Source organism: Mangifera indica, chromosome 9 (genome assembly GCF_011075055.1).
Source record: "Mangifera indica cultivar Alphonso chromosome 9, CATAS_Mindica_2.1, whole genome shotgun sequence".
NCBI lineage: Eukaryota > Viridiplantae > Streptophyta > Magnoliopsida > Sapindales > Anacardiaceae > Mangifera > Mangifera indica.
The window spans coordinates 16,529,326-16,803,641 of NC_058145.1; the positions used below are offsets into that span (position 1 = coordinate 16,529,326).

Below are 274,316 nucleotides of genomic sequence, written 5' to 3' on the forward strand. Positions count from 1 at the left end.
CATATTTGTTTCATGAAATTATTCCTTAAAAAAAAACTAAATTTCCAAATTGATTTTACAACATTATCATCTAAAAATGTAATTGAACGTTTAAATTGATTTCACGAAATTATTATCTTAAAAATGTAATTGAATTTTTTTATCAGATGTATGTTTCGTCCCAAGAGGCATGCAATCCTAGGAATTGATGTCGTGTTTTGAAGAGTGAAATACAATAATGCCCTTTTGGATACTTAAAAAAACCTAATTTTTAGCAGTTTAGTTAACCACAAAGTAACTCAAATGTGCATTTTAAATATACAAATAAGTACATATTTATATGTATTATCATATAATTTAATGAATTTAAATTAAGAATAAAGTAATACACAGTATTACTCAAACGTTATTTACTATTATAATAAATTATGCATAACTATTTTAAGAACATAAATAATTATATATTTAATGTATGTTATCATATAATTAGATGATTTTAAATTAAAAATAAAGTAATATTTAATCATATAATAACAAATATAAGTGTATATCTATTTATTTATTTAAAATAAATATGACAATATTGTTCTTAGTGTTAATATACTTAAGTGTTAATTAGCTCTTTATCCATCAATCGAAACTCTTACATGAGTTTTCTTTTATTAAAGAATAATATAATGTCATCTTTCAATTTAGAGAATTTTCATCAATATTGTTCTTCAAATGCTTAACTGTTCCAAAATTGCCGGTTATTCATCCTCCAGGTGACTGGATTATTAATCGAAATGGGTTCTACAACACAGACTTAATCTGCAAACCAACTGTGAAGAAGACTATCCTACTCCTGGACATCCATGCATCAATGCAGATCAGCAGGCAACAGCACTCCACAGGAGATTGGCAACGATTTCGCGCAACTTTTATAGTGAATTAATGCTTTTTAGTTCATGGGGAGGGGCCAGAGAAGGATTCCACAGGTCAATATGGCAAATTTGGGAGAAAGTTACTTCACTTAACCCCCACTCATTAACCAACATTTGTTCCATGTATAAACTCAATAGGAGATGCATTATCAAACCTTAAATCTTATTGGCGAACTTAAATGGAGTTATTTCAATACCACCATCTCAACCCATTTATAAATTCTTGTTTGGCTAAGTCATCTCTTATTTCTCCATATAGATTTCAACATCGCCAACAATTCAAGAAAAATGAGTAGGTTTTGTTGTGATCTAGTCTTGGTGGTGTCCATGTTGGTGGTTTTGTTTATGGCTTCGAGAGAGGTGTGTGTGACATCCCAGAAGCTATGCAGTCCCTTGGATTTGTCATCCTGCATGCCTGTGACATTGCCGACTCGACCAACAGAAATTTGTTGCAACTCATTGAAGGGTCAAATGAAATGCTTTTGTGAATACAAAAAAGACCAATCTGTTAGTCGTTTACTTATCGCTCAAATAGTTCTTCAGTTAGCCCCCGCATGTGGTATTGATATACCTAAGTGTTAATAAAATGATATCATAATAAAATAATATATCTTTCCATTTAGAGGATTTCCATCAATCTTGTTCTTTATATGTTTTACTTTATCAATTCATGGTGCTAAAAACTGAAAAGTATAAAATGATGATATCAATAAAATTATGTACATAATTTTATATACAAACAATGATGTATCATAATGTGAGTGAGTATTATTTTATCTTTAATTTTTAATTATCTAATACGTCATTTTTATGTATAAAAGTTATGCATATAATACTACTCAAAAGGTATATGAATTGTTTCATACGGCAGAATGCGTTGATAACCTTAGTTATGCACCCTAAATTTTCATTTTGCTAAGATGAAATTTAATTAAAATAACTATTTTTAGAGGATGCATTCAATTTTAGTCAATACTCTAAGGTTTATATACAGACAACTAAACATATCAATGATGGTAGGACTTCTTTAATCCATAGCCTTTTTACACTTAAAACTCTACCTTTTCACAATCTCAATTCCAAATTTTGACCTAAAAGTAATTGAATTTCCAAATTAATTTAATTAAATTATTACCTAAATAACCCACTCCAATGCCTTGTAAATTTAATCTTATTTTTTTAACATGTATAAAAATCAATGTAAGTCTTTAATTTTTATTTAGGCATCATTCACTTGTTTTTATTTTGAATTATTTTGTTGTTTCTTTATTATGAGAAACTTGAATATATAATTACATAAGTTAATTGAATTAAAACATGCTTGATTTTATTGAAATCTCGAATATGAAAATTTGGCTTGATTATTAAAGAGAAGTTGAAAGAAGTTTGATTTCTCTCCCTCCATTGATCCTTTTATAGTCTCATATTATTGGGATATTAATTAAAATAGGCAAAAAATTTTCCGCTTAAACCTTTTTAGGCAAATGCACAGTAGTTTTACTTTTATAAGCAAATTTTTTTATAACTCCAAAAATACCCTCACAGCCCTGTATACGTAGACATTGGAAGAAAGGTTTGAGTGCGTGGGTGCGTGCGGAGTGCGTGGGTGCGTGTGCAGTGCGCGCGGAGTGCATGGGTGCGTGTGCAGTACGTACAGTGCATGTACAGTGTGTATATAGTGCATGCACAGTATATATACAGTGCATACACAGTGCGTGCACTGTACACAATACATATATTTTATATATATATATATAATATTATATTACTATATATATTTATTATATTATAATATTATATATAATATGTAATAATATAATATATATTTAAAAATTATTATTATTATTTATATATATTATATTAAATATTATAATATTTAATATATTTATTTATTTTTTATATTTTTTAATATATATATATATATATATATTTATTTATTTAAAAGAAAGGGTGCACGCGCACCCTCACACTTTGTTTATATATATTAATCAGGGTGTGCGCACTGCGCATGCACTGCACACGCACCGCGCCGCACTCACACACTCAAGTTTTTCTTCCAGCGTCTATGTATACAGGGCTGAGAGGGTATTTTTGGAGTTACAAAAAAATTTGCTTATAAAAATAAAACTACTGTGCGTTTGTCTAAAAAGGTTTAAGCGAAAAAAAATTTGCCTATTTTAATTAATATCCCCATATTATTACAAGGTCATTGCCCGATATGAACTTTTTATATCTTATAATGATACTAATCGTCTTCTTAGTTAACCCTATTAAAGTGTACTATAATACTAAACCATTTAATACTGATTAATAACATTTTAACCCATAATTTATTATTAGACCAAATAGGCTACATTAATAAAAATATTCTTACCTTAAGTGCTATATGAATCTGTCACTTAATCTGTTTCTAAATTAGGAGACATTAGAAATTTACTGTTTCTAAATGGCCGGTGATTCCTCCTCCAGAAGAAAGGATAATTAATCAGAATAGGTTCTTCAGCAGAGACTTAATCTGCAAATCAGCTGTGAAGAAGAATGCCCGACTCGTGGAGATCCATGCATCGATACAGATCAGCAGAGAATTCAGCACACCACAGGTGATTGACAACGATTTTACGGAACTGTTACAATGAATTAATGCCTTTTAGTTCATGAGGAGGGGCCAGAGAAGGATCCCACAGATTAATGTGGCAACTTTGGAGTTACGTTAATTTAATGCTGAAACACCTTCCCTGAATAAGCCCACTTTGTTGGAGACTCAAATAAAGAATAAAAAAGAGAGTCTCATATCTAATAAACTTAAATAAAATAAGTGGTATATAAGTATTATGCATTGGATTTTAGTACAAGCCAATTGATTTTGTGTAATATGGATTTCAATCTTCATACTTGTAGGCCAAATTTATATTTTCGATATGATATCAGAGCACAAGTCAAATGACGGGTTTAATAGTTTAAATGTTCTTGGATACAAGTGACAATACACCCAACCAAAAATCGGTTAAGCCGAAAGACAAGTCTATCAACCTAGGTGTTTGAAGTCTAACAACCTAGGTACTTACACTTAAACAAGGGTGTTGAAGACTCAAATAAAGAATAAAGAAAGAGAATCTCACATCTAATAAATTTAAGAAAAATGAATGGTATATAAGTGTTATAGATTGAACTTTAACATAAGCCAATTGGTTTTTTAAGCCAGTTAGTTTTGTGTAATATGGATTTCAATTTTCACACTTGTATGCCCAATTTATATTTCCAACACACTCCAAATGACACCGCCCGTGGATGTTTACTCAGATTATCTGAGCTTGCCGGCTAGCTTCTTGACCACCGTCTGAAGAAATTGCTAGGATTCAGTAAAGATTGAATGAGAGTTTTAATTTTTGTTGTTTAAGTAAGCATCCAAAACTGCCAACTTTTGATTCCTGAAAGTGACGCAGTATGACTCAATGCGCTTCTTCTTCAGAGCCTTCACTATTATCTGAGCTTGCCGGCTAGCTTCTTGACCACCGTCTGAAGAAATTGCTAGGATTCAGTAAAGATTGAATGAGAGTTTTAATTTTTGTTGTTTAAGTAAGCATCCAAAACTGCCAACTTTTGATTCCTGAAAGTGACGCAGTATGACTCAATGCGCTTCTTCTTCAGAGCCTTCACTACAATTGGAAAGGGTCATATTCAATTGTAAGCAGAAGTCGGAAAAAAAAAAAACACATTGTGACCCCATTTCCATTTATGTAACGTTGTCTATTTTCCTCGCTTAACACGTTTTTGTTTTTCTAGAAAGTTTTCCCAAATAATTTCCTTAAATTTTATGTCTGGATTTAGAGAAACGTAACAGATTTTCAAAATCTTACTGATAAAATTTCTCCCATTATAGCTTCTACCAATTTCTGACTGGCATATTGCTCACTCTGACCCGTCTCTGAAATGCCTACCCCAGTATCACGATAAGCATCAATGGCCATGTCTCTATACACTTCATTCTTAAGATCGCCAAACCCATTTCCTTGTTTTTTAACGAAAGACTTGACCTTTCAATCAAAAAATAGGAAAACAACAAATCTTTATTGGAAATGCATCATCTTCTTCTCTTATTTCATCAATGAATTACAAATACAGTATATTTATAAACACTTGACAATGAAAACTTAATTAACTGAGTTCATCTTAACCATACAATTAAAAACAGAAATAACAAACTAACTGTAGGACTTATCTTGGCCATTTGATTGTTTGATCTTAGGATTCATCAGAAATCAAAGTCCACGCATCTGAAGTTAAACTGGAGTTACTTGAAGTGAATCCTAGATTCATTTGTGCAAAAGTAAGAACGTGAAAACTCTCTTTTGTCAACCCTCTTCCAAGTGAAACGGTTTGCTGTAAGTGACTCAAAACGCACTATTTGGTCTTTGTATTTAACACTTAAAAAAACCCTTATCACTCCCAAATTAAGATCAGATTTTAAGAATAACTATAATTTTGTATAAATTTAATCACTTTCACAGATGCTACTTGAATTTTCTAAAACTTAAAAAACAGTTTATAATAGGACGAGAAGAAATGTATATTCTCCCAAGTCCCAAGTATCATTGGATAATTTTTGGGGAAATTAAAATTTTTAGCCTTATTTTAATTCGTATTTACATATATGTCACTCATTTCAAAACTTAAACAAATATACTACAACAGTAATCTACTTCTCTAAAATACCCCTCTTGAAATGACTCATGCAGAAATTCTCTCTTTTTCTCTGCAACTTTTTCTTTTTTCTTTCTCAGCTTTCAAATAAAGAAAGAATTCCAACAACATGAAAAAAATAAATTATTAATGGAAGAAGATACGTGATTGAACAATAAAACCCTTGAGAAAGCCATTATAAAAAATTCAACTTGGACACAAGGGAGGGAGAGACGAAATTTTAATTTTATTGTGATTTCATGTTGTTAGATTGTTTAATATTATTATTTTATATTGTTTCTATTGTTTAAAGTTGTTATAATATTGTTTAATGTTATAGTGATGGTTATAAAATACCAAAATACAGGTTAGAAAAAATTTCAGAAGAAGAACAGGTTGGTGTTAACGTCAAGGGTTGGCATTAACGCTAACCCTTAGCATTAATGCCAACCATTGGCTTTTCCGCCAAGGGTTGGTGCCAACCCTTGGTGTTAACGCTAACCCTTCGGGCCTAGTGAATTTATTTTTTTTTTTGTTTTCTTTCATTGTATTCAATTCTTTTATTTTTTATGTTTGCGTATTCCAACCTATTACTCGTGTGTGTATTGTTTTCTTTGTCTTAGCAGAGAGTTACATAAAAAATTACAAAATTTTCACAGTTATTTTCTTCGATTTTTTATTGCATTAATTTAAACTTGGATCAAATTTCAAATTAATCTAATTAAATCAAATTAATTTAAATTTTGACTTAATTAAAATTTAATTTAAAAAAATTTAAAAAAGGGTGGGCGTTCAGACATTTTAAACAAATTTTTTTTTTAAAATTAAAAAATATATATTTTGAGAAAAGGGTTGGCGTGGTGCCAACCCTTGGCGCCAAGGGTCCAACCCTTTTCCATATAAAAAGGGTTGGCATTCCCAACCTTTTTATTTAAGGGTTGGCACTTTGTGCCAATTTCCATATAAAAAAGGTTGGTGTCCCTAACCTTTTTTATTTACAATAAGGATTGGTGTTTTTTCTAGTAACTTTTTTTTCAGTGACACCAACCTTTGTTTTTAATAATTAGTAATTTCTTTTTAATTAAACGTCAATCCTTCATTTCTTTCAATGAAAGAAAATAGAGAAATAATTTTATAATTTTTTATGTAACTCTCTGTCAAGACAAGGAAAATAATATTTTGTTTAATGTTGTTATAATATTGTTTAATGTTATAGTGATAGTTATAAAATACTAAAATACAAGTTAGAAAAAATTTCATACGAAGAGCAAATTGGTGTTAACGCCAACCCTAAACGTTAACACCAAGGGTTGACGTTAACGTTAACCCCCCTAAGCCCTAGTGAATTTTTTTTTTCTGTTTTCTTTTATTGTACTCAATTCCTTTATTTTTTATGCTTGGGTATTCCAACCTGGTGCTCGTATGTATATTGTTTTCTTTGTCTTAGTAAAGAGTTACATAAAAAATTATAAAATTTTCACAGTTATTTTCTTCTATTTTTATTGCATTAATTTAAATTTGAATCAAATTTCAAATTAATCTAATCAAATCAAATCAATTTAAATTCTGACTAAATTAACATTTAATTTAAAAAAAATTAAAAAAGGGTGGGCATTCAAACATTTTAAACAAATTTTTTTTTTAATTTAAAAAAATATTTTGAAAAGGGTTGGCGTGCCAACCCTTTTTTAAATGGAAAAGGGTTGGCTTGGTTTTTTATTTAAGGATTGGCGCTTTGCGCCAATTTCCATATAAAAAGGGCTAATGTCCCTAACTTTTTTTATTTACAATAAGGGTTGACGTTTTTTTCTGGAACTTTTTTTTCAGTGACATCAACCTTTGTTTTTAATAATTAGTATTTTTTTTAATTAAACGTCAAACCTTTATTTTTTTCAATGAAAAAAAACAGAGAAATAATTTTATAATTTTTTATGTAACTCTCTGTCAAGACAAAGAAAACAATATACGCACAAGCACCAGATTGAAATACATAAGCATAAAAACCAAAGGAATTAAATACAATAAAAGAAAACAAAAAAATAAATTCAGTGGGGCCCGAGGGTTGACGGAAACGCCAATGGTTGGTGTTAACACCAACCTGCTCTTAGTTTAGAATTTTTTTTGGGTTGCATTTTGATATTTTATAACCATCACTACAACATTAAATACTATTATAACAACTTTAAACAATGAAAAACAACAAGAAATAATAGCATTAAACAATCTTACAATATGAAATTATAATAAAATTAAATTTTTGTCTCTCCCTCCTTTGTGTTCAAATTGAATATTTTATAATGGTTTTCTCATGAGTTTTATTGTTTAACCACATGTCTTCTTCCATTAATAATTTATTTTTTTTATGCTATTGGGATTTCTTTCTCACTTGAAAGCTAAGGAAGAAGGGAGAAAAAGTTACAGAGAAAAAGAGAGAATCTTTGCATAGGTCATTTCAAGAGGGGTATTTTGAAAAAACAAATTATTGTTATGGTATATTTGTTTAAGTTTTGAAATGAGTAATATATATATATATATATATATATATATATATATATATATATATATGTACATGAATTAAAATAAGGTTAAAATTTTTAATTTCTCTAATTTTTTATGATTTTGTTTGTGATTTTTTTGGGAAAAAGAATTCCGATTTTTTTACGAGAAAAAAGGGGAAAAAACTGTCCCCCCAAGTATGTAAAACTTTAATCGTTGCACGCAACCCTAAATAATAGAAAGAAATTAGATGCGGCGACAGGAGCTTGTGCTCATGTCGTACTCCTGCTCTCCAACTTTATAGAACAAGTAAATATTACAACCAAATCAAACCCTAGACGATTTTGTACTCTAAATTTATATATATATATAGAACCAAGACGTACACTACAAAACCGGGATAAAGCTTGAATATCTAATCAATATTCAATACACTCAAATGGCTTCTCCCGATCTCTCTGTGATGCTCCCTCGTGTTCTCATCGTCTCCAGACGTACTGTTCGCAAGAACAAATTTGTAGATTTTGTGGGTAAGCTAGCCGTATTTCTCTCCCAGTAAATCATACATAAACAGTATGTTTTTATTTGTGCAATGTTTTGAAAGTTCGTGTTGATTTTCAGGTGAATATCATCTTGATCTTATAGTTGGTTACGGTGCAGTGCCGATTATTGTACCCCGAGTCAACGGGGTGCATATGTTAATAGATAGCTTTGAACCAATTCATGGTGTGCTTCTTTGTGAAGGAGAAGATATTGACCCGGCATTATACGAAGCTGAAATGTCAGATCTTTCACCGGAAGAATTGGAAGAGATCCGGCGAGCGCATGCAAGTGATACTGCAATTGATAAGGAAAAGGATTCGATCGAGTTAAGGCTCGCGAAACTTTGCCTGGAAAAGAAACGTACCTTTTCTGGGAATTTGCAGAGGGTCCCAAGTGATAAATGTTGCCAGTGGAGGCACCCTTTACCAAGATGTAGAGAAGGAAGTGTCAAAGAAATGCCCTGAAAACCAAAGAGTAAATCACATTGATTATGATAATTATGATGGGCACAGACATGCGGTGAGAGTGGTGGAGAAAACTCCTTTGCATGAATGGTTTAAGGATTCTCTGAAGGAAGATAAAATGGAGATTTGGGTTAATAGTTATCACCACCAAGGTTTTAAGAGATTAGCTCAACGTTTTGTGCCTATGGCTTTTGCACAAGATGGTTTGATTGAAGGGTTCTATGATCCAGATGCGTATAATCCTGAAGAGGGTAAGTTCATAATAGGACTCCAATTTCATCCTGAACGAATGAGGCAGCCTGATTCAGATAAATTTGATTATCCAGGATGCCCATCTGCATATCAGGTTTGTAATTATCCAATTAGACTTCCAGATATAAAAATAACTGTGAGTTTTTTTTATCATTTTGGATTCTGGTCTATATTTTGCAGGAATTTGTGAATGCAGTAATAGCTTATCAGAAAAAGATTAATAGCGATTCAACTTGTGTCCCAAAGCCCCCAACTGTAAACCAAGAAATGGAGAATAAAAGGTATGTTTAAGTACTTAAAGTACTGTTTTTATTGGTATATAGATATAACCTTTTAAATATTGATTATTTGATTAATTTTGCAGTCAAACATGGCATTGAGTTTGCAACAAGAGAAGAGGCTGAAGCAAATGGGTGCAACAGTGAGGAATGTAAATTCCTACCTGGAGAGATTGAAATTGAATGAAGAAAGAGAAAGAATAGCTGGAAATGTGATGGGGAAGATGTCAGTGGAACGCTTATCTGATCTATTGTCTTTCTACCTGATGATGAGCCAGATATGTACAGAAATTCTGGAAAAGAAACTTCCTGGGTTTGTCAATAAATGAAAATGACCATTCGTTCTCATGAGGAGGCAGATGTGTGCTTCACGATTATACTGTGAATTAATAACGCTAGCTGTTTGTTTCTCCACCTGGAGACTTTTGACTAAATTCTGTCAGATTGTTGAGAATTCACAGGATTCTTAGCGGAAAGTACTGGAAAGGGCGAAAGGCTTCTTGTGCATGTAACTTTGGGTGTTTGCTTTATTTCCCTTCTGCAGCATCGATAATGTGAATAGGTGATGTGCAAGTAGGTAGTAGCCGTTCCATAAATATGAGAGCCTGTTTTTTTACTTGTTTTTCCTTTTCGAAGTTATCACATAAATAGGTTTGGTGGATTATTGTGATTTTGCTCTCTGCCTCCTCTAAAGCTATGCGTTAATAACAATTCTTAGTAATTTAACAATACTTTGGATAAATATAGAGTTTTGCTCTCCCAGTCAAACTTTAAACAACTCTTTAAGTTAATTATTTAGTAATACTCATAAAATGATATATAAATGATTAGATATTAATTAATACTCATAAATTGATATGTTATTATTTAATTTTACAAATTTGAAAGGATGAAACATGGTCTTGCACAACCCTTAAAAATATGTCGGCATTTTCACCAACCAACAAACCAACCATTTTATTCTTCACTTCCCATTTTCATTGCAAGGAAATTTCTCAACACTCCTTTGAATCATAAATGAGAAATCACATGTAAAGATGCAAATATATAAATGGTTTGTTCTTAAAGGATCATTAACAGCTTGGTCAAATATCTAATTTATTACAATTCTCATTTGTAAGTGGCCCATTTGAATCATCCTCTCATTAGATTTATTACATTAATTAGAAATACGAGGTATGTCCTTTGCAAACCTTTTAAAGGCGTGTTGAAACTTTTGGATTATTTTCAACCTCAAATTTAGAGAGTTTTTCTTAGTGGGTACATTTAAACATAATAAAATCTTACTATGAAATTTCTCTTTCTCAACACATGATTTGAATTTTTAAAACCTAAATCGAGATTTTTTAATATATCTCAATACATATTGAATTCAAGCAATATGTTTTTTCCACTAACTCCAAACCATCCATGACAGCCAAGTAAATAAAATGGGCAACACAGTGCATATGACAAATATTCTCCACCTAAAACACTTCCATCCTGCTTATTTATTTCCTTCTTTACATATACAAAAGCAACATTATTAGACTTGACATAGTCAATTGTGATAATGTCAAGTCTAATAATCTGAATAGGTGATGAAATGTGTAAGTAGGTAGTGGCCGTTCCATAAATTATGAGAGCCAGCTTCTTTTGTTGCTCTTTCTTTTCAAAGTTCTCTCATAAATAGGGTTGGTGGATTATTGAGACTTTGCTCTCTCAGTCTCTGTCTCATTTAAAGCTGTGCATTATTTTGTGAAACTTTAGATAACTCTTTAATAATTAAAGAACTAAAATAAAATAATTGTTTCTGAAATTTGTATTGAATTGCTTAATTGAGAGATGGTAATATGCAAGGGTTCATTTGTGAGAATGATATGACTACCATAATGATCAATGAAGATTATGAAATGAATTATATTGCCTTAGAAGTCGATGAAAGAGCTCATGCGCTGGCATTTCTTTTTAAGTAAAGAAAAAATCAGTCACCTTCGGAAAAAGCTGGCATTATTTTATTATTTGATGAATCCTGAAACGACTTGCTTTTTAATTGAGTCTCATGATGTGGATGGCGTCACAACAACAATAGAAGGCTGCCTCTTGAATCTGTCGATGTTATAATTCTTGAAGCTTCAGTTTCAGCAGCAGGAAGAAGTCAGTCATCTTTGGAAAAAGCCTGAAAGAAGGGTTTGAGGTGAAATGGAAGGTGATGGATACGTATGGAATTATGTGAGAAGTGCAATCAGTCCAAGGGAAGTTGTGATCATTAACCTGGGTTGCATCAAGTCCAAGCCACTGCAGTTTCACTATGCCAATTCAAAATCGGGTCTACACCCATTCTTAGGCTTTAATTTTCGGCCATACTCAAACTGGCATTAGGTTTCCAGTTGTATCTGGATTTGTATTTTGGCTTCCTTCCATTCTCTGACTCATAACCTCTCTCACCCCCAAAGGCAGGATTAGGTCCCAATAGAGGCCGAGGCTTGACACGATCGTAGGAGTTGTATTCAAGGGGGAGAGCCTCGTTAACCTTGGTCAAAGGCTTAATGTAAGAACTCTTCGGAAAGAAGACGGTGAAGGTGAAAATTTTTTATATGTCGAAGACTATGTAAAGATTTTTTTAATTCTCGGTGATATGATAATTATGAAAAAAGGAACCAGTTAGGGGTAATATGTAATTTAACTTTTAGACATTGTCAAAATTATTCTCTGTTACCAGAGGGTAAAAAGTGTGACTTATACATTTAATAGTGAGAAAATGTTTTTAGTTCAAACTTTGAGTGAGAAAAATACAAATAATTTTTTTTTTCAAATGACAAATGGTTTAAACCTATTCTTAGATATAACTCACAATTTATACATGATTCATTAATTCAATATAATTAAAAAAAAAAAAGGTTAGAGTTAAAATTTCTTACATGAAATTTAGTTTAAGTGGTGTTCAGATCAATTCAAAACTAATGTAGTGTTAGAGTTGATGCAAACCAACTCGAACTTACTTATATGTTTAAAAAAAAAATGTTTCTTTAAGATAAAGTTAGTTCAAACTAAACCGAGTCCAAAAAGAGTGAAACTCATTTTTGGGGGGCTCAATTTGGACTGATCAAGCTTGAGATCAATTCAGCTTGTTTCATGGATTGGAAGTTCGTGTTTGACTCGGGTTCATGCAAACAAGCTGAACTTGACTTGAGCTCACTAAACTTATTTACTTGAATTTAGTTCACTTGTAGTTTGTGTAGTGTAATTTAAAAATTTTTTTAATATATTTTAGTTCGAGTTCGAATTTAGACTCGTGATTAGTTTTTAAATATATTTTAGTTTGGATTTGGTCTTGAGTTTATAAATATTATATTCAGGTTCAAATTTATTTAAGCATTGCTTGTATTAAGTTTGAGAAATCTCGTTTTGAATTTAACCCATATAATTTTGATTGGGGTTAGGAGATAAAATTAAGGTTAAAGAGATTTTAATATAATTTTAATTGGAATTAAGCTAGGATTGAAATTCTTTGACCCGTAGCTCTGAATTGATAATACACAAAGACAATCCAATGACAAGACCGGCAAGACTTACATTGTAGATGTCTTTATTTGAATTTGCGGTCAATTTAAGGGTTCTAATATTTAATTTTAGAATCTTCAGCGTTTACACCTGATTTCAAATTCTAGAACTGGACGTGGCAGATTTATTTCAGCTGACGCCTGGAAGTTGAAAATATACAGAAATAAGCATTATTGTCTAAGGGTATATCGTCAATATTTCAAATATATAATATCCTACGCTACCTAAACTGGCCTGGGCCGGCACACCATTTTTCCAATCAGAAGCTTCCCATCAGACCTTACTTGGTCAAATCCTTCAGGTAGCTTTCTACGATGGGAAGATGTGAAATGCATACCAATTTATACAAATAGATTGCTTCCACGTCTCTCTGTCTCTCTGCAAAATGGCTTTACATCTCTCTCCAAGCTTCTGCCTATTCACCGTCACCATAATCTTCATCATAGTCCATGTTCCAGCATCTGTGTCAGCCACTTATGCGAAATATGAAAATTGCAGCGCCCCTTTTCACTGTGCAAACTTGGAGAATGTTTCATATCCCTTCTGGGGAGCGAGTAGGCCAGAGTATTGCGGCCACCCGGGTTATGAATTGGACTGCGCTGGCGAGTTCGCGGAGGTTACCATCTTGAAGATAGACTACAAAGTGCTTGAAGTCAATTACAGTTCTCGGACTCTCACTGTTGCTATGGAAGATTACTGGGATAACATTTGTCCCTTAAAGCTTGTAGACGGTTCTATAGATTTCAGCCTCTTTAATTATACTTCTGATACAGAAAACATAACGCTGTACTATCGTTGCCCTGCTCTGTTGGAAGATATTTCGGCCGAGCTGCTTCCCTTTCAGTTTAACTGCAGCTCGGCAGATAAAAACCCCTATAATTTCTTTTCCATATGGGACAGCGATAGAGTCAATAGTAGCATGACTGAAGCCATTTGTAGTTACCTCAGCAGTTGTGATACCAAAGTTACGATTTCGGTGGGACAAACAACATTTACGGCCATAGAGAGAAATCCAACTTTGGTGAATCTGATGGAAGCTCTTAGGGAGGGTTTTGGGTTGCAATGGTTCATAAATGATAGATTGTGTGACCAATGTCAAGGTTCAGGTGGGCTGTGTGGATATGACTCTGATACTCGCAGTTTCACTTGCCATTGTCCTGATAAGCCTTATCCAGAACATTGTCCTTCTAAAGGTACATCCGATTTCTTTTTCAATTCTTCTGCTTCTTCTTTCACTGAAAGTCTATCCTCAAAGTTCTCTTTTTCTCGCTGGAAGGGTTATCCAACAATCCTCTGGTTGTTGTTTTAGGCCCACTGATTTCATACCTGCTCTTAGTTTTCTAGTCATTAGGCATTGGTTTGTTATTGCTGGCAGCCTACTTGCCATATTATAATTACTCTATCTTACTGGTAAGTTTTATTGAAAAATTGTCAATAGTCAATGGCAAATTGTTCTCCTACTTGTCTCTAATTTTTATATTCTTGTACTGCTCAAATTGTAATATCACCATTGTTGGCTAACAAGAGCAAGCTCCCAGGCCCATATGATCAATAACAGCTCATCAAATAAATTACCATGCTCTGAGCTCTAGAACACTTTCTGTTTCATATAAGTTCATTTTAGTTCGTAGAATAAAGCTGGTCTCTATTGATGAGCTCTCAAAATCTTGATCTGCAATGCTTAACAGCCCCAACAATATCAGTTTCTGAGGTAAAAAAGCTTTCCCTGGGGAAAAAGCTCTGCAAACACATTCCCAAACCGTAGATTATGAACAAAGTATGCATTCAGTTCTCAACAAATGGGAACATGATCATTTTCCATGTAGAATATTTTATAATGAAATAAGATAGTCTTGATACAAATTTACTTGTATTCTTTTCAATATCACTGATATTTCTGGATCTCTTGGCAGATAAAGGGGAAAAGAAAGCAAAATCTCTTAAAGCAGGTGATATTTCATTGTGCCAGAAAATCTATTTAACTTTATTTTTGTTGGTAAAGTTGATAATATTGACAAAATCTGAGCTATTTCTTGCTTCATCTCTAGTCATTGGCGTAGCAGTTGCAAGTGGAGTTGTCGCTATAGGTCTGTTATGCTTTTGTATATTCATCGTTCTTCGGAGGAGGAAAAGTGTAGCCCAGTACAATGGCAGATACCTTCAAACTCTTCCGTCAGGCACAAGCTCAACCAGTACATCAATGAGTTTTTCTAAAAGCATCTCTACTTATCCCTCCTCAAAATCTGACCTTGCAAAGGAGAGCACCTACTTTGGAGCTCAGGTCTTCAGCTACGCTGAACTCGAAGAAGCTACCAACAATTTCGACTCTTCCAAAGAGCTCGGAGATGGCGGCTTTGGAATTGTTTATTACGGTACAACTATTTGTTTAATCCACATTACTGACAATGAAGTCTTTGCCATCTCCTGGTCTCACCAATTTTATCAAATGTTTGATCAGGTGTACTCAAGGACGGGCGTTCAGTTGCTGTAAAGCGCTTGTATGAGAGCACTGTCAAACGAGTCGAGCAGTTCAAGAACGAAATTGAGATCCTAACTCGCTTGCGCCATCGAAATCTTGTGGCCCTCTATGGCTGCACCTCCAGACATAGCCGGGAACTTCTTCTTGTTTATGAATACATTCCCAATGGAACAGTGGCGGATCATCTCCATGGAAATCGATCAAAGTCAGATTCGCTCAGTTGGTCTATTCGGATGAACATTGCCATAGAAACAGCCGAGGCACTGGCCTTCCTCCATGCCTCGGATGTCATACACCGCGATGTCAAAACCAACAACATTCTTCTCGACAACAGATTTCATGTAAAGGTAGCAGATTTTGGGCTGTCAAGATTTTTCCCAACTAATGTTACCCATGTGTCAACGGCTCCACAAGGAACACCGGGTTATGTCGATCCTCAGTATTATCAATGCTACCAACTGACTGAAAAGAGCGATGTTTATAGCTTCGGAGTAGTCTTAATTGAGCTCATATCATCCTTAGAAGCTGTGGACACTAACAGGCACAGAGATGATATAAATTTAGCAAGCATGGCTATTAACAGAATCCAGAACCGTGCGCTGAACGAACTAATCGATCCATATATTGGATTCGAACAGGATTATGCTGTAAGAAATATGGTAACATCAGTGGCGGAATTGGCTTTCAGGTGTTTGCAGCAAGATAGAGAAGACAGGCCTTCAATGCAAGAAATTTTACAGCTTTTGAAAGAGATTCAGAATCAACAGCTTGGTGCACAGAAAGCAGAAATTGTGGATTTTTACAGTACCGATGATGTTGTGCTGTTGAAGAACGTCCCTCCGCCGCTTTCATCACCAGACTCCGGTGGTAATGATAAATGGGTTAGCAGCTTCAGCCCACCTGCTTCCTATTAATTACTCCAATTCAAATTCCATTGTCCTGTTTTGCCTAATTGCAAACTATCTGCTCTGCTCTGTTCTGAAAATATTAAATTTTCAATTTCATATTTAGGATTTTTTTTTTTTTTTGGTTTAATTACAGATGAAGATTAGAACACTGTGACCAAAGTTTTGCTGATGAAGAGGACAGTGGAACTTGAGTTCAGGTTTGATGCCAGTAAATTTAGTAATTTCTTGAGGTCTTTTTCCCTTTTACTTATTTATTTATCGTTGAATATTTTATAATTAATACAACTTTCCTTATAGGGCATTTCATAATTAATGCTGTAAATTTGAAGTCTTCGCTCGTATTTGGTTGTATTAATTATTTGATAATGGCAGTTGGTTGCCGTCCATCAAAGATTAAAAGTCAATAACCTTAAGTGACAAAGGTTGATTTTTAGTACATAAGTAAAAAAAATATATTAAAAAGTAACTTCTATTTCAATAAGTTGGTAAACTCACAATTTAATTTAAATAAAATATCAATAAATTCGTACAAATTTAAAAATAATTATTAAATATATAAATGAGGAGATTTGACCATAATTTTTCAGCCGAACTTGATCGAACAACTCTTGAAGCCGGCTTTGCATAAATCTAATTGAGTTAACTGGAATCCCATCAATAGTCATATTGGCTTGGCTCAACCATAGCCTGCGCCTAATCTTATATTATTATAGCTTGTGGTCAAAAGTGTAACAATCTTCAAATGGGCAGTTATATTATTATAGTGAGAAACTTGACAAAATGATCAAACATGTGTTACTTATTTCAAAGATTAGTTTGAAAACATATTTAAAAAATTATTTTCCTTGCTTTCATCAATGTACCAAATCAATCAACCAGTGTTAAAAAAATATAATTTAAATTTTTACATAGTAAAAATATTTATATCTAATTTTAAATATTTTATTAGGTATTTAAATTATATGTTATAATTTAATTAAATAATTTTAAATTAAAAATAGAATAATAATTAATTATATAATTTTTAAAAATTTTTATTTTTATTTTGAAAATTGTTGTTTTATATGTCTAAAAATTCGTAAAAGTGAAATAAAATACCAACCTTGACCTTGTTGTATTTTCTTGTCAACCTATTATACATATTTTTCTTTTTGGACTTATTTTATTTTGTAAATATAAATCCGCCACCTGTCCTGCTCAGCTTTAAAGTCCACTATACCCGAAACAAAACCAAACAAAACGATCCGAAATCGGCCCCCATAAAGCGTCTCTCTCTCACTCATCTTCACTTCTGAAACAAAACCATCAACAAATGCCACCCTCTTTTTCTTCACTCTCAGATCTCGCTTTTTCGATTTCTTAGCTACCCGTCTCGAAAATTTTCACGCTTTTTTTCGTTTTTTCTATTTTTATGGCGGCTCTTCAGAGATTCAAGTTCTTGGCCACCCAATGCGCCGTCGCTAGCAGCCCAACACGGAGCCCGACTACCAGTCCAGTCATCCACCTTCGCCGCCGTAAGACACTCCGGATGCTACTTAACCGCCGTAGATTCGCTCGCCCGGATGACGATGACTTGAAACGAGATATCGCCGAAAAATCGCCCGAGATCAAGAACAAAAAGATTAGAGCCAAATTGAAAGATTTGTTTGTCTCGTCGCCGCCGTTTGAGGAGAGAGTTTCAGAAAGTGTAGAAGATCGGGCAGGGCTTTTACCTAGTACTGGGAGTGTCGGTAGCGGCGGTGGGTCTGTATCTCGTCGTGGCTCGACTGGTTCGCTTAGGCCGATATCGGCGACATTTCGTTATCGGTTATTGAGAAGAGCTTGGCGACCTGTGCTTGTCACTATTCCTGAGTAACGGTAGAAAATTAGTAAGTCTGTAAAAATTCACGGATAAATGGAATATTTTTGTTAATTTTTATTTTTTTCTCTTTTTCTTGGAGAGCATCTGAATTCATCTAGGAGGCTGCATTGGATGCTACTTTCATATATGTATTTAATTTTTACCCACTGATTGTACCATGGAATCATTTGATATTTGCCACATGCATAGCAATAATATTTTATTATATTTCTACTAATTATAAGAAAAAAATGAAACACAAAATTTATGGTATACCATGATGCAATGGTAATTTAAAATTTTATTTATTTAATATGATTAATTTAATTTTAAAATAAAAATTTGACTTAAGTAAAAGCTTTTCTGTTAAAAAAATAATAATAATCAAAATGAGTGATGTGAATATTATTGTGGGGAAGGAGCATTGAAGGCGCAATAGATGATGAAAGGAAAACATGTGGACAAATAAATGGTGGAATTAATACAATTTTAATATAAAGTCTGTGTCTGTTGCAGCTTCCATGTGTAATGTTACAGATATCTGTGTACTTTATACATTCATACATATGCATTATTATAAAATAAATATGTAGGACCCTTAACCATTTTGGAGAGTAAAGGGCAATTTTTCGCCCAAATTTTAATTAAAATTCAAAATCATACTTATAACAGATAAAAAATCTAAATATTTATTTATAAGCTAATTACCATCTAAATTTTCAATTTGAAACAGAGATAAAATCATTATTTTACTCATAAATCCTAAGATCTAAAAACTTTATATCATATCCCCTTTTTAGTTTAAAAAACTCACATTTATCCTCCATGATTAAACTTTAAAAAATTCACTTTCCCTCCTTTTCAAGTTTCATCTCTGTTGGTTTAGAGAACTAGCTAGTAAATAGGAAGAAGCACAAGTGTTCTCTGTTGCTTTCTTTTCAAGGACACTTGTCCTTTGTAGCTAGAGATGAAAGATGGGTAGAAAGTATTGATTATCAGTCGAAATGATGGTGGTCGGAGAAGAAAGCAAACCCTAGAGGTGAAATTTAAACTTTTCAAATTTTGAGAATGGGTTGAAGTATTAGTTTTAAAACTTAAGCAGAAAAATGATAAAAAATTTAAAGTTTTAAGGTTTATGGATAAAATAACGGTTTTACTCGTATCCTTAACTAAAAATTTGGATGGTAATTAGTTCATGAGTATGTGTTTGAATTTTTTAACTATCATAGGTATAATCTTGAAATTAGACTAAAATTTGCGTGGGACATAGTCTTTTTCCCCCATTTTGGGGATACAAATTGTTAATTGGTCACTCTTGCTCATTTTGGGATCTCTAAATTATGATGTTTCATTGCAATCATGCCACTAGTAATGAATATTATTGGTTTTTTCTCAGCATTCTTTATTTTTTCTATTATCTCCCTGAAATTATGGGCGCTTCATAAATATAACATTGATACTATTGAAAATTATATAAAGTTGAAATGTGGGTGTGGGTGTGTGTGTATATATATAAGGAAAAAAAAAGAAGGTAAACAGGATAGGGTTTTATGGACCAGAAACTTTGTAAATGAATATACAATCGGATACACATATATATTATATCAGTATTAAATTATATCATAATTTATCATTTAAATATCTAATTAAATACTCAAAATTTGATATATATAATTATATTATTTGTTGATTTATTTGAACGAATGACTGAAGATAGCTTCTTAATAAATTTAAGTCTAGTCAATACTTTTCAAAAGGGCATCTTTATTTATGTCCCACTATAAGCCATAAGATGGAAATCGGAATCAGCAAGCAACACAAGCACCATTTCACCTTTTCAGAATTTTCCAATTCATGAAGACCTAACATGAAACACTTATCCTGGAAAAAGAGAAATTAAAGATTTTTTCTCTCTTCTAAGTTACCATGTGTCACTTGATGGATGGACTGTAAAGGGCAAGATATATTTTTTTAAAGTTATTTTTATTCTTCTAGCTTACAGCTAGATTATCTCAAGCTTCAATCCCAAGTCTTCTAGCCTATGTTGTTCACTAATTTATCTCTTTGTTTTATTGAAATAATTTATGGCATGCTAGATCTCCGCAAGCCAATTTAGTGCATATCATAGGTTGAAATGTGTTCAGATCTATTGCCAATTCAACCAACAATAACCAATGTGAAGAAGAATGATGGTTTTGTCTTGAGAAGATAACAGTTTCGACCTCATATCCTCTTGTTTGGATGTCCTACGTTTACCATTCAAGCTATCTTTCAGCAGCAAAACTAAGAAATTTCACTTTGTGGGATTCTTTAGAAACACAAATATTAGGTTGTATGCCTGCTGAACAGCCTTCTAAATGGAGGGCCTTATTGCAGACACTTAAATTTACAATAGATTTCTGTAAGAGAGGGAGGACACAGAAGAAAGAAGCATGATTAATGGACTTTGGAAGATCTCATCTCAGGAATGTAAGAAATTTAAGTTAAGCTATAGCGTTGAACATGCTCCATGCTTTTTGTTTCCATTGTCTGCCTTTTCCAGTTTCCAACATTGAATCTGGGAACCAATGCTGCACAAGAATTTCCTAGTTATCATCGTCTTCACAGAATCTGATGAGACCTTTATCCTCCCTATTTCCTTTTAGTTGTTCAATGATCTCTCCACAGGCATCAGCCATCTTCGTGTGCTTCGGCAGCTTGTTGGTTGTCGAAATACTGTCAACTTATCGTCAATTGATTTCTCGTCCATGGCTAAAATCCTGCAGATTAACGGATGCGTGATTCTTTGTTGAATTTGAAGGCAACAATATAATTAAATTTTCCATCTTAGCCTTTGAGTTTGCATGCAATATTTCTGCAAATAAAACTTCTGATGTTGGTTCTTCGCCACGTAAAAATCAGAATCAAATTGTATGAGATATTTCTCTTGTCATAGATTATTTTTACTGCTTCAGTGTGGCCTGTTCTTCCTTCCGGAAAAGTAAAGTATGACTTAAAAGAATAAAATCTAATAATAAAATTGCTTTCCATAAGCTTTTATAGATAATATATTTGTCATAATTTCTCTAAAATGATGAATGTTATGTTATGAAATAAATATATATGGGTTTCCCTTTCAAACCACAAACAATGAGGGGGCAGTGAATGAAATGTCAATATGAAAGGAGGCATAATATGGTTCATAAACAGTGAAGGCCCTCCTGGCTCCTAAAAATCTTCAAATTGTCTATTTACAGCCACACAAAGTTCTCTTCTTTCCTTCAAAAGTGGTTTCCACAAAGCTCAAAAGTCTAAATTGCAATGAGAGGGATGTTCCTCTTTTCAACAAGAACAAGAAAATGAATTTATTTTTAAAATTCTTTTGTTGCTTTGCTGACTGCCTTATTTTGTCATAATTTTATTTTATTTTATTATCATCATAATCTTCTTTAATCCCACTAACATGAAAGTCAAAATGGGTATTGATGTTTTCGGAGCTTAGCTTACTTTTGTTGAATCCACTTTTTGAGTTCTTTAGCAATTATTTCTTTTTAAAAAATTTAGTGAAATTTTAATTAATAATATTTGGAAATGGAAAGGGAAAGGGAGAAAGAGATGGTTAGGTATTCTTGTTGGGTTATATTCATGGGCCAGAAAAGTGGGACCACACTCAGATCCCATTATCTATGAGGGCTTTCCATCGACACCTTTGAATTTAGTTAAAACATTATTATATCCATAAATTTTCAAAAAAGACACTTACACCCTTATAGTTTTATGATTCTTCACCATTATAATTGATAGAGACCATGTGAAAAGTTTATTCCTACAAAAAATTTTGGTACAGATGTGTGTTTCAACTTTCTTTTAAAAAAAATATATTAGAATTATTTCAAAGAAACTTCAAATTATTTTATTAACGGTAGATTTGAATCGAATTTATTCAAATTTGAGTTTGAGTCAAATAAACTCAAATATAAAAGTTTAATATTTTTGAGTTTCAATTTTAAGAGTATTCAGTTCATAGATCTAGAAGGTCTGAAAAATTTGATAAAAATTTAGTAAAATAATGTTATTTAGATTAATACACATCAAAATATCTCATTTTAGTATCAAACAGAGTTTAAAATTTGATTTGAGTTTGGCTCATCTCAAATGAACTAAGTTCAAATATTTTAAGTCAAATTTAATAATTTTGAATTTAAACTTGAGTTTGATTTAGCTCAATCTAGTCGTATATTTTATAATGACCAATCATGAAATCTAGGGGGGGTTCCAACTTTTTGGATTAACTTGTTACTTTTTAGAAAATTGTCCTAAGCGAGGACCAGAAGAAAATTTACACTTGTTACGACACCTTTTATTTTTACGACAGCGTTTTGACAGAAAAGCCTAGTATTGTACAAGGGGACAGATGTCACTTAGTTATCTGTACCGTTGGCTAGCTCTAATTTCTCTCTTCTGAAAATCTCTCACTCAGCGATCTTTTTTTTTCTTTCCTCTCCGACGTTCCGAATCCACTCCAAATTATAAATTTCGACACGTCACTCCTCCCTATCTTCCACGCGCCTTCCCTCCTCAGTTTCTTCTCCTTTTGATTTTTCACTGGGATCTACCATTATGTAATGAGAAGAGCCTCAACGTCATGGGAGGAGTCACCTCGACGATTGCGGCCAAGTTCGCTTTCTTCCCGCCCAATCCACCGTCGTACGGAGTGGAAACCGACAACTCTTGCGGAGGTCGTCTCTATATTCCAGAAGTTCCCAGACGAGACGACGTCGACGTTTTGAAGCTTCGAACTCGCCGTGGAAATGACATCGTCGCTGTTCATATTAAGCATCCGAAATCGACGGCTACACTTTTGTATTCTCATGGAAATGCAGCGGATTTGGGCCAGATGTTTGAGCTTTTTGTTGAAATATGCAATCGACTTCGCGTCAATCTCATGGGGTAACTTTTTCTTATTTTTATAAATTTCCTTTCTTGAGCTTGCAAAATATGTATTTTTTACCTTCTCTTAAATATTAAATTTGTTTTTTCCGTTCATTAAAATGTTTTTATTATTTTGGGAATTAGTTTCGCGTCGTTATCTGGGTTTGGTTAGTGTTCGAAAGCCCAACTGGAAGGCAGATTTAGCATATGATAGGTTTTTTTTGTTCCCTAATGCTGTTTGTCACTTGATTTAATTAGTATAATGTTTTGTTTGCTTGTGTAGAGGATTTTAGTTTCATGAAACCAAGAGATGCTAAAGGTTTTTTATTGTTTTTATCTTTTTATGTGTGGAAATTTAGTAAATAAACAAGAGAGATGGAGAACTATAATGAAAAGTTTGCCACGGTTATGTAGTCTAATACGTTGCAAAGAATGACTCTAGGAGTTATTTTCATCGGCTGATGTCAGAATTATTTTGTTGTGGGGTGTGGAGAGAGGGTCGGTAAGTTAAGTTTTCGGATAGTCAATTGTCTGTGAGGTCAGTCATGTAGAAAAAGGTTGGCGTGTTTTGTGTATTGATATCAATGTGGCCTCATTGAGGTTGTGTGTGCATATGCACTATCTTGATTGAACCAAGCTATTGAATGTACACTAAATTAAACTTTTATGCCATTTCCAATCTGTAATTTGAATAGTGACATTTGAGTCTTAATCAGTATAAGCAATAGCTATGTGTGCAGCATAAGGATATAATCGTGTTACTTTGATTTATAGATTTAAAATTATGATCCTATATTTGTTTGACATTGCATAATTATCACCTTTGACAAGGTTTCCTACCACTACAGAAGCACAGGTCTCTAACTCAGTGATTAAGTTGATTGAACAAACTGCAACTGTCATAATATTGGAAATTTAGTGTACTTTGTTTAAATTATGTGTAAACACAAAATTTAAATATAGCTTGCCAAAACAATTTCATGGAACATACCATGGATATTCAGAAAACCAGTCTGTGAGGAAGTCATTGGGGACCATTATACAATTGATTTATCATGGAGAAGTTTGTTCATATAATCTGCTATCAATGCTAATGGTGGGAGTTTAGAGGGAACATCACTGGAATTTATACTCTCTGTTGGAGTTAACCTGTTAAGCAGATCAGACCGTTTGCTATATTAGTTGGTTTTAGTTGTTTATGTTAACATCTTATGTTTTATGTTGTCATATTTGAAGTCAAGATATTTTATGTAATATTCCTTGTGTTAATATTATGTTGATTTTTTTTTTTGGGGGAAGGAGATCATAATTATGTTTGTTTAGTACCTTTGTCTTCTTGTTTTGACTTTGTTATATGTCAGACTTTGAATATCTGTCTCAATACAATAGTAGGATGAAATTAGTTTAAATAACTTGTGATAATAGGCAAAATTGTTTTTATTACAAACTTTTCAGAAACCTATACTCTTGAATCCAAATAGTTTTTTCCGGAACTAGAATTTCTGTATCAAACCAGAATTATTTTGTATTTTCACAATGGACTCCTTTTGCTAACTTTTATTATATCTATGTGCCTTCTTGACCATTCCTGACTCCTGCATCCTGTTATTTTAGGTATGATTACTCCGGCTATGGACAGTCGACTGGGAAGGTTAGAAATGTAGCTTCTCAATTCTTAGTAGCTACTGACAGGAAGATAGCTTTTCCTAAGCTTGAATTAGTTTTAGCAATTTGAAATCTTTTTTTTGGGCAATCATACTTCTAGATAATGAGATATCTTCAACTTATAGTTACAAAAGAATTAATTGCAAGGATTTTTTGCATTTTTGGACTTTCTCTGATGTAATATGAGTTGTAATGTTGTCCCATTGTTTAGAAACTGAAACTAAAATTTCTAGTAGGCAAAATCACTTTGGTTTACAGATGCATAATTTCACTCTCCCTTTCTGTCGTCTTATTCCTGTCTGTTCTGGAAAGATTTTTTAGTGTAAGTGTCTGGATTTCTATTACTTGTTTATTTTGCTTCTGTATGCATTAATAATTGACATTCCTTCACCTGCCAAATTTTAAAGAAGTTCAATATCTCGATAACAAGAGTCTGTGATGTCCAATGATTTATCAAATTTAAAAATAATGCAGTTCTACAAATGCTGAAAACGGATGTATCTATTTCATTTCATATTTCAGTTTGATGAAAACTGTGTGTGGGAAAAAGATTTTGAATTCTTAAATGGTCATTTTAGTTTTGGGCTTAATTTGTAAGGTGCTCTGATGATTAAATAAGGTCAAGAATAATTTTGTTCCATGTAGGAAATGATGTATTAGAGCTGATATCAGGGCGCATGTTACTACTAAGGCAAGCCAACACAAAACTTGCAACTAGTGTAATTGTTAACAGAACTTGGAATATAATTTCACTGTTGAAGCAAACAAGTTAAAAGATATCGTTTGTATTTGATTGTTCTATCTTTGATGATAAAACATGTTAATATTTGATAGCGAGAACATGTTTATATATGGCTGCAAATGATATAATCTTTTTTCACCCAAATCTACTTGTTTAACTCTTGATTTGATAGACATTACTTCTCTGACTATAATTCTTTCTTGAGTTTTAGATGCACACATTTAAGAACAGAATACTTGGCATGTATTATCTATCTGATATCTGTAATGATTTTTAAAATAAATCAGTAGTTACTGTTCTTTTGAGTTATGTTAACATCTTATTTTGGGACTCTTTCTTTCACTACTGATTTCAGATAGTGTACTTAATCATTATCTTATCAAAGTTGTTTAGTTTGTATGTACTATTTTCACTTATGAGTGTGTGTCTTTGATAATGCAATTATGTTTTCTGGCAAAATTGTTGCCATTTCTCACACAAGTCACATTCTAACAGGTGTCATTTTTCCTCTGAAACAGCCAACCGAATGTAATACATATGCAGACATAGATGCAGCCTATAAATGCCTCAAAGAGCAGTATGGCGTTAAAGACGAACAATTAATATTATATGGTCAATCTGTTGGAAGTGGACCTACCGTTGATCTTGCTTCACGCTTGCCAAACTTGAGAGGTGTGGTTTTGCATAGCCCAATTTTGTCTGGTATGAGGGTGTTGTACCCTGTCAAGCGGACATATTGGTTTGACATTTACAAGGTGATTTTGCAGAAGTGGTCCTCTATATTTCTGGTTAATTATGTTGGAAGGAACTTATTTATTTATTCTTTCTTTTTTGTTTTCAGAATATCGACAAAATTGGCTTGGTCAATTGTCCTGTTTTGGTTATTCATGTAAGTGTTGATTTCTTTGTTTATATATTTCCCCTCCTTGGCTTGTCTGTTGTTTTCTCTCTATTGCTGTCAGTGTTAGCAGGCTGACCATATTGATTTTAGCATTGCAAAGCTTTTAACTAAATAATTTTCGAAAGATATAAAATGTAGAAAGTCTGTAATAGTAAAATTGCCAAACATTTTATTATTGGATAAAGTCCCGTGTAGACTTTTAGATTAAATGGGGTTAGATATGAGAATATGAGGAAAGAGAGCGCAAAAAGCATTAAAATTCAAAGTTGTTGGAAAGGAAGAGCTCCAAAGATTATGTGAATATCTGTAGCTTTTAACAATAAAATGCTAGAAGTTATTATCTTTCTTTATTAGAAGGTCACTTAAAAATGATTAATATGATGTAATCACACAGCTTATTCATCTTGTGCTCTATATAATAAATTTGTCTCTATAGGAAACTTCTTTCTGTTCGTGTTTTGATTTTCATTTTTCCACTGATTATATCCCCTTTGCCGTTGACCCTCCGACAATGCTAGTAGGTGTTTAGTCCTTATCATTAAGAGAATTATTTGGTATAAACTAGTTGAGTCACTTCTTTTTGGTCATCAGGGCACTGCAGATGAAGTTGTTGATTGCTCCCATGGGAAACAGCTTTGGGAACTTTCAAAGGAGAAGTACGATCCTTTATGGATAAGTGGAGGAGGGCATTGCAATCTTGAGCTTTATCCAGAATTCATCAGGCATCTAAAGAAATTTGTTTTGTCACTAGGCAAATCAAAAACAGCAACTAGTGCATCTAAAACAACAACAGCTGAACCTGACAATCAGAGCAAACCGTCCGAAGGTGGTTCTTCGAATACTTCTGAATTGGGTGCTGACCTTCTAGAGGTTTCTCGAAACAGTTTAGATAGTCGGCTTGAGAAATCTAAAAAATCAAATGAGCCTGAAAAGTCTCGGATGAGCACTGACCAGGTTGATAGAATTTGGAGAAAAAAGGGCTTAGTATGGTAAATACTTACACGGAGAGTGTCTTCAATAAGTTATGTGCATCTATCCAATTGAGTAGGTAATTTAGTTTTTGGTCCAGCACTTGTAATTTGCATGAATCCAGCATAAAATGTGAGATTTGGGTGTGATTCTTCTCCGAAATATTGTAATTTTCCTGTATGTATGAGTCAGATTAAGGGAAATCTTGCATTCTATATCTTCTGTAAAAACAACAGCTTCATTTGATAAAAAACGGTAGTAATTTTCAGATTTCATGCCTTCCAAATTGTGTTGCTGATTCTCTGATTGCCGTATGCTTTTCAGTGTTGGTGATTTTAGGCGATTCAGCACTTGTTGAAGTTTGTGATTTTTATGTCGGTTGTCAGTCTAAAGTTTCTTTTATAATGGAAGCAGTATTGTTTTTTTAACAATGAAACTAGGTGAATATAATTTTTAGATTATAATTGGGTACACAAATGATATATAATTAGTCAATTACATACTTGGATATTATCTGTGTCTAATTTAAAAGTATATGTACATAGCGTAATCCTGTTTTACGGCCCAAAAGATCACCTGAACATTCGTCCCCAGCATCCTCAGCAAGGTCACCGAAACACTCTTCCCCAGCATCCTCGACAAGATCATTGACTAGGTTTTTTTTTTCCCTGAAACTTAACCTCTTTTGTTTCTTTCCTCCCGTATTGAATGCAAGGACGCTGGGATATTGACATTGAACCTGCAGGGTAGAATTTACGTGACCATTCAAATTCAATACAATAGAGTGCCTATGTTCATAGTTCAATTTCTGAAAATCAATTTCCCAGTCTGAATTTGTACTGGCTGAAGTTACTAATTTGACAATCTCAGAAGTTAAAAATGCTTTAGTTCTAATATTCGTGTGGCTTCAGACACTGGATTTAACCAAATACGTCTGCCCCAACCGATTTCTCCCTAAGAAAACTGGATCAAGAAATTTCTTCCAACCATCCATCTCTTACTAAGTCAATGGCTATTGTTATTTTCCAAGTCATAGAGGACATGGATTGAGAAATTCAGCACACCAAAACAGACTTTGAACACAGTGCAAATATTCCAAACTTTTTCCATCGGTTGGCTTAAATTATCTTTCTTAGCTTTGATTTAACTCCCTCTGTGTAATGCAATGAACCCAATTCATTAAAACGAAGTCCTTCCTAAGTCAACTAAACTGTGATACCCCTAGGTGAATCCCATATCGACAAAGCACGGGAGAGATGCTGGGTCTGTGTGTGCTTTGTCTTTGGATCCCACATTGGTTAGTGGTGGGAGAATTGAATTGGTTAAATAGCCTGTGAGCTCCTTAACTGTTAAGACGCGTTTTGGGTTGCAAAGCCCAGAAGCAAACCCATGATGGACTGTGTGTCCAAAGTGGACAATATCTTAATAGTGGGCCGGGTTATTGGACCTGGGGTGTTACAAATGGTATCAGAGCAACTCCGCGTGTCCTCTTGAACGATGGTGGGGCAAACCTCAGCGAGGACGTTGAGTCCCGTAAGGGGGGGTGTATGTGATACCCCTAGGCGAATCCCACATCGACAAAGCACGGGAGAGATGCTGGGTCTGTGTGTGCTCTATCTTTGGATCCCACATTGGTTAGTGGTGGGAGAATTGAATTGGTTAAATAGCCTGTGAGCTCTTTAACTGTTAAGACGCGTTTTGGGTTGCAAAGCCCAGAAGCAAACCCATGATGGACTGTGTGTCCAAAGTGGACAATATCTTAACAGTGGGCCGGGTTATTGGACCTGGGGTGTTACAAATAATTGTAATATACAGTTTTTGTATAAAGGGAAAAAGGAAACAAGTATACTTTTTGATAAAGAAGATATGAAGAGATATTAAAATTAAATAGTTATGGTTGCAAAGCAAAAATTAAGGAAATTATGTGTTGGAGGATTATAAATAAGGATTTTAGGATTTGATGGATTTTTTTTAAAATAGAAAGAAGGGATATGATTGGATTGATTGAGAGATAAGAAGATATTGATTGATTTTAATTGAAATAGTTTTTATCCCTTTGATTAGATTTTTATTGGCTATAAAATTATTTCTCTAAAAGTTTAGACCTCATAAGTAAATCAACAATATTAGTTTTTATTTTTATACTTGGCAATTGAAAAAGGGAGAGGTGTAAAGTTATTTGGATCAACAAAAAGGGTTGGAGATTTGAGTAAGTTTAATCTTTCAATTTTATTTTATTTAGTTTAGTTAAATTTAGATTTAAATTATGTTAGCATCATAGTTAGGTCAATAATTGTGTTTGTGCATATTAGAAACTAAAAATTCTGGACAGTTTGTTATTTTATCTTTATTAAATGTTTTGATGAAGAAATTTATTTTATTTGCAATCGAAAAAGTTTCTGGAAATTTTATAACATGTGTTTTCAATTATATCAAATTTTCGTGAATTTTTGATAATTACAGAATTTATTAAAAATCTTATAGCAATGACTGTTCAATAGAAAAAAAACAATCTGTATTCTGGCAATTTGATGATCTGAATTTCTTGAACATTTTGACAAAGTATTTGAACTCAATTTTATCTGAAAATTTTTCTGCAAATTGTATTATATGCCTATTCATACGTGCCCAAATTTCATAAAGTTTCAATGCCTATAGAAATTTTTAAAAATCAAGAAATAAGGGCTGTCCAGTAAAGATCTGGTTTCTTTGACAGGGTTGATGTGCTCTCTTTATTGAACGTTTTGAAAACGAAATTTAACTTTGTTTCTTTTGAAACTTTTTGTCAATATTTTACTACATGTCTACTTTAATTTGTCCGAATTTTGTGAATTTACCATGAGTGAGTAATTTATTAAAAATCTTGCAATCATAACTGTCCAGTAAGAAGTTTGTATATGCACAGTTGATTTTAATGGAGTTTAGTATGATTTAACACTAGGGTGATGATTTGTAAGGTTTATAGATTATTAATGGATACTTCTAAGATTAAGATCTGATAGTATTAAGTTTGAATTATGATTGCTAGGACAACGTGAAGATATTGGTATCTCGTTGGTTGATTAAAGGCATAGTTAGAAATTATTGAGGTAAGTAAAAGCTTACATAATATGTAATGATTTTTGTTCTATATGAAAAATGTTTATATCGTTATTTATGTTATAAAATTTTTTTACTATGATTGATAAATTATGTTATGGTTTATTTTAGAAGTATATGATCTTGTTATCTAAAATACTTTCGAAAAGTGTTTTGATATTTTTCTATAGAAGAAAACTTATGTTATATTATACGATTATTAAGATAAAAATATTTGAAAGAATTCCTTGAATAAAGTTTATGCTATTTTTCAGAGATAAAGATTTCTTAGAAAAACAAGTTTTGTAAGATTATTTTGCCAAATGTCCATAAGATTTATGGATCGATAAATATGACCGGATCATAAAACATCCAGGGACATATGTTGAATGATGAAAGGTCTGCGGACCAATTATGAATATGAACACAATGAAGGGTCTGCGGACCAATATGAATAAGAATACGAATTATGAAAAGTCTGCGGACTTATGATGAATATGAATAAGAATCGAACCAAGTCACCACGAATGTAGGTGACACTATGTGACAAAGGCTAAGTACAAATTTTATGTTTTTTTTTTTTTTATTTATTTATGAGTAATGTTTATGAACTATTTTAAGATTATCCCTTATGATTGATATAAAATATTTATGTTTGTTTCTCCTTAGGATAATGAATATGAACTTATTTATATTGTTTTTTTTTTTTCTTAAAATTTGTGGAAATGTTTTAGTTCCGTTATAGTTAAGGAATATCAAGGGTTTTATTTATTTATTTTGACTAATTATTTTGAAAATAAAGACGTTTTATGATGTTTATTTATTAAAAAGTTATGTATTATGTTTGTTTTATTTACCGAGTTGACGGCTCACTCCTCGTCTCTTTTATTTTGCAGAATAAGTTTTCTAGATTAGCTAGGAGGGGTGGAATAAAATGAACTCAAGCTGAGTTGGGAGATTGAAGAGTTTAGATGTCTAAATTTTATTGTTTATGAATATTGTAATTGTGGATTATTTATAAAGTATGATTATGTTTAATTATTTTCTTTTTGGGGATTATTTTGGCAAAAATAAGAATATATTATGCTATAGAATTATTTTTTTTTAGAATGAAGTCATGGATTAAATTAGTTTTGCATTTTCAAGTGAGGTTAAAATATGGGGTGTTACATAAACAGCCAAAATTAAATTGCATGGCCTTCATTTAACTTAAGACTTCTTTAATATGGTCTAAACCAACTGGACTCAGCTAAAATATGAACCGGTAGGACCTTGATGAAGTAGACCAATCAGTAATCGCTTCTGGATGACACCATCTTGGACCAACAAGAGAGCCACAAGACTTGTATTTTGGTGCAATATGAAAATCTATAGTGATTTTCACGTCAACTACAGAATTTTTCAGTCTTCTTGTTATATATTTTTCCCAGAGTCTACATATGCAGTGTCCTAACCTTTTTTTTCTTCAAAATTTAAGGGTAAAACAGCCTGATTATACCTGCCGGTTCAACTATTATTCATATTTGTTAGTTTATTGACGATGTTTGTGTCTTTTTGCTTGTATCTAAGTCAGAAAACAGTAGGTAATAGTTGCAGCTTATGGTTAAATGGATGATGATCCATATTTTCAGGCACCTTTTTGCTGTTATAAGTATGGTGCTCATTAATTAAGTTATTGCCAATATTGTATTTTGTTTTATATAAAAGCCTTGATGCTGAATGATAATATACAGAAAAATATTTCTTACCTCTGCTGCTCTCTTCCGAAAAAGTGCTCTGTTTCTTCAAATTAAGCTGCTTAGTTCTTGCTTACATAACCTGTCCAAAAATTTAAACACTTAAAACCCAGAAAATCTAACAATATTTGCTATTGTCCTAATGAGCTTCCAGCATTTCCTGTGGTTGCCTCTTGTTCCTCTTGTATATTTCGCACTCCTGGTTCCTCTTAAGATTCAGTCAACAAGCTACTCTGAAGGGTACCGAGTTTGTAGTATTCCATTCAGATGTGGGAATCTTACAGCCGGTTATCCATTCTGGGGAGTTGACCGACCGAGTTATTGTGGGCACCCTGACCTGCAGATATTTTGCGAGAACGATAAACCTATAATGCAGATGAATAACTTGTCTTACCTTGTTTTGAACGTGGGTGAAAAAGCCGGTGTTCTCAGGATTGCAAGAACCGACTACTTGGGTGGAATCTGTTCACCTCGATTTATTAACACCACCCTCAATCCCGTGCTGTTTAACTACACTAATGAGTATCAGATGCTTACCCTACTTTACGCTTGCCCCAATTCGCCTTTTCTTACAGAACATTTCACTTGCTCCTTCACTGGTACTGACAAGAAGGATGGCTATATAGAAATAGGAAGTAAAGGTCCTGAGGCATGTGATGTTGGCATAATTGTTCCCTTTCCTAAATCGTTAATTCTGCAGGCAAAGGAGAATCGGTCAGTTTTAAAACAAGCCTTCCGAGACGGATTTCAGGTGAAATGGAATGTAGATAACACGATTTGTGAGAAATGCATCGAATCTCAGGGATTTTGTGGTTACGATGAAATTCTCAATATGCCAATTTGTTTCTGCCGAAATGGACACTTTAACCAGTCTGAAGCGTGCTACATCTCACTGTCCAACCAAGGCTCAAATGAGTCTCCAGCTTCGGGTATGCACCTCTCTTTTGTAGGTAGAAATTAAAGATCTATATGGCACTGAGTCAATCCAAGCTTGTAGGTGAGGGGTCCAATGTATAAAACTTTGGATTTTTTTTTTTCCATTCTTTCTTTACCCAGTTGAATGTAGTTGATATCTCACCTAAAAACTTAAATTTGTTGGTGAGGACTCATGATTGTATCAGGCCAATAATTATTCTAGCTGTTCTAGATTTTATTTGTTACAGCAGTCCTCGTGGACTTCATTTTAGATTTTTTTTTTTTTTTTAAGTTTTAGTCTGTTGCTACTCAACAAAGTCTTATGCTACTTTGGCTATGTTGCAGGAGTATCTTCCAATGGCCATAATGATAAAAATAAATCATTCTTCAACAAACCAAGGAAGATTGCCGTAGGTAATATTTCATCAGGCAACTTGGTGTATTTTTCCACTGATAATACTTACCATGAATTAACAGTTACTTATGCAATGATAATTTCTAAAAGTAATCCAGATATGATCAATTTTTAACGCATGACTGACTTCACACCTTATTATGAATCACAGGAATTATAGCTAGTGTCGTGGGGATTATAATTATCCTCTCGATGGTTGGCCTGGGGCGATTGTGGAAGAAGAAAACAAAAGATGATCAAAGCATGGAGGCCTTTATCAGAAATTGCGGATCGCATGCTCCACAAAAATATAATTTTTCTGATGTTAGAAATATTACAAAATCATTCAGTGAAAAACTTGGGCAAGGAGGCTATGGTAATGTTTACAAAGGAAAACTACCTGATGGTCGTCTTGTGGCAGTGAAGATCTTGAAGGAATCTAAGGGCAATGGAGAGGAGTTCATCAATGAGGTGGCTAGCATGAGTAGAACATCCCATGTAAATATAGTAAGCCTTCTGGGTTTTTGCTGTGAGAGGAATAAAAGAGCTTTAATCTATGAATTCATGTGCAATGGATCTTTGGATAAGTTTAAATGTGATAGAGGATCTTCGACTGCAAATTGCAATTTGGAGTGGAAAACACTTTACCAAATCGCAATCGGTATTGCTAGAGGACTAGAATACTTGCACAGAGGTTGTAACATAAGGATTGTGCATTTTGATATAAAACCTCACAACATTCTTTTAGATGGAGAATTTTGTCCGAAAATATCTGATTTTGGGCTTGCTAAACAATCCAACCAAAAAGACAGTATCATGTCAATGTTAAACACAAGAGGAACGATAGGATACATTGCACCAGAAATGTTTTATAGAACCTTTGGAGGAGTATCTTACAAATCTGATGTCTACAGCTATGGAATGATGATTTTAGAAGTAGTTGGAGCAAGAAAGAATATTGGTATCAGGACATCACAAACAAGTGAAATATATTTTCCAGATTCAATTTATAACCTTCTTGAACTGGGTAACGATTTTGGACTTCCAGGCGTTGTCACTGAAGAGGAGAAACAGACAGCAAAACAGATGATACTGGTGAGCTTGTGGTGCATTCAAACCAATCCATCTGATAGACCATCAATGACCAAAGTTGTGGAGATGTTGGAAGGTACGCCAGAAAATTTACAAATTCCACCAAAACCTTATTGGTCGTCTCCACCAAGATTCCCCAAACTTTCTTTGCTGGCGTCTTCGTCAACACAACTTGCTTCAGAATGTGAATGAAATGCATTAAAATGTGGAAAATATGATATTTCAATCCATTTAATAAATTAAATGTGATAGTTCAATAACTTTACATTATAATTTTCTAAATTTTTGAAAACATGACACAAGAAGGTTGCTAAGTATGATTGTTTGGCCGGTGATTTGCAAAGATGGTTAGCGCTTGCTCTGTAATTAGATTATATGCTAGAATTGTTTGTATTCTGGATCAGAATGTCTGTAATATTAATAAATCCAAATTTTCTTCGGCTAATCATGTCCAACAGTTCGACAGATAATTGTTATACAATTTTAAGTAAATTTCACATATCGCCTGACTCACTGCTGGTTTCTTCTTCCTGTGATTCTAGTTTACGTTGGTGATGTTGCAGGGGAACATGGTTAGATGGCGACATAGTTGCAGAAAACGTTCTAACATATAATCTATGGTTAGATGTCGACATAGTTTGTCTTATGTAGCTGTTGTCATCTCTAACTAAGTCAATGGCTATTGCTATTTTCCAAGTCATAAGGGGACACGGACTGAGAAATTTAGGACATCAAAACAGAGACATTTAATATTAATAAATTAAATGTGATTGTTCTAAAATTAATTAAGCAAGTATAAAAGAAAAAGAAATGAAAGGAAGAAATAGCAAAGGAGAAGAGAGCAAGTCTATGAAACTTTATTTCCGGATGAAGAAAAGAGAAGAGAAATCAATCTTTACATGAAGAGAGGAGGGGGTATTTATAGGCAATTTGCCGCCCCTCCAGTCAAGCAAATTTCCAAGCCAATTTTCCAACTTCATTAATGCATTCACACTCCTTTGGTTTCTCCTGCGTAAGCCTTGCCATTTTCTTCTTGCTCTAATAAATGAATTCCCACCACCTTTTTTGACTTGCTTTGGTGGAAAGCCACCTGGCTTTATAACAACATTATAATTTTCTAAATTTTTGAAAACATGACACAAGAAGGTTGCTAAGTATGATTGTTTGGCCGGTGATTTGCAAAGATGGTTAGCGCTTGCTTTGTAATTAAATTATATGCTAGAATTGTTTGTATTCTGGATGGATCAGAATGTCTGTAATATTAATAAATCCAAATTTTCTTCGGCTAATCATGTCCAACAGTTCGACTGATAATTGTTATACAATTTTAAGTAAATTTCACATATCGCCTTACTCACTGCTGGCTTCTTCTTCTTGTGATTCTAGTTTACGTTGGTGATGTTGCAGGGGAACATGGTTAGATGGCGACATAGTTGCAGAAAACGTTCTAGCATATAATCTATGGTTAGATGTCAACATAGTTTGTCTTATGTAGCTGTTGTCATCTCTAACTAAGTCAATGGCTATTGCTATTTTCCAAGTCATAAGGGGACACGGACTGAGAAATTTAGGACATCAAAACAGAGACATTTAATATTAATAAATTAAATGTGATTGTTCTAAAATTAATTAAGCAAGTATAAAAGAAAAAGAAATGAAAGGAAGAAATAGCAAAGGGGAAGAGAGCAAGTCTGTGAAACTTTATTTCCGGATGAAGAAAAGAGAAGAGAAATCAATCTTTACATAAAGAGAGGAGGGGGTATTTATAGGCAATTTGCCGCCCCTCCAGTCAAGCAAATTTCCAAGCCAATTTTCCAACTTCATTAATGCATTCACACTCCTTTGGTTTCTCCTGCGTAAGCCTTGCCATTTTCTTCTTGCTCTAATAAATGAATTCCCACCACCTTTTTTGACTTGCTTTGGTGGAAAGCCACCTGGCTTTATAACAACATTATAATTTTCTAAATTTTTGAAAACATGACACAAGAAGGTTGCTAAGTATGATTGTTTGGCCGGTGATTTGCAAAGATGGTTAGCGCTTGCTCTGTAATTAAATTATATGCTAGAATTGTTTGTATTCTGGATGGATCAGAATGTCTGTAATATTAATAAATCCAAATTTTCTTCGGCTAATCATGTCCAACAGTTCGACAGATAATTGTTATACAATTTTAAGTAAATTTCACATATCGCCTGACTCACTGCTGGTTTCTTCTTCCTGTGATTCTAGTTTACGTTGGTGATGTTGCAGGGGAACATGGTTAGATGGCGACATAGTTGCAGAAAACGTTCTAACATATAATCTATGGTTAGATGTCGACATAGTTTGTCTTATGTAGCTGTTGTCATCTCTAACTAAGTCAATGGCTATTGCTATTTTCCAAGTCATAAGGGGACACGGACTGAGAAATTTAGGACATCAAAACAGAGACATTTAATATTAATAAATTAAATGTGATTGTTCTAAAATTAATTAAGCAAGTATAAAAGAAAAAGAAATGAAAGGAAGAAATAGCAAAGGAGAAGAGAGCAAGTCTATGAAACTTTATTTCCGGATGAAGAAAAGAGAAGAGAAATCAATCTTTACATGAAGAGAGGAGGGGGTATTTATAGGCAATTTGCCGCCCCTCCAGTCAAGCAAATTTCCAAGCCAATTTTCCAACTTCATTAATGCATTCACACTCCTTTGGTTTCTCCTGCGTAAGCCTTGCCATTTTCTTCTTGCTCTAATAAATGAATTCCCACCACCTTTGTTGACTTGCTTTGGTGGAAAGCCACCTGGCTTTATAATAACATTATAATTTTCTAAATTTTTGAAAACATGACACAAGAAGGTTGCTAAGTATGATTGTTTGGCCGGTGATTTGCAAAGATGGTTAGCGCTTGCTCTGTAATTAAATTATATGCTAGAATTGTTTGTATTCTGGATGGATCAGAATGTCTGTAATATTAATAAATCCAAATTTTCTTCGGCTAATCATGTCCAACAGTTCGACAGATAATTGTTATACAATTTTAAGTAAATTTCACATATCGCCTGACTCACTGCTTGCTTCTTCTTCCTGTGATTCTAGTTTACGTTGGTGATGTTGCAGGGGAACATGGTTAGATGGCGACATAGTTGCAGAAAACGTTCTAACATATAATCTATGGTTAGATGTCGACATAGTTTGTCTCTAAGTCAATGGCTATTGCTATTTTTCAAGTCATAAGGGGACACGGACTGAGAAATTTAGGACATCAAAACAAAGACATTTAATATTAATAAATTAAATGTGATTGTTCAATAACTTTACATTTGTTATAAAATTAATTAAGCAGGTATAAAAGATAAAGAAATGAAAGGAAGAAATAGCAAAGGAGAAGAGAGCAAGGCTATGAAACTTTATTTCCGGATGAAGAAAAGAGAAGAGAAATCAATCTTTACATGAAGAGAGGAGGGGGTATTATTTATAGGCAATTTGCCACCCCTCCAGTCAACAAAGGAAGCAAATTTCCAAGCTAATTTTCCAACTTCATTAATGCATTCACACTCCTTTGGTTTCTCCTGCGTAAGCCTTGCCATTTTCTTCTTGCTCTAATAAATGAATTCCTACAGCCTTTTTGACTTGCTTTGGTGGAAAGCCACCTGGCTTTATAACAACATTATAATTTTCTAAATTTTTGAAAACATGACACAAGAAGGTTGCTAAGTATGATTGTTTGGCCGGTGATTTGCAAAGATGGTTAGCGTTTGCTCTGTAACTAGATTATATGCTAGAATTGTTTGTATTCTGGATCAGAATGTCTGTAATATTAATAAATCCAAATTTTCTTCGGCTAATCATGTCCAACAGTTTGACAGATAATTGTTATACAATTTTAAGTAAATTTCACATGTCGCCTGACTCACTGCTGGCTTCTTCTTCCTGTGATTCTAGTTTACGTTGGTGATGTTGCAAGGGACATAGTTGCAGAAAACGTTCTAGCATATAATCTATGGTTAGATGTCGACATAGTTTGTCTTATGTAGCTGTTGTCATCTCTAACTAAGTCAATGGCTATTGCTATTTTCCAAGTCATAAGGGGACACGGACTGGAAAATTTAGGACTTCAAAATAAAGACATTTAATATTAATAAATTAAATGTGATTGTTCAATAACTTTACATTTGTTATAAAATTAATTAAGCAAGTATAAAAGACAAAGAAATGAAAGGAAGAAACAGCTAAGGAGAAGAGAGCAAGGTTATGGAACTTTATTTCCGGATGAAGAAAAGAGAAGAGAAATCAATCTTTGCATGAAGAGAGGAGGGGGTATTTATAGGCAATTTGCCGTCCCTCTAGTCAACAAAGGAAGCAAATTTCTAAGCCAATTTTCCAACTTCATTAATGCATTCACACTCCTTTGGTTTCTCCTGCGTAAGGCAGCAGTAAAAGGAAATCTTAAGTCAACTAAACCGCCAAAATCAAAGTCTTTGTAAGCATTTCCTCCAATCTTCCTAAGAAGAAGATCACTTAGCTTTCTTTTATATGGTCTAAAACCAAACGGACTCAACGAACCCATCATTAATTCTCCCTGAGTTTCATTTCAACGAGATGAAGAAGTTTCAGCTGTTTCAGCCATTGCATTTTCTTTCTCTTTTATTTTTCATATTCATGGCTATGGTCAAGATTCAGCCATCTTTCACCAGTCCTTCCTTGTCGCAGCCAAATTGCAGTCTTCCATTCAAATGTGGGAACATCACAGCCGGTTATCCTTTCTGGGGAGGTGACCGATCCAGTGGCTGCGGCCATCCTGATCTACGGCTCCATTGTGGCTATGAATTTTTCAATTATAGCAACTATGAGCATTCAAAGCATTATGATGCACCTAACATAGCGATCAATGATGTGTTATACAGTATTTTGAATATTGACGAGAAAGCCCATACTCTCAGGATTTCAAGAATAGACTACCTGGGCAGTATCTGCTCTCCCCAGTTCACTAGCACCACCATCATTTTGGGGCTTCTTGATTATGATCCAGCGTATGAGATGCTTAGTTTATCTTACGGTTGTGATATATCTACCAATTCACTAATTCCGTCAAACATCACTTGCCCCAGATATTATCCTTTTCCCAATGTATACATAACACGAGGGCTCACCAATCCTCTAGGGTGCGTCTCTATCAGCGTTCCAGTTTCTAGAAGTTTGACTACATCAGCAATAACAGGGAATTCTTCGGCCCTGAACGAAGCCATGAAAGAAGGCTTTCAGGTGAAATGGACCGTGAGCGGCATCACATGTGAGGAATGCAACTCTAATGGAAGTTGCGGTTTCGATCTTCTCTTAAATCAAACAAGTTGCTACTGCCCAGATGGACAATTCTCCGCATCATGTTCTTCACCTTCATCAGGTTTGTACCTACATGTTTTTATAGCATAATTCGCACCCTACCTTTATTCATTCTTAGTCTGTAAGAACATGAAGCGTTCGTTCATCTCACCAGAACACTTGTTCTGATACTAGAACTCCCAAATTTTCATTCGAAACCCCTGTTCCTGAATTCGTGTCATCGTATGAATATTTAAGTTTGAAGGATAGTGTAGCTAACTTATCTTACATGCAGGATCAATTTTCAGCAAGAGGAGAAATGCTTTCATAGGTAATTAACAAGCTCATGACAACCTTAATATTTATATTGTAGTAACAGTGTGTCAACTATTATTGCAGAAGTCTATTTTGTTTAACTTTAGATCACCCTATCCCTTAATACAGGAGTTGCTGTTAGCGTGGTGGGAATACTGATAATCCTCTGTGTATTTCTCATGGGCGGCAGTCTAAGACAACTGCTTACATTAGATAAGGTTGTCTTCTTCTGGAGGGATAAAACAGAGAACGATAAAAAGTTGGAGGCCCTTGTTACAAGCTACGGGTCTCTTGCTCCAAAAAGATATAATTATTCAGATATTAAAAAGATAACAAAATCATTCAGCAATAAACTTGGTCAAGGTGGTTACGGCGATGTTTACAAAGGAATGTTACCTGATGGTCCTCCTGTAGCTGTCAAGGTCTTGAAGGAATCAAAGGGTACTAATGGAGAAGAATTTATGAATGAGGTGGCTAATATCAGCAGAACATCCCATGTCAATATAGTCACTCTTCTAGGGTTTTGTTATGAGAGAAATAAAAGAGCTTTGATTTATGAATTCATGCCTAACGGGTCTTTAGATAAATTCATATATGATCAAAAATCTTCAAGCATAAACCAAAAATTGGATTGGAAGACAAAGTTTCAGATTGCAGTTGGAATTGCAAGAGGACTAGAGTATTTACACAGAGGTTGTAGCATCAGGATTGTGCATTTTGATATAAAACCTCCCAACATTCTTTTGAATGAAGACTTTTGTCCAAAGATATCTGATTTTGGGCTTGCTAAACAATCCAAAAATAAGGAAAGTATCTTGTCAATGTTGGAAGCAAGAGGAACTATGGGGTATATTGCCCCGGAAGTATATAGTAGAAACTTTGGAGGAGTCTCTCACAAATCTGATGTGTATAGTTATGGAATGATGATTCTTGAAATAGTAGGAGGAAAAAAGAATATTGATGATGCAACATCCCACACCGGTGAAATATATTCTTCACATTGGTTATTCAAGCATCTTTTGTCAGGCGAAGAACAGTGCATTAATCTTCTTGGGGTTGTCACTGCAGAGGAAAAAGAGATGGCGAAGAAGATGATCCTTGTAAGCTTGTGGTGCATTCAAACTTTTCCATCGGACAGACCATGCATGACTAAGGTTGTGGAAATGCTGGCAGGTAGCCTAGAAAACTTGCAAGCTCCACCGAAACCTCCAACGTTTTCTGCAACTATGTCACCATCTAAGCATATTCCCCTGCAACATCACCAACGTAAACTTGAATCACAGGAAGAAGCCAGCAGTGAGCCGAGCGACCTGTGAAATACACTTAAAGTTTGTATAACAATTATCTGTCGAGCATTACAGACATTCTGATCTAGAATACAAACAATTCTGGCATACAATCTAATTACAGATCAAACGCTAACCATCTTTGCAAATCACCGGCCAAACAATCATACACTCTATGTGTAAAGTGTACTCATTTTTGAAAGATTTAGATACCAGCACTTAAAAGTGTCCATAAATCACTTTTTTTTTTTATCAGAGCACAAAAATCTCGAACCAAACTTTCGGATTTTGTTTTGTTGTGAGCAAGTTAGTCAATGTGGTATCATTAATTATAATGCTTTAAAAAATTAATTCAGGACGAATACCAACAAGATATGTGGATATTTAATATAAACGAATTATTTTAAATTATAACAACTAAATTTAAAGTTATATCATATGTAAATTTTTCTTATCTAGTAATTTTAATCAATCTTTTTATTTATGTCTTTTCTTTGTGTCAAAGTTATAATTAAAATTTAAATTTATGTAAAATATTTTTCTTAAATTGTGATTACTGTAAACCTTTTGTTTTTAACAAAATTAGAATGGTCAATTTTCAACATAACCTGTTAAATCTAATATAGCACGATTAAAAAAATATCGGATTAGGATTGAGTTGTTTACACAAAATTTATTTCGAATTAATCCAATAAAACTTGAAATTAAATCAAATAGTATTAAGGTTCATACGAAAGTAATTTGATACAACTCAAATCAACATTAATGTTTTGTATTACTTTAATAAATTATGTATAGATTTATTTTTATATAATTATAATTACTCGTATTATTGTTTATTTTTTTAAAATATTTTATTTTATTATTAAGTAATAAAAATTTGATTCGGTTAGTCAGATTATTAAACTATTTTAATATTCTTAGTATGTAAATTTTTAAAATATTTATCAATAAAACAAAATATTATATTATGTGTTTTATTAATAATAGATTAATGTAATTTGGTGAAAAAATTAATACGATTAAAATACTTTGAAAAATAAAAATAATAAATAATTTTGGGTCAAATTGAGCAGATATAAAGTTAAGTTACGGTTAAAAAATTTTGATACGATTTTAATTCAAATCAAGTTACAGTTGAAAGTCTCTAAAACCAAATCTGACCTGAGATGATGTAAACACAATCTGATATCACAAATTGTTAGGTGTAAACAAAATTCCTTCCTTTTTTTTTTTTAGCTCTTCTTAAAAAATTAAATATGATATTAGCATTAAAAGAAAACACCTGTCGTTGTCCGAACGTACAGATCAAGGCACACCTTCTGTTTTCAAAATTTAATACATTTCACTCACATTCTGAAGCAAGCTGTGTTGACGAAGATGCCAGCAAAGAAAGTTTGGGGGATCTTGGTGGGGACGACCAACAAGGTTTTGGTGGAATTTGTAGATTTTCTGGCCTACCTTCCAACATCTCCACAACTTTGGTCATTGATGGTCTATCAGATGGATTGGTTTGAATGCACCACAAGCTCACCAGTATCATCTTTTTTGCTGTCTGTTTCTCCTCTTCAGTGACAACACCTGGAAGTCCAAAATCGTTACCCAGTTCAAGAAGGTTATAAATTGAATCTGGAAAATATATTTCACTTGTTTGTGATATCCTGACACCAATATTCTTTCTTGCTCCAACTATTTCTAAAATCATCATTCCATAACTGTAGACATCAGACTTATAAGATACTCCTCCAAAGGTTCTAGTGAACATTTTTGGTGCAATATATCCTACTGTTCCTCTTGTGTTTAACATTGACATGATACTGTTTTTCTGGTTGGATTGTTTAGCCAATCCAAAATCAGAAAATTTTGGACAAAAGTCTCCATTTAAAAGAATGTTGTAAGGTTTTATATCAAAATGTACTATTCTTATGTTACAACCTCTGTGCAAGTATTCTAGTCCTCTAGCAATGCCAATTGCGATTTCATAAAGTGTTTTCCACTCCAAATTGCAATTTGTAGTTGAAGATTCTCCATCATATAAAAACTTATCCAAAGATCCATTGCACATGAATTCATAGATTAAAGCTCTTTTATTCCTCTCAAAGCAAAAACCCAGAAGACTTACTATATTTACATGGGATGTTCTACTCATGCTAGCCATCTCGTTGATGAACTCCTCTCCATTGCCCTTAGATTTTTTCAAGATCTTCACTGCCACAAGACGACCATTGGGCAGTTTTCCTTTGTAAACATTACCATAGCCTCCTTGACCAAGTTTTTCGCTGAATGATTTTGTAATATTTCTAACATCAGAAAATTTATATCTTTGTGGAGCATGCGATCCGCAATTTCTAATAATGGCCTCCGTGCTTTGATCATCTTCTGTTATCTTCTTCCACAATAGCCCCAGGCCAACCATTGAGAGGATAATTATAATCCCCACGACACTAGCTATAATTCCTGTAATTCATAATAGGGTGTTAAGCCAGTAATGTGTTAAAAATTGAACAAATCTGAATTACTCTCTTAGCAATTATCATTTCATAAGTAAATTTTGTAAGTAGAAAAATACACCAAGATCAACATATAATTACCTACTGCAATTCTCCATGGTTTGTTGAAGAATGATTAAAGATGGAGCAAAAAATTGCTCAGATTTTATGTATATCATTAACTTGAAAAAAATAAAGTTAAATAGATTTTGGGATATTAATTAAAATAGGCACCCGCATCCCGTCTAAACCTTTTTCGGCAACAATTACTCCGTTTTACCTTTTTAAGCAAACCATCTGTTTCATTCCAAAAATACCCTTCTTCTAATTTCTCACTTAACCATAGCATTTCCCCGATTAATTGTTGGTACGTGCTGTCGTTGACACCCAAATTAAATCCTAAATTCCTGCAACAAAAATGTAGTAAAGGAAAGTAGGGATCGTTCCCTCGAAGAGCTTTGATTAGTATGTCGTCACGAATAAATCGAAACAAATAAATAAAAAGGGGGGTTTTGAAGTGAATGCAAATTATAATGAAAAACACTAATTAAAAATTCAGTAAAATAATCTAAAAGGGAATAAATCGATTTAACAAACCTTGGTCTTCGGTCACATCCACCATTGGAACTACGATCGATCATCGAAACAAAATATCAAATTAATTATTCAAATATTCGTTGTGGTATTAAATTAACCTGTCCTTCCTTACAATTAGTTAACCAAAAACATGTATTTCAATTAACCCTTATTGATTAATAATTCGGATACGATCTCGAATTTAATTAAACAATAGCATTACGAATTAGAAAGACCAACGAAGCAAGACAACACAAACGTACGACGTTGCATTTAATCTAGTTGATTATTTCCCTAGGATTATCGCTTCTGACGCAGCAAACGATAAACTTAGTTGCCACTTCGATTAGATGGATTGAACAATTACGGATTCAGCACCTAAACTAGCCGTAGATTATATTAATTGATAAACTAATCGCACGCCTTAAAAATCAACCAACACAATCATAAACAAATAATTCAGAAAGATAATCAATACTCGAATAAATAAAAAGATGCATTAAAGAACAAAAATAAATCTCACAATCATTGTAGTTCCATGGTTTCAGATCCCTTCAACCAAGATAAATTATTCAGCCACTATAGACCATGTTTTTCTCTCTAATTCTCTAAGTACAATGGTTGATAATTCTCAAATAAAAATAAGAGTATATATATTATCTTCCTACTAAAAATCTGGAAATTGAAAGTGAATCCCTATCTCCTAATCCAATCAAGCAAAGTGATACATATCTTCCCAAAAAGAAAGGAAAAGATATGTATTTTTTATATAAATCTTTCTTCCAAAAATATCATTCCTTATTTAGCTCAATTAATCCTCTTTTCCAGCTGGTGATTATCCTTTTCTTAGGAAGCAAATCTTAATATTTTCTGGACTCTTGCAGCTGATCTGGGCGTTCAGATCTGTTTTTCGGATTCTGCTCTCATCTTTCACATGCCCATGCCTAGTCTACATTACGAAAATTCCAGATTAATAGATCTGCTCCAGTTTTTCATCTTTTTGGCCCTATTTGTTCCAAAATTGCTCAAAGCTTCCTAAAAGCAAAAAGATAAGTAATTCTATTAGATTGAATCAAATTTCCACACAACACAAGGGAATTATAAATCAAAATAGTAACAATTAATGGCCTTATCAATTGTTTTCGTTTCACGATAAACATTAAAATTAAACTACCGTAATATTTATAAATTAAAAAATAGATTAATATTTTATAAAATAATTTATTCTTATATATAAAAAATATAACGGTTTTCTCTAAATTATTTATAATAAATAAAATTTATAAATTAAAAAATAAATTAATATTTTATAAAATAATTAATTGTTATATATCAAAAATGTTAAATTTTTTTTCTAAATTATCTATAATTAATAAAATGTATAAATTGAAAAACAGATTAATTTGTATAAAATAATAAATTGAAAAAAAGATTAATTTTTATAAAATAATTGATTCTTTTATATCGAAAACGGTATGTTGATCTTGAAACGGTGCGTTTTCTTCTCAGGTTGTGCAAAGATATCCGGGAATTTGGAAAGGGGTGTGGGTGCGGGACTCTGAAAACGGGTGCGGGAATTTCTGAAAGGGTGCGTGGATGGTGCAGTAGTTTCTGAAAGGGTGCAGGAATTGCTGAAAGGGTACGACAACTTCTGAAAGGGTGCGGCAATTACGAAAAAGGTGCGACAGTTTCTGAAAGGGTGAGGGAATTGTTGAAAGGGTGTGATAATTTCTGAAAGGTTGCGGCATTTTATGAAAGAGTGCGGCATGTTCTGAAAGGGTGCGTGGAACTGTTGGGCGCGTGGCCCGTAACGTTTCAGTTAGAAACTAACCCTAACTTTTTATAATAACTTTAATATTGCAAATCAAAACTTCAACCAAACTTCAACCGTCTCGGCAAAACCAAAATTTCTCACACTCGATTCATCGTCAGAGAACCGTCGTCGAAAAATTACGACAATGTCGTCTGAGTCGTCTCAATAGTCTCAGGTGCGTATTTGTTACCATTTATTCGGCATTATTATGCATTGTCACATTGTATGTCTGCTCGGCTTTGGCACATTGTATGAGATTTAGGTTTTCGTTTGGTTGGTTGGATGTATGTATATCGATTGGTGGTTGTTTAGGGTTTGTGATTGATTTGCCGGTTTAACTGTGTTAGTTTTGGATGTGATTTTGCCAGATTTATTGCGTTGCGTTGGTTGATTTCACACCGTTCACGCACACATTCATGCACCCTTTCACGTTTCGTCGCACCCATTAGCACTTCCATGCACCCTTCACTTGTTGACGCACCCCTTACCAGCACTTTGACGCATCGTTCACTCGTCGACGCACCCTTTACCAGCACTTGGACGCACCATTCACTCGTCGACACACCCCTTAGCAGCACTTCCACACACCCTTCACTCAGCCACGCACCCATTCACATGTTTGCCGTACCCTTTCACATTTTGCCACACCCCTTCACAATTTGCCGCACCCCTTTGCACATCCACGCACCCTTTCATAGTTTGTCGCACCCCTTTGCACATCCATGCACCCTTTCACAGTTTGCCACACCACTTTGCACATCCACGCACCCTTTCACAGTTTGCCGCACCCCTTTGCACATCCACACACCCTTTTACAGTTTGCCGCACCCCATTGCACATCCACGCACCCTTTCACAGTTTGCAATTTGTTGGATTATATTAGTTATATTACCTGAGCCTTTCAACCTTTTCCTTATTTTTTTCAACATGTTGATTGTCATTTAGGATAATGGAGTTAATGAAATTCCTGGGGAAATGAGGTATAATGACAGCCATTATTTTTTAGCGAAGTTAAAAGTTAGAGTTCATGTGGAAACTGTCAAAGAAATCAGAAATGTCCTTACAAATACCCAAAAAAAATTGTTTAAAACATGTTGCTTCGGACAATTTTTAAAGATGGAGACTTTGAAGCATAGTTCTAGTTTATTACATTCTGTGTTATTTCGTCAAATCAACAAAGGAGTGGTGGGAGAGGAAATGTGGTTTCGGCTTAATGGGGTGGACTGCAGATTTGGTCCTGTTGAATTTGCTCTAATAACAGGATTAAAATTAAGTAGGGAGATGGTTAAGAGGAAGGTAATAGGAAAATCCCGATTGAAATCTCAGTATTTCCCAGGTAAAAAAGTTGTTACCTATGGTGATTTAGCAGCAGTATTTAAAGAAAGAATATGGATTGACAATGATGATGATGCCATTAAAATATATGCTTTATATCTACTTCATTTTGCATTATTGGGATCCGACAATAAAAAAACTATTCCAGAGAATATTTTAAATATTTTTGATGATTGGGATACTTTTAATTCATATCCTTGGGGCACACTTGTTTGGAAGATGACAGTAAAATCTTTAGGTAATGCTTTGCTAAAACAATACAATGAAGTTTTCAGATTGTATCCATCGAATTCAAATGATATCCCAATATTAACTTACGATATACGAGGATGTACCTTAGCATTTCAGGTAATATTAACCCCTTTTTAATATTTCATAAGTATCTATGTTTATTTATTTATTTATTTATGGTATGTGTATTTTTTATTGATAGGTTTGGATATATGAGATGCTTAATAATTTGGAAAGATTTGTGGTCTGCAAATCGGTTAAGACAATACCTCGAATGTTGAGGTGGAGAAGTTTAGAAGTTCCAAGCTAGGAGGAGATGAATCGTATTTTAAACTCTTTTAAAGTAAGTTCTTATGCATCTCTTCATACTTTATTATTAGTTCATTTTAAACTTCTATTAATAAACTTGATTTGAATATCTTTAGGATGTTGTCACATCTCGTATGATTGCATCCAAAGTTGAGAGGCAATCATCGTATTACGAAGATGTTATAGATGACATTGATGATTCAGAAGAATCTGATACAACTCCTGTTGCACCTTTATCCCCTCCAAACATCCAACCTGATGTAACATCCCCTCCAGACATCCTTTATGGCGTTACATCCCCTCCAGATATCCAACTTGTACCTTGGAGTACTCCTGTTCATAGGTGACAAAGTTCATTTATAAGTAGTCATGTGCCCTCGCCTCAACCGGCTGAAGAAACACATACTTGCAATATTCCAAGTGCATCTACCCGGATGGATGATGATAAATTTGATAGACTTCAAGAGCTTCTACAAGGGTTTATGCAAAAAGTTGATGAACGACTTGGAAGCATCGATGAGCGGCAAACACTACTTGAAGCACGTCAAACATCCATAGAAGCCAAATTGATCGAGCTTCAACATAAGCACCATTCAAACCCACCAAGCCCAACTGAAGTGGTATATATTTAAACTATATTATGATATATTATATTTTTGAATAATTGAATGATGTTATTTTGAAAATTGATAAGTGTTTTGTTTTTTATTTTCAGGATGAGCCAACAGAAATTCTGTTTGAATATTTTAATCAGTTGGATACGGATATCCAACAAACAATGGATGTCATAAATAAAACTCAAACAGAGCACCGTTCCATTACTCGGAGGACATTACGTGGAAGGATAATGAAGAAGGGTAAAACACTTCGGAGCCCATACACTGATCCTTTTGAACATCGTCGTGCACGGGCAGTGATACATGCATCTTGCAGAGAGGATATAGAAAATGCTATGTGGGAATATTTACAATGGTACGGAGACCCTCTCGAACCGGGATTGGGAAACACTTATTTATATGGGCCATGCAATAAAATAAAGTGGTGGAAGCTATTATGTGAAGATAACAATTGGCTCATGGATCAGGTATATTAATCTTAAAAAGCCTCAAGTTACATTATTTTTATATTATATTTTTTTTATAATGTTTGCTAATCAGTTTAATATTATCTAACTTTTCAGCATATCGATAGTTATTTAGTGGTATTACGACATACATTTCCATCGGCTAAATGGACTTATGTCGAAACTTCTTTTGATGGGTGGTTACCGCATATAATAAAAGAACGAGAAGATTATAGGTTAGATAATTATCGATGGCCACGATTATTATTAGATCCGATTGAAGGGATAAATGATTCAGACTTACATAGAGGTTATATCTTATGGGCTAACGTTGATCGGGTCTGTATTATGAATCTTGATATTTATATATTATTTTGGTAAAATATATTAGATAAATTTTAACTGATGGTAATGAATTTATTTTATTACAGGTTTATATTCCGATCAATTATGAATCTCAACACTGGGCATGCGGTGAATTAGACTTAAATGCTTGGACTTTGACAGTGTATGATTCATTGAAAGCATTTTTTGACTCTACAGAGAAGTTCTTGGAGGCTATGAAACGTTATTCTTATCTTCCGTCTATTATTAATGCGACCAACTATTGGGAGTTACGGGGTCTTGAGCCAAAGTTAGAACCATTGACCATCACGAGATGCATAGATGTGCCACAACAAGGCACTGCCTCTGGTGACTGCAGGATATTCTTATTATATATTTTAGAGTATCTCGCCACAGGCAGGAGATTAACTTTTAGGGCATCGAATGCTTCTGTCATGCGTTGTATGGTTGCATCCAGAATATGGAAGCATGGCGGGAATACAATTCTTTGATTTTTTGTATTATATATAAGGGAGAAGGACTATTTCCCACCCAACTTTAGATACATTCTCAGATTACAGCCCACGGCAGATGAAAATCCAGTTTTCCCACCCGTGACCAAACTGTCGTCCAATTTTTTAGTTAGGGATAGGGGCAAAATCGTCATTTGCTATTTAAAACCTTAAAACTTTTAAATTTTACCGTTTCCCCCTCCAGGTTTTAAAAAATAATACTAACCCATCCTAAAAGTTTGAAAAATTTAGATTTCACCCCTGGGGTTTGCTTCCTTCTCCGGCCACCGTCGACGGTCGACGCATTCGACCGATCTCCCATCTCCGACTACAAAGGACGACGAAGGACGACCCTTCGTGGCCCAGATCTGGACGACGAAGCGTCGTCCAGATCTGGAAGAACAGACGAAGGACGACGCTTCGTTGTCCTTCGTCGTCGCGTCTTCCAGATCCGACGAGCGACGAAGAGAGAAGAAGAGAGACCTCCGTCGAAGAGAGAAGAAGAGCGACGAGCGACGATCCGATGATCTCCCAGATCTGGACGACGAGCGACGAAGAGAAGTCTCTTCGTCGTATCGTGCGACGAAGAGATCTCCGTCTCTTCGTCGCACCGTGCGACGAGGAGATGAAGATCTCTTCGTCGCACCACCGCCGTCGCACCAGGAGAAGGAGGAGGCCGGTGACGACGTCGGAGAAGACGTCGGGTGATGAAGATGAAGAATGGGGGTGAAACTGCTAGTTTTGAAAGTTATGGGGGGCGGCTGTTTTTTGAAAAATTTGGAAACCCTAGGTTTGGGGGGTGAAAATGTTAGTTTTCAAAGTTTAAAAACTTTAGGTAAGGCGAAATATTAGTTTCTAAAACCTAAGGGGGGTGAAGGAAAACCCTCATATCAAATTTGGGATGAATTTTGCAAAGGGGTATTTTTGTCATTTCATCTAACAAGGGTAAAATGGACATTTTACCCTTATGCAAACAGAAACCATCCATGTTAACGGCTCATAGGTGGGAAAACTGGATTTTCATCTGCCGTGGGTATCATTTTGAGAACGCATCTAAAGTTGGGTGGGAAATAGTCCTTCTCCCTAATAAAAATTAAATAATACTTAATCACATATAATTAAACACATAGTGATATATCATTCGTATATTCAAAAATAAATACGCATAATAATATTACTCATTTTATAATATCAAAACATAAATATAGAATAAATATAAATCTTTTGACTTTAGACGGGGGCATCAATCAACCCACCTTTCACATTCTAAAAATGGCAGCCCACCTTCCACATTCTAAACACAACAACTATCTGTTATTCTTCATCTTTCAATATTCTATTAAATATTTAAAATTTTAAACTCAACTCCATACGCAAAAACATAATAATAATTGCGGCAATTTATTAGAAACAGCACAAAAGAAAAATAGATTTGGAAATTGCTTAAAGTAAAGATATCCCTAAAGAAAATCATCACTTCAGCAAATTAAATCCACCATTGATAATTAACATAACCCCTCATGAAGTTTCACTTGCGAAAAGGAAAAAATTGTCATGAATCAGAGACCAAATTGTCATGAAGATGTTGTAGCCTCAGTTAAGGGATTTTTACAAACTAAACATGTGTGCCCTTTTTGATGACATCTGCTACATTCAACTTGACGGATTTCTTCTCCTTCTGATGGTCTTCTATTATATTCTGATGGATGACCAAAACATCGCTGTTGCATTTGTGGTGGATTAACGATACGGATATCTTCAGGTTGTATCCATTCGGAAGAATCACCCAAAGGTTCAACAGCCTCCTGGTAAACAGCTTTCCAATATTCAGTTGAGTAATATTTATTTACCCAAGGATAACAATTTGAGAGGTTTTGAAATCTGGCAATTGCAGTAACATGCGTGCATGCTATTTGTGATAGTTGAAATTTTTTACAACTGCATTCTTTTATTGTAAGATTGACTATAGCGACAGATCTACCAGAACTATATACTTCATATATATCAATGGTTATTGGTTTGACAATCATATTAGCTGATTTGCGAATATGATTGGCTAACTTTTCTTCAGCCCATGGAGTCAAAGGATAAGTACAAGTATCTGAAAGATATTATAACATATAAAAAATTAGAAAATATAGATATTTATGGTTTTTAGCTATCATACTGCGAAGAGTAACAAATTTAGAAGGTTTGTACCTATCATATTGTGACGAGTATAAAACCATTTTTGTAAAGTCGAACGCAAGAATTCAAGAAGCATAACCACTGGCAATTTACGTGCATGTCATGCTAAAACATTAAATGATTCAGCAATATTTGTGGTCATAATGTTATATCGGATGCCAGGAAAGTGAGCACGAGCCCACCGTGCGTAGTCGATCCCTTCCAAATAAGCAGCTGCAATAGGGTTTTCAATTTTAATCATATGCAAAGCCTCTTCAAAATCCTCTGTTCGATAAGCCTTTGTCGCTCTCCAAAATAATCTCTCCATATGTTTTGTTTGCTTGTACCGAGCACGCATATTTCCTTTTATATGATGGTTACACCAGCCATGATGTGCATTCGAAAACACCTCTCTCATAGAACGAGTGATGGTTTGGTGTCTGTCTGAGATGATTGCTAGATTAGTGAGATCGTCGATACATCTGTGTAATGCTCGGAGAAACAAGGTCCAAGTCATTGTTTCCTCCCTTCCGCTAACTCCAAATGCAATTGGATAAATTTGATTGTTTTCGTCCTTCCCCACAGCAATAAAAAGTGTTTCCCAATATCGACCTTTTAGAAATGCTCCATCAATACAAATAACAGAACGACAATATTCACGGAATGCTCTAATAGAGCATCCTAAAGATATGAAAACAAATTGAAATCGATTATCTGAGTTAGTTTCAATTTGTGTAATAGTATCAGGGTTTCGTTGTTGAAGGTTATAACAAAATAGTGGTAATAATCTAAAAGACTCTTCTGGTGAACCTCTAATTTCATTCAACGCCCAATTCTTTGCATGTCAAGCTTGTGCATAAGATATATCAATTTGAAACCTATCTGCCATATTTGTTATAATTTCTTTTGGCCTATACACACGATCCCCAGCAGTAAATACGGTCTGTAAGATTTTTTCAAGTGTCCTTTTACCTGCTTGCCTGTGGTGAGGCCTTATCATATCGCGAGAACAAGTATGTGTTCCTAATTTATGTAAAACAAATATATCGCTATTACTTAACTTGCTCCCTCCCGCTTTCCATTTGCATTGTTGATGTAAACACTTTATATCCCATCTCTTCTTATTTGAGCTCAAGACCTTGAATTGATAACCATTTTCTATTGCATCTCTATATAATGTATCTTTTAAAACTTGTTTAGATGCAAACTGGTCTGTCACTTTGAATTTGTCGCCTGATGGTGCAATAGTATGAACTGCAATTCCTTCATTTTCAACATCTCTGTAGGGTTCTGGACCACCAAAAAATGGATTGCAACCAACTAAACTTTCAGGTGCTATCACTGACGTACCAACCCCTACATCATCAACAACATTATTACACATTTTTGCACCATTATAATCTCTATCACCCACGTTATCAAAACCATAATATTCATTTTCTTCTGGAAGGTTAATATCATTTCTTGGTAAATCATCGTTTGATAACAGCCTTCAGGTGTACCCCATATTGGTTCTGGGCCTCTTTCACCATATGCCAAGTCTTGAGAAAAAGGATTCCAACCAATATCGTTCTCAATACCATCTGTATTTATCCTACTACTTTCTGGAACACTTTCTGGTATATGTTCTGGTACACTTTCTGGTTATGTATATGTGTTATCCATGGAATGAACTTCGATTGATGGATTTTGTTGGATGCTTTGATGAATCTCTCGATCCAGTTGTGAATATTACTGATAAATATCTGGAAATTCATTTCGTTGTAAAACCACTTCAAGAAAAAAGGAGACTTTTTGCGAGACTTACATAACTGTATCATCATTCGGATATCATAATCATCTTTCAATAAATAAGGTGAATCGCTAAACTTGGTTGGATTTGGCATATAAATTTTAATTTCATTGAAACTTTGATCGATACCTAAACGAAAGCATACTCTTTCCTTAAATCCTTCGTAATTGATTCTTTTATCACCTAAAAATAATTTCTGAAATCTACCGATATATTTGAGGTTATTACCTTCATCGTTGCATCATTCTCCTCTGAATCCTAGCATAAACATCACTCCTACCATTCTTTCTTATGGATGGATTCAAAATCAAAAAGGTGAGATTGAAGTTATAACAAACAAAGAAAGAAAGAGATCTTTGTGAAATAACAATAATTTGTTTATGCAGAAAGTAGATAATCGTAGTTTTATTAATATTGCAGTAAATACTTTCATCTGTCGCAAATCTACCCTAACTAAATATTAATGAAGAATTGAATTCTCTTCTTATAAAAAATAATTAATTATTAACTTCTTAATAAAGGTTTAAAATTAAAAATGGTAAGTTGTGCATGCATGCACAAGTCTGAACATTAGGGTTTTCATGCGCCCGTTAGATTATAATGCAATGCACCCATCCACGCACTGCCGCACACTTCCACACACCCGTTCAGCAATTCCTGCACCTTCAATGTGCCTGCAATGCTTACCGCACCCTTTCTACAATTTCTCGCACCCTTTCGGTAATTGTCGCACCCTTTCAGAAACTGACGCACCCTTTTAGCAATTTCACACCCTTTTGACAATTCCCGCACCCTTTTAAAAACTGTCGCACCATTTCAGTATTTCCCGCACCCTTTCAGAAATTGCCATACATTTTGGTTAATGGCCGCACCCTTTCAAAAACTACTGCACCCTTTTCGGGATTGCCATACCCTTTCAGTAATTCCTGCACCCTTTCTCGCACCCTTTCAGCGATTCCCGCACCCTTTCAGAAACTACCGCACTCTTTCAGAAACTGACGCACCCTTTTAGCAATTCCCGCACCCTTTTAAAAACTGCCGCACCATTTTAGTATTTCCCGCACCCTTTCAGAAACTACCGCACCTTTTCAGTAATTTCCGCACCCTTTTAGAAATTGTCATACTTTTTTGTCAATTGTCGCACCATTTCAGAAACTATCGCTCCCTTTCAAAAATTAACATACCCTTTTAGTAATTCCCGTACCCTTTCGGTAATTCTCGCACCCTTTTAGAAACTGTCGTACTCTTTCAGTAATTTCTACACCCTTTTGACAATTCCCGCACCCTTTCAGAAACTGTCGCACCCTTTCAGAAATTGTCATACTTTTTGTTAATTGCCGCACCATTTCAGAAACTACCGCACCCTTTTAGAAATTAACATACCCTTTCAGTAATTCTCGCACCCTTTCCCACACCCTTTTGGCAATTCTCGCACCCTTTTAGAAACTGTCGCACCCTTTCAAAAATTGTCGTACCCTTTCAGCCATTTCCGCATCCTTTCAGCACTTGCCGCTGCACCTTTTCCGTAATTTTCACACCTTCCACGCACCCTTCACAGTTTGTCGTACCCTTTCACAAATTCCTGCACCCCTTTCCAAATTATCCACCATTTCCGCAGCCTTTCTCAAATTTCCGCTAAGTTTCTGCACCCCTTTCCAAATTAACGACCATTTCCGCACCCTTTCTCAATTTTTCACAAGGTTTCAAAGCACCCCTTTCCAAATTCCTGCATCTCTTCAGTGCAACCTGTTTGAAAATAAAACGCACAGTTAAGGTATCATTTTAAATATATTTATTATCTTTTATATATAAAAATCAATTATTTTATAAAAATAAAATTTAATCTATTTTTCATTACAGGTAATTTAAAGAAAAATGTATTATTTTTTATATATCCATTATTTTTTATATATAAGAATAAAATAATTTATAAATATTAATCTCTTTTTAATTTATAAATTTTATTTATTTTAGGTAATTTAATATTAATGATTTTATTGAAACGTAATGAATTAATCGGCGAAACGTAAGCGTTGCGTTTGAAAAATTAGAAGAAGGGTATTTTTGGAATGAAACAAATGGTTTACTTAAAAAGGTAAAACAGAGTAATTATTACCGAAAAAGGTTTAGGCGGGGATGCGGTGCCTATTTTAATTAATATCCCATCCAACATCACTCATTTAACCTATTTTATTAAGGTGTCTGATGATAAATTATTAAAACGAAAAGAGATAGTGAATGATGATTACGTTGCAGTAGCCTTGTCGGAGATTAACGTAGGGGTGACGAGATGGGGTAATCGGTGGGGAAAAGGGAAGTGTTGCTGATGAAGTGTGAGCACAAGACGACAACGGAAAAGGATGATTTTTTTCCAGTGGGATAGAGACAAAGATTCTCATCATCCCTGTAACGAAGATAAGGCAAGGAGGCATGATATTTGGCCCTTCCCTACCCATTGTCATCTCTAGACTGTTCATTTGCAGATGTGTAGCCTGAAAATCTGGTCGGCGACTTATTGGTCGACATTTCGTCAATGCCAGTCAATGGTAATCTTTCTATGGTTTGTTAAAACGAAGTCCTAAGTCAACTAAACAGCCAAAATCAAATTGTATGGCTTTCATTTAACTCAAGACTTCTCTTGTATGATCTAAATCAAGTGAATTCAACTAAAACATGAACCGGTAGGACCTTAGTGAAGTAGACTAATCACTCCTGGATGACACCAGCTGGGACCAATAAGAAAGCCACAAGTCTTTGTTTGCTGCAATCTGAAAATCTGTAGTATGATTTTCAGGTCAACTACAGAAAGTTTTTCAGTCTTCTTGTCATATATTTTTTTTCCCTCAATCTCTATTTGCGATGTCCATACCTTCTTTTGCCTCCACATTTACGGGTAAAATAGCCTGATTAAATCTAACCTGCAGGTTCAACTATTCTTCATATTTGTTATGGCCCTAATGAGCTTCCGGCATTTCCTGTGGTCGCCTCTTGTTCCTCTTATATATGTCACAGTCGTGATTCCTGTTAAGATTCAGTCATTAAGGTACGGAGATTGTAATATTCCAATAAGATGTGGGAATCTTACAGCCGGTTATCCATTCTGGGGAGTTGACCGCCCGAGTGGTTGTGGCCACCCTGACCTGCAGATCTTTTGTGAGAACGATAAGCCTATAATGAAGATGAATGACTTATTTTACCTTGTTTTGAACGTGGATGAAAAAGCCCGTATTCTCAGGATTGCAAGAGATGATTACTTGGGTGGAATCTGTTCACCTCGATTTATTAACACCACCCTCAACCCGGCGCTATTTAAGTATACGACTGGGTATCAGATGCTTACCCTACTTTATGCTTGCCCCAATTCGACTTCTCTTTCAGGACATTTCACTTGCTCTTTCACTGGTACCAACAAGAAGGATGGCTATATAGACATAGGAGGTAAAGGTCCTGAGGCATGTGATGTTGGCGTAACTGTTCCCTTTCCTAGATCGTTAATTCTGCCAGCAACGGAGAATCGGTCAGTTTTGGAACAAGCCTTCCGAGACGGATTTCAGGTGAAATGGAATGTAAATGACACGATTTGTGAGAAATGCATCGAATCTCAGGGATATTGTGGTTACGATGATTATTTCGATGAAGCAATTTGTTTCTGCCGAAATGGACAATCTAGCCGGTCTGAAGCATGCGACATCTCGCTGTCCAACCAAGGCTCAATTGAGTCTCCAGCTCCGGGTATGCACCTCTCTTTTGTAGGTAGAAATTAAAGATCTATATGGCACTGAGTCAATCCAAGCTTGTAGGTGAGAGGTCCAATATACAAAACTTAGGATTTTTTTTGTCATTCTTTCTCTACCCAGTTGAATGTAGTTGATATCTCACCTAAAAACTTAAATTTGTTAGTGAGGACTCAAGATTGTTTCGGTCCAATAATTATTCTAGCTGTTCTAGATTTTATTTGTTGCAGCAGTCCTCGTGGACTTAGGCTACTGTCCGTTGCTACTTAGGCTACTGTCCAGGTCTACTGTGACATAATTTTGCATTGTTGCTTGGAAAGGCTATCTGCTCCTCCTGTATTAAATTCAAAGCCGAAAGTTTTTTTTCTCTCATTTTCACCTTAAATACATGCACAATTTGTCTTCAAATTTAATTTTGAAACCCTTCTCAGGTAATTTTCCAACAATAAGCAAGTTTTAGTCAATGTCAAATACATATAAGACATTAGTAATGTATTTCAAACCTTTCAAGACTCTCTATAGCTAGAATTCTTTTGCCCTTAATTGGAATATATTCACTATTTTTAATCTTAACTTTAGAAATCTTAGTTTTATCAAGCTCTTTAAATAGCTCCTAATCATTAGTTATGTGGTTTGTGCAACCACTACTAATTAGTTAGGAGTCACTAGAGCTACTGTTTATTGCGAAATATGTTGCAACAAGCAGTTACTCCTAATATTGTTTAACATCCTTTTGATATTGTTTAGCAACAACATTTGTTTCCTCTTCATGTTTTTGCGATTTGCAAATTCTCTATATATGCCCAATTTGACCATATTTCCTACACTTAACATCTGGTCTCCACCAACACCTCCATTATAGCTGATTAGTCTTCTTGTAGTGCGGGTAGGGTGGATAAGTTCCATCACTGTTTTTGTAATTGTTTGCATTGTTGTTAGGCTAGTTGTTGTTCTTTTTGTCTTTGAATCCTTGTGAATTTTGTGTCTTTGCTAGCAAAACATCCTCCATAGAATCCTCTTGTCTCGTCATTCTTTTGTCGCGACTTTCTTTTTCTTTTTTCATTGTGATGTCGTTGACCACTAAAAGAGAAGGTCAATGACATTGTGAAATCGAGCAAGGGAATCTTTCACTCTATTTCGATCAAAAAAGCTAGATTTTGGTGCCAAAAATACCACCAGTCCACCAGGGAGGGAGAAGGTGCCGAAAAAATGGTTAACAATACGTTAAGAAGAACAATTGTCAGAAAGTAAGAATGCATTTTGTGGGATTGTAATTGTAATATTCTAAAATTTGAAAGGGATGGCTATTATTGATAAAATAATAAAATTCATAAAGGAGGAGGAAAATATTAATTTTTAAAACTAAGTTTGAAAAAAGATTATCAGTTTTTAAAATTAAGATTAAAAAAATAATATTTTATTTTATTTTTTAATATTTATGATTAAATAACGTTTTTACTATTATAATTAATAAAAAATCTTTAATCGATAATAAGTAGATATTTGAATTTAATAAAGTTAGGTAGTATTATTTTTACAATGAGGTAAGCTTCGGGGGAAAAAGTCTTTTGGCCTATTTCAAATATTTAATTTCCTGCGCCGCCTAAACTGGCCTGGACCGGCACCCCAATTTTATTAACAGGAGCTTCCCATCAGGCCTTACTTGGTCAAAAATCCTTCAAGTAGCTTTCTATGACGGGAAGATGTGAAATGCATGGCATATTATACAATTAGACTACTTCTCTGTCTCTCCCTTTCTCTGTCTCTCTGCAAAATGGTTTTACATCTCTCTCCAAGCTTCTGCCTATTCACCATCACCATAATCTTCATCATAGTCCATGTTCCAGCATCTGTGTCAGCCACTAATGCGAAATATGAAAATTGCAGCGCCCCTGTTCGCTGTGCAAACTTGGAGAATGTTTCATACCCCTTCTGGGGAGCGAGTAGGCCAGAGTATTGCGGGCACCCGGGTTATGAATTGAACTGCCCTGGCGAGTTCGCGGCAGTTACCATCTTGAAGATAAACTACAGAGTACTTGAAGTCAATTACACTTCTCTGACTCTCACTGCTGCAATGGGAGATTACTGGGATAATATTTGTCCCTCAAAGCTTGTAGATGGTTCTATAGATTTCAGCCTCTTTAATTATACTTCTGATACAGAAAACATAACGCTGTACTATCGTTGCCCTCCTTTGTTGGAAGATATTTCGGCCGAGCTGCTTCCCTTTCAGTTTAACTGCAGCTCGGCGGATAAAAACACCTATAATTACTTTTCCATATGGGGCAGCGATAGAGTCAATAGTAGCATGGCTGAAGCCATTTGTAGTTACCTCAGCAGTTGCGATACCAACGTTACGATTCCGGTGGGAGAAACAGCATTTACAGCCATGGAGAGAAATCCAGCCTTGGTGAATCTGAGTGAAGCTCTTAGGGAGGGCTTTGAGTTGCAATGGCTCATAAATTATAACTTGTGTGACCAATGTCAAGGTTCAGGTGGGCTGTGTGGATATGACTCTGATACAGTTTCACTTGCCATTGTCCTGATAAGTCTTATCCAGCGCATTGTCCCTCTAAAGGTACATCCGATTTCTTTTTCATTACTTCTGCATCTTCTTTTCACTAAACGTCTATCCTCAAAGTTCTCTTTTTCTCGCTGGAAGTGTTACCAAAATCCTCTGGCTCTTGTTTTAGGCCCATTGATTTCATACCAACTCTTAGTTTTTCTAGTCATTAGGCATTGGTTAGTTATTGCTGGCAGCCTATTGGCCATATTTAATTACTTTTCCTTAGTATATTTTCGTTCCATTGAGGTACAGATTAGGGCCAAGTATGAACAAAAGTTCAGATTATCTTTATTAAAGAATTTATCAATAGTCAATGGTAAAGAATTTTATACAAATTTACTTGAATTCTGTTCAAGATCACTGATATTTCTGGATCTCTTGGCAGATGGAGGGGAAACGAAAGCAAAATCTCTTAAAGCAGGTGATATTTCATTGCGTAGAAAATCTATTTAACTTTATTTTTTTTAAGTTAATGATATAGATAAAATCTGAGCAATTTTTTGCTCCATCTTTAATCATTCTTCAACAAACCATGGAGAATTGCAGTAGGTAATTATATGTTGATCTTGGTGTATTTTTCCACTTACAAAATTTTCATATGAAATGATAATTGCTAAGAGAGTAATTCAAATTTGTTCAATTTTTAACACATTACTGGCTTCACACCCTATTATGAATTACAGGAATTATAGCTAGTGTCGTGGGGATTATAATTATCCTCTCAATGGTTGGCCTGGGGCTATTGTGGAAGAAGATAGCAGAAGATGATCAAAGCACGGAGGCCATTATTAGAAATTGCGGATCGCATGCTCCACAAAGATATAAATTTTCTGATGTTAGAAATATTACAAAATCATTCAGCGAAAAACTTGGTCAAGGAGGCTATGGTAATGTTTACAAAGGAAAACTGCCCGATGGTCGTTTTGTGGCAGTGAAGATCTTGAAGAAATCTAAGGGCAATGGAGAGGAGTTCATCAACGAGGTGGCTAGCATGAGTAGAACATCCCATGTAAATATAGTAAGCCTTCTCGGTTTTTGCTTTGAGAGGAACAAAAGAGCTTTAATCTATGAATTCATGTGCAATGGATCTTTGGATAAGTTTATATGTGATGGAGAATCTTCGACTACAAATTGCAATTTGGAGTGGAAAACACTTTATCAAATCGCAATTGGCATTGCTAGAGGACTAGAATACTTGCATAGAGGTTGTAACATAAAGATTGTGCATTTTGATATAAAACCTCACAACATTATTTTAGATGAAGACTTTTGTCCAAAAATTTCTGATTTTGGGCTGGCTAAACAATCTAACCAGAAAAACAGTATCATGTCGATGTTGAACACAAGAGGAACGGTAGGATATATTGCACCAGAAATGTTCAATAAAACCTTTGGCGGAGTATCTTACAAGTCTGATGTCTATAGTTATGGAATGATGATTTTAGAAATAGTTAGAGCAAGAAAAAACATTGGTGTCAGGATACCACAAACAAGTGAAATATATTTTCCAGATTCAATTTATAACCTTCTTAAACAGGGTAACGATTTTGGACTTCCAGGTGCTGTCACTGAAGAGGAGAAACAGACAGCAAGAAAGATGATACTGGTGAGCTTGTGGTGCATTCAAACCAATCCATCTGATAGACCATCAATGACCAAAGTTGTGGAGATGTTGGAAGGTAGGCCAGAAAATCTACAAATTCCACCAAAACCTTATTGGTCGTCTCTGCCAAGATCCCCCAAACTTTCTTTGCTGGCATCTTCGTCAACACAGCTTGCTTCAGAATGTGAGTGAAATGTATTAAATTTTGAAAAAAGAAGATGTGGCTTGATCTGTACGTTTGGACAGCGACAGTTGTTTTCCTTTAATGCTAATATCATATTTAATTATTTAAGAAGAGCTAAAAAAAAAAAAGAAGGAGGAATTTTGTTCACACCTAACAATTTGTGATATCAGATTATGTTTATATCATGTTAGTTCATATTTTATTTTAGAGACTTTCAACTATAACTTGATCTAAATTAAAATCGTATCAAAATTTTTTAACCGTAACTTAATTGTATATCTACTGACTCTGACCCAAAATTATTTATTATTTTTATTCTTCAAAGTATTTTAATTGTTTTAATTTCTTCACTAAATTACATTAACCTATTATTAATAAAACACACAATATAATATTTTGTTTTATTGACAAATATTTTAAAATTTTACATACTAAGAGTTTTAAAATAGTTTAATAATCTGACTAACCAAATCAAATTCTTACTACTTAATAGTAAAATAAAATATTTTAAAAAAATAAACAATAATATGAGTAATTATAGTTATATAAAAATAAATCTATATATAATTTATTAAAGTAATACAAAACATTAATGTTGATTTGAGTTGTATCAAATTACTTTCATATGAACCCTAATATTATTTGATTTAATTTTAATTTGATCCGAAATAAATTTTGTATAAAAAACTCAATCTTAATCTAATATTTTTTTATCATGTTATATTAGATTTAATAGGTTATATTGAAATTTGACAACTCTAATTTTGTTAAAAACAAAAGGTTTATAGTAATCACAATTTAAGAAAAATATTTTACACAAATTTAAATTGTAATTATAACTTTGACACAAAGAAAAGATATAAATAAAAAGATCGATTAAAATTACTAGATAAAAAAAATTTACATATGATATAACTTTAAATTTAGTAGTTATAATTAAAACTAATTAGTTTATATTAAATATCCACATATCTTGTTGTGTATGGATAAAAAATTCATATTAAAATGGTATATCAAAATATTAAAATATATGAATATTAATTATTTAAAGATAAAAGTAATTTAGATTAGTATTCCTGAATTAATTTTTTAAAGCATTATAGTTAATTCCCCTTAGATTTCATAAAAATTGGTTGAACTTCTTGGGTTTGATATGTTTCCTTGAATTTTGGGGATTAAAAATTCAGATAGTATTATATTAAATAACCAAACTTTGATTTTTTTATAGAAAAAAACTAAACTATTACTGTATCCTAAGATAACCACATTAACTAACTTGCTCACAACAAAACAAAATCCGAAAGTTCGGTTCGAGATTTTTGTGCTCTGGTTAAAAAAAAAAAATGTGATTTATGGAACACTTTTAAGTGCTGGTATCTAAATCTTTGAAAAATGAGTACATTTTACACACACACTGTATGATTGTTTGGCCGGTGATTTGCAAAGATGGTTAGCGTTTGCTCTGTAATTAGATTATATGCCAGAATTGTTTGTATTTTGGATCAGAATGTCTGTAATGTTCGACAGATAATTGTTATGCAAACTTAAGTGTATTTCACATGTCGCTCAGCTCACTGTGGCTTCTTCTGTGATTCAAGTTGACGTTGGTGATGTTGCGGGGGAATATGCTTAGATGGTGACATATTTGCAGAAAACGTTGGAGGTTTCGGTGGAGCTTGCAAGTTTTCTAGGCTACCTGCCAGCATTTCCAAAACCTTAGTCATGGATGGTCTGTCAGATGGAAAAGTTTGAATGCACCACAAGCTTACAAAGATCATCTTCTTCGCCATCTCTTTTTCCTCTGCAGTGACAACCCCAAGAAGATCGATGCACTGTTCTTCGCCTGACAAAAGATGCTTGAATAACCAATGTGAAGAGTATATTTCACCGGTGTGAGATGTTGCATCATCAATATTCTTTTTTCCTCCTACTATTTCAAGAATCATTATTCCATAACTATACACATCAGATTTGTGAGAGACTCCTCCAAAGTTTCTACTATATACTTCTGGGGCAATATACCCAATAGTTCCTCTTGCTTCCAACATTAACAAGATACTTTCCTTATTTTTGGATTGTTTAGCAAGCGCAAAATCAGATATCTTTGGACAAAAGTCTTCATTCAAAAGAATGTTGCGGGGTTTTATATCAAAATGCACAATCCTGATGCTACAACCTCTGTGTAAATACTCTAGTCCTCTTGCAATTCCAACTGCAATCTGAAACTTTGTCTTCCAATCCAATTTTTGGTTCGTGCTTGAAGATTCTTGATCATATATGAATTTATCTAAGGACCCATTAGGCATGAATTCATAAATCAAAGCTCTTTCATTTCTCTGGCAGCAAAACCCTAGAAGAGTGACTATATTGACATTGGATGTTCTGCTGATATTAGCCACCTCATTCATAAATTCTTCTCCATTATTACCCTTAGATTCCTTCAAGACCTTGACAGCTACAGGAGGGCCATCAGGTAACATTCCTTTGTAAACATCGCCATAGCCACCTTGACCAAGTTTATTGCTGAATGATTTTATCTTTTGAATATCTGAATAATTACATCTTTTTGGAGCAAGAGACCCGTAGCTTCTAAATCGTTCTCTGTTTTATCCCTCCAGAAGAAGACAAACTTATCTAATGTAAGCAGTTGTCTTAGACTGCCGCCCACGAGAAATATACAGAGGATTATCAGTATTCCCACCACAGTAACAGCAACGCCTGTATTAAGGGATAGGGTGATCTAAAGTTATTAAAAATAGATTACTGCAATAATAGTTGATACACTGTTACTACAATATAAATGTTAAGGTTGTCATGAGCTTGTTAATTACCTATGAAAGCATTTCTCCTCTTGCTGAAAATTGATCCTGCATGTAAGATAAGTTAGCTACACTTTCCTTCAAACTTAAATATTCATACGATGACACGAATTCAGGAACAGGGGTTTCGAATGAAAATTTGGGAGTTCTAGTGTCAGAACAAGTGTTCTGGTGAGATGAACGAGCGCTTCATGTTCTTATAGACTGAGAATGAATGAAGGTAGGGTGCAAATAATGCTATAAAAACATGTAGGTACAAACCTGATGAAGGTGAAGTCTCATTTGGGGCCAAGTAAGTTAGTGAGGAAGAGGAAGAACATGATGCGGAGAATTGTCCATCTGGGCAGTAGCAACTTGTTTGATTTAAGAGAAGATCGAAATCGCAACTTCCATTAGAGTTGCATTCCTCACATGTGATGCCGCTCACGGTCCATTTCACCTGAAAGCCTTCTTTCATGGCTTCTATCAAGGCCGAAGAATTCCCCATTATTGCTGATGCAGTCAAACTTCTAGAAACTGGAACGCTGATAACAGAGAGGCACCCCAGAGGATTGGTGAGCCCTCGTGTTATCTATACATTCGTGTCGGAGTAAGTGAACTTTGTCGGAATCGTTGAATTGGTAGATACATCACAACCGTAAGATAAAGTAAGCGTCTCATACGCTGGATCATAATCAAGAATCGAAGAATTGATAATGGTGCTAGGGAATTGGGGAGAGCAGATACTGCCCAGGTAGTCTATTCTTGAAATCCTGAGAGTTTGGGCTTTCTCGTCAATATTCAAAATACTGTATAACACATCATTGATCGCTATGTTAGGTGCATCATAATGCTTTGAAAACTCATCGTTGTTATAATTGAACAATTCATAACTACAATCAAGCCGTAGATCAGGATGGCCGCAACCAATGGATCGGTCACCTCCCCAGAAAGGATAACCGGCTGTGATGTTCCCGCATTTGAATGGAAGACTGCAATTTGGCTGCGACAAGGAAGGACTGGTGAAAGATGGCTGAATCTTGACCATAGCCATGAATATGAAAAATAAAAGAGAAAGAAAATGCAATGGCTGAAACAGCTGAAACTTCTTCATCTCGTTGAAATGAAACTCAGGGAGAATTAATGATGGGTTAGTTGAGTCCGTTTGGTTTTAGACCATACAAAAGAAAGCTAAGTGATCTTCTTCTTAGGAAGATTGGAGGAAATGCTTACAAAGACTTTGATTTTGGCGGTTTAGTTGACTTAAGATTTCCTTTTACTGCTGCCTTCCAGTTGGGCTTTCGAATACTAACCGAACCAACAAGATAACGACCCGTACCTAATTCCCAAAATAGTAAAAGCATTTTAATGAACTGAAAGAAACAAATTTAATATTTAACTTCTTATTTCATAGTGTTACCTCAGATAGTCCTATATGAGACTTCCATATTTATGACATATTTAAAATAAGGTATTTCTATCACTGATCACCGTCGTAGCCGTATTATTCTTACAAATGAACTCCATGTCTGGATGGCCACAAGGTTTGGGTCGATCTTGTCCCCAAGAAAGGGTAACGGCCTTTGATATTCCTACATATAAACTTGGTACAGCGAAGAGAAGAAGGAAAAGGCAAGCCATTTTGGTGGAAAATGGAGAGTCCACATTCCAGGAAACAGAACCATTACTGAATTGGGTTCATTGTGTTACACACAGAGAGTTAAATCAAAGCTAAGAAAGAAAATTCTAGTAAAGCGACGGAACGACTTTGGAATATTTGCAGTGTGTTCAAAGTCTTTGTTTTGATGTGCTAAATTTCTCAGTCCCTGTCCTCTTATGACTTGGAAAATAGCAATAGCCATTGACTTAGTCAGAGAAACACTGTCAGAGATGGATGATTGGAAGAAATTTCTTAATCCGGTTTTCTTAGAATTTCCTTCAGAGAGAAATGGGTTGGGCAGGTGTTTACGAAAAATTTAAACTCACTAGCAATTAAAAGCATATGGACTTTAGAGAATCAACTGCAAAAACTGGAAGACATGAAATCTGAAAATTATTACAGTTCTTATCACATGAAGCTGTTGTTTTTACAGAATATTTAGAATGCGAGATTTCCCTTAATCTGAATTCTACATACAGACAATGGAGAAGAATCACACTAAAATCTCACCTTTTATGCCGAAATCTAAGGGTGATAATGGAGAAGAATTTGTGAATAAGGTGGCTAATATCAGCGGAACAGCCCATGTCAATATGGTCACCCTTCTAGGATTTTGTTGCGAGAGAAATAAAAGAGCTCTGATTTATGAATTCATGTCTAAACGGTCTTTAGATAAATTCGTATATGACCAAAATCTTCAAGCATGAACCAAAAATTGGAATGGAAGACAAAGTTTCAGATTGCAGTTAGAGTGTTTACACAGAGGTTATAGCATCAGGATTGTGCATTTTTGAATGAGGACTTTTGCCCAAAGATATCTAATTTTGGACTTGCTAAACAATCCAAAAAAAAAAAAGTATCTTGTCGCTGTCGGAAGCAAGAGGAACTATTGGGTATATTTATTGTTTTGTCTCAACTGAATTCGTTCAAGCTCAATTCAACAATTAGAAGCAAAAACAGAAACTACTAAAGTATAGCGCAGAGAAAAATTTTAGAGAGAGCACTTGAGATGAGTTTTTTTATGAATTGAAAAATTACATGTACAAGCATTAGAATTATTTTTTTATATTGAGACAAGTACATTGAGACCATACTTTATTGCAAAAAGGATTCTTAGTTGATGGATTGTCATACATTTCATCACCAACTATATCTAATCTAGTTGGACTTTAGTTTAAACCAAAAAGGATTTAGTTCAAAACAAACTCAACTAACACACACTCCTCCTTTGAGATTGTTTTTAAGACACCAAGTTTCTGCCTCAAATTTTCAAATTGAGGTTTGGGAAGAGCCTTGGTCATTATGGACACTTTTATGTGTTATATTTCACATGTCGCTCGGCTCACTGCTGACTTCTTCCTGTGATTCAAGTTTACGTTGGTGTTGTTGCAGGTGTATATGCTTAGATGGTGACATAGTTGCAGAAAACATTGAAGGTTTCGGTGGAACTTGCAAGTTTTCTAGGCTACCTGCCAGTATTTCCACAACCTTAGTCATGGATGGTCTGTCATATGGAGAAGTTTGAATGCACCACAAGCTCACAAAGATCATCTTCTTTGCCATCTCTTGTTCCTCTGCAGTGACAACCCAAGAAGATTAAGGCACTGTTCTTCGCCTGAAACAAGATGCTTGAATAACCAATGTGGAGAATATATTTCAACGGTGCGAGATGTTGCATCATCAATATTCTTTTTTCCTCCTACTATTTCAAGAATCAACATTCCATAAGTATATACATCGTATTTGTGAGACTCCTCCAAAGTTCTACTATGTACTTTCGGGACAATATACCCAATAGTTCCTCTTGTTTCTAACATTAACAAGATTCTTTTTTTTTTGGATTGTTTACCAAGTCCAAAATTAGATATCTTTGGGCCAAAGTTTCATTTAAACCAATGTTGTGAGGCTTTATGTCAAAATGCATGATTCTGATGCTACAACCTCTGTGTACATACTCTAGTCCTCTTGCAATTCCAACTGCAATCTGAAACTGTCTTCTATTCTAACTTTAGGTTCAAGCTTGAAGATTTTTGATCATATATAAACTTATCTAAAGACGGGTTAAGCATGAATTCATAAATCAGAACTCTTTTATTTCTCTCGTAACGAAATCCTAAAAGAGTGATTATATTGACATGGGATGTTCTGCTTATATTAGCCACCTCATTCATAAATGCTTCTCCATTATTACCCCTAGATTCCTGCATAAAAGGTGAGATTTTAGTGTGATTCTTCTCATAAATGTTGTATTTTTGTCTGTATGCAGAATTCAGATTAAGGGAAATCTTGCATTCCAAATGTTCTGTAAAAACAACAGCTTCATGTGATAAAAACTGTAGTAATTTTCAGATTTCATGTCTTCCAGTTTTTGTAGTTGATTATCTAAAGTCCTTATGCATTCAATTGTTAGTGAGTTTAAATTTTCTGTAAACACCTGCCCCAACCCATTTCTCTGAAGGAAAGTCTAAGAAAACTAGATTAAGAAATTTCTTCCAATCATCCATCTCTTACGGTGTTTCTCTGACTAAGTCAATGGTATTGCTATTTTCCAAGCCATAAGAGGACATGGACTAAGAAATTTAGCACATCAAAACAAAGACTTTGAACACAGTGCAAATATTCCAAAGTCTTTCCACCGCTTTACTTGAATTTTCTTTCTTAGCTTTGATTCAGGGCCAAACCATCCAAAATATGTTGTTCTCTCAAGTTTTCTCCCCTTAACTTTAAAAATCTCATTTACCCACCTATGACAACGTCTCTTCCTCTCTGAGGACTCGTCTTCTTCTTTGATGAAGACAAGGTCTTCTTTCTCTGATGATGACAAAGCCGCACAATGTCAGAAGGAGTACTCGTCAAAGAGGAAGAGACGTTGCTTAGAGATCACTAGAGAAGTCTTTTCGTTGTCGAAAAAATTGAATCTGAAAAATTGGAAACCTTAGGGGGAAAATGCTGTTTTTGAAAAACGTAGGTTAGGGGAAATTATTAGTTTTTAGGGTTTAGGGAGGAAAATGATATGACTAACAGATTCAATTAATTTTAACCGCTTATAGGTAGATAAATAAGATTTTTGAAGGGGAAATTAATTAAAATAGACACCTAATTTATCGTCTAAACCTTTTTTGGCAAGATTTATCAATTTTTACCTTTTTAAGCAAATGCTATTTTTCATTCCAAAAATACCTTTTATCCTATTTCTTTTCATTTACAGTAGTTTTTACAGATTAAACTTTTATATTTCAAAGTATATGAATTAAGTTTAATTTTTCTGTAATGAATAAGATTTACAGATGAAAAATAAATTAATTTAGGATGTAATTATTGATATTTATATACTTTTATATATTTACAAAATGATGAACATAAAATGGTGCGTTTTTTCGAGCAAGTGCAAAAATGTGTAAAAATGTACAAGGGTGCGTGAAATCGTAAAGAGATGCATAAAATCATAAAAGGGTGCATCAACTCTGAAGGGGTGCATCAAAATCGTAAAAGGGTGTCTCATTCTCTTAAAGGGTGTATGAAATCTTAAAAGGTTGCGTTAGCTTCTGAAAGAGGTGCATGAAAGGGTGCGACAATACTGAAGGGGTGCATGAAAGTATAAAAAGGTGCATGAAACTATGAAAGGGTACCTGAAATTGTAAATGAGTACGTGAAATTGTGAAGGGGTATGTGAAAATGTAAAAAGGTGTATAATAATAATAATGATGATATATAATATAATATAATATATATTATATATTATATTATTAATATAATATATATTTTTTATATTCTCACGCACCCCTTTTATAATCTATGTACCCCTTTTATATTCTATGCACCCATTTTATATTTTATATTTTCACGCACTCATTCACATTTTTATGTACCCTTTCATATTTTTACACACCCCTTCATAATTTTACGTATTCCTTCACATTTTCATGCATCCTTTTATACTTTTGCATATTTTCACATCCTTTTGGAAAAATGCACCCTTTCTAAAAAACACGTACCCTTTGACGCACCCTTTTAGCATTATCGCACCCTTTGACGTACCTCTTCAACATTGTCGCACCCTTTAACGTACCCCTTCAGTGTTGCTGCACCTTTTTATGCGCCTCTTCAACGTTGTTGCACCCTTCCACGCAACCCTTCAGGTTATTATGCACCCTTTTATGCACCATTTCACGCACCCTTTCAGTGTTGTCGCACCCTTCTAGGCACCCCTTTAGGTTATGACGCACCCTTTCACACGCCCCTTCAACATTGTCGCACCCTTTCATACACCCCTTCAGGTTATGACTCACCTTTTCAAAGTGTCGCACCCTACCCTTTCACACACTTCTTCAGCGTTGCTGCACCCTTTCAGGTTATTACGCACCCTTTCATGCACTCCTTCAATGTTGATGCACCCTTTTTAGAAGCTGACACACCTTTTTAAGATTTCACACACCCCTTTATGTATGCATGCACCCCTTAAGAGAATGATGCACCCTTTTATGATTTTACGCACCCCTTCAAAGTTGATGCACCTTTTTATGATTTCACACACTACTTCGGAGTTAGCGCACCCTCTTCATATTTTCACGCACCCCTTCAGACTTTCACACACCCCTTTACACTTTCGTACATTTTTGCACCCGTTCAAAAAAACGCACCATTTTATGTTCATCATTTTGTAAATGTATAAAGGTATATAAATATCAATTATTACATCCTAAATTAATCTTTTTTCATCCTTAAATCTTATTCATTATAGAAAAATTATGCTTTATCCATATACTCTGAAATATAAAAGTTTAATCTATGAAAACTGTTGTAAATGAAAAAAAAAGGATGAAGGGTATTTTTGGAATGAAAAATATCATTTGCTTAAAAAGGTAAAAATTGAAAAATCTTGCCGAAAAAGGTTTAAGCTAGTTTCCCTTTTTGAAGTTAAGGGAGAGAAACTTGGGAAAACACCATACTTTTTTTTTTGAGGGGGGGGGCTGTGGTGTAATCAGTCCTTTGGCCTTGATTTAACTTTCTCTGTGTAACACAATGAACGCAATTCGTTAATAGTCCTGTTTCTTGGAATGTGGAATCTTCATGTTCAATCAGAATGGCTTGCCTTTCCCTTCTTCTCTTCGTTGCGCTAAGTTTATATGTAGGAATATCAAAGGCTGTTACCATTTTGGGGACAAGATCAACCCAATCCTTGCGGCCATCCAGATATGGAGCTCATTTGTGAGAATAATGCGACTGCAAGGTAGAAATACCATGTTTTAAATATGTCAGAAAGATGAAATTTTCATATCGGACTATTTGAGGTAACACTATAAAATAAGAAGTTAATATTTATAAAGGAACGAGAGAAAAGGAAATTGAAAATTACGAAGAAAAGGTAGAAAGAGATAAAAGGTATATGCTCAAGTACTAACTAGATCACATACATAGACGGGGATGACCTTGCCTCCTTTATACCATAAAAACAAAATTTATGTTCTAATCTTCTTCATATTTCTGAAGCCGTAAAAGAGTCCAATAACTTGGACTACTGTTAAGATATTATTTATTTGGACAAATAGTCAATCACAATTTTGCTTTTGAAAACACATGTTGACAATTTAAGAGTTTATATATTATTTAATCATCTTTTGTTATCCCTAAACAATGTAAGATACTCATATATACTTAACAGTTCTCTCATATTTGTTAATGTAGGATTTACTTAGCTAAACTCTGATATCACTTGTTAGTATATTGGATTGAAACTACATGGAGAACAAATACAACTAAGAAAAAAACATTAAGAGAGACAAGTTGGGCGTAAGATTATTGGTCATATTTCTTGATTCAAAGCATTTTCTTAAATACATAAATTCTGAATAGAAATCCAAATAATCTCATGATATAAAGCATAATTAATAATTTAAAATTTCAAAAATAAATGATCTTCCTAAAGACTTGGTACTTAGTCTTTATTGGCATCCCAACATAACAACTTCACATATGAGTATCTTCATAAGCTAAGGTGCTTGATTTACAACAATAGTCACTATCAGCATAACCATGAAGTTTAAAATTTTGACAATAGAAATATTTTACACCACAAGTTACTCTGGCCTTGATATATCTCATAATCATTTCGGCATTTTGAAAATTAACTTCAATTTGATTTTGCTTCACCTCCATTCATAAAAAAATAAGACATCGGGTCAAAGTATGTCAACTCCTCCATCAACTCCCAAATGTCATTCTAGATTCTTTTTTCATTTCTTCAATCCATTTGTGATCCTTGTCAGCTTAAAATTTGTAAGCTTAGAGAAAGTAAAATTACACATTTCATAAATGTCAACACTGGTCTTGTGCCTTTGACTGACACTTCATCTATGTTTTTTGCAAAGTTTTGGAGAATCCCTAAATGTTGCTTCTTCTCTAATAGTGGTATATCTTTCACCATTTTTTTTTTTTTTTAAATTTTTGGCATATGATGGTAATGTCCAGGTCTACTGTGACATAATTTTGCATTGTTGCTTGGGAAGGCTATCTGCTCCTCCTGTATTAAATTCAAAGCGAAACTTTTTTTCTCTCATTTTCACCTTAAATACATGCACAGTTTGTCTTCAAATTTAATTTTGAAACCCTTCTCAGGTAATTTTCCAACAATAAGCAAGTTTTAGTCAATGTCAAATACATATAAGACATTAGTAATGTATTTCAAACCTTTCAGACTCTCTATAGCTAGAATTCTTTTGCCCTTAATTGGAATATATTCACTATTTTTAATCTTAACTTTAGAAGTCTTAGTTTTATCAAGCTCTTTAAATAGCTCCTAATCATCAGTTATGTGGTTTGTGCAACCACTATTAATTAGTTGGGAGTCACTAGAGCTACTGTTTATTGCAAAACATACGACAACAAGCAGTTACTCCTAATATTGTTTAACATCCTTTTGATATTGTTTAGCAACAACATTTGTTTCCCCTTCATGTTTTTGTGATTTGCATATTCTCTATATATGCCCAATTTGACCATATTTCCTACACTTAACGTCTGGTCTTCACCAACACTTCCATTATAGCTGATTAGTCTTCTTGTAGTGCGGGTAGGGTGGATAAGTTCCATCATTGTTTTTGTAATTGTCTGCATTGTTTTTAGGCTAGTTGTTGTTCTTTTTGTCTTTGAATCCTTGTGAATTTTGTGTCTTTGCTAGCAAAACATCCTCCATAGAATCCTCTTGTCTCATCATCCTCTTGTCACGACTTTCTTTTTCTTTTTTTATTGCGATATCGTCGATCACCGAAAGAGAAGGTCAATGACATTGCAAAATTGAGCAAGGGAATCTTTTACTCTATTTCGATTGAAAAAGCTAGATTTTGGTGCTAAAAATACCACCAGTCCACCGGGGAGGGAGAAGGTGCCGAAAAGATGGTTAACAATGCGCTAAGAAGAACAATCGTCAGAAAGTGATAATGCATTTTGTGGGGGTGTAATTATAATATGCTAAAATTTGAAAGGGGTGGCTGTCATTGGTAAAATAATAAAATTCTTGAAGGAGGAGGAAAATGTTAGTTTTTAAAACTAAACTTGAAAGGAAATTACTAGTTTTTAAAATTAAGATGAGAAAAAATAATAAAATTTTATTTTATTTTTTAATATTTCTGGTTAAATAGCATTTTTACTGTTATAACTAACAAGAAATCTTTAACCGATAATAAGTAGATATTTGAATTTTATAAAGGGGAAATTAATTAAAATAGGCAACCGGTTTCACACGTAAGCGTTTTTTGATGGCAATTTTTACTTTTTACCTTTTTAGCAAATTATATTTTTCATTTCAAAAATACCCTTCTTTTAATTTCTCAGCGTTTACGTAGCTTTTCGTCAATTAATTGCTTACATTTCAGACAATGCATTTTTTCAAAACGGTGTGTTGTCTCAAAAACAGTGCATTGTCTCAAAAACGGTGCCTTTTCTAAAAACGATGCGTTTTTTGCCAGTGCTTTCTTAAAATGGTGCATTGTGTAAAAAATGGTGCATTTTTATCAAAACAGTGCAGGTGCGTGAAGGGGTGCGAGAATTTGGTAAGGGGTGTGACGGGTGCAGGCATGGGTGCGGGAGGGGATACGAGTGCGGGAATTTGGAAATGGGTGTGGGAAGGGGTACGGGTGCGGGAATTTGGTAAGGGGTGCGGGTGCGAAAATTTGGAAAAGGGTGCGGGAAGGTGTACGGATGAGGGAATGGATGCGGGAATTTGGTAAGGGGTGCGAGAATTATAAAAGAGGTGCGGGAGCTTTTATAGACACCTCCCGCACCCCTTTATAATATATATTATAAAGGGGTGCAGGAGATATGTTTCTCCCGCACCCGCACCCCTTTCTGAATTTTCACACCCATTCCCACACTCTTTTCCAAATTTTCGCACCCATTCTCGCACCTACACACCTTCCCGTACCCTTTTCCAAATTCCCTTACCCCTTTCCAAATTTTTGCACACCCCTTCCTGCACCCTTTTCCAAATTGTCGCACCCCTTCAAGCACTTGCTCGGAGAAAATACACTGTTTTCATTTTGTAACGGTATAAAAGTATATAAGAATCAATTAATTTATAAAAAATTAGTTTGTTTTTCATCTGTAGATTTTATTCATTATATAAAACTTAATCTTAATGCGTATCGTCTAAAATGTAAGTAATTAATCGGTGAAAAGTTACGGTAAACGCTAAGAAATTAAATGAGGAGTATTTTTGGAATAAAAAATATAATTTGTTTAAAAAAGTAAAAAGTAAGAATTGTTGCCTAAAAAAGTTAACGTGACAAACCGGCTGCCTATTTTAATTAATTTCCCTTTATAAAGTTAGGTAGTATTATTTTTACAATGAAGTAAGCTTCGGGGGAAAGTCTTTTGGCCTATTTCAAATATTTAATTTCCTGCGCCACCTAAACTGGCCTGGACCGGCACCCCAATTTTCCAAACAGGAGCTTCCCATCAGGCCTTACTTGGTAAAAAATCCTTCAAGTAGCTTTCTATGACGGGAAGATGTGAAATGCATGACAAATTATACCATTAGACTACTTCCACGTCTCTCCCTCTCTCTGTCTCTCTGCAAAATGGTTTTACATCTCTCTCCAAGCTTCTGCCTATTCATCATCACCATAATCTTCATCATAGTCCATGTTCCAGCATCTGTGTCAGCCACTAATGCGAAATATGAAAATTGCAGCGCCCCTTTTCGCTGTGCAAACTTGGAGAATGTTTCATACCCCTTCTGGGGAGCGAGTAGGCCAGAGTATTGCGGGCACCCGGGTTATGAATTGGACTGCCCTGGCGAGTTTGCGGCGGTTACCATCTTGAAGATAAACTACAGAGTGTTCGAAGTCAATTACGCTTCTCGAACTCTCACTGTTGCTAGGGAAGATTACCGGGATAACATTTGTCCCTCAAAGCTTGTAGACGGTTCTATAGATTTCAGCCTCTTTAATTATACTTCTGATGCAGAAAACATAACGCTGTACTATCGTTGCCCTGCTCTGTTGGAAGATATTTCGGCCGAGCTGCTTCCCTTTCAGTTTAACTGCAGCTCGGCAGATAAAAACACCTATAATTACTTTTCCATATGGGGCAGCGATAGAGTCAATAGTAGCATGGCTGAAGCCATTTGTAGTTACCTCAGCAGTTGTGATACCAACGTTACGATTCCGGTGGGACAAACAGCATTTACGACCATGGAGAGAAATCCAACTTCGGTGAATCTGATGGAAGCTCTTAGGGAGGGTTTTGGGTTGCAATGGTTCACAAATGATAGCTTGTGTGACCAATGTCAAGGTTCAGGTGGGCTGTGTGGATATGACTCTGATACTGGCAGTTTCACTTGCCATTGTCCCGATAAGTCTTATCCAGCGCATTGTCCCTCTAAAGGTACATCCGATTTCTTTTTCATTACTTCTGCATCTTCTTTTCAGTAAACGTCTATCCTCAAAGTTCTCTTTTTCTCGCTGGAAGTGTTACCAAAATCCTCTGGCTCTTGTTTTAGGCCCATTGATTTCATACCAACTCTTAGTTTTTCTAGTCATTAGGCATTGGTTTGTTATTGCTGGCAGCCTATTGGCCATATTTAATTACTTTTCCTTACTAAGTATATTTTCGTTCCATTGAGGTACAGATTGGGGCCAAGTATGAACAAAAGTTCAGATTATCTTTATTAAAGAATTTATAAATAGTCAATGGTAAAGAATTTTATACAAATTTACTTGAATTCTGTTCAAGATCACTGATATTTCCGGATCTCTTGGCAGGTGGAGGGGAAACGAAAGCAAAATCTCTTAAAGCAGGTGATATTTCATTGCGTAGAAAATCTATTTAACTTTATTTTTTTTAAGTTAATGATATAGATAAAATCTGAGCAATTTTTTGCTCCATCTTTAATCATTCTTCAACAAACCATGGAGAATTGCAGTAGGTAATTATATGTTGATCTTGGTGTATTTTTCCACTTACAAAATTTACTTATGAAATGATAATTGCTAAGAGAGTAATTCAGATTTGTTCAATTTTTAACACATTACTGGCTTCACACCCTATTATGAATTACAGGAATTATAGCTAGTGTCGTGGGGATTATAATTATCCTCTCAATGGTTGGCCTGGGGCTATTGTGGAAGAAGATAACAGAAGATGATCAAAGCACGGAGGCCATTATTAGAAATTGCGGATCGCATGCTCCACAAAGATATAAATTTTCTGATGTTAGAAATATTACAAAATCATTCAGCGAGAAACTTGGTCAAGGAGGCTATGGTAATGTTTACAAAGGAAAACTGCCCGATGGTCGTCTTGTGGCAGTGAAGATCTTGAAGAAATCTAAGGGCAATGGAGAGGAGTTCATCAACGAGGTGGCTAGCATGAGTAGAACATCCCATGTAAATATAGTAAGTCTTCTGGGTTTTTGCTTTGAGAGGAATAAAAGAGCTTTAATCTATGAATTCATGTGCAATGGATCTTTAAATAAGTTTATATGTGATGGAGAATCTTCGACTACAAATTGCAATTTGGAGTGGAAAACACTATATCAAATCGCAATTGGCATTGCCAGAGGACTAGAATACTTGCACAGAGGTTGTGATATAAGAATTGTGCATTTTGATATAAAACCTCACAACATTATTTTAGATGAGGACTTTTGTCCAAAAATTTCTGATTTTGGGCTGGCTAAACAATCCAACCAGAAAAACAGTATCATGTCAATGTTAAACACAAGAGGAACAGTAGAATATATTGCACCAGAAATGTTCTATAGAACCTTTGAAGGAGTATCTTACAAATCTGATGTCTACAGTTATGGAATGATGATTTTAGAAGTAGTTGGAGCAAGAAAGAATATTGGTTTCAGGGTATCACACACAAGTGAAATATATTTTCCAGATTCAATTTATAACCTTCTTGAACTGGGTAACGATTTTGGACTTCCAGGCATTGTCACTGAAGAGGAAAAACAGACAGCAAGAAAGATGATACTGGTGAGCTTGTGGTGCATTCAAACCAATCCATCTGATAGACCATCAATGACCAAAGTTGTGGAGATGTTGGAAGGTAGGCCAGAAAATTTACAAATTCCACCAAAACCTTATTGGTCGTCCCCACCAAGATCCCCCAAACTTTCTTTGCTGGCATCTTCGTCAGCACAGCTTGCTTCAGAATGTGAGTGAAATGTATTAAATTTTGAAAACAGAAGATGTGCCTTGATCTGTACGTTTGGACAACGACAGTTGTTTTCTTTTAATGCTAATATCATATTTAGTTTTTTAAGAAGAGCTAAAAAAAAAAAAGGAGGAATTTTGTTTACACCTAACAATTTGTGATATCAGATTGTGTTTACATCGTGTCAGTTCAGATTTTGTTTTAAAGACTTTCAACTGTAATTTGATTTGAATTAAAATCGTATTGAAATTTTTTAACTATAACTTAACTATATACCTGTTTAATTTGACTCAAAATTATTTATTATTTTCATTTTCTAAAGTATTTTAATCATTTTAATTTCTTCACCAAATTATATCAACTTATTCTTAATAAAACACATAATATAATATTTTATTTTATTGACAAATATTTTAAAAATTTACATACTAAGAGTTTTAAAACAGTTTAATAATCTGACTAACCAAATCAAATTCTTACTATTTAATAATAAAATAAAAATTTAATTAAAAATAAACAATAATATGAGTAATTATAATTATATAAAAATAAATCTATATATAATTTATTAAAGTAATATAAAACATTAATGTTGATTTGAGTTATATCGGATTACTTTTGTGTGAACCCTAATATTTTTTGATTTAATTTCAAGTTTTGTCAGGTTGATCTGAAATAAATTTCGTATAAAAAACTCAATCTTAATCCGATATTTTTTGTGTAGTGTTATATTAAATTTAACAGATTATGTTGAAAATTGACAACTCTAATTTTGTTAAAAACAAAAGGTTTACAGTAATCACAATTTAAGAAAAATATTTTACACAAATTTAAATTTTAATTATAACTTTGGCACAAAGAAAAGACAAAAATAAAAAGATGGATTAAAATTATTCGATAAGAAAAAATTACATATGATATAACTTTAAATTTAGTTGTTATAATTAAAATTAATTCGTTTATATTAAATATCCACATATCTTGTTGGTATTCCTCCTGAATAAATTTTTTAAAGCATTATAATTAATTCCCCTTAGATTTCATAAAAATTGGTTGAACTTCTTGGGTTTAATATGTTTCCTTGAATTTTGGGGATTAAAAATTCAGATAGTATTATATTAAATAACCAAACTTAGATTTTTTTATTGAAAAAACTAAACTATTACTGTATCCTAAGATACCACATTAACTAACTTGCTCACAACAAAACAAAATCCAAAAGTTTGGTTCGAGATTTTTGTGCTCTGATTGAAAAAAATGTGATTTACGGACACTTTCAAGTGCTGGTATCTAAATCTTTGAAAAATGAGTACACTTTACACACACAGTGTATAATTGTTTGGCCGGTGATTTGCAAAGATGGTTAGCGTTTGATCTATAATTAGATTATATGCTAGAATTGTTTGTATTCTGGATCAGAATGTCTGTAATGTTCGACAGATAATTGTTATACAAACTTAAGTGTATTTCACATGTAGCTCGGCTCACTGTTGGCTTCTTCCTGTGATTCAAGTTTACATTGGTGATGTTGCAGGGGACTATGCTTGGATGGTGACATAGTTGCAGAAAACGTTGGAGGTTTCGGTGGAGCTTGCAAGTTTTCTAGGCTACCTGCCAGCATTTCCACAACCTTAGTCATGGATGGTCTGTCAGATGGAAAAGTTTGAATGCACCACAAGCTCACAAAGATCATCTTCTTCGCCATCTCTTGTTCCTCTGTAGTGACAACCCAAGAAGATTAAGGCACTGTTCTTCGCCTGAACCAAGATGCTTGAATAACCAATGTGGAGAATATATTTCAGCGGTGTGAGATGTTGCATCATCAATATTCTTTTTTCCTCCTATTATTTCAAGAATCATCATTCCATAAGTATGTACATCATATTTGTGAGACTCCTCCAAAGTTTACACTATGTACTTCCGGGACAATATACCCAATAGTTCCTCTTGTTTCCAACAGTAACAAGATACTTTCCTTTTTTTTTGGATTGTTTAGCAAGTCCAAAATTTGATATCTTTGGGCCAAAGGCTCAGTCAAAAGAATGTTGTGAGGCTTTATGTCAAAATGCATAATTCTGATGCTACAACCTCTGTGTACATACTCTAGTCCTCTTGCAATTCCAACTGCAATCTGAAACTTTGTCTTCCATTCTAATTTTAGGTTCAAGCTTGAAGATTCTTGATCATATATGAACTTATCTAAAGACGGGTTAAGCATGAATTCATAAATCAGAACTCTTTTATTTCTCTCATAACGAAATCCTAAAAGAGTGATTATATTGACATGGGATGTTCTGCTTATATTAGCCACCTCATTCATAAATGCTTCTCCATTATTACCCCTAGATTCCTGCATAAAAAGTGAGATTTTTGTGTGATTCTACTCATAAATGTTGTATTTTTGTCTGTACGTAGAATTCAGATTAAGGGAAATCTTGCATTCCAAATGTTCTGCTAAAACAACAGCTTCTTGTGATAAAAACTGTAGTAATTTTTAGATTTCATGTCTTCCAGTTTTTTTAGTTGATTATCTAAAGTCCTTATGCTTTTAATTGTTAGTGAGTTTAAATTTTCTGTAAACACCTGCCCCAACCCGTTTCTCTCTGAAGGAAAGTCTAAGAAAACTGGATTAAGAAATTTCTTCCAATCATCCATCTCTGACAGTGTTTCTCTGACTAAGTCAATGGCTATTGCTATTTTCCAAGTCATAAGAGGACATGGACTAAGAAATTTAGCACATCAAAACAAAGACTTTGAACACAGTGCAAATATTCCAAAGTCTTTCCATCGCTTTAGTTGAATTTTCTTTCTTAGCTTTGATTCAAGGCCAAACCATCCAAAATACGTTGTTTTATCAAGTTTTCCCCCCTTAACTTTAAAAATCTCATTTATCCACCTATGACAACGTCTCTTCCTCTCTGATGAAGATGAGGTCTTCGTTTTTTGACGATGACAAAGCCGCACAATGTCAAAAGGAGGGCGGTTGGAAGGAGGACTTATCAGAGAGGAAGAGACGTTGCTTAGAGATCACCGGAGAAGTTTTTTCGTTGTCAAAAAAATTGAATTTGAAAAATTGGAAACCTTAGTGGGAAAATGTTGTTTTTGAAAAACTTAGGTTAGAGGAAATTATTAGTTTTAGGGTTTAGGGAAGAAAATGATATGACTAATATATTTAATTAATTTTAACCACTTATATGTGGATAAATAAGATTTTCAAAGGGGAAATTAATTAAAATAGGTACTGAATTTTTTGTCTAAACCTTTTTCGGCAAGATTTATCAATTTTTACCTTTTCAAGCAAATGGTATTTTTCATTTCAAAAATACCTTTCATTCTATTTCTTTTCATTTATAATAGTTTTCACAAACTAAGCTTTTATATTTCAAAGTATACAGATTAAGCTTAATTTTTCTGTAATGAATAAAATTTACAGATGAAAAATAAATTAATTTAGGATGTAATAATTGATATTTATATATCTTTATACATTTACAAAATGATGAACATAAAATGGTGCGTTCTTTTGAACGGGTGCAAAAATGTGCAAAAATGTAAAGGGGTGCGTGAAATTGTAAAAGGGTGTATCATTCTCTAAAGGGTGCATGAAATCTTAAAAGGGTGCGTTAGCTTCTGAAAGGGGTGCCTGAAAGGGTGCGACAACGCTAAAAGGGTGCGGCAAGACTAAAGTTGTGCATAAAAGGGTGCGACAACACTAAAGGGATGCATGAAAGGGTGCGGTAACGCTGAAGGGATGCGACAACACTGGAAGGGTGCATGAAAGTATAAAGGGGTGCATGAAACTATGAAGGGGTACCTGAAATTGTAAATGGGTGCTTGAAATTGTGAAGGGATACGTGAAAATGTGAAAGGGTGCGTAATAATAATAATAATAATATATAATATAATATAATATAATATATATTTATATATATTATATATTTTTTATATTCTCATACACCCTTTTTATATTCTACGCACCTCTTTTATATTTTATATTTTCACACACATGTTTTGTATTTTCATGCACTCGTTTTGTATTTTTACGCAACCGTTTGTATTTTTATGTTCCCTCGTTTGTATTTTTATGAACTTCTATTTTCATGCACCCGTTTGTATTTTTACATACCCATTTGTATTTTCATGCACCCCTTTAGAGTTTCGTGCACCCCTTCACATTTTTATGTACCCCTTCATATTTTTACACACCCTTTCATAGTTTTACGCACCCCTTCACATTTTCACACAGCCCTTTATACTTTCGTATATTTTCGCATCCTTTTGGAAAAATACACTCTTTCTAAAAAACACGCACCCCTTTAGCATTGTCGCACATTTTGACATACTCCTTCAGCGTTGTCGCACCCTTTTATGTACCCCTTTAGCATTGTCACACCCTTTCATGCACCCCTTCAACATTGTCGCATCCTTTCATGCACCACTTCAGGTTATGACGCACCCTTTCAAAGTGATGCATTCTTTTACGCACCCCTTCAACATTGCTGCACCCTTTCAGCGTTGCCACTTGCTTCCAGACATTCTTTTAGGTTATGATGCACCCTTTCAAAGTGACACACCCCTTCAGCGTTGCCGCACCCTTTCACGCACCCCTCAGGTTATGACGTACCCTTTCAAAATGTCGCACCCCACCTTTTCACGCCTTCCTTCAGCGTTGTTGCACCCTTTTAGGTTATTGCGCACCCTTTCACGCACCCTTTTTAGAAGCTAACACATCTTTTTAAGATTTCACACACCTCTTTATGTATGCACGCACCCCTTAAGAGAATGACGTACCTTTTTACGATTTCACGCACCCCTTTAGAGTTGATGCACCCTTTTACGATTTCACGCACCGCTTTGGAGTTATTCAACATAAGTAAAATCATTCTGATTTATCTGACCTATTGAAGAAAAGGCAGACTATGTCTTTCGGCATTGGAAAGCTTCTAAAAGTAATGCCAATAGCCATATTAACAGTTTTGAATTTCTTCAGTTTCTTATACCTTTTAACCAGAATATAAATTTGCAAAACTTCGCACCATTACATGTAATAAAATAGATTTTTGTCACTTCTCAACCTTCAGGTAGAAACTGAACAAATCTATTAAGCATTTTTCTTCAAACAGAAAATTGGGGACACTAAGTTGTTAGTGATTGCATGAAGAAGTAACTCGAAAGTTAACGGGTAAATCAAGGACTGGATAAACACAAAACAAAAGATGTAGCATTCAAGTTCATGTAAGCTACAAATCAGACAGCTGCACTTTGTGAAAGATGAGTAAATGGAAAAAAGGTTTCCTAAACTAGGCAACATGTGGAAACTGATTAAATTAATAACACATTCAGCTATTTTGACTGATTGGAAATTAAAATATAATTAATATATTCAACATACACGACTAAACAACTGGCAGCTGGAAGAATAGCAGCAGCATGCAAAATAGAATAATATATTATAAAAGTACATCTATCCTTTAAACAACGAGCACAATGCAATATTTCAACGAAAACAATTTAAAAAATGGATCAAGTCATCACTTAGGAGAACAAGTAAAATATGCAAACCAATATAATTCTTCTACAACACAAGCACTAGAGCAGGACAAATAACAAGCAGGAAAAATGGTATTTTAAAAAAGCGAGAGAGACGACACAGGTGATGAAGTACAAGAATTAAGACATTACCAATCATGATTAAAGGTTCAGAAAACCTAATCATAACTATACTTCCATTGCCCATATTATGAAGATCAATGAACAAACACATATAATCACAGGAAATATCAAAAAAGGATATCCAACCATAGTTGCAGCTGAAGCTCAAACAAAATATATTCATATAGCTGAAGTCCATATCGGCCGACATATGTACAAACAAACATAAGATAAGACTAATACCTTGACATAGTGGCTGACTGAGTAGATTCACCGTACAATTGGATTCCTGACAGATAAGGGACATAGTATTGAATAACAGAATCACTCTGATCAAGTACCAGAGGCACTCCAGCCCCATAGACACTCCATTCCTTAAAGGACTCCCACAGATCACCCAATGTGAAGTAAGGCTGAAACTCTTCACCGCAAGTTCTCCAACTTCTCACTGCGGTCTACACAAACACAACAAACACAATTTACTAAAAATCCAGAAACTATAAAGATAGAAAACCAAAAACTATAAAACTAGTTGACAAAACACAGGGATACGAGGAAAAAACCATAAGAATAAAAACTGTAGGCTTACCTGCTTACGACTACCCACAATACATATCTCTGTATAACTATAAATTCTTATTAGTTAAGCCAAATAATCACATAATGCCAGGCTAACCAGAGTTTTGACAATTTTAATGTCTGCATATAAAGAAAATCACAATTCAGCTGATTCAAATTCTTCTATGCATATAGATTGAGGAAACAATTCATCAAATAATTTATCCCTACCTTTACTGCATTTTCTCAGCAATTAAATTAACATAAAAATAAAGGAACCATCAACTTAAAAATTAAATTAAATTGAAATCAACCTTAGATAAATATTGAGCCGGTACGGAAGGCGTGGTGAATTTCAAGAATCTATCAAGGTTACTAACAGAGACTACAGATGGTTCAGGTACTGAAACGTCACTTGAAATTGAAGGCTTCACGACACAGTCTTTGGTGTTTTCCGGTGATACACTCTCATTTTCGCCACTTTTTGCTGCTGCTTGTTTTTTCTGCATTTGGTTCTGATTCCTTCTGGCCTTCACAGTCATGTAAAACCGATCCTCGCCACGTACACGCCCGAACTGTAAATTAGTTCCCAACATACTTCCTCTCCGGACTTCTTCGGCTCTCCAGAAAACGGAGGAAAGTACAACAACAATAATATATTACAATATCTCACCCTTTTTCGATATTCTCCTACAAATCTTTTGTTTTACTCGAGTAAAAATACAAACTCTATCAAATCAACGAGATTCAAAACTACAAAAGAAACAAATTATTAAAAAAAATTCCAAATCTTATCTAATTTTCCAGCGATTTCTCACACTTCCTCAGGAAAAAAAGAAATAGAAATCTTAAATTCGATTTTAATCCAGGAAACCAATAATCTAATTCCAATCTCAATCTAGAAATAAAAACGACGACATCTCACAGTCAAACAATGAGGTCGATGAAGAGGAAAAAAATAAAGAAGAAATTGAGAGAGAGAATTTGAATTGGATGAATGCAGGGAGAATGAGATATGTGCGAAGAAACAATTGTTGGAGGGATGAGAAAGACTGAACGAGACTGTATTTTTAAAGCAAATAATCTTAATTATTATTAAGCAAATTATTATTAATTATTAATTATTAATTATAGTAAGCTGTTTAATAATAATTAAAATAATTTGCTTTAAAAATACAGTCTCGTTCAGTCTTCCTCATCCCTCCCACAATTGTTTCTTCACACATATCTCATTCTCCCTGCATTCATCCAATTCAAATTCTCTCTCTCAATTTCTTCTTTATTTTTTTCCTCTTCATCGACCTCATTGTTTGACTGTGAGATGTCGTCGTTTTTATTTCTAGATTGAGATTGGAATTAGATTATTGGTTTCCTGGATTAAAATCGAATTTAAGATTTCTATTTCTTTTTTTCCTGAGGAAGTGTGAGAAATCGCTGGAAAATTAGATAAGATTTGGAGTTTTTTTTAATAATTTGTTTCTTTTGTAGTTTTGAATCTCGTTGATTTGATAGAGTTTGTATTTTTACTCGAGTAAAACGAAAGATTTGTAGGAGAATATCGAAAAAGGGTGAGATATTGTAATATATTATTGTTGTTGTACTTTCCTCCGTTTTCTGGAGAGCCGAAGAAGTCCGGAGAGGAAGTATGTTGGGAACTAATTTACAGTTCGGGCGTGCACGTGGCAAGGATCGGTTTTACATGACTGTGAAGGCCAGAAGGAATCAGAACCAAATGCAAAAAAAACAAGCAGTAGCAAAAAGTGCGCGCGGAGTGCGTGGGTGCGTGCGGAGTGAGCGCGGAGTGCGTGAGTACATGCGGAGTGCGTGAGTACGTGCGGAGTGCGTGGTGCGCGCGGTGCACACAGTGCATAGTGCGTATGCAGTGCGCACTGTGCATATATTTTTTTATATATATATAATATTATATTATTATATATATTTATTATATTATAATATTATATATATAATATATAATAATATAATATATATTTAAAAATTATTATTATTATTATTTTTATATATTATATTAAATATTATAATATTTAATATATATATGTATTTATTATATTTTTTATATTATTTAATATATATATATATATATATATAAAAGAAAGGGTGCGCGCACTGCACGCACTGCGCGCATACCCTCACACTTTGTTTATATATATTAATCAGAGTGCACGCACTGCTCACGCACCGCACGCACTACGAGCACCGCACCGCACGCACTCCGTACGTACTCACGCACTCAAGTTTTCCTTCCAGCGCCTACGTATACAGGGCTGGAAGGGTATTTTTAGAATTATAAAAAAATGTGCTTATAAAAATAAAACTACTATGCGTTTGCCTAAAAAGGTATAAGCGAAAAAAATTTTGCCTATTTTAATTATTATCCCAATATTTTCTATCACACTTTCTGTGCATCATTAGAATTAAAAAAAAATTAATGAGCTCAAGCAGAAGAGGAAAGAAGAAAGAATAAAGACCTGGATGGATCTTCGCTGCACGTATTTTTCTGATCAACTAATTCCAGTTAGAAGAAAAATATACTTCAATCAGAATATGACCCAGAAATTAAACAGCAGAACTTTTAAAATAGACCTCTGGATCGTGGAGCTTAGGAGGACCAGCAGCAAAACAATTATTGAGGGATCAAAACCTACCGTTGGCACCTGAAAAGCTTATTTCTTCTTTAATACCAGCTTTGGAATCATGGACACTAAAGAACACTAAAATCAACATGATTTACATGCAAAGGATCACATAAATCTGAAAAAAGCCAATCAAGCAGTGAGTCAGACATTTTCAAAGATGATTTTAAGGTTAGTACATCATATTACATCTTTTTCCCACCAACATCATCAATGGGATCGCAAAGGGTTCCAAGCATCCAATCCATCCATATTGTATAATGGCCATAAAAAAAAAAAAAAATCCTAAGTTTTGTATATTGGACCCCTCACCTACATGCTTGGATTGACTCAGTGCCATATAGATCTTTAATTTCTACCTACAAAAGAGAGGTGCATACCCGGAGCTGGAGACTCACTTGAGCCTTGGTTGGACAGCGAGATGTTGCATGCTTCAGACCGGCTAAATTGTCCATTTCGGCAGAAACAAATTGCTTCATCGAAATAATCATCGTGACTACAATATCCCTGAGATTCGATGCATTTCTCACAAAACGTGATATTTACATTCCATTTCACCTGAAATCCGTCTCGGAAGGCTTGTTCCAAAACTGACCGATTCTCCGTTGCTGGCAGAATTAACGATCTAGGAAAGGGAACATTTACGCCAGCATCACATGCCTCAGGACCTTTACCTCCTATGTCTATATAGCCATCCTTCTTGTTGGTACCAGTGAAAGAGCAAGTGAAATGTCCTGAAAGAGAAGTCGAATTGGGGCAAGCATAAAGTAGAGTAAGCATCTGATACTCATTCGTATACTTAAATAGCGCCGGGTTGAGGGTGGTGTTAATAAATCGAGGTGAACAGATTCCACCCAAGTAATCATCTCTTGCAATCCTGAGAATACGGGCTTTTTCATCCACGTTCAAAACAAGGTAAAATAAGTCATTCATCTTCATTATAGGCTTATCGTTCTCACAAAAGATCTGCAGGTCAGGATGGCCACAACCACTCGGGCGGTCAACTCCCCAGAATGGATAACCGGCTGTAAGATTCCCACATCTTATTGGAATATTACAATCTCCGTACCTTAATGACTGAATCTTAACAGGAATCACGACTGTGAAATATATAAGAGGAACAAGAGGCGACCACAGGAAATGCCGGAAGCTCATTAGGGCCATAACAAATATGAAGAATAGTTGAACCTGCAGGTTAGATTTAATCAGGCTATTTTACCCGTAAATGTGGAGGCAAAAGAAGGTATGGACATCGCAAATAGAGATTGAGGGAAAAAAATATATGACAAGAAGACTGAAAAACTTTCTGTAGTTGACCTGAAAATCATACTACAGATTTTCAGATTGCAGCAAACAAAGACTTGTGGCTTTCTTATTGGTCCCAGCTGGTGTCATCCAGGGGTGATTAGTCTACTTCACTAAGGTCCTACCGGTTCATGTTTTAGTTGAATCCACTTGATTTAGATCATACAAGAGAAGTCTTGAGTTAAATGAAAGCCATACAATTTGATTTTGGCTGTTTAGTTGACTTAGGACTTCGTTTTAACAAACCATAGAAAGATTACCATTGACTGGCATTGACGAAATGTCGACTAATAAGTCGCCGACCAGATTTTCAGTCTACACATCTGCAAATGAACAGTCTACAGATGGCAATGGGTAGGGAAGGGCCAAATATCATGCCTCCTTGCCTTATCTTCGTTACAGGGATGATGAGAATCTTTGTCTCTATCCCACTAGAAAAAAATCATCCTTTTCCGTTGTCGTCTTGTGCTCACACTTCATCAGCAGCACTTCCCCTGTCCCCATCGATTACCCCATCTCGTCACCCCTACATTAATCTCCGGTAAGGCTACTGCAACGTAATCACCATTCACTATCTCTTTTCGTTTTAATATTTATCATCAGACACCTTAATAAAATAGGTTAAATGACTATTTTCCACCGAGGTTTAATACAAACTCAATTTACTATTTATAAATTATCAAAATTTTAAATATTTATTTATTTATTAAATTTTATTATTACTATCAAATAAAATTATTATTTAAACTCATATTCTAAAGTTATTTTTAAGTTTCAAATTTTTATTTTTAACTATAATTCATATTTTTTAAATTTAAAAATTAATTTTTCCCTTTAAATCTAAGATTGCATAACTCTATCTTTTTGCCATATAAACTTTTAAAAAATTTCAATTGTACCCTAGTCTTCCTTTCTCCTTGTCTCTAGCCTCGATTCGCCGCCATTGGCTGTTGGTTTCTCCCTCCCATCTTGTCGGTTGCTCTCCCTTCCCTCTTTGGCAGTCTTCGTCGGAGACAAAATCATCTTCCGAAGTTCTTTATGTAGACCTGTGTTGATACTAGTTTTCAAAGCTGACCCATAAGATGTGAATTCTGTTTGACACTCCATGAATGATAATTTTGGATCCCACAAAAAATTTTAGGATCAAATTGAACAGCAAACGAGAGCAAGATACAAAATTTCCAACCATAGCTTATCACAGATGATCAAGGACTTTATAGTAAAGAGATAGATGACAAATTTACTTGATAAATAAATAAAATATGAGATTAGATAAAACTTCATAGCTGTGCAAGTATCAGGCAACGGACTATTACAAGGATGATACCAATTAAGGACCGTATGGGGTATCGAAAACCATTCCAAAGCTATTGAGTTAATAAAGGTTACGAAAGGTAGAACTCTTGGCAACAAAGAATTTCATCACTAATAAACACATTCAAGTCATTGTATCAGCCTGAAAATGAAACTTGATCGTGATCAAGAAGATAAGAATGGCATGTTTTAATGGGATAAAGAATGTTTGACATGACAAGAAGAGATTAACAATCTAAACTGCAAGGTAAACCTGGGAGATCCATCTAATCAAATAAAAGTGCACCAAATATCAATGGAACAGAATGTCATCACCAATGAAAGCAATCAAATTCCCAACTCTCTAAATAATTCCTGTCTGCATTATGTTTATATATTTAAATAATTCTGTTCATTACAAAATAAAAAGAGGAGAGAATTTGTAATTCAAGAATCCCCTTCTCTAGTTTATATATTTAGTTCTTTCCTGAAAAGTCACCCTCAACCAAAAGATCGAAACTCAGCAGCAAAAAAATTATAATTTACTATATATTGCATAACCAGTAAGCCTATTAATCAAATTCAAAAATGGAAAAATTGACATTCTAACTTGAGTACTTTTGAATTGACATTCAAGCCATGTACTCTGAAGGTGGTTCCTCGAATGCTTTTGAATTGGGTGGTGAACTTCTGGAGGTTTCTCGAAACAATTTTGATAGCCAGTTTGAGAAATCTCAGTAATCAAATAAGCCTGAAAAGTCTCGTATGAGCACTGACCGGTTTGATAGAATTTGGAGAAAAAAGGGCTTAGTATGGTAAATACTTACACAAAGGGTGTCTTCAATAAGTTATGTACGTCTACCAACTTGAGAAGGTAATTTAGTTTTTGATCCAGAACTTGTAATCTGCATGAATCCAGCATAAAAGGTGAGATTTGAGTGTGATTCTTCTCAGAAATGTTGTAATTTTTCTGTATGTACGAGTCAGATTAAGGAAAATCTAGCGTTCTAAATTTTCTGTAAAATCAGTAGCTTTATTTGATAAAAAAGTGTAGTAATTCTCAGATTCCATGCCTTCCAGTTTGTGTGGTTGATTCTCTAAAGTCCGGGTGCTTTTAATCCCGTTAGTAGAGTGATAAGTTAAGACTTATGATCGAGATAAAATAAGAGATAAGAAAAGTTTTGTTTTTCGTAAACAATCTCAGAAGATCAAATTGCTTTAGTTCTAATATTGGTGCGGCTTCAGACACTGAATTTACTCAAATACACCTGCACCAACCCATTTCACTCTAAATGAGAATCTAAGAAAACTGGATTAAGAAATTTCATCCAATAATCCACGCCTTTGTTTCTTTGGAAAAGCAGATGATCTGAACCACACGAAGACTCACTGAATGATAGAAAATTAATGGTCAACAGAGCACATAATGTGACAGTTGCATGGGGCTGCAAATGTCTCCATTTTATCCTGATTCTATCCTAAAACAAAATCCAAATTCTTGGCCGAAAAAAAAATAAACGTGGTGTTATCCGTTCATGTGCTTGCTTGATTGACTAGAGAGCCATGACTAAAATGGAGACGGTTATTTCTGAAAATCTATATAAATGAACCATTGACTTAACGATGATAATATTGAGATTGAAGGCTTTGGGATTTTGAAACAATCTTGCAATGTCTTCCATTAAATTGATCAGAAGAGCATTAGCATGAATATTTTCTATCACACTTTCTGTGCATCATTAGAATTAAAAAAAAATTAATGAGCTCAAGCAGAAGAGGAAATAAGAAAGAATAAAGACCTGGATGGATCTTCGCTGCACGTATTTTTCTGATCAACTAATTCCAGTTAGAAGAAAAATATACTTCAATCAGAATATGACCCAGAAATTAAACAGCAGAACTTTTAAAATAGACCTCTGGATGGTGGAGATTAGGAGGACCAGCAGCAAAACAATTATTGAGGGATCAAAACCTCCTGTTGGCACCTGAAAAGCTTATTTCTTCTTTAATACCAGCTTTGGAGTCATGGACACTAAAGAACACTAAAATCAACATGATTTACATGCAAAGGATCACATACATCTGAAAAAAGCCAATCAAGCAGTGAGTCAGACATTTTCAAAGATGATTTTAAGGTTAGTACATCATATTACATCTTTTTCCCACCGACATCATCAATGGGATCGCAAAGGGTTCCAAGCATCCAATCCATCCATATTGTATAATGGCCATAATTATGCCGGTAGGTGGTGTGGTGAATGGTGTGGTAGGCAGCACCCATCACAGGCCATAGCTTGCCGTTGATGCAATCATGAATGTTTGCAGTCCATATAGCCTCCAGGAATAATAGGCCTAAATGTGTTGTAAAATGGGTCGGTATTATGAAGAGTGCTATAACATGCGGCAGTGCCTGCAGTATACCATCCAGTGGGTGAAATGCCAAACCTGAAATAATAAAATACTTTTTAGTCATGAGTTCAATTTGCTAGATAAGACTCCAGTCCAGATGAAGTTACTGGCATAACTTCAAAGTAGTTACCATAACAGTTTCTTTCATTCCATCAGACCTATAAATAATAAATAAATAAAAAGTAACCTTATGGTGAGTATACAGGGTCATGTGGGTTTAAGTCAAATAAGTTTGAGATGTAACAGAAACAGTTTTTCGACCACCCTGTATCCTTGTCTAAACTTTGCAGTAAGAAATCCAAAGTTCTTTTTGTAGACCTGTGTTGATATTGGTTTACCTATCTGACGCATCAGATGCGAGTTCTATTTGAAACTCCACTAAATGATAATTTAGGATCCAACAAAAAATTTCAGGATCATATTGAACAGCAAGCGAGATGTAGATACAAAATTTTCAACCAAAATTAGCTTATCAGAGATGACCAAGGACTTTATATCAAAGAGATAAATGACAAGTTAAATTGATAAAGAAAATAAAAAATGAGATTAGTGAAAACTTCATAGCCGTGCAAGTATCAGGCAACAGAGCTATTACACGGATGATACTAATTAAGGACTATATGGGTTATTGAAAACCATTTCAAAGCTATTGAGTTTATGAAAGTTACAAAAGGTAAGAACTCTCAGAAACCAAGAATTTCACTACTAATTAACACATTTAAGTTATTGTATCTGCCTGAAAACGAAAATTGATGAAGATCATGACTATATATGAATGACATGTATCAATGGGATATAGAATGTTTGACATAACAAGAAGAGAAGAGATTAACAATCAAGACTGCAAGGTTAACCTGGAAAATCCATTTAATCAAATAAAAGTGCACCAAATATCAATGGAACAGAATGTCATCACCAATTGAAGCAAGCCAATTCCTAACTCACTAAATAATTCCTGTCTGCATGGTTTTTTTCTTTAAAGAAGAAAAGAAATAATTCTGTTCATTACAAGATAAAAAGCAGACAGATTTGTAATTTAAGAATCATCTTCTCTAGTTTATATATTTAGTCCTTTCCCCTGAAAGTCACCCTCAATCAAAAGGTCCAAAACTCAGCAGAAGAAAAATTATAATTAAAGTTACCAGTTAACCTATTAATCAAATTCAAAAAAGGAAAAGTAGACATTCTAGCTTGAGTAGATACAACATTAATCATCAAACTGGAATTAAAGAGATTAAAAACATACCAGCAAATGGAGAAAGAGTATTCTGCTTGTTGTAGATGTGATGGGTTGCATGAAGATGCTTGTACAAAAATTTTATGTCATGCAACTCTCGATGCATCCAATAAATCCCAAATTCCACAAATACAAGATAAATGGCTAGATACACCAGGTAGGCAAGCCAACCAACATCATTTATTCTCGAGAAACATTTAGTCCACCCGTTTTCAACCATGTACTCAGAAAGTGTAGGAAGAGCAGAGTACCAAGGCATGGCTTTCATAGCAACATATACTTGCAACAGCATGGCCCTTCTAGACGGGATATCATCTGTATGAGAATATCCAAAGAAAAACAAACATGTCATCTTAGGCCCTTGTAGAAGAGACTCTCCATCTAAATACCAGTATACAACTAAAGAAAACCCAAGCCAATTATCAAAAATGTAGCAGAATTCATTCAGCCACAAAAAGATTAATCATGGCCATCTTACAGAATAAAATCTTCCACCAAAACTGCAACAGTTGAAAGTCATATAAATCAGACAGATATCCTTAAGCCAAGAGGTAATACTACAAAGCTATGTCAAAATTTTAAGCTTGGAACAAAGACAGAGTTCCATCTACACAATTACTTCAAATGTCATATCACAATCATGTTTTGTTGTTAATTGTTTCTGATTACCCACAAGATCCTACACAGAATGTGCAGAAAATTTCATTATTTTGCTATTAAAATATAACATAGCAAAAACAAGAAAATCAACGAAAATCTATCCTTCTGATACCCTCAGCATCCAACTCCAAAAACAATACTAACTTCATAAAAAGTTTATCATGATTCTAACAACGATCATTTGACTGAATATCTTAGAAGCAAATCCCTTTACTGTATCTAGATAAGTAGTCTCATAAAAAGGCAGGAATCAATCACGGCCAAGCGGATCACAGGAATCAAGCACGTAAAGCCATCTGATAAAAAATCATGACAAAACTTCACAAAATAGAAAACTGATAAATTATAGGTGTAGCATCCATCCATTTACTGAAAGAAGAAGCAGATTCAAACTCAAATATGCTTCTTCATTTCACTTCTTTACTATAATTAGAACAAAGATCAAGAGCCAAAGATTAGCAAAAAGCAACCCACCATAACATGCTCTATATATTGAATGAACTATCAGCTCATCTAAATCAATTTACCAAGAGAACGGATCTCGTCTCAAACATGCATTTCCAAATCCAAAACCAAACCTCATGAAAAACATAATTATCCGAGCAAACACAACCAAAATTTTAAAAAATAAATAAATAAATAAAACTTTACAGAAAGAACATCATACATTCATCAAAAGAAACAAACCCAGATTCAAAACAACCAAACCAATAAAAAGGAACAAACCTGATATCAATATAAACTCCCACCGCCAAAATAATAATTATAAAAAAATAATACCTTTAGGGACATAAACGTTGCGTTTGTAGTAGTAGATGTACAAGCACCACAAGAATCCAGAAATGAGGTAAAGAAGCGAGCCAGCAAGGTAGTTACGAAGCCAAGTTTGGACAACATGCGGGAGCGGCTCCCACAAAGAAGAGGGCAACAAAAATCGCAACACAATGCGGTTATAGAAAGAGGTCTCGTCCACAAAGAGTTGCAAATAATCATCCTCCATTACTGACCTTTTTGCCGGCGCCGAAGATTGAGAGAGAGAGAGAGAAAAGAGAGGCGACAGAAATGAAGTGAGCTGGAGGTTTTGTTCTTGTGCCTTGTTTGTTTGATATTCAGATTCTCACGCGTCAACAAGTCAAGAGTCCGTGATGAAAGGGGGATGCGAGAAGACAAATAGGAGAAGAGGAGTAAGGAAAAATCAAAGTGAGGGTTGGGACTGTGTACGTGTCAGATATTGGGACCATGTTACACGCTTCAACTATGTACTCCTTGTAGCTTTACTATAACCTGAAAATTAGTACAGTAGTGCTGGCGTGTTGGTGCGGTGTACATCGCTGGTCGTACACTTTACTTCAGTAATTTAGTCGTTTTGATGGGAGCCCGCCTGGCCGCGGACGATTACGATAGAGGATTTTAGTTTTGGAAGAAATATATTTACTGTATAGGCCCAACGGCCATTTCCCACCCAAAATTTCATGGAAGATGAAAATATATAATTAGGCTTTTAAAAATTTAAATACTCGTTTATTTTAAAATTTTTGCTAAAAATATTCTTAAATATGAGAATAAAATTATTATTCTAATAAAATTATTAAAAAAATATAAATTTATTTATTTTTTCTCAGATTTTAAAAATTAATATTTTACTCTAAGTTTCAATTTTGAAAAATAGTTTTTTTCTTTCAAAATTTTTAAGATTTTTTATTCATCTCTGACCATTGGTGACTATCAGTTTTCAATCTAAATTTGACCATCATCTTCTCCATCACTGTGGCCTCAAACCTAAGGACAATGAAGATTTTATTTTTCAAAAGAGAAACGTTATCAGGAGAGAATGTTATCAGGAGAAAAAGTCAAAGAGGGAGGTCATCATTCTCCAAAGAGTGACCAAATTTTAGTATACAAAATCCTAGAGAGAAAAGTGATTTTTTTATAATTTAATCTTAAAAGAAATTATTAATCTTCCTAACTAAAAGAGAAAAATAAGATATAATTTTATTTATTTTAATATTATTGATAAAATAACAATTTTATCTTTAACCCTAACAGAAAATTCTTAAATGAGTATTATTGGACTAAATTTTATATGGGTGTTTGAATTTTTAAAACCTTAAGTATATATATTTGTCTTTGTACCAAATCTTGGGTGGAAAATAGTCTCTTGGCCTATTGTATATCATCAATTTTTTTTTATATTCGATGTAATATCACATTAGTATATGATTTGAGGAGGATGTTTGACAAAACGCATAATTTGCCACACTCTGTAGCAGATCTAGGCTCTTGTATTGGAAGCGTAACTAATTCTAATCAATACCCCGCCTAAATGCTTTTCATATTTGGGAAATCAAATCAAAGGTAAAAATTTATTCAGAAATAGCAATTTTTTTCTCTTCTTTTTTTTTCCTGTCAAAACCCAAATTCATTAAAGTGAAAATATAAGTTTTTATTCATATGGGTCTGAAAAATAAAGAGTGGATCTATTAACATCTTGTCAATGAGGCCCGGCCCATTAAAAGGCCGCTATTCTTCTGCAAGCATGATAGCATAAATTGTATACAATATAGATTTTACATAAAAATTATATATAACTATTTTAAGTATATAAATAAATATATATATTTTATATGTTATTAAATAATTATATGATTTTGAATTAAAGATAAAATAACGTTTATTTATAATAAAAAGACCTAGAGTAATGAGGCACATAAATATAAATAAATATATTGATTCCAATTTGAGTAATTATTTATAATTTCTCTCCTATTTAAATAAAATATCTCTCTCTATATATATTCTTTAAATTTTTGGCATTTGAGTACATACAATAAAATTAACATGTAAGACATAAAATTAGTTAATAATTAGTGTAATGTGCAACAAAATCTCTCATATCAAGGATTAAAACCAAGTAACAATGGACCAACCCTCAATAGAGGCTCTAAGGCATTAGGGATAAATTTTCTCGCAAACAAAACACACATTGAAGTAGAATTACCATTATACATACATTCTGATCCATACCTAATTTGATTCAAGAATTCATCCGTAATGTCGTTCCATCCGAATTTTCCTGGATGAGGGCCACCCCTCGACCAATCAACCCAAGTAATACTTCGATTCGAATTCAATTCAGGGTAAAGTATGTTCACTAATGTTGGAATATAGTGTTCATCCATGTAACAAGGTGGGTGACAAAAATTTTGAAAAATTGGATAATATTTGGTATCAGAAAGAATGCGCATAGCTAGGTCACGACGAACCTCAAACCATTGAGACCCTTTTCGCCAATTAGTGATGTTTATGTGTGGCCACATTTTGGGGTTGTATCGGCCTCGACCTGGCTTTCTTGGGTCATCAAATGAGTTCAGAAAACTGAGGTTTGAGTTAATGAGATAATCATAAGTGATTTTGAAGTTAAACAACGGAATGCAAGATTCAGAAAGTAGAATAAATCTTTGATTGGAGATGTCAAGGAGAGCATTTGCTAGGAGACGCCTTTCGGCATCTGTCATTGTTGCAGTTCCCCAATAAACTGGCTGAAAGGAGAAAAAAATAATGAGAACTTTAGGATAAAATCTTGTAATATGTATGATAATCCTTTAAAAAATAACAATAATACGGCATTACAAAAATAAGAAAATTTTAATTAACATATTATTATTTCAAAAAATATTATAAATATATTTAAAAATTTAAAATACACTATATATATCTTTATTGTATCATCATTTTGTTTTTAAATATATATTGATTTGTATTGATAATATATATTGTATCATAAGATATATATCATATAATATATTTAATATATCGTACTAATTCAATATACCTTATAATATATATTATTTTCTATATATATTATATTGTACGTAAAAGACTTATAGGATCTCCTAAAATACATCCCGAGTCACAAACAAGGATTTTGTTTTACCGAAAGTTTAGAAAAGTAGATGAATATTAAACCCATAATTAGGTTAAAATATTATGGAGTGAAAGAAAGAAAACCTGGCTGGGAATTCGTCTTCCATAGAAGACAGAATTTGCAGGCAAATCTTCAACAAAAGATGGATGCGAGTGAACATAAATGGAGTAAAAACCTTCATGGCCTTCAAAGTACTTTTCCCACAACGGAGACAATGGAAGAGGCCCTCTGGTCAAGAACATGAAGGCAACTTTGGGAAAAAACTCATAAGAAGAGTTTTGAATTATTCTCTCCATTGATAAAGCTCTCTTAAACAACTCATCATCGCTCATATTGTGCGCGATGAATATTTTCTCTTTGTGCAAAAACGACGAGTCTGAAGTACTAAGGTTAGACAATTTTGGTGCAGCGGCAAGAGGAAAGAGAAATCTAGGTTGAATGGTGAAAGAGAAGTTCAAGAAATATAAACTGATGATGACACCAAGAGATAAACCGATGACAAAGAACATAAAACGAATGAAATGGGCAAGCTGCAAATGGGATTTCACAAACTTTGAAACGGGTTCGAATAAATTTGGCTCAGTGCCCATTTTTGACATTACTGGAGATAAGACAGAGATGGAAGGAGAAAGAATGGGCAACTATGAAGCCATAGCTAGTTGATAACATTTGAAATACGTAAGCCAGAAGCATGTATTATATGACCCTTAGGTGTAAAACTACTTCCAAAGGACGCATTGAAGTAGACTTATACCTTCTAAAGATGATTATTAAGGATTTAAATTTACAGTCAGTCAGACAGTCAATGGTTTTATCTCATTAAATAATATTGTGGGCTTGAAGAAATTATAGAGATGAGTACTGAGGAAACAATATTAAAGACAAAAGCATGAGGGACGAGGGAAGGAATATTTAGGCAGGTTCCCACAATTGCACTCTTGTTGCATGTGGTTTGGCTTCTAAACCGTAGGGAAATAATATTTAGGCAGGGCGTGGTCTGGCTTCTCAATTGTTTTTGAGTAAATAACAGGTTCCTACCTAAGGTTTGACCTAAAACTCTTTTTCACTTTTAGTTAGTGTAAATAAATTTTTCACCCAAAATCAAACTCAAGGGTAAAATAGTAATTTTATTATATATTGATTTTGAAAAAAATAATTTCTATCTAGCTCAAACATTTTAAATATGATAATTTAATCTTTAAATAAGTTTAAAAAAATCACAAATTAATCTCTGAAATTTTTTCAAACCTTTATATATTTTAAAACTATTATATGATTCTAATAGTTATAATATAAAATTTACACGGCGATCTGTTTTATTATGTTTAATTATTTGGAAGCGTAACTAACATTTCTAAAACTATTGGGGTATAGTGATATTTTAAAAATTTATATAAGGCCTCCAAACTTTTTTTAGTTTCCAATCACCTCTGAAAATTTATAAAAAAACTCCAATATTTAAAAAAATTATAATCTATCTAATGATATACAATTTTACAAAGACATTACTGTCTATAATAAGAAAGAAAAAAAATAAGTGTCAAAGAAAATGAAAATAAGAAAATTTTTATATTATTTGGATATATAGAATTTTTTTTTTTAATTTTGTTATTTTAGGGTTATACAATAATTTTCAAAAAAAAAAAGTTAAGATAAAATGGTAATTCCATTTCCTGATATTATTGTTTCATTATAAAAGTTTAATATTTGATAGGAAAGGGTCGATTATGCTTTATTTTGGGTGGGAAAGTGTTACTTATGCCATTAGGGTCCAAAAGGGTTTTAAGGCCAAACCTTTAATGGGAAACAGTGGTTTACGCATTGTTGTTTTGCCCTCAATTTAATAAGCCCTAATTGATCGGTCAAAATCAATTGAAGCATGCATTGGGTTTTACAGGAAATATTAAATCGTTACTTAATTATTTGGTTCATCCTTTAAGCAAAGCAAAGCCAGCTGCATTTTGGTCCAAGGTTAGAATTAGAATTGAAGCTAAACCAGCTATTTTTGTTGAAAACTTGTGTTTTTACATCTATATAAACATTGCTCATCAATATACTGACAAAATAATGAGAGATTTCCTTTGATGGGTAGTGAATTTGGATGATTCTGGGAGTCTCCACATTGTATAATTAATAAGACTCATTGATGCATCATCTAATGAAGACTTGTTGATTAAAGATTGTATTTCTTTTCCTGCGGATAACCTGAAAATTATTGAGTACAAGAATTTTTTTAATACTCAATTGAGTATTCAGATAATATATTATAACGTAATTAAGTGTTATTTTATTTTAATTCAAAATTATTTAATTACATAATGATATATTATTTAAATATAAAACTGAGTATTCAAATTTTTGATATATGTAGTTTTATTATATGAGAAATTGAATCTAAATTAAGAGAATGGGGAAGATGTGGGCAACAAATAAGGCGAGTTGATTGAATTTGTACTTAAATTAATAATGGTCATCATATAAACCTTAATGCTTGACCTAAACTAAAAAATTAACCATTGATAATCTTAAAATTTATAAGTCAACCATTAAAAATAAATAAGAAAAAAGAATTGCAGATAGCCACTAGCCATTAATTTTTTTGTTATGAGTTGTAATTTATGGTTGAAGAATGTGGTGGTCAAATTACACTTTGAGTTCATATCAAGCATTTATGTATGATTCGAGTTAATTAATTAAGATTTAGGATAAAAATATTTGGTCAAGTAAGCAACTTGTTGATGATAATCATGGAAAATAATACTGGAAAAAGATGGGCTGAGGCAAAACTGAAAAACTGAGCTGAAAATTCCACGTTTATTATTGGATATATTTTCCACTCCTTGTTTAGCCGGGATGTTTTCATTATTTTTATCGTTGTAAGACTGCCAAGCAACAAATATCTCAGTTGTATAATATATCACTCAGCTCCAGTGACCTTTCAGTAGTGCTTCATGTCTAGAATTTCATACAGAAACATCACATAACTGAACGCAGTTACATTTGACCATAACGCAGAACCAAGCAAAATGATGCTCAACAAGCAAGTCGGCCATACCAAGTCCGAACAGAATACAGGAAAACTCTACAGATGAAAAACACTACTAATCCTAGGATCAGGACTCAGTATCATGGAGCCGCCGCAAGATTATTACCATGTGCAACATCTAGGATGATCAGAATCAAATTGCTGGATTAAGAGCAAGCTCTATCTCCTCCAAAGATCGTCCCTTTGTTTCTACAACATTGCCAGCTATGTACATGACAGCGAGAAGACAGACTGTTGAAAAACCTAAGTAGACAGAGCTGATACCGAACTTGTTCACAACACTTAAGAAATACAGGCCAATGACGAAGTTGGAGATCTGTCACCATAGAAAACCAGGCGTAAGATAATACATGGAAGACTATCATATAAAATTAATACAGCCTAATGATGGTTAAGCAATTTGACAAGACACTGACATGTTCTTCCAGGAGATATGGAATATATGATTCTACAAATCAATATATGTATATGCATGTAAGTTTGACAATACAAAGCCATTATGCCAGAAATGAAGGTGCTTTTTGTAACTGGCATCTGCCAATTTCAAGTCAACTGACTATCTGATAAAAATCAGTTTTCCCTTATATTGAGCATTGGTTGATTAAAGTCATCAGTGACAGGGAAAATAGAATCCTTCAAAACAAGAAGTAGAACATTTTCAATAGCCTAAAACCACAAACTTGAGTCCCTCAGCTAATGACTTACCCAGTGCATGCCCATTGACAAAGCAACTGCTTTAGCTCTGATTCTTGAGGCAAAGATCTCTGGCAGGAGAAGAGCAGGCACAGGACCAGCACCAAGTGAAAAGGACAAGACATAGCTGCATTAATGAAATGAAAGTCATCATTAGATTTCATGGGTAACATTAACAGGAGGAAATGGAAGTGAGCATACCAAGAAGGTTCAGTTCTAAAGGTTATACAGCACCTGAAAATTGATAATAAAGGCAGTGTAAACTTACAGGACAGTCCCAACAACAGCAAGAATGCCAGAATACGGTGCCAGGACTTTCCATGAGAAAGACAAGGAAAGCAGCAACATTGAAGCGGCCTATGAGAGCAGAGGGAGAGAACACAAAAAGAAATTTTATGAGTTAATGAATAAAAAATATATATAAACTAAACGGGCATAGAATTTTTGCAATGAAAGAGCATCCAAAACTGATGAATGCCATATTTTCTCTAATATTATTACATTTCCCACCATGCAAACTAAAAGAACGAAAACAAAAAAAACTTTACAGTCTCGTTAAATGTTAGCCATAGTGCCCACTCAAAAAAATAAATTATTATGACAACTCACTTTATCATCCTTGACTAACTAAATCTTAAATTCCAATTCAAGCACGAAGAGTAGTCATAGCTGAGTTGGAATAGTTTGCAAAAATGATCCCTTTTCCAGAATCTGTGAAACACATGAGGTGATATTGGTATGCATTTGGGAAAGAAAGAATTCATAACTCATAACATGTTTTCCATGCAAGTAAAAGTACTAAAACACTCTGACAAACATTTGAGACAATCATACAGCACTACTCATAAAGAAAGAAATGGACAGAATAACAGAAACCTGATTTCCCCAACAAGCACACAATAAGCATGCACAATTTTAAGAAACCAATAAACCGGACATAACAAGAAATCTGTCATAGTTGAAACTGAACTCATATCATGGAAACCTAATGTGCATGTTTAATTGCCAATATACATTTTGGAAGTCATACAAGCAAGTTCTAAAAATTAAAACCTCTTTAGAACAACCTCAGATCAAAATTGCTAAGCATTTTCTAAAGTGAGAGTGCCCATATAAAATCAGATTTGATCTGCAACCGATAAGGATTCATAAGAATCATATTTTATTACATTCAACATGACATAATCTACATGAAGATGGCAAACTTGGACCTTGATGAACAAATAACCCCTAGTGACTCAGAAACCAAGCACAGGAGAAAGTACATTAAAAAAAATGTGCTATATTGTTGTTTATAGTATGAATTATCAGGACTTTCACATTATGTCTTGCATAAGCCCTAAGGTGAATAAAGAGCTAGGTAGTAAAAAACTCTAACCATTCCACTAAAGCTGGTCAACAGAAGGCTTTTCCTTCCCTGTCTGTCCATCAAAGAGGATGCAATAGCAGTTCCTGCAAGAGCACATGTGACCATACTTAAAAGTGTGAAAAAATTTTGAAAATGGAAAAATAACTATAACAAATCACTAACCAAAGACATTTGCTGCCCCAACAAGAGCACTAGCTGCAACATCAGATGCAATTCCAGCACTACGGAACACGGAAGTAGAATAATATACCACAGCATTAATCCCAGCCAATTGTTGGAACAAGAAAAGTGATGCACCAACACTCACAACTGCAACAAGGCATATGTTAGGGAATGGAAGAAAACTTTTGTCATGTTATGTCAGAAAGTGGCGGTCACCAGTCACCACAAACATTAAAAAATACAAATTTGTAAAGGCATCAAGGCATAGAAATTATACTATTACTGGTTCGAACATGTTTTTAGTCATATCTGACTAAAGCACTATTCTCTTTGAGGTTATCTCATTTGTACAAATAAGAGCTCCATCATTTCAGTCAACATCCATGAATAACCTAACTGCTATTGATTTATGAGGTCAGTTGGTTACTAAAACTTGACATCACAGTTCACAGAATCCATACTTGATGTGAAAGGTCCACTGGTTATAAATGTCAAGGATGCAATAGTAACATTATGAGGTACATCCAAGAGAATGGAATGTTAGGATAGACTTTATTCCTTCAAACAGATCAAGATTTCAAAGGAGACCTGATGACATGAAACAATCAAGATATAATCATCTAATTAGACATCAAATGATGGAGCTTGCAGCTGGGTACAAACGCAGAGTCTATAAAGATCTACATTTGATACCTAAAATCAAACACAACAAGCTCTGTTCCATGAGTTTTAGGCTTACCTTTCCAGTAGCGGCTGCTAAATAAATCAAACCATCCTGCCTCTGGCTCTGCAGAACCTTGACCTGCTGTTGTTAGATCACGCATAACTTCACCAACCCTTTCTTTCCCATATAGCGTCTTTATAGCTTTTTCAGCATCAGAAATTTTTCCTTGCTGGAAAAAAAAAAGAGAGAGAGAGAGAGAGAGACTTCAGCTCATGAATATTTAAAGCTGAAGACAATATACATGGACAATGTAAATACGGTATTATTCTGTTAGACTGAATAATCTGGAAATAAAACCTGAAAAAGCCACCGGGGACTTTCAGGAGAAAATCCCATTCCTAGTGCCAATAAAATAGATGGTACAGCTGCAATGCCAAACATTGTCCTCCACCTAAAATTTCATACATAAAGAGAAACATTACAAGGCAAAAATAGAGCCCAAAATAATCACTGTTAAATAGGAACACAGGAAAAGGTAGAAGAAAATAATCAAATTAAATGACTAACTAATGAACTTCAAAACAAAATATATCTGGTCAATATAAACATCAAATTCTAAATAGAAAATTTGAACAGCTAAAAAATTATAAATTGTGCAAAACTTCTCCGAAAATCTAATGAGCCACAAGAATCTTTGAAGAAAAAACCGAATCTGACGTTTTTCTAGAATTTCAAATATTTTTCTAATTAATAAAGATTGTAACTAAAGATGGCTGAATTTTTTCCCTCAACAACATTCGCATGAGAAAACTGATATAAAATTTTGTACACACTCAGATGTATTTGTTAAAAAAATGACAATACACATCTAGAAATATCTAGTAAACCATTTATGCCCAAGTTCAAAAAATTTCCATCCAAATGACCACTCAAAGAGGTGATACTTTTAAAGTACCTTATTGCACTGTACCATCTGATTTACAAGTTGGTAAAAGGAATCTTTGCTGCACAATAGTTAATTATGCTTAAAAAACAAATGCAACAGGCTTACCGGCCTTTAAATTCAGTTGTCCTATCATGAGGAAAAATCATGCTGAAAATCTCTAATAAGTAAGTCAAATTCTACGGGGCCCCTCACAAAAATATTAGATTGATAATAATCCTAAGAAGCAGATTTAAACAAACAGTTGTTTTACTGGTGCACCAATTATGCATAGCATGTAAGGCAAGATTTTTCAGAGATCACATGTTGACTTTGAGACAATTTAAAATGAAAATGTATTTGAAATGTTAGCAAATGGTAAAACCTCCAATTCCCAAAAGTCTCAATAGGCATTAGACTCTTATCCAGGAGATGAATTGATGGTCTCACACTGTATAATAAAGTTTCATTTCACTAAAACACTATCATGATTTGTTTCACCTGATAATTTAGCAAATAAAAAAAAAAAAAAAAGGTGAAACATCAAAAACCTCCCCTGAATTTATAATTAAAAAAGGTAGGCACATTTGGTTCCCAAAATCATCATAAACCTCAATCACAAGGAAGTCTTCTAACAAGTTCCCAAGGGATGATTTTGACTACATGCAGCAGAGGTTTCTGAGGAATTCTGGAAATCAAGTACATTTCATGAATTTCATGAACCACTAAGAGTTCAGCCTGATTTTAACTTCAAGAAGGTCAATAATGTTTGCCAAAGGCCACCAAAAAAAATGGAAGGATAATTACCATATTGGGTTTCCAGCTAAAGGTAATCCAGCCACCAATGCTACAAGAATCCCAATACATATAAAAAGTTGGTTTACTGATCCAAGGGCACCACGAATTTCAGTAGGTGAGATCTAAGAAGTAAAAAATACTGTTAGAATCCTGCTTCTAAAACAAGATACAAAACACACATACAAACATATACATATACTACCTCAGATATGTAAAGTGGTACAATGGCTGACGAGATGCCTATCCCAACGCCAGCAAGCAAGCGACCAATTATCATAGTCTGCACACTCTGGGCTGTAGCACTGAAAACGTTCAAGGTAATTTGAAGTTTCAGTTTTCAGAAAATATACGTAGGGGCTCACAAAACTAAGACACCATGCAAATGAATCAAAAGTACACACCATAGAAATGCTCCAACCACAAGAGGGATTGCATCTAATTGAAAAGTCCTTGTTCTGCCAAACTTGTCAGCCAATGCTCCTCCAGTGAAAGAGCCAACAGTGGCACCAGCAAGTAGTGTGCTGACAATCCATCCTACTCAAATTGATATAAGGTAGCTAATTATTAAGTAGTAAAACTGAGAAAAAAAAATTTACAATAGACATATGCAGGATTTACAAGCTTATTTGTATCAAGTTTAAAGTAAAAGTTGATTATAGTTTCAAACTACATTGTATTTTCTTTTTTTAATTCTCATTTTTGTTGGACAAATTTACTTCTATTAAAATTTTTAGTTAAGCATTTTTCTGCACTTGCCTTGTAAGACAGTGTTCTCAGCAATCCCAAGATCCTTGGCAAGGTATTCAAGAGCACCATTTACAACCCTGAAGCAAGAAAAAAATATTTATGAACCACTTGCACATTAACAAGTTCAACGATATACTACAATAACTACGAATACTTGCCTTAAAATTCTACAACTAACTTTCAAAATGTAACCACAACAGATCATAGAGCCATACTGAATAAAAGGTATGGTAAGAATATCAAAGAAGTTACTGAATCATACTTCCAGAACAACAGAAGAAGTGAATATTATTTCTAAGTTAATCAAAGTCATACCCCAGATGGTAACCAAATAAAATAGCTCCCAGACAAGCAACCCCAACAAAAGGCAAGACCACTCCAGAAGATTTCTCCTGAAGCTTGTTAGGAGTAACATCTTCAATGTCTCCATCTGTAGTCCATTTTCATAGGCTACTCATCAAATATAGAAATGAAATAAATTAAATAGAAGTACTATCTTCACAGTAAGCATAATTTTCAATCATTTCAAGTACTACATCCACATATATCCCACATCACATGCATACAATGTTGATATATCCAAATAGAAAATTGTGTAAGCATTGTGTGGCCGTTGCATTAAAGCGTTTATGTTGATAACTAGGACCACAAATTTGTTACTTAGGAATTACAAGTAATGAATCTAACACATAGTTATCAAAAGTTTAAAATCTAACATAAGTCTAAGTCCTACCAATAACAAAATCATCATGTTCGCAAGCTGGATGATAATTTCTTCTTGAAAAATAAAAATAACCTGTGTAGAATTTAAAGACAAAATGCATCTTTTGTCTTAGGTCATCGGCTCACAACTACTTACCGCTAGACAAATTCCTCCTCATGAATGGACAAGGCATACAAAACTCGACGACATCAATAGACAAAAGAACTTACACAACCAGCTGAAACTTATCATATAAAATGCAAATAACCAAAGAACACCAAATCAACCATCACCAATTTCAAATGAAAAAAAAAAAAAACACACCGTGTCAACCAATTCCGAACAGGAACTCAAAATTTCAGCAAAGCAAAACGGAGAATCTATCAATAGCACGAAACGATTGATAATTAAACGAACCAGTGGCTTGTGTTCTAACTGATCGTCGTGACTTCGTCGTTGACCTGAACAGACTTTCGACAGCAAATCTCGCACGCGTGAGCTCAGCTCCCATAGTAGCAGCGTCGAGACGCAATCCACAGCAAGAGGTCCTACTTCTCATGCAAATACTACTATCATTCAGGGCTAAGTTTCTTCTCCCCTTAAAGTCACCAAAACAATCAGAAACTCTCCTCCGGTTAAAAGCCTCAAAAGCGACACTCGGTTTGCCTGCGTACGTGGACGCTTGCATTGCCGTCTGATCCAAGAAAATCGAAATTACATACCATAGAGGTCAAAATCAGTCCAAAAAACGAGAAAAACAAAATAATTACCAATAGTAAGCATTAACCAAAAAAGAAAATAATAGTAGAAAATACGCCACCGTTTGGTCTCTGATTCAGACTAAAACCAAAGAAAGCGCGATCAGAAATGAGAGACGGTTGTGTATTTGAAAGTAAGAGAGGAGAGCTTGGGAAGTTCCGTTGGGAGAGTGAAGAGAGAGTGTAACGAAAACAAAGTTGGCGTCTTTTATTGTGTGTATTTTTGGAATCAAATGAATTTATTTTTCAGTTTGGATAGTTAAAAGGAAAATGGAAAAAAAAATGAAATGATTTATGGGACAATGACGTGGGATTTTGGATTAGATTTTGCGATGTCGTTTTGATTGTAGATAATAAATTGCTGTGCGTTTTAGTGTGATGCATGTGAAATGTTCCGCATTCGGTATGGCCCGTGTTATTACCATGAGCTATATCGTGTCCAAACCCATTAAAAAAAGTGCATTTTGTGAGCCGTGTTAGCTTATGAAAGCTGAAAAGGCAAGATTTGGGATACAACCTAAATCCTCGGAGTCATGCCTCCATAGCCTTTTAGTAAGTTGATTTGTATGCTTTTCATATATGTTTTTTATATTATATCATTTTAATTTTTTTAGTAGGTTGTACTAAGTTCTAAAGTTTTCGATACAATTTATATAATTTAACAAACATAACACAACTTACAAAATTATAACCCTAGTTAACCTAATCTCTTAGACATGTTTATTTAGAGGAATTTTGCTTCCTTTTTTTTTTTCAAAGAAAGGTATTAAAAATTAGAATTTTCAAACACATCATAATTTGCTTTTTATTTTGGGTTTAGTTTTGATAAAATTTTGCTTTAAAACCATTTAATTCCCGAATTTTTTTAAACCATAATGCTCAACTCTGAAAGCCTTTGGGCTAACTTGTATTTTGAACTGTGATTCAGAAATGACTAAATTCTAAAACGAGCACGAGAGTAAAGACCCATTGGCGAGACATGGGGTCTTCATTTTCCAAGAGGACAACCATTTTGAGCTTAAAAGGGACTCGACGTGGAGACTCCCCACTTTCTTTTTCATTTGAAATCCAATCAGTCCAAAATGATTTGCCGATGAATGTTACATATGGTCAGTATTGTCAAGAAAAGTAGGTGAAAACACAACTCAATATGTGGAGAATGTTTGCAGCTAGTTTAAGAGCAAGGCAATTTTACATGTACAATTTTTTCTTTTATATAATTGAATAAATAGTTCATATCTATCTTGTAATTAAATTTTATTTTACTTATAATTTAAAATCATTAAATCTCATGGTAATACTATCATTATATCATACATATAATTGTATTAGTCAAAGAATACCTAATGGGTTTCAATCTTATACTCTTATTTGAACATTTGTGAACCTTTACTAGTCAAGTTATTTTTGGGACAACTTTTTTTATATAGTTGTTAGCTTCCATGGGCTGCAACTACTGGTCATGGGTTTAGCGCTTTCACAGTAGGCCTATCGCTGTAGACTATTGTTGGACTTGGGCCTTTTTTATTCATACCATGTACGCCCAAATTCATATTTTTTCTTACTACGTTAGTAAATATGCATGTAGTCGTGAGTTTGATTTTACCGAGTTTAGTTTAGATCAAATTTATAATATATAGTTTTGAGTTTGAGTTCGTTAAAATAGGTACATAATTTGTTAGTCAATTGATGGAGTAAACAGTATCTCATAAAATAAAGGATATTAATTAGTAAACTAATATTAATCTGAATTATTGAATTAAAATTTCAGTTCATGTTTGGTTCGTTCAAACTGAATGATAGATTCAATCCAAGGGGATTCACTTTGCATGTGCCAAGAGAGCAAATATAGAAAAGAAAAAGTATTAGATAGACTAATACAAACATGGTAGGTATTTGATTCATCAAATGATAAAACCTTAAAAAGAAGAAAGTGAATCCAATGTTGAACTCCATTAGAATTTACAACTTTCTTGTACTAAATCTCTTCTAAACTTATAAAACTGAACTTGCTTAGTCCAAACTCAAAAGATCTAGCTGGCGCATTCATGCTTACCATTTTCAAGACAAACTGCATCTAATTAATTCTTGAAAGTCGACAAAGACCTCCAAGTTTCTATCGTATTAGTTCATCTAAGCTTCCCTCCTCAAGTAATCCATCAACCTTTTTACCTTTTGCCCTCTTTGCCTTCATTCTTTAGCCGTCCAACTGTTTCATCTTTCTCAGTTTGTTCAGCAATATTCCCATAAATTATTTTGTACGTTCATCCGTTCGTCTTAAGTCTCCAAACTACTTATAATTCACACATCTTCCTGCGCTTCTAGATGTTGACAAACTCCGTACAAATCTAACCTTCCTGCAAACAGCATATCTGATATGTACACTTATGTCCTTCAGTTTCTTCGAGCTATAAACTTGTAATTTATTCATTTAGCTGTGACTTTTTCTCATGTTTAGGTAGTCTTTTATGCTTTGAAATCTTATACCTACCGTCCTTAAGAAGTCATATTTCTTCTTAGTTTTTGGATTGCACCAATAAAAGACATTATTTATATTTATTTGCTTTCTGATAGTATAAAGCAACTAACAACTTGAAGGCATCTAGGTTTTAATATTATACAAGGAAAGAAACAAAAGATGAGAATCTTCAGCGTTTTCAGGTCATTGTTACACAGTGACGACGAAATCATAGTTCAAAGAAAAAGTTATATGTGAATGAGTGGCCCATGTTCGGTGATTCAGGTAATATTTCAATGTCTGCACACCTGCATTACTTGAATCAATCACAAAATTCAAAAGCGTGAACAGAGACTGCCCAGGAAGTCATGATTCTATTATTATTATTATTATTATTATTATATTGGTTGAGACTTCCTTTCATGAGGAAAATGACTTTGTCAAGTAATAGTTGCAGACAGATGAATTAATTATTCCATCCCCCACTTATAATCATCCTTTTTTATAAGATGCATGTGTTCATTTTTGTCAAGAATATGGTTTGTCTTTGTTTGAAAAAAAAATGTATTACAAGAAAATTCAACATTATCGTTTCCAAACTAAGTCGGCAAGATTCATTACATGTTGAACTTATTATTCTTAGGTAATCTTGGTTTGTCTGGTTATATAAAATGGTATATTCAAATCGAATTAAATTCGAATAAAGGTCAATTCAAATTAATTTGATTCAAATATAAAATAAATCGACTCAAGATTGAATTTGATTTATTCAAATCATTAAAAAAAAGTTAATATTATCAAAAAAGAAGAAGAATTGCCGACAATCCAGTTTTTTGATACGACAAGGAAACTCAAGTCAAACCAAACTCGGGCAACCTTGATTGTGTGGTTCTTTGACCTCTTTCTGCAAGAGCATCATTCATGATTCAAACCCTATAAAAAACTACGAATGAATTAGATTGAACAACAACATAAGACAGCAGTTCAAAAATATAGAGAAATGAAAGGACTCAAGTCAGAAGCTAGGTAGGCGGCTTGATTACTATTATTAGCTTAAATTACTTTTACTTGAAATTAATGGTAGTTAGTAAGATTCGTGAAGATTTTCTCTTTATAAACAAAAGCCAGATCTTAACGTCAATCACGCCAACATGTTACCATTAATGTATGCATCCATTTTAGTCTTAATCTACCAGTAATTGTCATGGTGGCCCCCTTTACAAGTATTAATTCAAATTAAAACATGCATTCATCTTTCATAAGTTCCTCATGTTAGGTTTCATTTTTCTGAACTAACCCCGTTTGTCTCATTATCTTTGAGTTCAAGCATCAACACTTTCTAATCTATTGTTCAAATCCACAATTAAACTTTCGTATGATTCAAAACATATTAAAAATATGATTTATCAAATTATACCAATTTGAAACCAAAAATTTTAGTTTGAGCTCAAACTCATTTGAGTTGGCAATGATATTACTAGAGAAGTTATTGAAAATTATTGGAGAAGGAGAAGAAATATCACTTGAGATGAAGAAAAACAAAAATTGTCAAAAAAAAATCATAGAATTAGGAGAAAAGTCTTCAAAAGAAGATGAATCTATCAATAATTTTTCAACAACTTGCTCAATTTGAAATAAAACTACTTCTGCTCGCGTTTAAATCATTCAAACCAAACATCAAACCGGGTCATCTGAATTCCACCCTGTTAAATTCAAGTTTGGTAACAAGGTTCTCCCTTTCATAGTCATTAAAACTCATTGAATAATATTTGTCATACCAGCACACATGAATAGAGTTCAAAGTCAAACCCACATATCATGGGAGTAAAGCACGGGTTTGATATAATTAAAGAAATATTATGTAATAAGAAACCTTTTCCATAAATTTAAATTTACGTATTTTAGGGTTTCCAATGGGAAGAAGATGATCTCAACTAACTTGTTCGTTTGTGCCTAGATCTCCATCTACAAGTTTATATATAAGCCACTACGCTGTATTAGAAAGTCCTTAATTTGGATTTTCTGTGATTCTTCTTTGCTTTCTTTTCTCAACCAACTCTTCTTTCCTGTAAATTAATCAAAACCCTCCTCCACTCTCTATATATACACATATATTCTCACTGATTTCTCTTGAATTTCTGTAACTCTCCTTTCTCTATCTCTAAAATGGCCGACATAGATCATTACCAAACAAAACCAAATAACCCATCTGGTTTAAAGCTCTTCGGTTTCAATCTTTCATCAGAAAAAGATCGTAACATTAACAACAAAACTCATCAGAATGACTATCAGGCTCTTGATGAAATCAGCAACTTTTCTAATTTTCAACAAAACGATGGCAATCATTCAATGACTCGTAAATACGAGTGTCAATATTGTTGCCGTGAATTTGCAAATTCTCAGGCCCTCGGTGGCCACCAAAACGCGCACAAGAAAGAGAGGCAGCTCTTGAAGCGCGCACAATTGCAAGCCACTCGGAATTTTGTAATGTCTTCAGTACATTTTCAAGATCCCATGTTATTAAGGCCCTACACGTCGCTCCCCCGCCTCTTTGCCCCGGCTCCGGTGGCGGCTTCTCCTCCGTCGCCTCAGTATCATCCCTCGTCGTTTTACATGTTGCAAGGGAACAACACTGTGGTATCGCCACCGCTTATGTCTCATCAGTATGGTAGTGCTTATAGTAATGTTTGTAATAAGACAAACTCTGGCCTGGGAAGGCGGGTCGTCGGGGAGGATGCGAAAGTGTTGACGGCGGATTCTCACGTCCCGGCGGTTAGTAATAGATTGTTGCCGGAGAACGGTCGGTCTAGAGCGTTGGATTTGCATCTGAGCCTTGGGCCGGCCGTCCCTTAAATTTAATCACAGGTCAAATGGAGTGTTCATGAATGTAAAACCTTTGCAATTTCTAACTTCTTTTCAATTGTGATAATCCCATTCAATTAGAAATTCAGAATGGTATGATGTTAATATTCAATTAAGATCCATTCAGAACAAGTTTAGTTTTTGTCCATCTAATTTTCGACATATCATATCCACCTAAAGTGTATATTATTATAATATACATTATACATATAAAGTGCATAATTGTAATTACATTGAATGAAGATATAAAAAGTCTAATTCAAATTTGTTCGAATTGATGATAAAGTCATTAGAGAAATGGTGAGATTATAAAACGGGTTATTAAAAATAAAAAAGATAAAAATTGTTAAATAAAAAGTCAAAAAAAAAAAATCATCAAATTGAAAGATATCATTGAAAATAAAACTATCAATGATTCATTAGATTCAAACTGATTTGACCTAATTCAAGTTGTCTAATTCAAATTTGTTCGAATTAATAATAAAATCATTAGAGAAATGGTGAAATTATAAAACGGGTTATTAAAAATAAAAAAAATAAAAATTATTAGATAAAAAGTAAGAAAAAAAGTCATTAAATTGAAAGATATCATTGAAAATAAAACTATTAATGATTCGTTAGATTCAAACTGATTTAACCTAATTCAAGTTAAAGCTTTTTTAACTTGATTTTAACTCATTTAAACCGAACATCAAACCAGTTAAATTTAGATTTTACCTCAAGTAATAGTAATAGTGAAAAAATTAATACAAACATGATCATTTAACCTTTATTAAAATGTTATGCTGGTGATTATGATAATATTATTCTTCAGTTTTACAAAAATCCCAGAACACTCAAACTGAGCTCTGCAACATTTCGACGTACAATCAAAGTGGAGTTCTTTTAACGTGCAAAGAGAAAGTCAGTTCTTCTGTTTTTATTTTTTGTTTGTTGAGTTACTGAGTTCATGATGTGGGTTTCTTTCTTATTTCTCATTTACCGTAAAATTTGAACTATTGTATATCAGCTTCGTGCCATATCATAATTGGGTTCAATGATAAATGATTTCTATTTTAAGTATTAAGATGGCATGAAAGTTTTTTTTTTTTTTTTTCCTTTTCAATTTACATGTTGTGTTATCAAGGTTTTTGGTTCTCAATTCAAATGTGCTATAATTTGTTAGTTAAGGCCTTGCAGCTTCAACCAAGTAATATAAGCTTGTTATTATTACTATTAAAGGTTCAATTCAATGAATTCATAAGTTTACTGCACGCCTTATTTACTATGAAGTTGTTGGAATGAAAAAAACTTATTTTCATTCCATTTTAATTAGGGTCTCAGCCAGTAGTTATATTGGAGAAGTTTGATGAAATTTATGTATCTGTTTCTATACTGCTTATATAACTTTCCTGTTAATAGGGCGTGTTCTTTCTGTAAACAGGTCAATGTTGTATGCAGTCTCTTCCCCTAACACTTGCATTTTCGGTCCAAGAAGTCCTTAGTTTCCTCAAAAGCATTTAGTTTCAACAAGGCTTTGTGTGCGTGCTTTGCTGCTAGATGATAATGGTAGTATTACACACCTTGGTTGATTGTGGGTTTGGGTACCCTGGCAATAAGTATCATGGAACTAGGCACAATGTAATTTGCAAAACAACTTTAATATTTTCTCTCTCTCTCTCTCTCTCTTTTTTTCACTTTTTCCTGTTGGTGATTATGTGAGGTACTCTGTATCAGGTTGGTCTTGAAATGATTTATCACATTGCTCACGCCCACGGAGTATCGATGAATACAATTCAATCAAAGGCTTTAATTGGAATAGGTTCACACTAGATTTCTTTTTTTTTGGGAACCTGCTCCATATATCTTTTGACTATACTTTTTGCTGCTATTATGATTCACTTGATGTTCAGTTGTTTATTAAGATTCTTTTTATGATCAGTTGTTTATTCAGATTCTTTTTATGATCAGTACAGGTTCCATTGGAGAAGTACCAATTTTGTTAGCAAAACCTCATTCATACATGAATTTCAGTGGGGAATCAGTGAGTTCTTGCCTTTGAATTCGAGCTTTCAAGTAAATTCCATGATCACAACATTGTTCTACTTGTGTAAAATAGCAATTTGAAAATGGACTCAGGACTTGGATATTTGATTTGACTCTGCATACTAGGTCTTCTATTTCTTTAAGAATTATTTTTAGAACATCTATATTTCATTTGTGGTTGGTACTGAGTCATCTTTATGATTGGGTTTGATCTGATTAGAGGTTATCTCTGCTTATATACCACATACTGCTAATTTCCTGGAAATCAATAAGACATTATACATTTTTGAGATTTTACACCTCTTAAGTGGCAGGTACGAAGCTGTTGAAGTATGTCTTGATGTTGGTTTGGCATAATGTTTATCCTCAGTTAGGTTTTCATGGTATATGTCTAAGTGATTCATATTTTTTACTCAAATTTCCCTGTGCTTTTCCTTCTCTGACTTCATTGGGCTTATTAGTGAATTTTTATGTCATGACCGACTTCTTGCCGCCTTATGATAGCCAGTTCTATTTGTAACTTCTCATTCTTTTTTCTTATATTGTCAGGTTGGGCCCCTTCCTGCACATTGTCAAGTGCCCTTACGTCATATCTTAGTGGTATGCATTATCAACCTCTAAGTTTTGTAAAAGAGATTAAATGGGTTTGCACGGTTAGTATATAGTGTTTGACTTGGTAGATTTACGATGACATGAGTCTGATGAATGGTGTTCTGCGACTTCAGCCAAAAGGAGGCCATGGCCATCACAACGGGTATGTAGGTTATTTTAATATCAGTTGGTGCACATGTTTTACAAACACTTATGTTTTGCCTGCTTTTCTTGAAGGAGCTGGCACCTTTTGTTCCTAAAGAAAATCTTCTCCTTCAAGAACTGCGTTTGGTTTTGACCCTCACAACCAGTGTAGCAATTGCATTTGTTTGGCTTGTTTGAATAAAAATCTTTTGAGAGTTCTGAAGCAAACAACATGTTTGGGAAAGCTACTTGATGATTTTTTTTCCTTCTTATGAAAAGATTAAAAACAAAAGAAAATCAAGCAACCTGCTGTATGGGATGGCTGGTATCCTGCATGACTGATACTGTGACAAAGATTGCTGTATGAAATTCTTGTTCATGGTCTAAGAGCTACCTGCTCAAGATGATGCTTTTCTCTTGTGTATAAATTTTGTAAATATTGGCAATTACTATCTCTTGTCTTACAGGATGAAAAGTGTAATGGGCCATTTGGATGGTTGTCGTGACTTTCCCAATTATGTATAGGTTGGTTCATTGGGTGCCGTCACTTTTACAGCCCTCCTTCCTAAAAACAACTGCTCCTTTCTTTTTTATTTCCTTTTCATCTGGTGATACTGAAGATTGTACTCCAGATTAACTTCAAAAATGTCCATGTTACAGGAATCGGAAATCCGCCTGGTAATATGGACATGAAAGCTTTTCTTCTACATAAATTCAGCTCCATGGAGCAGAAGCAGGTAAACAATTGCTCATGTCATCATTTGATATAGCAGCATAGTCAACCATGGCCGGTTAAATTTAAGTTAACACTCGAATCCTTGTCACTCGGCAACTCAGACAATGATGTCTGGTTGCTTTCTGGTGCATCCGCTGCAACCTTCCCAAATGAGCCATAAAGTTGCACAACACAATCACACGTTAAAAATAATCTTGATTGTCTCCCTGTGTTTGTTTTACTAGTTTCAGATCCTATAGGAATAAATCTTCTGGAGGTGTATATATGAAATTATTCACAGATTTGATTATCACAGAAATGCTGCATCTCAAAAGCACAACACAAATTTTCACATGTTGATGTATGTATTCTAAGCTTCGAAAATTTTCCATTGCTAACTTGAATTGTATGTGGGGATTTGAGTTTTGACAGATCGATGCGGCGTTAGAGCAAGGAGTTGAGGCAGTGAGATTGTTGGTCCTCAATGGATTCAGTAGCAATATCAGTGGATTTAATATGGGGCAGGAGTACAAGTATCACAAAGTATAACCATTGGAACCAAGAGTACAGAAGTATACATACACCCAAAACACGCTCCTACTTGTATGAACCATCCCACAAACCCATCATTATTTTCCAATCTAATCGGACGGTTGGTATAGAATCCAATGTGATTCAAACAAGTCTAAACCCCTTTTCATGATTTTTCAAAACGGACCCACCTCAATAAGAACGTTAAAATAAAAAGGCAGTAAAAAAGAAAAAAAAAAGAGGCAAATCCCCCTTTTTATTTGACCGTTGGAATTGGAAACCTTGGAGAAAAAATTTAATATTTTAAGTAAAAGTACACAAAGGCCCAGGAGAAAACTACAAAAGAAATTAATTTCCTCTCCATTTCAAGGAACAGAGCTAATCCTGATCGACAAAAATGGCAGAGATGAACAGCTCTCTGCAACAAAGCAACCCCACTTTTCATTCTCTTGTTCATTCACTTGACCCTATTTCACTTCTTCTCTCTCAAAATCCTGATTCACAAAACCCACCGGCTTCGCTCAAACTCATTACAGAGAGTTATTTCATGGAAAGAGGACCCAGATACGAAGAATACGCAGAACTCAGGGAATTAAAGTTGAGAAGAAAGAGAGACCAAGGAGAAAGTTTTGAAGTTCATGAGCCAAAGCGATCGCCTTTAAAGAAGCAAGTGAGGTTTCAAGGGAATTTGACTGGTCCCAAAAAAGGGTCCTCTGTTTCCAATGTTTTGGCCAAGTCAGTGCCTGATTTTTCAGCGACTTTAAGGAAGGAGAACAGGAAGCCGGTGACGGAAAAACTTGAATTGACTCCTCCGTCGAAGAATTGGTCAAGAATTAATGGGAATTTGTCGAATTCACGAGGGAGTAAGTCGGCGAATGCTGGGGAGAAGAAAGGAGTAATGGCGAGGAAGAGTTATGCAAGTATTGAAGAATTGAAGGAGTTGTCAATGGGGGTTTCCAAGGATATTTGTGGCGAATATAGAGGAAGAAATGGGAGAGCAAAGGCCCTTCTGGGTTCAAGCAGACAATTTTCAATGTTTGGTTAAGTAGCTATGGTTGTTCATCATCTTGTTCAATTTTTTCCTGGTTTTAAGGGTTGTTGATTTGAATTGTAATGGTGGCATTGAACACGGTTCAAGAAGTTTTTTCATTTTTTAACTCTGTTTTTGATAGATTGTAAAGCTCTGAATATCTTGTGATATAATCATGTTTACATGTGAAGACTACTCAGAGCTCCTTGGCTATTGTGAAGCATATGCATACATACATACAATGCTCTCTACAAATCCAATTGCCTCTAGTTAATAAACACCATTCCTTCGATTTGTACAAAAAAAAATACCACCTCCCTAACAAAAGAAACTCACAGAGGGGCTTCATGAAATTCAGAAGAATTTGCACTCCCAGATGTCTATCACAATCTCCTCAACCATAATTTGGAGTATCTCCAGGCCAATCTCAGCACCAGTTTCAAATGCTTCTATATAAAAATCTGTCCATTTCCCCAAAGAATGACTCATTTCACATTCTATTATCTCGTCAGGAGTCATACCAGCAAAATGAGTCCACCTTATAACCTCCTCCCCGACCTCTCGAATCAGCATCTCTGCTTTCAGGCGTAAAGGTAATCTTGTCCAAGCTTTGAATCCAGAGTTACAGTGTCGACTATAGTTTACATCAAAACATTCTATCACACAGTCAAAGAGAAATCCTCTAAGCTGAGCACCCTCTTTTGTCTCTTCAAACCCAAGAAGGCAATTAAAATTTGGCCACATAGCAGTAGCAAGAACTTCAAGCTCATCAAGTAAAAATGGAGATACAAGAAAGTCTCTCACTCCAGCAGAATGTAGAAGAATCGAATTTCCAAACAACAGCTCAGCATTCAAGATAACATCTCTTGCATAATTTACCTTGTTTCCTGTTAACCCTAGACCAGTATAATTGATGCCATGCAGCAATCTAGAAATTTGGTTTATAAGTTCAATCACCATTTGATTACCAGCCCTTCCTTTGCTTAATGAGGTTGCAGAATCTAGCAGGTCCGCATCAGGTTCTGTTGGTTGTAACTGATCTTGGGAGTAATCCGTGGTAACAAGATGCAGCCTATGTGCTGGAATCACAACCAAAAAATTTAGGAATAATTTGAAAAAAAGAACAGAATCATGGAAGTTTGTAAAAGAAGAGAGTCAAAAACTAAGCAATAAACAAACTAGCAAGTTCCTTCATTCAACCATTGTGATTAAAACATAATACAATTTTTTTCTTTTTTTTTTTCCTGACAAATAAAATTCAAGTTATTCACCTGAGCTACCATCTAGGCTACTGGGGAAGCAGTTGTCATTCAAAATTGAAGCTTCAAGAACAGAACCAGGACTAAGATGATCATCATCTCGTACAAATCCAACCAAAGTCCCTTTTGTCTTTGGTTTGGTCTGAGAAGCACAGAAGAAACATATTTATCAGGAACAACAGTTTTCACTGGCAACTAGAGAAAACAAATTAATATCCATATATTCTGACAAGGCCATCAAATAATTCTGGAGTATTGAGTTTATGCAGATGGAATTGTGTGGAACAGATTCACTTCAGTAGTTCTATCAAGTTATCTTCTTGTGAACCTAAGCTCATTATAGCCGAACTTAAATTGTGACTTGGCTAGTATATAAGTGATAAACATTTCTAGGCCTCTCACATCACTCACATATCATTAAGAAATTTATTAAATGAAAAAAAAAGGAAGCTTTATTGCTGCAAATCAATGATGAAATTATGAACACTGTTGAGTCAACATGATTTATCTTGGGAATACACCACTCTGATCAGTATAGCATAAAACTACCCTGGCAAGTCTATTATGCCTCTGAAACTTTCAAAATCATCAATTATCTAATCCACGATTGTCAGATTATTCAGAAAATGGAGACCGAAAGCAACAAAGGTAATAATTACAAGAGTTTCATAGGCGATTCAGCCACTAACAATGATTGTGTCAATGTTGCCAAGTCACAAAATCGTAGTAAAGTAGGAGTATGCCAGTGATGAGAGAACCAACCTGGAAAGCTACATCTGAATCGAGCACATGACCATCTTGAGGGATAGACTGATCTGCAGTCAAAGCCAATATAAGCTCTTGAAGAATCATGGCGGTGGATCTCTTAGGTGAGGAACCTGCTGCCATCAATTCATCCTCTTGTGAAGCTAATTCCTTCAATTTTTCCCCTAGCAGAGCACCTAAAACATCTCCTCTCAACGGCCATTGCTTTTGCAGAGAGAAGCCATCATTTTTATCCACTGCCTTTTGCAAGCATGCATTCCTACCGCCAAAGTCGTTTTCATCCTTGATTTGCTCTTTCACCTCAGGGGAAGTTCCTTTCTTGTGTCTAATTGAAGAATTAAATATAAAAGAAATAACATCACTTTCCTTATTTCCATTAGTTATACATCCATCCCTGTGCCTAGCTGCTCTACTTTTGGTAGAATTCTGGTCCATAGTGCGTGCATTTTGACCTATCTCTTTTCCACTCCGCACATTGCACCTAACATTTCTTTGTTTTCCTAGCTTGGAATTGACCAAGCCAGTACTTTCAACCTCTCCATTTAGACCAACAGTCCTCCTCTTCCTTACTGGGGTCCTTGACTGTGATAAAGAATCATCTTGCTGGTTACAAGATTTTCTCACCACATCAGAAGTAGAGTTCTCTAGTTTGGTAGGAATCCTGGTGCGGGTGCGACCACTTAAACTTTGGTTTAAAGCAACAAAATCTTTGGCCCCTGAAACAGTATTTACCGGTGAAGAAACTCTCTTGCTTTGCAGATTAGTCAGTTTGGCCCTAGAGGGGATCCTATCTCCATCCAAAGACATCCGATTTTGGTTTTGAGATTTTTGCTTAAAATTAAAAGAAGATGGTTCCTCATTCTGAGGCTTACGTTGCTGGCCTGCCAAATGCCCCCGAGCTTGGCCTTCTTGCAATGGAAGCTTCCTATCTTGAGGTGTCCTAGCTGATCGCAGGATGCCGTTATCCTTTTCGACAACAACCAGAGATATAGGTTGATCACACTGCTGAAAATTGGCAACTCTTTCACTGTCAGTAAAAGATACGGGTAGCTTTGATCTGCTCTTTCCAGAACCTGGAGAGGAGATATTGACTAAATTTGAAGCAGGGGATGAATAAACAAAAGGTTGTTCTTCCACATTGGGTTGAGAGTCCACTACATCAAGGAAATTACCACAATTTCTACAAGAAGTCTGTGCCATCGAAGATTTACTTGCATTTGTATGATAGCCAGATTGTTGTGACAACACCGGTGAAATACCCCCCATTCTTGCCTCAGGAAAAGCCTCATTCATGACAGGATAATGATATGAACTTGAATAAGTAATTGCAGATTTTGCTCTATTTGTAGCTTGCAGACCAGGCTCCAATATTTTAGTAGCAGCATCAATCAGCCTAGAGGTCCTTGACACATTCCTTGCAGAGGAAAACCTAGGACTCTTCACCGGAGGGGCAAATTTTGACTGATGCCTTCTTGATCGTGACAAAACACTCTTAATTTGCAATGCCTCAGCTCCAAACCTAGTCACTGCCCGTCTCTCAGATTGCCCAGTTTTTTGTATCTTCTGAGGCCTAGATTCAATCCTAGCACCACCTTTCTCCAAACTCAAATCTTCCTTGTTAGATCCACTATGTTCATTCACAGACTTCTCTTCTCTAACATCACAAGAACCGGAAAACAAAGGTTTCTTGGGCTTATCTTTTTGTAGTGTCGGCATTGATTCAAGACCCATCAGCCTAGCAACCAAACTCGGAGCTTTCATCTCATGCTTGGTCTCTAAATCAACAGTACTGCTACGGTTACCATTTTTCTTAACATTCGGGAAGCCCCCGCTGTTCTCATCAACAATCTAGATTATAAAAACATCCACCAATTATTTCTAAAGCAAAAACAGAAAAACATAATCAAGTAAACAAATATATTACCAAGTGAAGCTTGGTTTTGGGCATCTTCTCATCCCCTCCAAACTTTTTTGAAACTTGTTTTGCTCTAGCTGTTTTATAAACAACAATGCAGGTTAGTATCAATAAACAAAAATACTCAAAAATCAAACTTTCTTTACAAAATGAGAACTTCAATAAACAAACATGCATAAATGTAAACACTAACCTGGAGAGAGTAGTTGCCTGGAGAAGATCTTCTTCTTGGCAAATCTACGGTTCCAATCAAAGAGTTGAAAGAAAATACCAACACAACCTCCAGGCCTATGTGCCCGCTTCTCTGTTATCGCCAAACACGTTGCCGTTTTCCCTGAGTTTTCATTCATCTTCTCCCACCACTGGTAAACTAACAGCAAAATGTAATCGAAACCCTAACCCGAAAAACCTCCACAAGCTTTACTCACAAACCACCACTCCCACCACATTACAAAACCCCGAAAACCCCCATCTATTTTGCTAAAAATGAAGCTCAAAAGAACCCAGACTACGCAGTGTAAGTAAGTAAAAATGATAAAAAAGAACAAAAAGGCCGTACAAAAAACACTACGAGTGAAAAAAATTCCCAGAAAGAAACAACGCCAGAATAGTGTGGGTCAGGGAAGAAAATGACAGCACAGAAAGAGAAAAACGACAAAATAAGTAAAAGGAAAGGGAACAGAAATTCAGAGCGTGCAGTAAGTAACCCTGTAAATGTAATGCAATGTAAGTATCTACATGTCTTGAAGCAAAGAGAAAGTGATTCTCCTGTTGACTGATTTTTTATCAATGGTGAGATTGCTTTCGCTCTCAAAAGAAGGTGAAGGAAAGTTGCAGAGTTGATGTTGTCCTCTGCGGTTAAAGAGCTGAACGGCGTCGGATCGAGAGTGGCGTAAGATAAGAGGAGAGCAGCCACGCCTAGTACTGGAGTTTGCAGCTAGTCAAAGTACACTGTGCGCGAGAAAGAGAGACATAGAAAATTACTTAAATTAAAAAAAATGATGAATTTTTATATTATAATAATTCCTTAATAATGTTACAATCAAGTTTAATATTGTTAATTAATTTAATTAATATGGGGTTTAAGAGACAATCATTCACTAGTTCCAATGCTCAGAATAGGGACAAAAAGGGGAAAAAGGGGTAGAGAATGGTCTACATCAGGAGCCTGTATTTTCTTTCGAATTTACGCTTTTATCCTCCAGTCAGGCAGTCTGCCCCTTTTTACCATTTTAGTAAGGCCGAGGGAATTATTCCGGCCCAAAGTTTGTTGATTCTCTATTCATTCTAGGTTAGTTTTAAAAGTTTAAATATTTATTTATAAATTATTAAAATTAATAAATTTTTAAATTAAATTTTAAAATATTATATTTTTCTTAAGATTTTTTATGTCATTATTAACCGATTTTCTTTTTCTTTTTTTTTTCTATTTTAATGTCTTCTTTTTATCTTCCTTATAAAATAAAGATATCCAATAACAAATCATAATTTTTTTCAATGGCGAAGATGACATGTAATTTTATTGTTCATATTTAGGCAGGATTTAGATGAGTGGGTAATTGAATGGTAATGTTTGTTTTGTACAATGACATGGGCCACAAAATGTGTAAGCCAATTAAAGCTAGCGACTTGCATAGAAATGTGTATTGGTTTGGTAAGGAAAGAAAGGACCGGTCAGTTTTTGCCTTGCCTGTCACCATCCATGTGACATTGGATAATAATAATAATAATAATAATAATAATGTTTGAAATTAAAATATCATAATTATAGATATAAATTTATAAGCATTGCTAAACTTTTCTTGTCAGCTTTATCGCTTATAGAGGAAATTCGAATATTGGCAGCAAAAGAAAGCTTGTTGCTCATGTACTTTAAATATGCTGAAGTTTACGAATTTTTATAGAGTCAAAGAGGATCGTAAGAATAAAAAGAATCAAAAGTCACTTTAAATAAAAGAAACTGATATGTACACTTTGTTTTAAGCATACAAATAGCACAAAATGGAGGGGACAACAACAACTCACGGTTTGAAATAGATCCATTTTAAGTTTATTCGGGTTGGGATTGGTCCGGCCCAAGTTCATATTTCATTTGGTGAGCCCCAAGCCCAACTTACAAAACAACGGAAAATTCCACTCGCATGGGCATTGGAATTTCGGCTGAAATGTACACATTTTATTGTAAAACGTTACTTCCAACCTTTTAAGAGAAAACATGATTGTTCTATTACAATGGAAAAGTTTCTAGCTTCTCTGTACATTAAAGTGCGAGTAATTATGCAAAACAATTAGGACATAATAGTCAAAGTACGTGTAACCTTGACAGACGATCCGAACCGAAGGAGTTTTTCAAAACTACGTACGTACTTTGAAAAATTTTTATATTTGCAAGAGTCTGTACGATAGAATATTAACACACTCAGTATTATTTTGAGAGATTATTTTATTATAACAAACTCTAATAAGGAGTTTTGATTTAAAGTGAATGATATTAATATACATTTCAGAAAAATTTTGATTTAATTGAGTGACCGATTGTGAGGATTAAGTCAATTGTTAAGTATCATGAGGAGTGAGTAAAAGTTTGGACAAAATATTGTTCAATCAACCATAAACCTTGTTATAAATATATACAAAACAATTGTTTTGCTCATAAACAAAAGAACGTCATTTTGCCTCAAACCTTAACACAAATCATTAATTGTTCTTCTTTTGAATGGCTTGAATCCTTTTTGCACTATTTTATCCTTTTAAAATCGTGGATGTGCAGAAGTTTAGGTGCCTCTGGGAAAACTGAAAAATCTAGGTTTATATCATCCGTGCACAAAAAGTTATAAAACAAATTGGCCTATTAGCTCAGTTGATCAGAGCGCCTGCATGGGCCATGCATTTTGTTACAGATTATGAGCTTCCTGTTGGTGCTCGCTTGGACATTATTAATTATATGTTACTCGATGTAAAAGAGTAAAAATAAATTTTTTATCCGAGACCTGCTTTTACGGTGAAGGTTGAAAGTCAAGTCATTTTCTACTGATCTGACAGTGGCCCATTCCATTTTAATTATTTACTTTATTTCATTCAAATTCAGTCAGAAGCTCAAGTGAAATATATGGTCTACATCAAGTCGTCCTGTCACCAAGCATCACCAAATCCATCAATGGAGTAAAAGCTGAACTGATTTTGAATTTGGCAGAAGCAGACATACACTTGGTTGAAAATCTAAAAGATCACAGTACCTATTCTGAAAGAGACGTTACAACTATTTCTTACTAACCAACAAAGAGGCTCATCTATTCTCCTTCTTCTTCAGGTAATTTTCCCAAATATTTAATGTTAAAGTGGGCATGTTCAAAACTAAATAATTACAATTTATAATGAAAATAAGGCCAGAAGGGTGGGTAAGAAATATTCAGTATACTTCTTTTGGGTTTTGCTAGGTGAAGGGAAAACAAATTTGAGTGGGGTCAACAGCCCCCACTCGCCCCCTACCTGGGTTCCCCATGACCACCATCATTAGGTTTTAGAACTTACCATGTATTATGTTTGTGATTTCCAAGTGATTGTTATATCGGAGGGTTATATTATATATATATATTTCTAACTTTGAAAAGAAAAAGAGAAATTCAAGAAAAGGCATATCAGGAAATGTTTGTTAATATAAAATCCAAGGCATGGATAGATAGAGGGACCTTAGCATAGATAGGGCATCTTCTTATACTTGTGTAGCGTTTTCACTAGAACTAGACTTAAGATGAGTAGAGCTCAGATTTGGGTCTATATAAGTTCAAATTAGTTTAAAAAAAGTCTTAACAAAATCTCATTAAATTGGTTTAAGTTTGACTCAATTTTGAACTCAAATTTGATTATGATAATAAACCAAACTTAAGCTAAACTTGGTTTGGTATTATAATTGAACTAAAATCAACCAAAATAAAGTTGTTTTATGTGTATGGATCAAAACGATATTGATTTAGTTAATTTAAATCTAATTTTTCCAAATTCAATAGTTTGGTAAATTAAACACCCTCAAACTTGAGTTCAACAATATAAAACCCTCAAACTCAGGCTCGAACTTATTTTAAGCTTATTTGAGTTAATCTGACAAACAAATTCGAGTCAGCTTTGTTCAAATCCACCCTATTTGATTTCTCAAAAACATTGAAATGAAACATTAACAGGTTTAATTGAATACTCAGATGATGAATCATTATATTATTAAGTATTATTTTATTTTTAATTCAAAATTATTTAATTACATAATAACACATCATTTAAATACTTAATTAGATACTAAAAATTACGTGCATATAATCTTACGGCATGTGCATAAAATTATCAATAAAATTATTGCTTCCCAGCTAAAACCTTTTTCTTCTCTTCATATCATATCCTTGTCACTCATAATTAACCATTGCCATTAAAGATACATTAATTATAATCATCCCCTAAACACTCTCAATTACTAAAATCAGTGAAAGAACATTATATTGCGGACATTTTGGTCACATACATACCATAAGAAGATAAAGCAAAAACAGAATGGGACAGCCATGAAAGCAAGGGTTACATGTCATTTTCTTCTACAAACCATGTGCCATGAATGATATCTTTCTCTCCTCTCTATCTTCTTTCATCAGACACCATTTCTTTCTCATCCTGTCACTCCACATCAAGAAACCAAATATAGGCTAATTAACAAAAACAAAATCCCTTAATTATATAAACTAACCATTTAGCATTCATTTCTTCTTGTTCTTGTCTTTGCCGTTGGAGAAGATTGACCCTAAACCGAAAAAATTCCCTGATGGGACATTCAGAACTTGATACACATGAATATTACCATTCCCATACCATCCATAATTCTTCTTCAGTGGAGGCTTCTGATGGGTTGTCGATGAAGAATGTGAAGATGACCTTATTGAAGCTTGTTTCTGTGAATTATTCATTGCAGAGCCGGTTGAATTGCTGCGGTGTAAAAGTGGCGGCAAAGGGCACAAACTCCTCCGGTAACCGCTGCCACAGTTCAAACTACTGCTTCTTTTGAACCTCCAAAACGACTTTGAACTTTGCTTCATATTGTTATTATTATTACCACTATTGTCTTCTAAATGATTATTGTCATCGCCAGTTTCTTTCTTCAACACTGGCTTGCTTCTTTTCAAGCTGTCTTCTTTTGTTTCTTCAGGATTTTTTGTGCCTGGAGCAGCCGGATTTGTGTTGTTAGTCTTTTTCTTGACTTGTGTGGGGAGAATTTTTCCATCGGAAAAAAGCTCATCGGCTGACGACGAATCTTGATCGAAGCTTTTACGAACACAAAAGTCGAAATCAATGCCTATTGAATTTGATCTTCGAGGGTTTGGCTCCACCGCAGGCAGAATATCAGACTGACAAAAATCATGAGAAAAAGAAATTCTCGGACTTACACCAGAACTTTCAAGCTCGATTGCCATTAATCTTTTCCCCGGAAAACTTTCTGTGAAAAAAATATACAGGATGGAAAAAGAACATGGACAAGTTTAGTGTTTTATAAGCAATGAAAAGCCATTAGCCATGGCCATGGATAGCAATAGCATTAAAACACTATAAAGGAGTGTAAACCTAACAAGGCAAAAACGTGTTCAGAAAATTTTAATGGGGGGTTTGAAATCAGGAAACTGGTTGAAATTTGAAAAAAGGTTTCTAGAGGGAGATGAAGATAAGGACTTGTGAACTCACTGATTGCAATAACTTCTACCGGTGAAGGAGATTGAGAGAGAGAGAAAGATACTGAGAAAGAGAGTTAGTGTTTAGTGTAGATGAAAAATTGTGCGATGTCCTCTATGAGCCCGCGAACGTGGTTTGGATGGTAAAAGAGATGAATTGATAAGACTCATGGTCTAGGTTTAAATTCTTAAATAATATATCAAGATAAGATTTTTATGAGATCAATTATTGAATTAGAGTTTCATTTATTTGATATAATTATTTTTACTTTAAAAGAACGATTTGACTCAAATAAAATTTTTTGTTTAAAAAAATAGAGCAATGTGAAGAGAGTTTTAAGCACGACAATACAAGTCAGACACGGTGGAGTTGGTTTAGATGATGCCCTACAACCCAAAAATTTAACCTTTGTGTAATTCAATAGAGCAATATTATATTTACTTAATTTTAAATACTTAATTTAATATAATAATTGATTTTTATTTTTTAAAAATTTATAATAATTTAATTATATAATAACAATATCTATTTAATTAGATAGTTAAATTTGAGGTTAGGTTGTTTATTGAATTCATCTTGACTCTATATTCTCATTCACATTCTTTTTAAGATATCTTATGTTATAACGCAAATTAATACACATAACAGACGTAAGCTTTCCAACTATCAAACCGTATCACATTAAAAAAATTTTGTGCTTTTATTTTTTAATATTTACTTCATATTATGATTCATTATTACATCTCCAACGTCACGAATTCAAATTATATACATCGATTGACAAAGATTAATCCTATCGACAAAAGTTTATTTATATATCTCGAGTAATGTAACATTATTTTAGAAATGTATAAATACAATTTTATGTCATTGCTGATTATATAAATTCAATAGGTAAAATAAAAGTATGAAATATATTCCATATCTAACGAAATTAAATTATCAATACTAGAGGACTTTGTTCCTTAAATTATCACATAACTTTTAGTTGTAAATTAACGTAGACAAGTGATTTCAATTAGGGTTGTTACCAGATCATTCCTCTCATCATTCAATATATTGAAAGTAGGTAACTACTTCCCTAATTATAAAACAAATTTCTCATGAAATGTATGATATGAAATCATTAAAAGAAATTAATGGGTTGGTATGAAATTATATTATTCATTACTTGTTGTAATCGGGGATCCCCTCTGTATTGATTAGACGGATAAACTCAAGACACAGTGATCGAACCCGTAACTACTATATTAGAGAAGTCAGAATTTCACACACATAATAGAAACTTAAATCTAGATCTTTTCCCTAAAAGTTCTAATGTTTCATCAATTTTGCTCTTATGATTTACTTTCAATTTTTGACTCAATAATTTTCGAAACAATCTTAAAACCTAGTGTAAAATTAGAAATCTATCAAGTTTTGTATAGGCTTTAATATGAAATATTTTTAAATTTTATATAAAACACATTGTCGAATATTAAAAATTTTAAGATATAGCTAAATAAATTGAATCTTATTTTAGTTTAAAGATTTTTTTTTAAAGAGAAAATAGTAGAAATTTCAAAAAATAAGTAAAAATAAAATTCTAAACATATTCATATCATATTTATGTGTTGTTACAATAAAATAGTAGGAATATTTTAGAGAAATTATCAAAAACATTATGTTGTGTTAACAGTTGACAGGAAAATGATTGCTATAAATAATTTAGTTTTTCAATTCCTTCGTATCAATGTTGTTGGTTGATGGGCCAAAGAAATACATGGGCAGGAGGAATAATTTACTGTAGTTAATACTGTATTTTTGGGAATTTTCTTAACTGAGGAAATTTTATCTCAGAAATACGAACTTCAGGTTCAGTGACCTATGTCACTGGCGCGTCCTGAGCTCAAACCTGATCAAATTAAACGGGGCAAATTGATCAATTTGGTTGGCACTTTGTATGTGATCAAATTCTTAAACATTTTGAAGGCAGTGGTTATTCCGCTTCCACGATGGTGCTGGTGAAGCCGGTGGGAGCAGTAGTGTTTTCAAGTGCGTTGAGTGCAGTGGCTAGACGGGTTGAGAACATAGAGCCAAGTGGTAGTTGCTAGTATAATTACAGGCATAAAATAAAACTTCATCCTGTCCTGATGCTTGGTGGGTGAAAAAAAATGAACAATATGGAGAGAATACGAGGGAACTGAACCATCATCTTCCTCGATCTACTTCTCATTCTTCTGCCCTCCTCGTTTGTATATATGGTTACACTACTGCAAAATCTAGCACAATTCTTATTCGACATTCAAATTCGATCTTGCATCAGCTAAACCAATCCCAGCACAAGTAATTGAAACGGAAGTCAGAATTCAGACTTCAATGGCCGATTGGACTGTAAAATCAGCCTGCAGGATGCAGTAAACTTTGCTGAGGAATAGAATCCTCCTGAATAGCAACTGTAAGTATAATTTAGAAATTCCCAAGCCTTGTAAATCAGAAGGCATTCGCCTTCTCCATAACCAACCACCCGGAAATTGGTTCATCAGCAAAATGGATATCCTGAAGCTACTTTATTTCAAAGATATTTGTAATTCTTTTCACTTGTTCTGTTCAATTTCTTCAGAATATCACATGCCTTTATCTTCTTAAAAATATTTATGTCATTACATTATACAGCATGATCAAGTCTTTGCCAGGGAGCTGATACACGCCACCGAATTTACTGACTATAACAGGGAGTGTTTGAATATTGAAAGTCGGAGGGAGGAATAATTCAACCTCATACTGAGAATTCAATGTGAAAACAAATTTTATTCGCCAAAGAGAATATTAAACTCAAATTGGTACAAGTTTTAATATTTTTTTAAATTACAATTGGATCACCTAATCGTTTCCTAAATGATAACTTGGCAAAATCCAATTGGTAACTGCAGCTTAAAATAACAGACACAGAAAGGTCAACTATGGTCTTCCTAGCCAACTGGCCAAACCAACGACTGACTCTCCCATCCAATTAAAGTCCTTCAAATAAATACATGGTTTCTTAGAAGGAACTGCTCTGAATCTTTCTTTGCTTTTCAGTTGACATTTTATCGGTTAGGTAATTTTGAGTTGATATTTCGTTCACGATGACACGTTCAAAATTAAAAGGAGAGACGGCAAAACCACCAAAGGCGCATTTGAGTTTTGTCTGCATTATCTCTTTCCTACATTTACTTTTCTCTCTCTTTCTCACCGAACTCTTTGTTAAAAATTCGAAATTTATTTGAACCCAGAAGCAATTTGTGTAGAGAATGGCGAATCCGAATTGGGAGCTTAAGAATTGTTGTAATCATGACCAGGTCATGTTTCTAGTGACAACTGGTGTCTTCACTGTTGCTATTCTCGCTGTGAGTTTCTTTTCTTGCCTATTACTTTCTTTTGTGGTTTCTTTTCGAAGTTTTGTGGTTCTCGAGAAAGCTGAAGAAAGGAAAAAAAGAAAGAAAATTTCGGGTGGTGTTCGAGCAGTTGAGTTGGGTACTTGACTTGAGTCAACCGTGTTAGAGGGATTTATGTTGGGTTTAAATGGTGAATATGTTGTCTTAGTTTCATATTTAAGTATTTGTTTATGTTGGTTTGAGTTTTATGTGGTATTAAAGAGAGAATCTTGGTAGTTTTATTGTCTTTCTTTGCGTTGTAGATCTGCAAGATTAAGTTTTTCGTTATTGCATATGATATAAACTAGGTTGGTTGATTTTCAATTTGTATATTGATGCGTGTAAGTTCTGCTGATTTTATGTTGCAACGGGATAGAGCTGAAAGGAAAAAAATGAGTTGAGATTCAGACTGAGCTTTAATATATTAAAAGAATTTACTGTCAATGAGGTTTAGCAGGGTGAAACACTTTAAAACAATTTTTTGGACCCATAAGCTAAGCTTATAGTTGTGAGAGAATGACTTGTTACTAGTTGAACAAAAGGATGTAAATGTACTTTTGGAGATCTATGAGCTTAATTCTTTCTTGATCAAGAGCAGTAGAAGTCTTATAAAGCTCAAATAGGTAGGATTTAAAAATTTCCATAAAGCATTCTGGCATGAGAAGTTATTGTTGAGTTTTAACATTGAAGCAGATGTTATGTAGCAGATTGAATTGTTAATTGCAGTTCAATTGGGTTTTGCCGTCATTTGTTTCCTCAACTGGTGTATTGATGTAATTTTTTTGGTTTCTGATGGTCACAGCTCTGGAGGACATTTGTACTAGCACCTTTTAAGCTCATTACTGTATTTTTGCACGAAGCAAGTCATGCAGTCGCATGTAAACTCACTTGTGGAGATGTAAGAAGCTTTTCCTCGCTTTCTTATATGTGATTAAGTTTTTAGTTAGCAATCCATTAACTAAATTTTTATATAACGTATGATACTTTCTTTTCTTTTCTTTATGAGTACTATCATTGTTTTTTGTTTAGGAATATTTGCTTTACCTTGTGAGTGCAATAGGTCAACACAGATGAAACCTCATATATTTACCCGTTGAATCTCTTTAATTATCTTACTGGACCTCAACTCTCTTCTTATTTAGTGTATCCAGAGTGCTAATATACTGCCTTTCATTTTAACAGTAGACACCTCATATTCTGATATTGAATAGATTGCATATCAGAAAAATGGATTTGAATATAGAATTTATCTTTTTTTTTTTTCATGGGAAATGATAAGTTCAAAATATTTTTCTTATTCATGTAACAATTTCTCAGCTTTTTAGTGATTAATGGCTCCAAATCACTCTGTGTTGCAAAAATGAAATGTTTGGCATGTTCTGATATAAATGCATGCTTGCTGATATCATTGAAAACAACATGGGCCTTTAAATGGTTATCCTATCTTTACATTCAAACACAAATATGAACACCTTTTAATGTTTGCTAAATTGCTATGATAGTGCTACTTCTTTCTCTTCTGTTGAAGGCCGATTTTTTTTTTTTAATTAAAATTCATGATGTTGCTGCACGTCAATTCATATTCAGTTTCATTGTCTTGATCTAGGGATGGGGTGTGCTCAATCAGAGTTATTTTATAACTACTTTATTTTGCAGGTGGAAGGGATCAAGGTTCATGCAAATGAGGGTGGGGTGACACAAACACGTGGTGGCATATATTGTTGTATCCTGCCTGCAGGATGTAATACACTTTGCCTTCAGAGAACTTCACTTTCTTTTCCTGCTATTTTGTGCAACATTAGTACACAAGATCCATGCTTTGCAAATTTGTAAACATGCACTCTCCTGCACAAAAAGATATGCATACTCATGCGCTGCATCATATTGGAGACTTATGATTTTGGATATGCATGCACATATGTACATTGATGCTTATATGCTTAAAGGATGCATAGAAGTGTTTTTGTATAGCCTTTATTACTGGTAAAAGATAACTTTAAGTGTAGCATTGCCCTTCCCCCTTTTCCATTTCCACTCTTTCTCCTTTCTCCCTCATTTGTCTCATTATAATCAATATGTGAACATTTTCAGGCCGTGTGTTATTTATATCAGTGTCTGTTTCTGAATTCTGTCTGAACCCAAGAAGTTATCAGAAACAGACAAGGACCTCTTTAATGATATCATGCTCTTCAGTTTTCATGTGTTTGAATTTTCTATGTGAAACCCAAGATCTTAGCTTTTCATTAACTTGTGGTTTCCTTATTTTGTTTTCAATTGGCATTAGTTCCTTTGCAACTATGGCACTCACAACGCATAAAATTTGCTCTTTGCATCCAGATCTTGGTTCATCATTTTGGGGAATGGCTTTGGTGCTTGCATCAACAAATTTAACCACTGCAAGAATCGCCGCTGGTTGTCTTGCCCTCGCTTTGTTCATTGTGCTCTTTGTTGCAAAAAATGTAAGCAACAGGGATAGTATTTTCTATTTATATGTAGTTATTGTACATATGCTCTTTGTTATTATTTTGTTAATATTCTTTGAAAGTGTGTACTAAGTTTTTCTGCTGTCTTACTTGTTACTCTATTGTGTCAACAGTGGACACTTCGAGGACTTTGTATTGGTGAGTGTTTTGGTGATCTATGTGTGCCTTTTTCATTAAATTTAATCCTCTAAACTCATGTTTTTAAAATTTACCCACTGAATTTTCAGGATTCATCATTTTCCTTGCTGTAATCTGGATTTTGCAAGAAAAAACAAGTGTCAAGATTCTCCGCTATGTCCTCCTTTTCATTGGTTTATCCCCTTTAACATCTTCCAAATTTTGTTGATTTAGCTTACAAATAATACTTTACCTCTTCAGTGAAAAAGAAGTTTAGCTAATTTTTATTCTTGCATACTGCAGGAGTAATGAACAGCTTGTTTTCAGTTTATGGTGTGTATTTACACATTCTTCCTCTTTTATTTTATTTTTTTACTGTAAATGAAATTAAAGAATGCAAACTGTAATACCATTTAGGAATATGAATGGTGCAGATATTTATGATGATCTAATATCTCGAAGAGTCCACTCCAGTGATGCAGAGAAATTTGCAGAAGTTTGCCCCTGCCCTTGTAATGGTGTTGGTTGGGGAGTCATTTGGTAAGCTTATTAGCTTAGAAAAAAGATGATCTTTGTCAATGTAGAGACATTGTATGGTGCAATAAAACTATGAGCAAATAGTTTTGAGTACGCAATTAATACTTAGACGATGTGTCATCATATGATTAAATGATTTTGAATTAACAATAAAGTAATACCCAATCACATAATGACACATTATTTGGGTACCCAATTAAGTACTCAATTGGTTGTATACAACATTGTTCTTGTATGGTGTGCTAATATGTTCTTGTCACTGATTACCAATTATTTCCAATGATCCTTACAGGGGAATGATATCGTTTACTTTTCTTTGTTGTGCCATGTATCTTGGACTTGTTATCTTATCATAAGGTACATCCTACTTCTGCTATAGAGCATTTTAGCGTCTTGTGCAGATAAATCTATTGATGTTTTTCCATATAATTTGATAATGCAATGCAATTTTTTCTTCTTAAATGTAATCTATAGGAACAAAAACGATCAGATAATGTAGTTTACGGTCCTGTTAAAGATCCAACAAGTAGATCAATTGTGAATTGAAAATTTTAACAATTTCCAAAGGATCTGGATTGCAGTTGAATGCCATGTACATATATAATTCTTCATAACTTCGCTATGGAATGCCCAGGAAGAGAACAAGTGTTACTCTCATAGCGAGTTTGAATCACTGATAAGCCAATGAGTCTTTCTATAATAATAGCCTTTTTCATACGTGTGACACATGTTTGTTCACTGAATTTCTCTTATCAAGTTCTGAGGATTGGATTTTGTTTCTTCTTGTAATGATACAGATTGCAGGTAATCACACATTCTATCTCCCTCTTTCCTTTTAGCTTTGGCGGGGAGGATTTTCCTGTGGAAGAAAAATACGCTTAACCAGATTCATCTGAGATTGGGAGGCGCTATTGTTTCAGTTTCAGTGGTGACATGACTTTATTCTTTTAAACCTTTTTCCCCTGGGGTTACAGATTGAAATTGTTTGATGACTTTATCGTATATATAAATAGCAATGATTTTTTCTTGACTTGATTAAGTTCAATATCGACTTCTCTCTTTTGATACCAGAAACTTTGTTGGTTGGCTTCTTGATCATTTTGCGGATATACTTACTGGTGTAGGGTATTGCAGTGCAACTCTATAGTGCCATGAATACATTTCTTCAAGTACACTTAGCTATGAACACACAAATTTTCTGGGCAAACATTTGCATTTTCAAAATTTGGAATCTTTGGAATTTTAACACTATGTGCGGTCTAGTTATTATGCTTCAAATTTACTTATCCAACGAAGGTGAGCTTTTTTTTATCTAAAAAAAAAGAAGTGTGAATACAAAGGAATGAAGTCAATTAATGACGTATTTCCTAACTAGTTAAGTTTATATTTACATGGGAATTACAAAATTTTATGAATATTTTGAACCAGGAGAATGTTTGTTCATAAATCGACAAAAAAGAAATTCATTCAATCAGAAGTGATTTTTATCTCCTGAGAAGAATAACAGATAATAACAGTGGAAGAATAACATGTTTTACAATAAGAGGCCGATTCTGTCTGCTATACTATCTAATTGTATTCACTGGGTGAATAACCATACATATAAATACACATGCTTCATACATACATACCAGTTTTAAAGGTTGAGTGACTTTCAAGTGTATGTACATGCAGTCTGTATTATATATAAATCTGTGATATGGTGGAATGGATCAATGTTGGTGATTATATTTATCAATAAAACTACATGCATTTAAATAGTTGATTGTATATTTAGATGGTGTTTTATTTAATTATATAATAACATATTATCTAAATATGTAATTAAATATTCAAAATAAGTATATATAAAATTATCCTATATTTATATAGAGAGCCAAATGAAATGAATACAGTACCTGTTACCTAGTTAGGGTTTATAATATATATATATATATATATATATATATATATATATATATATATATATATATATATATGGTTGTCTTGCAGGGTTCGTGATATGTATAGCAGAAATATCCTTCAACTTCCCCGGAAGACTTCCAACATTCCAAGCCAATATTAGCGTGCATGGAACATTGGAAGCCTCCGAGGGAAGTTGAAAGCCTTCCCCATTATATATATATGGTTATCTTGCAGGGTTTGTGATATGTATAGCAGAAATATCCTTCAACTTCCCCGGAAGACTTCCAACATTCCAAGCCAATATTAGCGTGCATGGAACATTGGAAGCCTCCGAGGGAAGTTGAAAGCCTTCCCCATTTCAAGTTGGAGAAGAGAATTCAATCTCGAGGCCAAACTACAACACAGTATAAGCCTCCTCCATTGGGTTTATATAGGGCTGAAAATTACCACTTACAATAATATTCATTTTTATCTACGTAGAAAGAAACCAACCCATCGAATCCCACATGGCCACCTTACTGATCAGTATCGCATATTTTATCTACATGTATATATTCGTCCTTCGAAAGATGTCTCACATGTTATTCTCTTCTTCATCACTCATCTGATAGAAGCTTACTACGATAGCATGTAGATAAATGAGATATATATATATATATATATATATATATATATATATATATGAGATTAATCAGGAGTGGAGATGGTGGCTTCTGGAATGAAGACTTTTAGCTGGATTCAGATGAAAGTGTGGAATATATATATATATCTATATAAACGATAAGGGTGGATAGACATTACAGAGACAAGAGACTAATTCTTTGCTGCACCAAGAGTCGAGGGAATATATGTATATATATCCTATTAATATTTTCTTTTTCTTGAGGTTAAAGGTAGGGAATGTCAACCTTTTTTGTCAGTTCGATGCATGTCAACCTTCTTTCTATTTATTCTGTTTTCGATCTGGTTCTTTAATAACTGGCTCCACCACCCCTGGAATCAATAACTTTGCGAGCAATAATTGTCTACCAAAGAATAAAGGCATGCAGGCTTGAATTAACCTGAGAATTTGTTGCATGCAGATTGATAAGCATTAATAACTATTAACTATGCAAGGCCCCCACCAAATCCTCTTTCACTACACAGATATTTACATTTTATATATTATATATTCAGTACCCACAAATTATTTTTCAATTGATGTATCAGATTGTGAATGTAATTATCTTACTCTTGCACCAACTTTACACAGAGAAAAGGGTATGGATCATTCATCATGATGATCTTTTTATATATATATATATCTATATTCTCCTTACTTGCTCTTTTTAATTATCTGCTAAAAACAAAGACATAGTTAATTTGGAGGCAAAATTACTGTGTTATTCTCTTGTCCTTTGCATTCCTTTCAAAGAGTATTGGCATTGGCTTAAGCATTAGTTAACGATTTCTGGCAGGACATTTGCTCAGACCATCGTCTCAGCCTCCTTCAATTATTATGGTGTAGAAATTTCTTTCCTAGCTTCCATTGATTTAAAAATTGTTTATAGGATTTAGAATTCTATATCACTAGATGTAATCCCTATTGTGGATTTGATCCAAATTATATCTAAACCAACTTAATCTTGAATTATATTCATAATATCCAACAAATAAGTTTAAACTGATGTATAATAACACTGAAAGGTTACAAGTGATGATAAATAGTAACGTAAAAGGATAATAATGTTATCAACAAGGTGAATAATGTTATCAAATTGATAAAAAACTCAATCTTAAATTAAGTTTAAACTTTAACTTGAGATCAACTTAAAACTCTAACTCAATTTATTTAAACTAAAAATTATATTTGAATCGAGTCAATTCAAATTGGATCAACCACTAGGAATCTCAATGTTGGATTTCACTGATTGAGTCTTCCATAATTATCACCCCATAACATTGAATCTACACATTAATTTACATGACAAAACTTTTATGTACTAAAATCCACCAAGTTAATAGATAAATTATCATCATTACAACTACAATAAATTTATCATCATCTTCAACATAAACTTTTGTCACCAATACATATCTGTGTAACATATAATATAACATCTTTTAGTGGAAGAATAAAGAGGATTCTAAAAATTCTTTCAATGAATTTTTTTTTAATCCTCTGACCTCTCTACTTGTACCATTTTCTCTGTCCATTCAATAACTTCTTGACAGATTCACATCCTTCTAGCATGCAGCTTCTCAGCTGCCTGCACGGGAGATTTTGCGGGCTGCTTTCCAGAGAGAAGGCAGGCATGTTGTATTACGGAGATGTATGCTTGTGTTTAATTTGAGGAAGATAAGCTTCGGGTTAAATCATGAGCTCTGACTAAAAACAGTCACCATGCATTTTATTTTACTTATTGTAATGGGGCCAAGCTGCTCATACCGAGCAAATCAAACATCGAGTCCAATGATTAGTTCCATATTCACTGAACGAAATAAGTTAAGAGTTTAATCTTGATATGTCATCAAAAAAGACTTAAACCCATGTTCTCTTATACATAAAGTATTTTTTTTTATCACTCAAATTACTCTTTGAAGATGCATATTCTTCTTTTTCTTTCTGGGTTTGTGCATGTTTCAAAGGCTAGATAAAAGAACAAGTTTGTCTTCACTTTTAATATGCTTGGCTGACAAGCAACAAATGAGGCTTCCGGGTGGGAGTGCTGAGATAAAAAAAACAAAAAGATGTCAATGTCAAACGACAATCACAAAGTTCAAATGAAAGCTGATTTGGTGTACCTGTAAATAGCTGGGCACATCTCAACCAATAGAAGAGAATCAAATGAAGAGGGTAAAGGAGCAGAAAATAACCAGTGCTCTAGAATAAAACATTGCAATCAATCTTATCCTTTTAAATAGACTTCCACCAATAATCCAGAAGCTAGTATATTAAGTAATATTCTCATGCAGTAGTTGTAAGACAATGAAATATTGAGGTTCATTTTGAACACAATATATATATATATATATATATATATATATATATATATATATATATATATATATATATATATATATGTATATGCGTATATTAACTATAGAAGCATGAGAGAACTTGCAACTACTGGAGTAAGATAGCCTAAACCTTTACCCAACTCTTGTAAAAACATAAACCATGGAAGCAAATCTTTATTCTTAATTATTAGATGGATAAAAAAAACTAGTTACAGAGTACAAAACAGGAAATTTTCCATGGTCTTGAACTACAAATATGGATATGCAAGCAAATATTTGCATCTTTGCTATCTAACATGATTATAAGTCCATATTAGAAACACATGAAGGCTACGGCACACGTCTATGTCAAACATAAACTACTGTACTGCTGCAAGTTCCCTCATCTAGCAATAGTAGGTATTTAAGGAATATAGATTGGTCAATCTGTTTTCAATATGTATTAATCATTTCCATTGGAATATATATATTTAAACTATATAAACCTCCATGCATAAAAGCAATTTAAGATACCTGCAAAAGCTAGTGAAGTTCTTTTGATAATGCTCACATGCTTACCAACTCACCAAATTGAGTTGATGTAGTCATTGGCAGCACTCTGTAGTCTGACAAACACATGATCTTCTTTGTCCATTCTGCCATCAATAACAAAGAAAAGACTTTGTATGTAAGAATCATTCTAGATTCTAACAAGACTTAATTAAATAGATGTAGCCAGAAGAAGCCTTCAAAGTCCCTCGTCAGCCTCCAGAATTCACTGTTACTTGGTTTTAACATGGAATACTGGAAGCCTTTGAGGGACATTGGAAACTCTCCTTTAATCTCCTTTCAATTCACAGACAAGACTCGCCAACTTCTATATATCTCGCAGCTTTACTACACTGGAAGCGCTGCTGGAGTTTATATAGGGATGATTAATCTCCAACAGCTCAAAAAAGACAATCGAATCGAATCCCATATCGATATCACTATTCTTCTATACTTTCTATCTCTAATAATCTTGTAATTATTCTATGGTCCTGATCTCAGATCATAAAAGAATCTGAAGCCAAATAAAACCACCCGCACTACATTGTGGTTTACAGCTCCAGCATCCACCAATTCAGTTGGTCAATTGCCATATTCAGTGGGCAGGCAAAAGCATACTAAGCTTCTAATCCATACCCTAAACACATTCTAGAATACAAAAGCTGGATGGCCTTGGATGGACTAATTCCCACTCCAAGGGTCAAGAGAATGATTTAACACTTTTTCCCTTGAGAATTTCAACCTGTGACGGACACGTAACACATTGTTGTTAATTTCATAAAATATATAACAAGAAAGGAGGCCACTACCAGAAAACACCTATCCATCTCTCTCCAGCCCAGGATCCTTAGCCTAACAGCTAAAACTTTTTAAGGATTTTCTTAGTGAAGAATAAAGACTTTACACCACGAGACACAAATAAAGACTTTAAACCATGAGATGCAAACAAACACTATGAACTATGAGATGCACACAGCCACCAAAGGGAACCAACAGTAGTAAGCCAAAATCAAGCAACTATGTCTTGGAGATATAAGCAAATCCACTCTAGTCCTTCTCAGATATTTTCTTTTCTTTTCAAGGAGTAAGTATATATAAACTACAAGTCCCAGCTGAAAACAGTATTTCAAGCTGAACCTGGGAGACGTGTAATTTTATTTGTTCTAAAAATTGGCTAAATTAGTCTGCCCACACAAATCATATGGTAGAATCTGTTATCAGTTATCGGTCGACAATGCAAGTGGAGCCATAAGTGTATCCTTTCAAATGGATCTAATCACCAACATGAATAAGGGGCTAAGATGTCAAAAAGACAAACAGATTCCTCTTTCACTTGCAATGTGGAAGGCATAAAATTTGAAATATAACATTCTATCCCCACTTGTGTGTAAATAATAGCGCTATTTTAAGACCTATTTTTTAACCGTATCATTATCCCTCCACTAGTAATATACTATGAAGACCAGGAAATTAATTCCACATAGAGACGCTGTAAGAAGTGAACTGAACTTATTCACATATAAATCTCCTAGAGAATATTTAATTTACTTAGGGCTCTCTGTTAGGGTGCCCTAAGCAACAATATCAACTAATAACATAAAATTTAACTCCAAAAAGCTAGAGACATCCAGGATTATCTTATCAATACCTTATCACTTATATCTAGTTCTGATACATAAATGATCAAGCTTCTGAGATTCACAACAAGGTTCATGCACAGTTTCACTGATATCCCTGTTCACAGTAGCTACTTCAATAATATCATGTTATATTAAAACCAACAAATCTAGGTAAAACCCTATTAATGAAATATACACTCTAGCAAAAGTATTCTTATTGTCTCACAGAAGAGTATACTAGGAATAAAACCTTAAACATTATATTTGAAGAGAATCCATGCTTGTGATCCCTCATGACGGTTATACCAGTGGAGACTGGTCCTTCAAAGTCACACATCAACCAAAGAATAGAAGTTTTAAACTTTCAGATATCAATCATCTTGAAATTTGATAAAACACATTACAAATATATATTCTTTCATACATCTAAGGAAATAACCAAAAACAATCATCAATAAATCAAGAATCCTTGCAATTGCAACACTCATATTCAATCTATTTGACTTAAATATTGATGTTGGTTGTAACCAAATAGTTAGAGCTTTTATTTCAAGAGCTAAATTCCCAAACTCCCCCACATGTAATGCCTTTGCGTTTATTTTTCTATCAATCCATATGACTCTATCGACTAGACTTTTTTTATCTCACTCACTTAACGCAATCACCTTATATATCCGTACAATTAAGTGTTTGAGACCAACACGTTAAAAAAATGATTTTTTTTTTTGTCTAAATAGAAAATTCTCATAATTTTAACACCAAATCCTTAGATTATGTTCATTGGAAATGAAAATAAAATGAAAACCCAAAATCCTTTTTTTCTTCTGAAAACTCCACCAGTTTTGTTAACTATTTTTATTTCAAAAAATTCGTTTCCACGTTTTGAACCTTGGAGCATGAAGTTCTACGGGTGCAGGGATTCCCATCAGAGCAGTTTCATCTAATATGGGTGTGAATATTTAATGCGTATAGCAACACCCTAAAGTGAACCATAAACAACTGGCAAGTATAACCACAATAAAAAATAGAAGATAAATCTCGAAATTCATAAGAATAATATGCAATTCGAGCCCATAAATCCTATGGGATATAGAAGAACCAAACACTTGTTATAGTATTGATTTCGAATTGATGAATGCAGGAATTGAATAGAAACATTAATACTAACCGAACTGCGAAAACAGAAAGAAAATGGAAGAGAGATTGCGATAACCAAATGCAAAGAGCGCCAGAATGTGATGGAGCAGGTAAGAGAGAAAAAGAGCGCGCACCTGTAACCAGGGCGTGATTTGAAAATTTTAAGACTTGTTTATGTAAAGAGTACAGGAGTTTCAAGTTCAACGGCAGAAATCGCACGCGTAATTTCTCTGTGATTAACCAACCTTGCACGACTTGAAATCAGATAATTAATCACTTAAAAACCCCCAAATATTTTGCAAACATCCTCAGCATCCTCGAAGTGTAATAATAGATCAACAATATAATTAAAGGCAATATTTTCAGGTCTTGACCCGGTGGGGTGTTTTTTGGGCCTGATCAGTTGAATTGGCGATCGGCATAAGAATTGTTGATGCATTTTTACAATATAAAATTGTGCCGTAAAAAAGTCTTATTGACGTCAACTGACGGTTGTTAAAACATGATGTAACTCAGTTTAACGAGGTTTGCTGATTTAAAAGCTGTTAAAACTTCACTTGGATTGGCCCAAGACCAAATTTTTAATGAATTATAATTAACCCAATACTAATTGTTGATTTAGTGAATAAATAAAACACACCAAATTTTTATTTACTTTGTAAAAAAGTAATTTATATAAATGAAAATCCATAGTTTTTTCCTTCTTTAGAATATAAAAAAGATTCAACACAACAACCACATTGCAACAAAAAACATATATATATTCCAAGGCATAGTTCATCATTTCAGCCAACCCGGAATCTTTTGAAGTCTGCAAATTCTCTATCTTTTATGAATTAACAAAGTGATTGAATCCCTAACCTGTCTTCCCAACAAATATTCCAGGCAAGAAAGATGACCCAAAGAGGTTCAAAATGGAACTCTTTGTGGAGTCTTCCCTGGGCAAAAACTTCTAGTGTAAGAGCCCACTCAACTACCACACCCAATTCATACTATTATTTTTATTCAATCCCAAGAAAGTGGAGGAAAAAAAAGAAAATTGCATGATTACAAATGAAGGGCCCTACATATTTCTAAATAATACAAAACTTGCAAGGACTGCAATCCAGTGGGTGTTCTCTCTTTCCATTGTGCTACATGATAAGATACAAGTAATGGAACCTGTCAAAAAATGTCTCATTCAGAAAATAACCAAAAAAATTTGATATAAATGTAGGGATGGGGTAGGGACAAGGATCTTGACCACCCAATTTCAGTTTCATTAAAAACCTAGCTTCATGTTTCTTATGAAGCCACCCATTAGACCAGTAATGCCATAGACCTTAACTGGCAAAAAGTTTCAATTGGTTCATAGTGAAACTTATTTTAGTTTGGCATATATATGAATAGAAAGACAAATGTAAATTTACCGAGCTGGAAAATTTGACATTAATCCACAAACACGATTAGATATCCAAATCATTGTCAGGGTCCTTGTCTGAATCTGGCATCTCATCATCTGAATCAAGAAATATATTATCTGACTCTTGTCAGGGCTCTCATCTGTTTGCAAACTCTGGGTGGAAACAAGTGTCTTCTGATTTTTGCTCTCATTGACAAACCTTCGACCATCATAAATTTCAAAAACCTGAACTGAAACAACCAAGAGATACTATAGACCTTTTCTGAAACCATAGAACAATGATGAAAAGATAGCATCAGAACAAACATATATCAGGCAAAACAAAAACTTCAGATATTTCTGAAAGTAGAATGCCTTTCATTTATATACATTTGCACACCAGAAGTGCATATCAGATTATCCAACAGAAGATTAGAGAACCTGACCATTAGGTTTTCATTTTTTGATGGCTAATCATTTGTGAATTGATAATATCATACTGGCATTGAAAAACAAATCCTTTTTCAATTTAAAAGAAAATCCAGTCCATACAATCAAACATTAATAAAATGCCTAGACTAACAGACCGGGACTTTACAAGATTAATAGTGCTAACAACAGATCAATAGAAAACAAAATCGTGTATATACCATGGGTACAAAGGTCGCTTATAAGGCCTGCAACTGATGTGATAGCTGCATGTCTTGACATTTCACTTAACTGGCAAAAATTTTGGGATTCTATTACAATTAAGTAACCAAGGGGTATGGAAAAAATGTAGAAACCAACATCATATTGTAAAACACGCACAGAAAAACTGAGACATATCAACATAGAAAAAAGCTTGACGTATCAGTCAAACTCCACAATGATAAATCTTCTTCTTCTTACAAATTTCAAATTTAGAAGAACCTTAAAAATTAAGCCAAAATCAATCAACAACCAACTTTTACAGGACAATGATAAATATCACAGGTGAAATGAACCTTTCAAGTCAGTATAAAAAAATTTGCAATTAAAATTTGCAGTATCACCAAATTCACCCTAGATAGTGTGATCTTGTGTGTAAAATTTTAAATTGACTTTTTCACTAAAAAGAACTGCAAACTTCCCCAGATATTTTAGAAGGAAATCAATTAAAAAGAAGAAAAGAAGTAGTGAAATGTAAGCTCCCTAAAATCATCAATTTTAAAGAAGAGACATGAGGCAATTTCAACTCGAAGATCAAAGAATATTACTAGATTATGTGATTGGGTTTAAAAAATCATTAAAATAAAAAAGGATGCAATCTCATATTATCTTTAATAAATTCTAATATGATTATAGGAATTTCAAGCATAACTAAATAAACTATAAGTGTTTTTTTTTTTTTTTTTAAATCTAGAAATCCCTTATCTTTCATACTTGATTACTAGGTTCTAAATTGAGGATACTTCCAACCCTACAAACTTGGTAACCAGTACACTTACAGGATGCAATGTCCTACAGGATCTGAGTCCTTGAACTCTAGTTGAAAGGCGTGGGCTTATTGTCGTATTAGCTTTTGAAGTAATGGGGCAAGTTTAATTGATTATTTGCCTATTTACTAACTTATGAAAAATGAGCTGTCCCTATCTTACTGACCATATGAATGTGTCTTATAACTAATGAATTTTTCAGCTGCTTTAATAGAAAAACTTCCACTCCATTCTAAAATGGTATCACCCTTCAGCAGCAAGTCCAGCAACTTTTTTTTTACTGTGTTAAACTATGAACCATGTGACATATATTGTTATCTCAAAATCATCAAACTGACAGCAAATAAGTATAAATCAAGAGGTTTTCATGGGTTCCAAAGTCATGTGAGCAAGCCCATTTTGCCTAAAAGAGCCAATAAAAAAGCACTGTATTAGTACATCTTTTAACACTTCTGAATTGAATAAAAGGTGACAAATTTCTTCCCACTGCTCTAGAAAAACACCATTGAAGAAAATCCTTATCCACAAATTTTGCTAAATGGTTGCACCTAAAAGAAAGGGCCAACTTGTATACAATCTCCTAATATCTTTACTTCTTTTAATCATTTAATTTATGAATAAGAAACAGAATATGCTACCCTCATATTGTCTACCTTGTTTTGGCTATGTGGATCCCTCAAAGTTTATTGCATTTATCAGGAAGATTCGTAGAAACAACTCAAGAAAGGGATATGACAAATAATTACCCCATCAAAATCCAATAATTTATTCTTGGTCTGTGTTAGATACTCAATAGGAAGCTTCAGCATATAACTACAGAACATAATATTTCTCGAGGTAAACTTAAATTTAAATTGCATTGTCATGCAAACAACACAGGAAAAAACTGAATGTCCAATGTATAAAACAAATCAGAATGAACTAGAAAGCTCACTTGAAGTTAAATAAATTCAGGAATCACAAGAAGCCTAATCAACATTTAAACGATATTTACAAATATGGGAACAGAATTACCAAGTCAATGGCAAAAGAGAAACGACCTTTCCCTTGTCAACCAATCCTGCAACCACAAACAAAAACTTTCAAAAAGAAAGCCCAAGAACCCAAATTTTTATCTTCATCAATATAGATTCAATTATCTAAAGTGAACTTCACACTTACAAACAATAAAAAACAGAAAAAGAAAAAGAAAAAACAATACCTTTACCCAATTCAATAATTGAAGAGAACAACTTATCTAAATCTCTGACACCCTTACAGAAAGTAGACAAAGCTGAAGCTTCCTGGGAAAGATCCTCAATGTTTAACTGAACTTTCCAACCAAGCGGATCCGTATAACAATCCAATCTCTGAACCCTGTTAACAAAATATGAATTCAAAGTTCCCCACAACATCAATAAAGCAACCAAATGCTAATAACTACCATATATATATTCATTTTAAACTTTAAAAAGAATACCAACGAGTATAGAAATACCTTAAATTGTTAAGATGGCTTAAAGAAGTCTATAATGTATCCAAAGTCCTGAAATATCGTGGGTATTTCATATGCAAAAAATAGAAATGGAATAAAAAAATTTATTAATCTGCATAAAATAGTGGAATTAATCACCATTTATGAGCCATAGTGACATCAATTCCTCTTTTCTTCAAAAAATCCACGTAAAACCGCGGACTCCTACAAAAAGCAACAATCACAAGACCTCTGCATTTTTACATAAAGAAAGAATGACGAATTGAAATTTCGCAGTTTTGTAACGAGACTGAACAAAAAAGAAGACAGAAAACGTATTCCGAGGGGTAGAATGGAAGAGACCGTGACCGAGATTTTCCCGCCAAAACATGGTTGGAGAGCTGAGGGAAGGCCAGAGTGAGCACGTAAGTGAAGACATCGAGACCGAATGGGAAGTTATGGAATCCTTAATAGTGAGAGCAGGTGCGTGTTCTCATTCTAAACCTCCGTCACGAAGTGTTCTGCAGATAACGTCGGCCATAGTTTGCGTCTCTCCGATAACAGTTACGGTTAGTAACCAAAACAAAAAAGGCCAAACGACGATGTCGGCGCCAAGTTTAGTTGGATGTCTGTCACACCCGCAAGGTTTAAAAACTCAAAGTCCCACCTATTAACCAAATGAGATTAAAATTTTTTATTAAAAATAGGGTAAAATCATTATTTTACTAATAATATTAAAAAATATAAAATTTATTTTTTTTTAATTTTAAAATTAATATTTCATATTTTTTTATTTTTTAACTTTAAAAAATCATATTTTTTCCTCAAAATCTTATAATTTTTTTCTCCTCTGACCATTATCTCCAATGATCTAGAAAGGATGACGACGAAGCCCCTTTATCGATAAAAAGATCTGAGTTATAGATCTCTTTATCTCCAGTGAAGAAATTGTAAATTTCTTCGTTTTTTATGAAGAGATTTCATATCTTTTTAACGATGTCATTTTAAGATAAAAATGAGAGATCATTGGTGTTGAATACGGTAACCAAAAAGGTGAAAAAAATTTGAGGAAAATATGATTTTTTTAAAGTTAAAAAACTTTAAATAGAAGTGAAATTGTTAATTTTTAAAATTTATGAGAAAAATATAATAAATTTTATATTTTTTAATATTATTAATAAAATAATAATTTTACCTCTACCTCTAATAAAAAATTTTAACTATAATTATATTATGGGTGAAAATTTAAATTTTTTAAATTTTGTGAATATGAGTTTAAGAATGCAAATAAACTTAGGTGAGATATAGTCCTTTGGCTAACAAAAAATCCAAATTTTGAAAATAATTGAGGGATTTTGCAAAAAGAGGCTCCAGGTTTTCAATAACTATCTTGTTGATTTGAAATTGAGAGTAGTTTTGTATAATCAAATCGATTATTACCTTATTATATACCTTATATAACGCAAAATAATAGATTAAATGTCTCTTGCAATCAATTATGCAAGTACATTCATGGATTGGTAACTACATATTATTATATAATTAATAAAATTATACATACAAATAATATATACAAATGTATGTATAAAGAATAATATGTTATTATATGATTAAAACTTTATTTTATGTATAAGAATGAAATACTATTTTCCACCAAAGTCTTAATACAAAAACAAATATACACTCACAAAAGATAAAAAAATCTAAACACCCTTTTAGGAACCGACTTCTGTTAAAATTTTATGTTAAAAATAAGAGTAAAATTATCATTTTGCCTTTAAACCGTAAAAATTTATATCATTTCCCCTCTTAGATGACGAATAATCTTTGTCTCTTTGTTTGACCAAGATGGTTCATCTCAATCAGCAATGCTTCCACAGTTTGAAGGTTGATAGCAGAAAAAGATCGTGTTAAAAAGGGTAAAGGACAGTAGGAATTTTCTCTAGTCACCAGAGAAAAAAGAAAAAAACTTAGAGAAAAAATTGAATTTTTCAAAACTTAATCTTAGGAGAAATTGTTATTTTTTAAAATTAAGAGAAAAAATAACATAAATTTTTAAGATTTAGTGGTAAAATAATAATTTTACTCTTGTCTTTAACAAAAAATTATAATAAAAGTTAATTCATGGATGAATATTTGGATGTATAATTTTTTGTGGGAGTGTATTTATCTTTGTATTAAAATTTAGGTGGGATACAGTCCTTTAACCTATCTATAATTTAGAACAACCCAACAATATAATAACATCTCATTGTTTATATACATAACATTACTCTTATATAGTTTGATATTACTTTAATTTAAAATCATTCGCACACCAATGTTTTTTTTTTTTTTACACCTATTCTTAGAGTAGTAGTGTTTTGTGCACTTCTAATATATATATTGATTTAGATATTAATAATAATAGATTATCATATGCTTATAAATAAAGGAACATTCATTCTTATAGTGACATATCATCATTAGTATTTAAATTATTTATGATGTTTTTTTTTTAAATTTGTGTGATTAATTTAAATCATGACTCTTTAATAGTATCGATGAATACTTTAAAGTTAAAAAGAAAGTAAACAATTATTTTTTAATTTCCATTTTAGGATTATAGAATCGTAATTAAGTAATTTTAAATTAAGAATAAAGATATCACCCAATAAAATAATAACATATCATTATTAATAATTAAATTAAATACTTATCTATTAATAAACATAATTATACTATTAATTGAAAAAAATAATTTAACGTCAACTTATAAAAAATATCCATCATTATTTAATTGTTAAATTATATAATAATATTAATACTAAATTTGTTACTATATTAATTGTAAATAGTTTTTTATATAGAAAATATTTTTTGAATTTCTTATAAAATTGTAAAATTTTAAAATTATGTTCATTTGCAGAAGCTCATAAATTCCTAGTAAATTATGGAGAAAAATTATTTAATCAATTCATCGTGTGAAAAACAATCTTAATCTCTTGAAAATAAAAATTTCAATATTTTAAGAAATTGACTCGAAATAAGGCAAACTTGAGAGTCAATTTTTTTAATTAAAGATTAATTGTGGTTAAATGATTACTAATTCTGAAAAGGTTGCTTTTCACGGGAAACCGCTGTCTCTTAAAAAGGACACGAGTGCCTTTGCGTGGGTTGCGGTTGCTTGACGTGGGCTCGTCCACGCGGCCATGTCCATGCCCGTGAGGCCATGCCCCACTTCACTTGCATAATTAATTTCACAAATCAAAATTACTTCTTAATTAACTAATCGATATCATAATAATAATGCAACGAATCAGGTCCTGCCACGTGTAGAAATCAACGGATATCTCCTTCACCTATTTATGATGGGACCCATTAAAGTAACTGTCCAACTTAACGGCCATAAACGAAAAACCAAAAATCGTCACCGTTAAAACGAGAAATCCAATATTTTTTTAGATAATTCTGAAAAAAATTTAAAAGAAAATTTGAAATTTTAATTTCAAATCTTGAAATAAAATAAAGACTAAAAAATAAAATTCCTTACAAGATAATAATAATTAATTTTAAAAAATGAAAGAAAGAAGAAGGGAACTGTACAGTGAGACAGAGCGAGCCCGCCGTATCGAATCAATCGTTTATTGAATTCAATTCCATTCCATATCCAACTTTCTGTTTCTATCTCTTTCCCTCTCTCTCTCTCGTTGCACCTTCCATTTCTATAAAAACCAGCAATGTCACCCGCAGCCCTTTATTGTGATTATTATTATCATTCACACACATCTTCACAGCGAAGCCACCCATTTACTCAACGCTCTGTTTTGTTCGGCTTTTACTCTAGGCCATGGACTCCAATTTCAACTCCAAGCCACTTCTTAGGCTCACCTGTTCGGTTCAGAACTACGATTGGGGCCGACCTGGCCGTGACTCGCTCGTTGCCAGGCTGTATGGGTTGAATTCTGGCGGAGAAGTTGAGTTGGACAGGTGTTATGCCGAGTTCTGGATGGGAACTCACAAGTCGGGTCCCTCCTTTGTGGTCAAAAGTGGGTTGGAGAACGGGAATGAGAATGGGGATGAGAGTGGTAGTTTAAAATCTTGGATTTTAAAGAATCCTAATGTGCTTGGTGATAAGGTTTTGCTCAACTGGGGTTGTCATCTACCATTCTTATTCAAGGTTAAATTAAATTTTACTTGCTTTTTCTTATTTTAAATGTGGGTGTTTTTGTGTTGTTGCTGGCACTATTTCTGGTGAAGTAAAATTGTACTTTTGGTGAACGATATTGTTTAATTTGTGATTGAAAATTAAGATGACAATTGATTTGTTTGAATGGATCATTGGGAAATCTGTGTGTGAATTCAGGAATTTGATTTGTTTGAAACTGAATTGGCGAGGAATGGCTTCTAATAGTTGATAATCAAAAGCTTTACTGGATCAAAAATGGTGCATACTTATTTGAACTGTTCTTTAAGCTGACGTCACCTATATTTCTTCTAAAAAAATATGTACTTTCGAGGGTCTACTCCCTGTTCGTCTCATTCTCATTTTCTTTAAAGTTATGCATCGCTATTTGTGTTGGCCTTTTTAACTGCTTTGAAAAGGAGAATATATTCCAATATCTAAAATGTTCCATTCTTCTTCTTTTCCTTTTCCTTTTTTTTTTTTTTGTGTGCTGCTAATTATTCTCATATATCCGAAATCAACGAAGAAAAAGAAATCCTGATAGTGAGTGATGGTTTTGTGAAGCTTAAAAAACTTAAAAAATTAATATGTTCTATTTCCAACTATGATTGGGCCTAAACATGCCATGAATTAATATGTTCTATTTCCGGCTATGATTGGGCCTAAATATGCCATGACTTAAAATTTGCCAGGCGGTTTAGGTTGGATTATAGATAAGAAATTGGGTTACAAAAGTCTTGCTCATGACTATGGACCATCTTGTATGGTTCAAAGCATTTGTGAGAATTGTGAGGTACCAGTAAGTGACATTCTGAAATTGTGGCTATCAAAAAATATAATGTGGTTTGCAATAATGTTTTAGTTGAGTAGGGATGTGATCTCCTTTTTAATACAAGGTATAAAAATATGCTTGTGGCGTAAGTTAAGTCTGTATTTATTTCTTCGAGACTTTAGAAATTACTGAACATTTAGAAATTTTTTATGATGCATGGTTGGTGTTTTTTTTCAACTTTTTGTTTTTGGTTGATTTACATCTTTGAATTTCGTAAACCAAAGTTACCAAACATGCAAATTGAAGAATTCTTTCTCTACCTATATATGATCCTCAAACCTGTGTTTATAAAGCAATTCTTTGTATAATTCGTGGTTGTAGAAGATTTTCGATATTTGATGTCAGTTTGGCTGGTTATGTAAGTTTCTATCTTATTCACTTCTGTTTCTGATTTTCCATGATTTTTAATTCTGTAATTCAGTTAGGACCTTAATCTGATTTTCATTGTTTGCTTTGTGTTAGGTGCTTTCAGTTGCAAAACCATTATCAATACAGGCTCATCCAGATAAGGAATTGGCACAGGCATTGCACAAGTTGATGCCACATGTTTACAAGGATGACAATCACAAGCCTGAAATGGCTTTGGCAATAACAGAGTTTGAGGCCCTTTGTAGTTTCATTAGTCTTCAGGTAATGTAACATTATCAGATTCATTTACACTGGGATTCCTGCAAATGCATGCTAAGTGAACAAGTCATTCCTATAATTTGCTTTTGATTGTTCTATGATGAATAAAGCAAAGAATAAAAGAGGAAAAGATGTAGTTAAAACCTGACTGCTATTACTCACCACAGGATGTTTAAAAAATGTGGTGTTTTTAATGGACAATTCTTAGAAATGATTCAATTTAGGCCTTTTAAATTTGTTTCTTACTAATTTTGATGCCTTCATCCCAATGCCTGTTTAGCACTGTACCTGGACTTCTGTGCATATTATGTAGGTTCCTGAAACTTGTGTTTTTATCTGCTAGGGGACTGTGTTAATATAGTAGGGTTCACACAACTGTGACAGACTGGTATTTTATGAAGGGATCCCTTTTATTTCACTTGATCACTTTGATGGGATTACACAAACTACTACATATTTATATTTCAAGAAGGAATTTCCTTTTATTGTTAATTGAGTGGAGGAAAGGGATATTATTCCCAGATTCTCAGAAATTGAGACTTTATGTTCTTAATGGTGTTAGATGTATCCTTGTGTAATTTATGTGGGGTTGTGTAAAATGAGGTTTTTACCTTTCTCTGAGCTAGATTGCTTATGTACGCACATTATGATGTATGGAATTCATCGTTGTTTATATTTCTTCGGCTATTTTATTATCTAGGGGATCAAGAGTGTGGTGCAAAATGTTCCAGAGATTGTGGAATTGGTTGACAGGGGAGCTGCAAGCCAAGTTTTACATATCAATGAGCAGGATGGGGAGGAGAATTTTAAATATGTTATGCATTCAGTTTTCACCCAGCTCATGACAGCTACCAAAGAAAGGACAGCAAAAGCAATATCTAATCTTAAAATTCGCCTGCATGAGGAAAGTAAGGTTAGTTGAAGGTTTTCATGTCAATTTTGAATACTTATTTTATGTATGTTGTGGCAAGTTTTTGTCATTGCTTCATGTTATTGATTTATGTTCATTTTCTTATAGATAGATTTACAATAAGGAAAACTTCCCCTTTTAGTTATTATTTTGATGTTTGAGTAAATATTAATTAAAATGTCAAGAGGAGAAAAAAGGAATCTTCCCCCCTTTTTCCATTTCTCCTTTTTCAGTTCTTCCCTAGGGGTTGCTTCTGCCAGATTTATGAACATTTTGCTTTGTTAATTTCTATATATATATATGTGTGTCTGTGAAATTTTGTTGGGTAGCTTTCTTTATCATATTATTTCATGGTCATCTTTTTGAGTTTTGACCATGGCTCCATGATAACTTCTTTTTCTGTTTGCATTAGGTGAGATCCTTGACTGAGAAGGAGCAGCTGGTATTGCGGTTGGAGAAGCAATATCCAGGTGATATTGGTGTCCTATCAGCCTTCTTTTTTAACTATGTAAAGCTTAAGCCTGGGGAAGCACTTTATCTTGGGGCAAATGAACCCCATGCATATATTTCCGGTGAATGTGTTGAGTGCATGGCGTCTTCAGATAATGTTATCCGGGCTGGTCTTACTCCTAAGGACCGAGACATTCAAGTTCTTTGTTCCATGCTCACATACAAACTGGTAAAGAATTTCTGTATTTCATATTTATATATTCAATCTTCTTTTTGGGAGGAAATTCTAATTATTGAAAAAAATCATATTGATAGATTTAGATCGGGGACTTTGTACATTAAATTGATGAATGACAAAGATAGGAATGACTTCTTCCACAACCAAAAACTTATTTGTCTTTAACCTTTTTCTGTTCTAGGGCTCCCCTGAAATCCTGAAAGGATTTCCTTTGAGTCCCTACATAACAAGATACCTCCCACCTTTTGATGAATTCGAGGTCGACTGCTGCATTCTTCCCCGGGGTGCTTCAGCAATATTTCCAGCAGTCTCAGGTCCTTCAATTTTTTTGGTGACAATTGGTAAGGGAACAATGCATACGACATCACAAATTGATGCAGTGACAGAAGGAAATGTATTGTTTGCTCCTGCAAACACACAGATAAGTATAACAGCTTCATCAGAATTGCAGCTGTATAGGGCTGGGGTGAACAGCAGGTTCCTCCAAACCGTATGAGTATAGAATGGTAGCTTATTCAAAAGTAATATTAGTCAGTGAGATAAAGTCTTAGGATTAAGATTTGTACCTCATTACAAAGTAATGCAAGCTGGTTGTCCAATTCTTTTATTTCTTTTCCGATTATGTTGTTTCAACCTTATTGTTACGCACTGGGTAAGCAAAACTCTGCTGGAAGTCTGTAAGGAAGACGTGGGACCTCTGTTGGCAAAAATGTTTAGCATTAAAATTATGCAGGAAAGATGAAAAACTAAGGGTGGATTCAAACCAAACCCAAACAAGGATCAGCTTCAATCAGATTGAACTAATCTCAAATCTTGAACAGTGACTTCGAGTTCAAACTCGCATGTCCCGAATTCACACCAAATGAAAACTTTACATATGTTGTTGGGCAAAACTGTTTACAATATCATAATCAAAGCCTCACAGTGCTTTCATAGCCTCTCAACTTCAAATGGTAGGCTAATGACAATAGGTGTTGTTATCATCGCTATATAAATTAGTCAAGTCATTTTCTTGGTCAAGCCCTCAGACAAAGTGTCAAATTGCTTGGGAGAATGAAATGAAAATCCAGTGGGCAATCACATGATCAATCTTAAGTATCAGATTCCGAAACTGTGAGTTTGAGCTCAAACAATCTTGTTCCTGTAAAAGATATAAAAAACGAATCTGAGTCATGATTGGCAGTACTTTAAAAATGCAAGAGGATAGTAAGTACCACCAATTCTTTATCTGCAACGTAAGGAGACACGAATGGTCATCACAACCAATCGAGCATATTGTTTCACACTAAACAAATAAATTTCAATTGTACGCAAAGGTATGAGGTCCTTCCAGCTCAACAATTTGCAATACAGTTTGAAATATAAATAATTTTAATCTGTCCTATTTTGGGGAAAAAAAAAAAAAAAAGGTCTCACACCAAACTTATCAGTCAAAATTTTTAGTACCCTAGTCAAAGCAATTGTAGAGCTCAATTAAGTAACAATGCAAAACATTAACACCATCCTCATCTCTTCAGGCCTCTGTAATAGGATATTCAAAAACAACATCTTTGCCAGTAAGCTTCCTGTAAACTCCAGAGAATGTCTCCAACTTGTACTCAGTGTTGTTCCTCTCCTTGGGATCCAAGAAAATCTGATATTTGAGAAAAAATAAAATCAAAATAAAATGACTTCAAGTAGGAGAAAACAAAATGCTTTAATGACAGATGGTTTAAAGAACCTTGATGATTTTGGAGCCATCAAGACGGTATCTGACACGTTTCCCAACAATCTCTGCTGGATAAACTACATCCTCGAGGATGGCATCATGGACAGCTGTGAGTGTGCGGGAGCGAGGTCGCTGAACAGCAGAGCCTTTCTTTGGTGGCCTTGATATCCTTCGGGTAGCAATCATAACAACATCCTGAAGCACAGTTATGACCTATGTGAAACATGTATGATGACCAATTTTTTTAAATCTGAAAACTTTATTAAACTAGCTACATAACTTTTGAAGATAAGTTTCAGAAACTTTCACATTAAGGGAAAATGGTAATACAAATACAAAAACAATGGATGGAATGAGCTTACATTGCCACAATTGCCTTTAACAGATTATTCAGCCACCAAAATGGAAAATCCCAGAAAATTTCAACATTCAAATAAGGAGAAGATGAGGACAATACCTTTCCACTGAATTTTTTCTCCAGCTCTCTAACAAGACGGAGATGAATCTTACGGTAAGCCTTCCTCAATCTATAAGGAACATAAACAACAATGGCTTTGCGGTTTCCAGAAACATCCATTTGACTGCAGTCAGAGAAGAAGTCTTCAGGACATATAATAGAATAAAAGAAGTATCCAAAAACATGCATGCAATAATTTCCCTACATTGCTTGGTTAATGAAAAGATCTTTCAAGTCACTTTTCAACTCCTGGTTGGTATTCTCCAAATCAAACAAAGCCTGCAGATACATCAAACATTAATATTCTACATCACTGGGGACAAGAAATCAACTTAACTAGGAAGTAATTTAAACAACCAACCTGTGCAACTGTCTCTTCAAATTCAGTGGGCTCAGCATCCTTGTCTTTCTGGATTTTCTTTTTGGTGGTGAACATCTTGAATGATCTGATTAGTAAAAACTTCAGTTAGATCTAATATATAAGCAGGAATAAACCCTTTAAATTCAGTAAAGGCTCTAACCATCAATAGACATTATAATTTGATTAAAGATATTATCCAGACATCATTTTTATGAGTAGCTGTCCATCTTAAGAAGGCCTAATGTTAGTGTGCATCCACTAAAACATAAATTGCATAAGCATATTGTACGGACCCATTGTAGGCAGTGAAGTGTTCATGAATGATGAATGGCTTATTAAAATGACATAATGCTTAATAATATATTTTAATTATAAAGTTTTGACACAAATTTGAATCACAAACATAAGAAAAAACACCAAGATATTTCTCACGTAAAACTCAAGTATTCAAAAATTGATTTACCAAGAGGACAATGCCTACTTGTTATGGAGTGTTTATAAAACTCATACACATGTTTAATTGTCATATGGTACCATTCATACTGCCAACAACCAAATTACTGTTAACAAGAATATTCAAAGAACAATTCTATAAACTCAAAATGTAGTTGCTTTTAACGAGGTCATAGCTATAAAAAAAATAATGAACTTCAAAATTTCTATCACAAAAACACATTTTTCAAAACCAAGAAAGATGATAATAATGATAACAATACACAACAAATCTAACTAGTGCAACTCAGTGACTAGCTATAAAAGATGTAGCAACATAGACTAAACGAACAATTGCATATAAAATTAAAACAATCCAGCAAACAATAGTTTGAATATTCACTAAAATTAGGGTAGTTCCCTCCGGCAGAATCAGGGAAGAAATATCATATTAGTGTGGTTTTGTAATTCTATTCGAAAAATAATAATATTCCATCCCAGTAATCTCCAGAGTTATTAAAATATATTGGAGAGAAAATAGAAAACAATCATATTTTCTTAATCTTACTCTGCGTACTGAGGCTCGAACGGTTGACAAATTGGCATTGCGAATGTAATACAAGTGAAAAGCACAACAAAATTAATAGAACCAAATAGATAAACACAAAAATGAACTAAACCATCCAACGACACTACTTGATCACTACAACTTAAACAAATATTTAAAAAAAAATTGCTAAAAACCTAATACAAAATAATAGAATTCACATACAACTCAACTGCACACTACGTAAAACAAAACGACCCATTTGGTTTTTCAACAAATACAAAGCACAACTTTTGTCAACAATCCTAACAATAACACAACAATACAAGAAAAGTGTAGGAAACACAGTTAATGAAAAGGATTACCAAGCAGTGAAGCAAAGGAGGGTCTCTGTATCTGTACGGATTGAGTAAATCCTACCTGTTGCAGCTGCTGCTTCGCCTGCTTAAAAGAGGGGGTGGGGCGAACTGGATAGGAGGGTTTAATAGGCCGGGAGAAAATGGACTTAAAATGTTGCCCTAGAATTGGACGGTTCAGATAAAATGAGAGAGTTCGTACTAGATGTTCACCGTCGATTTTCACATAATGTTTTAATTTATGTTGTTTGGTTACAAGAAGAATTTCAGACCGCAATAGTAATAAGGTCGTTCAATGCTTAAAATTAAAAAAATATATATATTTTTTATAATTGTAATTTAATGAGCAAAGTATTTTTCCACGAATATTTAAAAATAAATAATAATAAAATTACCCGCATTTTATTAAATATATAAATATATATATTTTTATATGATTTAAAGATTTTATATTGAGAATAAATTAATACTTAATTATATGATGATATATATAAATATATATATAATTATATACTTAAAGTAAGTATATATAATACTACTCTAATACAATAGTCTGAATGAATTTCTCCAACTAGAAAACTCTCCAACCACGGACACAAATAGAATTAATTTGGTTTGAATTGACATTTAATTAGATTTGTATTAAAGTTTCAATTTGATGTTTTGATTTGAATACAATTGAATTCTCTTATAAAGATATTATTTATCTGGTTGACATTACCATTTATTTTATTGTTGTTATTATTTATTTTATCGGTATAATTATTCACGTAGCTCAAACCATGGATTTAAAAACCGGATCGGACCGGACGGTTCAACCGGCTGGACCGTGAACCGGCACTGTAGACAGATACGGTAGAAGATAAAACCGTTTTAAATTTGAAATCGGATTAGACCGTGATCGAACCGCCGGTTCACATTTGAACCGCGGTCCAACTCGGTTTGCTAGGTTCCTGGTTCACGGTTTCATACAAAATAAATCTTTAATGTTTTTTCTTCTTCCTTGCTCCAGACGTAGAGGGAGAGTTGCTGCAGGCAACAATTTACTTTGCTGCTCAGAAATTCAAAGTCCACTCACTGATCTTTTGCCGACGACGATGACGATGACGATGCTGAGGGTGTCCGTTTCAATCGCAGGCTCACAATTCGCATCGAGAATAAACCCAATTCACAGTGAAAAGAAAAGGCATACAGACAGAGAGAGAGAGCACCTTCTGTGAAAATTTTGAAAGCAAATTACATGGCGTCAGAGAAGAAGTTTAATTGGTAGCAAGTCTTCGAGTGGAAGTGATGGTCTGAGCACATTAATTTTGATAGAATTCTCAGAACCCTAACTTGACCGGTTTAACCTTTTAAATTAACAACAATTACAACAATAGCCATGAATTGAAAACCTAATTATATGATATAATAAACATATACATATTTATTTGCATAACATAAAATTTAGTATGTAAAATATATATAATTACATATAATTTTTTTTAGATTATTACATAAAACTAGAATTCCGGTCTAATCAACCGATCCAAACGGTCCGACCGGTTCAACCAGAACCAGTACTTAAAACGGTTTTTACTCCGGTCCGGTTTTAAAAATCTTGGCTCAAACCGAATATTTAACATGAGCCAACGCATCTTTGAGATCCGCTTGGCTCGAATCCGGCACACGACTTCAGGGCCTTTCTCCGATGAACAATTGAACATCAAGTCATGGGCAACTAGACAAAGTAATCCAGGGAAAGAAGGAAAAGGATATGCTTACAAAGGCGTCAGCAACAGCTGTGGCACCCAGAAAAAGAGCTTCAACAGAAGATTTTGCCACCAAGGATCTGGAAATGATGCATTGAGAGCTTCCTCAGGTCAAACAAAGGCATCCTTGAACTTTCTTTCATAAATTCCTGATAACTTCAAGAAAGCAAGTCAAAGAAAGGGTGTAAAAGACTTGTAAGAACAGCAGTAACTAAATAATCCTGGAGGGCAAAAAACAATGAGAGCTTCCTCATGTCAAACAAAGGCATCCTTGAACTTTCTTTCATAAACTCCTGATAACTTCAAGAAAGCAAGTCAAAGAAAGGGTGTAAAAGACTTGTCAGAACAGCATTAACTAAATAATCCTGGAGGGTAAAAAACAAAGAACATAGGTTCCATAACCGGTTAAAGAAGAGATTAATATATGAGAACATTAACAAGCCACTGAAAAATGTTTACAATGATGAATGAAACTTGAATCAGAATCAATAAAATTTAAAAGAAAGGGGAGAACTCTCAAATATAAGTAAATTTCATATTGAGATTATCAAATATCATTATCAAGCTTATACTTTGTACTCAAATTGATTTGGCATAAAATTTTCGGCTACTATAAGAACTCTGTAAATTTTCATATTTTTGTATGTCATGACTGCCACATCCTTCTGTCCTAACAATTGAGAGACACAAAAAAACCTCTAGTAGACATGTAAAGCTTGGGCTAACAGTAAACAACTTTTGCTTCCAAAATTCTGAAAAGTATGACAACTGTTATTCACTTTGAAACAAAATTTGATCCATGTTTCCCTAGAAGGAGTTCTGTGGGGTGGGTTCTAAATATGAAGCCACAAAAATCATGGTAATGAAAAAAGAGTGATGAAGAAAGTACCAAAGAAATTTGGTCATTGCTCATCACCTAACATTTAAGCATTAAAAGGGAAATATGAAGTGCTAACTTAAAAAGAAAGCTAGAGTTAGATACATTGACCCCTCAGTCTTCGGTCTAATAGTACAAGATTTGTACTTTGAAGTAGTAGGATGTATCTGCGGACTTCCTGAATCCATTGTAGCAACATGTCTTACGCTCCTTAAACCTTTTTTATTCTCAGGTTTCAATGGGTAAAACTGTTATGTTGAGTTTTGAAGCCAATAAACGGAATATTATTAGACCCCTGGCCAAGAACTACAAGACATTAAAAAAAGTCATGTAACTCTCTTTTAACTCATCAATTATAGTGCAGCAAAAATAGTTGTAATTCTATTCTTATACTGAAACATTTCCTGAACCTTTTTTCTAAATCCCAGTTATGAGCAAGACTAATGGGAGTAGCATGTCCATGTTCATTCATTCTAAGGACCTGAAGTGATGTTTCATTATTGAAAAAAGAAAGGTAACAAATGATTTCTTTTAAAGACGTTTTAGTATTATTTTCCCGAATTTCATCTTTTTTTTTTTTGGAAAAAAAAAATATTAAAGAAAAGAACTTTATCATATTCTTCTCATATGTCAAGCCAACTAGGAGACTGTAGATGTACATCCTCAATGGACCCTACTGAGAGAAATTCAGCTTCAGAAAGTAAAATTGTCACTTGAAGCTCCATGTGTTTTCAATTTTTTAACTTCCTCAGATAAAGGAAACAAAACTGCACTGTTACCCCACATTGTAATGGCCAAGAACTGAAGTGGGAATTGTTGATAATCATTTATAATTTTATATTGTGCTCTATAAATTGCTCTCTCACTCCTTCATAGCACATCCACCAACAAGGCTTTAAGAAGCTCTACAGTTGACAGTTGATACTTGGATGGCTGATTTTGGACCAAATCTGCAGAGTTTTAGGCCTTGTCAAACTTTCTCAGAGATGGATACGAACATGGAAATGTTAAACCAGTTTGCAGTGTTGGAGAATTTCAACATTCCAAACTTCTCAGTAGAAACTCCTTTGGCCCACCAACAATTCGAGTTTCCGGAAAACTGTAATTATAACAATCTTTCTAGTAATTTTCACTCTGCAGAAGGCCTCATTGCACTGCCAGTTGTTCATAACATAACAGCAAATGAAGATGCTTTCCATGAACACAAGCAAAGAGATGCGCCAGAGCAATCAACGAGTAACTCCAAGAACATTTCTACTTCGGCTTCAACAGCTGGTTTTGAAGGAGATACAAACAGGAAAAGGAAAAATGTGAGCTTTCATTTGTTTCTTGGACTACTTGTTCTGTTTTTTTTTGTGTCTTTTTGCTATTAACATTTGAACTTTCTCCTCATAGAACTACGTCACTGGTAGTTTGGTATTGTCATTTTCAGAGATTAGCAAAAGGGAAGAAAGTCAGGAGCAATGAAAAGCAGGATGAGAAAGGAGAGGGAGTTATTCATGTTAGAGCTAGAAGAGGTCAAGCCACTGATAGTCATAGCATAGCAGAAAGGGTACACCAAAAACATGTAGCTCAGTGTTCATCTACAATTAAATTATATGAAATGTTGTAAGTACCATGAATTGAAGAATTGAACCATAATAATGTTCTTTTGGGTACCAGGTGAGAAGAGAGAAGATCACTAAGAAAATGAAATGCTTGCAAGACCTTGTTCCTGGATGTCACAAGGTGAACCAGTTTTCTCTTTATTCTTTTTACATGTTTGTTACAAAACTTATGCTGTTCATGCATGCAATTTATTGTATGTATATAAGTACCCTTGTGATTTTTCAATCTGCAGGCAATGGGAATGGCAGGGATGCTGGAAGAAATAATCAATTATGTCCATTCATTGCAGAATCAAGTTGAGGTAAGTCACAATCAGAAGATATATGCTCTTCTCAAATTTTATTTTAAGAACAACGTAGAACTAATAAATTTCTCTCTTTTTCTTGTTCTTCCTAAATTCAGTTTCTCTCCATGGAGCTTGCAGCTGCTTGTTCTTCTTATGACTTTAACTTAGAAGCTGGATCTAGCAAAAAGGCTCAGGTGATTCTTCAATAGCATCTCCGAAAAAAAAAAAAAATAAAGACCACCAGTCCTTGTTTGAACCACCTCGAACCTATAAAAATAATTGATGAATTGCAAATATGTATGCGTGTATTAAGCAATCTGGATACTGTGTATGCAGACATGCATTGCAATTGTATGCATCAAAGCATGTGCATGTAAAAGAATGACCTCAAATATTTAATGCTTCAGGAAACCAATTCACACGCGTCACTGGAGATGGAGAAATGGGCAAGAGAAGCCTATGGAGACCACACTTACTTCCACTCAACATGGTCCCTTTGACTATACTTTTGGCCCATGTTCCCCTTGTTGCTATACCCAAGGCACATGTATATGCTTCAAATACTTCTCTGAGGCAAATCAAAGCTGTTTCCGATTTCATCACAAATGTTCCAAAGATAGGTTGAGAACTGGAGTACAAAAGCTTTTTATTCCTAATTTTTTTGGGTTCAATTTAAGGTCTGATTTCTCCTTAGTATATCACTCCAAGATTATCTCTTTGATATGTAGCAGCATCTGATGTATTTGATGCTGGCATGTCAGCTACAACAGTTACTCAGAAAATGGCTTTGATTGGACTTGGCTTCATGTATTGCTTGTATACTCACATTTTATGATTTGGAATGTTGCATATGGACCACCTATTTCATGAGTTATGCTCATTTCTTCAAACACTTGCATGTGGTTTCAAGAGAGACAGAAAAAGAGAGTTCCCAACTGTTTACAGAATCTAGCAATCAATGAATGGATATGTTCATAATGACACTTCACCAGTAGTCATTTAGCCTTATCCTTTACCAAAAAATATGTGCAGACAGACTTGAAATGAGACCACTCTCAATTAATATTAACCAATATCTCCTGCCTGCATAAATTTTATCACTAGAACTAGCATGTCACAGCAACCACAGTTGTCCAAAACAAAAGGAGTCAACCTTCCCACCGATGATTTTATCCTTTTGGCCTCGGCTAAATAGCACAAAAGTCAATTGATGGTAGAAGCATCAGCTTTCAATCAATTGCTACAACATAAAGCCTCAATAATGTCTAAATTTTAGTAACATCTAGACTACTAGTAACCCTTTAAAATATCAATGGCTTCCATCAATTGAAAGCCCAGAACTGTATTGGAGAAACAGTCAGCTTTCACATTCAGTTATGTAATTTATAGTGGTTCATTCTCTTTATAAGAGCTACATCCATTTTACAACTACAAAGTTTCATTTTTAAGAAGAAAAATCACAACAGTCACTTGTAAGTCTCACAATTTGGCTCTCATCCTTTAACTGTGGTCTTACTTTCTATTATATTTTATTCAATGTTTTTATATTAAAACTAAGTCATTACTCAATCAAAGGGTTAATTTGTTGATCAATTGGTCTAACCGGTTGGATATACTGATAATGTTAATATGATATAATTACAAATATGTAATTTTGTTGGATAACTAGCAACAATAAATGTTTCTAACTCAATGATATATGTGTTATGTCACAGTTTCAAAACCTAGGTTTGATTTATAACTAATTACAATAATCAAACAACACTAATACCCTAGTGGCACAATAGTTACTATTGTGCATGGTGCACTCTGATTCAAGTTTTTCATCCTCATATCATCATAGTAGTTCGAATTTAGTTTTGAAACACTGACTCCATTCCCTATCCATAACGTATTAGGTGAACCCATAAATTTGACTTCACAGTCCAAACAAAAGGATAAAGGCATACCAACAACAAAAGGATCAACCATATGGGTTCCACAAACATATGAATAAATAAACAAAATCTCATGGATGTTGCCAATTCATATGGTGGATGATTGAAAGTATGTAAATACATAAATATTCTGAGGGGTTTTCAATAAAAAAATATAAATTTGCAGATGCATTGCATTTGAAGCTAAAGCTTTGAGAGAAGGACAACTTGAATGGGCCATGCTTGGTTCACAAGAGGATAGAACAATATGGGTTCTCAAATTTCTTAATGAAAAAGACCTATGATAAGGCTTCTACAATCTGCTCTCCTTTTCTTTGACTCCTTTTGACAATACTCAGTGCCTTTCTTTGAGTGCATGCATGATGAAAAAAATATTGAAGCCTTTGCAGACAACATCTACATTGATTGACTGAGGTTGGATTGAGTGCATCTAAAAAGTATCTATAGAGTTTTCTGAATGAAAACTGAAAGTAGACTTTTTTTTTTAATCGTTGTAGTTATAACAGATTTGTCTTTCTGCAACAGTCTGTAGCAGCAAATAAACTCTATCTACATAAAAGTATACTGAATCTCTTGTTTTAAATAGAAGGAAAAAATTAAATCAATGTCAGAAATCTACCTTTTAGATTTTGTTCCTATAGATGTCCATAACATTTACGTAAACTATATTGGATGTTTAATAAGAAGAAGACTAATCAGAGCAATCCCGACGAATACCAGCAAAATTCAAAAGCATGACTTATTAAGGTTTTTCTATAATTGTTTGTAACTGATTTCATTCTCTATTTAACGATCGGTATTTCACACCGTATTATGCTTGAACTCAATGACATTGTTGACTGATATTAAAAATAGTTCATAAGTGCTACCTCTTGATCTATTTCTTAAAACTTTATTAGAAGAAGCCGCACTAAGCAGAACTTTGAAAGCATTAAATTAACAAATATTCACTACATGTTTGAGAGGTTATTTGAATAGTAAAGGAGAGGGATGTCAACCATATGAGTAGAGGTTCAACCATTTTATGTTTGCTCAATAACATATCAAGATCAAAATCTTGACCTAGTTTCTAATTTGACAATGGGCTATCCTATCTCGAAGGGTTGGTCATGGCTATTAGCTTGTGATATATGTTTTTTTGGTTCATGAGTGGAACAGTCCACTTTCTCAAATTCTAATTATGATGAATGGAAAGCAGAATCACAGTATTGAACAGATGACAGCCAACAATCTTTGTGAGCCTACATGTGCATTCATAGTTAAACAGTCATCCACCTCCATTTGTCTACATGTTGCTTTGTCTGTCATGTTCAATGCTGGTTCCTACTCTGCATAAAAAGCTACAGGGCTCCCAACCATCAAGGAAATATTTCAGCCTTCACATTTCACAGGAAATGCCTCTAATATAGGTGATAAGAACACGGTTTTACTGTTTTCCAGGACCTTGCGGGTTGGTATAAACATGGTGACCCTTTTTGTGAGATCAAATTTTGTCAAGGTCATTTTGCCGACTTGGGAACTGGCTCAGCTTTCGACCGTCTCTCTCCCTTCTTCTAGTCTCATCTTCGTTGGAGAAGATGAAACTTCTGTCTAGATGAAGACGAATCGACAAAAACAATTCTCATCCTTGTTGAGCGATAATAAGGCTGGAGCTTCGAGTGATGATAAGATTGAATCAATAACAAGACCAGATCTTCAAGCAACAAAGATGAATTCATCTAAACGAAGTTTTATCTTCTCTAGTAAGAATGAGACTAGAAGAAGGAAGAAACACGATCGGAGTCTACTAATTGTCGGAGAGGGAGAGATTGTCTGAAAAATTGAAATCTTACGGGAGAGAATGCACCTTTTCAAAGTTTAATTATGGGAAAAAATTATTAATTGTCTAAACTAAGAGAGAAAAATGATATAAATTTTAAAGTTTTACAGTTTAGTGGTAAAATGACGATTTTATCTTTACCTCTAACAGAAGTTAGTTCATAACTGAGTGTTTGAGTTTTTCAACTGTCGTGGGTGTGCTTTTGAGATTAGACTAAAATTTAGGTGAGAAATAATCTTTTGGCCTAGATGTAAGGGTAAATTAATGAGTAATGTTTTATGTACACATTTTTTGTATATAAATGTATACACACATTGATGTGTCATCATGTAATTGAGTGTTACTTTACTATTAATTAAAAATCTCTCAATCACATGATAATATATCTATGTATATACATATTTGTATATCAAAAGTGTGTACACGTAATTTTGTTGTAAATTAATTGTCTGTGTGCAATGTTAAGTGTGGCTTTATCTTCAACTGAAACTCTGCAAGATACGAGTATGGATTGATCCTGAGTTTTTATTAGTCATTGAATAAAAGTTAGATTATTCAGTCCAAAATTTTCAGTAGATGATGGATAATTTAACTTTAATCTTTAGCTTTAGTGAAGAGTAAAGAATCTAAGATAGTCATATTTCTGGGGCCAAACTCACAATGATTTTGTTGTTTAATGGACGAGCTGAACTCTGCATAAATGCATGTGCAGGTATTGCCATCAGCATTCAATAAGATATATTATCCTTGGCAAGGGTTGTGTGATTCTGAACCGAGTCAAGTTCTTGAAGAGGAAAAAACCTAGAATATACAGAGCTGGAAGTGGTTTCCAATTTAATAACACAGGGATGCAATGTTCCTATGAGGGATTCACAGGTCTTGAGCTTGCCAGAGGAATTCCTGGGAGAGCAGTTGGAGCTACTCATACGAATGCTGGAGCGATCGGGTTGTTTATTTTTGGTGTTTGAAGGAGAATGCTGGTGTCATTGACAGTGTCCATATTGTTACACTTGAGGGCAAGCTCCAGACGCTTGACAGAAATGATCTCAAGTTTGGTTATGGATCATCAGCATTTTGAGATATGAAAGACTCAGCAGCCATTTTTGCAGGCACATTTAGACTGAAAGAGTCAGGATCAGCCAGCAGAAAGCAACAAGAATATTTGGAGAGGTAATTTATGAACATAACACTTACTTGATGGTTCTTGAAAGACTGTTAATTATGAAATGCTTATGATTTGTGGCTTCATTGTACAGGAGGGGGATCAAAACTGGTAAAGTGTTTTGGAATCCCTCTGATGTAGGAATTGCAGCAGGTGAGAAAGCTGGGTTTAAAGGTTTTAGATTGGAGGGCACAACGGTTTCTTAAATTTATGCCAACTTCATAAATGCCAGTGGCTCAACTTCGTAAGACATGCTTAAGAACACGATTGATAGGAGGTTTGGGATACGACTTCAGGAAGAAACAATGTATTATCAGTCATACTGTAACCATGTGAATCCAAACGCGGGTAGAATAACTTGTGATGAAATTGTCAATGCAAATAAAATGAAATAACGTTGATCGAGGAACAACATAGATGTATGATTCTGATAATACTTGGAGATAGTAATCCATTTGCAATCATAATCTAATTTAAGAATACATCAATGTTGGCATGAGATGACTAATACTTCAAGTTCTTTTTGTCATTGCTTTGGTGATGACATGAGTAAGAATTCCAATGGGACAAAAAAGAAGGCAAAGGGAAACAGAATGGCGAGTTTCAATTTGATTTTCAAGTCCATCATGAAAAACCTGCCTGGAAGTGTGACAAATTCAAAAGCATCAGAAGTGCAACAACGGAATAAACAAATACAAAATATGTGAGGAGGGGAAAAGAGAGAAAGAGCGAGAGACCTTGCGGCAAAGAGATCCACGCCCAACAAATGAATCCAAGCAGAAGCCAAAGTCATCTCGTTGGTGAACATCTTTGCTATGCCAGGTAGCTGCTTTTAGTGCAATGGCAAATAAGCAATCAAATAAATCATTCATTAACATCTGGGCAGTTTCATTTCCGTCAATTATGGATTGGATCTGTGCATTCAGTAAATGCATACCTCAGGAAGCAGGTATTTACTGGCAAACATCAACCGTAGAGTATCGGGTGTCCAAGAGAGATATAATAGATATGCGTACAGAAGACCGAGTACAACATATGGTATGCTAGTTTCCATTGACTTCTTCGTCTGCATATATCAGTTAAACAAAGCAATTACATGCAACACTCAAGGGACATTGACAAGTGTTAAAGGCTATATGACTGTCCAAATCATGAGCTAATTTTAATGAAAACTATGTTCTTATAAAGCATAGCTCCTAGTCTGCAATAATATTCTGAATTCACAAATTCTTAAGAAACTTCTACAATAGTTACACATGAATCACAAATTCAAAGTAGACTCAGAAAGAAACAGAAAATTATGAAAAGGGTACAATATCAAAGTGAAGTTAGAAGATACGTACTAGTTCAGCTTTAGGAGCAAAAACCATGAGAGTGTAGAATGGAAGCACAGCTACTGTTCCCAAAGTAAAAACACTACTAGCTATTTGAGAATTTGCTAACCCTGTAAAATATGTATGTACAAAACATCAGAAACAGTGCTAACAACTTCGAATCCTTTGCAGCAAATATCAGTAACACATAGTTCTACACTGGCAAAAGGTTAGATTCCTGAGCAGGACCAAGTTGTGCGCATTATTTGACATGCTGCAATATCTTGCATAAGCCAAGTATGACATTTTTCTAAATAAATTTATTGCATATTCATGATCTTACCATGTTTTCCAAGCATAGAAATTCCGACAAAATGCTGCAGAGATGTAAATTTACTACATCTCCATAGTTTACTTCAAACAACATTACAACTGATGGTGAATTCCAAATCCAGGGATACATAAATTGGTAAACAAGTGTCATCTTCCTCGAAGAAACAATATACAGAATAACAGATAAGAGGTACAGTTTTTATCACCACCTTCAAATTTATGATATATCCAACTATATTGAAAAGTAGATTTGTTCTTTCAAGACTTCAACTCTTTAAGTTTCAGACACAAGCGCACAGATACACACACACACACACACACACACACACACACACACACACATATACATATATGAAAAGTAGCCCCATTTTTTAATAGCTATAAGGGTAGAAGGTGGAAACGAGATTACATGAAGCATGTATTCCAGAGGCTTTCTTATGATGAATGAATGTTGCTACTTCTGGCCTTATTACAACTCTTGATCCTCTTGCGAAACTCCACTCTCTTCGAAAATTAATTCCAATTCCTGAAACTTGTTGACCAAAAAGTTCAGTGTTCACACTTGTGAAAGAAGTTAATCTTTGTTGGACACCAACATTACGCCAAGTTCCTATAGGCTGCTTCAATTTCAAACAGTCAATCCATAAGAAACACAGAATGCCATAAAAATGCCTAACCTTTATTATAAATAAAGTAATTGACACTGCTCTAATGATAAACAAGCTCACTATAAAATCCAATTTGAAAATCCACAGAAATTAATTCAAAGAGGAGCCACCATGGCACCACCCATCTCAGATCTTATCAAAAAATTTAATTCAAAATATTATCATACTCTTCAATTAACTCATTTAAGCACAAGCAGGGCAGAAAAAATATTAATAAATTTAAAGAAAACCCAGATGAAAAATATAAACAAAAAACTAAACCCAACAAACAACTGCCATGAAAAACAAATCCTCAAAAAGCGGAAAATTTAAAAAAAAAATGAAAACAAAGAGCAAACCTTGAGTGAGATTTGAGGATGAGAAAGGCAAGAAGTGAAGGCCATTTTTTCTGCAACAAGACTATGACTTTTTCCAACGACAATGATAGTAAAAATGAGTTCTTCATTCGTTAATTTAAATAAAAAGGAAGAAAAATTAGGGGGCTAGAAAAGGTGAGGAGTAGACAGAAGTGGGTCATTGTACTTCGACGAAAGGAGAGACACGCAGGCATCCACTTACTGGCGAAAGGGAAGGAAACGCCATTCAGTAGCTTAGCTTTAGCTTAGTTAGTTCGTAAAGCAAGAAAATTAAGCTAAGCACCGAAAGTTTTAGGCTTAGGCAAAAGCAAAGGCTTTAACAGTAGAAGAGAAAAGCTTCATGAGTGTCCACTTCGGATATTGATATTGCTACATCTGGATTCAAATGGTTGGGTATTGCGGGACGCACTCACCACCATTTTAGATTTTTCCGTAGTTATTATGGACGGATTGGAATTGGATATTCTTACTGTCCAATGCTTGACAGAGTAAACTACCCTATGATTTGACTATAAAGAATGCAAAAATTCTTAAGGAAAACTCTCAGGAATATATCATAAGTTTTAGAATTATGTGTCACCTCCCAATATTTTCGGAACTAACAATAATTTGCCCTCAATATTAGTGGTGGATTTAATCCAAGTTTAATTTGGGATCTGCCCAAACTCAGATCAAACATATAATACCTAAATCGAGGCTGCACTCATTCAAAATTATGCACAGTATCATTAGAGTGAAGTCAATTGGGATAAATAATATCACTTGAAGGGTGTATAATATTGTTAATGAGATAACAATATTGTGAATAAATAAACGAGCTAATCTCAAACCAAGTTATTGAATTAAAACTCTAACTCAAGACCATCTTGTTTGGGTTGAATCATGAATTTAAGTCAAATAAGTTAAAATCAGATTCACCCTATTCAATAGACAATTCACAATAATATACTTTATGTCAATAAAATAGATAGGGGTAGACTAGTCTTTTTATTTTTATTTAGTTCTCAAATCGATATTTCTTTTAAAAACCTAAAAATAATTTAGGAAACTTTGTAACTTCAATGGATATTTTATAGTAAAACAATAGTAAATGTGAAAGTAAATTCGAATCAAACTAACTTAACATAAATTTATTGTTCAACTCAAATTAGAATTTAAATTTGACTAAAGTTAAAATTTTCTGTCTCCCTGTCAATATTATTCCTTTTCTCGAAAATACAATTTTTCTCATTAATAACATACTTTACCCATTAACAAATTTTTAATGATATTACGAACGAACAAACTCAGACTAAAAATGATAGATTTAAGACAAGTTTGACATTCAATGTTTAGTTGCCTGTCTGTGTAAAAATATTAGTGAGAGAATGTTTTATTCATTTTATCAAAGTGTATTTTGTAACATAGAAATAATTATTATTTTATCTAAGGAGCGAGACGAAAAGAAAATTTCCCAAGAATATTAGAAGGTCCCGCACAATTGGTTACAACTGCAATCTAATCCCTTATCCATTTAACGTTTACCCTTATCTTGCAAAGGGCATCAAATTGGACAAAGCCAAAACACAGGTAGGGCCTTCCTGTTAAAACAACATGATATCGAATGACAATTCTAATTTAAAGTATAGGATGAAAATTGTTACTTTCAAAACTACTGGATCAAAGAGTAACTTATACAAATCTTCAAGGATGACAAGGTTATTTCTAAAATTTAATAACCGATTCCCCCCAAAAAGAGCAACGTGCAAGATTGGAAGAGCAACGCTTGCTCTATGATTTTGGTTATGAGAACTGACCATGCTGGCCATTAAACCATTTTGAACCACAGTTCAACCAGGTTAACCACGCCAGTTCACGGTCCAATTATTAAAAAACTGACTTTGATTACTTGCTATTTGAAAGATGAACCTTATGAAATGCAATCAATCCAATGGAATTAAATAAATGTCTGTTACTGTACCAGATAGCCGTGTCTATACACACTCCATAACACCCTAAATCTTATTTAAACAATCAACCTCTTCTTCTGTAGATGTCAAGAGGCAGTGCTGTTGTTGCTGTGATCATCAAGCCAAGAGATAATATCACTAAGAACTCTAAGAATCATATCATCTGGCTCACCCTCCAGAAGAGAATGATATGCATCCCTATAAAGAATGAACTTCTTGTCCTCATGGCTTGCTTTCTTATACAAGGCTTTGCTCACAGATGGGTCAGTCACAATATCAGCCTCGCCATGCAAGATTAACAATGGCAGAGATACCTGCAACATCAGTTACCCAACACAACTTGTTCAAGATTCTAAGCGACCAAAAAACTGCAATGGACAAATATATGCTCAGCTACGTTTGCTAGTCTTTTAACTGAGCTCAAGCTTCTTTATAAAATATAAAAAAAGCTATGTTAGATAAACAAGCCACGCAGTCAAATACCTACAGCAACTCATCCATGAAACATAAGTAGAGCATCTCTGATTTGATACGATGATTGAACAAAATTTTCCCCTTGAGATAATTAAAGCAAGGGTCCAAGAATTGATCTGGATTCAAATTATAGGAGCTAGTTATCAGTAATATGTTCGTATTGGTAAAGTTACTGTTGTGATCAAAGCTCATATCAAAGCATAAATTTGAGATCCATTTTTGGATAAAAAAGAGGATGCAGGATTTTGAAACTCGAGCAGAATGTGAAGTTATTGACCTGAGGAAGATGCAAGTTTTTTGAAACTCAAGCAGAATGTAAGAGGTTATCAAAGTAAGGTAATTCAGACAATCAAGCTTAAATTTGTGATTGCGTTTAGATAATACAGTCAGTGAATGAGCTTGAACAAGGATATTTGCGAAAAAAAAAAATCAGGTTGTTCTAAGGGAGCTTAACTCAAGCTTAATTTGCTGTGTTGATTATAGAGCAAGATGATAAGAGCTTTTAAAGGTTTTTTGCACACTATTTTCCAAACTTAACAGCCATAATCTTCTAACATATGTCATGGGTATTAATTGATTGAAATGCATTTGACAATTTTTAGTTTTCTCTCTCTTTAACAAATCGAAGCTTATTCAAGTTTTCGGCTATGCTGACATATGAGGGACCTCACTAACAGTGTCCAAGTTGTAATAAGTTCCCAAAAACTAGACATGCCCTTGAAATGTTGAATGACAAGAGCCCCATTGCCTAACGTTAGCAGAAATAAAGATGAGGGAACACCTCATATCCTACATCCAAGAAATAAAGGTTTTGGAGGCAAGCAAAGCTTGCTGTATTCAAAGCCAAAAATGGGGGAATCATATGAAATCTCAAATGATTTTCTAAAAAATCAAAATTTGCATACCTTTTCCAACTCATGTTCGATCTCTTGAGTGGTTTTGAGCAACTCCAAAGCAGTCTGCAAGCGTGGTTTATCCCTGTAAGCAATTACATTATAGGATGTCTGCATCAATAGAAAGGAACAAAAGTATGTAAGCCACTCATTCAGCAGAAAAAACAGGTAGATCGCAGAGAGGGTTAAAACCAATGTAGTCCATGGTAGGGAGAGGAAGGAAAGAATAGTACAGCATGACATGAGAATCCTATGGCCTCATCCACTTCATTTACTACAATCCCAGAAATAACACCTGCTATAATATGAATCCTTGAAATGAACTGTTTAAGTGAAGAGACAAACCATCTTTCTGTTCCTCAAATCTCTAAATGATGCTTCAGCCAAGTCCTCTGATGGAACCAACTTCTTCTTTGGAAAAAGATAAGCTAAACCAATCAGTATTTGTTTTACTAAAAACGAGGGAACCATTTCATCTGCAATCTACACCAAAATTTGAGTTAACATGAGAAGAATATAATACAAACAAGGCTAGTAGTGCATCAGGATTCCAGAAAATACTTTGCACATAGGTGCAACAAGCACAGCACCACTCCATGCATTAGGTTGTTTTAGGTGCACCTTCAGAGCTACAGCTCCACCCAAAGACTGTCCATAGAGGAAACTTGGCAGATTACGATACCCAGGGTTCTCTACATCGCAAACCATGTATATATAAATATCAAAACAGGCCAATGAGGATACGTTTTAATCTTGTTAAGATTCTACTAAGAAACTCATTTAATAATAAATTTAACAATTGTGTAAATGAATGAATTTATTAGCTAACAGAAAGTAGAGTAGAAATCAGCAAATGCAGGTCTACTCCTGAGAGAAAAATTTATCACCATTGAGCATAGGATTCAAAGGCAATGGCATAAATGTACCTTTGATTTTGGAATAATGTTCAGCAACATCATCAACAAGCCTATCAAAGCTGGGAATATAGCCATGAAGACCTTCTGAAAGACCAAATCCTGGGTAATCCATTGCAAAGACTCCATATCCTGCTGATGCCAACCTTCTTGCAGTTCCTACAAAGATGCACAAAACAATTAGGCTGGATTATCACACAAGCACAAAACTACAAAACAGGAAAAATGCTACTTCTTGCTCTGACTTCATGCCTTCATGGAAAAATGTGCAAGTGTCTCCATAACCATGACAAAGACACACCAATGCTTTGGGTTGAGAGGTCTCCGGAAGCCAACTCTTGGTGAAAAGTTCCAGTCCTCTAGAATTCACCTCATACGACTATGCCACAGAATATCAACTGACCCATCATTAGTTACCAGAAGACTATAGAAAAACTTTTAAAAAACAAACAGAGAGACACAAAACGATAGGCAAAGATAATTGGTTTTGACTTACTGGCAATCATCAATGACTGCCTTTTTACTACTACTCTCCAATTACAAGTAACTTCTTTAGCTTGATTTTAAAATTCATAAGCTGGGAAAGAATAAGAAAGAAAACAAAGAGTCATGGTATGGTCAAACACTTTCAAGTTGCCGAGGTTTATCAACTGATTTGTGGAGGCAACAGCTAAAAAACAAAAATGCAATTCATGAAAAATGATGAAGCAAAAATTTACATGCAACAGAGTACAAAGAAATGCGATTGTAGAAAGCAATAATAGATTTTCCATTCCAAGTGCTGTGAAATATAAAACCGGCAAGAGTTCTCACCTCTTTCATTTTCAATCCATCAATCGGGGTCTGCAAATAGTCAGGAAAATAAGGTCAACTACGTTACTCTGAATAAAATAAAATTTAACACCACCACTGTAAACAAACTTTTCTTCATGAACTTTAATATCATCAATAACCCTTTCAAACTTTTCTCATAAAATTTAGTCAATGTAAACTTATTATATACCGCAATGCATCTAAGCCACTCAAATTTATGTCTTTTTCTAGGAGTCTCAATAATAAAAGTCTAATTCAAGAAAAAGAATTTTAAAGGCATCTAAGCAGTTCTATGAACTCTGCAATTCTTCCAACTCTAAAGAAAAAATAAACAATCGAACGAACAGAAACATAAAAAGGCAAATCCAAATAACTACCTTAAACAGAATATGGTCGATATTAAGTTGAATATCCTTAAAAGCCTCGCGAGCCCGTCGTCTAGCTGGCGCGTGGTCCATGTTAGCATTCAAAATCCTTCGCAATTCATCAGTTATCCCTTCAAACTTCACTGAAGCTCCCATTATCCTCCTCTTATCTCTTAACCCAACTAACTCTTCAAAACAAAATTTAAAAAAAAAAAGTAAAAAAGCTGATAAAAACAGAGGTGTTTGGCTTCTGGGTTATTGAAGTACCGGCAGAAGGGTGAAGCCTGAAGAGTTTAGCAGAGTTTAAGGCCATCTTTGGGATAACGCTATATCGTTCTTTTAAGTGGACGTTGAAGATGTGAAAAGAGCCCGTGGGAAGATGCCTTCTCAGTTTGAAATTATAATAATTTGTAAAATTTTGGTTTTTGAAACTAAGCTAAACTGGAGCAAGTCAATTTCTTTTCTAGACCGATTTGAAGATTCCAAACACAACATGACGGGTCAATGCCGTCAGGCGGTAAGATTTTATAGGCAGAGATCTGGGAACACAACTGTCATAAATGTGGGTGACTGCCGATCTCGGAGTGGACACGTAATATCCCAGCATTTGAGGATGCGCTAAAATATAATTTCAAATAAATAACATTATTACCGTTAAAATTAAATGTAGATTAAACTTTTTTATTTAAAATTAATCTGTATTTATGAAAAAACAGTATTAGAAATAGAATTTTCTATTTTATCTTTATTATTTTATTTTTTAAAATTATTATATAACTTTAAATTAATAAAAATTAAAATTATTAGAGTCAATTATAGTTCTAAAATATATAAAAGTTTAAAAAAAAACACTTTTTTGTGATTTCTTTCTGTAAAAGAATTATACGAATAATTGATTCTTGCATGATACAGTTTTTTTAATCAAAATAGTTTTACTAATTCAAAAAGATTTTCTTTTTGCATTAAAAAATTGTTTGAATTAGATCCTTTCGATTTCTATATCAAAAATATACTTATGAAGTTTGTTTCATCGTATTGATTGATATTAACCCTAGACCCTTGCCCTTGAGAAATGAATAAATACTTTCTACTCGAGCTCCATCATGCATTACTTATATTACAACCCAACAAAAAAGCGAAGGTTGTAGTAGAACCGAACAAAGGATGTTTAGCTAGGAGCTTATTCTTTTTACACCAATAGAACCAAAAGCACCCCTTTTTTTAAAGAGAGGAGGACAAGTTATTCACATTTGATTTGATGGTCAAAGGTAAATTGAAAGCTAAGCAATGGTAATTCTAAAGATTTCCTTGGGGAAAAATAGAGATGTCTCCTATGTTACCCATAATATATGAAAGTATTAATATAATTTCATAGAATCATTCGGTCCAAATGTTTCATGAAGAACATAAGCTAGACGATGGAACAGGAAGACTTAGAATGTAGAAGATCATAACATGAGTAATTCGACAGATTTGGATTCTTATACATCCACTCATATGGTACTTCATTATATGTTATATATAAGATCCATTTGTATAGATATCATCATCTACATCCAAAAAGTCGTATGCTTTGGAAGAAGTTTATACAGTTTGAGAAGGGGTTTTGATTGATAAAAAAGACGAGTCTACTTCAATTGATATACCCTTAGGCATGGCTATACATAACATAGAATTCTAAAGGTATAACTATTTACTGAATTCGACAATTCATGATTTAACTATCCTAACTATGGTGAAATATTTTTGAGATGTTAATGAACAATACGTAATTTTATTTATTAACAATATCTTATGTTTCGTTCAAGCAGGATCCAAAGTATCTACCTTATTGGGTAGAATGCTTTTTCTTCCCCCCTTTTTTCTTTTTATAGTCAAGATAATTGCATATAATGTCAGATCACAACCATATTATTAAAAACTTGTGATAAGAACGGGTTTTGTTCTAGTGCTTGAAAATAATATTCTAAAGCTTTTGTATATTCTCTGTTACTTGTGTGGATAATGCCTATGTTATAGAGTATATAACTTCGATCATAGGGATTAATTTCTAGTCACATAGTTTCAAAATTAATAAATGGTAAAATTACTACTTATCTTTCAACTAATAATAATTTCTTTAAAATATAACTTGTTCATACAAACTCTAAATGATATGTTAGGATAACGATAATTAATATTAGCTAAATAATTTTATTTAAAATTGAATAATTAATTTCTTATTTTATTACATTAGAGATAACATAACTTATTGGTAATTGATTAATTTCAATTTAGTAAGATATGATAAAGATCGAAGTTGATCTAGAAGTCAACAATTACCAAATTGTTAGTCGTTGTTCTTATAATTTGTTAATATGATTTCATAAGTTGAACTGTTCGTGAGCTATTAGTGATTTGGTTTGTGTGGAGTTGGGTGTGGCTTGCTTGTTACTGAGCTTGAGCAATTTGAGTATTTACTCGAATCGAACTCAAATTCAATGCCTTTCAGCTCAATGAGCTAGCAACTCAGTTCAATTATAATAATAATAATAAACCCTTAAAAGTTTAAATATTGTGCTTATACTTTTAAATTTTTAAATTTACTCCTCTTATGCTAAACTTTTATATTCTAATATGACAAATTTTTTTTAAACCCTTAAAATTTTAAAATTTATCATATAACCCAACGTCAAACTTTAATTATAAGAGGCAATTAATAAATATATAAGTTAGAAAGTTTCATATAATTTCACGAGTTAAGTACTCAAATTAGTAATTCTTCTCTTGAGTTTGAACCTAACAATACTTGACTCGATTTGATTGCATCATTGAATATATAAAACCCAATTAAATCAAAAGAGAATTATATAAAATTTAGAGATTTCTTGGAATTATATAAATCATACACTATATCTAACTAAGTCTAAAAAATAATTTCTAAAATTATTAAAAGGTCAAATGGTTATTTCCCTACTAGGGTTTGATAAAATGACAAATTCACTTTGTTTATGTTTCAAAAAGTCAACTTCCCTTTTATTGCATATTTTCATTAATGAATTTGTTTAGTTTTTCTAGAAATAACATTATTAAACTTATTCAGTTTCTTAGAAATTCCCACCCAAAGTTTAACTAATGGTTTGGACAATAAATAAAGACAAGTAAGATTTCAAAAAGTTATTTGAATAATAATGAAAGAGATTCTATGTACAAGAGGATACGACTTCAAATTCTCTCTAGTAACATTTTAAAATTAAAATTTTAATTTATCTAATATAATATTTATAGAATCAGTTATTATATCTAGGGTTTAACTTGCTCAGTGTGGGTGGTTTAATCCTAAAAAATGTCCGATTCAAATGAGATTTCTCATTACCAAAAAAAAAATTTAAAAAGGGAAAAGTTATGACAACTAAAAACAAAATTGTGGCGAAACAACAAAGTTGCAAATGCTCTCTTAAGAAATTCTCCAAATCCAATCGTCTCGTGATTTCTATTAATTTAATCACAGCTTTTGGTGATCGTTCAACTTTATGCAATTTTTATCGTAGTGGTGGTCATGACTATGATGATGTTGGTGGTAGCGGTGATCATAGACCTCAAGAAAACAAGAAACGAGACAATGTCAAAGTGAATAAAAAAGGGTAAAAGATTTAAATACGAGTAAGTAGCTTGAATCATGTGTTCAAAAAAATTGAAACAAAAAGGTTTATAGTTTGGTTCAGTTATATTTCCACCAAACCATAGACCAAATGATAGATTGTTTTTCTTGTGTCTCTTAGACCAAATCTTTTGCAATTCAAACCAAATTAAAAATTTTAAATAACTTAATTTAATTTTATGGTTCGGATATTTTTTGTGCACTCCTATTTTTAAGCTTGTAACATACAAAATTATGTGTCACATGAGAGTCCTATATATACATATATATTGCTTATGAGAATTTTTATTTGTTATTTTCTCTATTTTTTTGGGCTAAATTACCTTAATTTTTACATTAAATCAAATTAATTCGAGGTTTATTGATTTGATTCGGTTTCAAAAGCCCATGAGAGCCCAACCCACAGCACATCGGATTATCATGGAGATCACAAGAGCTGACCCGCAATAATGATCGCATTATTAATTGCAAAACGTGTCGCACGTGGGTGACTTTACAGTCAGAGGCGGCCGACTGAGTAAATAATACACGTTTCGAAAAGAGGAGAGGAGGTGGTGGAGAGTAGGACCCACAGCAGAATAATTTTTACACGCATCCATCCTGCAGACGACGAACTGGCAACCAATACGTGATTGGCGCTCATGGAAATAATATTTTTATTTATTTTTAAGAACAAGATTGAAAAAGAACGAGTTGGACTGGACAACTCATGGACGCCAGTTAAGCCTGTCTTTGGATCGGCATCTCAGTTTGCTCAGTCAAAGTCAAAGTCAAAAACCTCCTCTGACCGCGCTTTCATTTCATTTTTTAAATAAATAAATCAAATCAAATAAAAAAAATTACCATATATGAAATTATTAAATATCCTCAAGTATCCTACTCTATGAAATGTATAATTCACTTGAAAAAACATACCTAGAATTAGGTTTATTTTATATCAAATTTGTAAAAAAAATATATAATTTTTTTTTTCTAATTTTGGCATTTATAAGTTGTATTATTTTGCAAATAAAAACCTTTCCGTTTTGGATTTATGGGTTAGGTGACAGAAAATAAAGGTAAAATATATAAAATTTTGACCTTTCTTTTTCTTAATTGAGGTAATTAGGTTAATGTTACTTGCCTTAATAAACTTTCTAATGTGATTTTCTTATATGTATGAAAGGGAAATTAGAAATACCATATATGAAATCCTACTTACTAGGCATATAGTTGACAAAATCATCATTTTGGAGGGATGGCTACAAATCAAGTAGGAGACCGATACCTTAATCTTCATTCCTATTCTTACATCCTTGCAAAGAAAATTTATATCCCTTTTAAGAAAATTCTCCTTTATTTCCCTCTCTCGTTTCTACTATAATAATGAAATGTTTGTTAAGCATTATGATATATTAGTAATAATTAAAAACTCTTTAGGGTGCGTTTGGTTGGCGGTAAGATAGATTACCTTGGTAATCTATCTTTTATTCCCTTGTTTGGTTTGTCAATAATAAAAGATTACAGTAATCTTCTATTACCAATGCTGACGTGACAGGTAATATAGGTGGTAATGTGATTACCACCTTTACCTTAGGTATTTAAAGATTACTGGGGTAATCTTGAGTTTATTATAAAAAAATTATTATTTATTAATTTTTTGAGATAAAAATAAATTTATTTTTAATTAATATGACAAATAATATAAAAAATATTTAAAAATAATTATATTCAAGGACATTTAAATAAAATAATTTACTAGTAATCTTTTATTACCTTTAACTAAACACAATAATTATTTATACCTATCAAATTTTATCAAATATAGTAATCATTTATACCCAGTAATCTTCTAAGTAATCTATCTTAAAGGTAATCTTTCTATTTTAGTAATCAAACATTACCCAAACCAAACGCCCTCTTAGAGTAATTCAATATTTAAAAGTTTATAATATTTATATATAAGAAAACAGATTATGGGGCGACGGTTAATTTTATATTTATCTTTATTTTTTATTGTGAGGATTTTTATTATTCTTATTTTCGGTTCTATCGAGAAATCTTTTTATTGAATAGAGATGGACAGGCTTAGGAAGCAAGTCTCACATCGTGTTATTCCAAGAGAAATTAGAAAATGTTGTTTGTGAGATTCAAACCTAAATAGGTTTGTATTGTAACAAATTATATCAAATTTTGTTGTTTATTGCTCGTTGGATTAATTTGATTTAGTTGGGATTGACAAAATCTTTGATTAGTTTCACGTCAGGTTTGAATTTAAAAATATAGTAAAAAAAATAAATCAAAACATATAATTTTTGTATTCTATTTAATATATTTTAATTGAAGTAATAACAAAAAATGACAATAAATACTTATTTGTGCAAATTATTTGTTATTTTTAGAAGCAAAATAATATTAAATTCATTATCTCGAATAAATTATATTTTCGTAGATTTCTTAAAATCTTGATATATATATATTTTAATAATCATCAACATTACACGTCATCGAATTAGATCCAAACAGCGCACTTCATTAAACATCCCAGCTCATTGTAAAAAACGACGCCGTTGGTCCGAAATCAGAAACAAAACATCCGCTATAAATTCCTGCCTAACTCCTCATGCCTCCCTCCCCCCCTGCGCGCGTGCCACAATATTACAACTTCAACTACCTTCTCTCGGAGGATTCTTTCAGGTAAAACGCTGCGTTTTCGCTGCTTATGTTAGATCTTGTTCTCTTGCAAGCTTCGTTCACCGTTCAAAAATTTCTTCCTGTTTCAACTTCCAGTCTCGGTCAAATCATTTTCACGAACCATAGCGAGTCCTAAGACAGATCTGGTGTTTAATAGCTCTAATTTCAGTTACAGCATCATGAATTTTGTTCATCTTTTTATATTCCTCGCTCTGAGAACTGGAATGCTTCGGCGATTTTCTTCGGTTTTTTGAGAGTTTTTGGATGAAGTATTTAAAACATAAAAGTTTTTGTTTTTCAAGGTTCGGATCTAGATCTGTTGACCGGATGAGTCAAAGCTCTTGATTTTCTCCGTTTTGGTTTCCGAGAAAATTCTGGATTTTTTTGGGAAACAAACGGATGGATGCGTAAATTTTGAATCATATTTTCGTTATTGTTGTGAAATTGATTTTTTTTTCGTGTGTGATTAGGCGTTTTTCTGTTGAAGCTTTTGGATTTTTGAAGATGAATCAATTGTATCATCAGAAGAACGCCTTTGGCGCGCGTGAGGAGGCGCGTGGGTTCGAGTTCTCCGATCAGAGGGAGTCTGTTGTTTGTCCGAAGCCACGACGAGTTGGGATTTTGGCCAATAATTCCTCTAGGCCCTTGAGATGGCAATTGAAGTAAATTTCTCTCTCTCTCTCTCTCTCTTTTATATATGTGTGTGTTTAGAAGTTTTAGTTTCAGTGGATTCGTCATTTCATATATATATATATATATGAAAGTTCTAGTTTTAATGGAATCTTTTTTTTTAATTACAGTCATCTAGTTGAGGTGTCTGATTCAAACGCCGGGGCAGAACTTCTGGACATCATTCTCACGAAGGTAAACTTAGTTGATTTATTAAGATTTCAGTATCATTTCTTAGATTTATCACTAAGTCTGCCACAGTGTGATGGTTTTAATTGATGTATTAATTTTTCTTTCTATAGGAGGGTTATGGGTCGGAACAAACTGCATACCAGGTAGCATCTTCGCCCCCATATTTTTGTGGGTCTCCTCCGAGTAGGGCTGCCAACCCTTTAATTCAAGATGCTCGATTTGGGGATGAAAAACTCACACCGTTGCAAGTACCAGTAGTTTCGTCCCCATCTGGTTTACTATCCCCATCATCATCGGCACGCAAGGCCGGATGCACTAGAATGAAGTTTGGGCTTAAACCAGCAACTGTTAGAGTAGAAGGATTTGATTGCCTCAACAGGGATCGCCAGAATTCCAGCATCGCTGCTATGGCTTAAACTTCCATAAAAGAAACTGTACATAGAAGGAAGCTGAATGTCAACATTATTCATGAGAACAGCAGACCTAACAAGAAGAGGGAGTTTTGAATATTTTTGGATAGAATTCAGATGATATGTTTAGTAGTGTATATAAATTATTATGTGGTTTTTTGGTCTCATTGCTAATATCTCTGCAAGTAGTCCCGATTGAACAGCAAACCCTGTGACTTGAACATTTTGGAGAGCATGGTGATGCTATATGTAATATATGATAAAAATGATTAGTATTGGGAGGGTCTTTCCATTTGTTTGATGAACAATCACCATGGAAAGAATTTGTACAGTGTCTGTTGGTGATTGAAATTTGGTCATTGACCCTGTAAATGTATTTTGGCAATTGTTAATGGCCTGGTTTGTTTATCTTTTTCCTCTCTGTTGCCACTTTGTTACATATACATAAATGAAGAGAGCTGCTTTATCTATTATTCTTGTGATTACATGGATTTCTTCTTTTGCAGAATTTGGATTTAATACAAATTAAATTAAATTTTTCATAGGTCAGTGTTCTGTTAATTGGGTAGTTGTATTTTGCAGGTTTAGCGGTGTCTTGTTGATGTTTAGAAAATGTTAATGGCCTGCATTTATCCACCAGTCTAAAGAATAGTCTGACTAGGCGTGGACGGCAGCATCTTCTTTCTTAGAAGCTGAATTTAGTCTCCTTTTTGTGAGTGTTTGTTAATTTAGCTCGGTCAAGAAGTATTCCCGATGATATTTTTTACGTATTGGGTCATAATAACATTTTTTAATTACCCAAAAAACCAAAAAAACGTTTTCCAAACCAGACGGGATGCTTGCAAAATAGAAAAGGCCAAATACATCTCCAATTGAATGTTCACAATAGAAAGGCCAAACATGCCGGGTTTACTATAAAAATCCTAAGAAAATTACTTTGTTACTCGATATGAAACTTACCAAATATAAAGAAAAACTAAAGCTCTAATGGGTCATTTACCCACCTATTGATTCTTTTATATAAACAACACTCAAATATTAGTACACATTATTTTTAAACACGTTCTATAGTTGCCTAAATGTCCTTCACCCATTTGAACACATAGTTGTATAAGTAACGTGATAATAAAATTATATGTATATATTTTAAGTATACAAATAGGTATATATTTGATATATATTATCATATAATTGAAGAATTTTAAATTAACGATAAACTAACATGACAAAATCTAAATCTCATTTTGAGATAACCTACCTTCTATGAGTTTTAAATTCAATCACTCTTGAAACCATATAATAATTTCGCTTTTAACCAATCAAACCACCCTTTGGGGGCTCAACAATTGTAATTTGCTTCCATTTTAGATTGTAATAAAATTCTTCTAAGAGGATATTGCACACTAATAATGTGCATAATTTTGTGCTTTCTAAGTCTGGATTGCACTTGTTATTGTATAAAAAACTTGTATGGACAAAGGTTATACTTTTTTAAGAATTCTATCATTATAAAAACTGTGATAAACCTTTAAGAGGGGATTTTCCTTTTTCCTTGTTGTAGTTGCAGTCTTTGGTTTGTTAAGGGCTTCTTCCATTGTCCTTTTTCAGAAGAGTGAACTTAGGTACTTCCCATGGCTTCTTTGGAGTCATTGTAGCTACTGTTTATTCTGATCTCGCAAAAACAACGTAAAAATCTATTTCTTGGAGACCATGATATCCGCCCATGTTAATTTCAAGAACTGAAAATAATAATAATAATAATAATATTTTTTTCTGTGGATTTGATTGGGCAGTATATAGTGTAGCATGAAAGGCACATATTCGAGGAATCTATTGTAAAAATTCGGACGGCAGTAATGGCCAAGAAAATGGCGGAATTCTTATCTCTATCTCTATCTTGGCGTGTCCACAAATGTAGCTATCAAACATCAAATTTCTGGGCAAACGGTTTAAATATTTGGAGAAAGAAAGCCTAATTCAGTCCACACAAACTATGTGTGGGGCTGATAGTGATGAGTGATAAATGACAACTCTGATGACCTCAGACAGAGTCATTTTGTTGTTGGTTTGTGCAATGCTCCATCTACCATTTTATCTTTAGCTTGAAGGTTTTGGATTGAAGCTAGCTGGTGAGCTTTGACTGATTAAGTAATTGAACGAAAATACTTGTAGAATATAAGAGTGTTAAGTTGTTATACAATTGGAAAACTGCACAAATACTCTGTTTACGTAGAAAACTTAATAGGAAAACCAGAGAAAATTTCACCATAAATGAAGAAGAAATTATTTTGTTATAGCTATTCAGCAGTACATTCACTCTCCTCCTTCATTACATATGTTGCAGATTGTATATGTGCAATAGGTTACACCCGTTCTACCTACACGCCATACTTATTTTATCCATTGACCTCTCTGCATATACTTTTAATGTAATGAGAAGTTTGTCCCCTAAGTCATGAATTGGGCTTATCTGCTTCATCTCTTTGCTGTCACCACAAATCTCTAAGGAAAATTCCGAGTTAGCACTGCACAACACTGGTTTAACATGTTTTATCCTTGAAAGAATCAACAGATGTTGTGTTTGTCTCTCAAGGTTCAGCTGGAAATCTATAGAAGGAAGAGGGCAAAGCAAAATAGAAATGATCTTCTTAGAAATCTGGGACATCTGATAGAATAAGGATCCAATTGCTGCATTTTTTTTTTCTATGTAAATTTACATTCACTTGGTTGAAAAACTTGAGCAAAGTTTGTTTAATTATATCATTGTAGAAATAGGAATCTGTCAGTACTTAAAGTGCTATGCACTGAAATTGGTGATCGGATTAACAGTAAGTAGCTTGGGGTCTTCATATTTATAAATTATATATCAACAAAAGTCTAATTTATATGGATCGATGAACAACACAACTTCAAAGACAAACAGAAAAAGGAAGATTCATACAAGAATACATAAATAGAGTTGGCGAGAAACCACCCTCTATTCAACAATTCTCACCCATTCCATCGGAATCCGGACCAGAAATTGAAAAGAAAGGGGAAGATTTATCTCAAAAAACAAAAAATAAAAATAAAATGTTCAGAGACAGCCTCAGTACAGTTTAAAGAAATAAACTTAGAAGCCTGGTGGCCTGCAGGCAATGAAACTGATGCACTGCACTTGACGAACGTTGTCAAATCCAATGACTCGGATGAAGGCACTGGGGTAAGCCTTCCTGCATTCCTGGATCTCCTTGGCCACTTGTGCCGGATCTGTGCAGCCGAACATCGGCAACTTCCACATCGTCCAGTAGCGTCCATCGTAGTATCCTGGAGACCTGTGGTTCTCACGGTAGACGAAGCCGTGCTGCAAACAATCAGAAGAAACCAATTATCAGCTTGAGTTTTGTTGGCAAACTGAATATTTGGCCTAAAAAATGTTAATTTATATCATAAAAATGACCTCCAACTCGAATTCTATACAGGGAACCCATCCGCTGCGGAGAAGGTAACTGATTTCCTTCAACAAAGCTTGTTCGTTGAGTGGTGGAAGGTAAGAAAGGGTCTCGAACTTCTTCTTTCCCAATGGTGGCCACACCTGAAGTCATGAAAACAAGCAAAATAAGCAATTTTGAACATGGGTTGTGTTTTGTTTTCTAGTGAAGAGTTGAATTTTGGGTAATTAATTAAGGACCAGCATGCATTGGACTCTTCCGCCATTGTTGGAGATGGAAGTAATGTCATTGGTCTTTCTGGTAACTGGGAAAGCTGAGGTCGACTTGAGGCCATTGAAGGGGGCAACCATGGAGGCCTGAGCCAGGCTGGCGCGGTTCACGGTGGCCACAGTGGCTGAAGAGATCATGAAGGAAGCCATTTCTTCTTTCTTCTTCCTTTGCTTACAATTACAGCCTTTTAATTCAGCTCAGTGTAGCTGCAGTTGCTATATATAATGGTAGCATCAGGCTATCTCATATCCTACGGGCAGAAGTTTCTCAACTAGACTTCGGATAAAATATGATCGTAGGATCGATTAAGAGATGACATCGCACCATAATGTCCACATGAGGATCGGCAATTCAGAAAGTTAGCCTTATCATTAAGCTCCACAATGACACCGCCACGTGGAAGAGGCTTAATCATCTTATCTCATCCAAGTCTCCACGAATGTGTGATAATGGTTGGTTTTAAATTTTCCGTCTGTCTCTTCTTTGTATTCTCCTCTCTTTCTTGCCTAAATATCAGAGGTGAAAGTCATGGGACAAGTTGTGAAGTAGCCAACTCTGTTATTATTAGGGAAAAGGACTCTTTTCCGCCCATTTTTTAGCTCCATCTTAAACGCAAACTCATATCTCATAAAAAATTCAAACACCCACCTAAAGTTTAATCTGTTTGTATTTACCCACATATTTTTGTTAGATTAAGGGATAAATCCATCATTTCATCAATAATATTAAATAATTAAAATTTTATCTCATTTTTCCCTTTTTAATTTAAAAAATTAACATTTATCCCCTGAATTAAATTTTAAAAAATTCACTTTTTCCTTTTGAAATGCAGCTACTTTTTCCAATGATGGTCGTCCTTAGGTCATCGTCGTCTAAAGGTGGTCGACCTCTGGACGAAATCTTCTTTGCTGTCGTCGGAAAAAATGGCTGCATTTCAGGGAAAAAAATTGAATTTTTTAAAACTTAATTCAGAGGATAAATGTTAGTTTCTCAAATTAAAAGGAAAAAATGAGATAAAATTTTAATTATTTAATATTATTGATAAAATGACGAATTTATCCCTTAATCTAACAGAAAATATGTGAGTGAATGCAAACAGATTAAACTTTGGGTAGGTGTTTGGGTTTTTTATGAGGCGTGGGTATGCGTTTAAGATAGGGCTAAAAAATGGGTGGCAAATAATCCTTTTCCTGTTATTATTATTAGGCCAAAAACTTATTCCCACCCATGGAATACTGAAATCCTGCACTCATCCTACCTAATTTTTTAAAATTTAAATGTTTATCCTAAGGTAATTTTTATTAAAAATTAGAGATACAATTTTTATTTATAAAAAATTTTTAAAAATCTCCTACTAAAGGTTAAAAAATGACAATTTTCTTTTTAAAGTTTTTTTCTTATTTTCTTCTACGAGGATCCGCCATATCTAACCGTTGGCCATTCTCTCTCCGACCACCAATCAACGAAAATCATCTGAAAATCCAAATGATGTATACAAGTCAGTCTCAAAGGTTTGTGGATGAGAACAAACCTCACTTTGTGCGCTATGCGCCATTTAAAAAGGTTATGTATTGGTTAAAACTGGACCAAAGGCTTGGTGTTATAAGTTGAAAATTGCATTGCTTGAAAAGAGGAACACTGTATCTGATTCTATTCTATCTGTGTTAGGAGACAGTGTGATCATTGTATTTATTCTGATAAATGTTAATGATATCGTGTTGACAAGGTCTAATACTGAATATATTCATACTTTGATAAAAGGATTTAAAAGCTTGGGGATAAAAGCTTATAGGAATAACTGGGGGTTGCATCTTTGTCAATATAAGTTCAGAATCTGATGTTTCATCACGCATATACTGCACAGTATAGAAGCACAATTGACGCTCTACATTATCTTACAATGACCAGACCGAATTTATCCTTTGTGGTGAATAAGCTGAGTCACTTTTTTTAAGCAACCCTCGCTGTTACAAGGGCAGACTCAGGCCTTAAGATATATTAAAGATAATTTTTTGGGCTGCTTATCAAACCAGCCTTTGTTTTTACAGTTGATACCTTTCTGATGTTGAATGGGTTAGTAGTTTAGAGGATAAGAGATAAACTACTGGCTTTAATTTGTATTTTGATTCAGACTTGGTGCGATGGACTTCTAAGAACATACATAAGTGGTTTTATCCATGATACATGTACAGACGTAACAGGCCTGATCCTGACCCAAACTTGGTCTGGCCACATACTTTTTGTGGCTTGTGCAAACCCATTACCATGATCAAAACCACAACCCAATCCATTATTTAGCCCATAGGACGTCACCCACCAGCCATCGAAACATCAATTCTAATAGCAAAAGGCTCACAGTTTTCGACATTATAAATACAGAAAGTATAGCACTCCTTTGTCAACATAAATAATAATATATTTATAGGTTTACAAGTAATAAATTTATTAAAATTAAAGGATAAATAAAGTAATCTAATTATGCCGTCTATTTTGAATTTATTTTTTACACGTTTTTAGTGAGGTTTAGTCCACAGCTATTTCAAAAACTAACAGTTGAAAATACGATTCAGTGAAGTTGAAGTTACGATATAAAATATTTGATGGGTCGAGCTCACCAGTCTGTCTCGTCCAAGACAAATTTGCAGATTCAGACAAGAAGAGATTACTATAATATTATATTAATGCGCATCTGGGTACGTAGGCCACCTGGTCGAACTATTTAAAAAATAATAATAATAATAATGAAAGATAAAAGATGGACATCAGAAATGCAAAACAATGGGAGGTTTTACAAGTTGAAAATCATTTTCCTCCAAACTACTGGCGGCCGCCCATTTTCTAGATACAACATAGTGTGCAAGATGGATGGATGGTTGGCACTGATCATCAACTTTTTGGGATGATATTTTCAATATATTGATGAGTAAATAATCAAATTAAAAAAAAAAAATGAAGAAAGAAAACAATCCAACATAAAATTCATTTGCAATAGAAGTTGAAAGCCTTAGTTTAAATTCCAAAAACCGAAAAAAACGAAAATGAAACATAGACAGGACTCTCTCGAGGTTGGGAAGCACAAGCGATTAATTTATTATTATTTATTTATTTAATTAGATAATTTATTAATTTATTTTATCTTTAATTTAAATTACCTAAAATTTATTTATACTTTTTACCCATCAATTAAACCAATTATTCCTAGAAAATTGGTTAAAGTCAGAAAATGCTACAGCTTCCAATGAAAATGCATGGTCAAATACCACGAGAAGCAATCACCCTTGTACCAATTAAGTGGCCTATCATTCATTCATGCATTATCAAATGTTGAAATCATAGCTGAAAATGGTTAGGTTGTTATTGAAAAAGATACAAATGTCAAAAAGAGTTATCAAAAAGAAATTGATAACAAAGAGAAAACCATAAAAAAAAATTATATAATTAGGGTTTTTCGATTTTTTACAAATTTTTTTTATGTTTAAGAGGAATTTTATTTTGATCGTTATATAAAATAAAAAAGTAAAATTACATTTAAAATTGTTTATCAGTTTGATTGTTAATTAATCAATTTAATTATAAATCGACTCAAATTGTCCCTTCCTTCAATCAATGTTTAATTCGAATTCGAAAACCATATATGACATGAATGATCCTTTTGATTTGTAATTGCGTGTATTGAAAATACATGCAATTACTTGAAAAGAAAAGATGAATACATCATGATAAGATAAGGAGTTGTTAGGGGAAGTCCAATAATGTCCACAGCACATCAAGAAACATCAAGCATGGGTTTGATTTGACAGTTCTTCAAAACGTTGGCGTATCTAAAAGATACAAACCCGAAGGCAAGTATGGAGGCATCTAGGCAGGCCATACTTGCCTATTCACAGACAGATTCTCTTGCTAACCAAGTTGTGGGCCATTTAAGTCCAATTAGCATCAGAATACGAATAATCTCTCGGGGGATGAACCTATTCACAAACAAACATTAAAAAATTGCAACCATGGAGAAACGCTACGCCAAATATCCATTTCCCACCCAAACTTTTATAAAACGATTAAATATTTTTATTTATTTAATATGATCAATCCAATCAAAAACAAAAATCTCAGTAACAATAAAAAAGATGTGCACATTTAGATATAATTAAAAAAAAGAGAAAATCAGATAGGGAAATTTTTTTTAACATTTTTTTTACTTTTTGATTAACGGGATTTTATTAATTCCTAAATTATTTTCAAGTGAGAATCCAAAATTAATTTCTATCTAGTATTTAATTATAAATTACAAGGTCAGAGACTCAGAGTACATCTTTAAAAAATGAGACATTCAATAATTCATTTGATTGAATTAATTATTTATCAAACAATTATAAATATGTTATAATTATGGTATAATCATAATTTATATATATTAATTATTATATAATGAATTATTTTTATAATTATAATAATCATAAATAATACCAGCGACGCTAATTAAGGTAAAAGCGGTTCAAAAAACAGTTCAGCTTTGGACCAAAAGAAAAACCAGCGGCGCAGGCGTAGGTTTTTTCTGTGGTCCGATAGGGGATTCCCAAAAACCTGGAGCTATTGAGAAGATGGCGTTTCCCATGTTACATGTGGCAATTAGATTCCAAGCTGACATCTAAACGTGCCCGTCACGCGCTGCCTCTGTATTTTGCAGGAATATTGGACTTTCTTGCATGCCCTCCTCCTCTTCTTTCTCCTTCCAACCCACCTGTCCATCCTTCCTCTATTTTGTCCTTATTTAAAATAAAAATAAAAATAATAATATAATAATACATCTGGTAGACTAATTATCTTTGTCACTATTTTGAAAACCCAATTGAGAATTGGTTCAAATTTTAATTTAATTAACATTAAAAATATATATATTCATTAATTTAATCAAAATTGATAAATCAATCAAAATTGATAGAATCAGATTTAACTAAAATTTAAGATATTTTTAAAAATTTTAATTATTTTAAATTAGATTAGATGAATTTCTAAAAGTTAGTAAGAAAAAATAAAATTAAAAAAATATTTTGTATCCGTTAAAATATATTTTATAAATAATAACTTATAAAATTATTTTTTTATATAATGAGATTGAGATTTTTTTATTTTAATTGTTTCATTGAAAAAAATAAATAATTATTACTCTTTATAAATGAAATATTCTAATCTCATAGACATGAGTATCTGAATTGATTTTATTTTTTATAATTTCTTAAATAAAACCTATTTATTATAATTTAATAACAAGTTGAACTAACCGATTTTCCACCAAACCAGTGGAACTATAATCTAATAAAATAATCGATTCGATTACCTATTTAATTTTAAAAACATTGAACCATAATACATTATTTCTATCAAAAAATATTTTATTAATTAGTAACATCATTATTGATGATTTGAAAACTAATATTATTGTATTATTTGAAAATAAATTTATGTTATCTTTTATAAATCAAATAAAATATCTTTAGTCATTTTCAAATATTTAATAATGTAACGAATAGATGTAGTATCATATTCATCTTATCTCTTTCTTTTTACGTCTATAAGACATTTTCCCTTAAAAATTTTTGTTCTATAATATAAAAAAAATTCCTTTTAAGAACTTTACTGAATCCCTTGGACACCTTGATCGAGTATGCTCTTTAACTTGAATCAAACCAACTATTACAATCTCTGGTCGAGGTTTGTTTTTCTATTTACTTATTTTTAATATTTTAATCGTGTCACTAAAAAGACGCACCCAACAGGACACACCATTGAAATAAATAGAATATATTCTTCAAGCTGAACATTAAATTATATGAAGGCCAAAGGACTATTTCCCACTAAGGTATGTTGCAATCTTAAGTTTCTATCATTTAACTATAAAAATATCAAATACCTACCTATGAATAATTAAAATTAACGGTAATAAAGGTAAAATCATCATTTTCTCTATAATATTAAAAAATAAACTAAAATATAATTTTTTCTTACCCCCATAAACTTTAAAAACTAAAATTTTTTCCTAGTCTAAGTTTTAAAAAATTACAGTTTCACCCTAGGGTTTCGTTTTGAAATCTCCTGCTCCATTGCCGACAGTCTCTCCCTCCCGAAGTATCCTCTCTTTTCGACGATCCCTTTCCTCCCATTTGGACATCTGATCGACATCGAAGAAACCTTGGGAGACGAAATTCTTCGTCTTCCCAGAAGAAGGCGAAGCCGTCATCTTCGTCTAGGAAGACGATCGTCTTCCTAGAGGTTTCGTCTTCGTCTGGGAAGACGAAGCGTCGAAGTTCTTCGTCTCCCAAGGCTTCTTCGATGCCGATCGGGTGTCCAAATGAGAGGAAAGGGATCGCCGAAAGAAGAGGATGATTCGATAGGGAAAGGTTGTCGGCAATGGAGCTGGAGATTTCAAAACGAAACCCTAGGGTGAAACTATTATTTTTTAAAACTTAGACTGGGAAAAAATTTTAGTTTTTAAAGTTTGTGGGGGTAAAAAGAGATAAAATTTTTAGACGTTAGAGTTCTGTTAAATTTAACCGACTATGGGTAGGTATTTGATGTTTTCATAGTTAAAGAGTGAAAACTTGAGTGTGCAACATACCTTGAGTGGGAAATAGTCCTTTGGCCTAATATGAAACCAAATCATATTAATATTACAAGTTGCTTTCTGTACCCTAAAGAGCCGAAAGAGGTAATCTGCCTTAGCTCCACTAGTGAATTTTGTTATTAATCAATTAAATTAATTATTAAATATTATTTATATATGAAAGTTTGAAAATAATGATAATAGAATTATTATGTGACGCTGCATCGAGTGGACTTCTTACCTGCCAAATTCTTCGCACCCAACTAACTCGTTAAATAATTGTTAATTATATAAATTAATATATATATTTACCGATCAACGAGCTTCAACAGTGAATACCATTAATATATATATATATATTTTAATTTTAAACAAGAAATAAGTGATAATAAATTATAAGTTTTTGAAAACTTAATAAAATACTCACAAAATTTATTAATTAAATTTTAATGCTAAAAATATAAATATTTACAGAAGTTGTTGATATAAAAAAAATCCTGTCAATAAAAAACAATACAAATTATAATAAATAAAATAATATTTTTAAAATAATTTATCTTATTATTTAAAAATTTATGTTTATCGTTATGTTTATAAAAACGGTTAAGAGGTTAGGAAGATTGACCATAACCTGAGTGGTACAACCCACCCTACCTTCCACCTATGCTCGATAGTCCATTCTACAACTACCTAAACAGGAATTATAATGATCTTGAATAGGATCCTATAATAATAGATAGATTCTCTATAAAAATATTATTAGATCGAACACTTGTGATTTTATTTTCGATTAAAATCTAGGCTAATTGATTGAAGTGGATAGCTCTAGTAGACCCATAGCTCACGAAATAAATAGGGTGAGTGGGCCCAATCATCATACTACATGTATAGACTCGACCCGCCCTCAGTACTTTACAAGGGACTCTCATTGCATACGGCTCACTCAAAGACTCCTAAATCCATCTGAAGCCTTTTGTTATAATTTGGTTTAAATAAATTGATGATATGTATATAAAAATAATGGAAAAAAATATTTGCAATAAAAAAATAAAAGAAATATACGTAAAACTACCTCAGTAATAGCCAATTGATTAATCGCTCTAATATAGTACTTTAAGACGGTTTAATCTGTCATCTAAATCTATACCTAATCCAAGATCAGTGTCATGACTTCAAGGATAAGCATGAAATTACTGGGGCCTCCAAAACCGCTGGCTAACAAATCTTGTACTGCGCCCATAGTCCGAAAATCAAAACCGGAAACCGGTCACTGGTTTTGTCTAAAGGCGGTTTTGAACTTATTAACACATGGCTTCCCGAAAAGCCGGAGCTTTATTTTTTATATTTTTTCAATTGACAAAACTGGGACCTTCTTTTTGGTGGGACCTTCTCTTCCCCCAATATGTGGCGATTCGACCGCACTCTGACAACTTAACGTGCGTGCCACGCGCTCTTTGCTTCCTTTCCCAATTTTTGGACCCAACTGCATGGCATCTCATAATTTTCTCCGCCTGTCCTAACTTTACTGTCTTCCTATTTTACCTTCGTAATTCTTTCTAGTGGTGTAATTCAGTAACGAGGTAGGACCAGACTTGTTTCATCCGTTTCAGAGCAAGAATGCTGTAAATTTTTTTGTCGTTACGCAATGAAACAGTGAATCACTTCTGACGCTCCAATGACGTTAGCGGTGGGGAGTGAGACTCACGCGTTTAAACCGAGAGTGAACATAGAAATCCGTATTTTGTTAAGCCCTAAACTCCTTGAATGTGAAAACCAGTGTTTTGGAGATAAAAACAGCTGCGTCCGCAGAGTTGCCTGTAAAACCCAGTGGCTCTTCACCCTTAAGCCTCTTTTCTTAAATACCACCACTTCATTCATCTTTTCAGTTGATCAAAAACATCATCCTCCTCACTTTCTTCATCTTCTTCCTCCATTTCTTTGAAAATGCGTATGAGCTGTAATGGGTGTCGCATTCTTCGCAAAGGCTGTAGTGAGAATTGCAGTATACGGCCTTGTCTACAATGGATCAAATCCCCCGAGTGTCAGGCCAACGCAACTGTCTTTCTCGCCAAGTTTTACGGCCGTGCTGGGCTCATGAACCTCATTAACGCCGGCCCTGAACATCTTCGTCCTGGTTAGTGTTTTTCCTTTCTTTCTATTTCAACGCAGGTTAAATGTTTTTGTAGTGTCATTAACTTGAAAAACTGAAGTGCGTTTTCCTTCATCACAGCGATTTTCAGGTCCTTGTTATACGAGGCTTGCGGGAGAATAGTAAACCCGATATACGGGTCCGTCGGTCTCTTATGGTCAGGTAGTTGGCAGCTCTGCCAGGCGGCTGTTGAAGCCGTGCTCAAGGGGGCTCCAATTTTGCCGATAAACTCTGAAGCTGCGGCGATGGGCCAGGGACCTCCGCTCAAGGCGTACGATATTCGCCATATTTCGAAAGATGAGAATTCAGCGGCGTCGGTTGACCGGGTAAAGGTCCGGTGCCGAGCTAATCGAGTCGTCAAGCCGAAAGCTAGGAAGGCTGAGTTTAATTACTCCGTTGATGAAGCGGCGCGGTGCCAGGAGGAGACGAAGTGTGACGTGGATGAAACGAACCGGTCGACGAGTCACGAGTCTTCTCTGAGTCACCAGTCCGAGTTGGCGGTAGTTGAGAACGAGAGCAAAGAGAGCGAGAGCATGGTGTCTGCGGAGACAGCTGAGACGGCGTCTCTTTTTTTCCGAGCCGAGCCGGAGTGTGACGCGAAGCCGAACGAGAGAGTGGTTCCGGATGGTTCATCATGTGATAATATTGGGTTGGGGCTGGAGCTGACCCTGGGGTTTGAGCCGGTGGTTTCTCGTGCAAGCCACGTGGTGCCAGTGAAGAAGAGAAGATTGGAAGCATGTGGGACGTGTGAGAGAGACATGTGTAAGGTGGAGCTGGGGCTTGATTATGCAGCTTGAGTTTAAAGTTAGGCCGTAAGAGTAAATGGTGACAGTTTTGGTAGCTCGGCAGCTTTGTTAATTCGCATAGAAGAAATCTGAGGCTGGACTTTTTTTTTTTTTTTAAATTTTAATTTATTTTCCCTTTATAGTGAACAAAAACATGTACAAACTGTGGTTTACATGAATATAAATGGTAAATGAATAGAGGGAAGCACATGCATCTTACAACTCTGATTTATTTGGGTAATTCAAACGAGAGTATATTAAAAAGCTGAGTTTGAGTTAGGAGGAAAAAATAAATAATTTTGTTAAAAGATAAATTAATTAAATTCACGATGGCTTCTTTGGTTGAAGCTTGAATTTGAGATAAACAAGAGTTTAATTTATTTAACCGATCAAAAGATTCAAAATCCATCATTATGTATAAGGTCATATATAAATGATGAATTTTTAAATATAAAGGCCGGAAAATTTATTTCCACTCAAGGGTTGATGAATTCTTAAATTGATATATATAAAATATTAATAATATAAATTTTTATTTATAAACGATTAAAATTAATTGAATCAATTAGTTTTTGTAATAAAATTGTTATTTATTTATTAATATTTCAAAAATAACAATGCTTTATTTATTTTATTTCTAAATTTAAAAAATTAATAATTTTATTTTAAGATTAAACTTTAAAATATTACATTTTTTTTTTATTAGGTTTTTATTTCTTCCTCCGGCAACCTTTTTCTTGCGTGAGCTTCTTCCTTAGTTATCCCTTCTCCCTTGGTAACCTATTGGCCGATGTCTTTGTCGTTGCTTGAACCATCTTCGTCTTTGACGAAAACGTTGGCTTAGGGGTAAAGGTTGTCAAAGAGAGATATGAAAATTTAGTAGGGAGAAAATATAATATTTTAAATTAAATTTAATTATAAAAAAAAATTATTAATTTTTTAAATATAAGAGAAAATGATTAAATTTTATTATTAATTAAATGATGATTTTACTATTAAAACTAACTGATTCTCTTAATTTTAGCTATTTACGATTGAGAGTTTTAGGTTTTAATATTTAACGGTAGTAATTTGAGGATTGAACAATCTTTGCATGTGAGAATAAGTCTTTTATCGTATTTTTTATTTTATAAAAAATCCTGGATTTTTGCAGTATTGGATCCCAGGGTGGGAATATTATCGAATTGACTATTACAGTCCTAATAAGGGTTGGATTTGTTTCCCACATGAAAAATAGTAAGAAAATTCGGTTGAATTTTGTGGTTCTGCTCTATTTCTAGAGCAAATGCTGACCTTCCCCTTTCCCGAATGAAAGAGGAGATTAGTGTCGAGTTTAAAACTTAAAAGAAGTTGTGTTTTGCTCATTAGACTAATGGTGACTTAAATGAAACCCGAGGATGACGTTGGAAGTGAGAGGATTATATCAGTAAGACGAGTTCTGTTTAGCAGTTTCTTGAGCACTAGAAAAAGCCTTTCTGCCTCTCCCTATAACTACTTTATGACATTTTTGGTGCTCTGGGTATTTTAGCAGTTTCGCTGTTAACCTAACTACATTGTTGAGTATCACAGTGAACATATGACGGGTTCCAATGGTAATTTAAAAATGTATTGCTCGTTACGGCAGGAACCTGAATGTAATGGTTTCCTGGTGGCCTTTTATCATTGTTTCTCAGGCCATTCATTGCACAGATTTATTGTACTTGCAGGCTTTGTGGATTATGGATGTAAACAAGAGAAATTATTTCAAGAAACTATCAAACCACCAACCAATTCAAGCGAAAAGGAGGTGATGTTAAGAAAGTTAAGCGGAACAGTTCTGGCCGTGAACAATCTTTGGGGATTTCTCAACCTGCTGACACTGTCTATCGCATACTTTGCCCTTCTAGGAAAATTGGTGGTGTTATTGGAAAGGGTGGCGGCATAATCAAAACCCTGAGGGAAAAGACCAAAGCAAAGATTACCGTTGCTGATTCTATTCCTGGTTCTGATGAGAGAATAATTATTATCTATAGTTCTCCCACAAAAAATTCTAGGAAACAGAACAGTGATGAGGGTTCAGCTGCTGAGACTGAAAAAGATTCCATGGAGCCACACTGTGCCGCCCAGGATGCTCTTTTGAAGGTTCATGACAGGATAATTGAGGAAGATCTTTTCGGTGGAATTGCTCCTGAACATGATAATGAAAACAATAATGTTACCCCTAGACTGCTTGTTCCAAATAATATGGTAGGATGTCTTTTAGGCAAACGTGGAGATGTTATTCAAAGATTGAGATGTGAGACTAGGGATGACAATTTAGGTCCGATTTTAGGGGTCTCGACCCTCTCTAACCCTAACGGGGAGGAGATTCCCCGATAAAAACGATGAAAGGAGCGGGGATGAGAATGAAAAAAATCCCTGTAATCGGGGACGGGGATACATATGTCCCTGCCCCTCCCCGTCCCCTCTCTTAAATCTAATATATTAATATAATAATTTTTAGTATATTTTAATTAGTTTAATAGTTTTAATTACAAATTCGTTAGTATTTTCTATGTAAGTTGCTTTTAAAATTGATTATTGCAGATTAGTTTTTAAAATATTACTTTATATCAATATGAAGAATTAATGATGATATCAACATGAAGAGTTATTAATAAAAAGATTGATTATTGCATATTGTTAAATTTTGTGAAAACTTTATATTTGAACCAAAATAACAATGAATATTTTGTAGCTCTTGTAACAAGTGATATTTTGGAAAAGTATGATTTATTTTATTTATGGAAATATAAAAATGAATTAAAATTTATATTTACGGGTATGGAGAGGGTATTTTTCCCCGTGGGGATGGGGAGGGGATGAGGAGGGGATGAGGAGGGGATTTTTCCCCGCGAGGATGGGGAGAGGCGGGGAGGGGATGGGGAGGAGATTTTTCCCCGCGGGGACGGAGAGGGGATTTTCCTTCGCGAAGAGGGGAGGGGGATTATTTGTTATCCCCGTAACGGGGATGGGAATTGATATCCCCTCCCCGTTGCCATCCCTATGTGAGACTGGGGCAAATATACGAATTCTTCCTGTGGATTGTCTACGTGCCTGTGCTATGGACACTGATGAACTTGTACAGGTAATATATATGCTTCCTCGGTTGCCTTCTTCATCTTAGACTGCTATTTATACCCTTTAATATAGGAATCTTGTATTTGCATGAATTACCCTTTGGTATCCACATTCAGTCACTTAGCACATTCATTGCTTCTTGAAGAGGAAATGACCTATAATGTGTCAAATTCTCCAATAATCCCGAATTATTGGTTACAGGGACAGTGTAATAGGTGGTTTTACATTCCATATTGAAATGGAATATGAACTTCTAGGTTGCTTTAGATGAGATACTGGCTCAAGGAGGAAAATTAACAAGATATGGGGATTTGGTATCACGCTGATTTGATTATTCTTGTCTTCTTAAAGTTTAATATGAGTTGTTAAATTTTCGACATGGACTATTTCTTTCTTAGTGGAAAGTTCTACTCCCCGTTGACAAGCTTTGTGGGGTGTTAAGCATTCTTTCTTACTGTGATGGCTGACTTATGTTGGACTAGTTATTTTGAGTGTGTATCCCCTACCTTCTTAGACTTTCTATCTCAATAACCAAAAGTTTGTCATATATAAACTTGCTATGTTCTGTTAAAAGATCTTATTCATGGTCACCCACTTTCAGCGTCATTCATCACTAAGCAAGGACTTCACTTCTCTTATTTAATAATGTCCATTGTACACTAAGATTATTTGATTTTCCGAGGACTAAGGTGCTGTTGATGTTAAATGTATATTCTCAGGATGGATAAATTGAATCCTGGCAAAAGACATATCATTTCTGTCTTGGGAATCCTTGATCTAAACTCTGTATAATTTTTAGGTATTGCTTCCTGCAGTCACTTGTTGAAGTTTGCTCATTACTTGACCATTTGGAAAAGAGTTTTTAGAAAAATTTCTTAAAAGGCTTATTAGACTAAAATTAGTGTTGTTTATATACAAGAATCTCCAGCACTCAAGAATGCTCTAGGGCTTGCAGTATTTTAAGAAACATATCTTTTTTTGTTTTTTTTTTTGACATTTATGGGGACCTTTGTGAATCAGTATTGATGGATTTCTCACTTGAGTTCCACCTTGTGAATCAACATAGTGGGATGCCGGTGCTCTTTTCCAGAGAGGTCAATGACTGTCTGCTTTCTTAAGTGTTCCATTTAGTGGTTTAAAGTGTTCCAGAAGGATTAGTTTTTGGCGCAAGTTTGAGTTAGCGAGAAGTGTGTTAAAACACGATGGCACCTAGAAGATTCAGTCATGTCTTTACTGAATGTTGGACGCTTGTGCTATTGATGATACCAGGCCAGGCCTGCAGAAGAGGTGGGTAGAGAGATCTTTGCTTGCATGGTTATGATGGCTCCAAAGGAGTAACCAAGTGAACGACCCTTTATGAATATAACGTTCCAGGAAGCATTTTTGCTTACTACATTTTGAGCTTCTGTAATTTTCTCCTTCGGCTAAAATATATACAATTATCAGTCTGACCACCCTTGAGTAGCATCACTAATACGTGGAGTCGTTTTAACTTTATAGCATATTTCAGCAGTCTGTTTCAATGGTATATTCTTTTATCAATAAAACTATACGTATTTATTTTGAATATACAATTATAAATATATTTATATGTATCATTATGTGGTTTGATGCTCTTAAATTAAAGATAAAACAATACCTAATCATGTGATGACATGTATAAATGTGTATATATTTATATACCTAAAATAAATACGCATAGTATTGCTCTTCCTTTATATATCTCACTCAAGTCATATGTTAAAGACATTCAAGACATCTTGTTGCATCTATGCTGCTACTGATTGTGTATGTTTGAATGTATTCAGTTAACTGACAATACTATGATATGGCTGACATGATAGCTCTCGGTTTCATCGTCACAATTTGCATTGTGTACTTCATTCTATCTTGTGAATTTGTTGTTCCTAGACCATTATTTCCTTGATATATATTTCTACGTTCATGGTTGAACTATGATGTGCTTGCAGTTGGGGAAAATTGTTATGGGCAATATTGCACTGTCTTACAATTCCCAACGTGTGTAATTGTGTGAAGTATTTGACTGCTGCACCGAGTATTCTTCACTCCTATATGACCTCTTCTGGGCCAAATGTGAACGCCCAACAGACCCCGTACCAGAGCATGAACTCCCTGCAAAGCCCGTATCAAAATGAACAACCAAGCCCATATCAAAACGTGTCTGCGCGTCAGAGCTTACATGGTAACACGAATTCTCACGGCATAAATGCGCTGCAAAGCCCGCACCAAAACATAAATTCTAATTCAAGCCCCTATTCCATCGATGCTTAGCTGAGTTCTACTTATCAATACCTTATGACGGCATAAATGCGCTGCAAAGCCCGCACCAAAACATAAATTCTAATTCAAGCCCCTATTCCATCGATGCTTAGCTGAGTTCTACTTATCAATACCTTATGACATATGATATAATATAATACAGATAAAAAAATAATATATATTATGAGATTTATCGTAATTAATATGATATAATAAACGTATTATATGATACAATATATATTATTAATATAAATTAAACATCTTTTAGAAAAAATGATGATATACTAGAGATATATGTAAAAACTTTTAAAATTTTAAAGGTTTTTATGATATTTTTCAAAAAAATGACGTGTCAATTATGTTGTTTTTAATTATTTGATTTCTTAAAATTTTTATTATACGATACGATATAATACTTAATACATGATACATTAAATTAAGTGTTTAATACATAATTCGACTATCATTAATAGGGGGGTTATCTCAACGTTAATGCTCCACAAAGTGCCTACCACAACACAACGTCAATGGACAACAAGCCACAACCAGTATTGATTTCTGATCTAGGCAATTTTTGTGCCAGTATATCCTCTCATGTTTCTTGACTTGACTATGACAACTAGTTTATTAGTATGCAAGCAGGATTTACAGAAGCTGTCACATGACCGGGCTTCTCATATGTTTCAGCTGTAGAAATATTCTCTTCGAAGGTCCTCCAGTAGCCCGGTTATACAATTAATCTTTAGCTGTATCATTGCATAGACAAATCTTCATTGATTGTTGTTCTAAACATTTCAACTTACTGAAACATCCATAGGTAAAAAGGATGCTATTGTTGAATAATTTGGATGAACAATTTCTTCCCTTGCTTTGGATGTGGCTTTTGAGCTATCAACTAATAATAGCTTTGAATGTTTGTGGAAAACAGAAACTAAACGGGCTTTGGACAATCTCACCACAAAAATCACAAGTCAAAACATGATATGACATGGGGCCAAGTTGTGTCTAATCTGAAGCTTCATGGGAACCATGAAAAGCATCACTTTTTGGCTTCCATTATGGTTGACTTCATATTATTTAGTGGCCTTGCGAATGGAAAGAATTATGGAATTTATCATTCTTGCTAACATGCAAATGCAACACCCACAAGGATAAAGCCTAGTGATCAAAATCCATACAAGAAATCTCTTTCAATTTCAACAAAGATAGTCATTTCTCATCCTCAATAAGGCAAAGTGCTTCACCCACTTCACCACTTGTTTTGAGGCTTTTGTCGTGGAGACTCCTATTCAATTGTTCATGTTGTTTGCCTCTACATGCCTAACTCAATTCCACATTAAAACTCTCTCTAGCTAATTCAACACTCAGTTGATATATTATTATATGATTTGATATCATTTTATTCTTAATTCAAAATTACTAGATTATATGATGATATATTATTTGAATACCCAGTTAGATACTCAAAAGTGGGTGTGTATAGCTACTATCACAATCTCATCACAATATCAGCCATGCAATCATATTTGTTTACTTACTTAAAAGTGGGTATTATGACAAAATCCTGGTAATTTACTTCTACACATGCTCTTGTTGGATTGCACTTGATTGACCCAATATCAAGGCACAATTGAAAGTGTTATGTAACTGTATTGGTGAATTTATTGTCAGCATTTCACTAGGCTATTTCTTCAAATTTCTGACGTCTCTTATCTATGCTCCATATGGATATTTCAGTTTGAATCTTGGGCATGAAAACACTTGCTTGTTAATCCACCAAAAAGGAAAAAGAAGAGAAAATCATTTAACATAAACTCATCCAATCTTTCTTTTGCAATAGATAGATTTAAGTTTACGATCTCTTCATAGATTATTTAGAATTAAAATATATTTTTATTTAAATCTTTTTCAAATTGAGTATCATATATATATCATTAAATAATTAAACAGATTTAAAATAAAGAAGAAATTATGTATAATCATACTAAAATTCTCATGACTGAGTGCTCCTGGCATTGTTGTATATATTTTTGGGAGATTTTTGAAGGCAATGTTTTGGGAATGTGAATATTCTTCCGTATCCTAGTAAAATGACTTATCATCCCTTGACATATCTACGAGTGAGATTTAGTGCCACGAGATCTGACTGTTTTCTGAACATAATAATGATTTCCAGAAATGCAAACATGAATTATGAAAATTGAAATGTAGCCATCATTCATCATGACTGTCAACACAAAATGACTTCTCTTTCAGTGTGGCTTTTACTATACCACTACTACTGTCTCGTTCAATTTTTTCTGAATCCAATCCTATGACATACATACATGGCGGCCACCTGAAACATATACATATATATTTATGTATATATGTATATCTCACATTATGATCAGTCATCTAATATAATAAGCTAATTTAGACATTTCTTCTTCTTTGTCTTGTCAGCTCTATCAATAATCTCGCAAAACAAGTAAGGAGGAACTTCCAAAATTTGTATGGGGTTTTGATTGAGTTTTCCAAAAACCTCTGTCGAGGTGGTTGTAATTGTCCTGAATATTATTGTTCAATACGATTAGGTCGTGCATGGAAATCAAGTTTTACGTCGGGGCTCTATAAATTGCGTGGAAAGCGTGTGCAAATTTACGTTTTTCTGTACACGTACAAATATACACTGTCGGTGTCAATATTTGAATGATATGTCAGCAAAACTTACTGAATTTCAAGTCAAATATTATTAGGGGAACCCATCCAAGCTGAATGGCCCTTTTTAGGGGGTCCAATGACAAATTCTGAATTGGCCAAAGACTTATTCTCTTCTAAGGTATAATAAATTCTTAAATTCCCACGGATCAATATTTAAAAATCTAAAAACTCACCCATGATTTGAAAAATTAATATCTATCCTCCAAAATTAAGTTAAAATTAAGGATAAAATCATCATTTAACAATAATATTTAACATTTATATTATTTTACCCCCTTAATTTAAAAAATTAATAATTTCATTCAAAATTAAGTTTTAAAAAGTGATATTTTCCCCCTACCTAGGGTTTACAATTTCGCCAAGGAATTTCTGGCCAAATGATGGCTGATCTCTTTCTCTCCAATGTTCAATATTAGACCGACGACGTTTGGATTCAACGAAATTCTGAATTTAATAATCGATCTCATAATTATTAAAATAAATAAATTAAAAGTTTAATCTTGATATGTTAATAGAAGAGACTTATACTCATTTTTTTTTTTTATATGTAGAGTTTTCTCTTTTATTACTCAAACTATATTTGAGAGTTATATACATATAATATTATTCATATTATTATCATAAAAAACTGACTATTCCCATTGCTCTAAGAGGTCACAACCCACTCAGCCGTCTCAAAAGGCAATAAAATCTCCTCTATTGTTAACAGTTTCTCCAACCATAACAAAATTATAACTATGAACATTATTTATTTTATAATATTTTGTGCTTTTAAAGATGAGAAAATGTTGGGTGTTTTCAAAGTTAAAGAATAATATATCATCTATGTCTATAAATATATTGATAATACTTTATTGATACAGTTGTATCATCATATAATTAAGTGATTTTGAATTAAAGAGTAACATATATATTTTTAAGACTTCAAAGGTTAATCTAAGTGGTGAAGTGAAAAACTTCTCCTATTAAAAGTCAAAGATTTGAATAACATAGCTTCTGATATCTGAAAGACCAAAATTTAAATAGTTTGAAGTTAAATAATGATATACCATAACAAAACGAACATCCAATTTATCTGGTGTACTGGTTATGGTCTATCATTACACTTTAAAATTTAGAAGCGGTGTCTTATCAAGCATCACTTAAAAAGGAAGGAATAATGGTCAGGCAAGAAAGATACAAATAATTAAAGGAAGAACTAGTTGATAGATTAATATTGATTATCCTAATTAGTCTCAGGTTTTAAGAAGAAAAAGGCAGTTTCTCAGGGGATGTTTCAAATTTTAAATTGTGATAAAACTTGTAGATTAGAACAAAATATTAATAAATAATTAAGTTTTTGGGTGTTAAAGAGAGTGGAGAAAAGAAGAGTAGGTGGTGGTGGTGGCGAATAAATTCAACATATAATTAACACAAATAATAATATTTAATTAGCTTATTTTATTGTTAATTGGTTTCGTTTTCATCTTGCTTTGACGCAATTAAGTCTTAAACCACAAGAGACCTCGAACGAGAAAGACGTTTGTGTAATTAATTAATTAATTAATTGTGACCCCCAAATCACTTTTACCATCTTTTTTTAAACAAAAAACCTCATTCGAATCAAAAGGTTATTTTTGAGATTAAATTAATCATATTAAATAAGATAAATTTAAGTTTAACGATTGATCTCAACATTATTCAATCTGATAAGTTAAAGTTTTATATTAATATATCATAAAAAAAACTTAAACTTATATTTTTTATACATAAAATTTCTTCTTTTATAACTTATACTATTTCTCGGAGGTTTTGCCCCCCGTTATTATTAAAAATTAGACCCAAGAGTAAAATATTCGGATTTTAAATTAATTAATTAGGTCTAACCATAGTCATAGGATAAGCTCTTCTATACGTTTGTGCCCAAAGCAACGAATTAATTAAGAGCTTGCTTTATTATTTGAGTTGCTCAATGTAAAGCACAATTATATGAGATTTTGAAAATGCGAATTACAAACTTCTATTATAATATTTAATTATTTTTAGAAATTTATTTTTTAATTAATGATGATATTATTTTATTTAGTTTACAAAATAATAAAAATATTTTAATAATTTTGTGATGGAATAAATAATATAAAGAAAATTTGGGTGATTTTATTTTTTTAGATATTAAAAAATTATTAAAAAATATTAAATTTATTATAATTTTGTCTTCAATTATTAATTTCTTATAACAGAAATGTTTTTGTTTAGAATTAAAATAACAAAAAATTTAAAAAAATATATTAACAATTAAATAAATAATTTATTTAGTTAATTTCATAATTCAAATAAAAAAAAACCAAAATATTATTAAGATGAGAAAAATTAGTAAATACATAAAACAAACATTTAACATAAGAATATCATTTTAACTCAACAGAATATTAATTTATATCTAATAAAATTTTTAAATATATGTAAATAAAATAAAATATTAATATTAATTTAATATTACAAAATATTTTTTTATTTTAATAATAAAAACATTATCTAAATCGAACCCATGCCTTTATTTTTTTAATATTTTTGATTTTTTGTTCTATTATTATTATTATTATTATTTATTAAAATTAAGACACATCTGCCTAGAATAGGTGATAGGGCATTTAATTAATAATAATAGAATTCAAATAGATCATTTTTCATTAATGGAAAGGAAAGTGGAGATTATTATTATAAAATTATTATCATTTATAATCTCAAGAATTTGCGAATATAATTATCGGAATGCCGCAAAAGTACAGGTTTAGTCAACCGTAGAGTGAAGAAGATCTTATCAAAGTCAACGCAATGTGGTAGAGATGAAGGCACTTGTTCAAAATGTCAACTTCTGGATTTTCTCTTTTATTGATTTTCTTCTTTTTAGCTATTTTTCTTCACGAGCCACTGCCATTGTGGCGTCCATTATAAGCATAATAATAAACTCAGTAACCCATAAAACTTAATTTATTATAATATATATATATATATATATCCAAATTTTATTAAATTAAAAATAATATTAATCTTTGCTCGTATTCGATAAATTTTCTGATGCACTTCTCCAGCTTTTGTGTGTACCGATAATTTGGCTACTCAAATGAGCAAACAAAACGAAAAAAGATTTATATATATATATATATATATATATATTTGTTTTCCTTTTCATTTCTCTCTAGATTTCATCTCTGTAAATGAAGTGAAACCGATAAAGGCCATGCAAATGCGTTTGCAGGCAGGCAGGCCCCAGAGATAGAAGAGAATGACAGAGAGAATTGGAAATGGATTAAATTAATGGTGGTTTAATAAAAGAAAAAATAATAAAATTAAGTAGTGGGAGGAGCAGAAGAATAGGGTAGATTCAATTTTTTTTTTTTTAAATAATTTATGATCATCCTGATGACCCTACAGCTTGGCTTTACTATTTTTCTTTTTCATTTTAAAGCTATAGCACTCGCGGAAAAAAAAAAATCAATTGATTTGATGGAAAAGATGGAGAGAATAAACTTATAAAGTAAGTGTTTTCAAGCATCAAGCTAAAGAAGATGCACTTTTTTTAGGAACATCTAAAGCTTGTCTAAACAGTCCCCAAACCTGATTAATCCGTTAAATATCACTTAATTTCATCTTTGTTCATCACTATAATCGAGCAAAATCAAATTGTGAAAAAATCATAGACATATTCATCTTCTTCAACCATTCCTTTTGTTTTTATATATGATGGTTTTACAATGATTTTTTAGATAAACTATTGCTGGTTCAAGTAAATAATTAAGTTTTTAAATTAATCTTCAGGACTCACGTATCGATGGGCTTCAGGTATACTTGAACTCCATACTTAGGTTTTATGGTCAACACAGTGACAGGGGCATGGCGATAATTATCAGAAATACTGAAATTGAACTTGGAAATCAACATGGCCAATGTCAGCTTTGCCTCCATCATCGCAAACGACTGCCCAATACAGTTTCGTGGGCCTGCTGCAAAAGGAAGGAAATGGCGGCCTGGAATTCTTGTGGCAAACCTCTCTGGATTGAACTCATTTGCGTCTTTTCCCCATAACTCTTCACTGTGATGGATTGCCAGCACAGGAATCCATATCGATAAGCCCTTCGGAATCAACAGATCTCCAAGCTTTAAATCTTCAAAAGCCATTCTGGGTAGAACAGTTGCAGGTGGATATAGCCTTATTGACTCGTTTATCACCATGTTCAACTGCAAAAGAAAAAGTAAAAATTTGTCCAGTCTGCCAAAAGATCTAATCATTTGGGGATATTTATTGATCTTTTGACTTGTAATTAGAAAAAGAAAAGAAATTTGGGTTACCAGGGCGAGTTTGGGGAGGTGATCGACAGAGGGAGTTTCGCCATTACAGACTTTTTTAACTTCTGCACGAATTTTTTCTTGCCAGGAAGGGTTACTGGCAAGTAACATAACAGTCCATGTGAGTAAAAGAGCAGTGGTTTCATGTCCAGCGAAGAAGAAAGTTTTGCATTCATCCATGATTAATTGCAGGTTCAAAGAAAATCCATTTTTCGATCTCTTGTTTTGCATCTCATCAAGCAACATACCCAACAAATCGTTTCCGTAAGAACTACTCCTGCCAATTTCTACACAGTCTTTTCTGCTTTGAATGATCTCCATTAGAAGCCTCTCCACCTCCACCTTCAATGACTTTATTTCCCTGTTGTAATTGCTCGGAAAAAACCTGTAAAAAGAATCAGAAAATGAATCTCCATTCAGAGAAAAACTATTCCCAGAAAAGGAATCAGTGAAGCCGATAAACACAGATAAATAAAATTAGAAAAATCACCGGCTTCCTGGGAAACAAAGGCGACGGCTAGATTGAGCAACCCGGTGCTGAAGAACTGTTAATAGATGGAATATTTGCTTTCCTTTCTCATAACTAGTATCAAATTCGGTTCTTGAAATTATGTCAGCTGTGAGTTTCGTCATGTACCCCCCAATTTCGAACTCTGTTTGCCCCGAATCGAGTGCATTTTGCAGTGACTGAAGCATCTGTTTAGTGCAGTCAATCATGTGCCACGAGTAGCTCTGCACATTAAAATTGAAAAATATAAATACAAACCAATCAAGAAAACTGAATGCAAGAAATTGGTGGAGCAGTAGAACTTTTACGGAGAAGGTTTGAATTAAAAAAAAAAACTGAATGCAGAGGAACGAATATATAAATTGTTGAGTCAAATATCAGAATTATTTATACCTTGAGCCTCTCTCCCATGAATGCGGGCGCAATTAGATGGCGTTGATGGTACCACTCATCACCGTTCGCCATTAACAAACCTCGCCCGACAAAATGTTTTGATCCTTGTTGTTGCAGCCATGATTTTCCTGCTTTCGTGCTGTACTTTGACAGAAGTTCCTTGATCAACTCGGGCTCTGATAAACACATCCTCGGCTCTATTCCATGCCAATACACAAATCTTTTTCCTGCAAACACCAATACCAATTAACTACTTTAACCTTGAATATTTATTTACTTCTGAAATTAAGATTGTTAAGAGATTTGCATACCGTATTGTTGAGACCAAGTAACATAATGCGGCAAGAGGCGGCCGACGGTGTCATGGCTGAGATGGTTCATGTCTTTGGCGGTGGACTGCGAGATTAAAGAGGCCATTTCCGTCATATTTCCGGTTAACAGGCGTGGCTTCGGCCCACGCACGCCTTGCTTTTCCATGACTCTCTTGATGCGTCTTGGTGTTAACCAGTAACATGAGATTGTATCATATGCAACTCTAAACAATAAAGAAATAAAAACAAACAACAAAGTCGCCAACGCCACCATCTCCATGGTGGTGAAAAATATCAAAAAAAAAAAAAAAAAAAAACTTAAAAAACTTCCGGAAATACTGATACAGAGAGAGACAGACAGTGTTGAGTTTTATATAATTAGAATGCGGTTGCCTTGTATTTATAATTAACAAAAAAGGCTAAGATTTCTATTATTATTATGGTTCAAATAAGGGAAAACCCCCACAGTAATAATTCAAAGAAAACTATGTGCCCTTATACCAAAATTAAGCATTTATTATTATTACTATTCTGTTATTATAATAATGGTAAGTAAATCAATTGATGGTAATCTCTTACATATATAGATAACTGTTTTAAGTATTACTTTTCAAATCCATTGAATGTTGGTTTCTTTTGTTTTGATTGTTTAAACTTGGTTAATATGGTTTTGACATAAATGCAATTTATTTATTGTGAGAAAACTAAATTTAGAAAAAAAAAAAAATTAAAAAAGGCAAGAATGTGAACTGACTCTGGAGGATGGAATCCTGCCGCCTTACCGCCAATGGAATCCATATCTCACTGGCTTCTGTTCTTCCTAGCTGGACTGCCAGACCTTTGTTGCCTCCTATCACACTTTAAAGGGCGTTTGGTTTGAGTAATGTTTGATTACTAAAATAGAAAGATTACCTTGAAGATAGATTACTTAGAAGATTACTGAGTATAAATAATTATTATGTTTGATAAAATTTGATAGGTATAAATAATTATTATGTTTGGTTAAAGGTAATAAAAGATTACTAGTAAATTATTTTACTTAAATGCCCTTGAATATAATTATTTTTAAATATTTTTTATATTATTTATCATATTAATTAAAAATAAATTTATTTTTATCTAAAAAAATTAATAAATAATAATATAATTATAATAAACTCAAGATTACTTCAGTAATCTTTAAATACCTAAGTTGAAGGTGATAATCAGATTACCACCTATATTACCTGCCACGTCAGCATTGGTAATAAAAGATTACTGTAATATTTTATTACTGACAAACCAAACAAGGAAATAAAAGATAGATTACCAAAGTAATCACAAAATTCCCCAACCAAACGCACCCTAAGCGATTTCAAATGTTAATTTGGAATACCCAATTAAATATTTAAATTATTTATATTTAATTTTAAATATTTAATATTATTAAATAATTTTAAATTAAAATATATTAGTATTTATCATATAATGATATAATATTTAAATATTGAATTAAATACTTAAAATTAGGTACATATAACTTTTTTTTTAAGTAATAATGGAAATTTTGTGTGTGCAAATTTTTTTTGTGTAAGTTAATTATTGGAAATTTTTATGAATGGAAACAGGCTAAAAATGGAGATATTAATTAATATAGCTTATTTTTTCTTCTATATATATATTCAGTCATTTTTTTTTTCTATTATACATATATAGTAAAAAACACAAAATATTTAAAATACCTTTAAGGTTTTTACTGACCCAATCAAGATATAAACTCATCCAACCAAGCTACTAGGTTTTTTGATGTTCATAAGAAGTTCATATATAGCTTAATCTATTCATAGGGTTTGGGATGGAGATCAATGAGAATTACATCAAATAAGAAGAACAGATTAAATAAAAAATTACTTAAAAAGTCATAATTATCTGCACACATATATAAAAAGAAGTAACTCTTTTAAAATTCATATATACTTGACCGGTCGGCTAACCTTAAATCCCATAATTTTCTCAATTAAAAAGCAAAATCAAATTAAAAAATAACTATGTTTGTATATAGAAAAAAAATATGGCTATATCTGTATAAAAAATAAAAAATTAGCTATTTTAATTAATATCTCCTAAAATTTTATATTAAACTTTCATTTTTCAATTTTTAAAAACTTTCCTTTTGAAAAGTTTAAATTTATATATATTTATATAACTAAAATAGATATATATAATATTCCTCTCAAATTTAACTACTGTTATGTTGATAAAATTTTTTCTTTATCAAATTTACGGATTATTCATAAAACGATTAGGGGTTAGATATCGACAAATTATATGATTAGAAGTGTCTAATTTTTTTTTTTATCCAGGTAATTTTATCCAATTTTTAACAATTTTTTTACCATATTAATTTGTACACCCAATTAATTACTATAGAGGTATCAAAACGATGAGGAGGCCTAGGGTACTCCCCAAGACATATCCATTACAGTCAATAATTTCTGGCAAGCATTTAAATGAACACGAACATTATTGTCTAGAGGTTAATCACATCTAACTGGTTAATATGCAATGTCTGTCTTATAATGCTAGCAAATGCTTAATGTGGACTATACTAGTTTAAAGGATTTGTTACATGCAATGGTGTGGGACAAGAGACTAACACAAAAAGGGAGTGGTTGGCAATTGGAAATAAAAAACTAGTTGTTATATATATAAGATATCCAAATAATAATTGGTGTCATATGGAATGTCTGAATCATCCGTATATACATACGAAGACCCATAAAGGAATGATTTATATGATATCTAAATATCTAAAATATAATTCGGTTAAATTTAGCTAAAATTACCCTATTTGATCAAATTCAATCTATTGAAAGATATTAATTAAATTAGTCACTTTTTTTTTTAACTTTTTATACATATATAACTAATTTTTTTTATTATACAAATATAACCACTTTTTAATTTGACTTTGCTTTTACTTTTAAAAGGAGAAAATTCTAGGATCTAAGGTTGGTTGGCTATTATACATATATAACTTAAAAGGAGATAGTTACAATGTATACATTGAAAAGACTGTCTATTCAATACACAAATTAAATCCAACCAAATGTTATGTCATTTGATTGTGCCCATATGAATGCCTTCAACTACACTTTGTTGGTGTCATACTTTCACCCTTGAATGTCAATAGATTGTTTGACATCTCTCTGATGGTTGGCCGACAATAGGTGATGTTACTATTTGGTCTCAAACCATTAAAAAAAATTGTTTTAGTTAGAGTCAACTTACTTTATTCAAACACAATTTGTTGACATAAATTGATAGGATTTGACCAACATAAGATTCTATCAATTTGATTGAAACCATATGATTTAGTCGAAATCAACATTTTTTTTCTTCCTTTTGTACTATTAATTTTTGTTGAAACCTAGAAGCCGACCAAATTTAGGAGTTTTGTCAAAAAATGTGGGCTTAGTACATGAACTTTAGATTTCTAATATAAAGTCAAGGTACAAATCAGATCAAATCTAAAAAACTCTATGTACGTAAAGTCTTCATCCCCATATGACTTAATTAACAATAGCCGACACAACAACACTCTATCTTCAATATGACACAAATTAGAGAGTAAAAGAATGTAAAACATATCAATGTAGAGATCAAGTGAGAGTGGAGAGCTTGAGTTTAGATGGTGAGGTTAAATGAAAATAGCGAAAACCAATGAAGATCAATAGGATTAATAAATGATAGAGCCGACCGAAGAGGATTTTGTTTCAACTGAAAGGTGTTTTTATCAATAAGAATAATTGAATGAAAATTTTCAATTTTTAGAAGAAACTCTTCGTCTAGATCTTTATTGTCCAGACGAAGTCAACTTCATCTGGACAATGACGACAGTCCAAATGAGAAGATCGGTCTCTTCTGGACCGTTGTCATTGTCCAAACAAAGTCGATTTTATCTGAATGATGAAAATCCAGACGAAGAGTTTTGACTCTTTATCTGGATTTCGTCGAATCCAAATATCATCAATCCAATATTGAGCATTGAAGGGAGAGACGACATCGGGAGGGAGAGAGATCAGTCATCGTTGGCTAGAAATTCACCGGCGAAATTGGAAACCCTAGGTAGGGGGAAAAATATCACTTTTCAAAACTTATTTTTAGAAAAAATTGTTAGTTTTTCAAATTAAGAGGTTAAAATGATGTAAACTTTAAATGTTATTATTAAATAATGATTTTGCTCTTAATCTTAACGTAATTTTGGAGGGTAGGTGTTAGTTTTTAAATCATAGGTGGGTATTTGAGTTTTTGAAAATTGGAGGGTGGGATTTTGGAAATTCACTATACCATGGGTGGGAATAAGTCTTTTGGTCTAATAATAATAATAGAAACGAGTGTATTCTCATGCAACTTGCATATTAACGGGAGACAATATATGATGTTTCCATATACCATATTTGTTAATTTGTATGAAAAAAGGAAGAGAAACTTCATTAAAAAATTCATGCCTATAAATGTGGTTTAGGTAGTAAAGGGATGGAATTTCAAAGTGAAGCGTTTAAGTTCTCTCAACAATAAGATAAGTTATTTAACTTATCTAATTTATTGATTGTAGAGCTAATTATTAGACCTAGAGTGTGAGTGAGCTACTTGATATAATCGGTTCTGCCTCAAAAGAATGATTCAATTCAGGTGGGTCTTCTGTTGCCTATAAAAATAAAAACTTCTTTTAAAAAATTTCACGAGTACATTAATTTATCATATCATTATTGCCTTTCCCATTCTTTCTTGTCTATTCTTTCTTTATTTGCACATGCATGCTTCCACCTTCTGAACTGATAGTTCACCCATTTTTCTTTTTTAATTTTTAATTTTTAATTTTTATTCATATATCCTGACCACCATATCTCATTATTGATCGAATTTAGCATTAAGGAATTAAAGGAATTAAAAGCCTACCAAACTCGTATTATAAAATATTAAATGGAAAATAAAAAATAAATAATGCAACTTATATTAATTTATATGCGGGATTTTCGAACTTGTTTGCCGAAAGATTGATGCATATTTCTATATTATAAACAATGCTACAGGTATTCCTTAAGAAGAATGTTATGTGTACCCATTTTTTATACATAGATAAAATATCATTATGTGATCAGATGTTACTTTATCTTTAATTTAAAATTATTCAATCAAATGACACGTAGTTTTATTGATTCTTTTAATATGTTATTATATGATTAATAAAACTATATGTACCCACTTTTGACATACAATTTGTGTACATAATTGATTTGTTTGTTATCATGTGATTAAATGATTTTAAATTAAAAATAAAATAATACTCAATCACATATTACACATCATCTGTGTACATGAATTATGTACCAACAGTAGATACATATAGTATTGCTCTTATATGATTACTCAATATTAGGTGTGTATAATTTTATTCTATTTCTCTTAAATTATGTACCAAAAGTGTCTTATTACCACTTCATTAGGTATCAAGTAAGTCAAAATAGGTAAGTCAAAATTTTACAAATATGATAAAGATTCAAATTCAAATTTTTATTTTGAAAGTTATAAAATTTTATCAATTTTACTAACCTTTAAATTCGTAAGATTGTTCTTTTCACATAAGGGTATCTCAACTCTTGAGTTTTACCGACAAATTATTATTACAACTCTGAAAGTCAAATTCTCTCTTGTGATATTGACTCCTATTTTCAAATTGTTCATGTTTGGAGAATATGTTTTACCGAGAGAAAGTGAGAAGTTTTCACGAATTTTCCAGGGATTCTGCAGGATTCCACGGCTTAATATAAGACGCTAAAGACAGAAATCACCAGAAATTAAGCAACTAAACATATATGTCAATGATAATTATGCTTTTCAGCAAACTCTTAACCAAAAATTTAACATTCAATTGCTTTATTAACTTAGCAATCTTAAGGTCAATTCATTGTGTTTTACAGAATAATTCAGATGCCAAAACAGAAGGTAAATGCATTCAAATCAAAGTTCAAAGAATTCCCCATACATGGAGATGAATTAACTAGTGCCTTAACTACAATTTTAAGTAAGAAATCCGACAATATCCCATCCTAATTAACATTTATAATCACCAATATATATATATATATATATATATATATATATATATATTTGGTTTATTTGGCTAACTTTATATGGGCATGTCAAATACTAAGTTCTGATAATGGGCAGGAAATCTGATAAATATATTTCCACAAGATTAGTAAGTTTCGAATAATAAAGAAAGAAATCTGCATCAATTCAGGATATAAACAATTTAATTTCCGACATTTTATATTTTACTATAATAATCAAAACATTTACATTTTAAGAGCAACATGCTTAGCATTTCTGGAAAATTTACCAGAGTCCACAAGTTTACGCATCATTAGGAGAAAAAGATAGAAAATTTCCACAGTATGCATGGCACATGCACACGTGATTATGAATAAAGGGGTCGCAGATTCTTCTTCTTCTTAAACTAAACTGAAATACTGCAACTACTAGGTAAAGGGGCCATGTATCTTAAAGATTTTTGGCTTACAATTTCTTCAAGAATCCTACAAGGAACATAACCGAAAGATAGGAAATTAATTAATACAAAACGTTGTGATTTAGAAAGGTTAGCTAGACTTACTAATTATAATAAAGAGGCAGTCAATTAGAATCTAAACTAAAGAGTGTCATCTTTGGATATGTTCTAAACATACCAAAATGGTGGGGATTCTTTAGTCGGTGCGTGAAATATTTTTAGCAATATAGTAAAATGTTTGGTCCTAAAGGTATTTTTATTAATTTTTAATATATGATATATCATTATATGATTGAATAACTAGTTATATATAGTTTTATTGTATTTACATATATGCATATAACAATGTCATCAATGACGGAAAGGGTTCAAAGAATCTTATTAATCAAGCAAGCTAGTTGTATATATTTATGGTCAACACTATGACATATGATTTTATTGAGGAAAAAGAAGATGGAAATTGTTGATCCATTAGTCAAAAAGGATGGCTAATGGGCACATGGGCGTATGCAATGTTAACTTATAAGGAAACATGCGTTTGGTGAAATTAAAGAAACACATTCTTTTAGGTTGTATCCACTTGTGAAGCGGGTCGGGGTGAATCTGGCCCAAGCTCATTTGACTTAAACAAGCTGATCTAGAGTTAGAGTTTTAACTCAATAGTTTAACTTATTTATCCATCTAGTAATATTGTTCATCCTATTAATGACAATGTTTACTTTTTCGATAATATTATTCACCTTGTTAATAGTTCTGAAAGAGTATCGTGCATCAATTTCAATTAGTTTGAGCTAACTTTAAACTCAGTTTAACTTAAATTGAATCTACCCCTAAAAGTAGGGTGACTTTCGATAAACTCATAAATTGGAGAACAATTTTAGAAAAAAAAAATTGTTCCATAGCGCAGATGCCTATACTACTTAGATTAAACCAATGAGATAAACCGAAGGTGAAATCGAATGGGGCGATTATTTATGCTTATGTTTCCATTGTTTAAAAAAAACAATGGAGTGTTTGCTTATAAAAAAACCTTTCTTCTTCGTTGCAATGGAAGGGACAGTTCTGGTCCTGCACCGTTTTCTTGGGAGCCAAAGACTTGCTCATGAAAGGAAAGCATCTTTGAATTTCAATGGTTTGAGTTGGGAGGAACTGAGAGTCCATATATATATATAATTTGATACTATGCATGTATGTTTAAGTGATTAATTTTTTGGACCTGAATGGTGATTCTTAAAGCCCACATATTAACGGCCCTGGAGTTCACTTGAACATTAACCCCAAGAACAGTAATGCCCAGTTCAACAATCTAGGACCAACTTTAATTAGAGTAAATGTTAGTTTAACTTTGAAAACTTGAATTTCTATTCTCGAAATCTATTGAAAATAATAGTTTTTATGCAAATCAGAGGTTTAAAAATTCTTCTTTTTTAGTTTTTTTTTTAAATTTAAGATAATAGGGTAATTTTGAAAAGTAAAACTTTTATGAATATGATAATAATTTAACTTTCTAACTCTCTATCAATTTTTTTTTTCCAATAACAATATCTTTTTTTTGGTGAAAAATTGTTATTTATGCTACCAAGGGGTGACAAACTGTTTTTAAGCCAAACCTCAGGTGGGCATATGTTAGTTACTCGCACAATTATTCATCTCGTAAGAAATATCAAATTCTGAAGAGATCACTAAATTTTGTCCGAGTAACATATCTCTCTAAGCCTAATTCCAAAGAGCCGAGAAACCCATAGAAAGCAACCATGACTATATAAGATTTCCGTGCAAGCTTAAATCTGCACGCCAAGTACAAGAATGTAAATTGTAATAGAACATTAGAATTGAAAAATAAAAATGTTGAAAAATAAATACAAAAGGAACAACAGATTATGCATACTCTCCAAAAAAGAAAAAGAATATAAAATGCGAAATTTTGGCAAAAACTACCAAGAAACTTCTCATAGTGAGATGATTCAATCCAATTACTTGTCACCCAACACATGCTCATATGCATTTGCTGCTATGTATTTGAGTTTCCATGCGGGCAGACCAGAAGTTAGATAAAATGCTATAGCATGTGTGAACTAATTTCAGAAACACAAGAATCCAATAAGCTTCTTTTCCTTATCTACCGTAGAACGAAACAACCATTGCTTTGCATTGGAGTAAAATGCACACAACACAAATTGAGGAAAGCACATCAGCATAATCATAGCTTCAAAGAGGTAAGGAAACTTGGGCGGTTAAGTAAACAATATGAAGAATAAAAGAGCACAAATAAAGACCATAGTCCCCAAACTTTGGAGGATTACCAGCTCCTGAGTAAGGATGGAGCAACATTGCAACTCCTACTAGTAAAAAGCAATAAAAAAAAATGAAGCTCCAACACCATTCTGAACCAACCACCAAGATGCGCCATCATCTCTACTAATGCCTAAGTTGTCATCAATCACCTTCTCTTCTTTCTTCTTTCCCATTTCTCTTTCTCTCAAAAACAGGTCAAGATTCCATCTTTGCCACCATTTTCAAACTAAGATAAACCAACAAAATTGAGCTGAGGATCTAGGAAAAAAATTACAATATTAGTGAGACTCAACTCAAACCCGCCCATGTCTAGACCGCCCCACACACCACACTTAAAAGTTTCAGGCAATTAAGCAGTGATGCATATCCAATATTAAAATCAAATAATTGTACACATATCATATCAGCAAGTGTAAATGAAACAATCTGAAAAATTCTAACACTGAAATTCATATAAATTTTTTTATCAAAGATTGGTGATGTAACGATCAATTGAATATAAACAAAAGACAGATCCTCGGTTTGGTAACTGGATGAATAACGAAAAACAAAAGGAATTTTAGCTTTCGAATTCAAAATTCTACTTAAATTTGATCCCAGTGTTTCTCGGAAACCAAACAAGGAGCACAGAAGAATCGGAAAATCAAAATAACACAAAAAGTGAATGCCTACCTGAATAACAAATTCAAACCATTCAAAATTTGATAACTGGAATTGAATATTAAGATCATTTTACAAGTAATAACTTGCAATGATTAAAATCATGCAACGTATCCATCATAGATAAAGATCAAATGAACTTCAAAAACTTTAGAACATAAAGATTAAGCTTCAAAAGTACCAAATTTCAGATAGAAAAATAAGGGGCTTGGTAGCGTCGACGGCTCAGGCTCTGCCGTCTTGTTTAGGTGGCAGTTGATTCTAGAAGTTGAGCTGTTTTGCCGTCGGCGACCGGTGTCGAGAAGACTGAAGAGTGGTAAGGTTCGCTCGGGAGCAGCCGGTGCTGTCGCGATTTGTCTGTAGAGAATTTAATGTTGACTTTTGGCTTAACAACTAATTTGAAAACAAACGCACTTTTTTACCAAAAAAATTAAAAGCGTAAATTTTTGTCGCACCCAAAGTTTGGGGAAATCCCTGCGGTACCCTTGAATTCTTAGACTACGTACTCCCAGCCACAACTCAAATTACATCAAGAAAACAAATAATAATAATAATAATAATTGTAGAAGGGCTTAAAGTATTTTTATTTTCCCATAATTTTTAATCAAACCAATAACCATTTTAAAATTATGATTTGACTCTTTTATGATTTAAATAAATGTAACATAGTTTCTAAATATTTGAGTTTTATTATATTCTCTAAAAATTAACCTTAATGTTAAGGGACAATATGAGATATTAGCTAGAGTTGTTGACACATATGAGTATATTGTATAATTGCGACCTTAGTGCTATCATGGTATATACTAAATAACAAAGTCTATTCAAACCTTAATTATGAATAATCGTGCATTTAAAGTATATGACAACCTAGTGTACCTTTTAAGTGTCAATTTTTCATTGGTGAGATGAAAAACAACCCCACAACTATGGAATTGTGCAGGTTATGATAGCTATAGTACATTTACATGACGGCCTTGTAATAGTGAGCAAAAATCAATCCACAATCATCATTAAACGAATAAAGTAAAAGATATGAAATAATACTTAAAATCACAATCAAGGTACAATCTTATTAACTATCATTTATTAGTGATATCTCAACAATCCCACATCAACCCTTATTTATTTTTTATTGTAGAAACTTGAAATTACTCTTATAAAAATATATTTATATTTTACCCTTATAACAAAATCGTATATATAGATGCAATTTATCCTATAAATGTGGAATTTTTTACGTTAAGTTTTTATTTTTATGTCAAATCTATAAATTTCTATCAAAGGGACACACCTTAAAACTTTACTAAATCACATTTTTGTCTATAATGAATCATTTTTAGCTCAAAAAACACAACACCCACCAAAATAATTTTTACTCAAAACTTCATTATTTCAAATGCTTGAATTTATTTGTACAACCTTTTAAGTGATGATTAATTTCCTATACACCCCATCCGATATGGGAATCTCACTAACTACCCTCAAATTACATTAATTGAAGAAATAAAATCCTCTTCTTTCCCTGTTGGCACGTGCCAATTGAACGAATAATCCCAAGTACTCGCCAAAATAATTAGCCGGACGCGGAAATCTGGTCCAACTCACCATCTTTTAAAACTTCTCAAGTGCCAATCGCAACACGGAACCTCGTGTTATCCACGCGGCATTATATTATTCGTTGTTCGTATTAAAACCAAAGGTGCTGTACCTTAAACATATTCACCTACTAGATATAAAACTGAACAGACCCAGCTTTCCCCGGGAGACCTTTATCGCTCATTTGCCTAAATAAAATTTGTTAACAATACATAACAACTTCGCTTTCGTTCCCCTATATTTGCGATCGCCGGCGGTGACCGGAGATCGGATAATTCACCGGAGAATCGAGACTCTCGGGACTAGGAAGTTTGGGAGAGGATGAAGGTTTTTGTTAAGACTTTGAAGGGAACTCACTTCGAGATCGAAGTGAAGCCTGAAGACAAGGTATCGATTTCTCGTTCTTCCTCTCAATTCTTGAATATAATTGAATTGAAACTCTGTTTTTAGTGTCGTTTGAGTCTGATATTAGGTTGTTATATGCGCAATTAGGGTTTTAGGTAGTAGGTTGTTTTTTTTTTTGGCTTGTAGTAAAGTTTTGTGCGTTAGTTGATATGTTTGTGTGTGTTATTTTCGTAACTTAATTGATTAATGTGCTGAAATCGTGCTTCGATTGCGTGAATTTGCATAAGGTTAGGTTTGCTTTGTTCCCTCTGAGGATATTATTCCGTTCAGTGTAATGCTTTATGCATAGAGGTAAATTGAATTGCTTGGTTCTCTAACCATTTGTATTGGCTGGCTTTGCTGCAAGGTCCTTGTGCACACTAGATAATTTCAGTGAATGGAACGAGTGGAACTTGAGTTTAGCCAGTACTGGGCAGATGTCAACCCGTAGTTATTTTTTTGATTTGCTCAAAGATATTTTAAAGCAGCCAGCCAGTCCTGTTTTAGAAGTATTGAATTAGTAGTTACAGTTATTTTCACTTCAAATTGGACTGAGTCGACTGACCTTGCGTTGGAGTTTTTGCTCTGTTGTTGGTGTTAGATCTCATGTCGATCAACAATTCGGAAATCAATTGTAATATGCCATGAATTTAGATTATGCTGTAATGAAATTCCTGTGAGCTAGAAAGAACATATGGTTTGCAAAATTTGAGAATCTTTGAATTGTCTCCTGATGTAAGGCCATATATAAAACTTATTGTTTTGAGAATTGATTAAATTGTATTTCAGTTGCGTGATTATTGACATTTATTCAGAGTCTTTTGTCTCTCTTGTCGGTCTTTAGATTCTCATGCTTGTTAATGGAATGGAAGATGAATGCTGATTTTGATTAGTTCTGCAATCTGCCGCTCATATTTCAAGTACACTTCTTGGTAACAGGAAACCTGATTAAAGCTTTTGCATATTCCTAAATGCAACAATTTATTCCCAAGGAAAAGAGTTTTGCAAATTATTATTATTATGTTATTTATGTTGATTGATTTGATTCTGTTATATTAGGAAGGATATCAAAGCATATTAGGAGATAATATATTTAGGATTTGATTTGATTTGATTTATAGGGATTTGATTTGATTTAGTTAAGGATTTGATTGATTCATTTCCTGTTATATTTTCTCTGTAAACTGTATATATTGTATTGTTCAGTACTCTGAGATATATGAAAATAATATTCTCAATTCACATGGTATCAGAGCCTAACATTTAAATTTTTCTGGCGTTCTCAACTTAATTTCCGGCGAATCCAAGTCTTTTCTCCACTGCTTCTCCGATCACTGTGCTTCCATTGTTTTTCCGGTGATCGTGCATATACCAGTGTGATCAGGATTCTTTCGCCGACACATCCGTCAAAGCAACATCATCTTTCGACGTTCCACGCGCCTACACGCGCCGCTCAATCTCTCGGTATCTTCCGACGCCGATCTCCTGTTCCGGCGACAGTGCACCGACACCGCCTCTTCTGTTGAACTCAGACGACGCCGACGAGTCCATCTGTGGTGAGTTTGCAGTCATCCGACGCCGGAATATTCTACACGCGCCAACCGTTTTTCCGCTTGAAACATAAGCTCCGATCTACTGTTCCGGCGCACGTGGAACTACACCGCTGCCGCCAATTGACTCAGTAGACGCCGGTGGTTAGTTCTGTTGAAGACCCATCTCCACTAGCTGCTCCACGCGTCGCCGGTGACGTCACAGAATAGTTCACGCATTCCGAAGGCTTTGTTTCTCGATTCAACAGTCTTCTGATCAGTTTGTGGGCCTCAATTTCTTCGGATCTTCACTTTTCTTGGTTTCAGAAAGCTTCTTCTATTTTCTAATTCGTGATTCACCATGTTCATTGAAAGCTCCAAACCAGGTGAGCGCAATGGGCGTGAAACTCGACCAAAGTGCAATTATTGTCACAAATGGGGTCACACCAGAGACAAGTGTCATAAACTCTATGGTCGTCCTCTTCAAACTGCGAATACTGTTCAGACTTATGATTATCCTATTAGAGTGCAGTCTCCACCATCTTTGACACTCACAGGTGCTGATCTTGAAGATTATCTCCGATATCAGAGCGCAAAACAACCTTCATCTTTTATTGCTTGGATTGCTCATCCGGGTAATTCAGCTGTATGCCTCACTCAATCTTCTTCTTCCGAGTCATGGATCCTTGATTCTGGTGCCTCTGATCATATCTCTGGTAACCCTCGTTTACTCTCTCACTTTACTAAGAGTACTTCCTTACCTACTGTAACATTAGCTAATGGGTCTATCGTTACTGCCAAAGCGGTAGGTTGTGCTCATCCTCTTCCACTCTTGCCTTTGGAGTCTGTCTTTTACCTCCCTGACTGTCCATTTAACCTTATTTCTGTTAGCAAACTTACCCGTTCCCTAAATTGTACAATTACATTTACTAATAACTCTGTTCTTATACAGGACCGCAGTACGGGTCGGATGATTGGCACAGGACATGAGTCACAGGGCCTCTACCGACTAAATCCACCTGATTCTGTAGCATGTGCCATCACTGAGTCTCCAACACTTCTTCACAATCGTTTGGGTCACCCTAGTTTGTCAAAACTACAGCAGATGGTCCCTGGTTTGTCACATTTATCATCATTTAATTGTGAGTCTTGTCAACTTGGAAAACATACTCGTATATCCTTTCCAAGACGTGTCAATAATCGGGCTACATCACCTTTTGAATTAGTCCATTCTGATGTATGGGGTCCTAGTAGAGTCGTGTCTACTTTAGGTTTTCAATATTTTGTTACATTTATTGATGATTATTCGCGTTGCACTTGGTTATTTTTAATGAAGAATAGATCTGAATTATTTTCTATTTTTCAATCCTTTTGTGCTGAAATTGAAACACAATTCTCTACTACTATTCGTACTCTTCGTAGTGATAATGCCAGTGAATATTTTTCTGCTCCCTTTACTAAATTTCTGACATCTAAGGGCATTCTACATCAATCATCTTGTGCTCATACTCCTCAGCAAAATGGGATTGCCGAACGTAAAAATAGGCATCTTATTGAAACTGCCCGTACTTTACTCATACATAGTCATGCACCTTTTCGTTTTTGGGCTGATGCTGTTATTTCTGCTTGTTTCTTAATTAATAGAATGCCTTCTTCAGTCTTGCAGGATCAGGTACCTCACTCTATTTTATATCCTGATCAGTCATTGTTTCCTCTTCAACCTCGTGTCTTTGGTTGTACATATTTTGTTCATGACTTATCTCCTGGTCGAGATAAATTGTCTGCTCATTCTATTAAATGTGTTTTTCTTGGATACTCGCGTCTTCAAAAAGGTTATCGATGTTATTCTCCTACTACACGTCGTTACTACCTTTCTGCAGATGTTACATTTTTTGAGTCTTCTCTTTATTTTTCGTTTTCTTCTCAACTAGACAAGTCTCCTATTACAGAAGTTCTTCCTGTGTCCTATAGTGTTCCCCTAATAAATTCACACCCTTCAACTAACCAATCTCCGACTAGTGCAGATCTTCCACCCACTAGTCATTCTACAGGTGATGGCCTTGCTTCTCCTTCAGGTGAGACAGTCTCTCAAGACCCGGTGCACTCGCTTCCTGCTCCAGAATCTTCTGTCTCTGCGGTCTTACCTCCTGATGATCAATTTCCCATCGCTATTCGCAAAGGTATGCGCTCAACTCGTAATCCTCATCCCATCTATAACTTTCTAAGTTATCATCGTTTATCTTCACCATACTATGCGTTTGTGTCCACTTTATCATCTATATCTACCCCTGCTACTGTTCATGAGGCATTATCTGATCCCGGATGGCGACAAGCAATGGTGGATGAGATGTCTGCTCTACATGCTAATAATACTTGGGAACTGGTTCCTTTGCCTCCTGGTCACTCAACGGTTGGATGTCGGTGGATCTATACTATTAAAGTTGGTCCTGATGGTCAGATTGACAGGTTGAAAGCACGGTTGGTTGCTAAAGGATACACTCAGACATATGGTCTTGACTATTATGAGACTTTCTCTCCGGTTGCTAAAATGTCTTCTGTTCGCCTATTTTTTTCTATGGCTGCCATTCGCCATTGGCCTTTGCATCAGTTAGATATCAAGAATGCCTTTCTTCATGGTGAACTGCAAGAAGAAATTTATATGGAGCAACCTCCTGGTTTTGTTGCTCAGGGGGAGTCTGGATTGGTTTGTAAACTTCGTCGGTCTCTATATGGTTTAAAACAATCTCCTCGCGCTTGGTTTGGTCGGTTTAGTACTGTTATTCAAGAATTTGGTATGCGACGGAGTGAATCTGATCATTCAGTATTTTATAGACATACTTCACACGACAAATGTATCTATTTAGTGGTCTATGTTGATGATATTGTTATTACAGGAAGTGATCAAAAGGGTATTGAACAATTAAAGAAGCATTTGTTTAATAATTTTCAAACCAAAGATTTGGGCCCACTCAGATACTTTCTTGGTATAGAAGTCGCCCAGTCTAAATCTGGAATTGTCATCTCTCAAAGGAAGTATGCATTGGATATTCTGCAAGAAACTGGGATGTTAGATTGCAAACCTATAGACTCTCCTATGGATCCTAATACTAAGCTCTTACCCGAACAGGGGGAGCCACTTACAGATCCTGGGAGATATCGAAGACTTGTTGGAAAACTTAATTATCTCACAATCACACGACCAGATATTTCTTTTGCTGTTAGTGTGGTAAGTCAATTCCTTCAGTCTCCATGTAATAGTCATTGGGATGCAGTTATTCGTATCTTGAGGTACATTAAGAGGACACCTGGAAAAGGACTGTTATATGAGAATAAAGGACATACTCAGATCGTTGGGTACTCAGATGCTGACTGGGCAGGTTCTCCATCTGACAGACGATCTACTTCTGGGTATTGTGTATTAGTTGGAGGAAATCTAATATCATGGAAAAGTAAAAAGCAAAATGTTGTCGCTAGATCTAGCGCAGAAGCAGAATATCGTGCTATGGCCTTAGTCACTTGTGAGCTTATCTGGTTGAAGCAGTTGATCCAAGAATTAAAGTTTACAAAAATATCACAAATGTCATTATTTTGTGATAATCAGGCTGCTCTTCATATTTCCTCAAATCCTGTGTTTCATGAAAGAACAAAACATATAGAAATCGATTGTCATTTTGTGAGAGAAAAGATTATGTCTGGTTGTATCTCTTCAAGTCATGTCAATTCAAATGATCAGCTAGCGGATATACTTACTAAATCTCTTCGAGGGCCTCGCATTAATTTCATTTGTAACAAGCTTGGTGCATATGATTTATATGCTCCAGCTTGAGGGGGAGTGTTGATTGATTTGATTCTGTTATATTAGGAAGGATATCAAAGCATATTAGGAGATAATATATTTAGGATTTGATTTGATTTGATTTATAGGGATTTGATTTGATTTAGTTAAGGATTTGATTGATTCATTTCCTGTTATATCTTCTCTGTAAACTGTATATATTGTACTGTTCAGTACTCTGAGATATATGAAAATAATATTCTCAATTCACAATTTATAACAAGTTGTATTTTTGAGTCATTAATATAACCCATTCATCAAAAGAAAAAAAAAATATATCGATAAGTACTTCACTTCATATTGTTCCTAGTATTGGGTTAGCATGCTTCCACTTGCTAGTGAACATTGGTGAACATTTATGATCATTCTGGATAATTAAGAGAATTATTTCTGAAGGCTTTGTTGACTGAAATAATTTCTTTCTTCAGGTTGCCGAACTCAAGAAAAACATAGAAAGTGTACAAGGTGCAGATGTCTATCCAGCTGCGCAACTGATGCTTATTCATCAGGGAAAAGTTCTGAAAGATGAAACAACCCTGGAAGAGAACAAAGTTGCTGAAAACAGTTTTGTTGTTGTCATGCTGACCAAGGTGAGTCTGTATAACCTGTTTAAAAGCTGTTGTCATAACATTTTACAATAAATTTGTAACAAGAGTTCTTTTGTCCTTACTATACATATTAGGATTAGATTTTTTTGATCGTGCTCTCTTTCAACCCTTTCTGAGGCTATTGTTACTATAAATTATTGGTATGTGGAAGTCCGTTAGCATGTTGCAGATTGTTTCTTATTTAATCTGTTGAAATGATACTATGATGCATGTCATTGTTAATTTCTGAAGAGTAATAATGTAGTACAAACATCTGTTGGCTTTTTTCCAAGGGATATTGTAATCCTGTATTGCTAAATATCTTTATTTAAGAGGTATAAGCATGACAATTGCTTGAATGAATTTGCTGATTTATTCTTGCTGAAACAATTGCAGAGTAAGGTTTCATCAAGTGGAGCCTCAACTGCTTCAGTGGCACCAGCAAATCTGGTTAGTTCTATCAATTCTGTCTTAATGATTTTTATCAATTACTGTTGTTGGCATTCATTGGCATTGTGGGCCATATGGTATCTGTAATACCTATTTTTCCTTATGAAGTTTGGGATTTATTACCATGTTGGCATACAAAATAGATAAAATGAATAAATGAATTTTGTTTGTAATGAAAATTTTACTGCATTTATGTTGTGCTTTACTGATTAGCCGTTTAGAAATTTGTTAAATACATTTTGAAGTAGCTATCTATACTTTGAGAGGCTGTACTTTCCTCTCTTCATAAATTTCTTTGTAAGTTGGGTATGTGATCCACCATGGGTGCTTGAACCAAATACATGTGTTCTGGAAAACAGACATTATAATACTGGCGACAGATCTGTTACCAGTGTCAAATTAGGGAATTGAAGATTCAGGGGTAATCCTTATTAGTTCTGCCACAAAGCATGCACGGACTGGATTTAAATTTTTCAAATGGAAATAGAAGGAAAAGGTTGAAGTCCTGGCTATTATACTTATGGTTTTGACTTTTTTTATAGCTTAAGTTACATGGTATTTCTTTTCTTAGTTTCCAATATTGCTTTAACTGAATGGTACTCTTAAGAACCCATGCAGTGCTCATGTGAGGTGAGGCATAAAAATGCCCTCTCTTTCCCATGCTTTATGTTCGGCTTTGTTTATGCTGAATTATGATAATGATTGGAGCCATTAAATTATTCTTATAAGATAAAAGCCATGTACTTGATGCCACTTATGGATACATAATAATTGGTTCTGCATAAATTCAAATGTCTGATACACACACACACAAAAAAAAAAATATAAGAATCTAATCCTCTATACATCACATTAAGCATGTGTACTACAAGTAATATAAGGCCTGAATTTCTTTCAAAATGAGGATGTGTGAGAATGTGCCTAGTATTACCTTGTGGTAATATATCCTGATGAAGTCTGTATAACGTGTGAATTTCTATTGTTTTTCAATAAGAAAATTAATTCTTCTGATTACACTTGTTGGCTGTATCTGCCCTTTTTTCTTTCTATTCGAGACTTTGTTTAGTTGAGCCACTTGTTTGTGTAGGCTCAACCAACTACAACTCCACCTGCTGTACCAGCACAGCCATCCACAACACATCAGATTCCTGCACCAGCTGTGGCAATGTGAGTTCAAATATGCCTTCCTTTTTTGGTCATTCCCATTTCCTTGTATCGTTTTGAAATTTTGGCAAGTTTTTTATTTTTATTTTTAACTTCGAAGCTGCAATGTTGTTCATATTGTGATTGTTCTTTGTTTTTTTCCTGATTTGTCTTTGTCACTTCTTTCAATTGTCCAGGCCACAGGCTGTACCTGAATCTACCCAGCCTGCAGCTCTTTCTGTCTCGTGAGTATACTTCTCTATTACCTGAATATGAGTGTCATGTTTTGGGTGTTAAATGGGTGTTATATTGCAACAGTTAAGATCATGTTTTTGAGCCTTAATGTTGCCTTTTACAATGATCACTGGGAAGTTGAACTTTATCCTTTGTGTTGAAGCAGTTCAGGATCAGATGTATATGGTCAAGCTGCGTCAAATCTTGTTGCGGGAAGTAATTTAGAAACTACTGTTCAACAGATACTTGATATGGGTGGAGGTATTTGGGACAGGGAAACAGTTGTCCGTGCTCTACGTGCAGCATATAACAACCCTGAAAGAGCTGTTGAATATCTGTATTCTGTAAGTCCTTACCTTGTTCTGTGGCTGCTACAATCTGTTCACAATTCATTAGTGGCTTGTACACAGGATATCATTAAAAGCTCGAATACCCTTTTTTTCCCTTCTTTCTATCTTTTGTCTTTGACATTAATGTTTGGATATCTCTTTAATGTTTCTTAGATGGTTTTCCTTCGAACATGAATGATATATGATGATAAAAATAATGTTTGACATTTTAGAGTTTTAGTAGAAAAAAGAAGTCTTGCGTCATAATCCCAAATTTATGTGGCTTGTAAATGTGTTCAACTCCTGTTAGCTAATCAATTTAACTTAACAATTTAGGGCATTCCTGAACAAACTGGAGTTCTACCTGTTTCTCGAGCTCCTGCTGGTGGGCAACCTGTTAACCCCCCAGCCCATGTTCAGCAACCAGCAGCACCTGCTGGTGGTCCCAATGCAAACCCACTGGATCTTTTTCCTCAGGTACATCCCACTTTTTCGATCATAAGTTTTGAACATTGTTATGGAGTTAATCTTTGTTTTCCAACCAGGGCCTTCCGAACATGGGTTCAAATGCTAGTGCAGGTACCTTGGATTTCTTGCGCAACAGTCAACAGGTATCAATATTGTTTTGGCATGTGTGGCACTTTTTTGTTTATTTGTTTGCACGGTGTTTCTAATACTTGTTCTGTTTCTTTGTTTTTCAGTTCCAAGCCTTGCGAGCTATGGTGCAAGCAAATCCCCAAATTTTGCAGGTGCTTATAATTTTTGGTACTTTAGAAATTACCTCTTATTGATAAAGTGTTTACGTTCGTTGATCACCTTTCTGCCTGAGGACTTACGATATTATTTGGTGATGCAGCCTATGCTTCAGGAGCTTGGAAAGCAAAATCCAGGGCTTATGAGGCTCATCCAAGAGCATCAGGCTGACTTCTTGCGTTTGATTAATGAGCCTGTTGAAGGCGGCGAGGGGTGAGATGATCTACTGTGCTGTTTCTTGATTTATTGATTGATGAATTTTGTGATGCTGATTTAATTATGTATGTATCTATTATCAGGAACATTCTGGGTCAGTTGGCCTCAGCAATGCCACAGGCTTTGACTGTGACCCCTGAAGAGAGAGAAGCAATTGAGCGTGTACGTATATGTTCTTTCTTAATTTGATGTAAATTGAACAAGCTGTCAGCATTTATTTTTATAACCTGTTGTGTCAAACTTACCGGTGTCTGCTGACTTAACATTTCTTGTCTGCATCTGAGAATTAAAACATTTTGGGCTTGCAGTTAAAATGAGTTTTTCTGGAGTTCTGTCATGTCCTTATGTGTTGCCCAGTTAATTATTATTTTTTTTGAAATTTATCATTGTCTCTTCAATTTTTTTTCTTTATGCGGCTACTAACCTATGAAACAATTTACATAAAATGTTTAGGATATGTATGTCAATTGAATTTTTAAAGTGTAGAATGTATAATCAAGAGATGCTTTGTACCCAAAGTTGTTAAAACTTCCATTCATAATTTGTATATGAACAATTAGTACTTGTCCGGGAGCATTTACATCAAAGTTCAATCCATCTGTATGTTTGTAAGAGAAGTTGGCCTTTCATTTGCCTTTAACCGAATGCCTTTGTCTTTTTTATTATTATGGTTTGTGGTTGAATTAACTTAATAACTTTGGATAAAGTTTGCCAGCCAATCCTCTTTTTTTTTTTGTTTTTTAGTAGTAATTGGTAATTTATTTCATGGCATCCTGTGAAATATGATTAAGTTGGTCCTTGATGATTTTTGCAGCTTGAAGCTATGGGCTTTGATCGTGCCCTTGTGTTGGAGGTGTTCTTTGCATGTAACAAGAACGAGGAGTTGGCAGCCAACTATCTTTTAGATCATATCAACGAGTTTGAGGATTGACCAAGTGGCTCTTACGGGTTTCCTTGCTTTACTTTAGTTTCTTTTTATGCATCTGACTTTTCTTTTGTATGTTGGGTGAGAATACTTTTGTCGATAACAGTTTCTTATACCAATTATATATTCTGTGGAGTATTTGGAGCAAACTTGTCTAAAGATGTTGATTTCCCCTAATTTGTCCCTGGATGCCATAACATTTTCTCAGTTACTTTTCATTAATTGTTGTTAATATATTTATACATAGTTCTGTGGTGGAGTCATCCATCCCCCTTTTTTCTTTCGTTTCTAGTTTGTAACTAGTATTTCTTAATTTTTGTGAACTTTATTGTATGAGGATCAATAGCAAATGTCTAGGCTAAGTCTAACGTACCTATGGTTAGAATTTCTTTAATTCAAATGATCTAGAGAGTGTCACATTTAGATTGTAAGACATGTATGGCTATCAAGCTTGGAAATTGTAATTGCCCACACAAAATCATTTTCTGTTCATTTTTTTCTTCTGATTTCAACAGTTGAAATTTTACACTACTCAATAGTCTCCTGCAATTGAAGTTTCAAGAAAACTATTTCAGGACCACTAAAATCTCCATCACAGACAAGTCACGGCTGCTGTGGGTGGCAAACATCTCAAGCACCTAACCAGGGACGCCTCTAGCCTCCGCCCAGTTTTTGTCAGCTATAGAATTTCTTGTAGGCTTGGCATTTTATTTTCCTTTGAAAGAAACTAGAAGTTACATTTTTGACAATGACAGAAAAAGTGCCTCAATTTCTAATTTTTTGCTGCTCCCAGCAGTTGAAATCTTGATTTAATAAGTTGTGGTGGGAACTGGTCCTCTTCATTCCAAGAATTAATCTTTTATCTGTAGTTTTTCGGAATCGGAATCATTTATTTTTTCAATCTCATGTCTTCTTTAATATTGTAAAAGCATTTCAAGAATTTCCTTTCTCTATGTTGATTTTAAGAGAAGTAAAATTTGAATTTATTATTTCAATATTTGAATGACGAATTCAATTGCAATGGGAGGAATATTTAATTAATTTTATTATATTAAACAGCCCCAACTAAAGACTACAATAGTAATTTCGACCCCAATGATTTGAGATTCAGACCGATATTGATTCAATGAAAGGTCGATTTGTGTTGACTAATGATCATTCATGTATACTGTTATTTAATCATTACATATTAGAATTGAATTTAACCTTATTGGTCAAACATTCACTAGCAAGAGTTAGGTTCCAGTCATCATCAATGTATTGGTTTGATTGGAGTAACCTGACAGCCAAACCACTTATCCCACAAATCGGGATGGCCATGGTTCACACTGTTTCCATAGCTTAAGCCGAAATTGGTCCAATCCAAAAACGGCTGGAGTGAAAGGAAGAGTAATCAGAGGGATATATAAGGCAAGAGGGAGGACTGTTGACTATCAAAAACAGTGAATTGGTGATGGAAAGAAAAGGAACCAATTTTAGTAGGATATTTGTTAGTTTTTAAATTTTAGGATGATAGAGAAAATTGTAAAATTTTTAAATTTGAAAAAAAAATTTAAAATTTTTTAATAAATAACGATTTTAATCTTAATTTTAACTAAAATTTTTAATAAATATTTATTTATAAATAGGTGATTGGGTTTTTAAAATTATACGGTAAAAATTTGGGATTTTATTGTGCCTTGGGTGGGAAAAAGTCTTCCGGCCTCAAAAAACAGATAAAACGATTCCTTGTCCTAGTGTTGAAAAAAAACATAAACAAATGCAGATACGAACAAAGTTAAAATGAAATGGCAGATCCGAATTATACTTTGTCTAGATTAGACATTTTGCCGCCCTTATATGCTAAGGCTGGACCAACATCCCAGGAACTATTCAGAATCCAGGGGTTTCTTTCAGTTGTTTAAAAGAATTTGTTCCTTCTACGGTTCTGCAACTGCAAACCATCTGCTTCTTGTGTTTGGTACCAGTACTTTGTTTGTTTTGAGTTTTGGGGTTTCAAGTTACAAGCTGAAGTAAAACACAGAGAGTGAAGAAGATATGGGAAGGATGCTGGACGTGTTGCTTAGAAGGAATTTCAAAGCCTCTAAATTCAAAACCATCGTTAAACTTGCTCTTTCAAGAGATGCTATAATGAAGAACCAGCGCCAAGCTCGATTTTCCCATGCAAGATCTGATGTTATCGAGCTACTTAACCTCGGCCTCCATGAACGAGCTCTTCTTCGTGTTAGTCACCGTCTTCTCTCTCGACCCTTTTCAACTCTATGCAATACGTGTATTGAATTTGTGTATAAATTTTAAAGGACAGACTTGTTTTTTCCTTTTTTACAGGCTGAGTATGTGATTGAAGAGGAGAACATGCTGGACGTGCTTGTTATGATAGAAAATTACTGCCACCTACTGATTGAAAGAGTCATGCTCATTCAGAATAACAAGTCCGTAGCTATCTTTTAAGATTAATTCTTTGAATATTGAGAGAGATTTTGATTGATGTGCGATAATATTTTACACAGGGAATGTCCTGAAGAGCTGAGAGAGGCAGTATCGAGCTTGATCTTTGCATCTTCAAGGTGTGGGGAGTTTCCTGAGTTGCTGAAAATTCGGGAGATGTTGACGTTGAGGTTTGGGAAAGAATTTGCCGCTCGTGCAGTTGAATTACGAAACAACTGTGAAGTCAATCCTAGGGTATTCAAAAAGTTGCAGGTTTAGAATTTGATTTATATTAACTTTCTTACATTAAGGGCTGCTCTGTGGATTTTCACAGATTGTGCAGAAGTTGTCGTCTCAACAGCCTAGCATGGAGAGCAGATTGAAAGCACTCAAGGAGATTTCTGCAGAAATTGGTGTCACTCTTCATTTGGAGGAAGATGTTGGGACTGCTGTCAAGGTATGGAAACTTGCATACTTGAAGAACCTTTTAATTACTGTTTCATTGCTAAGTAATTATTTCCTATGTTTGTAGGGGCAAAAGCAACAGGGGCCTAATGAATCAGCTACCTTTGATGATGCAAAGCTCGGTGTTGATACAGAGAATTTGTTTGCAGATTTGGAACAGGAGGAAAACTTTGCTGAATCTTTGAAAACAAGAAAGGAATACAGAGATGTGGCTACAGCTGCTCAAGATGCTTTTGAATGGGCTGCTTATGCGGCTGTGGCAGCAAGGGCTGCTATAGAACTCTTAGGGTCTGAATCACAGGACAATGATTCAGATGATGATGGCGGTGTTGGTGGTTCTAGTCATCCACAAGGTACTGGTTCTGTATCTTACCTGTCATCGACACCAAATCTTCAAAGGGACAAATATGCAGTCATAGAGGAAGATGAAGGTTCTAATCATCGGTTGTACTTCAACAAAATGCAGCCCGTGGACAACCTTGGCTCAGAATCAGAAGGCGAAAACATGGTTGAAAATAGTGATGAGATTCATCTCAAAGAATTGAAACAAAATGAAAGGAATGCAGGGAGAGGATACGTTATGAGAAAACAGTATCCAGAACAAGGGAAATGAAGCAGCTTCAAATGAAGTTGATAATGACACAGAAAAGAACTAGGACAATTTGCCATGGCAAAAACATGATGTTATGAATTCTAACAGGAAGCCTAGCTTGCCCATGATTGTGTACGAACACTTTAGAGAGAATAATGGAGATGATGATCAATGTCTTTTAGTTGATGGAATAGATGGCAAGCTTTCTCACCAATCTCCAAAACTGGATTCACCAGAAACTCAGGATTTTTCTATGGTAAAATCTATGCAGAGGAGGCTTGAACTTTAGAAAGCAATTACATGAACAATATTCAAGCACACACTGGAAGCAATTTTCAATGAGGACAATACGAAATCAGAATATACGAAAAACCGTTTAGTTTTATGTGCTACAAAAATTCAATTTTTGCTTAGCCAGATTTCATACTTAGCTCTATTACTGCATTATTTAGTTTATTTTGTTATTGCAGCTGTAAATCTAGACTGTGGTTGGAAACAAAGACATTGGAAATTTTAAGTTGTCGTTTGTCATACTGCGTTCAGTATGAGGAAAGTGACAGTAATACGCTAATGCAAGTATTGTGCATTCACAGTCCATTCTTCAGAGAGGTGATTATTGTGCATAAACATTTGAGACATTGTAAAGAAATTTTTTGTAAGGCTCAAAAAAACTTCTTATCCGAAGTTCATTGAAGTTACATAATCAAGGCAACAACTGACTTAAGCACACGTTTCGCAGCAAGGAATAAGTAAACAAAACTTGATTCCGCTTAAATTTAACACGAGAAATACAAAAGTCCCAAAAATTCCCAACATCTCACAAAACAAACCTGGCCTTCAGGATTTATCAGACTATAACACAAACTAACCAAAACTTTCTACAAATTGCCACTGCCATTTTGCCACAGGTTGATGATATCGGTAGCCTGATTGAGGAGGTTGATCCTCTCCATCTGAGAAATCCATGGCTTGCTCTCTAGCATAACCTTAAGCTCTTCCCAGGCATCTTTCCGTGGCCAAAAGTAATAAGGACTCAAAGGGACTGTTCCATGTCCTGGTATCATTTGATCTAGTGCAACTCCAATGTTATTTTGCATCCAAATGAACTTCAATACAAGCCTTGGTTTCTTATTTGGCTTCACAAATACTCCAAGCTTCTACAGTAACAAGAAACCACATAAATAAGCACCAAAAGTAAACTGCTTTTTCAGTAATGCTTCATTCTGGAGTATTAATTATTTAAAGCTTAAGATTCTTTATCTTTCCCACTGTTAGTAGGCAAGCCAACACAATTTATATAAAAGTATATATTGCAATCAAAATACAGAAGAAATCCAAATTTTACTTCCAATTCCAACTGAACCAAAACAGTAAAATAAAATCACCAACAAAAAACTAGTAGCATTATGGGTTCTTTCAAAACCACTAAGAAAAACATAGAAACACAAACCCCAGACATTGTATTGCTCCCGCAACAGACCTTCCATTGTTAAGGATTTCATAATGAAAGAGAACTAAACTCAAAAAACAAAAAATGTTTCTAGGTTCAAGCCTTGAAGTACTCTCTCTTTTGATTGCCCATGGGAGAAAAGCGCTTTAGCCTTTAGTTTACTTAGTTGTGTCTGGTTGAAGTGCTTAAAGCTATCAAAAAATATATTTTCTTTTCAAGCAATACCAATTTCAGTAAAAGCGCTCGTCCGACTTAACTCACAAAACCAAATAAAATAAATCCTTCTCTGGTGAACAAAAGCAATTGTAACAAAACTGTCATGTCCGATTTCTCTTTCATTTCCTGCAATTTCTATGTAACCAAACAGCATAAATAATACTGAATTTTTTTGTATTAAAAAAACCCACTTGTAATGTCAGACCCACAAAACATATAAACAATCTAACCTGTTTCTGTGATGGGAAATTGAAGTCAGAGTCATCTACATGAGGCTGTTGGTTGAGTATTGGATCAACTATCGGCAATGAAGAAGATAAATTGAGTTTGAATCGTTTTGTGGAAGGGCTTTGTGAATGCGGTTTGAGATAGACTGAGGTTTTGATAAAGGGTTCAAAGAGAAGGTTTTTGGAAAGCAAGTTTTTTCTGGTTGTTGTTGTGGGGGGTTGAAACGACATCGACAACATCTTGCGATGATTAGAAAGAGTGCGACAGTGCCTATGTGAAAGACGCCATCTTTGAGCAGCCAGAATTCTGTAATGAAGGCTGGGGAAAAGGAAACGGGTCGGCCCCATTTCAGGGATCGGGTCACTTTTCTTAGGTTATTCCAAACTTTTGATGACATAACAAATCGCACCCATTAAGTTTAAAATGTCTATTTACCACCCATCCATCAAAGTTGGATGATAATTTGTTATTTTTAGGATATATATTAAAGTTTATATCATTTACATCCCCTAATAATATAACCAAATAATGATGTCAACTTAATTACTTCATATACTTATCTTCCGCTCACATTTTTTTTTTCCTTTTTTATTAAAAATACAAAGAGCGAGCTTGTAAATCTTCGTGCATTTGAGATGTCACAAAGTTGGTGAAACACAAAAATTTAACCAAAATGAAGTTTGTTAACAATAGCTCTGTGGGAGATCTCGGGCTTGCTATGGTTTTTCATTTGTTCCCTAGTACAACAATAAGATAACAAGTATTATCACTTGAATGCATTTTTATGATAGAAGTTGACAAAAAAAATTGTCATTCATGCAAAAGTAACAAGTGAAAATAGCCATTATATTGTTCTAATAAACAAAGTTGTCAGTTTTGTCATGTGCACATACTCTTTCTGGGGTTACATGTAAAAAAATAAGCTAATTAAATTAGTACTATAACTTGCAAATAAGGTATCAATAGTTGAAATCTCAGCTTCAAGATCGTATTGTTACCTCTATTCAATCTAATACAATAAAAGTATTGTTTATTTGCCATTGAATCTGGCTCTGGCTCTGGCTCCTGTTTTAGAATAAGACCCAATTTCATAACAACAGAAAAACTCATATATTGTTATTAATTGTTATTATGACATATTTAGATAAATCCCACGTTAACAAAACACATGAGAGATATTAGATTTGCTTATATATCTTATATCACCTAGAAATGAGAAGATGAAACTTGTTTAAATAGCATGTGAGTTTCTTAAGATATTAATACCTGTTTTGAGTTGTAAAACCCAAAAACAAAACTATGTTACACTGTGTATTTAGAGTAAACAATATCTTGACAATAGAGTGGACTATTAGATCTAAGATATTATAGCTGTGATGACAACATTTAAATAATACCTATTGTATGAAGTGTTTATATGGGTGTGAAATCCGTAGGTGGAAAACATTACACCTTAGAATTAACTTGAATAAAGATCTTGCTGCACATATTAGAGCTTGAGAAGATGGCTCGTAAGCCCTCCAGGAACCGCTCTCAATTCCATTATAAATCACATGTTTTGAACAAATTTTGCCTTGTTTTATGTAGGTCTCCATCTCCTTTTTTAAATCATGATCTGATGAACTCATCAAATACCCCCACCATTTTTACCTCTGTACCAACCATGTTCAACAGATTTCTGATCCCATCTCTCTCCATCAAAACCTATAGCAAAAATTACCTTGAATGTTACAAAAATTAAACTATGCATACATACTCATGATAAAATGAGTAATATATTCTTTATTTCTTATTACAATTTCAAATTGAATAATGTTATGTACATAATTTTATATATAAATAAAAACGTATCATTATATGATTGAATAATTATAACTTAAAGATAAAATAACATTTAATCACATAATGATATATAATTGTTTATATATAAAATTGTATACATAATTTTATTATTTAAGATATCCTTGAAACTATAACGATCCTCTTTACTATTAAGTTTTCAAACTTACCCATTACATATGAATCATGTGATAATAATTCTCTTTATTTGGATTGTATTGATTTTGATTCCTTCTTAACCATGTGATAATTGATCATTCAGATTAATGGCATATCCTTATATTCAGAGAGTTATAGACTCATAGTCATCTGGAAAACATCTCACTGACACAACACAGTAATATCTAAAGCCATTTCTAAAAGACCAAACACAAAAAATGGGCAGCCAGGAGAAGGTAGAAACAATTGAAAGCAGAGAATGGTACTTGGCAGCCCATGCACCAGAAGGTGTTCCAACGTCTGATCATCTTAAACTCCGGACTTTCAGTATATCTCTGGCCGATGAATCCATCCATGAAAACCACGTAGTGGTTAAGATCCTCTACATCTCCGTTGATCCATATCTACGCGCCATTATGACTGGTATTGATGACGGTTTGTGCCTTCCCCAGTTCCAGATTAACCAGGTCCAAATCATCCACTTTTACTTTAATAAATTTAATCAAAAGGGATTCATCGATCTGCTTGTGTTTCATTTATCACAGTAGTTAAAAAAAATGCAGGTGATATTTTCATATGGTATTGGAAGAGTGATTCGGTCGAAGGAAAGTAATTATTCAGGGGGTGATTTTGTGCCAAGTCCCGTTATGCCAGTAGCTGAATATTCAATGGTGCAACCATCTCAGTTACGTTTCAAGAATATTGATCCAGGGCCAGGAATTCCATTTACAGACTATCTTAGCACTTTAGGTAATCGGAAATTCCTTTTTTCTCTCTTTTCTGATATATGCAGCTTCTGGGTTCCGGAAATTTACATGTTGTATAATAGAGAAATGAAGATTTCATTATGTACAGGGGTAGCTGGATATGCAGCATGGGTGGCACTTAAGATGATAGGGAACCCAAAACCAGGCTCAAATGTGTTTATATCAGCGGCTGCCGGAGGTGTCGGTATGCATGCCGGACAGTTGGCTAAACTCAAAGGTTGTAATGTCATTGGAAGCACAGGAACGGATGAAAAGGTATGCTATACAATAAAAACTATATATACACAATATGAATATATAGATAATATGTCATCATATAATTTTTAATTATATGACACATTATCTGTATCTATTTATTGCTCAAGTCTATATGATCGCCTGGCTTGATTTTATATAGATGTATAGCTACTGTAAACCTGTAATTGAGAAGTTTAATTGGAATATTTCATTAATTTGATTTCTTGTGTAATGTGTAATTCTCAGGTGGAGCTCTTAAAGGAGATCGGATATGATGATGCATTCAACTATAATGCATCAGAATCATTTGATGCTGCCTTAAGCAAGTAAGACTTTTATGACCATTTTTCCTCTTTCAGTACATATTTCTCAGTTTGATGACAAGTACTTTGAGAGACCTTGTCAAGATTAATGTAGATTCACAATAATGCACTGCCACTAGTATTATATTAAAATAGTAATATTACATTTTAATATCCGTAAAGTATTTACAAATTATCTTGAGGGGCGGTTTGGTTCTGATTTTTGAAGATTATTTTGATAATTTATCTTTATTCCTTTGTTTGGTTTGTCAGTAATAAAAAATTACAGTAATATTTTATTATTAATGCTGACGTGACAGGTAATATATGTGATAATCTGATTACCACATTCACCTTAGGTATTTAAAGATTACCAATGTAATTTTGATTTTATTATAATTATATTATTATTTATTAATTTTTTGAGACAAAAATAAATTTATTTTTAATTAATATGATAAATAATATAATAAATATTTAAAAATAATTATATTGAAGGACATTTAAGTAAAATAATTTACTAATAATATTTTATTACCTTTAACCAAACATAATAATTATTTATACCTATCAAATTTTATCAAATATAGTACCCAATAATCTTTTAAGTAATCTATCTTCAAAATAATTTTTTTATTTTGGTAATAAAACATTATCCAAACCAAACGTATCCTGAATGTTACAGGTATTGTCCTGATGGCATTGATTTTTACCTTGACAATGTTGGAGGTAAGATGCTAGAGGCTGTTCTCAACCACGTCAACCACAAGGCCCATATCGTCCTCTGTGGAATGATATCTCAATATAATAAGGTGGCACCAATATCATATTTCAATATATATTTATATAATTTGTATGTATGTATGTATGTATGTATGTATGTAAATCTTCCATGCACATGGATGCATGCTAATTTATATGTAAACATTTGTATATTTGTTGTAGGTTTGGAAGGAGAGAGATGGGATAAGGAATCTGTTGAACATGGTTGGTAAAGAGGTAAAAATGGAGGGGTATTTGATGAGTTCATTGGATCATAGATTCGGTGATTTTACAAAGGAGATGGAGACCTACATAAAACAAGGCAAAATTATTTCAAAACATGTTATTTATAACGGAATTGAGAGCTTCTTGGAGAGCTTAGGATCCATGTTCTCAAGCTCTAATATAGGCAAGGTCTTGATTCAAGTTAATTCTTTAGTACTTTCCACCTGTTATCCTTCAGAATTCAGCTTGCATCTCTTACAGTCAGTCATGTTTTCAAATAATGTTGTTGGATACGGATTTCACATCCACATAAACAATTTATATAATAAGCATTGTTTAAATACTATCATCACAACAATTAATATCGATATATTGGTTTATCTCTGATTCTGAAATTCGGTCTTATTCTAGAGTAGAAACAAGATTTAAACACTATTTTATTGTATTACATTGAATTAATAGAGATAATAATATAATATCAAAATTTATTTCTCCTCTTCAGTCAAATCCACTTCTCTTGTCTTCACCACCAACACTTGTTCATGGTTGCTCTATTCCCTTCCCTGTTACTCCATTGTTGTCATTTATATAATTTCAAAATTGACACATTATTACCATTGTAACAGTTCTCTTTTCATTACTTGTATTGTTATAAATTTCTGAATTGTGTGGCTGGTATAGCAATCACAATCATTGTCACCGTTTATTACTATAAACAAATCATTGTCATTATAAATTGTCACTCTCTATTTGTCTGTTGTTGTCGAGCTCGAACACTACAATGAATTCTCTTGGGCTGGGAAAAAAAGAAAATAGGTCAAAATACTTATTAATACTCACCTCACCAGGTATATATTATTCAATCTCTTTTAATTATAGATAAACAATTAGATGAGTAAATCATATAATAAAACGTAAATTTATTTATACTAATTCATTATCTATCATACATATATTATTATTGATGATCAAAACTCTCTATAATTGGGGTGGTTGCGGTAGGTAATATTAGAAGACTAAATTATTTTCCACATAATAGAAGAACCACAATCAAGCACCTCTTTGCTCAGCTGTAATTGAACAATAACAAATATGCGTCCAAAGATGAGAGATATGTAAATAATTTTTCGTTATTAATAGCAAAGAAAGATTAAAAAAACCTAGAACTTTGTTCGTATAGCAATGTTGACCCGTCATAAGTTAAATATAGAATTGTTGTCCACCGCTCTTAAAAATGTTTACCTGTTCCTTAACAAACCCTAACAAATTTTCAATGCTGTTCTAACATGTATAAATACAGATTCAATTCACAATGAAATCAAACCCGAAAACACAAATCACTTTTGATTTGATCGATTAAATTACAGCTAGAGCTTTTAGCGATGGCTTTTTATAAGAAAAGTGATTGTGGGTTAATATTAGGGTTTTGTATTATGGCAGTTCTTATTGTGGGCAACGAGGCCCTCCATGAAGGTTACAAAAGATGCAGAAATTATTGTCATGAGGAATTGAAAGCAAGTCCTTACGATTGCTCCATCTTTTGTTTCTTTAAATGTGCTCCTTCAATGGGTGGCACTGGCTGCTTCCGTTCTAGTAAGTTGTTTTTGTCTTTTTGTTTCTTTATTCTGAATTGGTTGTTCTCCATCGTTATGAGCCCACTCACCCTTAGGGTTAGACTTGATGTGGGATTTTCTTCAAATTTGAACCATAGTTCAGATTGAATAAACAGAGTTTGAGTAAATGATTGAATTTGTTTCATTAATTAGTCAAGTTATAAGATATTTAAATTCAAGTCAAATTAAATTGAATTTAAAGTTAAATTATTTTTGATCTTGGGTTTGAGTTTTAGTTTGTCAAGTTTAAACTAAGTCTTATCCATGCTTGATCCTAATCATATCCAACCCTCCTCACTTTTGATTTATTCTGAAAAAAAGGTTTGATTTTGTTGCAGTGGGACAACAAGAGCAAGTTCTAGAAATTCCACGGCAGTTTTTGGTGAAGGCTCCAGCACCGGAACCAACATCACTTGAGCAACGGACTCCTAAAATGAATCCCAAATCCGATTCCAATTTCAATTCCGATTCAGGTTCCAATTCACTTCCAAGTCAAAGTGCAATTTCAGTTCCGTCTTCCATTGAGGAGAAGGCTTAAACTAACGTGTAACGCTTGGTACATGAATACAAGTTTTTGTCAAGAGAAGAAAGTGTTTGCAGAATCATAGAGAGGGGAAGGCGATGATTTGTTTTCATTATATATTTCAATCAAATATTGTCTTATCATTGTTCCATATTCTCCCGTTGCTCGAATAATACGCATCACATATATTTCTTTTGACAAGAATTCTTCGATTTTGTCTAGAATATAACTTTCAATTATGATTAACATTTATGTAATTATAATTTAGGTGGCCTAATCAAAATGTTAACGTAATTTCAAAATTAAATCGATGGTTAAACCAATAATTGAACAACTTTGACCCCTCTTAGGTTTGACACTGCTTCAATATCACTGATGTCAAAATAAAGGTTTATCAGTGGTGCATATTTGTTAGTATCACTAAATTATATCTTAGGTTTGTGAATTGAGCTTGTTGAATTAAGTCTGACTTGCTCAAAACTTCGGCGAATTGTTGTGGAGTTGAAGCAGTGAAAAAAAGCTAAGAAAAATACAAATTATTCAAACAAACAGTCATACCCCATTATTTGTCCTTACATATGTCGTTTTATAAAATCCGAATAGTTTTTGTCTATACCTGAATTAATAAATTAAAATACAAAATTTTTGGTCCAATTCACCCAAGACTTGAATTTGTTTCGATAAAAAGAAAATTTTTTAAGACCAAACGCTGGGTCTTGGGCTTGTGCGACCCCATTGAGAGACCTGCATGTTGTGGAAATTGACTGTGTGTGTGGACAAGGAGTGTACAAATCATCTCCATTTTGATTGATTTGTATTTTTTGAATTCTATGCATATATTCTCTAAGGAATTGCGTGTAGAAGTTGCCTTGTTCTAATTTTAAGGTTTTTTTTTTTTTTACGTAAAATAATTTTAAAGTAATTTGATGAATAATGACGTGTTTGGTTTCTTTCTTTCTCGTCTCCATCATCTATCGCAATCAAGGGGGTGGAGCCGGTCCACGTGAATTATGCACCCAAAGTCGAAGCTATTCACGTGAAAAAGAAGAATCAAAATTCAGAGTTTGAATTTGACATGTGACAGAATTAAGGTGAACAGCACAATATTCCATTATTTGTAACAGTGACAACGACAATTTCCTACAGGAATTGTGATTTGTGCCCATTTAAAAGGCTGAGTCTGATATATTGTTGGTCGGTTTAAACATAATCTCTTGTTTGAGCTCATCCTCTTTTCTTGGATCACTCCAATGTCTCGGCTTCACCATTAACAAAACTTTGTCTAATGGTTGTTCTCATCCTAGAAAATGACTTCATTGTCGTTATTGTGAGGGCCCCGATGTTCTTAAAGATTAAGGCAATGTCGAGCATTGATTGGCAGTAGTGATATGTGGTTTTTAGGGTTGTTCAGTAGATTGAAAAGACAGTAGACTGAGTTTGTCAGTGCAGTGTGAATCATTTATCACTTTTAAATCCTCGTAAATAGAGTAATGGTAATATATTATTATATAATTATTTATTTAAAATTATTTAATTATATAAAAATATATTATTATTATTATTATTTAATTTAATATTTATTATAAATACATATAATTTTATTTATATTATATGAAGTCATGATAAATGATAGATTTCTTTTCAAAACAACCTAAATGAGTAAAGTAATAATAATAATAATAAAAACGTTTCTTGGCAACCAGCTCCGAAACGCATCCTCCTTACTCCCTCACGCTGACTATAAATCAAGCTCAAGCTTCACTTAAGAATCCACAGATAAATTTATCTATTTCTACTTTTTCTCCTTTGATTTCTCTTCCATTGCATATATGCACTTTATACATATGAAATTCTCAATGAAGAATCCATTTATCGATCTCAGCTCTATCTCTTTTACTGAAACTGCTAACAAGCATTGCGGAGGAGGAGGAGGTAAAAGAGATCGTGCCAGGAAAAAAATTGTTCTAAAGATACAGAAGAAGCAGGTATGAGTTAATTATATTTCTTTAATGTCAGATGAGTTTCTGAATAGGTCGAAATTAAAGCTAATTTTTGCAAAAAAATTATTACAGATTTCACTGTTTTTATAGATATTAAGTGCCAAACAGCTCTAACTATATGAACAGTCCAATCTGACGAGAAAATTAGGGTTTTCCAAGAATGTTTTGATTTGCATAATTCATAAAGAAGCTTCCTATTTTCTTGTTTTCTTCTAGTTCAATTATTGGTATATCCAAGGTTTTTTTGGGTAATTTTTTCTATTAACAGGTTTAACATTTCTTTTTCTTTCTCTTTTTCTTCCAGTTTCTTATGTTAATGTGGAAAGTGTCATATGGACTTTATCCTCGCATTCAATCGACTGTGTCAACTGTGTTATACATACATACATAAATATGTATGTATGTAAGTAAGTAATAGTGAAACGTACAAATTATATACTTCTTCTCACTCTATCTTTTTCTCTTTTTTCTCCTCTCTTACAACAGGCAAGGGATGCCGAAAGTTACCCATGAAAATTTGTTTGGAATATTCATTTGAGCAAGATATAATGCGTAGCTTGTGTGTTTGAAGGACCATGGGGTTAAATGGTTTGAGAACCTCGGCCTCGGACCTTCATTGCAATAATTTTTTAAGGTTCAAGAGATTAAGTAATCAAGTGACTTTAATCTTGAACCTTCTTTGAATCAATTTTTTGAGGATTTGGGGGTTAAAGGGTTACATAACCTCGACCTCGAACTTGTATTAAATTTATTTTTTAAAAGTTTCAAGGATAAATATTCAAGTAATTTCAACCTCAGTTCATCACTGCGATCATATTTTAAGGATTAGGAGATTAATCGATCTTGAATTTCAATCATGATTTTTTGTTGAGCCCATTTTTGAAGGATGAAAGGGTTAAAGGGTTAGACAACTTCAATTTTGGACTTTTATAGAACTTAGATTCTTGACCTTAAACCTTCATTGAACTCGTAAAATTGTTCCTTAATGTTTCACAATAAATGTAAACCACCTTAGAACCTTAATAATTTTATGTCTTTCGTGTACTCCTCAATCATGTGATTGAGATTTTGAATTGTTAATGAATAGTAAATTCATTTTTGCTTAGATGCCGGTTTGTTGCTATGGGTAGTGAAGGTGTGGTTGATGTTATTTTGTATGTGCCTTTATCTTTGTTATTTATTACTTCATAAATGTGACTTTTCTATATAACGCCGAATACGAGTAATTACAACTGTATAGATTAATTATGCCACAATTATATGTAATAGATAAAATTTTAACTGTTATTGATACTCGTACTTTATCATTTCTTTAATTTGTCTTTAACAAATTATGCCAAAATAATATTTTTCTAAATATTCAAGTTAGTTTAAATTACTTTCGTGTTAACTTTAATACCACCCAATTTAGTTTCAAATTATATAGGGTTGATCCGAAACAAATTTTATGTTTAAAAATTCAATCTTAATTCGATTTTTTTTTATGTTGTGTCATGTGAAATTAACAAATGTGTTAAAAATTGCTCACATAACTTTTGAGGACAATGAATCAACATTAATTAGGATAACATTTAATTTTATTAATCATAAAGTTAAATTGACTCTTTAATTCATGAAATTTTGGTAATGAATCTTTGTGTACAAAATAATTTTGTATTTAATATCTATTTAAGGATAACAAAAGAAACAAAGTAAAATGCATGTGGTACTTCAAAATAAGAAAATCAAATACAAGTGGATTCAAAATTCAGTGGGAACTTGAGCCCCTGCTTGCCCTAGTGGCTGTGTCATATCCTGCTCTTTTTAATGGATGGTCGCTTGGCTTATTGACTGACCATTCAGCCTTTTGTCATAAAATAGAAGATAAGATGATTGGTATATTTGTGGATCGATCTTTCTTTGGCTCTTTGCCTATTTGTATCTTTGATAAGACACAATATTCTCTGCAGTCCTAGAATGTATGTATAGTTCATGTCATCTTCAATAATTTAGAGGTCAACATCAACTTCGACTTGATATGTATCGGGTGTGTATAGTTCTTTCTTTTATTATTTGAGTTATTTAATTGGTTTGTCGATGAAAAATTACAATAATATTTTATTATTAATAATTTGAATAATTCTCACTTTCAATTTAGATATTAAATAATTATTAAAATAATATTAATTTTGTTACGATATTACCCAACAACTACAACTTATTAATACTAGAGTTTTCATAATAGCTCTGGTACAGGTGGATGTTAAACCATCGACTGTTATATGTCCATTTTATACATTGATAGGTTCAAGAGCCACTCATTCCCAGATATACAAATGCCTCATCTTTGAAAAATATATTTAGGTTGCAAGGTTTGTACAAAGAATTATGCAATACAAATGACTAAACAATGCTACAAGATTGAAATATGACACACACAAAAGGAGGATCAATAGAAGACAAAACACACAACAAATCAGCAACTCCACACCCAAGACTCCCTCAAACAGGATTTATGAATTCAGAAATTTAGAAGAGCATGAACAGACTCCTATGGTAGTTCCACATCGTCATCCTCAGCTTCTTAAAAATTCCTTTACTATTATTATAATTTTTTTTTTAAATCTGAATGACTATCACAGGCAGTTTATAGTACCTCCAAATGACATGAGTTTTCTCCCCTTCACAAGTTCTCTATGAAATTCAATAGACAATGATACACAAAAATTCATAATAACCCAATCCATACCAGCATCTCCAAAAATCTTGAACCATAGATTTAAGGCCAAAGGACTATTTCCCACCCAAGGTATGCTGCAATCTCAAGTTTTCACCCTTTAATTATGGAAATACCAAACACTTACCCATGACCAGTTAAATTTAACAAAACCCTGGGTGGGAACTTGATATTACAGCATACCTTGGGTGAGAAATAGTCCTTTGGCCTAGATTTAAAAGCCAGAGGGCAATGAAGAAACAAATGACTATTTCGCATGTTTCCACTCATAAGACACAACCTGGAGATAGATAAATCCTTGGCACCAAGATTGAATGATATCAAATATATGAATCTTTCCATGGCTTAACAATTAAGACAAAACCTGAAGTCTCCTGAATCAATAAATTTCAAAAGCATAAAGTCAATTCAAACAAATTACAAAAACTGGTGGACAAACACATAAAAACTGTTTACAGCACACATAGCTAAGACTGAATATAATTTGCTACTTCCCACACAGACAACGCTTAAAGCAACGAAGATTAAATGCAATCGTTTAAAAGAAACGCAGAAGCACAATGTGAAAGGAATAACAAGCAATGAATCGAGTCGTACAGTTAAAATCACATTTGGCGTAAAACTGAGAGCAGAAAGAAAACGCAGCGTTTAGATCAAGTGACCTTGGGCTCTTCATCGATGGCGGAGATGAGATCAGAGAGGAGATCGAAGCAGAGAAGTGGATCGAGGATTGTTGCGATGAGGAGGCGAATAAAGACTCTAGCTGCGCCAAAAGTACGCCTAATCGCGAGAGAGGCACGTTGTCTCTCACGTAGTTCCTCGCCATCCGCGGACTAACGAACTCCAGTTCCATAGTGTTTTAAGAAGCCTCTAGTGAAGTGGAGCTTCCTTTTTTTTTAGGTGGAAAAGAAGCAAGCTAGTAAAGCTGGGCTGAACTCGCTTCGAATTCGAGATTGGATATTTTAACCAAACGTGATTGATCGGGTTAGATGGGTGATCCGAGCAAAGACTCAATCAGATATCCATTTTATGGCAAACGAGTCATTGGAGATTGAGGTATAGTGACTCGTGAGTCGATTCAATTATTGCTAAACGGAATTAAAACTCTAATTTTTTTTATGTAAATGTGTATATTAACAAAAATTAATGAGACAATTAGCCAAGAGTTAAAGTATAATCTAAATTCAATATAAAACAACAAAGTTACAAATCGACAAAATTTGTACAAACGAAAATATATTACTTATTTATTTTTAAAGGTGTATTAAAGTTTCAACCAAGATACAATTAAAAAGAAAACTAAGAATAATCTATATATCTTAGATTTTATACGAAATCAAGAACATAGGCTTATAAAAAAAACATATATTCATAGAATTTACCAAACTATAAACAAGAAACCAAACAAATGGCAAAAGTTTTGGAACTCATGTTTGTTCTTGTTAATCTAGAGATTTTGTAAACTCACAATTTATATTATTCAACCTCTAAAAATTTAAAAACCCTTTACTCTAGCATGAAAATAAGAGTATATAATTGATAAATATATAAATTATGATATTTAACATAATTTTTTAAATCTAACTCAAGTATAATATTATTAAACCTCTAAAAGTTTAAAAGTCTTTTATTTTGATATGGAGATGAGAATACATAATTAAAAAAAATAAAAATTATAATATTTAATATAATTTTTCAAATTAAACTCGAATTAAATGATTTCTATCTTGAGGATAAATATATAAATTTCAAGTTTGTTTAACTCGAGCTAAAGAATAAATAGTTTATGTTAGCTTAATTGCAGTCCAATTAAGATATTTGAATTTATTACTCATTAAACAATATTTTAATAATGCAAATAAAATATTATTTTATAAGTTAATAATATATATATGATACATTAAATATTATTTTTATTTTTATTTTTTAGTCAGAATTACAGTATTTTTTATATATTGTTTATCGATTTATGAACGCTTTGAGATGAGACATCATTTCTTGTAATCGGACCTGAGAGAACTGAGAATTATGTAGAATTTGAAATGCATGTCCGACCCCTTTGTACATCACCGTTTCTACCTTCTTGCCGTCTCCGATCAAGGCGTTGCAGAACGCCAGATTCCTGTCCTTAAGTATATCCATTTCTGATACGCACACCATCACCGCCGGAAGCCTCAGTTCCTGCAACCTCGCCGTGCATTTGCCAAAGGATTGCACCATGGATGGTCTCTATTAGCCCCTAAAGGCAGCGACAACCGCCAATATGTATCGGAAGCCGATAGAGTCAGCGCAGAATTAGCGAGTTGAGCTTTTCCGACGCAGTCCTCGCCTCTCCTCCGAAGAAAGGTTGGATCAGTATAATACCCCTGAGACACAATGGCTTAATCTTGTTGCTATCAAATGCGCCGCCAGAATTTAACCTCGTAGCCACATTATAAGCAATATTGGCACCAGCGCTATCACCAGCTAGGAACAAGCTGGAGAAATTGCACTGGTTTATCCACCACTTGTGCTCACCGGACACGTTTAAAGACTGCCGTTTAACCCACATGAGAGTGTTGACGCCGTCGTCATACGCGGCGGGGAGACGGTTTTCAGGGGCGAGGCGGTAGTTTACGGACAGAATCACACAGCCTGCTTTGGAAGCAAGATTGGCTAGGAACTCATGGTAGCAACTCCAAGAGGCTGAGCCAATGCAAAATCCACCGCCGTGGAAGTAAACAAGTAAAGGCAGCTCGCCTGCTGGGCAGCTCGGAACATAAATCCGCCCCCATAAGTTCGAGTGCTTATTGATGAAAACGTCTTTTGCCGCCACTCGAGCAACTAATGCGGCGGTGCAGGGGACGTTTGGGATGGCTAGAGGCCTCTCAATATGACCATCTTTGTAGACTCTTATGAGTCCTTCGATTTCTTCGATAACTCCATGGTTGTTCTTGCCTACTTGAAGCTGGTTAAGCCTGGGATCAAAGAAAACTGCAGCCATTTTTTCACTTCTTATTCAACAATGGAATTGGAATGACTGAGATGTATGGTTATAATGATGTTTAAATGTCTCCTTATATAGAAGAATTACAAGAGTCAAAAGGGCTATTGACTTGGAAAAAGATAAATTAAGTTGATTATGTGAAGTATTGATGAAGAATATAAAGAGAAAAGGAAAGGCAATTAAGAAATATTTTTGCTTTATATCTTCATTGAATTTTCTGCTGGATTCGATGCATGCAATCTTAGTTTGAAATTCAATTAAATTGGATTAGATGAAATGGTTAATAACTTTCTGTTATATATATTCTAGATATTTATCGACCCAATTCAATTTTCCCTATGAATATAATCAATTCTAGATATTTTATTGTATTATATTAATGCATATATTGAAGAACATTAAATTAAAAATTAAAGTTTATATGAATACTTGACTGTGTTATGTTTTTTGAATTTGTAGAGTTACCTCAATTATTTGGTGACTGGTTTATCCTAACCTTTTTTAATGATGACATTAAACCTTAGGCTTGAGTAATTAGACATAGTAATCAAACTTACAATTATAATACAAATGTGTTAAATACTCGCATATAAACTTTTTCTCTAGAAGTTTTTCTACTTTTGATAACTCTTAAAATCGAAACATACAATATTACTATCAATCCAAATCATATAATTTATTAAGTGTAGTGGACAATTATGGTATAATCTCGTAGAACCCATCCAAATATCTCATTAAACAATATATTTATCGATTTTATTAAATTAAAAAATAATTAAAATTAGATTAAATTCTCTACAAATTCGGAGGAAAATAGATCCTTATAAAAAATGAAGCTTTTTTTTTTCTACCCTTCAACAAACATTTTGTCAGCCTTTTTTTTTTTTTTTCATTTTCTATTTTTCTGGCCATTTTTTGAGTTGAACCACATCTCATTTCTCAGTTCTTTCATGCCTTATCACTTCGTTGATAAAAGTATTTCTGGCTCGAACTGGAATATGAATAAAATTATCATCATTTAAAATATATATATATATATATATATATATATATTTATATATTTTTTTTTTTGTCACAAGAAGGCTTCTGTATAAAAATGTCTGTTTCACCCAAGTGAAGCAAACATGGGGTGATTTTTTTAATAATAACAGCAGCACTTATTCTATTTTGAATCTTGAAAGTTACAGTCTTCAAGCTTACCATGTCACCATGCTGAATTTTGACTAATTCTTAGCGTGCATTGGCCTAAAATTAACAAAAATGCCAGTCTTTACCATTACAACCATAGCAATTCATATTTTACAGAAGCAGAATGCTCTTTTGTAGGCCTAAAAGATGAGAGACTTTTGATAGTGCTTGAAGAATGATCTTGCTTGCTTTAAAAGTACCCAGGAGGAAGATCTTTAAGGATTTCATATGAAATATCCTGACAGAATACTTAAACGTTTGGTGAAAGTTCCAATCCATGGAAGTTGAGCCACCAGAATATATGAATCTCAAACAATGTGATCTTATGAAAACTTATAGGGGGAGCTGCTAAATGATGGGTTATATCCCTTTTTTTCTATAATAGACGAATCTTTACTTTGGGATTAGTTCTATAATCATTATATTAAATAAGTCAAAAATTTGACTTTAATAAATTTATTTTATTTGTATACCCTATTTTTTACCACTTAAATTATCTTTAGGGCATCATATTCATTTACTTAACCTTCTTCAGGTGAAAGTATAGATTCCTTTCATTCATCGTAATCAAATTCCGTCAAAAATAAGTATTTCAAGCCCATGGATCGATATCTTAATGGTGCTGCAATCTTTATTCTTCAAAAATATTCCCTTCTTTTTTCTCTTCTTTTTTGACCCATGACCGCCTCCTCCATGTGTGTTAGTTAGATAAGAGTGTGGGCTGGAATAAAGTTTGTGTATCAAGAGCCCTTAACTAGATACCTGAGTTGCTTCTGGATACAAAAAGGACTAAGGATGTCAACCATTCTTGGCCCCATGGCTAGATCTTCTTTGGACCCCAATCATATTTTCCTTTTTGTATATTTTTTTAAGAATTGGTGACATTGATCACAAAGCTGCCAAACTTTATGTAGTCCATTTGATCTGTCAAATTGACAGGTTTTTTCATCCTGCTGGTCATTTCTGCCATAACGTCTTACTTGTGTATTCATCTACAAGCTAACATTGATCAAATAAAATTGGTACACTATGGCTCCCTGTAGAAATCAAATTCAAGACGTTGCTCTATGTTCATTACTTGCCATTATTCATCCCTTTCCCAGGTTATTGATTATAGCTGAAGACAGTCGACCAGCTAAATGCAGTTCAATGTAAATCAACCCACTTGTTACACGGGCTGCATCAAATATAAGTGAGAAGGATATAATTAAGCAAACAAATTGCAGGATATTAAGACTAAAACGAGAGCAAGATTGCACAATGTCACAAAAGCTGAAAACACATGGAAAAAAAAAACTAATTTATCAATGTTCTCTTCACACAGATCTAATAAAAATCAGATAAAAATGCCAGACCATTCACAGGATTGTCAAAGCAATCAAATAACCCAGTCGTCCAAGCAATCATGTTCGCATTTGCAACATATACAATACCTGTTTGCTGGACAGGCACATATTGGTGCAGGCTGCAGATTTGATTGAACACTGATAGTTAGTTATTTGGAATCGGATGCATTGGTTATTGACTTGGCCGATGAGTCATGGAAGGCAAATTCATAAACTGGTTCGGTCCAGGCTGTGTGTGTGAATCAGATATCTCTGTGGGATCTGATTAGGGAACTGCATAGATTGCATAGAGCCAAGTGAAACTGTTTGTGGGTTTAGAGGTGGGAATTGCACCGGTTACTAATTAGGCACTTCAGGCTTGTTTCACAAACTGTGTTGTAGATATATCTGATCATTTGGCATCTGAGAGTGAAATTGTTGTTCAATATTCTGAGGATCAGAAGAAATGACAGGGGGCTCTGAAGCAGCTTCAGGAGGTGCCATTTTCTCGTGGATACTGACCACAAAGGTCAACCATTTCAGGAATTTTTGACGATCTATGATAAAGTTGGTCATTTAATGCTCAAAACAAAGCCGGCATTGCCATCCATGTCAAGAATGCTGAGGTATTCCCACAGAAATCCCACATCTTAAAAGGTAATTATGGAACCTCTGAAGGCATGAGCATTGTTGATACTAAAGTGAAGGAACTCAGGCTGGAGAAGCAATAAACCAACTATTGTCCCCAGAACAATGACAAATGCTATCAAACATATAGTCCAGGTGTTTCTTCTGGCAAAAACTACCACCTTATTATCAACACCTCTGAGGCTACCACTGCCTGCCATCATGGCGGTGGCAGATCTACTGGCATTTGCTCTAGGAGTGCACAAGACTTGTATGTTATCAACCTCTCTGGAGCTACCGCTGCCAGAGGCCGTCTGCGAGAAGGTGGCAGCTTTAAATGAAGCTCTACTGGCATTTGAGATAGGAGTGCTCATCCCTGTTCTGGAATTAATTGATTACTTAATTAATCTTCTAAAGTAATGTTGAATCTTGATGTTTCATTATACTTAAATGGTGTAAGCATTTGAAATGTTCATAACAAATTTAGCCTTCTTGTAGGTAGTTCCAAAGATTAAGCATAATGATAGGGTCATCAGGACATCAGGATCAATTCTGTCCACTAATAATACTAAGCTTTTATTAACACCATAATTTCAACAAGCTCAAATCCAGTCTCACATTTTTCATCCAATTACAGTGTAACAGTTCAAAAAATCTCTAAATCATCTTTTTCTTTTCTTATTTTTTATATTGGAGTTACAATTTACTTCACGCAGTTTCAACCCTATAATCTCCACAAATATCATGATTGTTCATTGAATTTGCACATGGCTATGTAAGTTTGGTCCATCTATGCTATATGTTGTTATATATAGACTTAAACTATTTATCATTTATTCGAGATAGTAATAAGTAACTCGATTTTGGTTTGAAAAATTACATTTGCATATCATAACTTATAAGTTTATCAATTATACTACTAAATTCAAAGTTAAGAATGAAATTTTAGGGGTTTGAGAGTAATATTATAAATTTTTAAAGATTTATTGATACTTAATTCGAATCGAATTATAAGTTTACAAGCTCATCGAATTGACAAATAGTTAGCTCAAGCTTGGTTTGAGAATAATCAAGCCAAGCTCAGTTTGACAGTAATCAAGCTGAGCCCAACTTGGTTGTACCCTTAGCTGTTACACATGTAGGGTAATTAAGAAAAAAGGCAAAAATTAGGGCGTATGAGTTAATTCTCCACTTTCCGGGGAGTTTTAGAGTATTTCACCCAATTTTTATCCGGTAAGTTGTGACCCGAAAACATTCACCCGTGCCAAAAATGAAGCGATTGCGTTTCTTTCATAAACGAAATCGGGTTTGGAGGAAATATTACCCGTCGAGTTCCAGAAAGCCCTAAAACCCTCTTTCTTCTTGTTTGAGTTCAGTCCAGTTCACGTACAAAGTACAAGCACTCTAGGAACCACGAGGCTCTAAACTTTCTACTTTTTCTGTCAAACAAAGCAAAAGAGAGAAGATGTCGCTTCGAGTGCTGAACCCGAACGCTGAAGTGCTGAACAAATCAGCAGCACTTCACATGAACATTAACGCCGCCAAGGGCCTTCAAGATGTTCTCAAGACCAATCTAGGTCCCAAAGGCACCATCAAAATGTATAATTTGTATTTTTTCGGTTTTTGTTTTAATTTCATTCTGATATGGATGCATTTTCTCATAATTTCTCTCCTTTTCAAGGCTTGTTGGTGGTGCTGGAGACATCAAGCTCACTAAGGACGGAAACACTCTCTTGAAAGAAATGGTGAGTTTTCTCTTCTAAAACTCTAGATCTTTACTTGGTATTTTTAGGTTTTTGGATCTGGAAATTGAATCATTAATTAGCGTTAATTGTTGGCAATGCAATTGACTAGTTAGGAGGGATCTGCTATAATTTATGTATATTATTAGTAGGCTTTGGAAAAAGCAAAGAAGTATTTCACATTCAAAATGCAGGGTCTTTCTTTTTTTATTTCGAAATAATATGTACATGAGTTGTAATGCATGTGATTTGGTATTGAATTGGACTGGGGGGTGAACGTCTTTACTCTGTAGTTAGTTTTAACTTGTCTTTGAACCTTGGAATCAAGATCAAACCTTCATGGCTTTATGCTTTTGCTCTTCCCATTGTTTCATTTTGTTGTCAATTCTTTTTAGTTAGATTTTTTTTTGTTGAAATGGAATTCTAGGAAGCTGGATTGATGTGAATTTATAAATGGGTTAAATATTTAAGGGACATCATTGTACCATGTTATGAATGCTTCCTTGGTGATTATGTTGGCAATGCTTGCAGCAAATTCAAAATCCAACAGCTATCATGATTGCAAGGACAGCTGTTGCTCAAGATGACATAAGTGGAGATGGCACAACTTCTACGGTAATATTCATTGGTGAGCTTATGAAACAATCAGAGCGCTACATTGATGAAGGTAAGTAGTTCTAGAATCAACTGGATTAGACTATAAACCCTAAGCCCAATGATAGTTTAATGAAATGGTTTATTCACTTTAACTTAAATTACCATTTCTCAGAGTTGGCTTATTAATGGATTGTTCTTACACAGAATCTTTTTGTTTAAATTCAAGTTTACTGGTTGAATTGGAAAATACAGGATGTTTTTTGGCTTTTGGTTGTAATGCTGAGCATCTGTTTATTTTAAACCAGTAACAATGCACTTGTTTCTGTGTTGTAATGTTGTTTGTGATTGACAGAAGCATTTCTAGCTGTCATTATTCCCTTTGTTTCAAAGAGAATTTAGGAATGCTCAATTTTATCATAAACTTATGCCTGGGACTCATGTCTTTTGTAGGTATGCATCCACGTGTTTTGGTAGATGGTTTTGAAATTGCCAAAAGAGCGACTCTCCAGTTTCTTGAAAAGTTCAAGACTCCTGTTGTGATGGGAGATGAGCCTGATAAAGAGATTCTGAAAATGGTTGCAAGAACAGCACTAAGAACAAAGGTATTTTTTAGTTTCTCGTTCAATTTTTTGCTTTATATCTAATTTAGTTTTCTCTCACTTATGGCTTAGTTCTTATTTCATATCTTCTTTACAGCTATATGAATCATTGGCAGACCAGTTGACTGACATAGTTGCTAATGCGGTTTGTGCTCCTATTAGTTTTGACATATTCCCATTGCCTTTTTACACATCTTCAGCTGCTCAGCTGGCTTTATGTTTAGAGTTAGAGGTAAACCTTTTGCATCTTTTTTTATAATAGACTGGGTGAATATGGCAGGTGCTCTGCATTCGGAAGGCCGATGAACCAATTGATCTTTTTATGGTGGAAATAATGCACATGCGTCATAAGTTTGACATGGACACACGCCTTGTATGTTGAAGTTCTTTAATGTTTTTTTTTATTCATAAAAAAATTCCTTCTTCTTATGTCTTCTGTTTTTGACTTGAAAAATGGATTTTCAGTCTATGTTATGAGTACATTGTCTTGTTCTCAAATTTATATGAATAAATTTTCAGTTTGCCAAAGTAATGCAGTAAATATCTAACTTATTGTAACACAGAGGAGAGGAGAAATGTTGGTTACAGTTTGGTTATGCACATGCTATCACTTTACTGTTTTGTTGTTACTTGGTGCTTAAAGACATAACAGACAATATGTTGCTGTTACATTTTTCTGGGTGCTGGTTGTTTGTGGGTATCTTAGGGCTCTCAAATTATAAGCAATCATTTGAATGTTTGACTCAGATTAGGCTCTTTCCTTTCTATGATATACTACTTATATCTGCCTGTTCATTGATAATCTTATCATACTTAACTGTCTTGCTTTTTTTACTTCTTCTTTCTCTCACTCAATCTTTATGCTGGTTCACAATTTGGCTCTGTTGTTTTCAGATAGAGGGTCTTGTTTTGGATCACGGTTCTAGACATCCTGATATGAAGCGGCGAGCCGAAAACTGTTACATATTGACATGTAATGTGTCATTGGAATATGATAAAAGGTACTTATTTTAGAAAGTATATATTCTTTTGTTTGTTAGCATACTCTTTTTACATGATTTCATTTCCTTTTTGGCTTTAAATTAAGGTTTATATATCTATATCTACATATGCATTCATTCAAATATGTATACACTTTGGATAATGTAAAAGTTATAATGACAAATTTTGTTTGTTAGATCATCACAGAGAGGAGAAACAATTGTCTAAATGATCTTTTTAGCTTTTAACCAATGAAATTAATGTCTAAGCTGTGCTCATCACTTTTTCTAATAATTGACCACATTTTCCCACTTAGATCATTTTTCAGCTGATTCAAGTATTTCTATCTTTCTTCCTTTCTTTTTGGATATACCTCTCTGCCACTTCTAAAAATTGACAAGTTTTCTAGTTTTTCTAGTTTTACCTTTGGAGGGGAAAATGTCATTTTATGTATCATTTTTCTATACCTTTTGCATATTAAAATGTCAATTCTTGTTTTCATTTTATCATGGTTAGGGTAGTGTTAAACAAACTTTCTTAAGTGCAGCCACAGCCTGCAATTGTCTTTATGTACATATTGTGTACAGACATCCTAGAACTAATAGTGTTCTATCCACCAGCGAAATAAATGCAGGCTTTTTCTACTCCAATGCAGAACAGAGAGAGGCAATGGTAGCAGCTGAAAGACGCCAGGTTGATGAGAGAGTCAAAAAGATTATTGAATTGAAAAATAAGGTACTCACTTCCATATGATTTTTTTTTTCAAATAAAGTGTATGTGATATCATTGTGACATATATATTTTTGGCTCTATTTAACATTGTCTTTCTGTCCGTTCATATGTAGGTTTGCGCTGATAATGACAACAACTTTGTTGTTATCAGTCAAAAGGGTATTGATCCCCCATCTTTAGACCTTCTTGCTAGAGCAGGGGTAAGTTTTGGACTGTTAATGATGTCCTGGTTAATGGCCTTGTAAAATGACAATTTATTATTTTACTTTTTTTCCCAACAGATCACTTATTTTGTTTGCAATTTTCTCATTTAATGATCATGCAGATAATTGCCCTTAGAAGAGCAAAGAGAAGAAATATGGAGCGATTGGTGTTGGCGTGTGGAGGAGAAGCTGTAAATTCTGTTGATGATTTAACTCCTGATTGTCTTGGATGGGCTGGACTCGTATATGAGCATGTCCTTGGTGAAGAGAAGTATACATTTGTAGAACAAGTGAAAAACCCTCATTCTTGTACGATTTTAATTAAAGGTACTAGAAATGTGTTTGTAAATCTTACTTTCTACAAATTTAAAGTATCATTTTCTTCAACCACTCAGCTATATAAGTTAACTAACCAATATTTCTGATATCATGTGCATCATTTTATTTCCTTTTATGGCTATTTTAACATCATTTCCATCTTTAAATGTTGTAGGACCTAATGACCATACAATTGCCCAAATTAAGGATGCTGTACGTGATGGGTTGAGAGCAGTAAAAAATACCATTGAAGATGAAGCCATTGTCTTGGTAAGTTATGGTCAATTGGTCTTCTCTCAGTAAACTTAGTAGTTTTTTCTTTTAAAACCGTGAGCTATGTGATGCAGTATTTTTCTTTCATCTTTACAGATTTGCTTTAAACATTTAACTGAGATGATATATCCAAAGATATGAAGATGAAAGACTAGTTACTTAGTTGTTATGGATTGTAGTTCTCTCAAAGTCTATGACTTTGAGAGAACAATTGTAATTCATTGGCTTGTGTTGTTAATGTTGTGAATGCAAATTGAAGATCTGATGGCACAGTTTTCTTAAAGTGAGTATTATTTTCTTGCAATTTCCCGATGACAGAATGATGAACTTATGAAGATCCTGGAATTGATGACAGAGAAAAGAAGTTGAGGGACACAGCATGTAGTTTGAGGGACTCACTTTCAGCCAATTTAAATGCTTTTTTCAACTGATAACACTTATTTGACTGTTTTAGAGAAAGGCTATTACTGCATGTTTATTTAGTCTGGTTGTAAAATATGGATTGCCTGCTGTCTGCAGGCTTTGACTCAACTAGTGAAAGAGTGGGTAGGTAGCAATGGGACATATTTTAGGTGTTTGATTTACCATCTTATTCCCCGAAAAAATTATTCCATGGTATTTCTGTGCATTCTTTTATGATTTTGATGGTGAGTTATATTCCTGATTGTGATTTAGGGGGCTGGAGCATTTGAAGTTGCAGCCAGACAATACCTAGTCAATGAAGTGAAGAAGACTGTTCAAGGGGTATATTTTGTTAAATCTCCCAGCCTAAAAGATTAAACACAAAAAATTGTCTTTTGAAATATGTCTAAAGTTTACCAACTTGGAACAGCGTGCTCAATTGGGTGTTGAAGCTTTTGCTGATGCTCTTCTTGTTGTGCCTAAAACACTTGCTGAGAATGCTGGGCTTGACACTCAAGATGTGATCATTGCTCTTAAGGTATGCGTAATTTTTTTGCTCTTATGTCCCTCAGTTTTTCTCTTTTAGAAATTAAGAGGTGAAAATATAAATTAATTGTTTTGTATTTCATCTGGATGTCTATTCAGGCGGAGCATGACAGAGGGAATGTTGTGGGACTAAACCAACACTCAGGAGACCCTATTGACCCCCAGATGGAGGGCATCTTTGACAACTACTCTGTGAAGCGCCAAATTATAAATTCAGGGTATGCGAGAATGTGTTTTAATGTCACTCCCAATTTGTTTTGCACTACAAGCCCTTTGTCGTGCACTACTACTTTTCATTGCTTGATTATTGAACTTTTCAAAGCATTATTTTGGGAAAGTGAACCACAAGAGTTTATTACTGCTTTGTTTCCTGGATTTTTGTAGTTGAGCAACAAACAAGCTACTCTATTTTGCAGGCCTGTAATTGCATCTCAATTGCTATTGGTGGACGAGGTAATCCGTGCTGGTAGAAATATGCGGAAGCCAAATTAGCTTGTTGATATACTTCAACATATAATATGTCATATGGAGGTTGTCTATTACCGATTGGGCGTGTTTACTATGGGTAGCCATGAACTGAGTCACGTATTGAGAGAATCCCTGATTCAGTGATGAATTAAACTAATTTTGTGCTATGTAGTGATTGGGCCAGTTTTTCTACAATCTTGTTTTTTATGTTTCATCATGCAATTAAATTCCAGGCGTTAAGTGAATCATCTCTTGTTTCTACCACACTGCTTTACAAAAATGAGTATGTGAAAGAAAGATAAGTCTTCTTAAGTGCTTGAAGATTCTTTTTACTTGGGAAGGTGATAATAAGAGATGGATGTTGTTTATTACCTTTCAGGGAAATCTAAATATTCATTTCTTGTTTGAAAATAAATATGAATTAATGCATATAAATCATTGTTTTAACAGAAGAGTAAAACTGATTTCATAGACTTACACGGATAATGTTTCTTAGCGATTTAGTTATCTTTTTCAGCAATTCAATTTTTCTGCTACTTTTTCAACTATTCTTCTTCTTCGGAGTTACTGTTTACACTTTTCAACATTGTTGTTCACTAATTTGATTAAGTTGAGTTTACCATTTTGGGTTCAAATTAAACTCAAACAGACCCTTATTGGGTTTTACCGATCAACCTAAATTCACCCTTACTCTAGCCTCTAGCTAGTAAAACGGTAAGACGTTTCCTTCAATGACTAAATTTACAGTGCAAAATATAATGTGGCAACACAACAGTCTAAAGAAAATGTGTACCATATATATTCGAATTATGTCCCACGAACAGGGAAAAAGGAAAATTTTCACAAATGATAAGAGAAATGTAGCTTGTATATCAGTGGACACATAACCAGTTAATGGTAAATGACAGGAACCTTTTATTAGCATGCCAATGATGAGAAAAGAACCATACAACGGAGCTCCATTGTGAATTTCCATACACCGGATGCTCTCATTAATTGGCTGCACTAAGGAGGTCGAGCTTAGATTCTTGCAGCCTCCTTCCCATCCTGCTGAAGCATATATTCTCTTTTCATTTCTTCCAAGACTGTGTCATTAGTACTGCAAAAACAATCCTTGTAAGATAGTTGAATATTCTGAGTCAAATTTTCAATTTAAGCTTAATCTCCGAGGTGATTGTTGGTTCATAACTCTTATTTGAACTTATATAAGCCACCATTATCAAGATTAAACCTTTTGAAACAAATGCATACTATATGTGATAAATTTCGAAACCACAACCAACAAAAGCCACTGTAAAATCACATCCCCAAAACAACAGTTCATCCAATCATAGATGTATCATCCTTTTTTTCTGCTATCATCTTTTCTCTTAAATCTGCTTTGTATGTCAAACACAGGACAAAATAAAGGCTGCTGTTCTTTAATCATGTTCCATCACCAAGGATGGATTCAAAACAAGCCAACCAAACAAGAGCCAGCTCAACTCAGCTAGAACAGAATGTCCAGCACAAGCTCATTCAAACTGGTGAGAAGTGTTGCTGGAGAGATGGTGAATCACTAGTAAACCCTCAAACTCGAGCCTAAGTCCACCCCTATCCATCAATATTTTACATTTTACCTAGTTTTTGGACAATTAACAATACAGTCCGTATTGTTCAGAAACAAAAGAGTTGAGCTTCACATGAATAAAGATACTGATTATGTGATGTCTCCGTAAAAACAAACAAATGCTGGAAACGACAATTTTCAGGTCACAAACAGGTTCAAACTGTACTAAGTTAACGATGGTTAAACTGATTAAGTGCAAAAACCAAAGGCTGCATCAGTGAAGAAATTTCCTACGAGTTCAAGAGGTACCCACTAAGAACTGCAAGAGAAATAGTAATGAAGAAACAATAGATCTGAACTTGAAAATAAAGTGAAAATCAATGGAAAATGGAACCAATCTCCTACATACTCATATTTTCCCTATCCACTCTAAGCACATACCAAATAAAAGCCCTAGAATATTCAATTAATACTTACTATTGATGAAGGCAATTGTTCAACTCTTTAGCTTGTTTGCGACACTGCCACACAATCGAAATCATTTTCCCGGCAGCACATTCCGCATACTTGGACGTGAAACGATCACATTCTTTTAACGCCTTCTGCTTCATTTTACTTCGTAAAGCTGTCATTTTTATTCAAAAAATGAAAAAAAAAACATGATTGCATTTTCAAAACAAAAACAAGGGTTTAGTTTACCCATAGTACCTTCTTCTACTTTCTTCTTCACATGATTCTCACGAGCTTCCTGAACGTATCCCATTTGATGGAGCTTCTCTGAAAAACTGAGAACAGCCGCGAGTCTTCGAAGAGGAAGAAGAGGTACCGTGAAGGGTTGAAGGTTAAATTTGCTTATTGGGCTTTGTAGGAGGCCCAACTTAAAATATGTTTGGGTCTGAGTCCAGTTTAAGAGGCCCAAATGGAAACACGTTTGGCTCCGAGAGAGAAATAGGTTAAGCCTAAAATATAGGCCCATTTTTATGAGCGATATGCAATTTGTAGGTCAATTATAAGCAATTTGCTCAGAGCTCACAAATGTCATCTTCACTATAAATAGTCTTTCTAAAACACTACTCGTTCAAACATGATCAAACTCCATTTATAGTAATGCCTGGCTTATTGTCTTCAATTATTCAATCACATGCCCCACTTCCTTTGATTTTTGAGACGAGAGCATCGAAAATCAGGAGAAAAGAAGACAAGAAGCGTGAAAGCAGGCCCACAACAAATGAGCAACAATGATGGGCTTTTATGAGTAAGTCGTGTGACTGCCTGTGTGAAAAAATGTGTTCTTGGAGAGTTGACGGTCAACGCCAGCGTGGCCGACTCCAAATAGATCAGCCTTCACGGAATCTCCGCTACCTTACAGTTGTCGCCTTCTCATTGGACCTCTCCTTCCTCCACTCGCTTTATTTATTTAAACTTCATATTTCTACTCTCGTACAAAACAATTAGATCCCCGTCCGTGTTCGAAATCCCTTTATACGGTGCGTTTTACACTCCTCCCTTCCCTGTCTTTCTCTCTAGGGTTAGTCAATGTTTTCAGATCTTCTACTTCATTTTTTTTTTTGTACTTTCTCGTTTGTTGTTATTGATTTTTTCTGATTAGATCCGAAGGTGTTGTTTGACTGATCTTTTGTTTCGGTTCTTGATGTACTTGATTTTAGTGTTTGTTGATTTGATCTGTTAAGGTGTGGTCTTGTGGTAGATCTATTTGTTGTTACTTGTTGATATCTGTTTGGTTGCCGAGTAACTGTTAGAAGCGGAGAGAAATTGATTATTTGATTTTGAGTTTTCTCCCTAATAACTATTGAGAAACTGAGAAACAAAGATTTGTGAGTTGAAATTAGTTTTGAGAGTGCTATTTGAGCTGTTTAATTCTTCATGTGACAGAGTGATCCCTTTTTTACTTCTTTAGATCTGCTTGGCTGCAGAGAAAATGTTTGAGAGGAAGAGAAATTTGTTATACAACTTTGATTTTCTTTAGTTGTTGAGACCGAAAAAATAAATTTGTAGTTTAAATTAGTTTAATGTTGCTGTTTTAGCTTATGAGGCTTGAGTTCGTAAGATGATTTGAGGTTTTGTTCCTTCTTATGTATTTATAGACCAAGGAAATGTTGTCAGCAAAGAGAATCCGACTCATTGGCTTGGTTTTTTAATTATCAAGACTGATGCTAGCAGAGCTATAGTCCAAACTGAGATTATTATTTAGGCTTCATGATGCTTGATTTTAGCTTATTTTGTGTGGTTTTTTCTTTTGGATTTTTTGAAACCTACAAAATGCTAAGAATGAAAGGAATTGGTGTTATCTATTTGAAAATGTGAAGTTCTACCTGAATGAACTTGATGTGACTTTTTGGTTCACTTGAGTTTCTGTATTACTTTTAAATCATGATACAAGATGAGATTTTATTGTTTTATGTTAGTGATATCGACCAGAGAACTATAGATTTTGATCTGTATTCTTGATGAGAATGTGTTGGAGAATTGAAGGAAATCATTATTTGTTTAAGATGCTTAATAAAAGAAAGGTCTTTAAGTTATTTGATATAACCAGCTATCAATTGAGGATAATTGGTGAACTTGTTAGATTTGTTGTGTTATATATTCTTAATGCTATGTGACACCATGCATATATTTAAGTCAGAAGACATCTGATTTACTGATTTATAAGGCATAAATCAGTTTTATGAGTAGAAACTAACTGAAATCACCTTGCAGCATTACATTTTAGATTGATATAGCAAAGATGTCGCCTACTGAATCAACTCGTGAGGAAAATGTGTACATGGCCAAGTTGGCTGAGCAAGCTGAACGATATGAAGAAATGGTGGAGTTCATGGAGAAAGTTGCAAAGACTGTTGATGTTGAGGAGTTAACTGTGGAAGAAAGGAACCTTCTCTCTGTTGCTTACAAGAATGTGATTGGGGCCAGGAGGGCTTCATGGAGGATCATCTCTTCCATTGAGCAAAAGGAAGAAAGCAGAGGAAATGAAGACCATGTGTCAGCCATCAAAGATTACAGAGGCAAAATTGAGGCTGAGTTGAGCAAGATCTGTGATGGAATTCTGAGTCTCCTTGAGTCGCATCTGATTCCTTCAGCGTCTTCTGCTGAGTCCAAGGTGTTTTACCTTAAGATGAAGGGTGATTATCACAGGTATTTGGCCGAGTTCAAGACTGGTACTGAGAGGAAGGAAGCTGCTGAGAGCACTTTGTTGGCTTACAAGTCTGCTCAGGTGTTTTGATTATGTTCTTTTGTCTAACTATTATATTTGTCTTCTTTTTACTGCAATATTTATTTTACTTTTCTAGTATGGATTGTTTCATTTGTTTATGCTATGATTGATTTTTGTACAGGATATTGCTTTGGCTGAACTTGCTCCTACTCACCCAATAAGGCTGGGACTGGCTCTCAACTTCTCAGTGTTTTACTATGAAATCCTTAACTCACCTGATCGTGCTTGCAATCTCGCCAAGCAGGTGTGTATACATAACTACTTTAAGTCTTTCTATATACGTTCTTGTTCGGACAATCTGAAAAAAACATGGGATGATAGCTGACATAGGAATTTCTGACACATGATGGTGAATTCTGAGTTCCAATATTTATTTCATGGTTGTTCTGCTCTTATCTTTAATTGATCTTCTGGCTGATAACGTGAATTTTTGTGAAATAATATAAATTTCAGGATGAAGGCTCATGCTTTACTATGAAATCCTTAACTCACCTGATCGTGCTTGCAATGATTTCTCTGAAGTGTTTATATGCTTGAAGAAAATTACCTGTTCTTTACCTGGCACTGATTAATTTAATCTCTTGCTCAAATTATTCTGTTAAGAATATCTTCAAATAATATATAATCTATGATATAAATGAATTACCCTGATATTTATGTTTATACAAGTTATTAGTTAAATGGTACACGATATGAAATAAGACTGTTAAAATCATTTGATTCTTTAATGCAAGAGTGATTGCCTTTACTCATATTGATTGGTATTATTTCCCGCCCTATCTTTGTTTGTCTTTTGATGTTACTGTTCAACTATTGATTATTATATTTTCCATTTGAAAGAGGCTCTGATCGTGGTTCTGGTGGAATCTTTACAAACCTTCTCACGAATTATTTAGTAATTAGTGGGAATAAGTGTGTAGAATTGCATGGGTATCATTTACAATATTTGTGTACTTGATTTAGCCATCCTACTTTCGCATGACAGGCTTTTGATGAGGCTATCTCTGAGCTGGATACATTGGGTGAAGAATCATATAAGGACAGTACATTGATAATGCAACTCCTCCGAGACAATCTTACACTTTGGACTTCTGATATCAACGTATGTTTTCCCTCTGTCACAATCATTTGTTCCCTTTGTGTATGGTGGCCATGTGTTAATTGACTGTGTCTGAAATCTGTTGAAACCCTCTTTGCACCACACTCAACCTGGGTTTTGAGTGCTTTCGTGCTGACAACTGTGTTATTAACACCGTTTTACTATTTATGATGTTCTTTTTTTGATGAATTTGCTTTATATGCTTTTAGGATGATGCTGGGGATGAGATTAAGGAGGCATCAAAACGTGGTGAATAAAGCGACAGGCAGCAGTGATGAGTTTCAGTTGATAGGATATGTACTCTATATCTTTATCTTGTGGCTTTAAATCGACTTGGACAAAATGTTCCAACTGATTGTAAACTAGCTTAAATTATTGATCAGAAGAATTTGGTTTGGCTTTCATGTAGCTTTTTGAGTGCACTGCTGGGTTTTGTCTAAATCAGTTGTTCTCAAGCTCATTAAATTGAGAATTTCCGGTGCTTGATTGAGTTACGGATTACATCTTCCTTCATCTTGGTAATTTAGGTTTTAACCAAGTGGAGGCAAAGATGGAACTGTATATGTTGTGCCATGCCATGTCAATGGTGTATCTGGTTCTTAGTTGTCTTTGAGACCACTGCCTTCGGCGAGAAAGCTTGTGGTGTGGCGTATGCTACGTAGTCGTTGCCTTGTGGAAGAAGGTGATACTTCTTCAATCTCACACTTGGGTTAGCATTTGTTTTGGGCTTGTGATTGGAAGTCTCTTGTAGTTTTATCCGTAAGGCTATAATTAGTTTGTTACTTTTAGTGTTAAAAGAAGGGCCAAGGATTATATACCACCCAAGTTTGAATGCGCTTTTAAACTAGCGTAGTTTCACTCATGAATTATCTATTATTAAATTTTTTTGTTATTAAATTTTTTTGTTATAGATAAGAGAAAAATTGTTATTTTATTTAATAATATTAAAAAAATATAAAATTTATTATATTTTCTCTCATAAATTTTAAAAATTAATAATTTTATCTATGTATAAAATTTTTTAATTTTAAAAGGTTATTTTTCTCTTTTCCCAATCCTTAAGTTTGTGTTTTCACCCTTTGGCAACTATCTTTGATGCTAATGGCCTCCCTTCTTTACTTTAAATCATTGTCGGTTCTATCCTTTGTCAAAAACCTAGATGAATTGTCATTTGGACGACGATGCATCCAAACAACTTATTTGGACGCGTTGTTGTCGAAACTATTATCCAGACATGTTGACAACATCAAATGATTTGTTTGGAGTTGTCGATGTGTTTAAATTTGACAAAATCTAGTGCAATCGACGGTCGTTGACGCTGGAGATAATGGTTAGAGAAGTGAAAAATAAAACCTTAGGTTTGAAAAAAAAAAATAATAAATTTTATATTTTTTAACATTATTAATAAAATAATATTTTTATTTTTATTTTTAACGAAAAATTTTAATGTCAATTAATTTATGAATATAATTTTAAATTTTTTAAATTTCATCCTTTTGGAAATAGTCCATTGGCATAAAAGAAAAAAAGTTCTAAGATCAGAGTTTTAACTAGTGGTGAATGAGTCACTGGGTAAAATTCGTACGTGCTGATGAAAAGGATATCAATCAGCATAATGGACATGCTGAAGAAAATGTGGAACAACATAAATGACAGAAGTTCACATCGATGTACGACACGGCATATGGTAACTTTCCACTTTTCTTCCCCACTACCACTTTGCCAGCATTCATACGCAACACACACTAGATGCGATTACACACAAACGCCATCTAATCAAATTCGCACAACCCAACTGGGCGTTGTGCGTTGTGCGACGCCGTATATAAATATAAAAACCCCACTTCTGTATTTTGTTTTAGTTACACTGCTCAACTCATGGCTGCCACTACACCTCTTATTGCTTGGTCTCTGTCTAATTCTCTTCCACATTCTGCTTCTTCTTTGGGTATTTCTTGTTCCCTTTCTAACGCTTTTTACTACATTTCGGGGGCTCGGGAGAAGACGGGCAATTAAGAATAGGAAACAACGAAGAGAAAGAATGGGTTTGCGTTGTCAAAACTCTTGAGCCTTTCAAAGTGCGTTCTGTCGTTGCTGGTAGCCGTAACTCCCTCGCTATCTGTGTCGACGGCAAGATTGTTGAGCTTTTCTTCTGCAATGATGTGGATTATTTGTATGTAAAAATGTGTGTTCATATATATATATATATGGAATTTTAGTTAGTGATGTGAGCGTTGTTTTGTTTTCTACCAGTTGTTTACTTGGGGATGGAACCAGAGAGGGACCTTAGGTCACCCACCTGAGACCAAGACTGAAAACGTTCCCACTGAGGTCAAGGATCTCGCTAATGTCAAAATTGTTCAGGTAATTATAGTTCTTCTTTTGGATAACGAAAACGCTCGATATTGGGTTTAAGTTATTTGAAGTTGAATTTTTTACTTTTTGGCGTCTTGATTTTTAGGCTGCTATTGGTGGATGGCATTGTTTGGCTGTTGATGATCAAGGCCGTGCCTGTGCTTGGGGTATATAAATTCGGAACTTTATGCATCTAATAGAGCAAAAGAAGTTACTTGATTGATAAAAAATTGACGAGGGGCTCTCATATATACATCTGTGGGAAATTAGCGTGGGTTGTAAGTGAGTTGAATGCAACTATGTGAAGTGTGTTTGGTGCAGGTGGGAATGAGTATGGTCAGTGTGGTGAAGAACCTGAGCGAAAAGATGACAGTGGTAGACCTTTGAGGAGGGACATAGTGATTCCTCAGCAATGTGCCCCAAAGCTTGTTGTTCGCCAGGTGATTTGCTCATAGTAATTTGTATATTTTGGATTAGAGGAGTTGTCTGTTTTTCTCTTGTTTCTCAGTGTTTTGTTTGGATACTTTTTGCAGTATACCTATTTGGGTTATTGTTAATCTGTGCTTTTAGCATAAACTTAGTTTGTCCTCTTTAGAGATTCTTCCGTTCAAACCATGTTTCATAGTCATACACTTGACATGGATTCTACTTCCAATTTTGATAACACTGTGGATGGCTAAAATCTACCAGTTGTGTTGATGTGTAGCTATGCTTCACATATTCTGTGGTATTGCTTTGACATTGCGATGATAGAATTGAGTTAAAGGTTTTTATTTGGCCTTTCTCATCTATGGATACTTAAACATTTTATCTGGTTGATGTCTCCCACATTGAGGACCACTGGTACACTGCACTTGTAGCATGAATTTTATTTACGTTAACACGTTATTTTATTATCATTTTTATGTAATTATAATAATAACACAAGATTAATAAGTTTCTCACTCTGCTGTGGTTAGAATTTCCTCACCTTCACCTGACTTATGTATTTACTTCTTTTGTATGTTTGTTATTTATGAAGTGCCTTTCTTTAGATCAATTTGTGCTACTCTCTAATTGCTAATATGATAGGTTGCTGCAGGGGGAACCCATTCTGTGGTGCTTACACGCGAGGGACATGTATGGACCTGGGGTCAGCCGTGGCCTCCTGGAGACATGTATGGTCTTCAATTTAATTCTTCAACATTATTTCCATGCAAGTTTCACCTTTATTACTTGCTGCATGCTTCTAATATGTGTTCCCTGCAGAAAACAATTTTTTATTCCTGTATGAGTACAAGGGCTTGAAAAGGTGAGGCTCATTGCTGTCGGGGCATTTCATAATTTGGCTTTCCAGGAGGATGGAACATTGTGGGCATGGGCTAACAATGAATATGGGCAACTTGGTACAGGGGATACCCAAACAAGATTGCAACCTATTCCTGTCAAAGGACTCTCAGGTCTAACTTTGGTATGTATTAAATGGTTAAATCCTTGCTTTTTATTTTTTAAATTTCTATTTTTGGTTTTTTATCAATATTATCATTTGAAGCAAGCATGTATATAGTACTGTCAGTTTCATTTTGGTTTATACCTGGTAAATTGGTGTGACCTATTGAGAAAACTTGTTTGTTAAATTGAGTTAGTTTTGTAAAAATTTTCTTGTACAAAGGATTAAAAAGAACCTTTCATTTAGATTTGTCATTATAACAAAAGTTCTGTCAAGATTGGAAAATTCTGGAAGAGTTTGGTTGTTGAAACTGTTACTTTAAGATCTTGTGTTGAACTGATGCAATTACCACAGTGCATGTTGTATGTCTGCACTTTGACTTGGATTGATTTCTGCCAGTGCAAATGCTGAATCCTGCTACTTAATATGCAGTTGTTTGGAGTCTGAATGCATCAATAGAACAAGGGTTCAATGAATGTTATCCCTGTTGGTCAATCAAATTCCTATGGTTAAATATAAACTTGACCACTTTTCTTCTCTGTCATGTTCTAATTTAAGGACTGAAGTAAGAGCTCCTTAGATATACAAGTTTGCGATCATAAATAATATCTTTTCTTTTTTAATATAGCAACTTAAGAGTTTGAGAAGGGATTATGTTGTAGTTGTTTTTCTGTAAGATTATGACATACCTATGTGTTGGGTGGGTTGATTAATGTTTAGCTGTGATTTATGTATAGATGAATGCTAACTGAGATAAAATGCTCTAAAAAGAAGTGTTGTCTATTTTTCTAGTCACTTTGATTCTCCATGGCTTTGTTGGGCAGAGGTGTTGTCTGGACCTTTTTCATTTAAAATTTCAATTTACTATTCTTGAATTTTGGTTTTCAGTATGTTGCTAAGATGGTGCACTATAGCAAATCTTTTGTGCATCATGATTACTATTACTTTTCAATTTTAATAGTCTGATTGACTGTCTATCTGTATGCCAAATAGGTTGATATTGCTGCTGGGGGGATGGCATTCTTTTGCATTGACTGATGATGGGGAGGTTCTGCTTTCTTTTTATTTGTTAAGGATGTTATCTTTTTATTTATGTTTTAATCGTGTGTTCTTTTAAGAATTGTTACTAGCATGCTCATTCTCTGCTATAAAGTACTGCATTCTAGTAACTGTAACTTCAGCAGCTACAAATACATGGGGATTTGCTGGCGAATTGTTGGATTTCCAATGATGATATTTATGTCATTGGACATTGAAATTCCTTGATAATATGTATTAAAATACCATTCAATGTTGTATTTGATTGTTATGTTTAGTTCACAGTAGAGCTTGAAGGTGACTGGGTAGGCATGAAAATGAGAGAGATTTTGTTTCACTCATTTTACTGCTTATAAACTGTAATGACCATTAATGTTAAAGCCGTAAGAAACGACAAATATAATTTGTTACCTTAGTTGTCTGTTGTATTCATTGAACATTCTTCATCTGAATTGTGATACATTATTATAGCAAATAGATATTGAGTTCTGAATGTTGTGAAACATGTAGATTGTCAGTTGAAATTAACTTATATTGATGTCTGATTTAGGTGTATGGTTGGGGAAGAGGTGAACATGGGAGACTTGGATATGGGGATAATGACAAGAGCAGTGAAATGGTGCCCTAACGGGTTCAACTTTTAGCTGGGGAGGACATTGTTCAGGTAGTACTAATTAACTATTCTAAGTTTATCTCTGATTGGGTTAGTTGGACCACGGGCTGTTAAAAGGCTTGTGATGGACATGTAGTTAGTCCAAAAGTATGCTTTAATGACTGTCATGCCATGATCGATTGAGAATAGTCATTTTTATCCTCTACGCTCCTTTTACAAATACTTGTGGTAAATTTGTTCCTTCCAATGCTATAAGAAAGATCTAGATACCTGAGATGTTAAAACCCACTTCATAACCTTGTTTTTTCTTTTTCCTTTACTTCCTTTTTATGTTTTTTAGATTGAATTAACTTATATATGATCCAGATTTCTTGTGGTGGGACACATTCAGTTGCATTGACAAATGACGGACGCATGTTTTCAGTGAGTATTCTTTCAATTTCTGTTCTAGGTTTTAGGAGAATTTTCATTGTGATGGCTTGCTAACGTAGGATGGAAGTTGCAAGTGGTGCTGACTTGTGTCTTTATATCAGTAAATGCTGAAGATGGTGTTTCTTGTAAAAGATGTAGACATCGGGTTAGGATGATTGCAATTTAATTAATATAGGGATTTGTCTTGGGACACAAAACTTATTGTTTAAAAAGGCTTTTGTGCGCACACACACACATACAAGGGAAAATTGAGTTGTGGCGCAAGAGCCTAGTTTCTCTGGAAACAATGTGAATAATATTTTCCTGTTATGTGTTCTCCTTTTGCGATGAATTGATTGCTGCTTTATATAAAATATAAATTACCATTCTTGATGATTGGTTGTCGTATTGGCAGTTTGGACAAGGTGACCATAGACGTCCTGGATATGGGAGTAAGGTGACAACAGGCCAACCAATGGAAGTTCCCATAAATATCCCACCTCCAATAACTGCAACTGAAAGTGAAGCTGAGGTACATTGGTTTGCTAAGCTCGTTGCTTGTGGGGGACGCCAAACTCTGGCTTTAGTTGAATGGCGGACTGAGAAATCCAAGGGTTCATCAAATTATGATCCTAATAATATTGGTTTTGTACTTTACAAATGCATAAACTCATAACATCAGAACAGAAAGGACAGCTTAATTATCCTTTTGTAACATCAACAATTTACTTTCCCCGTGTTATGAGGTTTTACATGAGTTTAAGGATATATTTAAACCGAATTGAATCTAAATAAGAATTAATTTAAGTTTGACTTAAATCTAAAATATTTAGCTCAAACCGGTGGTTTAAATATTGAAGAATAATGCCAAAAAAAAAAAAAAAAAGAAGGGTCATAAATGAAAGAGAAAGAGAAAGAGAAAAAATAATACCAAGTAATTTAAAAAACATTCTGGAACATTTTTGTTATGAGGGATGGAACAAAGCATTAAGTAAGAAGCATCTGTAATTATATTAAGTAACAAAAGAGATGCTACAAATTTCCCGATGGATTTAGATTTCAGCAAGATCTGAAGCCAGTTTCTGTTGGGCTTACTGTCTGTGTCAAGGCTCAGGATTTGCCTCATCCCTCTTTTTTTTTTTAAAAGGGAAATTGATTAATAGAAATTTTTGTGGATTGTAATTATCCTTGTTTTTAAATTACTATTAAGAATTATTTTAGTGATCATTTCTGAATTAATATTAGAGATTAAACCCGTTGATAAAATACTAAGTTTATTTCTTAAATAAAAAAATTATAAAGTTTGGTATTTTAATAAAATAAAATAAAATTCTATCTTTTAAATTAAAAAAAAAAATTGGATGAATAAAGTCTTGCTATCTTGAAAACGTGATTCACAAGACTATATACGTGTAATGGTAGTATCATGTATGTAATATATGCGAAGAGACGCCTTGTTTCAAGTGAAGCGTCCTGATTCTCCTG

General features: G+C 33.8%; 38 protein-coding genes, 3 long non-coding RNA genes and 4 pseudogenes across 54 annotated transcripts; 25 read left to right on the plus strand and 20 right to left on the minus strand.

The window, feature by feature from the left end:
- Positions 1 to 8,438: 8,438 nt before the first annotated feature.
- On the plus strand, positions 8,439 to 10,282 carry LOC123225316 (annotated as a pseudogene).
- Positions 10,283 to 13,371: 3,089 nt separating this feature from the next.
- On the plus strand, positions 13,372 to 16,936 carry LOC123225309 (LEAF RUST 10 DISEASE-RESISTANCE LOCUS RECEPTOR-LIKE PROTEIN KINASE-like 1.4). Of its 4 annotated transcripts, XM_044649242.1 has the most exons (6): positions 13,372 to 14,351; positions 15,072 to 15,107; positions 15,207 to 15,530; positions 15,617 to 16,518; positions 16,679 to 16,742; positions 16,843 to 16,936. In XM_044649242.1, exons 1-5 carry the CDS (start codon positions 13,544 to 13,546, stop codon positions 16,697 to 16,699), a joined length of 2,091 nt encoding a protein of 696 aa, XP_044505177.1. In that variant the 5' UTR covers positions 13,372 to 13,543; the 3' UTR covers positions 16,700 to 16,742; positions 16,843 to 16,936. The 4 variants fall into 4 exon arrangements, with proteins under 4 accessions (XP_044505177.1, XP_044505178.1, XP_044505175.1 ...); XM_044649243.1 differs by having other exon boundaries at positions 15,617 to 16,504; positions 16,679 to 16,854; XM_044649241.1 differs by having other exon boundaries at positions 13,373 to 14,351; positions 16,679 to 16,854.
- Positions 16,937 to 17,641: 705 nt separating this feature from the next.
- Positions 17,642 to 18,623, plus strand: LOC123225323. The gene has a single exon (XM_044649258.1). It carries the CDS (start codon positions 17,957 to 17,959, stop codon positions 18,398 to 18,400), a length of 444 nt encoding a protein of 147 aa, XP_044505193.1. The 5' UTR covers positions 17,642 to 17,956; the 3' UTR covers positions 18,401 to 18,623.
- A 4,166-nt stretch (positions 18,624 to 22,789) lies between these two features.
- On the plus strand, positions 22,790 to 27,846 carry LOC123225320 (alpha/beta hydrolase domain-containing protein 17C-like). 2 transcript variants are annotated; one of them, XM_044649252.1, is made up of 5 exons: positions 22,793 to 23,314; positions 24,911 to 24,947; positions 26,222 to 26,458; positions 26,545 to 26,592; positions 27,196 to 27,846. In XM_044649252.1, exons 1-5 carry the CDS (start codon positions 23,010 to 23,012, stop codon positions 27,595 to 27,597), a joined length of 1,029 nt encoding a protein of 342 aa, XP_044505187.1. In that variant the 5' UTR covers positions 22,793 to 23,009; the 3' UTR covers positions 27,598 to 27,846. The 2 variants fall into 2 exon arrangements, with proteins under 2 accessions (XP_044505188.1, XP_044505187.1); XM_044649253.1 differs by lacking the exon at positions 26,545 to 26,592 and having other exon boundaries at positions 22,790 to 23,314.
- Positions 27,847 to 32,497: 4,651 nt separating this feature from the next.
- LOC123225313 (LEAF RUST 10 DISEASE-RESISTANCE LOCUS RECEPTOR-LIKE PROTEIN KINASE-like 2.4) lies at positions 32,498 to 35,122 on the plus strand. The gene is made up of 3 exons (XM_044649247.1): positions 32,498 to 33,316; positions 33,648 to 33,716; positions 33,869 to 35,122. The coding sequence occupies exons 1-3, from the start codon at positions 32,530 to 32,532 to the stop codon at positions 34,978 to 34,980; spliced, it is 1,968 nt and encodes a 655-aa protein (XP_044505182.1). The 5' UTR covers positions 32,498 to 32,529; the 3' UTR covers positions 34,981 to 35,122.
- A 4,199-nt stretch (positions 35,123 to 39,321) lies between these two features.
- Positions 39,322 to 41,838, plus strand: LOC123225311 (LEAF RUST 10 DISEASE-RESISTANCE LOCUS RECEPTOR-LIKE PROTEIN KINASE-like 2.4). The gene is made up of 3 exons (XM_044649245.1): positions 39,322 to 40,167; positions 40,381 to 40,416; positions 40,530 to 41,838. Exons 1-3 carry the CDS (start codon positions 39,366 to 39,368, stop codon positions 41,714 to 41,716), a joined length of 2,025 nt encoding a protein of 674 aa, XP_044505180.1. The 5' UTR covers positions 39,322 to 39,365; the 3' UTR covers positions 41,717 to 41,838.
- A 1,173-nt stretch (positions 41,839 to 43,011) lies between these two features.
- On the minus strand, positions 43,012 to 44,154 carry LOC123225319 (PR5-like receptor kinase). The gene has a single exon (XM_044649251.1). It carries the CDS (start codon positions 44,100 to 44,102, stop codon positions 43,032 to 43,034), a length of 1,071 nt encoding a protein of 356 aa, XP_044505186.1. The 5' UTR covers positions 44,103 to 44,154; the 3' UTR covers positions 43,012 to 43,031.
- A 12,623-nt stretch (positions 44,155 to 56,777) lies between these two features.
- Positions 56,778 to 62,391, plus strand: LOC123226342 (LEAF RUST 10 DISEASE-RESISTANCE LOCUS RECEPTOR-LIKE PROTEIN KINASE-like 2.3). The gene is made up of 3 exons (XM_044650846.1): positions 56,778 to 58,028; positions 60,982 to 61,017; positions 61,280 to 62,391. Exons 1-3 carry the CDS (start codon positions 57,245 to 57,247, stop codon positions 62,389 to 62,391), a joined length of 1,932 nt encoding a protein of 643 aa, XP_044506781.1. The 5' UTR covers positions 56,778 to 57,244.
- Positions 62,392 to 63,864: 1,473 nt separating this feature from the next.
- Positions 63,865 to 66,235, minus strand: LOC123226343 (LEAF RUST 10 DISEASE-RESISTANCE LOCUS RECEPTOR-LIKE PROTEIN KINASE-like 2.4). Its single transcript, XM_044650847.1, has 2 exons — positions 65,865 to 66,235; positions 63,865 to 64,984 (listed from the first exon to the last, which is right to left on the minus strand). The coding sequence occupies exons 1-2, from the start codon at positions 66,233 to 66,235 to the stop codon at positions 63,955 to 63,957; spliced, it is 1,401 nt and encodes a 466-aa protein (XP_044506782.1). The 3' UTR covers positions 63,865 to 63,954.
- Positions 66,236 to 75,727: 9,492 nt separating this feature from the next.
- On the plus strand, positions 75,728 to 78,610 carry LOC123225312 (LEAF RUST 10 DISEASE-RESISTANCE LOCUS RECEPTOR-LIKE PROTEIN KINASE-like 2.1). Its single transcript, XM_044649246.1, has 3 exons — positions 75,728 to 76,723; positions 77,101 to 77,136; positions 77,399 to 78,610. The coding sequence occupies exons 1-3, from the start codon at positions 75,856 to 75,858 to the stop codon at positions 78,508 to 78,510; spliced, it is 2,016 nt and encodes a 671-aa protein (XP_044505181.1). The 5' UTR covers positions 75,728 to 75,855; the 3' UTR covers positions 78,511 to 78,610.
- Positions 78,611 to 79,883: 1,273 nt separating this feature from the next.
- On the minus strand, positions 79,884 to 85,437 carry LOC123225322. 3 transcript variants are annotated; one of them, XM_044649255.1, is made up of 3 exons: positions 85,027 to 85,437; positions 84,398 to 84,609; positions 79,884 to 80,218 (listed from the first exon to the last, which is right to left on the minus strand). In XM_044649255.1, the coding sequence occupies exons 1-3, from the start codon at positions 85,306 to 85,308 to the stop codon at positions 80,152 to 80,154; spliced, it is 561 nt and encodes a 186-aa protein (XP_044505190.1). In that variant the 5' UTR covers positions 85,309 to 85,437; the 3' UTR covers positions 79,884 to 80,151. The 3 variants fall into 3 exon arrangements, with proteins under 3 accessions (XP_044505190.1, XP_044505191.1, XP_044505192.1); XM_044649256.1 differs by lacking the exon at positions 79,884 to 80,218 and adding an exon at positions 80,804 to 80,852; XM_044649257.1 differs by lacking the exon at positions 79,884 to 80,218 and adding an exon at positions 83,367 to 83,400.
- Positions 85,438 to 87,182: 1,745 nt separating this feature from the next.
- Positions 87,183 to 88,942, minus strand: LOC123225321 (LEAF RUST 10 DISEASE-RESISTANCE LOCUS RECEPTOR-LIKE PROTEIN KINASE-like 2.7). The gene is made up of 2 exons (XM_044649254.1): positions 87,744 to 88,942; positions 87,183 to 87,384 (listed from the first exon to the last, which is right to left on the minus strand). Exons 1-2 carry the CDS (start codon positions 88,525 to 88,527, stop codon positions 87,365 to 87,367), a joined length of 804 nt encoding a protein of 267 aa, XP_044505189.1. The 5' UTR covers positions 88,528 to 88,942; the 3' UTR covers positions 87,183 to 87,364.
- A 2,997-nt stretch (positions 88,943 to 91,939) lies between these two features.
- LOC123226134 (delta(7)-sterol-C5(6)-desaturase 1-like) lies at positions 91,940 to 95,429 on the minus strand. The gene is made up of 3 exons (XM_044650619.1): positions 95,048 to 95,429; positions 93,617 to 93,922; positions 91,940 to 92,406 (listed from the first exon to the last, which is right to left on the minus strand). The coding sequence occupies exons 1-3, from the start codon at positions 95,265 to 95,267 to the stop codon at positions 92,111 to 92,113; spliced, it is 822 nt and encodes a 273-aa protein (XP_044506554.1). The 5' UTR covers positions 95,268 to 95,429; the 3' UTR covers positions 91,940 to 92,110.
- Positions 95,430 to 97,086: 1,657 nt separating this feature from the next.
- LOC123226464 (glycosyltransferase BC10) lies at positions 97,087 to 98,798 on the minus strand. Its single transcript, XM_044650986.1, has 2 exons — positions 98,276 to 98,798; positions 97,087 to 97,806 (listed from the first exon to the last, which is right to left on the minus strand). The coding sequence occupies exons 1-2, from the start codon at positions 98,789 to 98,791 to the stop codon at positions 97,162 to 97,164; spliced, it is 1,161 nt and encodes a 386-aa protein (XP_044506921.1). The 5' UTR covers positions 98,792 to 98,798; the 3' UTR covers positions 97,087 to 97,161.
- A 2,282-nt stretch (positions 98,799 to 101,080) lies between these two features.
- Positions 101,081 to 108,282, minus strand: LOC123226039 (plastidic glucose transporter 4-like). 2 transcript variants are annotated; one of them, XM_044650492.1, is made up of 14 exons: positions 108,067 to 108,282; positions 107,714 to 107,990; positions 106,909 to 107,023; positions 106,603 to 106,670; positions 106,248 to 106,380; positions 106,049 to 106,148; positions 105,856 to 105,968; positions 104,484 to 104,577; positions 104,202 to 104,355; positions 103,463 to 103,609; positions 103,310 to 103,383; positions 102,200 to 102,288; positions 101,944 to 102,058; positions 101,081 to 101,554 (listed from the first exon to the last, which is right to left on the minus strand). In XM_044650492.1, the coding sequence occupies exons 2-14, from the start codon at positions 107,982 to 107,984 to the stop codon at positions 101,372 to 101,374; spliced, it is 1,656 nt and encodes a 551-aa protein (XP_044506427.1). In that variant the 5' UTR covers positions 107,985 to 107,990; positions 108,067 to 108,282; the 3' UTR covers positions 101,081 to 101,371. The 2 variants fall into 2 exon arrangements, with proteins under 2 accessions (XP_044506427.1, XP_044506426.1); XM_044650491.1 differs by having other exon boundaries at positions 108,117 to 108,281.
- Positions 108,283 to 112,432: 4,150 nt separating this feature from the next.
- Positions 112,433 to 113,484, plus strand: LOC123226466 (zinc finger protein 6-like). Its single transcript, XM_044650988.1, has one exon. It carries the CDS (start codon positions 112,679 to 112,681, stop codon positions 113,363 to 113,365), a length of 687 nt encoding a protein of 228 aa, XP_044506923.1. The 5' UTR covers positions 112,433 to 112,678; the 3' UTR covers positions 113,366 to 113,484.
- A 1,317-nt stretch (positions 113,485 to 114,801) lies between these two features.
- LOC123226179 lies at positions 114,802 to 117,609 on the plus strand (annotated as a pseudogene).
- A 91-nt stretch (positions 117,610 to 117,700) lies between these two features.
- Positions 117,701 to 118,605, plus strand: LOC123226178. The gene has a single exon (XM_044650694.1). It carries the CDS (start codon positions 117,778 to 117,780, stop codon positions 118,423 to 118,425), a length of 648 nt encoding a protein of 215 aa, XP_044506629.1. The 5' UTR covers positions 117,701 to 117,777; the 3' UTR covers positions 118,426 to 118,605.
- Positions 118,503 to 123,272, minus strand: LOC123226177. Its single transcript, XM_044650693.1, has 5 exons — positions 122,543 to 123,272; positions 122,359 to 122,426; positions 120,432 to 122,282; positions 119,682 to 119,811; positions 118,503 to 119,489 (listed from the first exon to the last, which is right to left on the minus strand). The coding sequence occupies exons 1-5, from the start codon at positions 122,697 to 122,699 to the stop codon at positions 118,765 to 118,767; spliced, it is 2,931 nt and encodes a 976-aa protein (XP_044506628.1). The 5' UTR covers positions 122,700 to 123,272; the 3' UTR covers positions 118,503 to 118,764.
- Positions 123,273 to 126,737: 3,465 nt separating this feature from the next.
- On the minus strand, positions 126,738 to 128,161 carry LOC123226523 (probable serine/threonine-protein kinase DDB_G0272282). Its single transcript, XM_044651048.1, has one exon. The coding sequence runs from the start codon at positions 127,797 to 127,799 to the stop codon at positions 127,089 to 127,091; it is 711 nt and encodes a 236-aa protein (XP_044506983.1). The 5' UTR covers positions 127,800 to 128,161; the 3' UTR covers positions 126,738 to 127,088.
- A 2,854-nt stretch (positions 128,162 to 131,015) lies between these two features.
- LOC123225279 lies at positions 131,016 to 135,614 on the plus strand. Its single transcript, XM_044649203.1, has 10 exons — positions 131,016 to 131,420; positions 132,250 to 132,345; positions 133,104 to 133,188; positions 133,785 to 133,906; positions 134,044 to 134,068; positions 134,158 to 134,241; positions 134,351 to 134,380; positions 134,482 to 134,587; positions 134,877 to 134,941; positions 135,382 to 135,614. Exons 1-9 carry the CDS (start codon positions 131,325 to 131,327, stop codon positions 134,938 to 134,940), a joined length of 708 nt encoding a protein of 235 aa, XP_044505138.1. The 5' UTR covers positions 131,016 to 131,324; the 3' UTR covers position 134,941; positions 135,382 to 135,614.
- A 3,240-nt stretch (positions 135,615 to 138,854) lies between these two features.
- LOC123225389 lies at positions 138,855 to 143,136 on the minus strand. Its single transcript, XR_006504123.1, has 3 exons — positions 142,805 to 143,136; positions 140,003 to 140,124; positions 138,855 to 139,197 (listed from the first exon to the last, which is right to left on the minus strand). It is a non-coding gene; the product is annotated as an uncharacterized LOC123225389 (long non-coding RNA).
- Positions 143,137 to 143,513: 377 nt separating this feature from the next.
- Positions 143,514 to 147,699, minus strand: LOC123225327 (annotated as a pseudogene).
- A 2,941-nt stretch (positions 147,700 to 150,640) lies between these two features.
- On the plus strand, positions 150,641 to 154,885 carry LOC123225842 (mannose-6-phosphate isomerase 1-like). Of its 2 annotated transcripts, none has more exons than XM_044650143.1 (5): positions 150,641 to 151,223; positions 152,524 to 152,691; positions 153,389 to 153,601; positions 154,011 to 154,277; positions 154,364 to 154,605. In XM_044650143.1, the coding sequence occupies exons 1-5, from the start codon at positions 150,894 to 150,896 to the stop codon at positions 154,367 to 154,369; spliced, it is 984 nt and encodes a 327-aa protein (XP_044506078.1). In that variant the 5' UTR covers positions 150,641 to 150,893; the 3' UTR covers positions 154,370 to 154,605. The 2 variants fall into 2 exon arrangements, with proteins under 2 accessions (XP_044506078.1, XP_044506077.1); XM_044650142.1 differs by having other exon boundaries at positions 150,643 to 151,223; positions 154,468 to 154,885.
- Positions 154,886 to 155,490: 605 nt separating this feature from the next.
- Positions 155,491 to 158,308, minus strand: LOC123225843 (40S ribosomal protein S7). The gene is made up of 6 exons (XM_044650144.1): positions 158,157 to 158,308; positions 156,813 to 156,897; positions 156,657 to 156,730; positions 156,452 to 156,575; positions 156,007 to 156,189; positions 155,491 to 155,919 (listed from the first exon to the last, which is right to left on the minus strand). Exons 2-6 carry the CDS (start codon positions 156,885 to 156,887, stop codon positions 155,800 to 155,802), a joined length of 576 nt encoding a protein of 191 aa, XP_044506079.1. The 5' UTR covers positions 156,888 to 156,897; positions 158,157 to 158,308; the 3' UTR covers positions 155,491 to 155,799.
- A 3,338-nt stretch (positions 158,309 to 161,646) lies between these two features.
- LOC123225802 (transcription factor BEE 3-like) lies at positions 161,647 to 163,541 on the plus strand. 2 transcript variants are annotated; one of them, XM_044650066.1, is made up of 6 exons: positions 161,647 to 162,085; positions 162,208 to 162,342; positions 162,438 to 162,503; positions 162,616 to 162,684; positions 162,786 to 162,863; positions 163,077 to 163,541. In XM_044650066.1, the coding sequence occupies exons 1-6, from the start codon at positions 161,705 to 161,707 to the stop codon at positions 163,167 to 163,169; spliced, it is 822 nt and encodes a 273-aa protein (XP_044506001.1). In that variant the 5' UTR covers positions 161,647 to 161,704; the 3' UTR covers positions 163,170 to 163,541. The 2 variants fall into 2 exon arrangements, with proteins under 2 accessions (XP_044506001.1, XP_044506002.1); XM_044650067.1 differs by having other exon boundaries at positions 162,208 to 162,327.
- Positions 163,542 to 167,984: 4,443 nt separating this feature from the next.
- LOC123225803 (protein ABA DEFICIENT 4, chloroplastic-like) lies at positions 167,985 to 170,750 on the minus strand. 2 transcript variants are annotated; one of them, XM_044650068.1, is made up of 6 exons: positions 170,240 to 170,750; positions 169,643 to 169,853; positions 168,931 to 169,031; positions 168,525 to 168,653; positions 168,325 to 168,413; positions 167,985 to 168,226 (listed from the first exon to the last, which is right to left on the minus strand). In XM_044650068.1, the coding sequence occupies exons 1-6, from the start codon at positions 170,282 to 170,284 to the stop codon at positions 168,100 to 168,102; spliced, it is 702 nt and encodes a 233-aa protein (XP_044506003.1). In that variant the 5' UTR covers positions 170,285 to 170,750; the 3' UTR covers positions 167,985 to 168,099. The 2 variants fall into 2 exon arrangements, with proteins under 2 accessions (XP_044506003.1, XP_044506005.1); XM_044650070.1 differs by having other exon boundaries at positions 169,643 to 169,850; positions 170,240 to 170,746.
- Positions 170,751 to 172,160: 1,410 nt separating this feature from the next.
- LOC123225800 (caffeoylshikimate esterase-like) lies at positions 172,161 to 176,154 on the minus strand. 2 transcript variants are annotated; one of them, XM_044650064.1, is made up of 9 exons: positions 175,933 to 176,151; positions 175,678 to 175,853; positions 175,301 to 175,330; positions 174,740 to 174,866; positions 174,500 to 174,646; positions 174,135 to 174,265; positions 173,919 to 174,056; positions 173,586 to 173,684; positions 172,161 to 172,520 (listed from the first exon to the last, which is right to left on the minus strand). In XM_044650064.1, the coding sequence occupies exons 1-9, from the start codon at positions 175,976 to 175,978 to the stop codon at positions 172,293 to 172,295; spliced, it is 1,122 nt and encodes a 373-aa protein (XP_044505999.1). In that variant the 5' UTR covers positions 175,979 to 176,151; the 3' UTR covers positions 172,161 to 172,292. The 2 variants fall into 2 exon arrangements, with proteins under 2 accessions (XP_044505999.1, XP_044506000.1); XM_044650065.1 differs by lacking the exon at positions 172,161 to 172,520 and adding an exon at positions 172,532 to 172,796 and having other exon boundaries at positions 175,933 to 176,154.
- A 5,673-nt stretch (positions 176,155 to 181,827) lies between these two features.
- LOC123226465 lies at positions 181,828 to 183,722 on the plus strand. Its single transcript, XM_044650987.1, has 4 exons — positions 181,828 to 181,981; positions 182,449 to 182,640; positions 182,779 to 182,842; positions 182,950 to 183,722. Exons 1-4 carry the CDS (start codon positions 181,908 to 181,910, stop codon positions 183,253 to 183,255), a joined length of 636 nt encoding a protein of 211 aa, XP_044506922.1. The 5' UTR covers positions 181,828 to 181,907; the 3' UTR covers positions 183,256 to 183,722.
- Positions 183,723 to 186,157: 2,435 nt separating this feature from the next.
- On the minus strand, positions 186,158 to 187,238 carry LOC123226431 (ribulose bisphosphate carboxylase small subunit, chloroplastic-like). Its single transcript, XM_044650949.1, has 3 exons — positions 186,920 to 187,238; positions 186,689 to 186,823; positions 186,158 to 186,592 (listed from the first exon to the last, which is right to left on the minus strand). The coding sequence occupies exons 1-3, from the start codon at positions 187,097 to 187,099 to the stop codon at positions 186,362 to 186,364; spliced, it is 546 nt and encodes a 181-aa protein (XP_044506884.1). The 5' UTR covers positions 187,100 to 187,238; the 3' UTR covers positions 186,158 to 186,361.
- An 8,130-nt stretch (positions 187,239 to 195,368) lies between these two features.
- LOC123226579 (LOB domain-containing protein 41-like) lies at positions 195,369 to 196,704 on the plus strand. Its single transcript, XM_044651125.1, has 2 exons — positions 195,369 to 195,682; positions 195,779 to 196,704. The coding sequence occupies exons 1-2, from the start codon at positions 195,493 to 195,495 to the stop codon at positions 196,492 to 196,494; spliced, it is 906 nt and encodes a 301-aa protein (XP_044507060.1). The 5' UTR covers positions 195,369 to 195,492; the 3' UTR covers positions 196,495 to 196,704.
- A 1,162-nt stretch (positions 196,705 to 197,866) lies between these two features.
- LOC123226344 lies at positions 197,867 to 201,873 on the plus strand. Its single transcript, XM_044650848.1, has 6 exons — positions 197,867 to 198,001; positions 198,259 to 198,795; positions 199,514 to 199,588; positions 199,839 to 199,895; positions 200,851 to 200,915; positions 201,552 to 201,873. The coding sequence occupies exons 1-6, from the start codon at positions 197,867 to 197,869 to the stop codon at positions 201,871 to 201,873; spliced, it is 1,191 nt and encodes a 396-aa protein (XP_044506783.1).
- Positions 201,874 to 208,227: 6,354 nt separating this feature from the next.
- Positions 208,228 to 210,403, minus strand: LOC123226410 (cytokinin hydroxylase-like). The gene is made up of 5 exons (XM_044650928.1): positions 210,103 to 210,403; positions 209,792 to 210,018; positions 209,381 to 209,622; positions 208,894 to 209,275; positions 208,228 to 208,782 (listed from the first exon to the last, which is right to left on the minus strand). Exons 1-5 carry the CDS (start codon positions 210,380 to 210,382, stop codon positions 208,366 to 208,368), a joined length of 1,548 nt encoding a protein of 515 aa, XP_044506863.1. The 5' UTR covers positions 210,383 to 210,403; the 3' UTR covers positions 208,228 to 208,365.
- An 8,054-nt stretch (positions 210,404 to 218,457) lies between these two features.
- Positions 218,458 to 220,002, minus strand: LOC123226121. The gene is made up of 2 exons (XR_006504288.1): positions 219,792 to 220,002; positions 218,458 to 219,208 (listed from the first exon to the last, which is right to left on the minus strand). It is a non-coding gene; the product is annotated as an uncharacterized LOC123226121 (long non-coding RNA).
- Positions 220,003 to 221,356: 1,354 nt separating this feature from the next.
- Positions 221,357 to 231,743, plus strand: LOC123225517 (ubiquitin receptor RAD23c-like). Of its 2 annotated transcripts, none has more exons than XM_044649498.1 (12): positions 221,357 to 221,596; positions 227,386 to 227,547; positions 227,941 to 227,994; positions 229,082 to 229,161; positions 229,335 to 229,382; positions 229,535 to 229,715; positions 230,037 to 230,177; positions 230,246 to 230,311; positions 230,402 to 230,449; positions 230,557 to 230,666; positions 230,753 to 230,831; positions 231,484 to 231,743. In XM_044649498.1, exons 1-12 carry the CDS (start codon positions 221,531 to 221,533, stop codon positions 231,598 to 231,600), a joined length of 1,152 nt encoding a protein of 383 aa, XP_044505433.1. In that variant the 5' UTR covers positions 221,357 to 221,530; the 3' UTR covers positions 231,601 to 231,743. The 2 variants fall into 2 exon arrangements, with proteins under 2 accessions (XP_044505433.1, XP_044505434.1); XM_044649499.1 differs by having other exon boundaries at positions 229,538 to 229,715.
- A 1,626-nt stretch (positions 231,744 to 233,369) lies between these two features.
- Positions 233,370 to 235,675, plus strand: LOC123226069. The gene is made up of 5 exons (XM_044650536.1): positions 233,370 to 233,817; positions 233,923 to 234,026; positions 234,105 to 234,276; positions 234,356 to 234,478; positions 234,554 to 235,675. The coding sequence occupies exons 1-5, from the start codon at positions 233,632 to 233,634 to the stop codon at positions 235,097 to 235,099; spliced, it is 1,131 nt and encodes a 376-aa protein (XP_044506471.1). The 5' UTR covers positions 233,370 to 233,631; the 3' UTR covers positions 235,100 to 235,675.
- A 149-nt stretch (positions 235,676 to 235,824) lies between these two features.
- LOC123226070 (30S ribosomal protein 3, chloroplastic-like) lies at positions 235,825 to 237,334 on the minus strand. Its single transcript, XM_044650537.1, has 2 exons — positions 236,975 to 237,334; positions 235,825 to 236,235 (listed from the first exon to the last, which is right to left on the minus strand). The coding sequence occupies exons 1-2, from the start codon at positions 237,317 to 237,319 to the stop codon at positions 235,957 to 235,959; spliced, it is 624 nt and encodes a 207-aa protein (XP_044506472.1). The 5' UTR covers positions 237,320 to 237,334; the 3' UTR covers positions 235,825 to 235,956.
- A 1,854-nt stretch (positions 237,335 to 239,188) lies between these two features.
- On the plus strand, positions 239,189 to 241,692 carry LOC123226345 (2-alkenal reductase (NADP(+)-dependent)-like). The gene is made up of 7 exons (XM_044650849.1): positions 239,189 to 239,437; positions 239,534 to 239,720; positions 239,826 to 239,992; positions 240,221 to 240,300; positions 240,962 to 241,088; positions 241,222 to 241,464; positions 241,675 to 241,692. Exons 1-7 carry the CDS (start codon positions 239,189 to 239,191, stop codon positions 241,690 to 241,692), a joined length of 1,071 nt encoding a protein of 356 aa, XP_044506784.1.
- Positions 241,693 to 242,564: 872 nt separating this feature from the next.
- On the plus strand, positions 242,565 to 243,550 carry LOC123224685. Its single transcript, XM_044648373.1, has 2 exons — positions 242,565 to 242,856; positions 243,215 to 243,550. The coding sequence occupies exons 1-2, from the start codon at positions 242,646 to 242,648 to the stop codon at positions 243,412 to 243,414; spliced, it is 411 nt and encodes a 136-aa protein (XP_044504308.1). The 5' UTR covers positions 242,565 to 242,645; the 3' UTR covers positions 243,415 to 243,550.
- Positions 243,551 to 245,058: 1,508 nt separating this feature from the next.
- LOC123225285 lies at positions 245,059 to 246,504 on the plus strand. The gene is made up of 2 exons (XR_006504119.1): positions 245,059 to 245,384; positions 245,704 to 246,504. It is a non-coding gene; the product is annotated as an uncharacterized LOC123225285 (long non-coding RNA).
- Positions 246,505 to 250,074: 3,570 nt separating this feature from the next.
- On the minus strand, positions 250,075 to 251,098 carry LOC123224923 (probable carboxylesterase 17). Its single transcript, XM_044648702.1, is given in 3 exon segments — positions 250,075 to 250,322; positions 250,325 to 250,423; positions 250,426 to 251,098. Coding segments are annotated over 3 exon segments (1,020 nt in total).
- Positions 251,099 to 255,503: 4,405 nt separating this feature from the next.
- LOC123226115 (T-complex protein 1 subunit zeta 1) lies at positions 255,504 to 261,347 on the plus strand. The gene is made up of 15 exons (XM_044650601.1): positions 255,504 to 255,840; positions 255,923 to 255,986; positions 256,515 to 256,650; positions 257,031 to 257,182; positions 257,277 to 257,324; positions 257,460 to 257,552; positions 258,074 to 258,180; positions 258,781 to 258,895; positions 259,006 to 259,092; positions 259,218 to 259,422; positions 259,589 to 259,683; positions 260,362 to 260,430; positions 260,519 to 260,626; positions 260,734 to 260,852; positions 261,051 to 261,347. Exons 1-15 carry the CDS (start codon positions 255,707 to 255,709, stop codon positions 261,124 to 261,126), a joined length of 1,608 nt encoding a protein of 535 aa, XP_044506536.1. The 5' UTR covers positions 255,504 to 255,706; the 3' UTR covers positions 261,127 to 261,347.
- Positions 261,348 to 261,879: 532 nt separating this feature from the next.
- Positions 261,880 to 263,500, minus strand: LOC123225255 (uncharacterized protein DDB_G0275933-like). Its single transcript, XM_044649174.1, has 3 exons — positions 263,360 to 263,500; positions 263,129 to 263,276; positions 261,880 to 262,201 (listed from the first exon to the last, which is right to left on the minus strand). The coding sequence occupies exons 1-3, from the start codon at positions 263,412 to 263,414 to the stop codon at positions 262,123 to 262,125; spliced, it is 282 nt and encodes a 93-aa protein (XP_044505109.1). The 5' UTR covers positions 263,415 to 263,500; the 3' UTR covers positions 261,880 to 262,122.
- Positions 263,501 to 263,992: 492 nt separating this feature from the next.
- On the plus strand, positions 263,993 to 267,393 carry LOC123225114 (14-3-3-like protein). 2 transcript variants are annotated; one of them, XM_044648980.1, is made up of 5 exons: positions 263,993 to 264,138; positions 265,373 to 265,886; positions 266,008 to 266,130; positions 266,872 to 266,988; positions 267,195 to 267,393. In XM_044648980.1, the coding sequence occupies exons 2-5, from the start codon at positions 265,401 to 265,403 to the stop codon at positions 267,240 to 267,242; spliced, it is 774 nt and encodes a 257-aa protein (XP_044504915.1). In that variant the 5' UTR covers positions 263,993 to 264,138; positions 265,373 to 265,400; the 3' UTR covers positions 267,243 to 267,393. The 2 variants fall into 2 exon arrangements, with proteins under 2 accessions (XP_044504915.1, XP_044504916.1); XM_044648981.1 differs by having other exon boundaries at positions 264,059 to 264,179.
- A 1,207-nt stretch (positions 267,394 to 268,600) lies between these two features.
- On the plus strand, positions 268,601 to 273,599 carry LOC123226346 (annotated as a pseudogene).
- The last annotated feature ends 717 nt before the right edge of the window (positions 273,600 to 274,316 follow it).

Excerpts from the sequence above, each read along its gene's own strand:
- LOC123225320 (XM_044649252.1), top strand. The coding sequence starts at position 23,010 with ATGGGAGGAGTCACCTCGACGATTGCGGCCAAGTTCGCTTTCTTCCCG. Across the intron at positions 23,315-24,910 it reads CTTCGCGTCAATCTCATGGG|GTATGATTACTCCGGCTATG; the intron begins GTAACTTTTTCT and ends CTGTTATTTTAG. Across the intron at positions 26,459-26,544 it reads ATTGGTTTGACATTTACAAG|AATATCGACAAAATTGGCTT; the intron begins GTGATTTTGCAG and ends TTTTGTTTTCAG.
- LOC123225114 (XM_044648980.1), top strand. The coding sequence starts at position 265,401 with ATGTCGCCTACTGAATCAACTCGTGAGGAAAATGTGTACATGGCCAAG. Across the intron at positions 266,131-266,871 it reads CTTGCAATCTCGCCAAGCAG|GCTTTTGATGAGGCTATCTC; the intron begins GTGTGTATACAT and ends TTCGCATGACAG. Across the intron at positions 266,989-267,194 it reads TTTGGACTTCTGATATCAAC|GATGATGCTGGGGATGAGAT; the intron begins GTATGTTTTCCC and ends ATATGCTTTTAG.
- LOC123226579 (XM_044651125.1), top strand. The coding sequence starts at position 195,493 with ATGCGTATGAGCTGTAATGGGTGTCGCATTCTTCGCAAAGGCTGTAGT. Across the intron at positions 195,683-195,778 it reads CCCTGAACATCTTCGTCCTG|CGATTTTCAGGTCCTTGTTA; the intron begins GTTAGTGTTTTT and ends CCTTCATCACAG.
- LOC123225802 (XM_044650066.1), top strand. The coding sequence starts at position 161,705 with ATGGCTGATTTTGGACCAAATCTGCAGAGTTTTAGGCCTTGTCAAACT. Across the intron at positions 162,504-162,615 it reads TTGTTCCTGGATGTCACAAG|GCAATGGGAATGGCAGGGAT; the intron begins GTGAACCAGTTT and ends TTCAATCTGCAG. Across the intron at positions 162,864-163,076 it reads GATCTAGCAAAAAGGCTCAG|GAAACCAATTCACACGCGTC; the intron begins GTGATTCTTCAA and ends TTAATGCTTCAG.
- LOC123226177 (XM_044650693.1), bottom strand. The coding sequence starts at position 122,699 with ATGAATGAAAACTCAGGGAAAACGGCAACGTGTTTGGCGATAACAGAG. Across the intron at positions 122,283-122,358 it reads CCAAAACCAAGCTTCACTTG|ATTGTTGATGAGAACAGCGG; the intron begins GTAATATATTTG and ends TTTATAATCTAG. Across the intron at positions 119,490-119,681 it reads TAGCCTAGATGGTAGCTCAG|CACATAGGCTGCATCTTGTT; the intron begins GTGAATAACTTG and ends TTGTGATTCCAG.
- LOC123226410 (XM_044650928.1), bottom strand. The coding sequence starts at position 210,382 with ATGGAGATGGTGGCGTTGGCGACTTTGTTGTTTGTTTTTATTTCTTTA. Across the intron at positions 209,623-209,791 it reads TCATGGGAGAGAGGCTCAAG|AGCTACTCGTGGCACATGAT; the intron begins GTATAAATAATT and ends TTTAATGTGCAG. Across the intron at positions 209,276-209,380 it reads CTTTGTTTCCCAGGAAGCCG|GTTTTTTCCGAGCAATTACA; the intron begins GTGATTTTTCTA and ends TTCTTTTTACAG.
- LOC123225323 (XM_044649258.1), top strand. The coding sequence starts at position 17,957 with ATGGCGGCTCTTCAGAGATTCAAGTTCTTGGCCACCCAATGCGCCGTC.
- LOC123225517 (XM_044649498.1), top strand. The coding sequence starts at position 221,531 with ATGAAGGTTTTTGTTAAGACTTTGAAGGGAACTCACTTCGAGATCGAA. Across the intron at positions 230,667-230,752 it reads CCTGTTGAAGGCGGCGAGGG|GAACATTCTGGGTCAGTTGG; the intron begins GTGAGATGATCT and ends ATCTATTATCAG. Across the intron at positions 230,832-231,483 it reads AGAGAGAAGCAATTGAGCGT|CTTGAAGCTATGGGCTTTGA; the intron begins GTACGTATATGT and ends TGATTTTTGCAG.
- LOC123225312 (XM_044649246.1), top strand. The coding sequence starts at position 75,856 with ATGACAAATTATACCATTAGACTACTTCCACGTCTCTCCCTCTCTCTG. Across the intron at positions 76,724-77,100 it reads AGCGCATTGTCCCTCTAAAG|GTGGAGGGGAAACGAAAGCA; the intron begins GTACATCCGATT and ends ATCTCTTGGCAG. Across the intron at positions 77,137-77,398 it reads AGCAAAATCTCTTAAAGCAG|GAATTATAGCTAGTGTCGTG; the intron begins GTGATATTTCAT and ends TATGAATTACAG.
- LOC123226465 (XM_044650987.1), top strand. The coding sequence starts at position 181,908 with ATGCCTCCCTCCCCCCCTGCGCGCGTGCCACAATATTACAACTTCAAC. Across the intron at positions 182,641-182,778 it reads CCCTTGAGATGGCAATTGAA|TCATCTAGTTGAGGTGTCTG; the intron begins GTAAATTTCTCT and ends TTTTAATTACAG. Across the intron at positions 182,843-182,949 it reads TGGACATCATTCTCACGAAG|GAGGGTTATGGGTCGGAACA; the intron begins GTAAACTTAGTT and ends TTCTTTCTATAG.
- LOC123226343 (XM_044650847.1), bottom strand. The coding sequence starts at position 66,235 with ATGGCTATGGTCAAGATTCAGCCATCTTTCACCAGTCCTTCCTTGTCG. Across the intron at positions 64,985-65,864 it reads ATTCTTGATTATGATCCAGC|AGAACGATTTAGAAGCTACG; the intron begins GTATGAGACGCT and ends GGGATAAAACAG.
- LOC123225255 (XM_044649174.1), bottom strand. The coding sequence starts at position 263,414 with ATGGGATACGTTCAGGAAGCTCGTGAGAATCATGTGAAGAAGAAAGTA. Across the intron at positions 263,277-263,359 it reads GAAGAAGAAAGTAGAAGAAG|CTTTACGAAGTAAAATGAAG; the intron begins GTACTATGGGTA and ends TAAAAATGACAG. Across the intron at positions 262,202-263,128 it reads AACAATTGCCTTCATCAATA|TACTAATGACACAGTCTTGG; the intron begins GTAAGTATTAAT and ends TTGTTTTTGCAG.
- LOC123225800 (XM_044650064.1), bottom strand. The coding sequence starts at position 175,978 with ATGGCCTTAAACTCTGCTAAACTCTTCAGGCTTCACCCTTCTGCCG. Across the intron at positions 175,331-175,677 it reads TCGACCATATTCTGTTTAAG|ACCCCGATTGATGGATTGAA; the intron begins GTAGTTATTTGG and ends GACTATTTGCAG. Across the intron at positions 174,057-174,134 it reads TTGTTGCACCTATGTGCAAA|ATTGCAGATGAAATGGTTCC; the intron begins GTATTTTCTGGA and ends ATTTTGGTGTAG.
- LOC123225313 (XM_044649247.1), top strand. The coding sequence starts at position 32,530 with ATGAGCTTCCAGCATTTCCTGTGGTTGCCTCTTGTTCCTCTTGTATAT. Across the intron at positions 33,317-33,647 it reads AAATGAGTCTCCAGCTTCGG|GAGTATCTTCCAATGGCCAT; the intron begins GTATGCACCTCT and ends GCTATGTTGCAG. Across the intron at positions 33,717-33,868 it reads ACCAAGGAAGATTGCCGTAG|GAATTATAGCTAGTGTCGTG; the intron begins GTAATATTTCAT and ends TATGAATCACAG.
- LOC123225309 (XM_044649240.1), top strand. The coding sequence starts at position 13,544 with ATGGCTTTACATCTCTCTCCAAGCTTCTGCCTATTCACCGTCACCATA. Across the intron at positions 14,352-15,071 it reads AGAACATTGTCCTTCTAAAG|ATAAAGGGGAAAAGAAAGCA; the intron begins GTACATCCGATT and ends ATCTCTTGGCAG. Across the intron at positions 15,531-15,616 it reads CTTTGGAATTGTTTATTACG|GTGTACTCAAGGACGGGCGT; the intron begins GTACAACTATTT and ends ATGTTTGATCAG.
- LOC123225322 (XM_044649255.1), bottom strand. The coding sequence starts at position 85,308 with ATGTTGGGAACTAATTTACAGTTCGGGCGTGTACGTGGCGAGGATCGG. Across the intron at positions 84,610-85,026 it reads CGGCTCAATATTTATCTAAG|ACCGCAGTGAGAAGTTGGAG; the intron begins GTTGATTTCAAT and ends GTGTTTGTGTAG. Across the intron at positions 80,219-84,397 it reads CAGTCAGCCACTATGTCAAG|AGGAACAAGAGATGGCGAAG; the intron begins GTATTAGTCTTA and ends TTGTCACTACAG.
- LOC123226466 (XM_044650988.1), top strand. The coding sequence starts at position 112,679 with ATGGCCGACATAGATCATTACCAAACAAAACCAAATAACCCATCTGGT.
- LOC123225803 (XM_044650068.1), bottom strand. The coding sequence starts at position 170,284 with ATGGCCTTCACTTCTTGCCTTTCTCATCCTCAAATCTCACTCAAG. Across the intron at positions 169,032-169,642 it reads CTCTGGAATACATGCTTCAT|GGTTAGCAAATTCTCAAATA; the intron begins GTAATCTCGTTT and ends CATATTTTACAG. Across the intron at positions 168,654-168,930 it reads TTGCTCCTAAAGCTGAACTA|ACGAAGAAGTCAATGGAAAC; the intron begins GTACGTATCTTC and ends TGATATATGCAG.
- LOC123225842 (XM_044650142.1), top strand. The coding sequence starts at position 150,894 with ATGGACTCCAATTTCAACTCCAAGCCACTTCTTAGGCTCACCTGTTCG. Across the intron at positions 151,224-152,523 it reads ATCTACCATTCTTATTCAAG|GTGCTTTCAGTTGCAAAACC; the intron begins GTTAAATTAAAT and ends GCTTTGTGTTAG. Across the intron at positions 152,692-153,388 it reads GTAGTTTCATTAGTCTTCAG|GGGATCAAGAGTGTGGTGCA; the intron begins GTAATGTAACAT and ends TTTATTATCTAG.
- LOC123226342 (XM_044650846.1), top strand. The coding sequence starts at position 57,245 with ATGGCCCTAATGAGCTTCCGGCATTTCCTGTGGTCGCCTCTTGTTCCT. Across the intron at positions 58,029-60,981 it reads AATTGAGTCTCCAGCTCCGG|ATGGAGGGGAAACGAAAGCA; the intron begins GTATGCACCTCT and ends ATCTCTTGGCAG. Across the intron at positions 61,018-61,279 it reads AGCAAAATCTCTTAAAGCAG|GAATTATAGCTAGTGTCGTG; the intron begins GTGATATTTCAT and ends TATGAATTACAG.
- LOC123226344 (XM_044650848.1), top strand. The coding sequence starts at position 197,867 with ATGAAACCCGAGGATGACGTTGGAAGTGAGAGGATTATATCAGTAAGA. Across the intron at positions 198,002-198,258 it reads TGACATTTTTGGTGCTCTGG|CGAAAAGGAGGTGATGTTAA; the intron begins GTATTTTAGCAG and ends AACCAATTCAAG. Across the intron at positions 199,589-199,838 it reads ACACTGATGAACTTGTACAG|GTTGCTTTAGATGAGATACT; the intron begins GTAATATATATG and ends ATGAACTTCTAG.
- LOC123225321 (XM_044649254.1), bottom strand. The coding sequence starts at position 88,527 with ATGGCCCTAATGAGCTTCCGGCATTTCCTGTGGTCGCCTCTTGTTCCT. Across the intron at positions 87,385-87,743 it reads AAGTGAGTCTCCAGCTCCGG|GTGCCAACGGTAGGTTTTGA; the intron begins GTATGCACCTCT and ends TAAGCTTTTCAG.
- LOC123225843 (XM_044650144.1), bottom strand. The coding sequence starts at position 156,887 with ATGTTCACCACCAAAAAGAAAATCCAGAAAGACAAGGATGCTGAGCCC. Across the intron at positions 156,731-156,812 it reads TTGAAGAGACAGTTGCACAG|GCTTTGTTTGATTTGGAGAA; the intron begins GTTGGTTGTTTA and ends ATGTATCTGCAG. Across the intron at positions 156,576-156,656 it reads CTTTTCATTAACCAAGCAAT|TCAAATGGATGTTTCTGGAA; the intron begins GTAGGGAAATTA and ends CTCTGACTGCAG.
- LOC123226178 (XM_044650694.1), top strand. The coding sequence starts at position 117,778 with ATGGCAGAGATGAACAGCTCTCTGCAACAAAGCAACCCCACTTTTCAT.
- LOC123226464 (XM_044650986.1), bottom strand. The coding sequence starts at position 98,791 with ATGTCAAAAATGGGCACTGAGCCAAATTTATTCGAACCCGTTTCAAAG. Across the intron at positions 97,807-98,275 it reads GAAGACGAATTCCCAGCCAG|CCAGTTTATTGGGGAACTGC; the intron begins GTTTTCTTTCTT and ends TTCTCCTTTCAG.
- LOC123226070 (XM_044650537.1), bottom strand. The coding sequence starts at position 237,319 with ATGGGGCCGACCCGTTTCCTTTTCCCCAGCCTTCATTACAGAATTCTG. Across the intron at positions 236,236-236,974 it reads ATTTCCCATCACAGAAACAG|AAGCTTGGAGTATTTGTGAA; the intron begins GTTAGATTGTTT and ends TTGTTACTGTAG.
- LOC123226039 (XM_044650492.1), bottom strand. The coding sequence starts at position 107,984 with ATGCAAGCGTCCACGTACGCAGGCAAACCGAGTGTCGCTTTTGAGGCT. Across the intron at positions 106,149-106,247 it reads GTGGTTGGAGCATTTCTATG|TGCTACAGCCCAGAGTGTGC; the intron begins GTGTGTACTTTT and ends GAACGTTTTCAG. Across the intron at positions 103,610-104,201 it reads TAGCAGCCGCTACTGGAAAG|TTGTGAGTGTTGGTGCATCA; the intron begins GTAAGCCTAAAA and ends GCCTTGTTGCAG.
- LOC123226431 (XM_044650949.1), bottom strand. The coding sequence starts at position 187,099 with ATGGCTTCCTTCATGATCTCTTCAGCCACTGTGGCCACCGTGAACCGC. Across the intron at positions 186,824-186,919 it reads GAAGAGTCCAATGCATGCTG|GTGTGGCCACCATTGGGAAA; the intron begins GTCCTTAATTAA and ends TCATGACTTCAG. Across the intron at positions 186,593-186,688 it reads GTATAGAATTCGAGTTGGAG|CACGGCTTCGTCTACCGTGA; the intron begins GTCATTTTTATG and ends GATTGTTTGCAG.
- LOC123225319 (XM_044649251.1), bottom strand. The coding sequence starts at position 44,102 with ATGGTTGGCCTGGGGCTATTGTGGAAGAAGATAACAGAAGATGATCAA.
- LOC123226134 (XM_044650619.1), bottom strand. The coding sequence starts at position 95,267 with ATGGAGGATGATTATTTGCAACTCTTTGTGGACGAGACCTCTTTCTAT. Across the intron at positions 93,923-95,047 it reads CAACGTTTATGTCCCTAAAG|ATGATATCCCGTCTAGAAGG; the intron begins GTATTATTTTTT and ends ATTCTCATACAG. Across the intron at positions 92,407-93,616 it reads TACTCTTTCTCCATTTGCTG|GTTTGGCATTTCACCCACTG; the intron begins GTATGTTTTTAA and ends TTATTATTTCAG.
- LOC123225279 (XM_044649203.1), top strand. The coding sequence starts at position 131,325 with ATGGCGAATCCGAATTGGGAGCTTAAGAATTGTTGTAATCATGACCAG. Across the intron at positions 133,907-134,043 it reads TGCTCTTTGTTGCAAAAAAT|TGGACACTTCGAGGACTTTG; the intron begins GTAAGCAACAGG and ends TTGTGTCAACAG. Across the intron at positions 134,381-134,481 it reads CAGCTTGTTTTCAGTTTATG|ATATTTATGATGATCTAATA; the intron begins GTGTGTATTTAC and ends TGAATGGTGCAG.
- LOC123226523 (XM_044651048.1), bottom strand. The coding sequence starts at position 127,799 with ATGGCAATCGAGCTTGAAAGTTCTGGTGTAAGTCCGAGAATTTCTTTT.
- LOC123226345 (XM_044650849.1), top strand. The coding sequence starts at position 239,189 with ATGGGCAGCCAGGAGAAGGTAGAAACAATTGAAAGCAGAGAATGGTAC. Across the intron at positions 239,993-240,220 it reads GCACAGGAACGGATGAAAAG|GTGGAGCTCTTAAAGGAGAT; the intron begins GTATGCTATACA and ends TGTAATTCTCAG. Across the intron at positions 240,301-240,961 it reads TTTGATGCTGCCTTAAGCAA|GTATTGTCCTGATGGCATTG; the intron begins GTAAGACTTTTA and ends TGAATGTTACAG.
- LOC123224685 (XM_044648373.1), top strand. The coding sequence starts at position 242,646 with ATGGCTTTTTATAAGAAAAGTGATTGTGGGTTAATATTAGGGTTTTGT. Across the intron at positions 242,857-243,214 it reads CACTGGCTGCTTCCGTTCTA|TGGGACAACAAGAGCAAGTT; the intron begins GTAAGTTGTTTT and ends ATTTTGTTGCAG.
- LOC123225311 (XM_044649245.1), top strand. The coding sequence starts at position 39,366 with ATGAAGAAGTTTCAGCTGTTTCAGCCATTGCATTTTCTTTCTCTTTTA. Across the intron at positions 40,168-40,380 it reads ATGTTCTTCACCTTCATCAG|GATCAATTTTCAGCAAGAGG; the intron begins GTTTGTACCTAC and ends TCTTACATGCAG. Across the intron at positions 40,417-40,529 it reads GAGGAGAAATGCTTTCATAG|GAGTTGCTGTTAGCGTGGTG; the intron begins GTAATTAACAAG and ends CCCTTAATACAG.
- LOC123226069 (XM_044650536.1), top strand. The coding sequence starts at position 233,632 with ATGGGAAGGATGCTGGACGTGTTGCTTAGAAGGAATTTCAAAGCCTCT. Across the intron at positions 234,277-234,355 it reads ACTGTGAAGTCAATCCTAGG|ATTGTGCAGAAGTTGTCGTC; the intron begins GTATTCAAAAAG and ends GGATTTTCACAG. Across the intron at positions 234,479-234,553 it reads ATGTTGGGACTGCTGTCAAG|GGGCAAAAGCAACAGGGGCC; the intron begins GTATGGAAACTT and ends CTATGTTTGTAG.
- LOC123226115 (XM_044650601.1), top strand. The coding sequence starts at position 255,707 with ATGTCGCTTCGAGTGCTGAACCCGAACGCTGAAGTGCTGAACAAATCA. Across the intron at positions 257,183-257,276 it reads GAACAGCACTAAGAACAAAG|CTATATGAATCATTGGCAGA; the intron begins GTATTTTTTAGT and ends TCTTCTTTACAG. Across the intron at positions 259,684-260,361 it reads AAGATGAAGCCATTGTCTTG|GGGGCTGGAGCATTTGAAGT; the intron begins GTAAGTTATGGT and ends ATTGTGATTTAG.